The sequence below is a fragment of the Phodopus roborovskii genome, unplaced genomic scaffold (assembly GCF_943737965.1).
Source record: "Phodopus roborovskii unplaced genomic scaffold, PHOROB, whole genome shotgun sequence".
Lineage (NCBI taxonomy): Eukaryota > Metazoa > Chordata > Mammalia > Rodentia > Cricetidae > Phodopus > Phodopus roborovskii.
The window spans coordinates 26,078,290-26,366,647 of record NW_026126541.1 but is presented as its reverse complement, the minus strand read 5'-3'; the positions used below and the strand labels follow the sequence as shown (position 1 = coordinate 26,366,647).

The 288,358-nt window shown below is 41.5% G+C and overlaps 2 protein-coding genes across 4 annotated transcripts; both read right to left on the bottom strand.

Moving 5' to 3' along the window:
* Nucleotides 1–35,859: 35,859 nt before the first annotated feature.
* On the bottom strand, nucleotides 35,860–98,245 carry Asah2 (N-acylsphingosine amidohydrolase 2). Its single transcript, XM_051199821.1, has 21 exons — nucleotides 98,115–98,245; nucleotides 94,719–94,850; nucleotides 91,664–91,824; nucleotides 88,805–88,954; nucleotides 84,545–84,721; nucleotides 82,871–82,998; nucleotides 81,432–81,509; nucleotides 69,511–69,631; nucleotides 67,034–67,159; nucleotides 63,430–63,516; nucleotides 60,912–61,016; nucleotides 60,725–60,806; nucleotides 58,510–58,625; nucleotides 56,934–57,028; nucleotides 56,461–56,500; nucleotides 55,728–55,823; nucleotides 53,073–53,168; nucleotides 50,541–50,687; nucleotides 43,785–43,844; nucleotides 41,346–41,434; nucleotides 35,860–36,247 (listed from the first exon to the last, which is right to left on the bottom strand). Exons 2-21 carry the CDS (start codon nucleotides 94,843–94,845, stop codon nucleotides 36,058–36,060), a joined length of 2,271 nt encoding a protein of 756 aa, XP_051055778.1. The 5' UTR covers nucleotides 94,846–94,850; nucleotides 98,115–98,245; the 3' UTR covers nucleotides 35,860–36,057.
* Nucleotides 98,246–142,319: 44,074 nt separating this feature from the next.
* On the bottom strand, nucleotides 142,320–259,245 carry Sgms1 (sphingomyelin synthase 1). 3 transcript variants are annotated; one of them, XM_051199974.1, is made up of 8 exons: nucleotides 259,197–259,245; nucleotides 238,770–238,851; nucleotides 226,662–226,788; nucleotides 180,478–181,315; nucleotides 164,034–164,151; nucleotides 148,453–148,606; nucleotides 144,820–144,986; nucleotides 142,320–144,178 (listed from the first exon to the last, which is right to left on the bottom strand). In XM_051199974.1, exons 4-8 carry the CDS (start codon nucleotides 181,098–181,100, stop codon nucleotides 143,999–144,001), a joined length of 1,242 nt encoding a protein of 413 aa, XP_051055931.1. In that variant the 5' UTR covers nucleotides 181,101–181,315; nucleotides 226,662–226,788; nucleotides 238,770–238,851; nucleotides 259,197–259,245; the 3' UTR covers nucleotides 142,320–143,998. The 3 variants fall into 3 exon arrangements, with proteins under 3 accessions (XP_051055931.1, XP_051055930.1, XP_051055932.1); XM_051199973.1 differs by lacking the exon at nucleotides 226,662–226,788; XM_051199975.1 differs by lacking the exons at nucleotides 226,662–226,788; nucleotides 238,770–238,851 and having other exon boundaries at nucleotides 259,197–259,239.
* Nucleotides 259,246–288,358: the final 29,113 nt, after the last annotated feature.

The following is a 288,358-nucleotide window of genomic DNA, read 5'->3' as shown; positions in this document are numbered from 1 at the left end:
CATAGTCTTCACCTTTTGAAAATACACAATTTTAATTTTGTTGTTGCCTATTATAATTTCTAGGAGATATCTGAAAGCTCAAACTGCAAATATGTCTATTTAAGTCAATCACCATTATCTTGGTTTAAGTATTTAATCACTCTCAGGTAGAAACCTCTTTTTTTAATGAATTTTTGCCGCTGCAATTTGGTTAAATATTATTATCTCTTATCTTTTAATAAAAAGGAAGCTTTAAGCAAACTCTACTTCCATTTTCCATTTTCCAGGTGTTAACAATCTCTTGCTTCTTTTCATTTTATTATTATTTATATGGATTTATCTTGAGTACCAAAAGAAAGATAAATAAAAAACAGTATTAAAGAGTGTGCATAAAGCATTTATTTTTGTACTTTGAGTACAATGTTTTATAGAGCTAAAGAATCTAACTAATATACTAAAATTACGTCATTATCTTACTGGGAAAATGATCATTGCTTTGGAAAAATACAAATAAATATACCTTAGAATAATAAATGAAATTAGGTAATTTTATAGGATTTCAAGATGGTGATATGGTTTTAATTGAGTTTTTCAGTTCCATAATAAAGTTTTAAAAATTATCAACATGGTTGCTAATGTTTTTCTTTCCTAAAAACGAAAATTTTATGTTTTATGCTTCAGAAAGCATCTGAATACACATGGAATACAATCACAATGTACTCTTGGTTAGTTCTCAGCACTCCACAGTTATGTCATTTCCAGTCAACCAAGAAAGTGAGAGAAATACCCAGAAACTAAAAGCAGAGAGAAAGAGACCTCAGACAGGTTAGTGGGCACTGAAGTCTACTTTTGCCTGGGGCCATCTGCTAATCCTTAGTGAAAAGGGAAAACTTCATCAGTAAACTGTTCCCCTGGGAACAAATTCTGTCTGTTGATCTCTGAGCTAAAAATGGTTCCTGTTTGTATACAGCTTAGTGAAAAATGTTTTCTTTTCTTCTTTTTATTTTTTCAACAAATCAAAAAAAGGAAAAAAAAAGATAAAAAGCAAGAATCTGTGGCTGTGTGATCGTACATGAACACCAAAGCCTAAAATTTCGCCTGTTCTTACTGAGGAAATTGGGGCTTTGGGGGATTTCAGTCTCCTTAATAAAAGAGACTAGAAATGGGCCAGAAAAATGCTCAGTGGCAACTGTGTTAGAGTTTAGGAGAAAGCCGGGCAGGGAAGCTGCAAATCTTAGCAAATGCCAGGAAAAGGAAGATGGTGAGAAAGCTGTATCTTCTGAGTTGGTCCAAGAGAATGGGCAGGTCATCCGTGGAGGTCAGGATGCCACACAGGACTGTAGCAGGGATTGCAGTGAGCCCTGCCTATTGGCATTCACAACCGCACAAAATATCCTACGGAGTATAGCCTGGACCTGGCAGCTTACGTTTAACAGTAAAATGTGGCCAAAGTAACTATGTATCACTTCCAAGCTTGGGTTATAGAGACTCATAATTTCCATCTTGTTATCACTTCTTGCTTGCTGTCTGAGGAAGAAAGCTGCCATGTTATAACTGTACAGTGGCAAAGAACTAATGGCACTCCAAAGCCAAGAACCCGAAAAGCTGAGTCCCGCCAGCAACCATGTTAACAGAGCTTGGGCACAGCACCCTTGGCTGAGCCCTGAAAGGACTGACTTGCAGGCATGGCTAAAGCATTGAGGGCAGCTGGTGACAGCCTCTGAATCAGAGAACAGAGCAAGCCATACCTACCTCTTGCCTCATAGAAGACAAAATTACAAATGTCACTAAAAGTTGCATTTTTCTGAAAAATTTGTTATGAACCCATAAACTGGTACAACCAACACAAGCTGTAAAATGACGGTGAGTCCAGATGTATTTCTCTCCTGAGAATCACACCAACAGGTAAGTAATACAGCAGTGAAAGTGATAAAATTACAGTTGACACAAAGGTACCAATCATCTGAGTATCTTGGAGGCCATTTCAAAAAGTCACAGGAAACCAACTCAGTTTTCCAACACATAAAGCCCTGCTGCTGATGGATGCAGGAGGATACAGTCTGCCTCCAAGACGTTGAGAACCAAAGAAATAGCTACACTTGATGAGGTGGTGCTCAAGAACAGAAGGGATGATTGAAGAAAAAGGGTAAGGGGTGGGGAAGAAGGGAAAGAGAAGGGGGCATTGGGGAGAGAGAGACCAAGGTGGTTAAAAAAAAAAAGGCAAGAGTGTAGAAAGAGAAGGAAGAACAAAGGGAAACAGAGAAGTAAGCAATCAAGATTTCTGAGCACTTCATAGTAGGAACCATTCTAGATCCAGGAAAAATCCCAACAAAGACCAATCTCTCCCATAAGAGAATGCATGAGGATGTATAAGACTCTTCGAATAATGGGGATGCTGAGCCAAGAGTCCAGGAGTTCTTCCTCAGTTGTGCCATTGACTGACTGTTCTTAACTGACTGGGACTTTGAAAAACTATGACATAAAATAATTACCTAAACATGTGATAAGACTGGTGGCTTGGCCAATACTGTTTTAGCCTAAAGTCAACCTATTATCATCCCAATACCTACTCCCTTGATATGCTCAATTACCATCTCCTTTGTATTCCCTAACAAGGAAAGGATGGAATGCTTTAGACACAGCCATAGGGAGCACACTTGCATCCAGTGCTATGCACTAAAGCAGACCCTGAAACTGACTCGGTTGGTCCCTGCTGATGTTTGCAATAACCTCAAAATCCTTTATAGCTCACACCTTCACAGAGTCACTATGAACTGACGAGCATAGCACCTAACTGTGATACACACAGTAAATCGCTACTTTCTATGCTGTGGAGACAGCAGCGGGTAAAGTGTTTACTGTGTAAGCAGGGCCTGAGTTTGATGTCCTGAACCCACAAAATACAGCCAGATGTGATTCGCATGTGTAATCCTGACACTGAAGAGACAGACGCAGATGGATCCCTGGACCTAGCTGACTTAGCAAACTCTATGCCAGTGAGAGACCCTGTCTCTCAATAAACAAACAAACAAATAAAATACCATGGAATCAACTTTTTTTTTCTTTAATTTAAAAAGATGGATGATGCTTGAGGAATGATACCCAAGGCTTGTCCTCTGGGTATCACATTACTCTCCCTGCTTATCCATGATGCTTTGTCTTCACCATGAATCCTCTCTCTCTCTCTCTCTCTCTCTCTCTCTCTCTCTCTCTCTCTCTCTCTCTCTCTCTCCTGCATATCATTTCTGTCCAAGTTTGACACTGCAACAAGCCTTTGTCATTTACACAATTTCAGATGATACACAATTGAGTCTTACATACACACACATACACACCCTGCTTTTGTCTTTATTTTACTCCAAAAAAATTAAGTTATCATTAACAAAACTACTTACAGCTTATTTTACATAGTAAAACCTTTCTGCAGCCAATAATTAAAGCGTCAGTCACCTAAACTGAATGCAGATGTCTTTGCTTGTGTGACTGGCCAAAATACTTTAGGTAACAACTTGTTTTTGTTCTCACTGTATTTTCCCATTTTCTCAGCAAGTTCATCTGTCTGTCTTTGCCTCTGTATAAGTGTTTGCCAAACATGAAACTTTCTGGCTGTGTTTTATCCAAAGTTTTAGTGTTTAGTATAACTTACAGCATCCTGGCAGGGTGTTCTGTCTGAGGCCCACTGGATACAAGCAGAGTAGCTAGGAATGAAGACAAACTTACTTATACCATTATGGTTGGTCTTCCCCCCTCCCATATAGGTGTGTGTATGTGCGTGTGTGTGCGTGTGTGTGTGTGTATGTGCGCGTGTGTGTGTGCATACTTGTGTGTGACTCAATTGTGTGGTTCTCCAGCAGGAAGTTTGTAGATAACAATGGTGTGTCCACAATGTCAAAGTTTGGGCAGGGCTTATAGGAGGAGTAAAAGAAAAAGAGAAAGTAATTCCTAATGGAAACAAGTCATTGTAGAGAAGCAATGAGGGGCCTAGGTGGCCCCAGAGCCAAGGATGAAGGTAAGGAAAGAAAGAAAACTGAATATAAGGAACCAGGAGCATAGGGAATTGAAACCCTACTCCAAAGCAGAGCCAACCAGAGGGTGACCAGATCCAGCACAACTGCAAAGTGAGTTTGAACACTCTGAGCGTATGTGTGTGTCGCAGGCACTAGAGGGACTTTCATGGGGAATAAAACTGGAATTGACATGTAAAACAAGCTTGCTGCAAATTTAAATAAAAAACAGTAAAAAATTATTTAGTGTACTAAATCAAACAATTGTATTAACGTCTTTAAATTAAAAATAAGCATGTCAACTCTTAGTCCTTGAGGTATATAATAATAAAAAAAAAAAAAAGAGGTTATGAGAACAGATATTTTGGCACTCTCAGAAGTTACGACTGCTGACACTTTGACGCTTTTTGTTTCACCTTCTCTAGAATGACAGGGTTAACTCCTGGAGATTTTAATTTTCAACCATCCTCACAGATGTGAGGTCAGTCAAAAAAAAAAAAAAACTATAGAAAAATTATTTTTTTCCTTTGTGTTTGTGCACTAAACCCTGCTCATCCAGCACTCAAGGCTCACCTCAGCAGAGCTGGAGGTGACCTTTTGCTTCTCTCGCTGCCCCATTGAGTGGCCTGAGGCAGCTTTGGAACCAATCAGAAATGAGTTTGTCCTGCCAATCATCATTTTCTTAGGAAGAAATTAAAGTCTCTGCTTCTGTTTCCTTATCGGTCAGAGATAAATAGAAATTTCCCTCATAGAGCTACCATGGGTAGGCATCTTTTCTCTAAGAACATGTAAAACTCAGGCTCCTAGACTCCTGGTCTGAGTTAAGGGACCGCAGCTCATCTCCTCCTTTGACAAGGACAGAAAACTGCAACCAGAGATGTGGCTAGAATCCGTGTGAAGATTTCTACAAAGGCAGTGATTTCCAGGGAACGCTCTTCCTTTATCACAATTGTAATTTGACCTGTGAGTGACTTGAGTGGATGGAACAGGGGATCCTCCTGGAAAACACCCAAGGGACTCCTCAGAGCCAGATAGTGTGGAGAAGGGAGAGGCCAAACAAGACTTTTATGAAATCTTCAAAACGGAAACAACTTCCTCAAGAATAACAGGAAGCTGCCTGGGATGCAGAAACTCCTAAAAAGAACCAGAACAAACAGTTCTAAGTGATAGGTATGCCCGTTGTCTTTCTTGTTTAATTTTATTTATTTAACTTCTACATGTCTAAATGTTTTGCCTGCATGCATGTATGTGCCCTTGTGTGTGCATTAGGATGGTTACAAGCCACCATATGGGTGCTGAGAATCAAACCCAAATTGCTCTTAACCACTGAATCATCTCTCCAGCCCCATGCTCATTTCTTGATTGTGTGACATTTTCATAGATATTTACCTGTGTCAAACCCTATTAATTTATGTAACTTAAGTATGTAAAGTATATGCATATACCAATTACACCTCAGTAAAGCTACTCTTAAGCTAAACACATCGGTATCATGTGGTCTAACCATTCCATTCTTAGATACTGATTCAAGATAAAAGCACATATCCCTACAGAGATCCATGCACAAATGCTAACAGCAGCTATATTTTCAGTGGCCAATAACCAAAATAAGCTCAAGCATCCATCAACGGGTGTACAAACAGGCTGACCAACTGTGATAGGTTCAAACACTAGAGGGCTTCTCAGCAATGAACAGTGTGAATATCTGATGCATTCTACAGCCTGGACTCCTCTCAGATGTGTGCCTTTATGTGTATAACCTCTTAAAATGTGCAAACTTATGTAAGAGAAAACAAATAATGACTGCCTGGGGAGGAGAGACCTGGGGAAGGATTACAGATGCCAAGTTGAATCTTCCTTTCTTCTTTTCTCCATATCATCATTCTTCTCTGCTTCCTTTTCCCATCCTTTGCTGCTTCTTTCTTTTTTTCTTTTCTTTGTTTTTTTTTTTTTTGATACAAGATTTTATTATGTAACCCAAGTTGGCTTTGAACTCGGTGCATAAACCAAACAAAGCTGGAACTTGCAAAAACAACCCTGCTGCCTTAGCCTTCCAAGTATTGGGATTACAAGCATACACCTCCACACCCAGCTGCACTAAGAAACTTGGAAGTGTGGTGGTGAAATCAGTACATCATCTTACTGTGGTGATGATTTTGTGGCAATGAACATCTCTTAAAACTTATCAAGGTGTAGAACGTTATGTGCACCTTATTTTGTATCCATAATACCTCCATATAAAAACTACCAAAAACTAGGAATGAAATAGGAACAGTAACAGAGCAATCAGAAAAACTAGGGAAGGAAGTGTCCATCCAATGCTCTGGGTAAAAAAATGACCAGTCCGGCTAAATTGCTCTGTAGCTATCCACCAGGCCTCTCAATGCTTGGACCAATTTTCTGGTACTGTGGTGTGATGTGGTCATGAGTGACACCCTCTAATACTATATAGTTACAAATAAGTTACGCTACTTCTTTGAACATCAAGTTTTTTCAAAGCAGACATTAATGAGTGAACTCCTCAGGAAGTTTCAAAATTCCTATGGTTTAAATGGCCAGTACAACACACCTATCTCCAGGGAAGGTACTCCCTCCTGCACAAGTTGTGTGTCTCCGAGAACATGTGCCTCAGTTGGCAAAGTGTTTAAAAAACAAAACACCTGAGTCATTCTTGTCTTGGTAGCTACCTACTTTCTTCTTTTTTAATGACATCGTTACCAGAGGAAAACAAATTGGAGAGAGAATTATGGTCTCTGGTCCAGTCTTTCCAACATAACAATAGGGTATAGGCAATACATTACTAAGTCCCCCATTCAGCAGTTACAGTGATTTAAATTGTATGTGCAAGCATGCACACACATATATGTACTCATATTAGATCTCACTAGTTCTCAGAGGGAACTCTTGGCTTGCTTTTTCTGATAAGAGCTGGGATAAATCATGACCCTTGGCTTGTCTGGCTGATTTCCTGTTAGAGCTTGGAGACTTCCTCATTAGGCTAACGTGTCTCTGCTAAGTGCCTTGGGAATCATATTTCGATGGCCAGCCACAGCCTCATTCCCAACCAAGTTGATGCAACTAAATATTCATGAGATGAAACACCCAAGCTAGGGCTGGAGTGAAGAAGAAAAGCTGCTGTGGCTGTGATTAGATGGAGTTTAGACAAAGGCGGAGCAGGGTGATGATTCTCCTCATACGCTTCATTGTACCTAAGTGTGACATATATATGCATACACACACACACACACACACACACACACACATATATATATAGTTTCTATGTATTTCCCATAGTCTTCCCTTCTCCCCATTGCCATTGTTCTTCTTCCACACAAATACTCAGCTTTCATAATACATATATTCCATTACCCTCTCAATTTTATTCCAACTTTAGATGTCCTTCTCCCTCCTCAGAGTAGCCTTCCTATCTATATAACCTAAACACAGTGTACATACAAATGCATTCATGCACACACACAAGTATACATTTAAACCTAGATTCATCATATGAGAGAAAGCATGTAACATTTGTCATTCTCAGTCTGGCTTATTTTGCTTAGTATAATGATCTATGCTATGAAATAATAAAAGTATACAAAAAAAGCCAATAAAATAAAGTCAAAATATTACTTTTGGACGAGCCCCCGGCCCTCCCCACCATGGACTTCCATGGCTTGCACTGTGCTCGCCTTGCTTTCTCTCTGGACTGTTTGCCTGTCTGTTTATACATGTTTCACTGTCCCATCACTCTTGTGAGTTTCTGAAACTCCTCTTTCTTTGCAATAGCACCTGTGTTTCCTTGGCTAAATACTTTCTACTCACCGAAGTACACACACGCAGCTTTGCATTCTTCATCTTATTTCTAAGTCTCAGAATCTACTTTTAAAGATTTATTTAGTAGGGTTTTTTTTTTTAGTTATGTGAGAGATGCTATGTACATGTGATGGATAGGGGTCCACAGAGGCCAGAGGTGTTGGGTCCTCCTGTATCTGTAGTTCTAGGTGGTTGTGTGCTGCCTGGTGTGGGTACTGGAGACCAAACTCAGGTCCCTTTGGAAGAGGGGTATATGCTCTTAAGCACTGAGCCATTTCTCTAGCTCCTGCTAGAAAGTCTTAATAGTGCATAATCTCAGTGCGTCTGTAATGCTTTACTCCATGCCAAGGACTGACTGAAAAGTCAAGTAGCCCGAGCTCTAGTCCCAGCCTCATTTGTTTCCTGATCAAAGTGTGAAAAATACTGGGTCTTCAGGCCCTTTCTCTATAACATAAGATCAAGGGCTCCCAAACTCCAGCTTTAAGATGGGTCACACAAAGGAGTGGCATCCCAGCAGGAATCCAGAGTGTAGGGCCTAACAGGGTCAACTCTGATCAGAATGAAGAATACATCTTTAGTCTAAACACATTTAAGTTTAATTAAAACAAATGCAAATATAACCGGTGCAAAATAAAACCTTTCAACAACCTGGTACTTTTCAAACTTGGCCTCAAAGATGGATAATGGTTCCTGTCCTAAAGGCCTATAAATGTCAAAGCTGTGTGCACAGGGCAGTTAATCTATAATAACTTAGACCAAGTGTGACATCCAGTGGCCTATTTAGCTAATGACACTTGGATACCTTTAAATAACCTGGGGAATTCTGAGGTCTTTCATCATTTCATCTTTTTTATATACTGTATTTATTCTTTTAAATTTCATTTTACATTCCAATCACAGTTCTCCTTCCCACCCCTCCTCCTGCATTCCCTCGCCTGCCCCCCCAACCCACCCTCGCCTGCCCCCCCCAACCCACCCGCACTCCACTCCTCCTCACTGGTAAGGGCTCCCATGAGAAGTCAACACAGTCTGACACAATAGGTTGGGGCAGGGCCGGCCCCTCTCTCATGAATTAAGGCTGAGCATGGCATCCCACCACAGGGAATGGGCTCCAACAAGCTAGCTCATGTACAGGTTTGTACCATGGTTCTACTGCCAGAGGCCCCTCTGATAGTCCAAGCTTCACAACTCTCTCCCACGTATGGAGGGCTGAGTTCAGTCCCCTGGAGTCTCACAGCTGTTGGTCTAGAGTTCATGAGTTTCCACGAGCTTTAAATTTCTCCATCGTGATCTTGACCTCCCTTGCTCATATATTCCCTCCTCCCTCTCTCCAACTTTTAATCTTGCTATAGGATTTCAGTCAATTGAAGAAAACTAATGAACACTAGCAAGGATCTTTCCATTTGATAACAGGCACAGCAAGAGGAACTTTCCTTATGAATTTTAACCACATGTCACAGTGCTGCAAACCAATAGTATTACTCGCTATTACAGAGAAACAACACGTCAAGGCTAACTAGCTTGCTCATTTACTTTACTAACCTGCAATGTTTTTTTTTTTCAACAAAATCTGACTACTATACCATGTGATGTGCCCCACTCTGGGATTTCACTACCTGTGGTCCCAAGTTTCTGTTTTATCAATGTAGAAATGACTCTTAGGAAGATTAAATAATACCAAAGACTAAAGAATTACTTAAGGCTAGAACCCATGATCAGAAGTTCCCTCTAGAACAGTGGTTCTCAACCTTTCTAATGCTTTTAATACAGTTCCTCATGTTGTAGTGACGCCCAACCATAAAATTATTTGCATTGTTACTTCAAGACTGTAGTTTTGCTACTGTTATATAAATTATAAATATTTGATATATCTGGATATGGATATGTGACTCCTGTAAAAGCGTGGTTTGACCTCAAAGGGGGTGACAACCCACAGGTTGAGAACTGCTGCCTCAGAAATACTCAGTTCCAGGCAAGGTCTCTCAGACTTCAACTGTGGTCACAAATGCCCTTTGCCTTGCTTCACAGAAAGAGTACAATTACCATTAAGCCTCTATTCTTGGAACTGGGAGAGTAGAAAAGAGCACATTGCTTTAAAAACTGGCAACAGAAAGAAAAATGTAATATTTAATACATGTGTGTATATGTACAGAGAGAGAGAGAGAGAGAGAGTCTTGAATGAGTAGGTAGTACCAATTAACTAGGAGACAAAACATTTGAAAGCTTTTAAATTCCAAAGGTTTTACCCTATATATCCTGGAGCAATAATTAATGGCCACAGTGATAGCCATGTGGTCATTAAGGAAAATTACATTATTCTTAAAGTTCTATGTTTAATTAGATAAAGAAATACTTAATGTAATTTAGGATGGCTTAAAATGGAAGATAATGAGAGAGAATATCTCAATGTAATTAAATAGCTTGTCTTGAAGCCTGGCTTGGGTTTGCCACATCTAAATCTTTGAGTCTAATCAATAGACTTGTCAAAAAGCCATCTCCTGTCTGGCCAGCTCTAACATCATTCATGGTTTAGACACAATTCTGGACCCAGAAAACTGTCTTCAATGTACAATGCCTAATTTTCCCTGAGAAAACATGGAGTCCCTTTAAGTATTGTAGCAGAGCAAAGTCACATAAAGAATTCAGTTCTTTATTTATATTCCCTGAAACAAACAAGGAGCTTCACACACAAAAATATTCTCTCTCATCCACATGGTAGTAAGCATATGTAATCTAACCATAATATCCAGGAATATTCATAAGGCTAAGGCAGGAAGATAATTAGGTTAAGGCCAGCCTAAGCTACACAGTGAAGAATAAAAGGCCAACCTGAGCTACACAGCAGAAGCCTGGAAAGAAGAAAAGAAAGGGAAGGAGAAGAAAGAAGAGGGGCAGGGGAAAGACAAAGGGAAAATCGAAGGGAGGAAGGAAAGAAGAGGGAGGAGAGTGAGGAAAGAGAAAGGAGGAGAAATAACTACATCTTGGAACTACATCACATAAATGATAAGTGGCACAACCAAGCTTTGATCCCAGTAACAGAGACCCCCAGAGCTGAGAGCTGAGAGCCAAGAGCTGAGAGCTGAGGTCATTAACTACTTGAGTATCCACAGAGAGGAGCCTCCTCATACCTCCTTTAAAAGGAACTGCTACCAGGAACACCAGTTGCTCTAACCCATCCTTCAGGAGAGGTTCACATTTACCTATAGGATGCCCAGACAAGGAGTAAACACAGCAGAAACATCAGCACCAGCTCATTCTTGACCAAAACAGACTCCTTTACCAGGGTAGTTTGTTAAGGATCCCTCTGGATTTCATCAGACTGTCTTAAGATCGTGTGGTCTAGAAACATTTCTGTTCAATCGTACCTCCCTTGTCTCTGTTTTCACAACTGCCTTATTACAACTCTTAAAGTTTCCCAACCTTTTTCTTCACTATTTCAAGCAGTTTTCCACCAGCCTGGTCCCACAGTTGCATCATCCCCAAATAACACACATAGATGCTATATTAGATATAAAACGGTTGCCCTGTTAACTAGTGTTTCTTATCGGCTATCTCTGTCTTAAATATTAACCCATTTCTATTAATCTAAGTGTTTCCATGTGGTCTTATCTTACCAGAGAGAGGGTCTGGACCTTTTCTTTCAAGTCCCTACATCTTGACTCCTTTTCAATACATCTCCCAGAATCCTCCTTGTCTCCTAGTCCCGCCTATCTTGCCTTCCTATTTGCTAACAGTGCTTTATTCATTAACCAATAAGAGAAACATATTTACAGAATGACATCTCCCATCACTTCATCCCATGGGTTTTGTGCCAAGAGACTTTTCTCTTGGCAATTATTGAAAACTACAAGTGAATGCAGAACAATTGGAGAAAATGGGCAACACAGTAAGCCATGAATGGCTTCTACACCACCCAGTTGCAAGGAGGACCCCAACCCATACAAAAAGAGGAGCATAACTCATTCCTAGCACAGGTGGCAACCCAGCTACTGAAGAGTTCACTGCTAACCTGCAAAGATGCCCTAAAGGAGGGAATAGCCACAGTTTAATGATGTGAAGACTTTGGGGGGATGCTTCCTATAAAGATATCAGAGTTGGGCAGCAATTACTGAGTCATATTAATCTCCAAAGAGGATTATGTAAAATAAATATATGTAGTTGATAAAGAACTGCAGGATATGTGGGAAAAACCAGCCTCTGGAATAGATAGCTTATCTATGGCCATGGAGAAGCTGTATAGACATCACTGAAAACTATATAGTCTACATCACGGGTCAGGCTTTCAGGCATTCCTTCCAGGATTATCTGTTCTTATTGACAAAATACATAATCCATTGCCTCTTCAGGAGGATAAGCTTGAAAATGGAATCTCAGAGAACTAAAGTAAATTAAATTTCTCTTTCATGGATAAGAATCACAAAGCCTCCTGTAGAAGAAGGAGCATGTGTACAATGACTAACTACCCAGCATGCACAAGGCATTGGGAGTTACTGAATTTCTTTTAACAAACAAAATGGGGAAACAAAAAAAAATGAGAAAGAAAAAGGAGGGGGAGTGAGTTTTCAAGAGAATGATCTGGCTTTCAAAGTGGGCAGATGGACTGCTGAGGAGTGAGACACAAGCCACCTTAGGTCATCAGTCACAGGCAGGACACACAACTTCCAACATTCAGAATGAAGGTGCTTGCTTCTGCAACATGAACATTTGAGGTGTCCCTCCAGGAAACATGGGCAGAACACGGGTCTTATGCGACTCTCCTGGTCAGGCAGATCTTGTCCTCAGCTGTATCAAAACTGAAATGACCTGCTGAGCAGCTGTCCAGTATGATGGGAGCTGTGTGGTCTTGCAAATCACACATGCTTTGACTTTAATTCCAGCCTGCATTTTTAAACTGTACCTGTTGCACAGGGACCTCCTGTTCTCTCAAGTCCAGCTCCCTCTGCTGTGAAGTGGAGATAAAATCATGAGGCTGCCATGAGGTATAGACCAGGATACATATACAGAACATATAACCCCTGTTTGTCATGGGAGAAAGCAGGATAGGAAATGCTTTACTAAAAATTGCCCGAATCCTACTACATCTAAGAGATAGTGAGTTAGAAAAAGTCGCTGAAGTGTCTTGCCTCCCATAGATTGTAATGCCTAGAATGTTTTTATCACAGAGGGTTTTTTAATTTTTAGTTCATGTGTTCATGATATCAACATCAGTAATGCAAGCAATGCAAATTTGGAATAAAACTCCGCAAGTATTGCTTACCTCCCTTCTCCCACGCAGGCTCCATCATCTCCTAAATGGCATCCAAATGATGTGCTTTAGTTCTGTAGTTTGAAAGACATCAAAAGTGTGGTTTTGAGTTTTTTTAACGTTCATATCTTTTATTTAAAACACTAATTCTAAGAAAAGAAACAAAAGCTTTATTGTACATTGACAGCATATATAATTATACTTTATACTAAATTAAAAATAGCAGTGAGACCTTCTCAGATGGGTTCAATCAAAACATTGCCTTGCAAGTAAACTAAATTAAGGAATGGGAACATGTGCTTTTTCAATAAAAAGTAAAGACTTCCTAAAACGTCCCCATGCACATGTCAAAGCCTCTGTACACTTCCTTTCAGGCTCAGTAGATGGCGGTGCAGATCCAACAAAGAGAGTGACAGTAAGACAGGAACGGTAGGGTGACTGTTCGTCTTTTCTCTGCCCTTGTTCCAGAGCAGAGACTCTGTTTACTGTGAGGGAAGCTGTTCATTGTGGAGATGGACATTGGGTCAAGCAGAACAAGGTATGGTTCTCTGCTCCTTGTAGAAATCCCATTAGAAAACCAGAAAAATGGCTTTCATACTTATATGTCTTTGTTTCAGCTGTACAATGATAAAACCAACAAAAAAATTAACAAAAATTTATGTATAAAATGTTTCTAATATTAGAAAAGCAAATCTTATACATGTACACGATCCATTAAAATCACGCCTCACAAAGGAGGTTATTTACACAATGCCATGAACTGAGAAGGACAAGCATAATCCATGGTTTGGCTACTAACTCAGACCTTACCCATGTGAAACAGTGTTGTCCAATCACAGGCATTTTCCAATGGACCCAAACACCACCTCTCAAACCCTTTGATATACTTCTTCAAGCAGATACTATATGCCAGTCAACAAAACCCCATAGAGTTCACAGGCTTGCAAATTCTAGACAAGACTTGGAGTCGCTAAGAACCATCCAAAGCTCAGCAAGTGGTTTATGTCTTAGTTAGGGTTTCCGTTGCTGTGATAAAGACCACAACCACATGAAAGTTGGGGGAGGTAAGAGTTTATTTCATCTCATACTTCTGCATCACAGTAGATCATCAAAGGAAGCAAGAAGGGTTTTATGTAATTGATATTCTGTGCCAAGTAAAGAGCAATAGATGCCACCGTGTTTGCTCAATGTGAGTGTTGCAATAGTACAAATGGCAGAGTAATCATTTGGGAGTTATCACAACCCACTATAGCACAGAGAAGCAGACTGGAAATACGTAAGAGCAACCAGACAGTAATCAAATTAGGAATGGTAATTTAATTTTAGCAATATATACTCATGGACCCCTTTAAATAATTGTTATTATTTGATTCTTTCTGGCTTGAGGGGTCTTTTTTTTAAGTATATCAATAGTTTAAAATTTATTTATGCTTACAGAAAATTTTTAAATCAAACAACTTTTTACCTAATTTCTTTCCATATACTTAGCAACACTTAATGGGGAGACTGTATGAGGAAATATAATACTTATGAAAACTGTCTCTTCTCCATTTAATTTCCATCCCATTATCATTCAAGGTTAAGAAACATCAGGCTAACCTTTGGTCAGATGTAGTTGTTGGTTTCTTACTCTGACTCTTTGGTTCTTTACTCTTTTGGGGGACCCTCCACCCAGCTCCCAAATAAAACACACATGGAGGCTTACCACTACTTATAAATGCCCAGCCTTAGCTTGGCTTACCTCTAGCCAGCTTTTCTTAACTTATCCTGTCTACTTTGCCTCTGGGGTTTTATCTTTCTTTATTTCTATATACCTTACTTTCACTCTTACTGTGTGGCTGGCTGGGTGGCTAACCTCTAGCAGCCTCCCATCCTTGTTCTCCTGCTCCTTCTTCTTCCTAGATTTCTCCTCCTACATATACTCCCTGCCGGCCAGTCCCACCTATCTTTGCCCCCGCCTCTCTATAGGTTGTTCAACTCTTTATTAGACCATCAGGTGTTTTAGACAGGCAAAGAATCACAGCTTCACAGAGTTAAACAAATGCAAGGTAAACAAAATTAACACACCTTAAAATAATTTTCTGCAACAGTCAGAGCTACATTAGAGGCCCCGCAGGGGACTCAGAGCTAGCCATGGACTCTGGGGTTTAGGGCCCCAAAGACCTAGTCTTTGTGGAGCTGCCCTGAGCCCTCTGTCTAGATTTACTGCACATGGCAGACAGCTGGCTGAGCATCCATATTTTCTAGGATCCTGACTTATTTTTACATATTTTGTACCTCTAGAGATATGCTTCTCCTAGTCCACTAAGACAGGTGACAACACACTGAATGAACACCGTTGTGTTTAGAAAAGCAAATTTAACATCAAAGATAAATCAAGGCCTTAGGCACAAGATTTTCCTGCCTTTACTATGGCGAACTGTGAAGATGCCATATAACTCCTACAAAGGCTTCCTGCAGAAAAGTACCAAAGATACAACAGAAATTGCGGCAGGAAGCCCCTTTCCTGAAACATGCTACCTGATTCTCAGCACACAGAAAGACTGGTTTTTATCCATTTTAGCAGCTATTAGACAGAAATAGCTAGCCATAGGGTCATGTTTAGGCAATGGGGCTATAGGGGTTGACACAATAGAAGACCCCATAGGTTAAATCAGGAGGGAGGGAGCATTGCTAGGAATGAAATACAGACTATAGACAAAAGGGGAGGAAGTGGTAAAGCAGGGCGCACTCAGCTAAAAGTAAAGAAACAGCAGCATCAGGGTTGGAAAGAGCTGGCCACCTAGAGGAGACCGCAAATGTAAATCATTGACAAATTATGGAAAATACCCAAAATACACAGTATACAGCCTACCATTAAAAATGGCAATCTAAATAAAATGACCAAGAAAAATAATTTCTTCACAAATTAGTAAAGACAGCAAGGCTAAACAAACCAGTATCTGTAGGGGAATAGAGAAAAATCTCAAAAGTGCTTTCTCATTAATAAAATGATGAAATAAAATAAAACAAAACAAATGAAAGTCATCACACCCAGATGGTTTCAGAAAAGAACTTCATGAAGTAAGATCACCCAGTCCCGTTCACACCTGAGCTGCAAGACAGTATAGAACATGAAACAGAGCTTGAGATTTAATAAATACTTTCTATAAAGTGAATGTAATAGTGTGACCAATACCTAAAAAAAAATACTATAAACACACACACTCTCTACAAAACAGAACAATGCCATTGTTCTAGGTTCATGTCTGTTGCTGTGATGAAAAAGAAAAGAAAAAAAAAAGAGTTTATTTTAGCTAGCAATTCCAAGCTATCACCAGTGTATCTCTGAGAGCAAACAATGAAACCCTACAAGCACCAGATAGGAAAAGGTCAATTAAAAAAAAAAAAAAATCTTGTAGAACTTAAAAGCAGACAATTTTTTATTTGTTTATTGAAAACACAAGCACCATGAAATAAAAAGTCACTGTCCTAGTTAGCTTCTCTCTTGCAATAAAATAGCAACCAAAAGCAACTTGGGGAGGAAAGGGTTTCGCTGGCTTACACTTGAACAGGCCTCACTGGGAGGAAGACTGGGCAGGAACTGAAACAGAGACCATGGGGCTTTACTTCCTGACTTCCTTCCTCTGCCTGTTCAACCTTCTTTCTTATAGGACTACCTCCCCAGAGATGCACCACCAAGAGTAGGCTGGGCCCTCACATATCAATCACCAATCCAAAGAAATGTCCTGCAGACTTGTCCACAGGTCAGCCTGATGAAGGCAATTCCTTGACTAAAGCTCCCTCTCTCCAGGTGAATCTAGTTTGGGTCTAGCTGACGAAAACTAACCAACACCGCAACTCATGGTCAATAAAAACTGAAAATTTTCAAAACATACCAAGTGCAAAAAAAGTGTTAATGTTTTAAGAAACCAAGATTTCCAGTGTAAAACTAACACAAGTATAAAATTTGGAGACGTAAAAACCTGTCATTTTAGATGCATTTGAAGCATCGGGCTGTTCTTCCTACTTCTTTCTGTAATATGCAGGTGTGCAAGTTCTCTCCACTCAAAAGACCAGGAGGAAATACAGCCCAGGAGTATTAGGCATTTCCTGTCTCCAAACAGTGGTTTCCAAATTGCTTTTTCTGGGAGACAGGAAAAAAAAAAAAAAAAAAAAAAAAACTATTGTTGGAGAAAGTGCCTGACTCCACGGTACACGGTACACAGAGGTCTTTAAAAAGCATGGATCAGATTGACAGCTCCTGAATAATGTCAATCATAGCTGAAGTGAGAAAACAGACACTGTGTGTCTCTGGCTTTGTGAAGTAGAAAACAAACATTTACCAAAAAGCTTGTTGGCAAAAAATAAATGAAATCCAATCAAAATCTAAACCAGGGGTGCTGTCAACTGTAATCCCATGGGTTGTAGTCATAGGAGACTCATAGATTCAAGGTCATCCTTGGCTATATAAAAACGTCAATGCTAGACTGAGATCCTGTATGAAAAAAAAAAAAAAGACTAAATAAACGAACAGATAAGGGGCTGATATTGGCTCACATGATGAAGGGTTTGCCTGCTATGCCAGCATGAAGACCATAGTTCAGATCCCTGGAATCCATGTAAAAGTCAGGTGAGTATGGCAGCTTGCTTGTAATCCCAACACTAAAGAATTTCTCTGGGAATCTGGGAATCTAGACTAGCTGAATTAGCGTGTTCCCCATTCATTGAGAGACCATTCCTCAAGATCTAAAGTGAAGAGTAATACAGAATGACACCTGAGGTCAAACTCTGGCTACAAACTATGTGCACACACATGCACTCACACACATGAACACGCATACAAATCTACATACACACACACATACACAAAATACGGAAGGAAGAATATGTTTCCTACAATCAGAAAAGATAAGAAAAAATAAACCATGAAGAAGGAATTTGTCGTAACACGGGGAAAATCTAGTAGACAACACGGTTTCCTTGACAAATAAAGAAGTGAAAAAAGGTGTGAGAACTGTTTTATAGTAAGTTCAACATAAGCATAGCACTACAATGGACCGATTAAAGGGAGCCAGCACAAAAAGACATCCTTTCAACAATGGGAGCAATTTGGCCATCAACTATGCATTAGACAGAATCAAGGAGCATTAAATTTGTCAGACATGAAAGAAACCTTGCAGTCAAGTAAAGCAAATAAATAAATAATGTCTTTGTTAAAAAAAAAACATTAACTGTTTTCAAGAGAAACATCCAGATCAACCTCTCCCCCCCCCCCAAGAAAATGAGAAAGAAAAAAAAGGAACACAATCAGGAAAAAAATGCAAAATTTCTAAAGCTGCATGATGAGGCAGGAGGTTATGATCACATCAGTTTTACACAGTAGTGCATTTGTTTCAGATTCAGCTTCTCCATAAGAAGACATTCCTAAAAAGCCCTTGGTGTAGTCATCAAAAAGTGCATTCCTGGCAAGGCTCTCGTGCCGCTCTGCTGGTACAGTGGTGAAGTACAGGAAGAATGAAGGAGACCTTCAATTCCTCTGCTAAGTGTCATGTCTCCCAACCATGGAGAAATACATCATTTCTTACAGGACTCCCTTCCATGCACAAAGATGATTGCTGAGATGTTATTTACCTAATCCAAAAAAGTAAAAAGTAAAGTGCCCTTGAAGATTAGAATACCATCTTCTCAATGGGGTCCCAAAGCCTTCTCCATTCATAAAAGCATTCCTTGAAACTGAAAATACTCACCTTAAATGTGATCTGAGTTACTGAAGGAGGAAAGGTTGTTTATGGTCTTGGCTATTTGTAACATCTTCTAAATATGGGCACAACCGTCTTCTGCCTTCATTTCAAATTGGGCCATTCAAAACTCGTTAAGTTCATCATGATTTGTTTCTGGTTTGCTTCCAGGTAAATGGATGATAAACTGACATTTTCCTAATTGCTTTAGAGAGGATTGACTTACATAAGACAGAAGAAAAAGGCCAACTGGCTTCAATCCCAACTAAACATATTACCCTTGATTCTGCCATCATACATATATACATATACATATATGTATGTTAGGTATTCATAGTCTTATCCATTGTCATTAAAGATCAATTCTAAAAATTCCAAATTTTCTCTCTATAAAAGTTCAGTTTAGTGCTGTACTCCAACTGATTTGTCTGACTTTTCATGATATATAAATTAGCTTCAGATTTTACTATAGCTCTTGACAGTGATAGGTGACCCTCATAGCTAACCAATATTATATGGCATCAGTTGCTATAAAATGGCCATCTTGTGGGGGAAGAGTACAGAACAGAATAAATTACTAGACCATCTAAATAGGAAGACACCCAAGAATCTCTTTTGTCTGATTGCCAAAGAGGAGGAAATGAATCCGAAGACCCATGTTGTAGCCGGCTGGGGATGTGTCATAACAAAGCACTGTGGAGTGAGGAGCTTAGAGGATAGAAACACATTACCTCACAGCTCCAGTTGTTGTGGAATACTTTCTGTATACTATGAAAATGTGTTGTTGTCATTGTTAATAAAAAGTTGATTGACCAGCAGCCAACCAGGATTTTCAGGGCAGAGAGGATGCTGGGAAGGAGAAGGGAGGAGTCAGAGAAGTCATAAGCCAGATGCGGAAGAAGTAACCTGAAGTTCATAGATGAAGTAAACAAGTCTCAGGGCAGTACACACGTTAATACAAATGGGTTAATTTAAGTTGTAAGAACTAGCTAATAATAAGCCTGAGCTATCTGGCGAGCATTTATAATTAATACTGAGTCTCTGTGTTTGGTTATTTGAAAACTGGTGTGCAGGAAAGAAAAGTCCACCTACATCCAGTTTAATATTGGTGTCAGCAGGAAGGTTTCTCTTGAGAAATCTAGAGAGAGAGAGAGAGAGAGAGAGAGAGAGAGAGCCTGCTGCATGTCTCTGTCCTGGTCTATTCTGGCTTGCTGGCATCCTTTGCCTGTAAAGACATTCTTGTGATCGCTGCTTTCATACTTCCCTCTCCTCCCAAGCATTACTTTGAAAGGCATTATTTTATAAACATGGCAGGTTATTGGATTAGACACTTACCCTTCCCTAGTATAACATATTTCAAACAAATTACATCCAGAATGACTTTATTTCAGTATTAAACTACATTCAGGCAGGCAGGCAGGCAGGGGCAGGACTTCTTACCTCTTTGGGAGGAACACAATTTAGCTCATATAAGACAAAGCCAAAAGCAAATCATCATGTCTGGCCTAGATAGGGTTACTGGTGCTATGATAAAACACCTTGACCGAAAGCAAGTTGGGGAGGAAGGGGTTTATTTGGCTTACACTTCCATATTGTAGCCCGTCATTGAAGAAAGACAGGAAAGGAACTCAAACAGCGCAGGAATCTGAAGGCAAGAGCTGATATGGAGGCCATGAAGAGTAGAGGGGTACTGCTTAGTGACTTGTTCTTCATGGCTTGCTCAACCTGCTTTCTAATAGGACCCTCAGCCCAGGGACCCTCACCAACAATGGGCTAGGCCCTCACAGATCAATCTCTAAGAAAATGCCCTACAGGCTTTCCTACAGCCCAATTCAACAGAGGCATTGTCTCACTTGAGTCTCCCTCCTCCCTAATGACTCTGGTTTGTGTGAACTTGACATAAACTAGCCAGCACAACTAACCACTTGTCAAGGTGACAAACACAACCTTTCCTTTCTTGTTCATCCTCAAGATCTCACATTAATATCAACATCACAGTATAAAACATCTTGCAAACTTAGAAAGTTTCACAGTTTTGCAAATTCAAACACTTTAAAAGTTCAGTCTCCTTTTCTTAAGGAAAAAAAATCCAAAGTCTCTAAACTGTAGGCAATTACAAAATAAAAAAATGAATAAAATACTTTCTTATTTCAAGAAGGAAGAAGCAGGAAACAGTCACATTTGAATCAAAGCAAACAGAGATGCAACTGCAGAAGTACCTCAATGTCCAACATCTTGGATCCACTCATGATCTCCTGGGCTTCTCCTAAGGTCCTGGGTCCTTTTACCTTGTTCCACATGCTGTAGCACACACAGGTCACCTCCTAAGTTCAGGCTGGCTCCACTCCATGGCTGCTGCTCATCTTGGCAGCGATGCCATTGGCATCTCCAAAATCTCTTGCTGCAACTGAGCTGTACCAATAGCCTCTACTGGGCTCTCTTCATGGACTCTAGCCCTGTCTCACAGTACCAAGCCACATCTTCCCCATGACCTTTTAATGTCTTCAAAACTAGGAACACCTGGGTGACTTTTGCACTAACAAGTTGGGCTTCCAGCACCAGATACAACCATACCTACCTCTGGCACATATGTGCTATGTGCTAACTCAATATTTCCAGAAGATTTCATCTCAACAATGTTGGCCTCTTAATCACAGCTGGTTCTTCAGCCCCAGCTGACCAGCATCCATTGTCCCTGCAAAGCAAAGGTTTTACTCTAGTGGTTTTGATTTCTTCATAACCACAGCTGAGCAAACACCACAAATTCTACAGATAAAAGGCTTGGTAGAGTCTTTTCTTCCCACTGAAATTTCTCAAGCCAGGCCTCCATTATCAACACTATTCTCAATGTTCTTATCATTAAGGTTCCTAAAGAACAGCCCACTGAGCTCTCAACACTCAATGAACTAGCCCAAAGTTCCAAGGTCCTTCCACAATCTTTCCCAAAACAACATGGTAAGGTCTGTCACAGCGATACCCCCATGATCCTGGTACTAAGCTCTGCTCTAGTTAGGGTTATTATTGCTATGATGAAAAAAACAAACAAACCAAAAGCAACGTGGGGAGGGAAAGGTTTATTTGGATTATACTTCTATAATATACATCATTGAAGGCAATCAGGGAAAGAATAAACAGGGAAGGAACCTGGAGGCAGAGCTGATGCAGAAGCCATGGAGAGGTGATGCTTACTGGCTTGCCCCCCATAGATCAATCAACCTGCTTCCTTATAGAACTCAGGACCACCATCCTAGGGAGGGCTTCACTCATAATGGGCTGGGCCCTCCTCCATTAATAATTAATTAAGAAAACATCTTATAGGCTTGCCTACAACCTGATCCTATAGAGACATTTTCTCATTTGAGATAACATCCACTCTGATGACTCTAGCTTGGGTCATCTTGGCATAAAATTAGCCAGTATGGTATCATTTTCCTCAAATCAGCTAGTAAAAATCTTCCCCTCTAATTTATCAACCTATAAAAATAAGTTAATATTTTTCCTGGTCAGATAAGACAACTTTCCTGGGACTTTACTAAGCACATTAATTGAAGTTCAGGTTCCAGGTGTTATAATGGTGAAGTGTTATTATAGAAACTTATTTTCCCATCACTTTGAATTAAACAACCCAAACATTGTTTGACAATTCCTAACTATTAAGGTCCCAGGAATTTTCTGTATCATTGCTGTCTTTCATACAAAGCTCCTATATATTTGGACAGGATGGCTGCCCAAGTTCTTGCTATCATGTTATGTCTACATCTGTAAGGAAGGGAATCTGGTCAGTATATTATATGTCTATGTCTTCTGTGAGCAAATATGAAACAATTGCTTATCTCATCCCTTAAACAGAATTTAGCAGATAGCTATCTCAGCTTCCAGATGAATTTTTCTCTCTCCCAATAACCAAAAGTACCACAATGGGAGAATGTTATGGCCACCACAACATCTCTGCCATAGCCATTCACCCAGCATATTTACTCAATTACCTGAAAATTCCCACCATTCTTGGGAAACAGCTGGCCTCTAATTTCCAAGGCCTACTCTACTGCTATCTGTTGATGTTCTCTGCAATATCCGACGATTGAACTCTCTTGAAATTCTATCTTCCCATAACCATATATTTGCCATTTCTTCTTAGAATTGTCTGGACTATCCCACTCACATTTTTTTTTTTCTACATGCGATTTCAGTTCCCTGACACCTGCCATCCAAATCTTTTTGCTTCTGTCCTTTTATAGCCTTCTTTTAGCTAAGTCATCAGCTTCTTTTTCTCCAGCCATCAGCTTAAAGCTGATGCTTCTGTGACCTCCCAACCATTGTCCTCGTTTCCCTACTCCATATTCCCCAGTGTGTGCTAGATTTGCCACCTGGACATTATGTCAAAGGCTCATATGTCCTAAACCAGACTGCAGTCAGTGTCCTGGATCAGCTCTCTTTTGCCTTTCTCTAACTTGAACTGTTTCTATCTCCAAACACACATTTCAAGACTTTCATTGTTTCTGAACTGTCCTCCCTACCTCATTTCCAAGACAACCAATATATCATGTCTGTTTTAATTCTAGACATTTCTGTACCAATACCCTCCTGTGTCATTTCTAAACCAGTGTGCTGGTTCTTCCTCCGCATTCCATCACCTGGGGGTCTAGCCCACATCGACAGGCTCAACTCCCTTCTCATGACATTTCAGCCCTTCAGACTATGCTAACATTGGGCATCAAAACACAACTTTGAAAAAAGATTTGGGAAGGCATAGTAACATCTCAGTCAGTTATGATTTGGCTCTGAAAGGAAGAATTTTGATTCTTTCACTTTCTATTCTTTTCCAGACACATTATCATATCCACCCTCCAACAAAATGAACAGCACGGTCAACTGAGATACACCGAAATGGTGCCAACAGCTTATTCCTTTTTAATTTTATAATCAAAAAGACAAGTGTGATAAATTTTCTTCTTTTAGAGACTAAAGGGTTGAACTGGAGAGACAGGCTTTACAAAATTACTTTAGTCTGTGGTCTGAGTGATGGATGAGGAGCCAAGAAGAACCAAGTTCAGTTCCCAGCACCCATATCAAGTAGCTCACAACTGCCTATATCCAGAGGATACAGCTCCCTCTTAACTTTTTGGACATCTACACACACACACACACACACACACACACACACACACCAAAAAAAATTAAATAAATGAATAAGTCTTTAAAAAATAATGTATTCAGAAACTGACACTATGTGATGATAGAAGTAAGATTCAAGCCAGTTACTTCCCAGAAAAAATACCCCCTCATCATTGCTAACGTTAAAGAAACCAGAAGCTACTTCTACTATCACCATTTCACAAGCCAAGCAAAGAGGTAGCCTTATCATCAGCCACAATTCAATTTCAAGTCAGATAAAGGCCATGTTTTCTTCTACTTCATACAACCTCTATTTATATCCTATGCACATAAGCCACCCTCAGTCCTCTCAGTCCCCTTGAGATTCTGTTACACTTGTAAATCTTCAAGAGGAACTGATAAGAAGGAACTGGGCATCAAACAGGCAAGATACATTGACATTTATATGTATTACTCAGAATTTCAGTATTTGTAAGTATTTATGGAATGTTAGCTAAAGCTCCAGTCCTCCTCTAAAAAGACAGCCAGCGGTACTCACAGGCTATTCTTGATACTCTGGTGTTAGGCTTAAAGGAGGGAGAGAAGTTAAGGGGAGGAATGAATTTGTATCATCTTTTAGGTAAGAGGTTTATCAACAGCCCTAACACTACAGGGCAGAAACTCATGTAAAGCTTCAGCCCAGACAGAAAAACAAAGCCTGTTGTTTTTAAGGCAGTGGTCCTCAACCTTTGCAATGCTGTGACCTGCATGTTGTGGTGACTCCCAAGCATAAAATTATTTTGTTACTTTTTTATAACTGTAAATTTACTACTGTTATGGGTCATAACGTAAATATCTGATACGTGGGATATCTGTTATGCAACCCCAAGGGGATCGCAACTCACAGGTTGGGAACCACTGTATTAAGGCCCCTTGTAAGGAAGTAGGCAAGGGGAAGTGTTGTGCTATGAAGAATGAGTACCAGGACAACTGGCTTCATAAACCCAGGTTAACAAACACTATATATCTATAGTTTTATGCTGGAGCAGATGATTTGAGAAGTCTTAAGGTCATTTCAGGATAAGGAATACCTGAGAAAATTTGCAGAACCATGTGTCTATTTAATATGTGACCTCAACAGGCAGGGAAGCTCAGAGTCTTCTTGTTCTACCTTTAGTAAGGCCTAACTAACCTAGAAGGCATCTTTCCGGAGGTACAGGCTAAATGCCTAAGCTATGATACTGAGTAGGTGCAAAAATAAAAAAAAAATAGGTCTGGAAACATGAGATACATAGAAGGAAAAAGAGAAATAAATTCAGTTCAGACAGAGAGGCAGTTAAAACCCATAAAGACAGGAGGGTGAGGTGACGCCAATACCACAGGAAACTAAAGTCAGGGCTGTCGACTATAAAAAGATGTTTATTATTAGAGCATAGGGTAAACACATTCAAAACACTTCTATCATAAGAAAACAGTTTCAAGGAGAAAATGCAAATAGAAACCCATTTATTACTCACGAAGACAAACTCAGTGTTAGAGTTCTGACCAATGTCCTCTTACACTCTGATTATAGCCTTGATAAAATGCTCACTATTTCCTCTACCTGCAATAGTCCTCTTGTCCTCATATAATATCTATATGCCCAACACAGTGCACCAATTCTTAATCTACATTCCATCACCTCTTGGTGATCATGCCAATAGACTCTACTCTCTCCTCATTCTAATTCAGACTATACTAACATAGAGTATCAAAACACAACTTCAAGGAAAGATTTGGGAAAGCATAGAAACCTCTAGGCTATTATGATTCAGGCTATGATGAGAATCACCCTATACAATGCCAGGCCTGGGTACAGGCACAAACACAATGTTCCCTTTCTTCTAGCTAATTTCTTTGTATACTTTAGGTCTTGATTAAGAGATCTTTTTGCAGGAAACCTATTAGGATATAACCCTAAGCAATACTGAGTTGTCATCTCTAGTACTGTGAACTACTATAGCATTGGGGGGCTATAATGTATATTAAATGTCTATTGACCTGTCTGCTTTGCCTACTAGCTGTATGGCCTCAATGTGTTTTATCTTAAAGATTTAATGTCAGTCACAAAGTACACATGTGCTAAATACAAGCTTGCTAAAGAAATACACACATTTTTCCAGTGCAAATTTCAGTTCCTTTTGAGGATTGTTTTTCTGATGGCTTTTGTAAAATATATTTCCTACAGCAAAGTCATTGTCATTATTTAAAAGAGAAAATAGGCTGGGACTATAGGTATGACCATTTCTTATTGTAGTAAGCTACAGATATGGTCATAAATAAGATATGAAAGGTAATGTGGTAATGTCAAGAGATGATGCATGATTTCCCATGCCCACTTTCCCAAGTCATAGATTCCCCTCCCTCAATGATGAAGTGTCATTTTTTAAAAAAGAGCTATGTTCAGCTGAGTGCCATGCATATAACATGGATCAAGAAGTAAACCTCCAAAGTTACAAAATAATTTGTCTTTTTGATGTACTTTAAATAGTTGCCCTCTCCATGTTTTCATTCTTGCTATTAGGACTTTCCTTCATTTATCAAAGGAGAAAACATCAAATATTCTCCTTCCAAGCCTCCCTTGCAGCTCTGAATAATCAATCACATACTGCAGTTCTGTAGAAGGAAATATAATGGGGATTGTTTTTGAGTTCTTACCAATTCCCACCTTCCAAAGAAATATTCTAAATGGAATCTTCCTTTATCGTGGTTTAATAAGGATCAGGAAAAAAAATAGGTTGAATAGATATTTATTCAGGGAGAAACTTACAACAGAGACAGATGAACACCAGCAGGTTCCTGGTCCCAAGGATACCTCACGATGCTCCTCTGTCCCCACTCTGCAAGCAAGACAGCACTCCAGGGCCCTCTCCCCAGACCTAGTACCCCAGCCCCTGTCTCCACCTCCAATGGGTGTGATCAGCACTACAGGTGCAGACAAAGTGAATATCTCACTACAATTCCCCTTTTAGTCTAAAGAAAAGAATCAGGCTTAATGCAAAACTATATACAAAACAGTGAATAAGAAGTGTGCTCTAAGAAAAGGAAAATCGAGAGCATACAAACTTAAGACCTACATATCTAGTCCTAGGATGAAGGCATAAAGGAGTTTAAAATAGAGTTGTCCTAAGCTGGAAAGCTTAAATCTAGTACCTAATATATCTAAGTAGGAAGAGAGAAAAATAATTGTGATAGATTATTCTTCAACCTCATCAAAGACCTGAGAAGGATGATAACAATACTAAGGTAGGCAAGAAGTGTGGATGGGCAACTTCTAAATGGTGCAGTGAGGACAGAAACAGCAGACTGCCTGGACAGTCACCCAAATTCTCGCAGCAGTGTTGGTACAACCAGTTTTGGCTAAGGCCTAGAGTACCTAACAGACCACAACAAAAGCAGGGATGTAGAAAGGCCGTCTTACCCTGACTTGGCAAGGTTCAGCAGTCTTCTATGTTTGTCTCCTGCAAGCACATAGGACAGCACGTCCAAATCAGTGGTTGCGGTGGGGGCAGTTCTTTGCCCAAGAGGCCATTAGCCAAAATGAGGATGGACTCCAGAAGGAATGATAATAGTGTCCAAAATATTTTGGGGAAAATGCATGGTGTTGTCAGGAGCAATAGTGTCCCATGTCGATGGAGTACTAATATTAAAACATTTAAATGTCATGTTCTGCAGGTCTATGAAGTGTTTGAAGATTAAGCATCTATATCTGACTAATCTCATAGGTATAGGAAACATGGGTGGAGATCATCTGTAATACTCGGGAAGCTAGCTATAAAACTGATTGAAACTTCCCTGAGTAAAGCAGGGAAAAATACCTAAAAATTTAACTATGTATGTATATATACATGTAAATCTCTAAAACAGAGATAGAGTAGAAATGTCTTGACCAGAGGTAGAACTATAAAGTGCAGCATGATAAAAAATATCCTAAATTGTATCGATATACAAAATGTCTTGAACATAAGTATACATACATTGAATATGGTAAGGATAATGTGCATAAAACATCATAAATGGAAAGATTTTATGCAATATGACAAAACATAATATACAATTCTTCCAGGAAGGGAATATAAACTTAATTTTAAATAGGTTACCACATATAAGAATCTATAACAATGTAAGCTGTATATCTCACTATTACTAAAATAATTCACAAGAAGATAGGCTAATTTACCTATATCCCATCTAAACCATACCTTTCCCAACCATATCCTATACCTGTCTAAAAGAGATACCCAAGTCTAAGCATCACCTTCCATACCCAACCCTACGTAACTAAATCCAACCTTTTGAAGATGAATATTATCCCTAAAAGCCAAGAATAGGGAAAGGGGGCATCATTATCTTAAGATTACTTCCTGCTGAAATGGAACAATGATTGCTCCATGGGATCCTGTAGAAAGAAAAATTTAGCAACCAAATTTCTCAACAGGACTGGCTGTGGCATATGTAGTTAGTCCTTGTGTGGCAGGAAATGCTTGACTGTAATTCTATCTGAAACTTTGGCCAGGGTGTAATAAGAAGGTGCACCATTTCAGCTAGCTAGTCAGGAGTTGTCTCGAGCATAACAGTCCCAAACCAGTTTTAGGGTGATGTTTGTAGTTCAGATGCATCAGATTGAGTCAAGAGGAAATGACGAACTGGGGCACCATCTTCTTTCTGGAGAGTTCAACTATTAGGAATGGTTATTTCTTGTGGAAAACTTAAATATCAATAACAAAGCAAAATTTAAATTTTTTAAGGTATGCATATAGGGAAAGGCAACAATAAGCATGAAAATGTATATGAGGAAAATTAGGATTTCAGAGAGAAAACTGCATATAGGCAAATGAGTCCCCAGATATTTTTTTTTTTTTGATTCTGCTTTACAATTGGCTTCTTGATATAAGGCAGAAACTGTGAATGTAATCTAAACAACATGCTTGAATTTAGAGAAGGAAAGCCAAATCCAACGCCAAATCCACCATTGGTTTACATGAACTGGTACTGAAGGAATACTAGATAGTAAAGAGAAATAGATTTCTGTATAGAAATATTTTACCATAAATCAGATTCCTCTTCATAAAATGATTTTTTCTGGAGAGCTATCTTCTCTTTTGTAGGTACCTATATGTTCAGTGCTTTTGGCTGTTTGAAGGATGGGTGTTCTCTGTTTTCCTGTAAGGACAAGAATAGAACTCTTCCCCTACATTTCAGAGGTCTCTGCACATCTCGTGGGAACTAATTTGTTGGATGACTTGTCATTTTTCTTCATTAAGATGTTTCTCTTGTTCAACTTGGATCTTGATCAACTTAGATGGTTTCCACAGCTTATTTTCTACTGTAGTTACAAAGGCGAAACCCCTACCCCAACATAACACATATCCTGGTTTCCATACTGATGTCAATACATCTTTGAAGTACACAGGCTGATTTAGTTTAGAAGTTTTTTCCATTGTTCAGTGTCTTTCAGAAGCTGTTTTTCCTTTTTCATTAGCATTAAGAAAGTTTAATGTTAATAAAGCATTATGTAATCTGTGTTTGGGTGTCTTGGTTTTCCCTGCCTGTTTGTAGAGCATTTCCTTTAAAGTATGATTGGATCTCTCAACTACTGCTTGTCCTATACGATTGTGTAGTATACCAGTTTTGTGCTTTATGTTATAATACTCAAAAAACTGTTTCAATTTGCTGGAGACATATGCCAGAGCATTTTCAGTTTTTATTTGTGCAGGTAGGCCCATAATAAATGTTAAGGAACTAAATATTGTTAACAATAGTTCTTATTTGATAACTGTTTTGTTGTATATTTTACTATGTTAAAGTTAAAACCCTTATTTTTATTTTATACAGAAAAGAGGAGATGATGGGAGATGTCAATAAGAAATGCTAGTAACAGGCCAACAGCTTTATATCTAATACAGCGTTTCTGTGTGTTTATTTGGGGTTGGTGCAGCTGTGGAACCAGGCTAGCAGGAAAACTACTCATAACACTCCTTCCCCTTTTACTTGTGCATGAAACTGTACAGAGAAATCTTTTGACTGAGAGAATAAGCCAAAGAACTAATATCAATATGCCGCTACAAGTATTAGTGATGTCACTGAATAGCTAAAACATACCTACATTAGTCACCTGAAGAATTATCCCCATGTGAGATTGTTTACTGTCTGGACCACTCTTGATTGGAAATTTCTTGTAACTTAGATCTGGGTGCATCTTAACTCTTTGTGTGGGACAATATCTGTTTCCTTCTCTGCAATTTTATCAGTTAAAGACCCCAAAAACCAGTTTAAATCAGTAAGTAAGAGTGAATGCTCAGGAACCACGAATATCATTTTTAAACACTAAAGTTAGGAAGAAATCATCTAATGATGATATTTTTTGTTTAAGAATAAAGCCCACATTTTAATACCAGGGAAATGCAATGGGCTTGCTTATGCTAGATAAAAAAAAAAAAAAAAACATAACAGCAAGTTGGATAAAGATGTTCAGTAGTAAATTTATTCAGGGTCTTGCTATTCAAAATCAACTCATAACTTTATAACGACTACCTGCCAAGGAAACTTCTCAGTTGTCCAAGAAGCTCACAAAGAACCTGCTATACACACTTTACCAGCATCAGACCTCTAGAGGTTGAGAGGGAACTGGGAGTGAATGCATTTGGGTGGGTGTCAGGAGCAGTTGTGCCTCACTGTCAAGAAAGAGCCTAAACCATTTTAAATGCCATATCCTATAGGTCTTAGAAAGTTTTGAAAAATGTCTATCCATCTTAAATCCATATCAAATACATCTTGAAACCTAACTAATTTAATAAGTTTTTGAAAGTCCATTCTAAAACAAAGTAATCATTTCTATACTCTAAACTCCTTTTTAATTTTTAAAAAGAGATTGGTTGTGATCATTAATCCTTTATAACCCACCTCATTTAAATGAAAACAAACATTTATAGTCAATATTTGGGAATTTGGGCATTGTTCTTTACAAACTGCTTCCTGCCCTTCCCTGATAATGAGATCAACAACTAACTTATCCACCATCATGGAGCCCTCATCTAGTACCTGTTGGAAACAGAAGCAAACACCCACAACTAAACACTGAGTCGAACTAGAATCCAGATGCAGAGAGAGAGGACAAGACAAGGTTGCAGAAACACATTGAGACCTGAACAAGGGGGAGTTAACAGCCCCCCCAGACTGATATGTGGGAATCCAGCATGGGATTGACTAGACCCCCTGAATATGGGTCTCAGCTAGAAGAACTGGGCAGTCTAAGGGACCTCAGACAGTGGAACCAGGATGTATTACTGGTACACAAAAGGACCTTGCAGACACATCCCCCATGGAGGGATACTCCCTTAACCTAGAGACAGGAGAGAAGTCCTAGTCCCTACTTCAAATGACTAGACAGATTTACATGACCCCACCTGGATGGCATAGCCCTACATACATGTAGAATGGGGGTAGGGGGATAGGAGGGGAGGGTGGTCAGGGTGCATGATTGGGGGGGAGAGAAGGTAAGAGGAAGAGAGGGAAGGAAGGAGGGAGGGAGAGGGAACTGAGATCAACATGTATAATAAAAAAATAATAATAAAATAAATTTTTTAAAAAACTGCTTCCTGTTGGTAGGGGGCGCTGTTATGGGAATCCTAAGAAGATGCAGAAATCCTATCCTAGATGTAGTCTGCAAGGCTGCCTTGTCCCAGCTGTTCTGAATATTGGATCACCTGGGACATTGTTTCAGGGGTCTGCCTTGATCAAACCATGTTAGTCTGGAAAGAATCCACAGCTTTTTATTTTCTGTGGAAACAAAAATAGAAATCCCTTTCCCCAGTAACATGTCCTTAGAATTAAATTTTGGAGTCAAAGCATTTTTACAATATATAAATTGGAATAATCTAGCAGCATTTTTTTAACAATTGTTGCTATTTCCTTAACAGTCAAATAATACAAAAACAACATAATATCAATACAGTAACCAGACTCTTTTTGTGCTTTCCATCTTTACATGGCTTTTTTAATTTGTTGAAACATGGTTTTTCTGTGTAACTTTTGCCTGTCCTGGAATTAACTCCATATACCAGGTTCACTTTGAAATCACAGAGATCTGTTTTGCCTCTGTCTCCCGAGTGCTGGAATTAAAGGTGTGTGCCACCATATCCAGCTAGTCTCTCTAGCTGCTCATATACACCATTGAATTGTTAGCAGCTCTTCTTAAAAGCCTTTCAGTTTTGCCTCTATGCTGAGTCAGGAAACCTCCCTTAAAGGAGCCTCACAAATCTCTGATTGTCTCTAGCAAAACAAAGGAGAAATACTGCTACCAGGAAGCCTTGCTTGTCTCCGTTCTTTTGTTTCTAAAACCCCCTTTTTAAGCATTTTTTAAGTTTTAAGTGAAAGTTCTGGGGTCCACGTTGCAGCGCCATTTTGTTATGAGCATGTTTTCCCGCCAGCCTGATTCCACAGCCTCACCAGCCCCAAATAACACACAGAGATGCTATATTAGATACAAAGCTGTTGGCCTGTTACTAGTGTTTCTTATTGGCTAGCTCTGTCTTAAATATTAACCCATTTCTATCAATCTAAGTATTTTCACGTGGTCTCATCTTACCAGAGAGAGGGTCCAGAGTTCTTCTCTGTGGGTCCTACGTGTTGAATCTCCTCCCTACTACTTCCTGACTCCTCCTTGTCTCCTAGTCCAGCCTATCTTGCTTTCCTATTTGCCAACAGTGCTTTAATTCATTAACCAATATGAGAGAAGTATTTACAGAATGACATCTCCCATCATCCATCTTTCTTCAAAGTGTCCATATTACCTCTCATTACAAAATACTTTCTTCAAATCATCTAAGTGACGTAATCCAGACCAAGAAAGACAAACATGGTAAGTACTCATTCATCAGTGAATATTAGGAGCCAAGTATAAGGTAACCAACTTACAATCCACTGCCCATAGAGAGGCTAGATAACAAGGAGGGCCCAAACAGGGATGCATGGGTTTTTCTGGGAAGGGGAAACAGAAGAGATCTCCTTGGTAAACTGGGGTGGAAGTGGGAGATAGGGGGGATGGGAACTTGAGGGAGCAGGTTGGCCACTGGGTGCAGGAAGCTGGTTGGGGGTGGGATGTAGGAGAGGAGTAATGAAAGAAATGTCTTGATGGGGGCATTTTAGGGTTAGAGAGAAACCTGGTGCCAGGGAAACCCTAAGGAATCCACAATAATGACCCCAACTGAGACTCCCAGCAACAGTGGAAGGGTGCCTGAACTGGCTGTCTATTGTAATCAGACTGGTGACTACCCTAATTGTCATCAGAGAGCATTTATCCAGTAACTAATAGAAGCAGAAGTAGAGATCCAGAGCCAAGCACTGAGCTGAGGTCTTAGAGTCTGGCTGAAGAAATAGGGGAGGAATTGTACAAGCTGGGATGATCAGTGTCTTGACCAGGAAACCCACGGGGACAGCTGATCTGAGCTCCTGGGAGGTCATGGACTCTGGACTTACTGTTAGAGAGACTGCGTGGGACTGACCTAGGCCCTCTCCATGTGTGTGACAGTTGTATAGCTTGGTCTGTTTGTAAGGCTCTTAGCAGTGAGATCAGGACTTCTCCCTGGTGCTTAGTTGGCTTTTGGGAACATGTTCCCCATACTGGATTACCTCACCAAGCTCAGTCCTGCCTCAATGATATGCCATGCTTTCTTCAAACCCATGGGAAGCCTGCCCCTTTCTGAATAGAGACAGAGGAGTAGTATATGGGGAGGAGGTATATGGGAATCAGGGGAGGGAATGGGAAGGAGGAGGAAGAGGAAACTGTGGTCTGGTATATTAAATAAATGGAAAAAGGTGTTAATTAAACAATAAATATTTTCCCAAACATTTTTCCAAGTATAATTCTTAATTTATTATTAAATATTCTCTTGAATACTGACAATTTTTGCAGAATATGCATTAAAAATATAGACATGGAAAAGGAATTATTCTATGCAATCTGAAGGACTCACAGTATCCTTGAAATCAGAATAGGCAAGGCACAGGTAAAGCACAGAAGTTGGACAAACAGACTCTCCTCCAAAGCAATGCTCTCACCAACCCAACCACCACTCTCCACAGACTTTCTCCAGAGCTTTCTCCACACACTTTGGCTCAGTAAAGCTATTTCTAGATGGAGACACCAACAGGATCTGTGACTTTAGATGAACTGATCCGATCAGTTACCTGGTGGGGTTCCTTTATGCCCAGGTAACTATGATACAATGCCTGGACCTAGTTTTTTTGGGGGTTGGGGAGATTACACACTGCAAAACCTAGAAGCCTATGGTCTGGAAGAGATTATGTCTACTGAGGAACTATGTTTCTATGGTTTATTTCCATGCAGGGTTGGGAACATAGGTATGCGACACAATGGCCACTGTGACATAGTTACCAATGATAGAAACTCCTAGATGGGCTTTTTGAGTAAAGCTTCATTGGGTATAATGATGTTAGGAAATACATCCTTGTCTTGTTCTGAGCCATGGGAACTACATTTTAAAGCACACCATGGCTTCTAATATTAATTTCAGTTTGAGATAAATTATTTTCAAAATGTGTTAAGTCCTTGAACCTTTAATGGGGTGTTCTCATCAGGATAGATGTTCTTAGAACCCTTAGTTCATTGTTTAGCAGTTAACATCCATAGAAACACTGTCTGGAAAATGGAGTTACCAAGTCATGATTCAGCCATAGGGGGAAAGTTCAGGCTGGCCTTACCATTGTTATTTATAAAACAAGCTTAGTTTTGAAATGAAGATTGATATTTCTCCTAAAAATGCTTACTCTTTTACCTATCTACAATATAACTTGACTAATTAACTTAGGTAATTTTAAATGAAACTTGTACTTTCAGACATTTCATGTTAGATTGTCCTATCTCCTTTATTAGACTGTCAGCATCATAAGCGCTAAAACATTATGTTCATATTAATGTTTAAATATTGGGGCTTCTTTCCTCCCAAAACATAATACCCAGCACAGAAGACATATAATAGACAACTTGAAAATTTGTGATTTTTCAAATGTCTCTCCAGAATTTATATTTCTGGTTGACTATTTTATCCTTCAAAGGACTCATCTACACAATCATCTCAATGAACACAATACAGGGTATATATATTTAAATAACTCCTCAGTAATTAAAAGCAACCATGAGTGGCTGGGCATCTGATAAAAGAACAGATAAATGCATTAAAAACTTCCCCCTTGAAGACTGCATTTCCAGCCTCAATATTCAAGGCAACACTTTGGAGCTTGAGGTACGTTTATTGGTGAAAACCTTTGAAATCATTTAGAGTAAATCTTGGGAAGGATAGACATGATCTAACAGGATAAGGACACTTTGAGGAATACACGGAGTACTCAAACAATGTAAGTGGCATCCGCATAGTTGGACTCTGGAGGCAATTCCAGAAAAGATGTGAGCTTGAACAATAACCCTGAGCCGGGCAGACCCATCCCAAAGTGACTGATTGAAAGGACTAAGATCATTTGAATGCAGGAAAGACTGGCATGCTAATTTTCTGGGTTTATTTCAGCTGGGCTCATATATGCATAGGACGGATACATGATACTTTGTAACTGCAACTAGGCAAAAATATATAATAATCTTATTCTAACCTAAAGTAAATTAGACCTTTTTCTTCCTCTCTGGAAAATCCAGTTTCAATCTAGAGGATTTCTAGAAAGTTCCCTAGTGTTCTTATTCAGTAAGTCTATAAATAAATAGGTTAAACATTGTTCACATATCCTCAGATACTATCATGATATTTCTGAGATTTCATATTAAGGGGGATTTTCTCTTAAGCAACCACAAAGCCTCATGTAAAAGCATGCTTTAGGACAAAGACCACAAGGTGCATGGTTGCCAGAGGAGTTCTTTCATATATATTTTCTCATTCACTAGTAATCTCCTCTCTCTCTCTCCCTCCCTCCATTCCTCCCTCACTCTTTCTCCATCCATCCATCCTTACCTTCCTGTTGAGCATGCATGTGCATATTCATATAAACACACATATCTGTCCCACTAACAATAAACTATCTGTTCCCCAAGCAGGGACAGTCACAAAAATCAAGCTGGTAGTTCACATTTGTGTGAAATCACTCTATAATGTACACAAAGAAAAGTTTTTTTTTTTCAGTATCTGTCAATATTTCACTAAGTAGTTAAAACTTCAAAAGGAGAAGAAATGCCTTCAAATGCAAGTATGACAGCAGGCTTCAGAAGTTCTTGCTTCCGATTGTGTCCAAAATATCTTATTCTGTAGATTCCAGGCTGTGCAGTATCTGGGATATGCCACTCAATTGTTGCATTGCTCAGACCCAGTGTTCCCTTGTGCCAATAAAACCTGTTAGTAGAAAACAAACAAATAAGAAAATGCATTTCTCTTTAAAATGATGGATTTTCATCCTGCACAACAGCCCAGGTCCCCTTCCTACCACATAACTTCAATATGCCCAAACAACATTTAACCTGCAGGCCTAGCCTGCAGTGCACAACTTATGCCAGGCTCTTGCCTCTCCAGTCCCAAGATCTATGTTGAGTCCCACATCCAATGTCCCATCCCAGTCCAGTCAGCCACATCCCATCTGCCCCCAATCCACAGGCTTTGGCAAGTATGTTTAACAGTTTAAGTTGCCCTTCTACTACTTGATTTCACCACACCTGAAACATAGCCAACTTTCAGGTCCACCCAGCATGCACATTCTGTGCTCTGTCCCAGCCTACTGTGTCCACATCAAACATAAAACCAACTGAAGTCTCATGTTAAAAAAAATAAATACAAGAAATATGAAAGAAACAACGATTTGTCTTCCTCCAAAATCCAGCAGTCCTATAGAAATGTTATCCAGTGATAATTATCTGGATGAACCACAGGACATAACATTTTAAAAATAACCATATACTTCATTCAAGAACTCAAGAACTTTACAGAAGACACAAAGAAACAAACCAATGAATTTAAAGAAAACGAATATCTGAGTGACCCATACAAGCATAAGGCTGAATGAAGTGGTAATGACAATCCAGGATTTGAAAGCTGAATTCAATAAAGAGATAGATACACTGAAGAGTACTTAAGCTGAATTTGAGATGGGGTTTAAAGAAAAAAAAAAAAACAGACACAATAACCCAACTAGAAAACTTAAACCCATACTAGTAGAATGAATCAAGCAGGATATAGATCATTAGGACTTACATTACAGATAAAGAAATTAAACCACATGAGCAAAGAATATGAAAAAAAAAATAAAACAGGAAAGGGCATGAAGTCGCTGAGGAACACCAAGAAAAGAACACATTTTCAAAATATAGGCACAGATGAAAGCAATGAATCCAATATCAATGGATAGAACTGATCTTCAGATCATCAACAGGATGATAGAAGAAAACTTCCCGAAACTAAGGGCAGACACACTCATGTAGATATAATAGCACATAAAACAGCAATAGGCAAGAACAGAAAAGAAACTTGTGATATATCATAGCTAAAATACTAAATATAAAGAACAAAGGGTGACTATTAAAAGATACAAGAAAAAAAAAACCACACAAGTCACATATAAAGGAAAACTCAAACATATAATAACATGTTATTTCTCAGGGGAAACTGAAAAACAGAAGACCTTAGAGCAATGCATTCCAAGTTCCAAAAGACCATTGAAAGGTGTACTGTTTTTCCGCCTGCCGCCGCCCGGTCTTGTCCCGCCGCCACGCCAGCCCCAAATAATACACAGAGACTCTGTATTTGATACAATGCTATTGGCCCGGTTACTTGTTTCTTATCGGCTAGCTCTGCCTTTAATTATTAACCCATTTCTGCTGATCTATGTATTTCTCTTACCGGGGAGCCGGGGGCATACTGCTTTCTCCAGTCTCTCCATCTTGACTCCTCCTTACTACTTCCTATTTCCTCCTTGTCTCCTAGTCCCTCCTATCTTCCTTTCCTATTGGCCAACAGTGCTTTATTTATTAACCAGAATGAGAAACATATACAGAATGACATCTCCCATCAGACCATGACTATCAAGCTAGACTACTGTACCCAGCAAATCTAATTGCCATTGTTAAAAGTAAAAGAAAAAAATTTCCATGATACAAAATAGGCTAAAAGAACTTTTGTTCACTAAAGCAACCCTAAACAGAATACCAGAAGCAATACTTCAAATTTCAGAGAGGAATAACCGTAGCCAAGCAATTGTAGAAAAAAAAATGAAATTATAGTTACTGATACACAAAATACAACTAAAAGCAAACCAACAAAAAGCAAGAAATTACTATAATCAACACACCATTCAAAGGCCTTAACTCTCCAATCACATAACACAGGCTGAATAAACATATTAAGAAACAAATTTACCTGCTGTCTACAAGAAACTCAGCTTTAAAGATAAGCACCACCTTAAGGATGCAAAATAATATTTACAAACAAATTGGACATGGAAACAAGTAACCATTTCTATCCTAGTATCTGGCAAAATAGACTTTGAACTCAAACTAATCAGAAGAAATAAATAAGGATACTTAATTCTAATCTAGGGAATAATTAGACAAGAAGACATTACAATCCTAAATACATATGCACCAAATTCTAGTCCACCCATTTTTTTTAAAAATCATACAATTTGAATTAAAGACATAGATTAACACCAATCCAACAATAATCAATAATTTTAATATACCACTGTATATTAAAATATGAACAGGCCACCTGGACAAAAAAAAATAGCAGAAAATTATCAGAATTAAATGATGTCACACATCAAATAGACCTAATGAAATGTGTACAGAATATTTCACCCAAACACCAAAGAATAAACATTCTACTTAGCATCCCATGGAATTTTCTTCAAAACAGACCAAATGCTGAGACACAAAATAAGTCTTAACAAATTCATAAAAACTGAAATAACTCCATGAATTCTATCTAACCACAATGCAATAAAACTTAAAACAGATAGCCAACAAATCTCTAGCAAGTACACAAATTCATGAAGATTAAACAACTCATTACTTACTGATGAATGTATCAAAGAAGAAATGAAGAAAGAAAAATGTAAATACTTGGAACTAATGGAGAATGAAAACATAACACAATAAAAACTCTAAGATATATTTAAAGTATCTAAATTTAAAACATCAGAGTCAGGCATAGTAGGGTATACCTTCAATCCCACCACATGAATTAATGTGAGCTCGAGGCACATGGATCTATGTGAGTTTTAGGCTGGCCTGGTGTTTACAGTGAGTTCTTGGAACAGCTAGAACTACATAGAGTAACACTGTCTCATAGAAGCAAACCAGAAACAACACAAATGACTTAATGATGAAACTTAAACATTTGGAAAAAACAGGAACAAATTCAAACCCATTTAGATGGCAAGAAATAGTAAAAACCCAGAGCTAAAACTAATTTGAAACAAATTAAATAGAAATAACACCAAAAAGAATAAGAGAAAATCAACAAATCTAAAAGCTGATTCTTTAAGAAGAAACAAGATCAACAGACTCTTAGGCAAACTAACCAAAAAAGGAGAGGGAGGGAGGGAGGGAGCGAGGGAGGGAAGGAGGGAGGGAAGTGGCCCAAATTAGAAGAATTACAAATGAACAGGGAAATATTACAATAGACACCAAAGAAATTCTAAATATTCTAAGGGAATCCTTAAAAAACCTGTAATCCATTAAGTTAAAAAATATAAAAGAAATGTGAACAAGTTTATAGATTCAGTGACCCTAGCAAAATCAACTCAAGAGTTCAACAACTTAAACAAATGCAAAACAAATGAAGTTGGAAAGAAAAATAAAAAGCCTTCCAACTAAAGACAAACAAAAACAAGCAAACAAACAAAAAAAGCCCAAGGTCAGAATTCTCCAAGACTTTCAAAAGTCTACATACAGTTAATCCCTTTCAAACACTTCAGAGAATGAGTACTCCCAGACTTTTTCTAGGAAGTCAGTGTCACGATAATACCAAAATCAGGTAAAGTCACAACAAACAATGAAAACTATAGGCCAATATTCCTGGTAAAGATAGGCCTTAAAAATCCTCAATAAAACAATTACAAACCAAATATAGAACACATATGAAAAAGGTTATATACCACCATCAAGTTGGCTTTATCCCCCAAATGCAGGAATATTTAAGCATACATAGCATAAACCAATAAATGCAGTCAATTACATAAATTAACTTAAAAACAACAACAAAATTACATGATCATCTCAATAAACGCAGAAAACGCATTTGACAAAAGTCAGCATGCCTTCTATGATAAAAGTCCTAGAGAATGCAGTACTAGTGGGAACATATCTCAACATAATAAGGGCTATATATGACAAATCCACAGTCAACATCATTCTAAATGGACAAAAACTTGAAACAACCCATTGAAGTCAGGAACAAGACATGGCTGTTTGCTATTCCCACTCCTTTCCAAAATTGTGCTCTAACCACTCACTGGAGCAATAAGGCAAAAGAGGGAAATAAAAGAGATACAAATAGAAAAAGAAGATGTGACCAGGTTGGGAGAGGGCACACCTTTAATTCTAGCACTCAGAAGGCAATGATAGGCAGATCTCTGTGAGTTCAAGGCCAGCTTGCTCTATAGAACAAGTTCCAGGACAGTTTCCAAAGCTACAGAGAAACCATGATCAAAGAAGGAGTAGGAGGAGCAGAAGGAGGAGAAGAAGGAGGGGGAGGAGGAGAAGAAGGAGTAGAAGGAGGAGGAGAAGAAGAAGGAGGAGGAGAAGCAGATGATGTGATATTATATGTAAGAAATCTGAAAAATCAAAAACAGTCTTGAAACAATCAACAATTTCACCAAAGTAGCAGTATAAAAATCAGCTTACATAAATCAATAGCTTTTCTATGTACCAACAATAAACATTTTGAAAAAGAGATCACAGAATCACAAACACACTCCCAGGCACAATAGCCTCAGAGAAAATAAAATATCTAAGAATAAATCTGACCAAGCAGATGAAGGACCTCTACATTGAACTCTACCAAATCATTTCAACTCCTTCACCTAGTACATTTTTCAACCAATTTACAAGAAAGCTGTTTAGTTTTTCAAGGAATTCCTGTGACTATGGGAAAAACAAAGTTGATAGAAGCTGGAAGTGGCCATAGCTCAGAGATACAGTACTTTGCTAGTACGTACCAGATTCTAGGTTCTAGCCCCCAAAACTAAAATAAAAACCAAAGGATGTCAGCCAACATCTCACTGTACATAATCCTAGGAAAGTCGACACTACACTACTTTCAGTCAATAGAATCAAAATGGAGCCTAATAAATCAATTAAATGTGTCCAGAAGGAGCGTGGGAAATTTGGTGTCATTAATATCATGTCATGTATTAAGAAGTCTTTTAGTTTGTCCTTCCTACATTGTGAAGCAACTGTTTTCAAGCCTTCACAAACAAATAACCAATAGACATTTTTACCTTGTCTCCCAGGAAGCATCATTATACAATATCTGCCAGTCAGCAGTAGAGTCCTCATATTTCTCCACAGTGAGGAAGGTTTCATGGGTCTGAAATACAATTAACACTACTTATCAAGCACAACACGGTTACAGAGAGATCCGGTCTGCACAGACTCCCCTAGCTATACACCAACCCACCAATGCCTACTGAGCACATGGTTTGGGATTGTACTCAAATCCCTAGGCACACCCCTTTATGCAATATCTGCAGGATTTTTTTTTTTTAAAGCACAAAAGTTTAGGAATTTTTAAAAGGCATAATTATGGTATTCATAGCAAATTTGGAAATTAGGGCTGAGAAGAAATTTAAAATGAAATGAGATTTTAAAAAGACATAAATCAAGAGGGCAAGCCTCTTTAGTTACCACATGACTCAGGAGAGGAAATGAGGCCCTTTCTCTCTCTCTCTCTCTCTCTCTCTCTCTCTCTCTCTCTCTCTCTCTCTCTCTCTCTCTCTGCCTCCAGGTAACTGAATTATTAGTTACCATGTTTTCCTCAGTCAAAATATTGAAAAAATGCACAAATTGTCAGAACAAATTTTCAGAACAAAATGTATGACTTCCTTTTCCTTACTTCCCTATCATAATCTCTTGCAGGTGCATATTATTTAAAAAATTAATCTCTCTGCTACTCAGTTTACTTATATACAAAGTATGGACAATAAAACAAGCTACTGAATAGTAGAGGGGATTGAATTAAATGCATATAGAAGTATATATAAAGCTCAGCAATTAGAAATAAATATAATATGATGTTTGCAGGTAATAAAAAACACTAGAAATTGTTTTTGCACCATTTTATAGAATTCTGAGTGCTGTTAGCACTCTCTTCTCACAGCAATGGTGATCTGAGTCCTCTGAGGATGTCAGGAATAATACGGCATTTTGATATCTTCAGAACATAATGTTATGAGCATGCAACTGTTCGGGTGGAGCTTGACCACAGGTGCATACTGACTGTTCAAACATTAGAACATTTCTCCCAGAACTTACTGTAATAGTATCATATTGCCCCAATTCTGGCAGGGAATAATGGCATTTGAATAGACAGATATGACATAACTCCTTTGGGAGGAAGGTTGTTTTGGATTATGAGTGATTTTGGATGTTAGGAAGAATGACTCAATATAATGGCTATAGTCCCCGTAAGGATAGAAAAGTAAAAATGACTTTTATAGGCTAATTTTCCTCCAAAATTTTCTTCAAATTATGTTGAGAGTTTGTGGTTGTCGCCTTCTTTTATTTTGTTTAGTATTGTTCATTTGTGTTATTGGGCATGTGTTATGAGGGGAGTTATGTATGCTATAGCACACATGTTAAAGTCGGAAGATAGCTTGTGGGAGTCAATTCTCTCCTTCCTTGCTGTGGGTTCCTGGGACTGAACTCAGGTTCCTCGGGATTGGTAACAAGCCTCTTCACAAACTGAGTCACTTTACCAACCAATTTCCTTAGCTTTTGAGACAAAGCCTTGCTGTATAAGACAGACAGGCCTCCAACCCTTTGTTCTCTAGCCTCTACTTCCCACATTCTGGGGTTACAATTGTAAGCCACTGTATCTAGTTTGCTTAGATGTTTATAGTCAGCACCTGTACAGTTATTGTCTTGTGGATACAAGATTATTCTAAGGAAATGACAGAAGATTACAGCCATTTAATTTCTAAACATGTTATATGCATGTGTGGGGTTTATCATATATATATCATAAAAGCAAAGCATTGGAGATGTGCTGTGACAGATTATCAACAGTAGTTAACTCTAAGAAACAGATTTGTGGGAAGAAAGGTACTTCTGTGTTTTATTTTCTAGGCTGTTTATTTTTACACCAGGCATATATTTCTCATGCCATTTTTCCAAGTTAAACATTCTATTGTGTCAACAGAAAGCCAAGCTTTAATAAACCATTAATAAAATACAACCACATAAACTAACACAAAGCACATGGCACAGAACTGTTGGGGCATGTATCAGTATGTGATCACTCCAAAGCAAAAAAGATGGGTCCAGAGCAACAACGCTGGAGGGGTCAGAAAGGTCCCTGAAAGGAGAAGAAGTCACTCCATTTATTTATTTAATTTTTTCTTGGCCCATTCAATATGCTGACAAGCTTAGTAAGTTCTAAATTTGAATGTGTGAGAGTGCCTCTGAATCCGTATCTTCTGGAGAAATCGTGTGGCCCTGCAGGAGTTAGTTGCTCTACACATGACACTATGAAGGGTCCATTAGTCTTCCCATGTGCTGTGTTCCACATCCAATTCCACATTAACTGTACCCACTGAACATTTTTCCACCTCCCAAAATAAAGTTTGAAAGATGGATACATTTTTGGATATGTGAGATTCTCCTGTAAAGTGAAGGGAAACTTTAAAGTGGATTTAAATTTGAAAGGCAACAACACTCACCTGATTTTCTGCTGAATTCTTTGGGTTTGCACCTACAAATATAACTTCAACCACTTCTCCCTGCAAATACAAAAGGCACTTAATTAAATCTAATACAATCCTCATTGCTGTATTCAGATTTGAAATATTACTATATATTCTGGGATCCTATGTATATTCCACATACACTCCTATATACATTCTGCTCTATTTTAATTAAGTGATTCCCTTCTGTGTTTATTAGAAATTGGGGCCAAAGAATTTTATTTTGGCAGATTCAGATATGAATAAAGACACAGAGCTATAAAATATAACACATTAAGAAGGACTTCAAATTATATTACAGAGCCCTATCATGAGACTAACAGTCACATAGACCTCAGAGAAATCAGAAGTCACACAATTAGAGCCACTCAGTCATTGACAAAGGTGGTGGGAGATGCCATTATGTATATATGTTTCTCATACTGGTTAATGAATAAAGCACTGTTGGCCAATAGGAAAGGAAGATAGGAGGGACTAGGGGACAAGGAGGAAAGAGGAAGTAGTAAGGAGGAGAAGATGGAGAGTCTGGAGAGAGCAGTATGGCAGCCGGCTCCCAGTAAGAAGATCACATGAAAATACATAGATTAACACAAATGGGTTAATACTTAAGACAGAGCTAGATGATAAGAAACTAGTACCTGGCCAACAGCATTATATCAAATACAGAGTCTCGGTGTATTAATTGGGGCAGGCACGGCGGCGGGCCAAGACCAGCGGCGGGAGGAAAAACCTTATTCCTTACACAAAGGTGTCAAAACTTTGATTGGAGAAAAGACAGCTTCAACAATGATCTCCAATAGCACAGGAAATAATCCCAGAACCAACAAATGGCATCTCGTGAAATTTGTTTGCTTCTTCTATACAGCAAAGGAAACTATCAACAGAGTAAAGAAGCATCTCAAGGTTGCCTCAAGTTGTTGCTATCTATATTAGTTTCTTTTCCTGATCCTACAAAAAAATACTCTGACAGAAGCAACCTATGGGAGAAAGGGATTGTTCTGGCTCACAGTTCAAAGGTCAAAGCAGCACTGAGTTCACTTTCTACATTTTCTTAAAGATTTATTTTATTATTCACTCTGTGTGTGTGTGTCTCCCTCCCTCCTTCTCTCTCTCTCTCTCTCTCTCTCTCTCTCTCTCTCTCTCTCTCTCTCTCTCTCTCTCTCTCTCTCCCCGTGGGTGTGTGTGTGTGTGTGTATGCGGTGCTTGCTGAGGCCAGATGCCTCAGATCCCTCTAGAACTGAAGTTACAGGTAGTTATGAGCCACCCTACATGGATGCTAGGAACCAAAGACATGTCCCCTGGAAGAGAAACACACACTCCTAAGCCATTGCTTCAGCCTCTAGATTTCTCTATTTTGCACAGATGTGAATCTCTGTTCCAAAAAAAAAAATGGTCTTGCCTACACCTAAGATTGACAATGTATCAAACTGCTTTCTAAAGTATAAAAAAGTGGTTGAATTCTCAGCCACAAAGAGGACATTTATTTTATTTCATGTAAGGTTCTGGGAATACTTCAGAAGAAGGTATAGAAAGAATATAGTAGCCAGGAGGTAGGGAAGAGGACTGTGAAATGCTGTTTTCTGGACTCGACATAGCCATTGCAATCCTGAACTCACAGCAATTGCACTGGCCCCACACAAGACTAGACCTGTCAAAAGTCAGTCAAGAAATGGGAGGTTTCTCATATGACCCTAACCATCCCTTCTAAACCAGTGGCTATGAATTCTAGGTGATTTGGAGTCATTATCTTTAGATGTGTACCCATTAGTATACCCAACAAGTTCCATTGTCTAATTCCATACCCATGGTCATGCAGATGGTACAGATTAAACCCAGTGGGACATAAAACAAAACAAAAAGACAAGAACATTTGGAAAGGACCCATAGGGAAGAGGGAGTATCAAAATGAGTGGGAATGGACCAAGAGACAGTGGGGAGTGAGTAATCAGAATGTGTTCTATACAAGCATGAAATGGCCCAATAACAAATTATATTAATTAAACAAAACTTGCAGAACTGTAAACTTCAAAGGCAAATTTTACTTGGGATTATACTACAGTAGCTTCTCCTAACATAAATTTTTAAGTCCTAACAATAGATAAATAGATAGATGATAGATAAATATAGATAGATGATAGATAGATAGATAGATAGATAGATAGATAGATAGATAGATAGATAGATAGGTTAAAATCAGAGGAAGAGAAAGAATATCTGGATCTTCCAAGATAATTTTCTGCAGGCATATGCACAGGCCCATATCCCAGGTGACTGTAAATTCAAGTTTTATAATTAACTCTAGTTATCACAAGATCTAAATATGTATTCATACCTAGACTCTATAGAAGAATTTTATAAATTAAGTTCCCAAACAAATAATTTAATCAATAAATGAACTAATGAATGGAATAATTCTGTACTGAAAAGATGACAAATGTCCTAGTGTTATTTTCTTCAAGTATTCACCATCATCAGATATCAGGGGAATACAGTTTAAGACTACATTGAGAGTTTATCTTGTGCCTGTTAGACTGGCTACCACAAACTTTTGGGATATGTCATTCTGTAAATATGTTTCTCTTATTGGTTAATGAATAAAATACTGTTGGCAAATAGGAAGGCAAAATAGGCAGGACTAAGAGACAAAGAGGATCCGGGGAGATGTAGGAGAGGAGAGTCAAGATGTAAAAACTTGAGAGAAGAAGAGGTCCAGACCCTCTATCCAGTAAGATAAGCCCATGAGAAAATACTTAGATTGATAAAAATGGATTACTATTTAAGACAGAGCTAGTCAATAAGAAACACTAGTAACAGGCCAATAGCTTTATATCTAATACAGCATCTCTGTATGTTGTGTGAGGTTGATACAGCTGTGGGACCAGGCTGGTTGGGAAATTGTTCCTAAAAACCAATTAAACCAGCAGCATCCACTGTTGGTGAAGATGGGAGACAGGGAAACCCTTCTCACCTGGTGGTGGAAATGTACACTTAGCAGCACCCAGCCCATAAGTCAGTACTGAGCCCGCTCAGAAATTAAAGCTAGAACTATGAAGTGATCGTGACTTATTACCCCAGACATATACAAGAAGGAATCCGAGTCAGCATACATCCCTGTCTGCTTCTCTGTTGCTGAGATATAACACTGACCAAGAACCAGCTGGAGAAGAGAGAGTGGGTTGAACCTCTACTTCCACTTCCCAGCCCATCACTGAGGCAACTCAGAGCAGAAACCCAAAGCAGCAACCTGAAGTCAGGAACTGAAGCAGAGACCATGGGGGAGTCAGGCTTGCTCCCCATGGCTCGCTCAGCCTGTTTCCTTATACAATCCAGGACCGCTTGCCCAGGAGTGGCCCCACCCTCAGTGGGTTTCCTCCACATCAACCGTTAATCAAGGTAATGTCCCACAGATACAGCCACAGACCAATCTGAGGAGGGAAATGTCTCAGTTGAAGTTCCCTCTTCCTAGGTAGCTCCAGTTTGTGTCAGTGTGACAAAATCTAAACACCGAAGCACACTAGGAAAATATTTGCACATCTATGTTTATTACAGGATGATGGATACAAGTTAAGATAGGAAACCATCCAACATGTTCATTAATATACGAATAGGTAAAGAAAATGTAGGGTAATAGAACTTCATGTCATTATGAAGGATAATTAAATTAGCAGGGAATGTAATGGAACTGGTGATCACTGAGTTAAAAAAACAAACCAAAAAAAAAAAAAAAAAAAAAAAAACAAGAGGCAAGACTCAGAAAGACAAATACTGCATGAAATGCTTTGCCTCACATGTAAATACACATATGATATTGTGACATGACTGTAGCAAAAAAAAAAAAGAGTATGGGGTTTAAAATAATATGTCAGGTTTCTTTGTGACACTGTTATATTATCTCTGTTCACCGCCACAGTTCCCTGTGTCCCATCTCCTCCCATTGCTGACCACTTCCCCCCACAGAGTCCCCTTTGATGACCCTTATATTTTATTGTCCTCCCTTGTCCCTGCTTCCACCCTCCCTTCAGACATCTCTCTCTCTCTTTCTGTCTCTCTCTCAATTTCTTTGACTGCTAACGAAAAATTAAAAAAGCAAATTTGCACAGCACAGAAACAGACAAAAGTCTTCATCACCAGGCTCCATATCTGTCTAAACTCCATCTAATCACATCCACAGAAGCTTGTCTTCTTCACTCCAGCCCTAGCTTGGGTGTTTCATCTCATGAATATTTAGTTGCATCAACTTGGTTGGGACTGAGACTGTGGCTGGCCATCAGAATATGATTCCCAGCAGAGACACATTAGCCTAATGAGGAAGTCTCCAAGCTCTAACAGGAAATCAGCCAGACAAGCCAAGGGTCATGATTTATCCCAGCTCTTGTCAGAAAAAGCAAGATTGAGGCAACATAGGGGAAGGAAGTGGAAAAGAAAATAAGAGCAGAATATAAATATAAATATATATAAATATATATATATATATATATATATATATATATACACACACACACACACACACACACACACACAAAGAGACCTGTGTCTTTGTATGCTAACCAAAAACAACATAAAAATTCAAAGAAGATGAATATGCATAAAATATATAATGCATAATATGTATGACCCTCAAATATAAAGGGATTATGTTGGGGGGCAGAGGTGAAGAGAGGGTAATGGGGTTGCCTGTTTTCTCTAGATTTAAACATATATATATATATATATATATATATATATATATATATATGATGAAAATAGACAGGGACCTTTTGTGAGAATAGGAAAGCAGCAGGAGGAGGCACATGAGAAGTCAAGCAGAGGAGCAACTACAAGCCAAATACTGTGATATGCACTTGGGCTGGCTAGTTTTTCTCCACTTGATGCAAGCTAGGGCCATCTTGGGAAAATTAAACTTAACCCATGTCTTCTGGGCAAGTCTGTAGGGCATTTTCTTCATTAATGATCTATGGTAGGCCCTAGCCCACTGTCCATTGTGCTAGCCATGGCCAGGTGGTCCTGAGGTGTATAAGAAAAACTGAGCAAGTCTGGAGGAGCAAACAAGTAAGCAGCACTCCAGCTTGTCCTCTGCATCAATTCCTGCCTCACTCTCAGGCCCTACCTTTCATGCATGCTGGATGTCAAGCTGTAAGATGAAATAAACCCTTTGCTCTTGAAGGTGATTTTGGTTATGGCGTTTTATCACAGCAATAGAAACTCTAACAAAGACAACATGTATGAAAATGCTCTGATGAGACTCATTATTTCTTATGCAAACTAAAACCTTTAATTAAAAAAAATGACCAGGAAGAAAAGCCCAAGTCCACTTGCTTTTGCAGCTTGATCTGAGTAAATAATAGTCAAAGGATACTATATTAAAGGTTGGGGATTCCAGGGATTAGAACTGTTCAAGGATGATGGGAGTATGATGGTACTAATATTATCAATGGGTTTATCCACTTTTATCTACTATGAACTTATACCAAATGAATTGTTAAGGGGTGGGACCTGGTTGAGAAAATAGGTCACTTGGAGCACGTCTTTGAAAGACATTATCTTGTCTCTGGCTAATCCCTGTATTTCTGTATACTTCCCAGACATTGAGGTGGGAAGATTTTCCTTGTTACACCTTTCCTTCATGATGTTCTCCCTCACCATGCATTAGCCTAGGTCAGTGGAGCCAAGTGAAAACAATTTGAAACCTCTGAAACCTTGAACCAAATTAATCCTCTCCATAGCCATGATACTTGACTTTCATCATCAACTTTGTAAGATTAGAATCACCAAGGTAACATACATCTGGAATCTTTATGAAGACATTCCAGAGAGGGTTAACAATGGAAGGCTCACCCTAATATGAGTGGCACTATCCCATAGGCTGGAAGACTAAACTGAATAAAAAGGGAAAAAGCAAATAGAACACCAGCATTTGCCTCTCTGTTGTGACTATGGAGGCAGTAACGACCAGCTGCCTCACACATCTACTGCCATGGCTTCCCACCATGATGGATCGCATCCTTCATTTGTGAGCTAAAAACATACTCTTCCATCCTTAGGCTGTTCTTGTCAAATATCTTGTCACAGCAGTGAGAAAATTAACTGACACAAGTGCCTTCGGTTGCTTTCTCAGCTGTTTTATTACAGCAATGAGAAGCTAACATTACATTCTAGAACATTTGATAATTAATGAAGCATTACTATGAAACTTAGTCATGCTTCATTAGAAAAAAGAGAAATCTGGAAATGAATAAATAAAGTTATTTCATTTGCTGGCTATATAATAAGTGTAGAACTCCCTAAGGAATTCATAACAGAGTTAATACATTTTTCAGCAAGGATGCAGAACACAAAATCAGTATAAAATGTAGTGGTGTGGATCCTGGCCCAACTCCTATGCACAATTATGTGACCATCTATTTAATAAAAAGAATAATTTGCATTTTAGAAATTTAATTCTATGTAGTTAACTGCCAGGGGTTGGGGAGGGGGAACAGTGTTTCCCATTCCCCTCTCTTTTGCAGAACCTCTGCAGAGAAGGAAATAGATGTCAACATCATCATTGTCACCACAGTACTGGCATCATCATTATTGCTGAAGCTAGCCTGTAGTACTATCTCAACATCACAATTGATGAAGCTGAAGCAATAATAAGGTACCACTACAAGCAAGTTATGATGTCAAACATCTTTCCTCTTGACTCCCAAAACAAACTCCTAAAGCATTTGGAGACTTTCCTGTGAATCTTACCACTCTGTATTCAGGTTTGGCTGGCTGCAGAACATCCCCAAAATGTCTGCCTATTGGTGTTCTATCTGCAATATTAGGAATAAGTGTAGCTATCAGGTTTTTGAAGAATGGAGGCTCAGGACCACTGCTCATGTTGGCTACTGTGTCCTGAAATAGAGAGCATTTGTTAAAGAAACACACAATGCAGATTAAATTATATTACTCACCCCCATTCCTATCCCAAGAAATGCCCTCATTAAAGGAGGTTCACATAGATCTACACACAAGCACTCAAAAAAACTAACATTTAGCAAAATATGAGACACACTTGCTAAAATGGGAACCCAAATATTCACAATTTACATTTTTTGTTAGAAGAAAGTTTTTGTTGAAGGCAGTTGCTTTGTTTGCCTGGCTGGTATAATCCAGAAGTCAGAAAGAAAACACAGAAGCACACTATTATGGTTAGATTCTGGGCAATCATCTTATCACTGTGTAGCTTAGGGTAGGGACCTAACAGACACTATAATTTCTTGACATGATACTGCAGTTATGTTTAAAGTTTTCAGTATTGAGTTTCATGAATATGGTTTTCATGTATGTTCTGGTATGTATGTGCATGTATATCAGAGGTCAACACCAAATGCTATTCCTATTCAGGCACCACCTACCTTGGTTATTGTGTCTCATTGATTTAGCTAAATAGCTTGTAAGCAAGCCTGTGGAATCCTCCTATCTCTTTCTACCCAGCACTGAGATTATAAGCACAAAGTGCAGTGCCCAACTTTTCCATTCAGGTGCTGAAGATCAAACTTGGATCATCATGTTTGCAAGCATGAGCTATTTCTCTGTTTCTAAGATGTTACTTTGGTTGGTGGGTTGCTTGGTTGTTTGGTTGCTTGCTTGCTTGCTTGGGATTTTTTTTCAAGTGGGTCTTAACAATGGAACTTGGGCTTACCTAGAACTTACCATATAGCCCAGGTTGTCCTGAAGTCATGATTCTACTACCCTAGTAGCCCAAGTGCCAGGGTTTCAGGCAAATACTAACATGCTTGGTTCTAACTGTGGGTAATCTTTTACCCAAAGTCACCACCAAGGCTCTTTCATGGTCTCAAATCTGCACTAAATAATATAATACATATATCTTTATTTAAAATTCAAGATTAGTCTGTATTGTGACTTATACAATGTTTCCCACAAGATTCACCAACTTTAATGTAATAATGTAATGTAGTAAAACAATAATATCCTTTTGTCATTTTAATGTTCTTTAACCTTTACATTGGATTGTTAGGTTTTTATAGCAGCAAATGGTGTGGGGAGGGGGAAGTATTATCACTCTTACCCTGAAAGCAAGAAGATGGATTGAATATACTCACTTGGTTTTCAAGATCACATAGCCAGTCTTAAAATAAGTGACCATAATATAGACCAAGAAGCAAGTATCCACTAAATGAACTAAGGACAACATCTAAAACTCAGAGGGGAACTATGATTTTTTAAAAAGTTGAGTAAACAGGGAATGGTCAAGGCCCCCAATTATTAAAATTTAAAATACAATAGGCAGCTTAAGGCAGAGGTGTATGAAATTGCTGTAGCTGGTAACAGCATGCATGTCTCATTTGTTTCAATCCAGTACATCCACACTCTCTCTTTAAAGGGTTTATTGAACTTACTATGCCACAATTTCACAGCTTTTACTATTACAAGGCTATTATGAAGCAAATGGTATACTAACTGTCATAAAGCTTGTAAAGGCAGTGGGTTATTTTTGCTTATGCCATTTAGGCTGCTATTTCTTTTTCTCTGAAAGATGTTACATTATATACAGATCTGTCTATTATTATAAGCTCTTTGTTTCACTTGTCAAGTAATTGTCTGTACCATAACTGCAGCTACATAAAGTAGGGTACCCCAAAGGGGCTTTCCCATGCTAAGGAACGTTAAGTCAGTTGTATACATTTCAGAAACACACACGTGTGCATGCCAAGACAATACCAGAGATCAACAAACTTAAGCCTCCATGCAGCACAACAGTTTATACTATTTTAAACCATCAAGAAATTGTTACTACCATCAAGTGGAAATTCTACTAGTTATAAGGGTAATTCCTCTGATTGGAAGATGCATCTCAATTTAAGAGATGTTATAATGAAGAAAATACACATTTCAAATATTCTGTAACACAGCTCTGAATGGGAGAAGAGAATTTGAAAAGTGAATGTCAGCTACAGTTACAGTGCACATTGCCACTTACCACTTTCAAGAAATGCTAACCACGTAAATATGTGGAGAAAATAATATCTCCTTATTTCAAATAATAGTTTCGTGTGTGTGTGTGTGTGTGTGTGTGTGTGTATGAAAGACTGCCACCACTGAATGCTAATGATTGAACTTGAGTTTTGCTATCAGCAAACTTTGGATCATTTTCTTAGTGATATCAAGTGCTCTGATTTTCTTTCCTAAGGAAAACTGCATATAATATAAAATTAGTCAAATAGCATGCGCGCGCGCACACACACACACACACACACACACACACACATTGATTACCGTAGCAATTGCCTTAGCAAGGTCTCTGAAGAGCTGGATGTATGCAGACAGAGTGTGTGGTCCATAAATTGTAGATGCTGCCTCATACCGCTGAGCCTGCAGGAAAATCAAGATGAAATACAGTTTTATATGCATCAATCCATTTATAGAAATATAGCATTTTTGGCAAAGCGATGTCTGGACCACTCACATATTTCAACACCAGCAAGTACTCAGTGGTTCTTGTGAAAACAGAATGTGAACATTTTCCACTAACCAGCCAGAGTGCATGGCTGATTTTGATCTTGTAAAGGCAGTGGGTTATTTTTGCTTATGCCATTTAGGCTGCTATTTCTTTTTCTCTGAAAGATGTTACATGCTCCCTCATCTCTTGCTTGATTCTCTTGTGAGTTGTCAATGATGTTTCTAAAGATATCACAAGATGAATAAAAGAACTCTCTTCAAAACTTTCTTTACAAAGTCCACAATCCACTCTACTGTACAAAGAACTCTTCCCTCCACTAGTCTGCCTCCCACTCTAGCGCTCACCTAACCATCACCATCACCACAGACTCAGACCATTATAGTCAATGAATGTGCTATGTCTACTCTATGGATTTCTGTACACATGCCTGCTTTATATAGAAGACATCCCTAATTTTTTATTTGCTTTATTAACCCTAATATATTGTCTTCTGGTCTTGACCTTTTGTTTTAACTATTTAGTTAGTTAGTTCATTGGTTACTCTGTGTGTGTGTGTGTGTGTGTGTGTGTGTGTGTGTGTGTGTGTGTGCGCGCGCGCGCATACATGTAAGAGCCTGTAAGAGCCTGAGGAAGTCAGTGGAAGAGGGCATTAGATCCCCTAGAACTGGAGTTACAGAGACTTGTGGGCACCTGTGTTGATGCTAGGAATCAAACCTGGGTATTCCACTCCTAATTTATTCATCTCTTTAGCTCCCAGTCTTCATCTTCATCTGCTTTCTCCTCTATCTCTGATGGAGCAGCAAGGGAGAAGAAGAATCTTTTCATTATTGTGCCTCCAGAAAAATTACTATCAAAATGTCTATCATGCACAGCAATGAATGAGTCAAGAGTAAATTTTGCAGAAACATGGCCCTAGATAAGGAAACAGGCCAGCAGGGTTTCCCAACTTTGTTTGTGCCATGGACTTCTTTGGAAGTCTATTGAGACCTGTGGAACACCTGTTGGAATAATGGTTCTAAGTGTATAAAACAGAATAGTTGAGATTGATCAAAACAAATTACATAGGAATGGCTTTCTCAACTTACAGTAACAATAATATGTACTTCTTTTTTACATTATCAGATAAATATGATGTGGGTAGACTAGTAACTCCTGCAATTTTCACATAAGAAAAAGAAGAAAAGGTATTTATTTCCAGGTCTACAAGAACTGTGTGACAAAGTCGGAGGGATGCTGCATAGTTGTAGGGTTGGTCAGTCTACCAGCTCTCTCCCATACCAGCAGGGAGAGCTCTCAAATGTCTCAGCTAGTTCACCCTATGCAGAAAGAAGCAAGGGGCAGGTCTAGTTCTCCTGCTTTTATAACCTCAGAGCTGCCTCACCCACACCTACACCACCAAAGGCCAGATCTCCCAAGCTCACGGTCTCAGGACAAGCTCACTTGCACCCCAGTGAGCAGAATAAGCTCTACTGTGCTACCCAGGGGAGGTGCAGGGCCTGCTTTCCTGAATGCTGCAGTTGGTAAAGGGGGGGGGCTGTCAGCTCCCTTGTCTGCCATGTGGTGGTGAGGGTGATAAAAAGATGCCCTTCAGCTCAGCCCTGTTGCCTGTGGCAGTTAGAAGATTTGCCCCACCCCAGAGATCATAAGAGTGGGAGAGCTGTCCTTGCTCCTCACCAGCCGAAGCCCTCAGGAAAATGGCCTTGCCCCCTCAACTGGACAACACGGCCCTTTAGCTTTGTCTCAGGCAGCTAGGCTGATGGGAAGTTGACTAATACAAATAAGATTTCTAGAAGTTAGGATCCTCAGCAAAGCCAACAGAGGGCAGCAGGGCAGATTCCAATTCTTGTATCACTTAATATTTGCCTTGGGTTGCTCTCTGTTCCTGTATGAACTGCCATGACATGCCAGAAGATCTATTCATAATCATGAATTGTGGAACTCTTGGCTATTGTTATATTTAACTAATTACTGTGTTCTTTTAAGTATCTGGCCTGCTTTCAGAACTATATATAAAAAGGAAACAATTGTAGTCACCAGCTCCCTAACTCCAAGAGTTTGGGGTATTGTTTGTTTGCTTTGAGTCCTGTCATAGAGTAATATGCTACTTGAGGATGTACTGTGAAGATTATGTACAGCTACACTTGCATAAGACTTAGATGGTGCATTCATTAAATAGCAGATGCAAGTCCTACAGAAGCTAAAAGAATCAAATGCATTATGAGTAGTTATTTGCATGTCACAACCCAGGTTTATTACTATTGTCCCTGACAAAACAAGTTTCAGGAGAAGGTAGAAGTCAATGAGATTGTTATGCTAACATATACGTGGAAGTAATAAACACCAAACCAAATATAATTTTTGGCTTATTCTCTTTGAATTCTCAGCTAAAACCAAGCCATCTCTCAGAGACATGGCTGAAGAAGTCCAGAAAGAATGTGTAATAAAAAAGCCATGAGAACTTTTTACTTTACCTGATATTCTTCATATGTGGTGATGTAATGTGTATAAACATTGCATAGACCTGAGATAACAACAGTCATATCCTTCATCCCATAAGATTCAAATTCCTAGGAGGGAAAAGTGGAAGACTTATACCTCCGAAGGCTTCTGCTGTCTGAGCTCCATGTAAGGTACACACGTCTTAAGAAAAATCTTCCCAATGACCAAAACCACCAAAAAAGGCAGAGATGTCAAAGAGTACTTTGGAAATTAGACTTAATCCCCATTACAGTTGGGCAAATCAATGGCTCTATGAAAATCTTTATAATCATATCAGCAGGTATAGACTCTTATTACTAAAGAGTAATTACCTCAAAACTATATTAAATTTATATTATATAATTCCAACAGATGTTATTAGACCCAAATAACAAGACAGTTGTATCATTTTGCAGCTATTCTCAAAACATCCTGAATCTGAAGAAAATATAGAGGAAAAACAAAATTCCCCTAATGTGATGGTTTCATTTAGACCTTTCATGTGGTTCTAAGCAGCTTCTAGATAAAATTTACTATTTATGTTTTACAAGCATTCTCAATATTTTAATGTGGTTATAATTTCCTTACTGACATTTCATATTTATCTTTATCCACTGCTTTCAAGAAGTATAAACTTTAGTCATTTTAGAAAAGAATAATTCAATAGAGCATTTCTTCCTCTTCAAATACAAATGTCCAAGCATTGTATTTCATATCCAAACTTACTTTTTTAACTGCCTCTCGAAATCTTCGTCCCGACATGGTTCTGAGGCAAGAAAACAGAATTATATAAACATCCTCCCATTTGGAATGTGTGGAAACTATTCAGAAAGGCTTTTAGTAAATACCAAAAAAAAAAACTTAGCCTAGCTCACCCACAGCATTAACAAATGTAGGAAGGCTACCAAAAGATCCGTAGAGAACTATCTTCCCCTAAGAATTAGTACCAGGGCCAGAGAGATGCCTCAGTAGATAAAGGTGCTTGCCACCAAGTTTGATGACCCATGTTCTGTCTCCAGAACCCATATGGTGAAGGGAGAGAATTGACTTACGGAGCCTATCCTCTGACCTCCACAAGTATGTCATGGATACATCCCCTCCCACAAACACACAACAATAGATAAACAAATTATTTGTAAAAGAATTAATCCCAACAGGAACATTTTTTTTTACTATGAAACTTTTTATAAAGAACTTACGTAAATTCCCCAGGAATAGCAGCAATTGCCAGTGACCCAAGAGTAACAATCTGAACATCAACAATATCTGGGTGCCAAGGATGAGGTTTTGTCAGCTGAGACCCAAAGCAAGGAAATTATGTTAGGTATAAATTACCCTTTCTATCATCAACACATAAATTCCTTAATTAAACAATTACAAATGTTTGAAACATTATTCCTTCAGCACATCATAGCATTAATTTATAACTATGATGTAACATTATACACATCATATGCATGTTTATATCCTGGCTGTAGCATGAGAATCTCAAATGCAAGCTCCTTTGTTAAGTTCAAGGTGATACATCATTTGCAGGAGCTTTGGTGGACTCATCATTATCTCCTCAATGGATATAGAATACCATTTGTAATAATTTAATGCAATCATTTCTATTTTTGCCCTAGCAGGGCTTTAAGTTTAGCACTCCCAAGTATGGCATTATCTCCCAAGGTTCCTTCAAGAGAATCTGTGCTTTTCCACACCCTGATCAGTGGAAAGTACCTCTCCACCCCTTCCTTCCCTCTGCCTCCTACCCTAAGAATTTTAATAGGAAACTGGGAAAGTCTACTTTTTAAATACTTAAACTTCAGCAACCATGCTTCCATGAATAGTGGGATTACTTTTTAACGCTGAAAATGTAAAGAAAAATTATGTTCTAAAGTAGTGTTAAAAGAAAAGTTCTTTAGCTGGGTGGTGGTGGTGCATGCTTTTAATCGTAGCACTTGGGAGGCAGAGGTTAGGTGTATCTCGAGCTTGAGGCCAGCTTGGTCTACAAGGTAAATTCCAGGACATCCAGGGCTGCATAGAGAACCCTGTCTCCATTTTTTTTTTTTTACTTTAATTACAAATGTTACCAAATAAGCAGAAGGAATTGAGTTGGATGTGCAGCACTCAAATAAAAAGACAGGCATGGTGCTGTGACATGTGCTTATAATCTTACCACTGGGAGGCAGACACAGGAGGATCCATGGGGCATGCTGACCAAACCAACCTAGCCTAATTTGTGAGCCCCAGGTCCCAGTAAGACATATGTATCAAAATAAAAGGTGTGTAGTTCAGGTGAATAACATCTGAGGTTACTACCATCTACACAAACACACACACACATACACACACACACACACACACACACGTGCGTGCGTATGCACACACCATACATATACAAATAAAATTTTAATATTAAACATTTATGTGTGGTGTGACTGACTGAGAAGGCTGCAGGTAAAATGTTAGAAACACAAGTCTGGCTTTAATCCTCAGAACCCATGTAAATGTGCAAAAAGAAAACCAATTGCATAAAAATGTCCTCTGCCCTCTGCAAACATTCCCACACACAAATAGTACACACATGCAGTAATAATAAACATGTAATAATAATAAATAATAAAGTATATAAGAACATCTACACCAGAAAAAGAATATCTAAACAAGAGCTTACATGTCAGTAGACACTGACCATTTATTATCTGATGGTTATTATACCAACCATTTATTATAGCTCAGAAACTACAAAGTATAATATTCTGACTCCATTATGACAAGCAAATGCCTTACCTCTCCAGTGTGAAGTAGGATTGGCTTAGGCTTATGACATTCTATGATTTCTTCAGATGGTCTGCCCAAAAGCTGGTCCCGAATAGTGTCCCAAAATAGATCCCCTTCTGTTGTTCCTATTAGAATTGTTTTGATTAATAAGATCCTTAGTACTGGCCCTCTAAGGAGGTCCTGATTTAGATAGTATTGCACATAATCATTTTAGACATGTTAGATATTTTGTTAAGGTTCAAATGCTTCAACAATTTGGACAATAAAAGGGGAAGTATTTTCTGCATGTCACAAAATAATAGCCCTTAATTATACTGTCATTCTTATAAGAGAATAACAGAATACATTTTGTGTGATAGTCTCAATGTTTTGTTTACATCAACCTTACTCATTTATGTCATAAAGACAGTTTTATAAAACCCACAGATTTGTGAACTGCATCATCTTTTTCTCATTTTAAGAATTAACAATGATAACTTCAAGATGTAATACCAGCTGTATGGCAGGTGAGCTAAAATAGTAAAAGTTTTAGAATTACAGTGTAAGTCTTCAAGATGGTGAAAGTTTCGTAGATGTGATGGCAAGCTACTACTCACAAAAAGGAAACTGATCTGGACATTAGTGTCTCAAAGAATATGATCAAGAAATTGCAAAAACAACCAATCAAACGAGGAAAATTTCTTCAAATAATTTACCCAAGCGGATGCAAATCAAAACCCCAGGAGACAGCATTCCACATACACGCTGGCTAGAATCAGCATGCCAGATAACATGTATTGGCCATGATGTGGAGAATCTGAGCGGACGCATTGCTGACACAGGCATAAAACAATGCAGCCATTTTGGAACTTGTGTGATAGGGTTTCAGATGTTAAAACACAGGTAGCATCTGACAAAGCAAGCTCTCTTCTAGATATACACCCGAGAAGAAAGCTACAAACACAGACCCACGCAAATGCTAGTGCATATGTACTAAAGGCGTCATCATTCGTAATGCACAGAATAGTGGAACAACCTTAAGGTCCATCAACTAAGCAACTGGCAAATAACATCTGGTAGATTGGTGCCTTAATTAATTCAGCCATAAAAGGGATTGGACTGCTTCTACATCTATATCTCCGTGTACCTTAAAAGCACAATGCTACATAAAGGATGCAACAAAAGTCCAGATACTGTGTGTTCCCATTCATATGAAATAGCAAGGTAGCAAAATGTAGAGATGGGAAGCACATTGGTTGCTTACACGGTGGCAGGGGAGATGTGACAACTAGCATATTCAGATTTTCTGTTGGAGTGATGGAAATTCCGAAGTTGACTTTGGGAAAGTGGTATGTCTGCCAACATATTAAAAACCCATCAGCTAACTATATGGCTAACTTATATGGCTTGTCAATTATTTCTCAATAGATAATTGTTATTGCTGAGTTATTTTATATATAGAATTCCCTTATCAGATATACTATTTGAAAACATTTTCTCTCATTCTCAAGGTTGTTCTTTTTTTTTCTTTTTTTTACTTTCTTCATTATACTCTTTGCATACTTCCATCACAAAAAATAAACCGTGACTGCTTAAAGCAAAGGATAATCTGAGGTTAGGGAGACGATGGCTCAGTGAGTAAAAGCTTGCTCCCAAAGTATGACGATCTAAACGCAGATCCCAAGAACGCACATAAAAAGTCAGCTGCATTGGTCCACACCTGCAGTCTCAGCAATGATGAACTGGGAGGTAGACACATGTGTCTCTAGAAGCTGGAGAGCTAGCCAGCCTGGCCACATAGCAATTTCCAAGCCACGATAAACTCAGTCTCTAACAAGAAGTGAAAGGCATTGAGGTGCAGCACCTCTAATCTCTACACGGGCGCTGTGTAGGCACTCTGTGCAGACACGCACACTAATGTGGGCTCTCTCACACACACACACACACACACACACACACACTAATATGCAAGCACACACACACACAAAATACATTACCAAGGTTCATCAATATTCTGATATGCCAAGATAATTTGTTTCTGCCTATATTTGAATTAAAAAGCTAAGGGACAAAAGGCACCTATCCCTGGGGAATCTGAGATATCACATCCAAACTTAGCCAGCCTGAAGCCTCCTGAGTTAAAACGGGAATCATAAACACACTGACCACAGTTAAGCTTCATTAGGAAACAGAAGCCTGAAGCCTCCGAACCTGGAAGCACGCATTCCATCCTCCTCCATCTCACCCTGTGTAATATTGAGGCCCGAAACTCCATCAATTGTGCCTGCTGCAAAACTGTAGCCCAGGGCAGGTTTACATGTCTTCACCTGGAGAAAGGATCATAAAACAAAAACAAAGAAACAGAAGTTCAGCCGTGACAGTGAGCCATGCTCTGCCCATGCAGCAAGGTCAGTGCCCTCTGTCATACTCACTGCATATGTGTCATTGAGCAGGACGCTCACATCTGTCATGTTCACCCACTGGTGAGCTGCCAGCACTGGTCCAGTCACCTCCTGGGAGGCAGAGTCATGCAGCTCCTAGAAAGCACACATAGTCTCACTGTTCCGAGGAAAACAACCAGAGAGAAATGGACTGTAGCATAGGTACCTAGCATCTTCTGCACCAAGACACCTTTCTTTTACTCACTGCTTGAAAGCATCCTCACCCTTAGGCCCCACCCCACAGTTCTCTCATCAATCCCAGTACCCCCCAGAACCTGAAACCTCCAGGAATGTCAACCTGTGACTATTCATCCCAAATAAGAACTTAGTATGAAACAGACCATGACATAAAAGCTTTAACCTCGCACTTGCTGGGACATCAGGCTGTCAGCAGGCAGACTTGGCACAAAGTGCCCCTCTTAGGACCCCTGAGCTATCCATGGACAAGAGCCAAGTAGTGACTGAAAGATGCTGTGTCCCTCACACATCAGCTGCTCTTTGCCATTCTTGGTGGGGGGGTTGTTGTTTTTGTTTTATTTTTGCTATTTTTTTTATAAAATCAAGTGACTTTTTTCCAAGCATATAGGAAATGTTAGTTTAATACTTTTAGAGACATAGGTGTTTATTCATCTGTGTCATACAACACAGGAAATTCCTACTTCAGCACAAGTGCATTGTCCTGACACCTAGGCCACTTCCTAGGATCAGTCTTGTGTGATCTTTTAAGATAAGCAACTGGAGTCCTGGGGATAACCAGGGCAGTTGTGCCTTGCTGAGAAGAGAATCCAGAATCTCTCTGCTCTCAGGCCAAGGGCAGAAAGAAAATTTTTGACACCAAAGTATGTCATAGGCACACCCTAAAAAGAATGTGTTAATTTAGAATAATCCACTGATGACATCACAGTAAATAAGAAACTACAGCAATTAGTCTGCCTGTGGCTATAGATTTTATGTCTGATGGTTTTGACAGGCACTTCTGCTCCCCTTAATTGCTTTTGAAACATTTTGTAGCTCAGAAGGTATTATCTGTTTTAACACAAGTAGCCAGGTGTAGGTGTGTGTGTGTGTGTGTGTGTGTGTGTGTGTGTGTGTGTGCACCCACATGTGTGTACTCATACTTGTGCACGAACACACACATATACACAAGCATGAGTTAGCCATGAAAATAAAGGGACTTAACACTATCATGGACCTATCAGTTAAAAGCCATTTCTCTTTGTCATTTACCCTCAGAAATGACTCTGTAGAAGCAGATAAAAAAATGGGGTCAGCATAGAAGACAAAAATTAGCACATAACTGAAGAGAGGGCTTTGTCCACAATGTGTCTGCCACACAAACATAAGGATCTCATTTCTGTTCCCAGTACCTATGTAAAGCAGGGTGGGGAGGCACACTTCTAGAACCCCAGTAGAGTAGAGAGGCATGCTTCTAGAACACCAGTAGAGAGGCACACTTCTAGAATCCCAATAGAGAGACACACTTCTAGAACCCCAGTAGAGTAGAAAGGAATGCTTCTAGAACACCAGTAGGGAGGCACACTTCTAGAATCCCAATAGAGAAACACACTTCTAGAACCCCAGTAGGGTAAGGAGACATACTTCTAGAACCCCAGGATGGCAGAGAGGCACACTTCTAGAGCCCCAATAGAGTAGAGAGGCAAGCTTCTAGAACCCCAGTAGGCTAAAGAGGCATACTTCTAGATCCCCAGTACTGGAGAAATGGAAACAGGAGAGTTCCTGAGGCTGTTGAATAGTCAGTCTAGCCAATTAATAAGATTCAAGTCCAATGAGAGAGCCCCCTCTCAAATAAGACACCCAACCTCAACATTGTCCCCCACATGCATATGCACACATGCACATGTGTACATGCACCCTCACACCCAAAAGCACACACCTATGCATACATACATACATCACACACATGAAACAAATTTTTAGGACCGGGAGGAAGATGGAATCATTCATAGTAATCCCATTGCTAGCCAGATTCTCCCTTCAGCACAAAGGAGAAAAGGAATGTGACCTTTGCTCTTTCAAAGAAGCATACAAATAATTGGGAATTCATGGTGCCAGAGATGTTCACCTCAGCTGAGCATCATTGTCACTAAAGGCCAAGTTCAGAAGTGGTCAGGGTGCCTTTAGCCAGGCAATGACTGGAAAGATTTCTGAGAATCTTCATCAGGTTGGTCCTGCATGAGGCCACACTAACTGAACACTTTACAATCTATCTGTCTCCTCAGTTAGAGGTGTATACTCAGGCTTTCTAACATCCTAAAATAGAATGTTCTCCTGCTTGCTTGGTTTTAAATGCACTAGGAAGTCTGACAGGATCAGACAGAGTCCTGTGTGGCTCCCAAGGGCAACCTCACAAGCCCAAGTCTTTTAGACTTCCTGGCCAACCTAAGCTCTTGTGGCTTTCCTTGCTATTATGGACTTCCTACTAAATGATGTCTGTGGGTTTTAAAGAACAACATGAAACAAAGATGCAAATCACTCGTCTCTTGCCTACCTTGGCTCTCTGGTAGATGATCCGTCCTATAATTTGTGTGCTGTCAAAGATATCTTGTCCAGGTCCACTGGCCATGCACATGCTAGGCTGCAGCAAAATGAGACAATGTGATCCTTAGTGCAATAGGTGGCGGCTTTAAGAAATGGAAAATTGGAAAGGAATCCAACATTTGCTAAGCCCATTCTAGCTTTCCTCTTGAGACATTTTCTCAATTTATAGGCTAAAGCAAACATAATTACGCATGCATTTGGAGGAAAGAATTTTTCAGATTGCATCTATTCTGGTCACTTCCTTTTACTAATAGGAGGCAGATTTTCAGCTTCGTTGAAAGATTGGACATACATTACACAAGGAGCTAACTCTGAGCTGGAAGGCCTGGGCCTCTCTGTCTCACATAAAAACTCATTTAGATTACATTAGAACAATTAGCCATCCTCTTGGGAAGAAAATGCACAATTCCAGCTCTATATCCAGTTTCCTAGATCAGCAAAGCTCAAGATTGACCAAATACTGAAATATGATGAATTTCACAAAGAACAGAAGGAAGGAAAATACAGGTGAATAAACATCAATTTGAGAAATAAAAAAAAGACTTAAAATAATAAAAATGAAAAACAGGCTTAGTAAAATTAACACCTTAAACATTTTAAACAACTATATAGGAGAAAGAACATAAATTGGGCTGATAGAGAATTTATAGAGTAGGGAACTTTTGTACTATTTATGACAAATATTTTAAGAATTAATGTATTAGGAACTTTAAGATTTTTCCATAGGGAAGAATATACTGCATTTACTTATACAAAGGAGATGAACTCATTACACTCATTTTTTACACATCTTTGCTTGCTCTAATACTATCCATAACAGCTAACTTCAACCACAGTGCCCATTAACAGACAACTGGCATGCACACACACTTCTCAGCGATGAAAGGGGATGGAATCCCTTCATTTGCTGCAATGTGCATGGAACTGGAGGTGCTCTGTTCAGTGAAATAAGCCAGACACACAAAAACAAACACGACATTCTCTCACTCACTTGTAAAAGATAAAAAGTGGATCTCATGCAAGAATGGGGTGGAATAGTAGTCAACAGGGGCAGGGAAAAGTGGAGGGGAAGGGAGAATAGAGAAGTTAGGTAAAGGCATCAAAACAATGCCAGACAGAATTTGTTCTGGGTTTCTGTAGCACCATAGGGAAAAAACTGTAGACAACAATGTATGCTATATTTAAAATAACAAGAAAGATGCAAAATTTCCTTATTAATACCCCTCGATTTATCCATGCTGAGTTGGCATTTCTCTTTTTTATATTTTATTATAAATCATCTTATTTTCATATCAATCCCAGTTCCTTTTCCCTCTCATCCTTCCCTGCCCACCACTAAACCCCCCATCCCATCCTCCATCCACTCCCCAGGAAGGGTGAGGCCTTCCGTGAGGATCATCAAAATCTGTCAAGTTATCTTATGTGCAATAAAAAAGCATCATAATGCATGTACCATGGGTTACAAACCAAAGAGGTAATTAATATTTAATATTTTCTCCATTTCTCTCTTCTCTCTCTCTCTCTCTCTTTCTCTCTCTCTCTTTCTCTCTCTCGTGAATATGGCCATACAACATTAGAACATGTTCAACTTCATGAATAATGACATGGAAATTTAACCTAGAGCTAGCTCTTTGTATATTGTACCATCAAGAAACCCAAGAGTGATAAACTTTGGCTTAAATGAAGGTTGGGACGATCATTGCTTACACATGGGTGGGTGGAAAAGTCACTGACAAGCTAGACAGGTGATGTGTAGCATACATTAGGTGTGTTCTCTCTTTAACAGAAAACTTTAAAGTACGTCTTATGTTGGGACTCCTACACCTGTGCAGATACGTGTGAGGTCAGTGATCAAGCTTACAGGAAGGAAAAGAAGAGAGGGGGAAAGAAAAACAGAAAATGTAAAGAATGTGTTAACAAAATAATGGCACTTAAAAGTGAGCATAAGAAAGTTACTTTAGTTATGGCTTAGGACATGTTTGTCGGAAATAAACACATCATAGAAGAGTATGGGAATGCAATCCCACATATATGCTGTTGTGCCAGGGTGTGTCATGCAGAGAGCAAATGCTGTCTACGGGATTGTTTGGAACTAGGGAAGCCAAAATACATAATTGGAAAGTAACAGAATTAAGGAAGAAGGAGAGTCTTCTTGTGATTTTCTAATTATAAAAGTAAAGTATGCTCACTGTAGGAAAACATGAGAATACATCAGCAGGAAGATGAAAGCTAGCCATAAGAGCATCAAAAGATGCCTTTTCTTTTACAATAACATTCATTTTGAAAATTGCTATTATAGTGAATATGCAATATTAAATCCAAATTTATTTCTCCACATTGTATAAGCTTTTGCCACATTATCCAGTTTTTCAACATTTGATAAATTGATGCATAATATTCTATTGCATGTGAGCATAATTTGTCTAACAATTTCATCTATGAATTATGGAGTTTAATAAGTAATCTTAAAGTGTATGACAAATTAATTGTGTGGCAAATGTACAAATGAAGAAAAGGGGAAATGTGTAGCTAAAAATAATAACATACATACAGTGTAACGTTCACTGAGTAGGGCAGAGGGGTAGAAACACAGTGTAACAAAAATGGCAACATGAGGGAAGTGATTCACAAAGAATAAGAACCCAGAGGCCGGCATCTGCTACTCAGTGAAAGCTGCAACAGACTGAAATGAATGCTGGGAAAACAGTTGAATAAATAAATGATAGTATAATCTTAATGGCTAACCTTCACATTTGCTACTTAGATGTAAATACAGAACAATTTCTAAAGGAACTTATATTGGAAAACTCAAGCCCTAGGATCCATAAGTAACTCATAACACATATTGATGGATTCATGCACAAAGGAAGCAGAGGGTGAGTAACAATCACTGAGGGTGAGAGAAGCAAGGGGTACTTGGTGTCTTAGTCACTTTCGTGTTGCTGAGGTAAAACACCAAGACCAAGGCAAGTTAGAGAAGAGTCTGGCTGGGTGCACAGTTTATGCAAGAGTTATGATGGTGGAGTGAGCGAACAACAGCTGAGAGCTCACATCTTAATCCACAAGCAGCAGAGGGAGAATCAGGAACATCCTTCCCACACAGTTCTACCAATTGGGTACCAAACATTCAAACATATGAGCCTATGGGGACATTCACAGTAAACCACTACACTTAAGTATTCTCAATATTTACTATCTACACCCATGCTATTTCATTTAAAGGGAAAAAAAAGAAAATCTATTTTTAAAATAAAACTACAGGTTTACAATCTGTAACAAATATCATAGCAGGAAGTTTTGGATACAAAACTTGAGAACTCAAATATTACAAGGTAAAATACTTTAAGCTGCCCAGGATCAGGGAAGTACACATTACCCTCTGCATTTGACATCACCATGGAAAACTTAGACAATCCACTTAAAATTTAGAGACGTTGGGTAAATGCTTCAGAGTGGAGACTAGAGACCAAAAGCCAGGGTGTACTTGGAAGCACTGTATCGGTATGTCATTGATGAATATTCAAACATGAAGTGAACGTGACATTACTACCTACCCCGCCAACGGGACAGGTGCTTTTTTCGTTGTCACAAGACTCTCCTGTGTTGGTGCAATGCGGGCCAAGAATGTTGGGGGACACGTCTCCAAGATTTGATGAAGCGAAGCCTGCTACGAATGGTCCCTGCCAAAATAAATGCACCATTACCTTTTATTTTTTTTCTTTTATTATTTTTCTTCCATTAAAGACATAAACATTCAAACCACTCATAAAACTTGTATGTGGACACACATGTGTGGTTAAGAGCAGAGGTCCAACTCCAGCATCATTCCTCAGAAACTCCTCCTCCTTCAGTTGTTTGTTTTGGAGGCACAATCTTTCACAAAAATGGCCATCCACTCACTGATTAGGCAATGCTGGCTGGCCAGTGAGCTCCTGGGATCTACCAGTAATTGCTTCTCCAATGCTGAGATTACAAGCATGACCAAATTTTGGGTTGGATGCTGGGTATTCAATTCAGACACAGGAAGTATTTTACTAGCTGAACTCGCTCCCCAGCCCTCAAACAAAATCTTGTACAGGCAATAAAAAGATAAATAATATTCTGAGAGTGATTTTATTTTGTTTTCTGAACAAAATTTATTTTATTGCACTTATTTTTTCATTTTATTTTCTGAAAATTTTATTTTCTGAAAAGGCACATGTTTTGATCATATTACTGAAATTATTCCAATAATCAACAAAAGTCTTCAAATAGGTCCTTCAAAGGCATCGCTCCCTCTAATGCACACAATTTGATGAGAGATTCAGAGGACATTAAGTGACAGAATGTGGAGCCATCCATCTAATGTCTGGTGCTGTACTTGAAGCCCAGAAGTCTACTTGCCCTTGTCAGTCACCACCTAGGCTGGTCCCCTGTGACCTCCTTAACAGTCACCACCTAGACTGGTCCCCTGTGAACTTGTTGATGGCCACCACCTAGGCTGGCCCCTGTGGGCTCCTGAAGTCACCATCTAGGCTGGTCCCCTGTGGGCTCCTTGAAGTCACCACCTAGACTGGTCCCTGTGATCTTCTCATTTCTTCAACCAGACTAGAGACAGACCAGGCATCAGTCTGGATCCACCTCACCCACCATTTCCAATAAGCATCTAAGACAAAGACGTGGATCAATGATGAGAATCTCTTTCCCCACGTTGCATGGTAGTACACACTGGGAATCCTGAAAACTAGGAGGCTAAAGATGGACGATCACAAATTCAAGGCTATCCTAGAATTTAGCAAGACCTTCTCAGACAGAAAAAAAAAATGGGGGGCTGAATGGGAGGAAGAAAGAAAGGGAGGAAAGGGGTGGGAGCAAGGAGGATAGAAGGAAAAATAAGGCAGAAAAAAAATCAATGTAAGCTAAAAAAGAGAAAAATAGAGCTAAAAGATCAGGTTTTTGTTGTTGTTGTTTGTTTTTTTTTTTTAATGAGGTCACTATGTATATAATGGAACCTTCATTCTCCACTATGGTCTTTGACTCTTATCTTTATTCTTCTACATCTGGTGTTTGCATCCAGTGGCCAAGCAGAGTAGTGTCTCTCTTCCCTTGTCTCTCTGTAGTCACTAGTTACCTATAGTTTAAGAGGTTCCTGTAGTAAGTACAAAGTCCTGATTGCAGATCTCAGTACTAGAAGAGTTTCAGGGTCATGGGTGTCATGTATTAGGGTTTCTGCTGCCTTAGACTTTTTTTTAATGTGCATGAGTATTTTGCCTGTGGAGGCCAGAATATAATGTGGGAGTTAGAGACAACTGGAATGGAGGTAGAGACAGCTGTGAGCTAATATGTGGGTTCTAGAAATTGAACCTGCATCCTCTAGAATAGCATCCAATGCTCTTAAATATTGAGACATCTCCCCAGCTTAGGTGTTACTGGAAAAATGAGGTTCTTAAGAAATGTTTTCTTTAGGAAAACACAAATCAATAAAAAAAGGTCTAGTCATCTATAGCCATTGATGGTTTTACACCACTAAGAAGGTGCATAAAACTCTTATAGCACTAAAAACTAAAGTAAATATCAGTGGATAGAATCATTTACCAGTCTGATCAAAGACTATTACAGGCTACAAGAATATATAACTGACCTTTCTTATATAATTAGTTGTCAATTTACAGAACCATCAGTATAAGAACTATCTGCTACTAAGAACAAATGGTGCCTTTATTATTTGAAACATTTCTTTCCACACTGGGAGAAGATAAATAAAGAGGCCAGACAGATAGATAAAGATTTCTTGTGTGTATACATGTGGGCACATGAGCATTTCCCATAGAAGTTAGGAGGGGGGTCAGATCTCCTGAAACTGGAGTTGTAGATGGTTGTGAGGTTCCTGATATGGGTGCTGGGAACCAAGCCCTGTCCTCTAGAAGAGTAGCAAATAACCTTAACAACGGAGCCATTTCCAGACCAGAAAATTCTTTCTATCCAAGTATATTCTTGAGACCCACGAGAACACTTTACACCTGAAATGCAAATCAGTGACATTAATTCTCACCTGTCCAGGTAGATAGCCTCTGTTCTTCTCTTGCTCAAATAGGTAAGCTGCATAGCCCATATTGTCGCTATTTACCAGGTGGTTGCTATTGTTCATGCTGACAGGATGAATGGCAAACCAGCTGTAAAAGAGAAGAGAGCCCAAGTTCCTCAAGAGAGCTCAAGGAATGGGAGCAAGGGTGATATCTTCTCTCAAAGGCTCTGGTCTTTCCCAGCACATAGAAGTATTTTGTGAGGCTAACCTGTTACCTACTGTACCAGTGAAGCACATAAAAGTGTCTCAAATTCTAAACATCCTACTGATTCTTTCACTGCTGATCAGATAATATTGCAAATAATATACCCAAGGATTCTGATCATTTGCTGTGGAAAATCACAGAACTCCATTTCCATGAAATATTGCATCACCATTGTCTTCATTTAATGAGTTCTGAGGGTGATCAATTACCAGAGCATAGTCCAAATAATTGGGTAGACATAGACTTTGCCCTTCAAGACAGACACAAAGGTAACAATTATTCAGATCCACCCAGTTCAATTCAGTAAACACTTCTTAAGAGTAGGTTAAGACTGGAATAAAGAGAGGATTCTCTCAGAAACTCACAGAAGACAGAGATGTGAACAAATGGCCTTCATATGGTATGACAAATGGTATTTTTAAAAAAAAGGCACAGAGGCCTTTCAGACACAGATGACAAGCAATGAATTGGAAGGGAATTACAGAGCTGGGAATAACAGACTAAGTAAAGGAAGATATAAGAGAGTGTGTTATGTACAATTCAGTATGTCCTTAAGCATAGTAATGCCTTGTTAAAATATAGATCCATACAATTTACAAGCTAATTACATGTCTGTTACTTTATCTCACAATGCTGGTAGGCTGTTTGCCTCCTTCTGCACAGGGATGCAAAAGGACAGCCTATATGTCATAGAAGACTCTTGTCCCATGACAGTTTGCCTGGAAGCCCTTGAAAATCAAACCTTCACATGGGTGAAACAAGTTGTGGTTTGGACATTGTTATGTATTGAAAAACTTAGTCCATAACAGACAGTACTGTTCTGGGAGAGGGTGCAGAAAACATATTCAACAAAATCATTGAAGAAAACTTTCCCAATCTGAAGAAGGACATGCCTATGAAAGTATATGATGCATACCGAACACCAAATAGACTGAACCAAAAAAAAAGTCCTCTTGCCACATAATAATCAAAACACCTAACATACAGAATAAAGAAAGAATATTAAGAGCAGTGAAGGGAAAAGGTCAGGTAACATATAAAGGCAGACCTATCAAAATTACACCTGACTTCGCCATAGAAACCCTGAAAGCCAGAAGGTACTGGATAGATGTTCTACAAATACTAAGAGTTCACGGATGCAAGGCCAGACTACTATACCCAGAAAAATCTCAATCACTATAGATGGAGAAAACAAGATATTCAGTAACAAAGCCAGATTTTCACAAGACATATCCACAAATCCTGCCCTACAAAAAGATCTAGAAGGAAAACTCCAATCTAAGGAAGTTAACTACACTCACAAAGACATAGGCAATAGGTAATCCCACTTTACTAGAACCCAAAAGAAAAAGCAGGCCAAATATACTCACAATACCAACAACAACAACAAATCTAAAACAAACAAGAATTAACAACCAATGGTCCTTACTTTTCCTCAATATTTCCTCCACCTATAAAAAGACATAGGCTAGCAGAATGGATATGAAGACAGTATCCATCCTTCTGCTGCATACAAGAAACACATCTAAGCTTCAAAGACAAATATGACCCCAGGGTAAAGGGTTGGGAAAAGATCTTCCAATCAAATGGACCCACGAAGCAAGCAGGTGTAGCTATCCTAATAGCTAACAAGTTAGACTTCAAACCAAAATCAATCAAAATAGATGAAGAAGGTAATTTCATATTCTTCACAGGAGAAATCCATCAATACAAAGTCTCAATTCTGAACATCTATGCCCCAAATAAAAAGGCACCACCTTCTTAAAAGAAATGCTACTAAAACTCAAAGCTCACATAAAACCTCACACACTCATAGTGGGAGACCTCAAACCCCAACTTTCACCACTAGACAGGACCACCAGGCAGAAATTTAACAAGAAACAAAAGAACTAACAGAAGTTATGTCCCAATTGGGTTTAACAGGCATCTATAGAACATTTCATCCAAACACAAAAGAATATACCTTTTTCTCATCTCCACATGGAACCTTGTCTAAAATCAACCACATACTAGGCAACATAACAAACCTCAACAGATACAAAAAAAATTAGAATAGTCCCCTGTATCTTATCTGACCACCATGCTTTAAAGTTGGAATTCAACAAGAACACAAATTGCAGAAACCCTATAAACTCATGGAAACTGAACAATGCGCAATTGCACCATACCTGGGTCAAGGAAGAAATAAAGAAAGAAATTAAGGACTTCCTAAAATTCAATGAGAATGAGGACACAACATAACCGAACTTATGGGACACCTTGAAAGCAGTGCAACAAGGGAAGTTCATTGCACTAAGTGTCCATATGAAGAAAACGGAGGATAGTCACATTAGAGAATTAACAGCACAACTGAAAGCCCTAGAACAAAAAAGCAAATTCACCCCAGAGGAGTAGACACCATGAAATGATCAATTTGAGGGCTGAAATCAATAAAGTAGAAACTAAGAAAACAATACAAAGCATCAATGTAACAAAGAGTTGGTTCTTCCAGAAAATCAAGATAGAAAAACCTTTATCCAAACTAACCAAAAAACAGAGAGAGAACATGTAAATCAACAAAAGCAGAAATGAAAAGGGGGACATAACAACAGACACTGAGGAAATGCAGACAATCATGTACTCCATAAAATTTGAAAATTCAAAGGCAATGGACAAATTTCTAGATAGCTATCACTTACCAAAATTAAATCAAGAATAGATAAGCAATTTAAATAGACCTATGACCCCTAATGAACTAGAAGCAGTCATCAAAAACCTCAAAAAAAAAAAAAAAAAAAAAAAAAAAGCCCAGGGCCAGATGGCTTCAGTACAGAATTCTACCAGAAATTCAAAAAAGAGCTAATACCAATACTCCTCAAATTGTTCCACACAATAGAAGCAGAAGGTTCATTAACAAAGTCTTTTTATGAGGCTATAATTGCCTTGGTACCCAAGCCACACAAAGATACAAGTAAGAAAGAAAACTGCACACCAAAATCCCTCACAAACATTGACGCCAAAAATACTCAATACTGGCAAATTGAATCCAAGAAAAAAATCATAGAAATCATCCACCATGACCAAGTAGGCTTCATCCCAGGGTGCAGGGATGGTTCAACATATTAAAATTTATCAAGTGATCCATCATATAAACAAACTGAAAAAGAAAAATCATATGATCATCTCACTAGTTGCTGAAAAAGCCTTTGACAAAATTCAACACCCTTTCATGATAAAGGTCTTGGAGAGATCAAGGATAACAGGAACATACCTGAATATAATAAAAGCAATATACAGTAAACCAACAGCCCACATCAAACTGAATGGAGAGAAGCTTAAGGCAATTCCTCTAAAAGCAGGAACAAGACAAGGCTGCCTATTCTCTCCATATCTCTTCAATATTGTACTTGAAGTTCTAGCAGAGCAATAAGACAATGAAAGGAGATCAAGGGGAAACAAATTGGAAAGGAAGAAGTCAAACAGTCTCTATTTTCAGATGATATGATAGTTTACATAAGCAACCCAATAAACTCTACCAGGGAATTCCTACAGCTGATAAACACCTTCAGCAAATTAGCACGATACAAGATTAACTAAAAAAAAAAAAAAAATCAGTAGCCCTACTATATACAGATGATAAAGAGGCTGAGAAAGAAACCAGAGAAACATCACAAACAACATAAAATAATCTTGGGGTAACACTAACCAAACAAGTGAAAGACCTACATAGTGACAACTTTGTGTCTTTAAAGAGAGAAATTAAAGAAGATACCAGAAAATGGAAAGATCTCCTATACTCTTGGATAAGCAGAATAAACATAGTAAAAATGTCAATCTACAGATTTAATGCAATCCCCATCAAAATCCAAGCACAATTCATTACTGATCTTGTAAGGATAATACTCAACTTTATATGGAAAAATAAATAAATAAATCCAAATCAACCATTTCCCTATTAGATTTTGCTGCTGTTTTAACATTTCATTTATTGGATTTGGAAGAAAAAAAATGGTGATGGTCATAGCAGGCTCGTGACTTCTCATCCAAAATATTGACATTTGATCTGCTTACAGTGATGTGAGCCAAATTCAACCACTATACAATTCTCTCAGTGTTGACTGTTATCCCCCATATTCTAGGGGAAGGTCTTCAGATCCATATTTACTCAGAAACAACGATTATCCTCCTTTACAAATAGCCTCTGAGTGGCAAGGCAACCTGACCATGTTCCCAGTCGCACATCAAGAAGCAGGACTATGAATCCAGGTCCCCATCGTGGAGCACTGGTTCTTTCCTCTCTATTCATTCACTTACTAGTTCAATACAAATGGGGAATCATCTCAGAGATCTGCCTGCCTCTCCCTCCTGAGTGCTGGGATTAAAGGTGTGTGCCACCAATGCCCAGCTAGGAAGGTGTTAATACATTCAAAGATTGTATTCACAGAGTTTCATGGGGACACGGGAACTATGAATGCAAAAAGCTATCATGGGTTCATAATCGAAGTAAAGCTTGAATAAGATAATACCTGCTTAACATGTGCTCTAAATCTAATTGCTGACATTCAAGAGCAGAAAAAACAAAACAAACAAACGACAACAAAAATTGATGCCCAAAGCCCAAAGAGTAAGGTAATATGAGGATGGAGGCAGCCTGGAGTGGTGTGTCCACAAGGTGAAAAACCCAAGGATTGATGGCGATCACTGTGAGCTAAGAACGGCACTTCATGGGCTCTCCCTCGAAGGACGGCATTGACCCTGTCAGCGCCTTGATTTGGGACTTCTGGTGCATGAAATCACCATGAAAGGACAAGCTTCTGTTATTTGAAGTCCTTTTTAATCTGTGATTAGCATCCAAGGAAAAACTAATAAACTGTGTGTGTGTGTGTGTGTGTGTGTGTGTGTGTATGTGTGTGTGCATGTGTGGCTAAGAATACTAGAATACTAACTCCAGAGTGAGGCACTAGTGGCTTTCACCCATTTGAACCACAGTATTTAATATCTGTGACAAAATTCACAACAGTAATATCTACCTCAAGTGCTTTACAATACAGGAACAAATGTAAGTAGAGTACTTAGCGCCAAAACTAGCCTTTAGTAAGAATGGAATACGTATGTTCATCATCATGGCATTGGTGGTACTATTGAAATTCTGATAATGATGATCATGAAGGAAACAAAATTCTCTGAGCAAAAAGTATTTGTGGGACTAATAGTATTAATGCAATGTTGAAACAAACAGTGGATGAATCATGAAGCCCACATGTTGAGACAGTAGATGAGCATGAAATTATTAAATGAGGAAACTCTGCCCTCTAGTGGCAGAGATTGGATGTTCATTAAATACCCATATGCTCATCAATTTCCCAGGCTGACTTTGAAGGGTGGGGCATGTGAACAGTTCTGACTAATGGCTCGCTTGCAGAAGGACCAACCAATCCTCTATATTTCCATAAACCTTCACTATGTTAAGCTACTGGAGTTTCATGTTCTGCCTGTTGTGGTATTTGACATGAATCACTTTAATGAATACTCCTGAGTCACCTCCCTTACAATCCTTTCTTACCTCATCCCATTGGAAAATTTTGGGGAAACAGAAGAAAAGATGTCTCATTGAATTATACTGGAAGCATTATTCAGATCCTAATTTGACCCAAATGGAACCTGGATCTTTCCAAAATGATCAGATAGAGGAAAGATGGTGAGAGCTACAGCCAAAGGAGGCTTCCCGAGTTTATTGATGATCAGCATCCTTGGAGGAACTTCACCATCACTGCATCCAAGAAGAGACCAATGTTCTCAACTACCCCTTTCTCCATCCTCAAAAATCCTGCCCAAGAAAGGCCTTCGCTGTAATCCTTTTGGGGAGATACTTTCAGTGGATTCCATGAAGTAAGGACAAACAAAACTCTGTCTTTATAGTATGACTACGAAATCAACAAAAGAAAAACAGGAAATTGTCAACAGCAGTGTTTTTTGAAAATTTGGCCTAACTAGGAGTTGAAGAAATTCAAAGGAAAACAATAGCGCTTTGATTTTCTTGAGTCTATTTTAAAATGGCAATATAAAAAGCATTAGTACCGAAACATATGTATGTACATATATATATATATGTACCTACATAAACATATGTATGTACATATGTATATGTACATACATATGGTATTGCTAAATGAAAAACAAAATAAGCAATATTAAAATCCCACTTTATAAAGAAATTCTAGCATGTTCAGCAAAAGTTTAAATGACTATGCCAGGAAATGTTAATAAAAGTTAACTATGATCCTCAAGACCAACAGGTGATTTGTATTTAGAATATTTTCTTGGGGTTCCTAATTTGAAAACTGAATGGGAACGTCTTTTAAATAAAAAGAAACTGGAGGCAGCACTGGGACAATGCCACTGCCAATGTCACAGGACCAGGGCTAGAGAGGCTTATTAAAGGGGACCAGCAAGGTCTTGTGAAACAAAAGACACGGTCACCCTGTGCAACATCACTGAAAACTACAATCTGCCATGTAAAGGCAACTTTTAGTACTCATTCCATCCAAAAGAGAGATGGACAGAATCAAAGTATTGAAGACAAGGAGCCAATCACACACAGTGGGAAACACACGAAAGTCCAGATATAGAATGATCCATTTCTGAAAACAGACCGAACCCACTTGTGGGAAGATGGAGACTGTCAAGTGTAAAACAAAACTGGCCCTGCCAGAGGGGCGCACGCCTTTAATCCCAGCACTCAGGAGGCAGAAGCAGGCAGATGTCTGTGAGTCTGAGGCCAGCCTGGTCTATAGAACAAGTTCCAGGACAGTCAAGGCTCAAGGTTATGCAAAGAAACCATCTCAAAAAAAAAAGTATAGAGTTTCTAAACAGCCCCCTCAAGCAAAAGAACAAAGATTGGAAAATGATTTTTAAAAATACATTGAAATCTCTATCCTGCAAAGAGATGAATTAATTATATTTAATAAAACTGAACAGACTTTGAAGCAAAAATTATTTAAGATGTGAAGAGGGTTGCCGCAAAATCAAACAGGCAACCAAGAATCTGATTGATCTCAGGGCGGACCGCAGCATCTTGATATATTTCGTGGTGTTTTAAAGTTTTAGTGAAAGCACTAAGCACCACCCTACTGTATGTTCCTTCACTCACACTTATTTGTTGTCAATTGTTTTTGTTTGGGAAGATTAACTCTTAACCACAGTGAGCTTACAGCGGCATAGCTCTATGGTTGTTTTTGGTTTTCCTGTCTACATTCCTACATGGTTTTTTCTTATGGTGAACATGTTTTATTCCCATGATGAAAAACCAACTTTGGGTTGGAAAAAGAAATAACGCCACAGATTTCTAGTGGTTAAGAACTCTCCAGGTACACAATAATCAAACAAGTTCAAGGCCTTCTGCCAACCAGTTTTTATTGTTCTGTTTTCCAAAGCTGGGATGCGGGTGTGTTATCAGTCAAGGGTCATTACTCTGGCATCTAAAAGGGTTTATCAAGCACCATCCCTTTCCAAGATGATGCATCAGACCTAGCAGGAGGCACACAGTCATCTCAACTTTGCTGGAGAAGAACAAAGCCCACATGGAAGATCAGGGCAGAAAGCCAGCGGTGGCTTTCAGAATAACTCAGAAAGGGGCAGGACAGGAAAGACTCCTAGGGACAGGGATCAGAGTGTCCCAAAGCAGAGCAAATGCTGGTGGAGAAAACAGGGATGATGTGAAATGGACCAAAAAAAAAAAAAAAAACAAAAAAAAGACAAGATGGAGACTGGTTAGTAAACTAACCCATGGGGTACACAACTGTAAGCCTAGAACCAAGAACCTGAGCCAGCAACAGCATGTGTTTGAGGACAGCGCTATCCCTGTTTTAATATCTTAAAATTGGTTTCTTGAAAAGCTGCCACTGAAATTTTAGCATTTGCTATTCGAGTGATGCCAAGTGAACAGAGCAGGAAGTGGACAGGGTAGGAAAGAGGGGGCCGCCAAGAACAGACAACCAAACCAGGCACTGTGACTCAGAGTCACAGTCATACATGGTCATATATAACACACACAGTCAAGACACATGCTGTGTCTCTGAGTCCTATAAGGCCCCAACATTTGGGAATCTCCACACATTGGGCTTGCAAGGTTCCTACACAAGTTACCCCAAGGGTTTTCACATATCAGTACTCCTGTTGTTTCTACAGTGTTCCTTCCAAGGACATCCTTACATGGTCCCTTTCTGTAAGAATTAAAGGATCTGCAAAATACAAACTAGAAGGCAAGGGGGGCAAGCATTCACAGGGAGAGAAGGGAGAAAAGGAAAGAAAGGGCATAACGAAGGGGAGGTTAGGGAAGGATAGGGGCCTAGGGATGAGAAGGGAGGGAGGCAGGGAGAGAGGGAGAGGAGTATACTCAACTGCTGCAAAGGGAAGAAAGGCAAGCACAAGCCTGCCCCCTTGCATCATGCCTGTGGCAAGAAGTCCAAGTTTTCCCAGCTGCCACTCCCAGCCATGTTCAAAGTGGCCCCTGTGTGGCAGGAGGGGTTGGTCCTTTTACCCTCCAGAACTGTCACTCAGCTATCTGTTCTGCCCTTGTTTGAAAGAAAGAAAGAAAGAAAGAAAGAAAGAAAGAAAGGAAGGAAGGAAGGAAGGAAGGAAGGAAGGAAGGAAGGAAGAAAAGAAAGAAAGAAAGCAAACAAAAATAAACAAACAAAAAAAAGATGATTTTCCTTTCTTAGCTCTCATGCTCTGACATCAGGATTTCTCAACTCTCAGTCATATTTCCTGCACTGAATGACACACAGACAGACACGACTTCCAGAATCCATCAAGTAGACTTTACGTATGCTACAAAGCTTGTGTTTTAACCCATGGTTCAGAATACCCCAACATGCTCTCTCTATCTAGAGGGAAATCACTTAGTGCTTTTGCTTGGTGGTAGAGCGGGGAATAGAAATATCATTTACATGGAGCTACCAGAGCAGTGGAGACTGACAGGTTCAGAATCTTGTGTGGTTTGTGGACCAGTTTGACTCAGAACTGTTTCAGCACTCAAGTCCCCACTCTTCCCAACTCAACAGTCCCCCTCCTGACCTCAGATTAAGATGCTTGAATGAATTTCCATTCTCTTAGCTTAATTCTAAATTTTTCCTGGTTTTGTTGTTATTTTACTTTGGTTTTGGTTTTAGTTTGGCTTTTAGAGACAAGGTCTCAATATGTACGCCCGGCTGGACTGAAACTTTGGACTGCTTCCCGAGTGCTGGGCTGAGGTGCATGTATCACCACACTGGGCAAGATAAAAAAAAAAAAAAAAAAAAAAAAAAAAAACTTTATATCTAATCTGTGGGTCTGTCTCACACACCCTGTCCCTTTGTCCTCTGGTCTGTAGACATAAAGATATCCTATCAGTTGTTCAAATGAAACAGTACGTGCTTCTCCGTGCACACTGGATGTTCCTCTTATCTTCCATTTTGTTAGCTAATAGTCAGTTTTCAGTCCCATTGTTGGAAATATTCTCCAATCTGTCTGACAGAGTCAAATTCGCTTAAGAAAGCTCCAAACTCATTCCTTTCTAAACATGGAAGCCAATTATAATTTAATTATGTAATTCCTAGCATTTAGCCCAATCGTTTGATGTGTATTTTTTTTGCTACTTAGAAGGCTTTCTGCTCCCATCACTGGGCTGCAGGTCCTATGAGAAGAGTGGCTACGTCTATTTTGACTCATGTCTATTTTGGAACATTTTTAACGTATTCAAAGGACAGTGATCACTATGTGACAAGGGGAAAGTACAGTTAGGTCAAGAAGAGTGCATGGTAGCAGAAACAATGGCAAGTTACTGCAAGATGTCAAGCACAGTAGATGGGGAAGCTTTGCAATGATCTTGACAGTTGACCCTGGACCTTCCAGATCTGCAATGCAGTGACATATAAGGAAACACAGAACATCTTGGCCCCAAAGCCTAGCTGTTTCAATTGCCTGATGCCATTGCTAAATGATCCAAAACTAGTAAGAGGGAATTGTAAATGACTTTAATCATTCAACCAAAAGCTAAATAAAAAGAGTAAAGGCAAGGCCCCTTGCCCACCAATTGTGAGTTACTCTGTAAAGCTAATTCCAGGTGCATGTTCTTGTGCCAGCCCTGTCCTAAATAGTTTGTACTAATGTGCTCTACATCTAGAGCCTGAAGCTCAGTTCCCTTCCAAACCCTGTCCTGGACATGCACTCTAACCCAACTCACTGTTTTTCAAATCTCCCTGAGAAATCCGTGACGCCTTCCAAGTTCAGTTCAAGAAATGTTCTTAAGCTAGGTGGTGATGATGAATGACTTTAGTCCCAGCACGTGGGAGACAGAGGCAGGTGGATCTTTGTGGGTTAGAGACCAGCCTGGTCTACAGAGCCATGACAGACTCTAAAGCTACACAGAGAAAAACAAATAAATTTAAAAAAAACAACTGTCTCAGAAAAAGAAAAAAGAAAAGGAAAGAAAAGAAAGAAATGTTCTTGAGATAACTCAAGGTCATATTCCCCAATTCCTTGCAACATTAATGAACACGATTCATTAATTCTTTCATCATTCCTTAATTAACATAAGTTTTGATCATCTTCTTTACCTTGTGTCATTTGTTTATTTTATCTCCTATTGAGTCTATAGAAGGACTCAGTTTAGCCCACACTGTGCTTGGAATAAGACAGTTACATAATGGATCTCAGAAGTCACATAGCTGAGAACATGACAGTCCAGAGGTAACCCAAGACTTTTGACTGTAGCACCAAGCATTCCCAGAAACTTTCTAAGGCCTTTTCTAAGTCCAAAGGTCAAGCTGTTTAGACCAATGCTAGACAACCTACTCAGTTCCTAGATCAGTTCCATTGCAGTAAGCACATTGGCATATGAAGACAAATGCCTTCTCTTTGAAGAAAACGAGGTCTGTGCTTTCCTGCATGGTGTCACTACCACATAACTATGTCAAAACCTGGGCTAAGCTACAGTTTTGCCTCTTCTCCAGCCTTGGGTGATGTTAGCTTATCTTCTATACCTAGTGAGCATTGTCCTTCATTAAACTTTATCCTTTTAGGAAAATACATCACAGATGTTCACACATTAGATATTGATAAAGTGGTAAACAATAACATTTACTGTCTCACTAGCCATGATAGAACACACCAGCACTTAGTAGGCTGAGGTAAGAGGATGGCTAGTTCATGGTCAACTGGGGCTATACAGCAAGTTCAAGCCAGCCTGAGCTATATAATAAGGTCCTGTCTCACAACCTTAAAGGATAGGGGTTCAGCTTGGTGGTAGTATAAGCCTAACATGCATAATACTCTGAGCTCCATCTTTAGCACCCTGGAAATCAAAACATAACAACTTTACTGGGTCTTTATATCATGAGACAGGTACACATATGCTGGGATTACCAGTAAAATCCCTCACCTGAGTTATCCTTCTATTAATTAATTTACAAGTGATGCGCTCAGTCCTTTGAGGCGAAGAACCACATATTCAAGGTCTCATGGCTGAACCCCATTGTTCCTGATGCCAAGGCTGGACTTGTAACCACACAACTAATTCTCAGGACTTGATGACTCTCATCTAGTCTCATTTTATTCTCCAAGTAATTATAAAAAGACACTCATACGGGAGAAAAAAGAGAAGGAAGGAGAGGGAAGGAGAGAGGGAGGGAGGGAAGGAGGGAAGGAAAGAATGAGGGTGGGTTACCTGATAAGGCCCAAGTCTTTTCCATTCAAATCCACCATTTTCAAGAGTAACATTTCCTTGTCTGTGTTTGAAGAATACCTGTCAGGAAAATAAAGAAACTTGGTCAGTTTATGTCAGAGACTGACCCTAATCTGCTACCAACAATAGAAGCAGATAAAAACGCAATAGGGGTGGGTGAGATGGTTCAATGGATAAAGGTACTAGCCAAGCAAGCCTAAAGACCTAAATGTGATCTCCAGAACTCATAAAGAGAAAAGGAGAAACCCAGCTCCCAGAACTTGTCTTCTGGCTGCCATATACGTGCCGTAGCATTAGTGTTCTCAACATACATACGCACATGTGTGTGCACACATACACACACATGCATGCACATATACACTAATAATAATAAACAAATTTTAATGCCTCTTAGTGAACTCCACAGTAGAGAGCAACCCTACACCACAGGCAATACTTCATTCCTTAGCAGAGTAAGTAGTTTACAATTATGATTGGTGGTAGGTGTACTACATGAACTAAATATGTTTTTATACCATATGCATGATACTCTATAACATGGATGTGTCTGCTACAAACAGGATTCGTGTTTGAAATGTCCTCTAATATCATCAAGTTTCAATGGACTTTCTTCAGAAGAGCACAGAGATTGCAAGCCAAGGGCAGTCAAGACCAGAAACCAGAATTTTTCATCTTTTAAACAGAAACCAGATTATAACTTCTAAAAATAAATAGCTTTGGAAACTACGCAAATGTAAGCTGTCAAGCAATTGAGGTAGAACTGAGATGTCACTGTAGGCTGTCACAGTGCCCACGTATGTCTTCTCATCATTCACGAGGCTGGCTCATCACTCTAAAAGACACAGAGCCCTCGCTCGTGTCCACTGGCTGCTGCATTTAGTTATGATCTGTGTTATATCTAGCTCTCTCTCTCTCTCTCTCTCTCTCTCTCTCACACACACACACACACACACACACACACACACACAGATTCTCTCTCACCCTTCCTTGTTCAGCTCAGGTAGACTAAGATGGTGCTTCTGGAAACACACACAATAAAATAGCATAGACTAATAGGGAAAGCCCTGCTCTTTACACAATGTGCTTTGCACACTGAAATCTCCATTTTATAGACCAAGAAACTGAGACCCAACAAACTTAGGCAAGAAGTCTCAAAAGGCTACACAGCAGAAACCGATAGCTCTCTGCACAGCCCACTGTCGTTCAAGCCTCTGCAGGGTTTCCCACAGACAACAATGTGTGGAGATAGTGAAAAGAATTCATGTCTCTACATTCATTTGTTGTTCCTTCTTGCCTGAGGCAAGCATGTTAGAGCTCTTTTCTTTAATATTCTTCTTGGATCCCACTACACCCCACAACTTAGATTTGGTGCTGTCCAGTGAAGAAGATACAGTAACATTATCCTGATGGTTCCTGCTCACCTTGCTCTCTCTGATGGTGGGTTCTGAAGGTAAGAAGAGGGGCTTCGGTTGATCTGCACATTGGCAACATTTCCTTTGTTGATAAAGACTTTGCCTGGTTTAAGATTTGTGTGTGCTATCTCAATGCTCTGAAAGTTCGAAAATAAATAAATAAATAGTTGTAAGTTTATGCATCTTTGTGGAGATGATGAGCAGTACCAACAGAAGAGCTCGCTGATGACCTCCATTGTTTCTAATATGCCCGCCACTATAGGTAAAGGCCAAAGAATCACAGGGCCAGTATCATTCTGGAGGTAAACAAAAATGGCCTTTTGGGTTGAAATAAAGGAAGTGCTATGGGTAAAGATGTTTGGTGCTTATAAACCACACCCTGGGCTCTGTGCACTGCTGGGTCATGAAAAATTTTACATTGTAGGGCCAGAATGGGAGATTTGACCCCTACTACTCTGAAACAAAATGTATTATCATACAAGTATTCAACTTTCCCCTCAACCCCATCATCCTCTTTGTGTTCATTCATTTTTAACTGTGAGCCACAGTTAGTACAGATCACAACTCACTATAGATTAAATTACACATCCTAAAATAAAACCTCACAAAACAAACTATATAGGTTGTATTTCCCAATCTACTGAGTTATTTTATAATTAATATTCCTTATAAACTGTGGCATTTATTTCACAAACCCTTGACCCATTGCTAAACACAATATAGATATATTGTGTTTAGCAATATATATATATATATATATATATATATATATATATATATTAAAGGAAAGCCTGCTGAATCTCTGCATGTGGGCTTAATTTTGTGAAAAAAACAAAAATAGAGAACTAAACCTGACATGCAACAAAAAAGGGGGTGGAACAATAATAATTAAAGAAAAACACTGACAAGAATCTCACACAAGCAATGATGGAAAGCTAGAAAACAACTAGAGAGGAGTAGAGTGCCCAAGTTAGGAATGGGAGAGGAACTGGGTGGAGGGACTGATGAAGGACATGAGGAAGCAAAGAGAGGGAGAAAAAAAGAGAGAAAAGAATAGGGTCATGGAATGGTGAGTGTAAGATGCTGAAAAGCCATACCTAAAGGATTAAGAAATTAACTGCAAAAGGTTATTTCTTTGCATCAACAGGATGCCCAATGGCCTTCAGATAACCCTACCTTTTTGTTGTTGTTAATTCTGTGTACTAACACAAATCATAAAAAATTATTGTGCCAATTAACCTACAGAAAAGTAATATTTTTGCAACAAAACCTGGGAGGTGAAGCTCTACAGCAGGGTCTCTATCCTCCAGGAATTCCTGGATGACAAAGCCCCAACTTACTTAGCATGGTAGCCTCCCTGCATATTGGCCCCACCCCACAGTCCCTCCCTTTAGAAACCCTGGCACAGCTGAGCCCCTAAGTTGTTCTCTCGCCTTTTCCGGGAGGAGATTGTGGCATCCTTCTCTTCACTTTGCAGCCCACTATCATTCCTGAGTATTAGTTTCTGCGCTGTAAAGAGTCAGACTGGCCTCTGCTAACATCGGGAAACACGAAGAAAGGTAGGTACCAAAACTGGACACGGACCCCCAGTCCTCTAGGGAATTTCTCTGTGTTAACACTAAACCAGTTCTGAAATAGCCCTAACAATGGTAAACCGAAACTGGCTGGGAGCTCTTCACCTACCTTCACGATGCCAGACACAAAGTACTGAAAGGTTCGATTGCTGAACCCTTCGCTGGCTAGTATATAGAGTGTGTACTGGAAAAATCCTGCTGGACCGGAGTGTGTGTGAGTCCCACTCAGGATAACATTGTCTCTTCGATACAGGGAGCCATATTTACTCTGTAGTCTCTTCAGGACCTTGAAGGGAAGCAAAACACAGAACTAAGAAGAATCCTATGGCATCTCAGTAGGAAAGAGGGTTCTGAAGAGCTGGTCTGCCCCGCCCACTTCCCTTTCAGGTGGTCCTGCCCTCCATAGTAACAAGTACAATGATGCCAGCAGGTGCTAACATTTTGTAGGGCCTTGCTATGTGCTAGCATAGCAGTGGGTAGATATTTTATATACATTATGTTATTTAAAATATTCATACCATAACAACCCCCAAAGTAGCTATTATCAACTTAGTTTTTCAACTGAGAACACTCATGTACAAAAGTTAATTTTCCCAATGATCTAAGGAGTAGCGAGGACCAAACTCCAGGTCTAAGTCTCTCTAAAGAGAACTCTTTATCTATTCCTCTTTCAAAATCTAGTATTCTTCACAGTTAGAAACACAGTAAGTTTGAACCTCGAAGGTGTTTTATTACTAGGAAAGAGAAATTGAAAAATAATTATGTACTGTTATACCACACAGGTAGGAACCCAATGGAGGAAAACATTGTCTGATATGCTAGCCATGTCTACAAATAACTGCTATAGACAGCCATATTCCACTTTCAGGAAAGGAAGGCTGTGTTTGCCCAGAACAAGGCAGTTACAGTCCTGTCTATTTCTCACATCTTTGTCTTCTCTTTCTATTCCGTTCTGCAGCTAGCACTCTCGGGAACATGATCAAGAGCAGCGAGAAAGGTTTTCTGTTTTCCAGCCCCGCCTCACTGTTTACAGATTGTGACCATCTTCATCCCACAGTCTTAGAGCTGAGAAGACCTGACTAAAACCCCGTATCATAAATCTGCTCAATTTGTGTAGCTAGCTGTTTTCCTTTTTCTTCTCCCTTTCCTTTGACTGACTTGTGAAAACTAAGTGGGTTGGTATAAAGTCCTTCCCCCCAGAGCCTCAGATTGCAAGCGGAGTAAAACTAAAAAGAGGTGGTTAAACCAAGGCCACTATTGATCTAAGAGCACCTAGAATGCCACCCATCATCTCTCTGCACTCCTTCCTCCATGTCCAGTGTCTGCCTTTTGATCAGGACTCTGCCGTTGCCAACCGTAGGCATCTCTGACTCCTCAGACAAGCAGTGTGTTGCAGTGGTAATGAGCAGAGCCTGTGGCATGGGAATGCCTAAGTTTGGATCCTTGCTCTGACAAGTCCTCGCCACATAACCTTGGATAAGCTACTTTATCCTCTGCAACTTGGTTTCCCTGTCTTTCTAATCCCATAATAATAACACCTCCTTTAAAGAGTTGGAGAGTCGTTAATACCTATGGATTATTCTGAACAGTACTTGGTTCACCATGAGTGCTAGGTTAGGGTTTATTCCATTTAATCCCACATGCCATGGTATTTATCTCCACATCCTATGACCTTGTAGCCTCACTGTCATCCCATTGGATTAAGACCAGTCTCATGATAGACAGGAAATACTAACAACCCTTCCCAAAGCCCTAACTTTCCTTTTAGCCATCTAACACCTTCTAAAATGCCACACCTAGTTTTCCCACTTGGACTCTCATCAGTCGGGTCTCCATGCTAAAAGATCTAATCTGTGATTTTCCCACTTTATTCCAATCCAAAGGAAATATCACTGTCTAATTAAACATCCTATGGAAAAACAAAACAAAACAAAAAACCCTACTGACATTACTCCACCCAAATATTTCCTAAGATTCCACATTATTCACATAAATAAATCAATCTAACATCCCAGGCTTCCTATAGAGATGACCAAGGTACCATCTAGGTACATCTATACATACATGATTCCATATTTTCTATGGATTTCTTCTGTTCCCTCCAAAAGATGTCTATATCCCTCCTTTACAACTCTTCATTTATTCTGTCCTTTCCATTTGCTCTCTTTCTATTCTAGTTTATCTTCTGTTGCTATGATAAAACACGGTGACCAAAACAAAAACAACTTGTAGAGGATGAAATAGTTTCTTTTAGCTTGAAGTTGCATTCCATTATCAAGGAGAAGTGAGGAGAAAAACTCAAGGCAGGAACACAGTTTACTGGCTTGCTTCCCCATCCCCTTGGCCTGCTATTTTATACAGTCCAGGACCATCTGCCTAGGGATGGTGCGGTCCACAGTAGGCTGCCCCCATCTTCATCAATCATTAATCTAGAAAATGCTCCCACCACGCTGAGGACCAGTCAGATGGAGACAATTCCTCAACTCAGGTTCCCTCTTTCCAGATAACCCAAGCTAATGTCCAACTGACAAAAATCCAACCAACACACTCCCTCTGCAAGTTCGCCATTTGGAATTCTGCATGCTCAAGTATTACTTTCTACTATGAAAATCCTTTCCTGATTCTCATTTTCCATATCTCCTCGTGAGAGTCTTAAAAGACTGTACGTCCATAAATTCTTTCATGCTGCCTTCTTCAAAAAGTGAAGCCTTTCTGAGCATGGTGGCAGCATGGTCTGTAATCCCAGAACTTGGGGGTTTAGGGCAGAAGGCAACAAGTGGCGAGAGGTGGCAAATATAAGCTGAATAATTCTAAGCAATATAGTGAGACCCTTCCCTGAAACAAAAGAAAACATAAAGCTTATGTTCCTAACTTTAAGTATGGCTAGACTTGCTTAATGAACAAAACTGGGTGATTGTGTGTAACTGCTGAAAAAGGGTGAGAAAATCACTGTCTTCCACCCTTCAAGAACTCATGGGGATTGGAGTGGAAGCCTGAAGCTCCCTGCCAACAAGCACAGTAGTGAACCCCATCCTGCACATGGATCTTGCCACCCCAGTCAAGCCTTCATGTGTCTGCTCTTTGCCATCCTCATAATTGCAAGAGACCCCAAGCCAGAACTACGTAGCTAGGCTAGCCTTGAATTCCAGTTCCACGAGATGCTGCCTCAGAATAAGGGACTGGAGTTAATGTCTCCTTTTAAGAATGCAGTGTTTTCATAACCCAGCTCTGCCATTTGCTAACAACTACCTTAATTTCCTAAAAGTATTTAAAATTCTGAGGATAACAGCAGAGCCAACTCGTTATTGTTAGTGTAGGAGGGAGGAAAATACCTAACTCCCTCCTCCTGTCTGTACACTCCCAATAGTGACAATATCAGATGGTGCCTGTAGGCTGTGTCCTCACTGCCCACTCCACATGGCACAGCAGCAGAGCATTGAACAAGAGAGAGTGACAGGGTGCAAGCCTGCACGACTGACACCTAGTCACTGTCCTGGTAAGCATTACACCTCTCTCTCTTTCTCATTCTTGTAAATCTGTACACACACTCCCAGCTCACAGTCACTACCGGATCTGAGCCTACATAGAAAGTAGCTCTGGGCCAGGGCTTTGGAACTGGCTTAGGAGACTGGCAAGGGACCCATGACTGCTGTTGGGTTCTCCCTTCCTTCCTCCCCTGCCTGGTATCCCCTTTTCTTTCTTCTTCTTCTTCTTTCTCTGCTCCTTAAGGACCATTTATATACCTCTCTGCTAATCTCAACTGTCTACATAGGTAAGCAACAAGCTCTAAATCCAGGGGGGGGGGTGGAAATCAAACAAAATTCTGCCACATTCTACAGCAGTTTAAGGATTAAAAATCTTTAAACCACCAAAGCAATTTCCCAACTCATCCAACAATAACCAAACTGGCCTAACAACTCATCTATGTGACCATCACCCATTTTCTTCCATATCCAATTCATGGTCAACCTCATTGCAAAGCTGAATTTCAGTCCACAACTGATTCCTTATATGTATTCTCAGTTGTGTGAGAACTTGGGTAAGAGGTTAATGACCCATTGGTGCTCTGAGATACCCAACAAGGATGGCTAAGTGAGAATCCATGTGAATGTGAATGGTGCATAACAAGCTTTCAGAGAACATCTGCATTCATAACAATGATGAGCCACCAGCATAACTGAAAACAAGTTTTGAAAAGAAACACTTAGACCACAATAATGAAGGGCATCTGCCTAGATAATTGTTTGCAACACTGCTAAGGCCTTGCATTGAAGGTAGGAGATACTCTTTTGTTAAAAAGGCAAACATGGAGGAGTTCCCATTGTGGGTACCCGTAGGCTGCTTTCTAGTCCCCCATTTCATCACTCACCTCCAGCCTGAGTCGTTGGGAAATCATGCATAGTTCAACACTGACAAATGCCATGCGATTTGACCCATCTGGATCCATCAAGATGAAAGCTCGGCTGTACAGCCTGGTGAGGAGGCCCCTGGCATTCTGGCCACTTTTGCCATAGCCCATCTAAAAAGAGAGAAAAGTACTGAATTCCTCCAGGAGTCAAGCACCATAATACTAGAAGAGACTACTGCTCAGGCACACAAAGAGAAAATCACCATGACTCTGTTTCAGAGAGAGAGAGAGAGAGAGAGAGAGAGAGAGAGAGAGAGAGAGAGAGAGAGAGAGAATTTCCAAAAACGTAACGAAGACAAAATCATGACATAGTGCTGATCAGACTGGCAGGCCTTCTCTGTGAGGCCTGGGCAGCATCCTTGGTACTTTCCAAGCCTTTGGTGGGAAGATTTTCTTCCAAGGTTTTATAAGGAAGGCAGTGTTTCCCCGTCCTCCACCCTCACTCAGTTTTTTGACAGTTCATCATTCTCCAGACTAAGTCAAGTAAGATCATGTACTCTTCTTCTCTCACCATCTCATTAAAGCCACCCATTAAAACCACACTGGGTCTTCCAATGGCCACCTCAGTCTACTCTTTGCCTTCCCATTCATGAGAGAGTGTTCATTTAGGGTTCACAGTTCAGGGTTACTCTTCATAACAGACAGCTGGGTGTAACCCATAGAGTATAAAGAGTATTTGCTAGAAGGGAGCAAATTCCAGCAGACAACCTCTTGTTCTTGTTTCTGAATCAAGCAGTGTGGTAAGTGGATATTTCCATCATTGGTATACTGCAGGCAATAGGCTGCCTCTAACTCATGGAAATGATTGATGCTGGCCATTTACAATTTTAACTGTCTTTGTCCATGCTGGCATAGTGGCCCATGACTTCAACTCCAACACTTAGGTGGCAAAGGCAGGTGGATCTGTATGAGTTCAAGGTCAGTCTGGTCTACATAGTGAGTTCCAGGCCAGCCAAGGTTTACATGGCAAAACCTTTTATCAAAATAAAAATAATAAAGAAATAAGCATAAAAAACAAAATCTGTGTTTGTCTGCATTTTACAAGTAGGAGATTTCCAGCCTCAAATCTTCAGGGTTCTTCTGGATTCTTACCACAAAACTATTAAAGAGGGAAGTTCAGAATGTACAGCTCTACCCACAAAAAGTCATCAATTGACTTTAAAAAGGACTTGTAGAATGGACATAGATGCCACCTGCCCCAGAAATTTGAATCTGCAGGAGCCACAATTACGCAGGAACCACTGGCCCCACTTGAGCCAGAGAAGTTGCAGATGGTGCCTCCTCCCCAGACATTTGGGTCTGGGTGGGGGGACACAATCATCCAGGAACCTTCCCTGTACCCAGCGCCAGAGGTACCATTTTACCCAATGCTGCCAGAGATCTCTAGGCATGGGCATGGGAAAGAGGAAAGGCAACAATTCCATATCATCCCTTGTGGCTGGGACAGGCAGTATTCAACCAAGTGCCACCTGTGACCCAACCAAGAGGCCCCATGATTGGCTGTCGCTCACCATTTGTGGTGAGAACAAGATAGGGAGTGGAAGAGAGGGAAAGACAGAATGGTTTTTGGGCTGGGGAGAGAGGCAGATCTGGAGAGGTGATAGTGGTAAGGAACAGGCTGGTGTGAATGGCCAGCTGGCCACCTGAGTCCAAGGAGATGACAAGGCCTGGGCTATGATCAAGGGCCAGGTCTTGATCTGGGGCCCTGGTGGAGCCAAGAGGACATGATGTCTGTGGCTCCTGAGACCATCAGAGACTGTGCTGACGCCAGGGGTCTACACTGCTAGTGGGGCCATGTTGGTCTGGATGGCCTGCACTGCCACCTGGGACCATGGTGACATCCAGGCCCAGGCTGCTGCTAGGACCATGTCCTTCCACAGTCAGGGTCTGTATTGATGTCCTTGGCCCATGTTGCCACCGAAGGCCACATAGATGCCTGGGGTCTGAGCCACAACCTATAGCTATGAGAGCAACCTAGGGACATGCTGTCCCTAGGGACATTCTGATCTGAGTGGCCTGTGCTATCACCTGTGGTTGTGTTGTCATACCAGCCAGGGCTTCTTTGGATGGCCATGTCTGGGTCAGTGGCTCTATAGCAACCAGGGTCTGAGTTGATGTCTGAGACTTCTGTTGCCACCAAGGGTCATGTAGATGACCGAGGTCTGGTTGGCCACTGCGGACCATGTCGATGTCCAAGAACCATGCTATGCTCAGGGCCATGCTGATCTGTGTGGTAGATGCTGCCACCTGGAGCCATGGTGATGTCTGGGCACAGTCACTGACTCGGGCCATATCTGGGCCCTGCAGAATTTGGGGTCTGTGGCATTGTTTGTGGCTTTAGTTGCCACTAAGAACTTTGTGGATGCCCAGGGTCTGGCCAGTTATCTGGGACCGTGTTGATGCCCAAGGGCCATGCTGCTGCCAGGGCTGTGCTGATCTGAGGGGCCTGTGCTGCCACCAGGGCCATTGTGACATCTGGACCAAGAGCCATGTCTGGGTCCACGGCTGTGTTGCAGCTGGGTTTTGTTTGCAGGGGAGGTTGCAAAGGCAGAAGGAAGATGCCGGGGGACAGGGAGACAAGTGGGATGGGAATGCATGATATGAGATCCACAGAGAATCAAAAGGAAAACAAAAATAAAAAAAGAGAAGGACTTGTAACTGAACTTTCAAAATTGGTTTTCCTTACAGGATAATATTCTTAGTGCTGGATAGCAGCAATGTCAGCACAAAAGCTAGAAATGATTATGTAATACTCCAGAATACCAAATAATAAAATTACTTGTTTCATATCTTTCTTAGGGAGTCCAGACATTTACCTACCAAATTGATATCTGATACTTGTCCTGTGCAATCAGCTCTCCCAACACCGATGTAGTAGCCACTGAAGTTCTGAAATGGAGGCGGTTCTGGAGCTTGTGTACTTGAAGAAGTCTGGGTGGTCGTGGGGCCCTGGGTGGTTGAAGACCCATGATTTCCTGAATCTAGAAACAGAACATGATATTTGAGAAACAGCACTTTATTCCACATCCTCCCTGGCAGCAATCAGAAAACACAGTTTCAAGTTCCTAAGGAAAACTTTTAATAGTGTCTCTCATTTTGGCTTTGGATTGGTTCATTTATTTCTTAAGATGGCATCTCATTATGTAATTCAAGAAGACTTTGGACTCAAAGATCTTCCTGTCTGTGCCTTGTGTAGGCTGGCATTGTAGCTGTGTGCCACCACGCCCAGTGTTATGCATTTGCCTATATATAAAATAGAAAGTGAGACATGGGAGCCTGTGTGAAATCACAGATCGAAGCACCATCTTGCTCTTGGACTAGTGATGTTTCAGAACAAGCAAGGCCTTGGCAAACGCTTCTCGTCTTCAACCTCTCACCAGTATATCCTTCTCACCTCATCTGCCTCAATTCCCTGCTTTTCTACCCTAGTCAAGCCAACCATGGAGAAGCTACTGTTACTCAGCCTCCTAAGTCCAAGTCCTGGGTTGGACTTCTTTTTCCCTTCTCTCCAGACTTCCCACTGCCCTCCTCTCCACCAAACAATGTCCACCACCCCCTTAAGAGCTGATCCATCTCCCTCACTCCTACATCCAGCCTGGTTCCTCACCAAAGATGACATCCAACTGGCACTGCCCTGCTTTGGTTCTCAGTCTGCTAAGGCCTGTTACTAATGCAGCTAGCATCACTGTATACTTGGTGACGTAATTCCACCTCAATTTGATTATTCTAATGTGTGTGTGTGTGTGTGTGTGTGTGTGTGTGCATTAGCAAAGATATATTCCACACCAAATGTGTGTGTATAACATACATGCACATGTGAATATCAGGGAATGTAAAATGATACAGAGTTTAAAAGTCAAGCACCAGAGACAGATTTCTTGGTTTGAAATCTAATTCTGCCAGCTATTAGTCAAACAGATCGCCTCATCTAATTCTCTCTGAGTTTCTCATCCATAGTAAGAAAAGGTTAACGTACTTCCTGGTATAGTTTTGTGCAGTAACTTTGTGATGACACAGTAAAGAGTTAGACTGGTGGTGCTGTCTAGCTTTGATTTTCTCTCCAGCTGGACATGCTGTATATACGTTTGCTCAATTGTTTTTCTACCACCAGACAGTAGCCAGGAGTAGACACAGCATCAAACGTCATTATCACAGGCGCTGGTGGTAAGAACAAGTTAGAGAAGAGACTGATGTCTGGCTTTTTCTGAGATTCCAGAACTTTGAAACTAAAATTTTAGAGATCAACAGCTCGAACTGTAACCAACCTGGCCCAAGGAGGACATACCTAAAAGATGCCTGCATCTTTCCCAGTGGCTGTTAGCTACTGACACAATGGATCTCAAGACACTGGAATTTCCCCAGACATGTCATGATGTAAAGAAGAAAAAGGTGGGAATGTGGTGCCAGCCAGAGTTGGGACAGGAGCTTATCTGCTAGAATGAGATCTCACATTGCCTGCTTTCCTTCTATTTAAAACTAAACCTCATGTCAGGAGGACTTGGGATGGAGGGGTCACGGACCCTCTTTGCTCCTCTCCACTATGGCCATATTGAATAAATCTTTTTATGTTCTTTATTATGACTCTGTTTGTCTCTTTAATTGGTCCATTAAGGATGAATAGCCAACCATTGTTTGATGGTGTTTCCAGGGCCCAGGCTCAGGCCCTCACAACTCTGATAATATAATCTCCTCGAGTTTATAAACAAATCAGGTTCTGATATTCCTGCAACTGCATCTTGGGGTTACAAACACACATGTCTCCTGAACAACATCAAATATTACAGGGAGAAAAGCATTATTTTTGCTTTTGCTGCATTGCTACTATCATCAAAATATGATACAGACTAAGGCAAAATTAGATAAAAAAATATATATATAGAATTCTTGCTAAACTGTACCACCAAACCACCACACATGCACACACACACACATACACACACAATAAGTAAATAAAAAACCAGTATCCATTTTTGTGAAAATATACTGTAGCTTCTATAACTCCTTGAGTCTCCATCTTACTCTCTAATTCTAGGCGGTATATTGAATGAGCAATAGTTAAGTCCTAAAAACAATTTTACTTCTAGTAGTCCAAGAGTCTACTTTGCCCACCATTCCAACAGAGAACCCTTCCTCATTTGTGTTTCAGAGGATTCACAGCACCAAAACGTGGCAAGGAACACACTGGAAAAAAGAAGAGGCTACAAATGGGTATACTGAAGAAAAATGCCAGCTCCTTTGTCACTTAACCTGAGGCCAGTTCAGAGCCATGCATCTTTGCCCTGAAATAGAGGCTCTATCAATGACCTAATGATAACATTACCTGGAAATGCAGCCTACATCACGTTCAGAAACCAAACTTGCTTCTTCTATCTCTTCTCAAAACCTTACGTGAGTTAAGATGTTATGATGTCATGATAAGGTGTACCTTGTTTACAGGACGACTGGCCATGTAAGGACTGAGGCTGAAAACCTGCCTTTACCTTTTTAGGGGATTGGTTTGGCTGGTATGTGTTGTTTTCTACTTTTGCTCCCAGTAGAAGAGTATGCCAACCAACAGGCAGGTAAAGACTGAAGGCCTAGCAGCAAAAGGTGAACTTACTAGACTTAGAAGGACCTTGAACTCTGAGTGCATGAACAGAAAAGCTGAGAGGACATGTGTATCTCTTTGTTATCTGGCTATTTGTGGACAAAGGTAAATGTGATAAAAGCTGCTATCATTGCAGAAACCGCAAGTGGTACAGTGAACGACACCATTTCAGGCTGCTGGGAGACGGCGGAAGCAGAAAGACACTGTTTCTCATCTTAGTGCTGCCCATCAATTAACAAATACCCTACAGGCCCTGGAATGACATCCAGAAGAACCCCAGACGCTTGCCTTTGTTGTTTTCGATGGTCCCACTGGTGACGAACAAGAGGGTGAGAAGGGCCACTGTGATGGCTGTCATCATTACCAGAAGGAAAATGAGGAAAGCCTCCAATGAGGAGAAGGTACGCTTTGCCATTTCTCCTAAGACAAAACAGAGATTGAACAAGAAACACGGGAAGAAAAGAAATCACAGATTAATGGGCACATGCTTCAAGCTGCCCAAGACTACCTGATCGTAGCTCTCCTGTATCAGTAGCCCATGCCAAGATGGCAAGCACAGAACACACTTACCTCTGGCTCCATGTCCCAAGTCCTTAGAAACCAGATTATCAATACATAAAAGTACTCTTTTGAAAAGTCTGAATATAGTTTCCAAATCTTTCTCAGCACTATGATCCTCTTGGCAACCATTCCTAAGATTTGACACTGACATCTTAAGAAAAATCTGTTTGCATTCCTTGGCCATACCATACCTCTTTTGTTTGTGGCAACAGTACCATTTATGGGCTATGGTTCTATCCATAGTGTGCCTGATAAGCAATATCCTGCTGTACTTTTCAGAAGGCTAGCTGGCTTGGAGATGAGTTTATTTACCAAGGGAAAGCATCTTGTCCAGGGGCTAGAGAAGTGGCTCAGTGGTTGAGTATCGGTGGCTCTCCCTGAAGACCCAGGTTGATTATGGGCATCCCAAATGGAGGCTCACAAACATCTACAACTCCAGTCCTAGAGCACCTAAGACCCTCTTGTGGTTTCTCTGGGCACTGGGTAGGCAAGTAATGCAGACATGCATGTAAAACACTCAGACACATAAGACAATTTAAACTATTTGCTTATTTATGGAGTCAGGGTCTGTTTATATTGACCAGGCTGGCCTTGAACTCACAGAGATCGACTTGCCTCTGCCTCCCAAGTATTGAGATGAAAGGAATGTACCACCACTCCCAGCTAAATTTAAAAGTAACATTACCTTGTCTAGATGGAGATAAAACCTGCTGAATTACTGTTGAAACTCTGACGTCACCTTCACTTACTTCCTGGTACAGAAAAGGAATTGGTAACTGAAGCCAGGAATGAGTGAAAAATCTCTCCTCTAGTATTCAAACAAGTTGTCACATAGCTCGCAACTCCTATGTTCCAGAACCGTTTCCTTTGAAATAGTTTGGAAGACTTTATCATCACCCAAGGTAACTTCAGGAGTGATACAATGAGAAGAAATATAACCTGGTGTTTTAAAATGAATTTCTGAAGTCTAACTACAAAGTTGAGGCCTCTTACTTTCCCCTTACAAGGAAACCTTAGATATGAAACCACAGCTATAGTGTGATAATCTTACTACCCATGCTACAGAATTCCATAAAAATGAGATGCTATGCTGTCTGTATTACATCTTTTATCCCCTGAGATGGAATGACGTGCTCAAATGATAGTCTTTATCAATATGTTTCAAAACAGTAAAAACTGCACTATGCTTGGGGTTGAATGCTAGAGAGTTATTACAAACACAGGTGAGATTTTCCCCCCTTTGGAGCAATTTTTTCATTGAAAATTTTGAGGTTTGATTTATTTATTTTATATATGTGAGTATTTTGCCAGCATTGTATGTGTAACACTCATGTGCCTGGTTCCCAAGGAGGCCAGAAGTCAATTCCTCAGAAGGGAAGCTAAGGATGGCTGTGAGCCACCACGTAGGTGCTAGAAACCCAATCAAGGGCTTCTGCAAAAGCAACAAGCACTCACTGAGCCACCTCCAGCTGGAGCCTGCTCTCTTAACCTGTGCTTTAGGAAGCTCAAGAAGTCATATGGGATCAAACTACCAGGACTTGACTTCCAAATTAGTAGTTTCTAGCTAAGACACTTCTCACCTAAGAGTTTTCTCTTGTTATTTATAATTGACAAGAGATAGATGCATTCAGGGAAGCCCAGACAAGGCTTTGATTTGATTTGTTCTAGATGCTAAGCTAGATAATATCACTGTCAGATTCTGTTACGATCGAATTTACAACTATGAAGCCCAAAGTTGGCATTTTACCCAAATGTGGTTTCCAAAATATGGCAGCAACAGCTGCCTTAAGGTGTGCCAGGTACTCTCTCAGTGCTAATCCCTGCCTATGGGCCTAATCCATCTAAATTACTTCCTGGTTTCTTTAAGCATCAGATTTTGCAATCCTTAGACTTAGAGGTAAAAAAAAAAATCAACTTAAAAGCAGGAACTTCTGAGTTGGATAGACCTGGGAAAGGACAAAAAGAAAGGAACCCATCTTCTTATTATTGAGAAGCTGTTCTCTCCTTCTTTTACTGTAATTATGGTCACCCTCAACATCAGAGGCAGGACCACATTAGTTCTAGGACAAGACTAATTAGGTCTGTGCCTTGGTCCCAAGTCCCTTCATTAGTCTTGAGACTCACAAAACACATCTAAAACATACCTCTGGACCTCTGAACTTAAGATTTACCTGCTACTAGTTGCTATTTCAGTGGCAGACTTTAAGCCCATTATATTTTATATTTGCTTAAAGCTTTTTTTAAAAAAAAATAATTAAAATTTAATATATATAAATATATAATTGATAATATATTATCTATTATGTACCTAACATAACATAAATAGTATGTCTATGATATATAAATATATAGTATGAATAAAATACATATAAACATTCAAAAAAAAGCTATTTCTAGGCTCTTTCTGAGCCAGGATGAGGAACAACTGGGCATCTCAACCCTAAGGCATCAAAATGAAGATTATATATATAAATGTGGTCACAGTTTGTATATGAAACACAGATAACGTGTGTGTGTGTGTGTGTGTGTGTGTGTGTGTGTGTGTGTTGGTTAGTTTTACACTATTGGCTTTCTCTACAAAGCAAGAACTCACTTGATTTAAGCTCTTATTGGTCTAGAATGATCTACATCCTATGCTTCCCGATTCTATCTCTCTACCACGAATACAGCTAATTACCACTCTTTTAAACTACTTCAGCTGACTTCACCACCCTAATTTAGGAAATCAAAATTTGTATTAGCATTGTCTATTACCAGCACTGATTAATAATATCAAAAAACCAACATTAAGACAAGATGTCTTGTCTGTTTTCAGAATGCAAATATACCATAAGGCACTGCACCTCACACTGTCTTAAATGATTCTAAGTTTCATAATGGCTCTCTGGATCAGTTAGGATCCAGCAAGGCTAGCTAGTTATCTATCATATCTCTGCAACCCAAAAATCTGATTTTCAAGGAGGCAACTATGAAAAAAATTAACAATTAGACACAAATGGGCTTCCAAAACTATGAAAGTGAGGAGAAACTCCCAGACTTTACCCAGGCCTTAGATAATAAAATGAACTATGATTCCTTTCCCACCTCCATTAAAAAATAAGTAAATAAAAAAGTCATTCTTACCCAATTATGTGAATCAAAGCAGTGTTCACTTCCCAGGAGAGCAAATGTCCATTCAGAATCTTGTTCCTTGGCCCTGCAGGTTGTGAGGCTGATTTCTCTATGTGTTTCCAAACCTACTGAGGAGAGATTCCATAGTCAAGTCCAGGAGCCTTAAGGTTCTCATTAGCATACCTGTGGCCTCGGCAGAAGGATGTGACTAAAGTACATTGACTAAAGAAAGCTTACATGCACACTCTCCTGAACCTGCCTGCTGCTGGAGACAGACGCTGCAGCAAGCTGTTAGACTGAAGGTCATTTCAGACTTAATGCGACTCTTCCAGTATGACAAGTTCTCTGGCAGCCCTGCAACCCACAACGTTAAAAATATTTATCTGCCATATTTATTCAACTCGTGATCTGGAAGAAAATGAATGTTGTTGGGCATGGGTGTGGGCTATGAGAACCCTGAGGGATAGTTATACCCCTTTCAGAATAAAGCAGTGATTTTAATTTTTTAGGTCTCCGGCCCTTGTAGCAAAATGTAAAGTCCAAGTTAAATAAGATTCATAAACCATACAGACATTCAAAATTATATTGGAAGCAAGACACAGTATGGCACACCAAGCTTTAGAGACCGATCTGAGATACATTGCAAGAGCCTATCTTATATAGTGACCACGATGACAGTATTATGTAACAAGTGGACTTAGAGATTTCAATGACATGAAAAACATCACCAAATATTAAGTTGTTTCAAGTTTGCAATAGCACATGATAAAGATCAAACAGACATAAGAACACATAGCAAAACAGAAGTGATTATCAGGTGATTAAGAATAGCTTTTTTTTTTTCACCTCTTGGTGGTTTCTGTAGCAGCCCTGTACTGCTTTTGTGAAGAAAAAGAAAGGGGGGGGGGACGGTATTTCCTCTCCTTAGAGACTGTCTTCTACATAAGCTAAGCAATGGCCTGCAAAAGCCAAGTTAAGCAGAAATAGGCTCACCCTGCTGCTTTTCTCCTAGTAAATTCAGGTCTAGGAAGTAGCTTGTAGGCTGCCTAATCCTTTGCAGGGTTAGAAAAGACAGTGGTCTCTAGAATTACAAACAAATCCCTTTGACAGATATTAAGTGATGTGTCTTAATACTATTCTGGTACTGCAAAGGGGAACAGTTAAATCATGGCAGCAAATGGGTCTTCTCCTCCTCCCCCTCCTCCTCCCTCTCCTCCCCTCCTCTTCCTCCTCTTCTTGTCTTCTTCTTCTCCTCCTCCCCCTCCTCCCTCTCCTCCCCCTTCTCCTCCTCTTCTTTTCTTCTTCTCTTCCTCCCCCTTCTCCTCCCTCCCCCTCCTCCTCCCCCTCCTCCTCTTGTTCTCCTCCTCCCCCTCCTTCTCCCTTTCCTCCCCCTCCTCCTCTTCTTCTCCTCCTCCCCCTTCTCCTCCCTCCCCTCCCCCTCCTCCTCCCCCTCCTCCTCTTCTTCTCCTCCTCTTCTTCTCCTCCTCCCCCTCCTCCTCCCTCTCCTCCCCTCCTCTTCCTCCTCTTCTTGTCTTCTTCTTCTCCTCCTCCCTCTCCTCCCTCCCCCTCCCCCTCTTCCCCCTCCTTCTCCCTCTCCTCCCCCTCCTCCCCCTCTTCTTCTCCTCCCCCTCCTTCTCCCCCTCCCCCTCCTCCTCTTCTCCTCCTCCCCCTTCTTCTCCCTCCCCCTCCTCCTCCCCCCTCCTCCTCTTGTTCTCCTTCTCCCCCTCCTTCTCCCTTTCCTCCCCATCCTCCTCTCCCTTCTCCTCCCTCCCCTCCCCCTCCTCCTCCCCCTCCTTCTCCCTCTCCTCCCCCTCCTCCCCCTCTTCTTCTCCTCCCCCTCCTTCTCCCCCTCCCCCTCCTCCTCCTCTTCTTCTTCTCCTCCCCCTCCTCCTCTTCTTCTTTTTCTTCTTCTTCATTGGCACATTTAGCTTAAAATCCTTAAAGGTAATAGATGTCGCTAACCCAAGGCAGCAGGAAGAGAGGGAGGAGAGATATGATTTCTCAAGAGGTATGGTTCTGCACATATCACAGCAGGGGCTCCAGAACCATCTTAGCAAAGCATTGCCATTGAGATGTGTGCTTTCCAGTTACTTTAGGGCACTATGCTCTTTCCTTGGTCTTTGAGTCCTGAAAGATGGCATCTAACTGGTCCAACAAAGATCACACTCTTAGGAGTATTGCCCCACCCCCCAACATGGGGCTTCCTGACAGCCAGTAGGGCAGGTTCAAGCCTGGAGGGCAAAGGAGCCTCAGAATGCAGACTGCTTATTGTTCATACCTTATAACAGCAAGAGGAATGATCCAGTAAGAAGCAAACGGGAGGAGAATACATCCTCACTGGGAAAGTGTTTCTCCTAAAATCCTAACTCCTAAACCATAAGCATTAGCATCACAGAATTTTTTTTAAGATTTATTTTTATTGGTGTGTGTGTATATACCACATGTGCGCAGGTACCAGAGGTGCCAGAAGACTATCCCATGATCCATGGAACTGGAATTAGAGGTGAACAACCCAATGAGCATACTGGGAACTGAACTCCAGTCCTTTGGAAAAGCAGCAAGCGCTCTTCACAACTGAACCATTTCTCTAGGTCCCAATTTTTCTTAATATATTACTTAACATCTATCACTTCTGGGCCTCAGAAGGCATGGTACTGACTTACTACATGCTACATCAACAGCCATGGCCTTTTACTCTTTAACTCTTAGAATAACTAAAAACTGAATTACTTTGAGATGGCTTCCATATTATCTTATATCATTTCTTGCTGAAGAAACCAAATACCCTTGGAGAGACAGAAATGGGAATTATATAAACTAAATCTATAATATTACATCAGAATTCAAGATTATAAGAACTGTGTCAAAAGAACTAAAAAAGTTCCTAATCAAAATTCGATAATTAGTTGTAAAATAATTGCATAATGGCATGAATCTATGACTTGATATAAGTGGTTAGCATTTTCACTGCATATAATTTTTTAAAGTTTTTGTGATGAACACAATAACTGTCCTTATTTATGAAGGACAATGTGTCATTTCAGTTCATGTATACTAATCAAATCAGAACATTTCCACTCCTTTGTTATTACCCTGTTTGGGGCCCTCTGACCAGTCAGACATGACTAATTATTGTAATCCATAGTATTTCCTCACCACGCCATAGATACAGAAACTTAGCATTCCTACCAAACCATCATTCTTGAAAAGACCCTGAGGAACTTGAAAAGACCCTTTCTAATAACTGATGATGATGATGATGATGATGATGATGATGATGGTAATAGAATGTGGGGGTTCAGAAATTTAAAAGTCCATTGGTTTTCTTTTTGTTTGTTTGTTTGTTTTTGTTTTGTTTTTGTAGGAATCCACCCAGGAAGAGTGAAATAACTGTTGAAAGAGAGTTTCTCGCCATCTAAGGACATGAGAAAGACTTGATACACAAGCCTAAGCTGTCAACCAAGCATTTACAGCTGAGAGTAAGTCTCTCTGTTGCTATTTGGGAACAGGCTGGTGGGGCAGAAATTATACCTACAAGTGAACTTTGATTTGAATAAAAATTCTTAAACCATTAAAAAAGAAAAAGAGAAAGTCTCAGTGCAGAGATCTGTCAAGTCTCTAGGCGATGTTCAAATTTTACTCCCCAAGTTTCTACCATTTAAGTTAAACTTAAATCAGCTGAGCCTCTACTGAGTGCCTGTTTCGCAGAAAGCACGAAAAGACAAGTGAATACCGGATAGAACCGGTATGCTGAGTCAGCGAGAAAAACCCAGGCTGTAGGAACCTGAACAGTGAGCTGGTTTACATAAACGATGAAGAGGAGAACGAGGGAGAGCAAGAGTGGAAGGAGCCCAGTGGGGCTGAGGAAGAAAAGCAAGAACTCCCGGGAGACGGCAAGAGGGAAGGGAAAAGAAAGGGAGGGACAGCACAGTCAAAGAACCCCGAGAGTTGGAACAACCCCAAACCAGTGTCATTTGAAATCTGATTAAGAGAAAGTTCCGAGACAATGGAGAAACCTGAATACTGCCTAGACATTAGAGGCTAGTAAAGAATTCTTGTTAAAATGTTAGCATGGTAACGATGTTATGGGGTTTTTGTTGTTGTTTTGTTTTTGTTTTTGTTGTTGTTGTTTGTTTGTTTTTTAAGGAAATGTTATTGTAGTTGTTGTCCTAAAATACATTCTAAAACAGAATTCTTTTTTTAAAAATGAGAATAGAAGAAACCAAACAAAAAGAGCATAGTTTGGATGGGTGAGTGGGTAGATGGATGGGTGGGTAGATGGATGGGTGGGTAGACGAATGGGTGGGTAGATGGATGGGTGGGTGGACAGGACAGAGGCATGAGAAAGAAGCTTTGTTCTGTGACAAAGCTTCTTTGGCAGGGCGGGCAGGTCTCAGATAATGCCAGATGAAATGGAAGGTTTCACTCAATTCCCATTCCAGTCTCAGATGCTGGACGCCCACCTGCCTGTACTGCCAATGTGAGCTAGGATCTACCTGTCACATGTCAGGACTGAGCCACTTGGAGAGACACAGGGGTGGGGTGTGTGTCACACTGCTCTGTCTCGAGGCAACATGGATCTGCTGGCAACTTCTAGGCTGCTTCCTCATCCCACAACTCTGGCCCATGGTCTGCCTCTGAGCATCTAAACTCTAAAGGTTAAGCTGGATCCAAGAGCTCAGTCTCAACTCTTAGTCTTTAGCCTATGCAGTGATTCTAGAGTTTTCTCAGCCACATGAAAATTCTTTCCTTTCTAGGCTCCCTGGAGGTATCTCTGATATGCCTCCACTAAGAACCTGTCCAAGCTTGGCATCATAAGAGCAAGTGTTGGACCTCCCATACTTTGGAAAGGGCCTGCATTCTAAGTAGGAGATTCTGTGCATGTCAAACGGTTTCTGGGAATGTCTGGGAGAAATTGTATGATGTATGTTCAGTGTGTGTGTGTGTGTGTGTGTGTGTGTGTGTGTGTGTGTGTGTGTGTATTGGCAGGGGTTAATTTTGTATATCACTTCTCAGAAATCATCCACTTTGTTTTTTGAGACAGGGTCTCTTACTGGGACCCGAGTCTCACTGATTAGACAGGTTTAGCTGGTCAGCAAGCCCTGGGGATCTGCCTATCCCAGCAACCCTAACAGCAGGCATATGGGTACACAGCACCATGCCCAGCCTTTTAAGTGGGTGCTGGGGACTCCACTTGGAGCCTCATGCTTACACAGCATGCATTTTACCAACTGAGCCACATCCCCAGGTCCTCTGAGCTAATCTTTAAAGTGTAAAATGATGCCCAGTTTGACGCAGTAAATTTTCATAAGATAAATGAATTTTAAACACACAGCGTGGATGGGCTGACATGGTGGCACATTACCAACTCACAGATACTTCAGAGAAATGGGGGGATTGCTCTGAATCCCAAACCATTATAGGATAACTGTAGATTCACTTTTCACTTGTCTCGGTCTGGAATTTCGATGTCTCATTTAAGGCCACAAGCTACACTTGTCCTACAGTGAGTCTGAAATCACAGTTAGGGACATTCTACCTTGCAACAGGAAGCTCAAATCCCTGAGTAAAGACCTAAGGAAAACAACCGTGCCAAGGAACAGAGGGCATAGAACATGAAAGAACACACTAACTACCCTAGAAAACTCACCAAGCCAATGCACCCCTCCAGCTTTGCCAAAACAATGCGACAAATAAGCAGTGTAATTGGAGAGTCTCCCCACTGACTCCAGCCCTGCCTTGGATGCAAAGGAAAAAGTTAAGTTGGGACCATTTAGGGCATGGGAAGGGCTGGGACTTGAATCTGAAGGTTACTATCAGTTTCTTTAATCACTCTGAGATGTATTTTTTTCCTTTTTAGAAAACAACCCAACAAGAACATATCTTGTTAAAACATCATGGGATCATGCATTTTTAAAAGTACTTCGCTGATTTTATAACCAAATGTCAGTTGTTACATTATGTGAATGCCTAAGAGTGGTAGATTTTTGAGCATTTAAACCCCTACAGCACATCTTTTCTTAGCCCATATCTCTTATGCTAGATTCCAAAGATCTCCCTATTGAGCTTTGATAAGCTGCCCAGTGAGAGGAGATAAAATTGGAATTGCAAAGCCTCACCACTTCCACACTTGCGATCAGCACTGGAGATCTGTATAACCTTTTCCTGCATGTTTGGAAATTATTCTCTGGTGATTTATCCTTTTCCAGAACCACAGATAAGAATTTATTTCATTTTGTCAGTGACAAATGTGACATGTTTGCCATACAAGATTACAAAGGCAGATGGAGAAAAAACAGGCAACAGCTGCATTTATCATCATTTCAGAGACAGGGCAACAATATCTTTTCACATAACTCCTGCCCGCCACATAAATCTCGGCAGCTTGGCATCTCCTGCCTGGACTGTGGGCTTATGGGAAAAGCACCATAGTGTCTTTTGATACAACCTGAGAAAAGAAGGAGACTCAGAAGACAGCCTGACTATATCCAGAACTCAAATAACACTTTTTTCTAAGAGACATAAGAGATAGAGGCAAGACTGAATGGAGGGTGGTGGAAGGCATGCTGTTTTCTGTGTACCAAGCAGAAAGAGACCTGAGGATAAGATGCACCCAGTGAGAAACACCCACTTCCTTGCCTAGAGCACACCCATCTGCAGCCATGCATAGATTCACACCCCCCACACACACACACACTCATACACATACACATACACAAATTAGATTCATCAAGAAGCAAAAGGTATTGGGAGCCTGCCAACATCTGTATTTGTTACTTCATGGTATTGTGACCATCCAACGAAAAGCAACTTGAGGGATTTATTTTGGTTCCCGGGATAAGGGTACCCGTGTCTTAGCAAGGAAGCCATGGCCGGAGAGATAGCTGGAATGAGCAACAGAGAGTGAGTGAGAGGATTGGCAGCACTCACTTGGCCGGTTCCTGTTTTCTCCCTCGTTCAGTCTGGCCCCCAGTCCATGGCTTGATGCTGCCTACGCAGGGTGGGTCTCCCCTCCTGAATTAATCCTCTTTAGACAGTCCCTCACGGAGAGGCCCAAAGGTGTACCTCACTAATGCCCTAGGAATTTCTGGTTGAATCAAGCTGACAATCAAAGTTAGTCATCACAGCTCCTCTTCAGGAACCACACACCATTTCTTACATTCTCTCTTGCTGTGGCTGTTTCTCTACATTCCAAGGACAGCTCCTGTAAGATCCTTGGGCAAGGGAGGAAAACAGTCTTGCTCGTATGTGTCTCCCAGAGAGATCATGCTTGCAGAGGGACTTATCACTGCAGAGTTCTCATGGAATTCAGAGACTGGTAAGGGCAAGATGACATGTGAAACACCAAGGCTCAAGAGGTACAGCTAATGAAATCAGAAGGTCACCTATCTGATACTTGTCTACCAGTAAGCTTCTTTGTTATCCAGAAACTGACGTGGGCCTTGAATCTGGAGCAATTCAGACTGGAGTTGGAATTCCCTGCCTAAGTTGGATCCCTAAATGTTTAGCAGCCACATCAGTCTATGAGCAAAAGCCTGTGCAGGGGAACCAGACAGGAATCGGGAGCCTGAAGAGGACAAAAGCAGGATCCATCTCAGGTGTTGGAGCCAAGATGGGGTCAGGGAAGATCCAGGCTAAAACTTATGAAGCACAGTTCTAAGGTGCTGAGCTTCAGTCTCAAGTCTCCTACACACAATGTACATAACTCCATTTTATGGGTTGGTATATTAGAGATTTGCATGGGTTGGGCTGGCATACCTAACCAAAATGAGACAGACAACAATTAACAATAATTAAATCAGTAACAACCCATTGAGACCTTATATGTAGTACAGTACAAGGAGAGTCACCTTTTAAAATCACTGTAAAATAAACTTAGTGAACCCTTAGTACATGCTAGGCAGTGTTCCAAGATTATTATATAAATTACCCCTGTGAGGATAATATTATTCCTATACTCGGTTTATATTTAAATTAAAAAGCCAATAAACAGCAACAAAACTATCACAGGAAAAATAAACAACTGAGGTTCACACAGCCAAACTAGATTCTGAGGACAAGGTTATCTGTCTTTGGTCCTCTGGTGCGTGAGCTCTCAGTTTTACTTTGCAGCGCGAGCATGCGCCTTATGCTCCTAATACATATGAGACTCTCAAAGTCACAGCAAGCAAATACATACAGTGTAAGGCAAGCTCCAAAGCCACAGAAGAAGAAATCAAACATTGAGACTCTGGGGTTCTAAGAAGAGGGAGGGATTCTGGGTCATCTAAGCCACTCAGTCAACCAAGAGGCAACTGGAGTCACTTGCTTGTGGTCACTGTGGTAACTTGCCGAACGCATTCAAGTCTGGTTCTTCACCTGTTCATGGACACATGGCAAAATAATGCTTTCTCCTTGGCAGTTACAGGGCAACGGGTAGTGGGTTGTGGTTGTCAGTGGCATATGTCACTTCTAGACTAAAGGAAATGAGTGACACTGAGGCATTGAGAGGAAGTGTGAGTTCTGTTAGTTTCTCTTTCTACCCAACTGTAAACTTAATTGCCATGCATCCCAGGTACCAGGTCTTCTTACATGGGAAAAACAAACCTCAGAAACTCACCAGACCAGGTATTCATTTTTCATAATAAGAAATAAACATTTACATGTTAAGCAACTAAGGTTTGGAGGGACACACTTGCTACTGCAGCAAACCTCTTGTCTATCCTATTGCAATGATACCACCAATTGATGAAGATGACTCCCCATTTTAGCTCAATTGTACACCTTTGGAGATGTCACTCCATTCATCAAACACCTCCAATCAACTGGTTACTCCTTTAGTTCAAAAGGTATCAAGGCCTCTCTAATTCAATATCAAATTTTATGAAACCCCAACTTTAACACATAGTTAAGAATAGGAAGTAAATGTAAAAAGGTCTGTAGCTCACAGAAATTCATAGGAAAAACAAGTCATGATTCTATAGCCTAGGATAGTTTCTAGCGTTTATTCAGATCATGTGACTTTTGATTTGCTTAAGTGTAGCCCATCATTTTTATTCCAATGATAAGCAATTAGTACAACCAGCATTAGGGATGTAGATCTCAGTGGCAATAGAGAAAGCTGAAAGAGACTCAAAATGACTAAGAACTCACTCTGTAAGCCAGGCTGACCTCAAATTCAGAGATCCATCTGCCTCTGCCTCCCAAGTGCTGGGATTAAAGGTATGTGCTAATTCCTATCATTTTTTTTCAAGCTCTAAGATACCCTCCTTGTGGAACTCATTCCTCCAAGATACATGCCCCACTCCACCCATACTTTAGGCTTTAAAGGAAAGAAGTAGTCATTTTAACACTATTTAAAGTATAAAGGCGACAGAGGCAGAGACAGCTACAGTAATATGTCTCAAGCTAAAAGTATCAGGAAGAGATTTAGAGAACAACTTTTTTTTTTTTCCAATTCACCATGTTACATTTTTTTCCTGTAATAATCACATATTACTTTTGTGGTACAAAACTAAACTTTGCAGGGATGGATTCAGGTATTACTCAAGGAGACTAATGCAATCGACTCTACTTAGAACACCAACTAATGCATCATGGTTCAAACACAACCAGCTCAGTTCTGATAACAATCAGTTCCTGTTTGTTTCCTCAAATCCTTAAGACTGGGCTCATCTCACATTACATCATAGTTGAGTTCCTCATTTAGTGGGCTAAGTGCATGGGGCTTTGGGAAGTAAATTGAGCCAGAGCTCAATCAAAGTACCACACGTTTAATTCACCTGCCTGGGTGGGCTCACCCTTAGATGCGCCAAAGTGCCATAAATATTTCACTCTTTAGAATCGAATAATTATACTGGTATTTACATAAGGAATTTGATAAGTCTAGTTTGTAGTTTGTCAGTAGCTGTTACCAAGTTGCCAATCCTGTTGATTTTGCAAACAAGTGCACGGAAACTGAAGATATGATCTGAAATCAGGATATTTCCCATTCCTATGTGTCAGTTCAAGGGTTAATATATTCAAATTTCTAACTCAGAGCTGCCCAGTGTCATCTCTGCCCAGTCAGAGCAGAGAGATGTCAGAATAAACAATGGGAAGATTTGTGTTCCTGTTGAATGCCAACCAGCCTGGCTGAGTTTCTCTTTAGAGACATAGGATTTACAATGGTAGAAGTGAGGCTTCGTACAAAACTCAAGCATTGAGATATAAGCCTTATAAATAGAAGGAATAGTGAAAGCCCAAACATTTTCAAGCCATCCAATCTTATCTGATGTTGCTTTAAAAAAGGAAACTGGCATGCATGCTGTCCACCCTGTGAGCACTCATGGGTAAGGTCATCTTCAGCCAGCCTCAGTTTCTGCCATCATGCAAATCAATACTTGATTTTGAAAATCATGCTCCAATTTATTCAGATGAAGAAATGAATTGCCCTTGAATTGATTATTAATGAAACATAACAGAGAAGTCAATATCCAATTTCTTGACTTTTAAATGTAAGTAAAGAACTAAACAAAACAAAGGAAGTTCATCAGGCTTCAAGTGAATTCAATGGAAGAAAAAAAATGAACATATACAGTCTAGAAACTTCAACCTCTGCATTCCTTCCTTCAACAACATTTTCTGAGAATCTATGGAATATGTAATTAAACAAGGACCCTCATAGTCAGATGGTAGTGGGATACATCTTTAATTCCAGCACTCAGGAGTAAGATCGCTGAGTTTGAGGCCAGCCTGGTCTATAGAAGGAGTTTTAGGAAGCCAACACTACATGGAGAAACTCTATCTTGGGGGGGGGCATCTTGGGGAAGGGGAGGGACACAAAAAACAAGGGTCCTGCCTGCCCTCACACCTCTTATAAGCTGGACTAGAATGTGGCCAAGTCTATGTCTAGCATGTGTTAGCCTGGGTTTCATCCTCAATAATACTTAAAATACTGTGTTTTTTTTTAATAATAAAGTTTAATAATAAAGTTTAAAATTTTTAAAAAAAAATTAAATCTATTGTGAAACAGAGATGATGTTCAAGTAATTCTAATCCTGAACTATTCGTACCTCTGGGATCTATAAGAGGGAAGCCTACAAAAAAAGATTGCCAGAAAGGGCTTTGCCCATGATATGATATCTAAATAGAAATCAAAGAAGTGGCTAACCCAGTCTATCAATATTTGTGACTGCATAACAGGCCACCCCAACATTTACTAGGCAAAAGTAGTATTTCTATAGATCATAATTCTGAACCCCGCTGGGCAGCTATAATCTAGGACTTGCTCTCATATCTGCAGTAATGCTAAGTTAGATGGGCTTGGATGGGAATTACTCATCCAAGAAAGCTCCATCAGACAGATTGTCTCTGCTCCATGTGGGCTCTGTTTTGTCAGCAGCCTAGTAGTGGTTTGCACTTAGGACAGCTGGGCAAGCTTAAAAAAAAAAAAAAAAGAAAAGAAAAGAAAATTCATGGAAATAGGCAAGCCAGCCTTTTCAGTGTCTAGGCTCAAAATTGTCACAGAGTAACTTTCCCTGAAGCCTGTTGGCCAAATGCAATCTTAGGGCTAGTTCAGACTCAAGGGGAAGAGACATGATCTCCCCACCCCAGACAGCAGTCACACTGTAGAAGGTGTGGTTTCTGGGAGAGGCCAAGAATTATAGACATTTTGGTAATCCTCTTTAGCTAATAGAGTATGTGGCATGTGGAAATCCCTGAAGATAACTGAGAGAGAGAAAATTGAGTTACAGAGAATACAAGTTGTTTAGTGTAACAGCAACAGAGAAGTCAAGGGAGGGCACAAGTGTGAACAGAGGCCAGATCACAAGAGACCCAGCGTGTATACAGCCCAGTGAGATAGGAAGACTTTCCTAAAGGCCTTTCTCCCTGCACACAAAACAGCCACGCAGTAAATATCATACTTAGTTAAACATAATATTGGGCTGGAGAGATGGCTCAGCCGTTAAATCTAAGCTCACAACCAAAACATAATATTATCTAGGTTGTGTCTGGTTTGAAAAATATCCAGGGAAGATATCATGAAAGAGGTAGAAGTCACACTGTACTTTGAAAAACAAAACTGACTTTGCCAGGAAGAAACACAGAGGTAACCAAAGGGTAAGTGTTAGCCAATGTGCAAGAATCAAAACACAAAACCAGACCCCACAAACCATAGCGAAAGCATGGTCCTGATGTGATTTGTCTAAGCTGAAAACTGCAGCCCTCAATCTCTTTTGACCTGGACACTGTGAAAGACCACATTCTTTTATAATACTATCACTTTCACACTCTGGATGATCAACAGACTTAAGACAGGATGTGGAATCAGGTCTGGGTGTCAACTTTGTGATTATCATACCATCCGCTCTTACCCACTGATCCTTTGTGACACTGCCTCTAAAGACTCACTGATGTCACTCCTGCCAGGGAAGCAGGTAGGCTAACTGGAAATCTTTGCCTCTTCTTCCTCTTCTCCAATCCATTCCCCATTCCCATCCCCATCTTGTAGCAGACCACCTACTGAGGCCTATCCTCCTCTCTGCCCCCAGTTTCCAATGGATCATACAGATCTTCTCTGCCAATTTTCCACCCTACTCATCCTATTAACCCATAGCCCAACTCTAGCAGGTATTCCCTGAGAAACCACCAGCCAAGCCTGCCAGAGAAGCAAGTATGGCAACCTAGGTAAGCAAGCTTCAGATTTTTACTGTCCATTTTCTCCTGCATAGCCAATCCCCCAGTCTCATCTCCAACTCTGTAGCTGATTGCCTGTTGGGACTCTCCTCACTCTCTGACACCATTTCCAGAGGACTAAGTAGATACTCCTGTAACACTCTGCTTTCCTTCTTCCTGTGAAATCCTTCAGCCCACCCCCACCTCTGCCCCCAGCCCAACCCCATTCCTACACACCAGCTTCTAATACCTAGTAAAACATTTTACCTGGAATCCCTGGGAGCCACACCTAGCAGTATCCCAGAAGAATTTCATAAGAGGCAACACACAGTCACCAGACTCTGCAAAGAACCAGAGAGGGCAACAGAAAACAGGAGACCAAAGATGCACAAAGACAAGACCAGGTATTGATACATAGAGTAACAATCATCCCAAACGTGGATGCCTACATACCAACATAAAACACAGTAACAGCCAGGACAATATGTCTCCACTAGAGCCCAGCAAGCCTACCACAGTAGGCCCTGAGAACTACAACACAGCTGCAACATAAGACAAAGACCATAAACACAGCCTTTATGAAAAGGATAGAAATCCTTAAAGAGGAAATGAGTAAATCCCTTGAATAAATCGAAAACACAAACAATGGAAGGAAGTGAATAAAATAAACTAAGACCTGAAAGTAGAAATAGAATCAATAAAGAAAACCCAAACTGGGTTAAATGTGGGAACAAAACCTCAGTAGCAAGCCTCATCAACATCCTTGTCTTATATTCACAAGAGGTGGAAGAGAGAATCTCGGGCAATGAAGACACAATAGAAGAAATGGATACCCTGGTCAAAGAAAATTTTAGATCTAAAAACTCCTAGCGCAAAACAGCCAGGAACTCTGGGACACTATAAGAACATATATAAGAATAAAAGAATTGAGGGAGGGAGGAAAAGAAATCTAGGTCAGAGGCACAGAAAATATTTTCAACAAAATTGGGGATAAAATGTCCCTAACTTAAAGGAGATGCCTATCAAAGTACAAGAAGCATATAGAACATCAAACAGACTGGACTAGAAAAGAAATTCCCCTCAGCACATAGGAAACAAAACACTAAATACACTGAACAAAGAAAGAATATTTTAAAATGCCAGGGGAAAAGACCAAGTAACATGTAAAGGCAGACCTGTTAGAGTGACACACGACTTCTCAATGGAAACTCTAAAAGCCACAAATAGATGCTACACAGCCTCTAAGATACCACAGATGCCAGCCCATACTACTATTCTCAGAAAAACTTCCAATCACAATACAGAAAATAAGACATTGTTTATGAAACTAAATTTAAGCACTATCAACAAACTCTGCCCTACAGAAAGCACTAGAAAGAAAATTCCAACACAAAGAGGTTAACCACACCCAAGAAAACAAGGAATAAATAGTCCCAAACTAACAAGTCAAGAACACACACACACACACACACACACACACACACACACACGCACGCACGCACGCACGCACGCACGCACGCGCGGCACCTCCAACAACAACAACATCAAACAAACAAATAAATAGCAGGACTCAACAAACATTGCTTTTAGCTAGGCAGTGGTAGCGAATGCCTTTAATCCCAGCACTTGAGAGACAAAAGCAGGTGAATCTCTGAGTTCAAGGCCAGCAAGATCAACAGAGTGAATTTCAGGACAGCCATGGCTACACAGAGAAACCCTGTCTCATTGACCTCTCTCAACTCCAATGATCTCAATTCACCAATAAATGCCACAGACTAATACATGGATACAGAAACAGGAAGCCATCCTGCTACATCCAAAATACACAATTTAATATCAAGGATAGCCATCATCACCTCAGGGTAATAGGATGAAAAAACTATATCCTAAGCAAATAGACCTAAGAAGTAAGCTGGTGTAGCCATTTTAATATCTGAAAAAGTAGAACTCAACCCAAAACTTGTAACATGAATAATAAAAATCTAGAGACAGATATCAGGGTTCAAGTTGAAGATCAGAGAATCAAAATAGCCAGGCACTAGCTCTTCCCTCTACCTCAGCCTGGTGGGTGATCCTGGCTCCATGAATCCTCACTCAGCCTGGTGGGTGATCCTGGCTCCATGAATCCTCAGCATGACTGGAGACTGAATGCCAGAAGTCTGGATGCTGAATATCCTGCTCCTATCTTATATACCTCTCTAGTGCTAGGATTAGAGGTGTTTCTCTTTTAGACTGATTCACCATATAGCCCTTGGTGGCCTTGAATTCCCAGAGATTCATCTGCTTCTGTTCCCTGAGTCCTGGAACTAAAGGTGTGCACCACCACTTCACAACTTCCATGTCTGTGGCTAGCTTTGCGTTCTGATCTTCAGTAGCTTTATTAGATCATAAACAATATATCACCACAAAAACTAGTCAGAAGAGTAGGGAAGGATACTAAATCACCATCAAATGAAAAATCTATCGAGAGTACTTGCAATTCTTAACATGTATGCAGCAAACAAAAAGGCACCTGAGTTCATAAAGGAAGCACTACCACAGCTTAAATTACATATTGACCTTTACACACAAATAGAGACTTCAGTACCCCACTGTTGCCAATACAAGAGTCATCCAGACAAAAACTAATTGTAATAGGACATATATTTTGTGATATTTTAAAAAGCTATTTTCAAAAAAAAAGAGGATGGAAGAAACACACATGCATTAAAGACCCATTCATGCAGGCTTTTGTAGGAGGCCAATGAGAGATGAAATTGACAAGGTATGTTTACAGACAGAGCCTAATGATACTCAAATGCTAGACTAAAGAATTGGAACTTAGTGAAGTCTAAAGGAGAGAAATGGCAAAGTCTTCATTTCTCCCTTAGTCCTCACAGCGATCTTCTGCAGATACTGTTGCTCATCTTACAGATGAAGGAACAAGCACACAAAGAAATCATATGATTTCCCAAGTTAGGGCCCTGCTCCAATTCAAACACTTAGTAAAGAGTGTGGTTTGCAAGGGTTGATCCAGCATAAGCAGATGAAATAAAACAGGGAGAGGCCACCAGCAGATAGTTCTGCTCTATCCCATTGCCCTGTTAGACATTACTAATACATCCACTGTTGACAGAGAAGCCCAAATTAATCCTCCAAAGTCTTGCCAGTATATGCTGTACTGAAAATGAAAGTCAAGTTGAAGTCTAATATGTTATTAGACCTTTGAGGTGGAGACAGGCAGTTACTGACAAGAGGAGATACGATGTAAGAAAGCGTTAGAGTCAAACCTATATTACCCCACCCCACAAGACTCGGGAACCACCACTGGAGGGGGGCATGGGAAGGTTGGACGAGCCCAGGATTGGAGAGGACCCAAGTAAAATACTGTCTTATGGATGTAACAGTCCCATGGCACTCGTGAACCCGCAGCAGCTGTGATCATGGTCACCTGGACAAGATGACCATCTCTTCATGAAGAGGGCAGGAGAGCATGAGCCCCCACTCCTAACCGAGGTGCTATTGACATTACATTGCTTCCTGGGGATGGAGAGTCAGTTTTCTTTAAGGGGATGGCCCATGTAGTGTAGGTTCACCACACTACAATGGGTGACCCCCCACACCTGGGAGTGTATGGGCAGCACTTTGGACTCAATGGGTTGTTGAAAAGAAAGAAAAACGAAGTCGTAGAGTTGGAGGGAGACAGAAGGGTGGGAGTAGATCTAGGAGGGGATAAGGGAAGAAAGTCAAAGTATGAAAGTCAAAGGGAGTTAATAAAAAGTACTAAGTTCTTTAATAATTAGAATGGAAGTCGGACGTGCCACTGGCAGTACAAATGGAAAAGGTAAATACTTTGAGGAGTGGTGAAGTGTCAGCAGGACTTGGGGTTTGCTTGGTGTAGAAATAGGAGAAATGGAGTAACCAAACATCACTCCACAAAAAGAGGGGAAGGAGCAGGGGGAGGGAGGGGGCGGAGGAGGGACAGACCCTGGAAAACAAATTGATTGGAAAAGAAAAAGAAAATGGTTATTATTTAAGCATTTGGTATAAGCAAACACCAGGGCTCCAAACCTCAGGATGAGGGTTGAGACAATCACTACAAAACCCAGAATCCCATGAATATAAATACCTGATTCTGGGTACTACTGAAAGAATGCATATAGGAAAGAAGCCCATTGCTTAATAAAGGTATGTCTTGCAAGTGTCTTGGCAGAACTAAAGCTAAGAAAAGGTCAAGAGTGGATATAAACTAGATTCGCCTGTTTTGTTTCCTCCCTCCCTTTCCTCTTTCCCATTTTCCTTCCTTCCCTCTGTCCTACCTTCCTTTCTCCCTTCCCTTCTTCCTTCCCCTCTCTCTTCCCTTTTCCTTTCCCTTCTCTCTTCCCTTCTTCCTTCCCTTTTCCCCTTCCCTTCTCTATTTCCTTCTTCCTTCCCTTTCCCTTCCCTTCCCTTCTCTTCTTCTTTCCCTCCCCTTCCTTCCCCTTCATGTATATGACAAAATTGAAATGACTCCTGCATTTTCTGCTAGACCTTGGGGGCACTATGTAAAGCAGGGTGCCCTGCTTGATGAAATCCTGACATTTGTGTTCTCCACTTCTTGGTTGGTTGGTTGGTTGGTTGGTTGGTTGGTTGGTTGGTTTGGATTTTGGTTTGGTGTTTTGAGACAACAACAAGCTATGTTGCCCTAGCTGGCCTCAAACTTAAACTTCTTGAGTTTCTCATTCATGAGTCCTGGGATGTGATATTGTTTTCCATGCAAAAAATAAAAGAAGTGGTGTGCCCATGTTTGGAGGATTTTAATCCAGTCTCCTGCCAATGAGGAAATACAACATTTTGTTCTAAAATGTTCGCTTGGGGATTTAATTTCCTTCAGTTCAAATCTTCTTTGTGTTTGTTCCCTCATCTGTAAATGGGTAACAGTATCTGCTTAACATTGCTATGAGGGAACCCCACAGACAACCACACTTGGCTGGGACTCATAGTGGGCAACAGCAACCAAAATCAGAATACCCATCTAACATAGTCAAGACCAGATAGCCACACTTAGAAACACTCCGAACATTATGACTCAAGATACCTAAATATCATTGCAGAAACAAATCATGACCAACCAAGACAATATGCCTCTGCCAGAAGCCATATTGTAATAGGCTCTGAGAAAATCGATCCATCTGATGCACAAGGACTTCAGAATAACAAGGGAATATGAATAAATTCCCCAATCAAAACACAGGCAGTTGAATAAAATGATAAAAACATGCAAGATGTGAAAGTAGAACTTAACAAAGAAATAGAATCACTAAAGAAAATCCAAACTGAGATAAAAATGAAAATGAAAAACACAAGATGTTAAACCAAAAACTACACAGAGAAATACTGGAGTTAAAGAAAAATGTCATAAATTGCTGGGTATGGTGTTTCATGTCTTTAATGCCAGGACTTGGGAGGCAGAGTCAAGCAGATCCCTGTAAGTTCAAGGCCAGCCTAGTCTATTGAACAAGTTCCAGGACAGCCAGGTCTGTAGCAGGGGTAGAGGGATATAATAAATCAGATGGGCCTAATAGACACCAGACATCTATAGAACATTACATCCAAACGCTAAAGCATACACTTTCTTCTTGGCAACCAAAGGAACTTTCTCTGATTACTAGGATACAAAACAAGTCTCAATAGATATACAGATCCTATCTGACTGTTGTGTACTGAAGCTGGACATCAACAATAGAGAGAGCAGAAAGTATACAAATTAATAAAACCTGAACAATTCACTGCTGAATGAAAATTAGACCAAGACAGAAATCAAAAAAGAACTTAAAACTCTAGAGATGAATGAAAATGAATACACAATATGCCCAAACTTCTGGGACACAATGGAGACAGTCCTAAGAGGAAAGCTGATAGCACTAAGTGCCTACAATAAAACAACAACAACAACAAATCTGGAAAAGCTCATTAACTTAATGACACACTGAAAACTCTAGGATAGCAACAAGAAATAACACCCACGCCACTGCCCCATGCCCAGGAAGGAGTAATTAGCTAACACAAACAAACACAACTTTGTTTTTGTAGACTATTTGTCTCATTTTGCTTTGTGCATTTTTTATGTTATTGGTCTTTTGCTTATATATGACAAGTTAAAGTAAGGAATATGAAGAGGAGCAACTAACACATGAAAATTCATAAAGAAGTCTAATATGATAGACACTTTCTAAATACAAACATATATAAAAAGAATTTAAATGGGATTACCATATAATAATGAAGACAATGCTCCAACTAGTTACCTTATGCAAACAAATAAAACTGCCAGTGCTAGGAATGGGTTGCATTTTGTTGAGTCATTGGCCAATGGAGTCCCTAAACAACCCCAAATATCACATGCTATTGTCAAGGCTGTTGGTTAGTCTCCGTAACCTGATGATAAGACCCTATTGCTAAAGGTGTAACTTACTTATGTCATCGAACATGGAGTAGCAATTAGCATCCAACTAGAAACTTCACTTCTATTGATGACTAGTGTTCATGGTGCTGGAAAGAACTTTGCATGCTCCCGAAGGAGAAAAGTTATCAGCTACAAACCCTGAGATCTACCTGCAAGACACGCTGGTGATATAGTGGAAAAGATGTTATGGGATCAACCAAACACGTTTTTATTGGATTTAAATATTCCATGTCTGACACTGCTAAAGTCACAAAAACCTGAGACTAGATAGGTCATGGACCCTAGGGGAAAAGCTAATATCATTATTCTGCTAAAGGAACATAGAAACAAAATGTATCCTAATGGCATGTTACTATATTTATAGATTAGAGCATCATTTAACACTCATCAAAGAAGTTTCTTCTTGCAATGGATGGGAACTAACACAGACAATGTATGTAGAGTAATAGCCCTCAGTTTGAAGCACTGAGCTCTAAATGGGATGTCTTTATTAATCCCTTCCCCTCAAGGCTCAGGAGCCCATGCAGAATAGGATATAGAAATAGTTTCTGGATAACAAATGGTACTTTGTTTTGATATTTTTGTTTGATTTTTGTTTTGTGGTTGGGTTTTTTTTTTCGGTCTTATTGGGCTTTTTTATTGATTTTAGTTTGTTTTGATTTCATTTTTTCCCATTGGTTTTGGAGGTTTGGGGTTTTTGGGGGGGGAGAAAGAAAGAAGAAAAGTTGTGCAGACAGGGAGGTAGGGCAGATCTGGGAGGAGTTGCAGGAAGGGGAAGAATATGATCAAAATATAAAAAAATTGAAACAAAAACTAATAAAATGATTGCTGTGAGGGCTGGATGAGAAATACACGTCAAATGGACTCAATTCTTAAATACAATTGCTTCAGTCTTATTGACTGCCGAATCATTCTTTCTGGGCTTTAACACAGACAATAGCTGCTTCTCAGTCTTTCTGAGAGGAAAGTCCCCCTTGGTCTAGTATATCTGGACCATACAAGAAACATTAAAGAACCATGAACAAAACAAAAGCCATAAAGGAAATTCTTACTGGCATTGCTTATCTCTAATGGGATTCTAGTCACAGAGCAAATTACCAGTCACACCCAGTCTCCATGTACATGACATTGGGAAAATGGACTTTGACAAATGACCTTCACAATGGAGCTTAACAGGAAAGAAAAATAATGTATACATGCTAGAAGTGAGACCCAGGCCAGGCTTCGTGTGCGCAAAGCATGCTCTCTGCCTTGGAGCTACACTTCCACCCCAGCCTGACAAACTCCTTGTAGTTCTTTTATTTCCACAGACTGGAACAGGAGCCTGGGAAAGGACTAGGTACCAACTCCAAAGGCCACCCATCTCTTAAGCACACATGAGTGCTTCTTCGGTGCAAACTCAGATGGCAATGCTGCCCTTGGAGTTGGGGGTTACAAAATTTCTTCTAATGTAGAATTATAAACATGAAATTGTATGATTCAATTAATAGGTCCATAAGTGTGAACATCTAGAAAGTAGATGGAAAGATGGCCTGACCATAACTGTTTCTGTCTTCAAACCCTTAGAGCTATCTTGGGGGGGGGGGGGAGTAAATCTTTGTAACAGTTCAAAGTAATTTTGAATTAAGGCTATTTTTTTTCTCCTGATGTCTTAAAACAGCACATCATTTCCCCATCTGAAATGTTCTACAACAAGTACTGCCAGACAATTGATAAATGTTCAAACCAGCACTTAAGGGGGAAAAAAGCTTTGATGTACAACATTTGTCAAGTTCTGTGGTATAGACCTAAAGCACTGCTGGTTTCCAGTAACCAAAACATAGTTCTCAAAAGTCAGCTCTGAGCAGGTCTGTACAGTAACTGGCTCTAACAAGCCAGAATGAGCTGTCTCCATCACCCCACTGTCATTGTGCCAACTTACCTAGGAGCTATCTTTCAAGCGCAGTCCCAGGGAAGAGTATGCCCTGGTAGCCAGGCATACAGCATAGTCCAGGGTTCGAAACTCGATCCTTTCGTGTTTATAGAAGTTATCCAATGAATGTAGTTGACTCTGGTTTGTGTGAAAATTGTGATGCGAGCCTTTTTCTTTGTGGCTTCTGCTCTTCCCAGATCAGACCAGCCTGGCAAATCAATTAAGAAATGTTGGTAACAATGATAATATAGGTCAAAGATGGTTCCGGGAGATTGGCCTTCAGTGATGTCACTTCCTGGTTGAGTTCCAAGAGCACCTATCTGATTCTCTGTCAGCAATACATTATTGATGGTGCCCTCTGTGGCTGCACTGGCTACCATGTTATTGAAGCTATTCATAGGTGTGAGGAGCTACCACCTTGAAAAACAGGTATAGCTGTTATTAGAGCCAACTTCTGAGAGAAATCTGATACAAAGTCCTTCATAGGCAATGTTAAGACAGCGGAGTAGCACACATTAAGCATCACAGACTGAAGTGACCCTTGGTGCAGGCAGCTGGGATGCCAGAGCTCTCTTCTCTGTCTAGAATATTCACCCAGGATATGAGGAGATTCGAGTTGGGGGATGTTGAAATTGGAAACGAATAATTAGCCATATCTTACCCATTCTCCCCTGATTCTGTGAAACTCCTACTGCCTGTGGGCTGGTGCAGACCAGCTTACATCATTTCCTCCTTTCCACACAGAACTGACTCTGGAGACTTGCTATCTCTCCTATCTCTCACACCTCTTGTGGATAAACAGGTACTTCTTTCTCTGGCTAGCAATAAAGAGACTGGAAAAATGTCACTGCAGGAGACCTCAGATGACATTCCTGAGCCAGCTTCTGGAATCTGTTTAACCAGATGCAAAGTTTCCAGGCAGCGCCTCACAGGATAATGCTCCTGTGACAGCAGTGATGAGGATGGGCCATACCTCTCTGTATACTACAAACAAGAAACCACTTTACTGAGTCAGGGAAGGAACACAGGAAAAGTGTGAGGTGAACCACACAGATGCTGTCTCTTGTGTGCTGAGGCCCCCACAGTTCATTGCTTAACCCACATCATCTTCTTAAGCACTGTGTGCTCAGCCATGCTCTTGTGTCTGTATCCAAGAGACAATTTGGCATTGGAGCAGCATCCTATTCTCTATCCTCAGGACCTTCCTAGAGATTGCTATATAGGATCACATGCCCACAAATGAAGCAACTAAAACCTGAGGAGGTTCAAAAGCTAATAACCTGAAAACATCAGGTTCGGATTCTTGTCACTTGTATCTTTCCACTCCAACTGCTATGATACAAGCCTGTCACATGACAGAGACTCAAAATAAGGTCCAGGACAGTTTCTGGGTAAGATAGAGGCTGAGGTTGCCTCTTGGTGACCTGGGTAAGAAGAGTCCACTTAGAACTTAGTTTATTCCAAAGACAGAATAGGCTAGAGAGATGTCTCAGCTGTTAAAGGCTAGGCTCACAACCAAAAATATAAGAATAGGGGAGAGCTTTGAAAATTCTCAAAAGTAATGACAGAATCACTGGAAAGTGCCAGGAAAAAGACAGCATGGGAGGTAAACTCTCACAACAAAACTCAGCTTCAGCCTCAAAGCCCCCTGGTGAGGGAAGGAGAAGCAGGTGCCTCATCCAAGAGGTCAGCCAGACATCTTGCACCCTCTAGACAAGCCCGCCAGAGTCCTCACTGTGCACCCACCCTTGGTAAGACAGTGACTCCTCTGGCTACCGGAGAGCTGTGGAGAAGAATCCCATTTTGCCAATCTGTATAACTCAGCAGGCAGTGTTTAGTTGTTATCCTGGGAAACTACTGCTTAAACCTCATCTGCCATGGAACGTGGAAATGAGGAACAATTCCAGGCCAGGGAACGAGAATTCAACCTGCCACAGCTCCAGGGTGAGAGATGATGCTGGGAGACAGCTGTGGAAAGGAGGCTCCGTCCCCAACAAGCCAGAAAGTGCAAGTGCGGGGTGGTTCCACTCAGCCAGAGAGATGCACAGAAAAGACTGTCTATCTGCCATCAGTGCTTGGGAGCAGCTCTAGATTCCCTGCGCGAATCGGCCTCTTGAGAACCCATCTGTCTCCATCGCTGGAGAGCCCAAACACACACCCACAACTGCATCTCTGAAATCCCAACTCTTCCTTCCACTCCTCAGTATGTGGTTACTCCCTCCAGATCCAACAGCACTTGAGAGACACCTCAGCTAGAACTTCAGCCACTCCGGGGCATGCAATGGGTGACATAAACCTGCCTGGCCCATAAATTATGAGGATTTTAAAGTTTTTGTTCCTTTAAAAAAAGAAAAAAGAGTTTCAGTTCTTTTCCATTCCCCTGCCTCCTTCTCCTTCCTCTTCTATTCACTTCTATTTCCACATTTACTTAAAATAGTGTGTGATTTTGTAACACAATCTATACTAGCTTTTTTTTTTCAGTTTCTATTTTGTGAATATTGGTGTCATATTTGTGAGGATTAATTGATTTTCAGTGAATTTCTAGTACTGTAAGAGAGCAGGCCTCTAAGTAAAGATCCACAGATAGGGGCTGGAGACGTGACTCACTGGTTAAAAGCATTTGTTATTGCAGAGGATTTGTGCTTAGTGCCCAGTACTTACCTGGGGGTTTATAACCGTCCTTAACACCAATTGCAGAGAACTGATGCTCCCTTCTGACTTCCAGCAACACCAGACATATACATGGTGCACTTACATACATGTAGTCAAAACACTCATATACATGAAATAAAAAGAAATAAATCTTTAAAAAATTAAAACCCTGCAAAGTAAAGCCAGAAGTGACAGCTAAACCAACAAATGTACATATTGCATCATGAAAACATGAAGAACACTTAAGTAAGACATGAAAAATTCTCCAAATGCTAATACCTCCTCTGCTTCCAAATTCAAAGGTTCTGAAATGCAGGATGCCAGCTACAGCTCTCAGATCTTACTAGTAAAACTGATCAATGACCTCAAAGATACAATCAGGTGAATTAAATACAAGACCCAGAGAGAAAGCTCAGCAACAACGCAGAAAAAAAAAAAAAAAAAAAAAAAAAGCCCATTAAGTGGATTTTTAAAAAAGAAAGAAAATGGAAAAGAAAACAGAAGGGCTAACAGTATGGATGAAAATCAACAAGGGTATGGTAATACATTTTTCTGAAAATATCTCGACTCCTAAGAGGCTGACCTTTCGCTGGACCTTGCAGCCAAGTTAATGATATGCAAGGCATATAAAAAAAATGAGAGAGCAAGGCCTTTTGCTAAGTGTCAGGCAGAAGACACTGGGGTTTTAAGTGGAGAATTCAAACTTGTGCTTACTCTTAATCAAACTACTCCAAGACAAAGTTGTTTTATTTTCATTCCTTAATATAAAGGCATAGTGAAAATTTTGAAATTTTGAAATTTGAGATTTTTGAAAAAGAAATGTTAGAAAAGAAAGACTCAGTGGATCAAATAACACAGAGAAAAGCATCACTGAGACACTCAGCCAAGAAGAGTGTATCAAGGACAGAAGACAAAGGCAAAGGCCAAAGGTTTTCTACATTCAAATGCCAAACGTGAGCATGACCATGAAGTCCAAGGACTCTGGGATGTCATCAAGAGAACAAACCTCAGAATCTAGGGTACAAGGAGCTGAGGTTAAAAACTAAAGATTGTTCAACAAATTGCTTAACAAAATTGGGAAGAAGTTCTCAAACCTAGATAAAGAAATGGATGCTTAAACATAAAGAGGCATTTATAATCCCAAATAGACATGGCCAGAGAAGAACTCCCCCCACAACATAGTATAGTTAATTCATCAAAACTACAAAACAAAGAAACAATAGTAATATCGCTAAGGGGAAAACCCTAAGTTGCCCATGAAGGTTAACAGATTAACACCAGCTATCACACTAACAATCCCAAAAGGCAGGAACCAGTGGACTATTATATCCCTGAAAGCCAACCAAGTGTTACCTTCAGCAAAGCTGTTCCTTGAATTAATGGAGAAAAATGGCCATCAAGACAAGTACACACTACGGCAGTTCATAACAACCAATGCAGGGAATAGGAAGAAAGACTTAATGGTGAGAGCACATGGTGAGAGAATGAACCTTGTGGGAGGGATATGCAACAAAGGAAAGCTAGAAACTAATCACTCGTGTGTAACACAGTAAACTAGAGAACCCCCTAACCCTTACAGGGATAGAAGAAAAGCACAGGGCTAGAAAGTGGGCTCAGGATTAGGAACTCTTTCAGAGGACCCTGGTTTGATTCCAAGCACCCACACAGCAGCTTGCAACCACCTGTAACTCCAGTTTCAGCGGAACCAAAGTCTCCTGACCTTTGAGGGCTCCAAGCATACTTATGGTACACATACACACATGTAGACAAAACACTCGTATACATAAAATAAAATAAATAAACCTTTTAAAAATGAGAACAATCCAGCCAACCAGAAAACAACACATAAAACTACTGGAATTAGTAAACACAGCAGTTAATATAATTTCCTGTAATGCAATTGCCTCAAATCACCAGAAAAGAAATGCAAACCAGCTCACTTGAATAAAAATCTAGACCAACTGTGTATTGCCTACAAAAAAACCACACCCACAGACTGATAGCCAAAGTTCGAAAGCCAGTCTTTCAAGCTAGTGGAAACTGAAACAAGCTGGTGTGGTAATTCTGAGATTTAATAGTGAAGATATCAAATTGAAATTAGTTAGAAGAGATGACGAAAGCTAATACCTTTTAACAAAGAAAAAAACACCACCAAGAAGAAATAAGAACAGTGACTACATATACACTGAATGGTGGAGCTTCCAATTCAATTAATACGAATCAGCATAAAATGTTTAATTGATACAGTAACAGTGGGTGATGCCAATACCCTATCCTCATCTTTAAATAGGTCATCCAAACAACAATAGCAACAACAACAACAACAACAACAAAATCAGCAAAGGAAGCCTCTGAATTAAATCATAACAGAGATCAAATTGACTTGACAGTTAGGTACTGAGTATTCCATCCAGCAGATGTGAAATTACACATTTTCCCCAGTGGCCTGTAGAACATTCTCTAAAATAGAACACATTGGGCAATAAAATCATAACAATACAACAGAATCAAAATAATCTCTAGTAATTTATAGTGGCATAGAATTGGGAATAAATAGCAGGAGAAACCACAGAAAGTATACAAATACTTGGAGAATGAAAAATATACTACTGAATGGCCAGCAGATCATCAGCAAAATCAGAAGGGATTTTAAGTGTTTCTAGAAACAAATGTTGTGGAATATTATTTTAAGATATGTTACATTTGTTTATTCTGTGGAACATCTGTTTAATGATGCAAAGATGTGTTGCATTTTATGCTGCATTTGTTTAACTCTGTGTAGCTGTATGTATGTGTTGCTATGCCTGGGTAAAACACCTGACTGGTCTGATAAAGAGCTGAATGGCCAATAGCAAGGCAGGAGGAATGATGGGCAGGGCTGCCTGGCAGAGAGAATAAATGGAAGGGGAAAACAGAGCGGGGAAGGGAGCACGAGAACAGGGCAAGGAGGGCACCATGGACCAGCCACCCAGCTAAACAGCAAGCCAGCAAGCCACGGAGTACGAGGGAAAGTAAGCTATACAGACGTAAGAAAAGGAAACAGCCCAGAGGCAAAAGGTAGATGGGATAATTTAAGTGAAGAAAAGCTGGCTAGAAATAAGTCAAGCTGAGGCTGGGCATTCATAAGACAGAATAAGCCTCCATGTGTGATTTATTTGGGAGCTGAGTGGCAGCCCCCACAAAAGAGCAAACTATTAGAAACAACAACTACAATCAAATAAAGCACAATTTATCAGAACTTTTGAGACACAAATAAGGCGGTTCTAAGAGGTACATTTATAGCTTTAAGTGCTTAAATTAAAAAACAACCACAACAGAGATGTCTCAAATAAATAAGCAATGATGAACCTCATTGTTCATCAAGGATTTAGCAGACCAAAAGCCATTCAAAACCAAGAAGCAATAGGAGGCTGGAAATAAAAAAGATGAGGGCAGAACCAATGAAATAAAACCAACATGCTGAAACAATTAAATGCAAAAATCAGTCCTTTGAAAAGATAAATAAGATTGAGAAATTAACCAAAGAGGAAAGTTCCAGAATAGTAAAATTAGAGATGAAAGAGGGTGGTAGTACCACAAAGTCCAAAGAAATCCAGCAGCTCATCAAGGAATTCTTTGAAAATAACAGTCCTAAAAACTGGACAGTTTAGAAGAAATGGATAAATCCCTATATACATATAACCTGCTTAAATTAAGTCAAAAAGATATCAGCAACTTAAACAGTTCCATAATCAACAAGAGTCAAACAGTAGTAAAAACATCTCCCCACGAAGAAAAGTCTTGTACCAGAGGGACTCATTGCTGAAGTCTACCAACTCTTCAACAAAGACTTAGCACCATCACTCTTCAAACTGTTCCCAGGATAGAACAGATAAATGTATTCTGTGAAGGCAGCCTTGTCTTGACGCCCAAAGCAGATAGGGACACAGATACAAACAGAAGACTGTATGTCAGTTCTCCTCAAGAGCATCCATGAACAGAACACTTGCAGGCTTGAAGATACAGCTCAGTGATTAAGAGCATATACTGCTCTTCCAGAGGACCTAACTTTGGTTCCCAGCACCCTAGCCAGGTGACTCCAGCTCCAGAGGATCTGATGTTCTCTATAGGCCTCCAAGCACACCAGCACGCATGTGCACACACCTGCCCACAAAGACATACACATACACACAATAAAAATAAAATAAATCTTTTAAAAACTAAAATGTGTCAAATGTCTTCACAAACACATTAACATCATTTGCCATGATTAAAGTTGGTTCCATCACAGGGATTTATGTTGATTCAACATATGCAAGTCAGTAGACATATAACATACAGAACATACATAGGCTTAAGAATAGAAAGTACACAGTCAACTCTGAGATGCAGAAAAAGCTTTTGGTAAGCTCCAACATCTCTTCATGAAAACTGTCTCTGAATATATAGGGATATAAGGGACATATTTCCACATAAAGACTAAACATGATAAACCTGTAGCTAACATTATACTAAAAAGGGAAGAATCTCTCTCTCTCTCTATTTATCTCTCTCTCTCTCTCTCTCTCTCTGTGTGTGTGTGTGTGTGTGTGTGTGTGTGTGTGTATGTATGTGTGTGTTTTCTTATTCAATGTGGTGTCCAAGCTGGGGAAAATTTTTAGAAAAGATTAAATTGAAGTTGGAAATATGGACAATGATTTTCTTGGGTTCTAACTGCACTATGTATTCCTGGAAGTTTGCAAACACCCTCACCTTCATCACTGATCACTGTGTATAGTGCTTCTATATTGTATCTTCAGTGGTCCTCTTTCCCCCAGACTGCCTCTCACCCATGTTTCTTTTGCTCAGCAACCATGAGCCTTCAGAGTCCAGGATCCATATATCTTATTCTCAGTACCTGTCCTTCACTTTAGTAAATATCCATGGCTTCAGGAGAAGTGTTCTGATAGAGGCATGAAGTCTCTCAGAGGGACGGCTTGCTCAAGTTTTACAATAGCCTTTGGATTTTTCAGAGAAACCTTTGTTATCAAAGGAATTCTCAGGATGAAATACAGATGAATAGAAGCGACAAACACTTAATATTCTGGGTAATGCCAAAGCATTTCAATATTGGTTTGGATCACCAAGCTGGGTCAGGGGTTACTCCTTTTAATCTGAAGGTAGTGCTGGCTGGGAAAAAGTCAGTGTTCTTAGCTTGTGGCTGATACTGCAGTGTTGAAATGTAGAGAGAGTGAGAGCCTTAGCGACTGCCTGTATTCCTTGAATTTCATTCCACCGAATTCAAATCTTTGAAGGTATTTCTAGTCTATTTGGAGTTTTCAGATACGTTTTTCACTAACAAAATAGAACTATGTGAAGTTATGGTGATGCCTACATGAGCAGTCTAGGAGCCTGAGCAGACGACCAGGCTTTCTGAAGGTTGTTTCAGGTCATACTGATTACGCTGGGAACTAAAGTCAGGGGGAAAAGTCATATCTAAGATGATGCCTACCTTATTCGGGCTTATGATGAATTTGTAGAAGTTTTCTCCCTGAGTCTGAGGTTTTAAATCTTGCCTCCCAAAATGGGGCAGAGAAATGGATTTCTGCCGCCTGGCTCAACCAAATTCAACAAACAACTCCTCTATACCTCTGAGTATAGATTTACAGGCTATATAGAAAAAATATCTTTTGAATCCCACTGCAATCATGACATTCAAATGACCTGATCATGCAACACCAGAATTCAGACGAGTTTAAAGACAGCCCACAGATGCAAGGGGCAGTTTAAATAAGGATGGAGAATCTGCAGCCACTGACCCTGCACCCTGGACTCTCATTTTCATCATAGAAACCAGGCTAGTAGACAAGTGCACTTTCTCAAAGGGACCTTGTTTGCAAACATGAACAGCCATTGCTTTGTTCTCTTGAGAGGAAACAATACAGCATTAATCAAAGCAAAGCCACGTACCCCAACTCGCTGCTGCAGCTGCTCATTCAAAACGGCTTGTCATTCCCTGCAAGCCAGAGTGCCTGCCGGGACGCTTGTGTATCCTCTGCCTTGGCTCTTCGGAAACACCACCGCTGCAGGTTAACTCTTGAAGGCTGGATGCTCTAGTCCAGAAAGCCAAGGCTCTCTAACTTAACCACTTGCTTGCTGACTCACCCAGCAGGCACCAGGCACCCTGCTGAGCCGGCTCATAGCCAAAACCTTGCTTCTCAACTGGTGGGTAGTGACCCTTTGTGGGGGCGTTGAACGACCCTTTCACAGGAGTCACCTCTGACCATCAGAAATTAACTTTACGATTTATAAAAGTAGCAAAATTGGCGTTATGAAGTAGCAACAGAATAATTTTATGGCTGGGGGGGTGGTCACAAGGAGGAACTGTATTAAAGGGAAAGCTGAGAACCACTGAGCTATTCTGCCCTGCTTATCCTCTTTGATTTGGAAAGCTATCAATTCATTCCTCAAGTTTCACACCACAGAGACAAGATTGAACCCTCAGGGACTGAATCGAAGAACATTTTTGGATGAAGGAGTTAAGCTCCAGGAAAGAAGATGTCTTTCCTGGATAGAATACAATCTGATGGAGAAAAGTATTCGAATACAGTAAATGCACCAAACTACCTGGGTAATTTGGAGAAGCAAAGTCATATTTATTCTTCCCATTGTGTCCTTCCAGGGAACCCCCCCCCAAAAAAAAAAAACCAGCTTCCTCCAATACTGCCTGTGGAGTGTGTGTGTGTGTGTGTGTGTGTGTGTGTGTGTGTGTGTGTGTGTGTGTGTGATTCTTCTGTTTGGGAGTTGATTTACAAGTGTGAAAGCCAAGGAAAGAAAGTAAACCCTTCCAGTGTTGGAACAGCTTTTGATTTTGTTGTTTTGTTTTCAGCTTTTTTCTTTTTGAGACATGTTTATCATTGTGTCCTAGCTTCCATCACAGCCATCCCCCAGCCTCAGGCCTCTGGAGTGATGAGACCTCAGGCAGGTGTCCCATGCCTGCCACTGGCTCAACTCTTGGCAGTCTATCCCCCCCCAGGCTCCCCCTCCCCCATGTCTCCACACCGGATGCTAATGAACCCTGAATTCCCAGAGGAGACTGTGTTCCCTTTCTGCTTGGAAGCGAACTGCTGCTGAGCAATGCTGAGGCAAAAGCCAATCTACAGCAAGGCCCCGGCTCTCTTCAGGAAGAGTCAGCTGAGGCCATCGAAGGAAGGAAAATCAAAGCGGGGAGCTGACACATGTGTTTGCTAAAACGTGAAAACTCTCAAATGTAGTCATGAAGACTCGCAGGCCCAACAGGAACCTGGGCCAGGGTCTTCCTGTTCCTCCTCTCTGTAACTGTCTTCTGAGGTTTATTACCTGCTAATTGGGCCCCTAGGCCCCAGGGCCTCCTTTGCTTAAACTACGTCTGCCCTGGGAGTCAGGGCTGGTCTGTAGAGGAAATCTGAGCCTATGGGATGTCAGAAGTGATCGAGAAAACTGAGAGGAGACCCTTATCAATAAAGTGACAAGAGGAGGCTGGAGGAGCAGGATAAAAGAGAAGGAAAAGCTGAACAAACGTGATCGGGATGTCTTATTTCAGCCCAATACAGAATGGCCACAATTTCTTCCTTAAGTGTTTAGTAAAGTTGACCAGTGAACCATCTTGGACCTTTTAATCTCACGTTATCACTTGTAATTGTCTTGACATGTACGGCAGCCGCGTTTCCTGATTGTGCCTGAAAGCAACTGACAGAGCATGCATGCAGCTGGTGAAAGCAATGTATGCGCAATCCTTCAGGAATGGTGGCCTTTTTTCCCCTTTATTCTGTAAAAAAATAGAAAAAATAGAAAGTGTCTCTGACTGCAAGCTAGAGTAAACAACTACAATGGATGTTATTAACTCACCACACAGGTCCAAGAAGCCAACCCGATGGCTAGTTATTTTAGGACCGCAGGATTATTCTTAAAGAGGGATCTGGCACTGCTAGAGGAACAGGGCGCCTGCACCCACGAACATCTTTAAGAGGAAAACAATTCCAAGAAATTGCTCTAGGAATTTCCTGTGAAAGGACATATAAATCTATCCTAAAACCCGTCATGCTCACACCTACATATTTATACACAGGAAAACGTATCTCCATGTATCACAGCCTGGGTTGTCTGTGGAAAAGCTCTCATAGACACATCCACGGCTGGGTCTCATCAGTCTCCTAGACTCCCGAAGGATTCTAGAGTCAGTCAAGTTGTCAAATGATGGCACTTAGCAGAGATGAATGTAAAAATACAAAGCAAAGTAAAATAAAGAAGACAGGGAACACTTATTGAATACATGGTATTGTGGGGGAATAGTGAAGGGCTGGACTCATTTGTCAGCGGTGGAGCACTTGCCTATCACAGTTAAAAAAACAGAAAAAAGAAACATGTGGCTGTCTTAGGGTTATCGTTGCTGTGATAACATAGCATGATCAGAAGCAACTTGAGAAGTAAAGGGTTCATTTGGCTTACTTTCCTGACTCACAGTCCATTGATGATGTATAAAACAAGGACATCATTGCTCCAAAGTACAATTGAGGGGAAGGATTTTATTGTAGATATGAGGGAGAATACAGTCTGAGGAAGAGTCCAGAGAAGGATAGGAAATAGTAGATTAAACATGGCCAGAAGACTGAACTGGGCCATGAGAGGAGAGTAGGGAAAGGGGGGGGGGGGAGAGGGGGAGAGAAAGAGAGAGAGAAAGACAAAAAGAGAGAGCAAAGAGGACCAAGAGAACACATGGCCCGAATGGCATGACAGGGTTTTATAGAAGGAGAACCTGGCAGTGGGGAATCATATGAACTGGAGAAACTCAGGGTAGGGGTCAGGGTGAGAAGAGCCAGGATGCCAGGTTGGACTCTGTAACAGGTATTTGAGATGCTGAGAGAGCTGGAGGCTAGCATGGGCTTTGGGGTGCTAACAGGCACCACAGTTAACTATTTGTCCCAAGTTTCTTTTGGACCTACCTGAGCAAGTACTCATTCTGGGTAGAAACCTGGAGGCAGGAGCCAAAGCAGAGGCCATAGTGATGCTTACTAAGGCTTGCTTCTCATGTCTTGCTCGGCCTGCTTTCTTTTGTTTGTTTGGTTGGTTTTGGTTTTTTGAGACACAGTATCTCTGTATAACAGATCTAGCTGTCCTGAAACTCACTTTGTACACCAGGTTGGCCTCAAAGTCACAGAAATCTACCTGCTTCTGACTCCCGAGTGTTGGGATTTAAAGGTGTATACCACCATCAGGTATCAGCCTGCTTTCTTATAGAACCCAAGCCACCCCTAGGGTAGCCCCACCTGCAATGGGCTGGGCCTTCCCTCACCAACCACAATTAAGAAAATGTCCTACAGGATTGCATACAGCCTGATCTTAGGGGGGTATTTTCTCAATTAAAGATCCCTCCTCTCAGAGGGGTCTAGCTTGTAGGAAAGTGAATTAAGAACTAGCAGGCACAGTAGTAGAAACATAGAGTGGAAATTTACCTCAGCTTTGCAGGGCTAGTCAACGTTGATAGGGAAAGCTACAGGAAACTTCTCTTGAGATAACATCATTTGATATCTTGATAGATGTTTCAATTATATAAACACATACATTTGTCAAACCGCTAAAGTACACTAATTTGAATATTTTATCATTGATTTAGAATATGCAGCTTTCTGAAAACATTCTTAACTTCCATGAGAATGAACTTTTGCAGGACCTTGCAGCCAAGTTAATAATATGCCTCAAGGTTATGTAAGACCATGCACATTGACTGAGGTCCTGCTGTACACACCACTTGTTCAAATTTAACCTGCCTTTAATGTAAAATACAGTGTAAGATACTATGATTTAGACTTTCCAACCCTCACAATATAAGCCAAATATATAGCTTTAATTTTAAATTATGTATTCTTCCATGCCTCTAATATAGAATAATATATGTGTGCTTTACGGTAATCTTCCGCTAAAAGAAACCAACAGTTTGGAAGCGTCCATAAACTAATGCAGGAAGCAACATGTGGATGCAGGTGATAACATCTGTGTAGTTTTGAGTGCTCTGGGTGAATCGTAACAGCATAGTAGTGTCTGCCCATGCAAAACCGCTAACGAGTTCTGTAAGGAATCCCTTGCCCATTTCCCACACCTGTGCCATGCAAGACATACAAAGGAAAGTCGGTCATCAGGGACACACAGAGATGTAGGCCAGGCACAGTAGAAAGGCAACAAGAACCGATCAGGCACACACAACAGACAACATAGGTCAGAAGCCACAAACTACAGACAGACAGAAGACACAGGGACAGAAGTGGAGAAGTCAAATTGGAGCTGGCTCTTAGCCAAACTAATCCAAGAGGAAATTGCTGTCTTTGTTCCTTAATGTGATGCTGACACATGTTGGTGTCCCCTCTGAGGTTTCTTTACTACATTAACTAACACAATCAGTAAGTCTTAATTCAAAAGATAAACATCTGAACAAATTTTGAATTTGAGTTGAGGATATGCATACTGACCTCGAGGGAGAAGTGAACTGGCACTTGTCATCTACTTTGAACTCTATGTGACAATAAGATTAATTGATAAAGAGAAACGTAAATGATGATATGTGGACAGCAAGTAGGATAAAGTAATGGTGGAAACTATACACAGTACTCCAGGCTTTCATTATGAAATTCTCTCTCTTCTTCTTCTTTTTGAGGCAGGGTTTCTCTATGTAGCTTTGAAGGTTGTCCTGGAACTCGATCTGTAGACCAGGCTGCCCTTGAACTCACAGAGATCCACCTGCCTCTGCCTCCCGAGTTGCTGGGATCAAAGGCGTGTGCCACCACTGCCCTGCTCATTATGAAATCCTTAACTAAGACTGCTCATAACAAAATGGAAGGAGGAAAAAGAGTTTACAGAAAAAAGTTCCTCACTTTTGTTTAAGAAATGGGCTTTCTAAGGGCAGACATCATCTCTTCTGATTTTAATGAGTGACTTAGCATCAAGCAACTTACATCTGGTGCTATCCCAGACATATGGGAAGCTCAGTTTTCCACTTGTAAAAGTGACTTTTCAGAAACCTTGTTCTATTTTCACTTTTGTTTGAATTTGGCTCAGGTGAGTCTTCACAGCACCAACATTTTCTCTTCTAGAGAAAGAATGGTTTCTTCTCCTCCCCCATGTCCCAAGCACCTGTTCTTCCTCCTCCCACAGGTACCTCCCTCCGTGCTCAAGATCCCAGGAGCCCCAGAGGAAACTCACTAGACATCCACTGGCCTAGAAGATTCAGAGTTGCTGTAAGTGGCACCAGGAAGGAGACTTCCTTTCAAGCCATTAACTGTACTTGGTCATCATGGAACCTGTGGCTTGACAGGGTTAGCAAATGCCTTCAAACTCATTTGATGTGGAATTCAGGAGGCTCATGGAGCTGGGTACAGTGTTGTCTGCTAATACTTCCTGTTGTAGAAAGGAAGTGTGTATGTGACACACTTTATCTGTACTTACTTAGTCCCTTCCCGGTTCCCTCTTACAGCCAAGGACCATTCAGAAGTCAAAAGGCTTCCATGATAATAATCACACAATGAGCACACTTCCTATAAGCCTGCCAATGGGAGACTGTGGCCTCCTGAAACTCAAAGTCAATGTTAAACAAGCACCATAGTAGCTAGGTCATGTTTCATCCAAATGATCATTGCCTTGTATTATTATTATTATTTATTGTGACGCAGATATGTAATTTGGCCATGTGCAATGTAACTGAGGTAGGTTTAGTCATTCTAAGATGAGCAGACTTATGTTTGCAAATCTGGCAAATATGAGCCTCTTTCTATAGGAGGCTCCTTCAGAAGATCATGTCACATATGTTTGACATAGATCTAACATATTCATGACTCCATCATTGTGAAATAATTGGGGGTTTCATCTCTCTCTCTCTCTCTCTCTGTCTCTCTCTCTCTCTCTCAGTTTTTTGAGACAGGGTTTCTCTGTATTGCTTTGGAGCCTGTCCTGGAACTCACAACTCACTCTGTAGACCAGGCTGACCTCGAACTCAAAGAGATCCTCCTGCCCCTGCCTCCCGAGTGCTGGGATTAAAGGTGTGCACCACCCGTGCCAAGCTCAAGAGCTGCAACTTTCATTGGATCTCTTGAGATAGTTTCACCTTGACTATTTCAAGAACATATGTTTAAAAAAATGGATTTTTATTTTAAAAAGTAAATTATCTGTCTTAGTTAGGATTACTATTGTTGTGATTAAATACCGTTACCAAAAGCAACTAGGCAAGGGGAGGGTTTATTAGGCTTATACTGCCATATCACTGTTCATTATCATAGGCAGCCAGAACAGGAACTCAAGCTGGGCAGGAACCTGGAGGCAGGAGCAAATGCAGAGGCTTTGGAGGAACACTGATTACTGGCTTCCACCTTATGGCTTGCTCAGTCTATATTCTTATAGCATCCAGAACCACCAGCCCAGGGATGACACCACCCACTGCGGGCTAGTCCCTCCCACATCAACCACTAATAAGAAAATGCCTTACAAGCTTATGCCTTGCAATGCCTTATGATCTTATGGAAGTGTTTTCTCAATTAAGGTCTGTCCTTTCAGATGACTTTAGCTTGTGCCAAGCTGATGTAAAAACTACCAGCCTATCACCCCATTCCCTCCCCCTCTAATTCATCCTTGGTCTCCCCACATTGCTATTCCACCCCAACTTCAGCAGCCATCAATTGTCAATAGATTCTCAGGTAGGGACGGGACTTCACGATCCCTTCATGTGTTCTTGCTAGGACTTTGCCTGGCTTGATCTGGTGTAGGTCTTGGACATGCATCACAGCCGGGTGAGTTCACGTGTACAGAAAGCACCATTTTTGCTACTGTCATCCATTACCTCTGACTCTTACAGTATTTCCACCCTTTCTTCCACTGTGGTCCTGGAGCCTTGGGAGAAATGGGTGTCATGTCGACACTCTATTTGGAGCTGAGCACTCCTCACTCTCTTTCTGAATGTATGGGTTGTGGGTCACTGTACTAATAGCGATCTATTGGAAAACAAAACAAAACAAAAAGAAGCTTCTCTGATGATGGTTGAAACATGTGCTAATCTATGGATAATTATTTAGGGCCATTTTAATACTATTTTCATGTAGCAAGTAGTAGTAGGCTCTCCCTTAGGGTCTATGTTTTCTCTAGCCACAGGTTCTCAGCTTAGTTAGTGGTACCAGGCATGACTTTCATCTTGTGATATGGGCCTTAAAACCAATCAGAATGTGATCATTTCCTCCCAAAACATTCATGTCACTGTTGCCCTGGTGGGCATATTTTTCCAGACCAGTCATTACTATAGGTTGCAGGGTTCACAGCTGGATAAGCTTGTTGATTAATTTTCTCCTCTGATAGCATGCATAGCTGCTTCCAGCACAATGGAAGCTAGCCAGCAAGGATAAAATGTCCAGGTCAGTTCCAGTTTAATTAATTCGTTTTCTGTGTCATAAGTATGGGCTATCTTCAGAAATGTAGAGGAGACTCCTTTTCACTATCTAGCCTGGTCTCACTTGACCAATTTCTCTCTGCCCACTGGGTCCCCGAAGCCACTTATAAGATAACCACCCAGAGACTTAATATATATTTATAATTGTTTGGCCAGTGGCTTAGGTTTATTACTGGTTAGCTCACTCTTATAAAATTATCCCATTTCTAACAATCTGCTTATTACCACATGACTGTGGCTTACCGCTGATGCCCTGGCATCTTGCCTCCAAAGTGGCTACATGGCATCTCCTAAACACCACCTTCTCTCTATCTCTGTTTGGATTTCCCATCTGGCTTCATTCTGCTTAGCCATTGGCCAAAACAGCTTTAATCATCAACCAGTAAAGGCGACACATATTCGCAGCACACAGAAGGACATCCCACATCACAGGAACAAAGTCTGAATGGTACATCAAGTTCTGGAGGGTAACCAAGGACAATGTTAATAGCCTTTAGTGTTTATGTGTGTGTGGTGGGGGGTATAAAACCCCACTGACCAACAAAGTGAAAGAAGTGCCTACCCATACTTGACAATGGACTTCTTGATAGCCAATGGTGTCTAGTTGTAGGGGCACTGTTACTAGTTGTAGGGTAACTCCATTTAAGCTGTTTCTTAAAGGAATTTCTACAATTAGTTTTCCTATGGCTTTTTCATATGTCTTTAGCTTTATTTGTTCCTCTCCATGCTCCCTCCTCCAGCCTTCCCTCCCACTTCCCCATAACTTTTCCTCCTTTATTAGTCCCCTTACCCACTTCTAACCACCTGTGTTCAATTCCCCATCCATTGCCCCATCCATTACTATGACCCCCTATTACTCTCCTGACTTCTACTGGCACTTCAATTTAAACATACACTTTCAAAGGTAGGAGCCACATGTAAGAGAGAATATATAGTCTTCTGGGTATGGGTTTACCATACCCAGCTTCATGTTTTTGCCTGAAACTTTCAAAATTTCCTCCTTAACAGCTGAATAAAGTTCGATGGTATATCCCACATTATCTGTTGAGGGACATCTAGGCTGTTTCCATTTCCTGGCTACTGTGAACAGAGCAGCAATAAGGATGGATCAGGCACCTCTGCAGTATATGCCCAGGAGTGGTATAGCAGCAGCATACATCTATTTCTAGTTTTTGGAGGAACTTCCATACTGATTTCCACGGAGGCTACAGCCGACTGCACTCCCCCAACAGTGAATATGTGTGTTCCTTCCCCCTCATTCGTGACACCCTTTGTTGTCATTTGTTGCTACTGATTGACTTATTTTGATCTCAGACATTCTGACTGGGGTAAGATCAAATCTCAAACTCGTTTTAATTTGCTTTATCCCAAAGGCTAAGGATGTTGGGGAGGGGGAGGAACCAACTCAGTTATTTATATTTCTTTTGAGAATTCTGTTTAGTTATATGCCTCAATTTTTCATTGGATAGTTTTGTTTCTTGATGCTTAGTTTTCTTTACAAACTCTATTTTATTTAATGTGTATGGGTGTTTCGTCTGAATGTATGTCTGTGGACCACATGCATGCAGTAACTACACAAGCCAAACAGACTAGAGTTACAGACAGTTGGACACTTCCAAGCGGGTGCTAGGAATCGAATCTGTGTTCTCTGGGAGAACAATCAGTGCTCTTAACTGCGGAGCCATCTCTCCAACACTGATGTTTAGTTTTCCTAAGTTTTTTCTAGACATTTTCCCATTTGGTAGGCTGACTGATTCTTCACTCAGATGATGGTGTTCTTTACTTTATAGGTGCTTTTTAGTTTCATGAGGTCCCACTCAATGACTTTTTTTTTTTTTTTTTTTTTTGTAGAGCAAGCAAAGTGACTTCTGGACTTGTACATAGCATCACCAGGCACACTAGCACACCAAAGGTTCTGAAAAGTCTCACTGTGAAGAAGCCTAGGGAATGGACCCCAGCAACCTGAACGAATGCAAATTACAAGGTCCTAAACCAGCAGTTCTCAACTTGTGGGTTTTGAAACCTTCCGGGGAGTTGAATGACACTGTCACAAGGGTTGCCTAAGACCAGATATTTACATTAGGATTCAGAACAGTAGCAAAATTAGTTATGAAGTAACAACAAAAATAACTATGGTTGGGAGTCACCAAACACGAGGAACTGTATTAAGGGGTCACAGCATAAGGAAGGATGAGAACCACTGCCCTAGAATATAACCCCTCTATTTTTCACACCACTGCCATTTCCCACTTAAACAGTCAGAACACAACACAGACTCTGATAGCCAGGTTTAGTTCTTCAACTGTTAGGAGACAAGCTTATGGACTCAGCCGTTACCAATACCCTATAGATAAACACTTATTTATTGTCTATGAAAAATAGTACCAAAGTCTCTCATCTACAGTGTGGCAGTTTGGTAGTCCTCATATAGTAAGGAAAGGTTGGGGCAAATAGAAAACAACTTAGGTCGTAGGTCTGAACCACATCACAATATATGTAGATGCATCTAGAATAATGACCAAGTTTTGCCTCCATGCAGCACAAGCCAGTAGCCACAGCAGTTCTAAGATAGACCAACAACGCTAATGAACTGTGGGAAGTGTGACAGAAACCAGTGGTGCAATGAGAAATATTAGGGGCCCTTCATTTTATGCCAGTTATTTTTAGCTTTTCCATTTGACTTACGGGGACAAAATACTTAAGTGGTAGATTAGAGGGTTTAATATTTACTTGTGAAATCCAAGCCTAGAAATACAACCCATACCCATTATGAAACTATGAGGAAGCCCAGTCAAGAGGGATATCCAAAACAGTACATCAAAGAACTGTGGAGCCTCTGATGTCTACAGTTGCAAGCATTGAGTGCAACACTGATGAACAAAATAGATTAAAATCAAATTCCTATTTCCCAACCTAATATGTCTACCTCTCAACAAAAATATTTACAAAGTTTCCTAAAAGACATGAAGAAATACCTTGAAGACGGAGCACACAAAGCAAGAATGAGACTCAAGGGCTCTGTGGTTAAGGGTACTTATTATTCTTATAGAGGACCTGAGTTCTGCTCATGCACTCCCACGTGGCTATCATCTGTAACTCTAGTTTCGGGATCTGACACCCCTCTTCTGACCCCTGAGGGCACCAGGTGCTCATGTGGTAGACATAGAAACACTCAGGCATCCAGGTGAGACATTCATACACATAAAATTAAAGACTAAATCTAAGAAAGAAAAAAATGAGATCCAACACGTGTGTTTGTGCGCGCGCACACACACACACACAGAGGACTATCTAGAGAACTTGAAGTATGTGGAGGGCAGAGCTGGACAAAGTTGCATAAGGGAAAAGAGTCCTTTAAGTAGACATACGGGAAATTGAAGGGTCGAAGGAAATGCTAGAAATGACAAGTACTGAAACAGAAACAAAGAATGGCTATGATGTGCTCATCTGTGGGACAGCACTGTTGAAGAACAAGTAAGCTTGATGTTTACTTGAAATACAAAACGGGAAAAAAAATTAGGAAAAAAAATTCTAAAACCTCCAGAGGGTTCAACACATCACAAGAGAGTGGAAAATGGCTGGCAACTTTCAAAGTTAATGATGGACCTGACAGTAGACATGGGGGACGTTCATAGAATAGCAAAAAGTATGAAAACCTTGACACCCAGGCATGTCAAACTGTAGACTGCAAAGACAGGTTTTAAAGAAGGCACTGTAAGACTCAACTTCCACCAGAGAAACAAGGATGAGAGTAGGCCTCCTGTGAGAGGTTATGTAAACAAAATGTGGGCCATAAAGTCAACACCACGCAACCTAGAATTCCATACTGAGCAAGGTACCCTTTGAAAGTAAAGGGAAAATAAACACATTCCAAGACAAGGCTAAAGGAGTTCATCACCAGCCAACCTGTTCTGCAAGGAGTGAGAATTTCCTCAAGCTAAATGAAAATGGAGGTCAGAAATGTAAATCCAGACGCGCATGGTGGCACACACTTTAATTGCAGGCAGAGGGATCTTTGAGTTCCAGGCCAGCCAGGGCTACTCAAAAAACCAAAAGCCAACCAGACAAAACAAAACCCTTAAATCTACATAAAGCACACCAGTTCATGAAGATGAACACAATCTTTCTGAGTTTTAGTTTTCTAGTTCTTCATTAACCTAAAAGATAACTGCTTATTTAAGGGAATAATGGTAATGATGTATTGGGTGATTATGACAATTGAGTAAGTAACCAGCAGCAATGCTCCCAAGGGACAGGAAAGAGGAGCTGAGAATATACAGTGATGACACAAAGCCTGCCCTATACTCAAGACAGCCAAAGCTTAGGTAAAAACGCACACTTCAAACTCTAGAGCAATCTTTATGTTTTGCATCTTTTCTCTTGTGTGCAGAAATACAAATGGCCATGCCAGAGGACACTGGTGTTCTGTTCTCTCTCTCCACCTGATTGCATTGAGACAGGGCCTCTCACTGAACCTGGAGCTAGGCTGGGGACAGGGCAAATCCTCCTGTTTCAAAGCTCCTCCCCCAGCACTGAAGGCAAAGGTGCAAAACACCATGCCTGTAGTGCTGGGACTTGAACTCAGATCCTTAGGAAAATATAGCAACTCCCCTTAACCACAAAGTCATCTCCCCACACACTTGTTTATTCAAGGCTGGGTCTTGCTATGTTGCTCAGGGCTGGAATTTTGAGCTAGGAATAATCCCCCCCCCCCTGCCTCAATCTTAAGAGCAGCTCTCTTGGACTACAAGTACGCACTATCATGTACCCAACAAAAGGAGGAATAACTGGCTTACTGAGATCAGATTCCTTTGATGATAAGGATCACATATATTCCTTCCAACCTGTAATCTGAAACAGTTGCTAATAAGCAGAATACCAAGAGTTTTACTTTCTTTCAAGTAAGGTCGCTGACCACAGGGAAAGATAAAGGCTATTAAGCGACTATTAAGCTATTAAGCACACTATCCTGTAGTGAACTCAAAACCTAGTTGACTTTTTGTCTAACAAGGGTCAAATTACAGTGGCATAAATCCTCATCTTGTGTGGTTCCAAACAAGTTTATGAAACACCAAACAGATCAAACGTGGCACATGCTTTAGAAGTAAAACACTAGGACACTGGTAAAATTCCCTCACACCTCATGTGTACATTTCCTGTGACTCAGGCCATAATTAACAGCCATCCAACTAAATCTTACCCTCATAAGCAGAGGTTCCTATAACTGCTGATCCATTACGTTCAATAATAGCTCATAACACTGCCTAGAAGGGTGGAAACTGGGGACTCCCTTTACCGACTCTGTGCCTCTGGTCTGAGTCACTTCAACTGGTTTACACATAAAACGGGGACAGTGACTATACATTGTGGTTCTATGAGGGTTACCATAATATATGCAGCATGCTTAATTCATGAGAAGAGTGAGATGGAGTGTCCTGTAGGGTTTCATCTGAAATAATTGTAGGGGTCAGGTAGGGTTTCATCTGTTCAAACAGGGCAGAAACTACGGGTGCTTCTACAGTCTTCTGTACTGCAACCTCCAGGGTAAAAGGACATTTCTCTTTGCCCTTCGTGGGATCTGCAGAAGGTAGAATTAAGCCTGTCTGAGGTAGACAAATAGAATGTGTTCCTTCATCTATGTTCCTAGATTTTACAGTCATATAAAATCAAGTATGTTTATAAAAATGAATGTAGCCGGGCACTGGTGGTGCACGCCTTTAATCCCAACACTCGGGAGGCAGAGGCAGGCAGATCTCTGTGAGTTCGAAGCCAGCCTGGTCTACAGAGCGAGTTCCAAGACAGGCTCCACAGCAATACAGAGAAACTCTGTCTCAAAATACAAAAAAATAAAGTAGACCTGAAATTGCCTAGGGGAACAAAGGGGACAGATGGGGTATAAGGGTGCACTGCAGTATGTAAGGTAATTTTCTGGCACACACATGGCAAATAAACTCCTAAGTATACATTTTTTAGTATAATTGTTTCAAGTTTCAGCCAGGTGGCATGGCACACTCCTGTTATTAAGGAGGCTGGAACAGAAGGATATTATTACATGCTTGAAGCCTGTCTGAGATAGTGAGTACAAAGCCAGCCTAGGCCACTTCAGACCTTATAACAAAACAGAAGGAAGCTGGCTGCAGTGGTGTGTACCTGTAATCCCAGTACTTGGAAAGTAGGGCAAAGGCAGATCAGGAGTTCAAGACTAGCCAGGCTACATGAGACTATGGGATGGCGGGGCAGGGACACAGCTAATGGTAATCTATTTGCCCAGAATACTCAAGGCCCTGGGTTCAATCCTCTACCACAACAAAACACCACTTCAAGTTTACTAGGGGGAGAAAGAGCCCATTTCTAACATGTGTTCGTAATTCATTTGGCTACCATCAGGCTTCCTTTTTAGTACATAGCATTTGGTTAAGGCGCAGGGAAGCCAACCCCACCACTAGAATTGAAGATAGGCTAGGTGGGGCATTTTGCTTGTCTGCCTTATAGGCCTGGGACACACATGCTTAAAACTCCCAGCAGTCAATTTCTACTGACCTCACTCTGTCCTCCCTGGGCTTTCCTTTAAAAAAGACACGCCTCTTTTTTTAAGGCCTTCTGAGTCTTTAAATCAGGGATCAGTATCATCTTTCTGTGAAGAGTTGTCCTAAGTCACAGAATGTCCACATGCTGCCACTGAACCTCGCCTCAGACTGGAGGTTCTCAACCCACTTGGGGAAGCATATCGGACATCTGCATATCACATATTTACATTATGATTCATAACACTAGTAAAATTACAGGTATGAAGTAGCAATAAAATATCTTACGGTTGGGGGTCTCAGCATTAGCAAGGTTGTTAAGCACTGCCTCAAGACCCTATCTTCCCATCTACAGTGAAAAGGCTACACTGGTGAGTAATTTGGTTGAGAATTAGAGAATTCACAGGTATTGGTAAACAATGGTAACAGTTTGATTTTAACTTATCTGTGATTTCTTTAATATACTGAAAAAAAAAACCTGTAGGGTTTTTGACTATTGAAAATACATTTTAAAGTCCTACATGAAGAAATAGGTAAACAATAAAGATTTGGCTCAAATAAGCTTTGAAGAGATCTTGAGGCTTGGTTTCCTGCATTGATTTAACACCTTCTTGAGTTCTGTGAAGATGAACACAATATAATAGCCACATACTTTCGGTATCAGTTTTTATTAAAAAGTGCATTTTGATTAAGTTATGATTTAGGTAAGCTGTAAGATATCAGTATATGCTCTGCAATAATAACTTTACAAAGATTTAAAACAAACAAAAATTTAAAAGCCTTTTTATTTCCTTCACCATTATTGTTTTACAATACAAATATCACCTTATGACACACACACACACATACACACACACACGCTTGTGCACACCCACGCTTATGCACGCGCGTGCGCGCACACACACACACACACACACACACACACACACACACACACACACAAAACCTACAGAAGGTAATTCTGCTGCACATAAAATACAGAATGGATATTATATATATATGTATATATATATATATACTTCTTCGTTCTTAGAAAACTAGTTTGTTCTCCACGTTGGCAAGTATAGAGTAGAATACTTCCCCAAACATACGCATGTCAGGAATAAAACTCAGAGTTACATGCAGTTTCTGCACAAATATATTTAAAGAAATAGATCTCTTTTTGTTTTTATTGTTGTTCACCAACAAAATTGTCATGAGAGTATGGATAACTAATTTATAGCTTTCAAGTTTTAGGTTAAGTGATCATTTTCAAAACTCTCTTTTAAAAAAGATATTCATGGCTGTTTTTATTGAGTAGTTAAAACTGAAATACCAAGTAGATGAAATAATTTCAGTGGCATGTGCCATTGCTGCCTGCTCACAATATGTGATTGGGCACACATTCTTAATTCACACCCCTATTCTTTAATTCAAAACAACTTCAAGATCATTAGCAGTCTTTGATTTAATTTAGCTATAAATGCAAATTTTAGTAGTGTATACATACATACATACATTTATATTTTCATGGAATACTTTATTTTAAATAAAAACATTTAAGATTGCCTACCGACCATACAATCAAGACAAGAAAGGCACTAGAAACATAGACAAATTTCTCTCCCAAGAAGCATTTTTAAATTTTAACTCTCTTCTCTGTGACATGTAAAAATCTTTAAATTTGGTTTTCATAACATCATTTTGAAAAATAAAGTTAGGAAATACTTAGAAAAGTCACTTTATAACAGAATCTATTTTTTTTTTTTTTTTGCAGTTTTTGATATACCGTCTCTGCTGATTTTATAAAATCCCAAGTGAGCAGACCTCTTCACACCTACCATTTTCAGCGCAGCAGGCAGAGAGACTTCTGAATCAAACCCCACTCAGACACTTAGAACCAACCCTTCATAGAGACATTTGCTAGAAAATGGCTTTCAGCCCTGTCTTTGGGGCAAGAGATAAGAAAAGTATGTTTTCCCATGAAAATAACACACTTTACTCCCAGATGTGGCTGGAAAGGCCAGAACTTATGACACGGAAGCGCACGGTGGTGCTTTTGAATTACACAGAGGAGCACGGTGGCTGCCGGTCAGAGAAACCCCAGGTTTAACAACAGGAAATGTGTACAGTGCATGATAAGGTAAATTTTCTTTATTGGTGTCCAACGCAGGTCCTTTGGAGAGAGGAAAAAAAAAAAAAAATCACAGTGCTGACCAGGTAACTCAATAGGTTAAGTCAAGGTAACTGTTGAAAGATAATAGCAGTAGGGAGGTGTTTATTTATGGCATCTTCTCTCGTGGAGTTCTTAGCACTTCGGACAGTTCCTCATTCCCCTACTTTGTAGAGCTGTTATGTGTCATTTACCAACCGGCTATATTTAACTTGCCTACCAAGGTGGACTACTGGCCAGGGAAAAGGCCAATGGTAAGATCGAGGTACAATTCCTTGGACATTCTTTTCAAAGTACTGGAATGGCCTGTACCACCACACCCTGGCCAGGAGGTTCATCTGGGAAGCTTCCTTTAGCACCTAAGAAAGCAAAAAACATACACATTGTTTTATCTTACAATCTTTAATTTAAAAATATTTACAATGTCAAATTTGAAACAATCCCAGACTGGCCCCCAATCTTTCATTTAAAAACATTTCCTGTGTCCAACTTCAAAGGATCTCAGACTTTCCCCCTGCCACACCCCCATAGCCCAGCTTTGCTTAGTTCACCATACTATACCCTGAACACATAAGATTCCAGCAGAATAGGGGAAACTGAGACTCCCTCAACTCTTGCCTATTAAATATCTGTTAGCCTTTTCCATTCCCTACTAGGCTTATAATAAGAGAAAATTTTAATTAAATATAACTAGTGAGGGAGTTAGGAAGGCATATCTAGCAAAGTGCAGATACAGGCTTAGAGTTTTGTTTTGTTTTACAGACAATGAGAGTCTATATTTCAGAAGGAAGTAATATCTGTCATTACATTAACACATTACAAAATGGATTCTGCAGAGGATAGATGGTATAAAAGTCAGTACCATCTAAAAAGGAAAGAGAAACTGAAAAATATCCACAGATTCTTTTTCTTCCCACTGACTCTTACTGCAGCCTAAGCTGGTGGCACCAAGGCAGGGCATGAGAAGTTACAATCAAATGCAGGGGAGGGGGAGACTCACTTGCTGATTGGCCATCGTGTGATACCACCAGAAGAGTCTTGTGGTGATGTAGTAGGCCACCACCACGTCCACAGTGTAGTGGTCATGCGCTAAGAGAATACAGAAGATTCCAACAACGCTGAGGAGCCAGCAAATCCAGTGGTACCACCAGAGTCGCCTTGGGGAATCTAAAAAGAGGAAAAATTTACAATAGTCCCAGTCTCAAATACCATGAAGGGCATTTAGCCATTCCCAAGACCAACTGTCTTACATCTTTCTTCCTGAAAGCCTGGACCAGCAAACCAAAAGACTTCATTTCTCTATAACCAGGGCTAGACAGAAACAGCTTTTAACGGGTGATGTGACTGGCAGCAGTAATTCATATAGGACTATAACTTGCTTTATATAATCAGCTGGAGAGATGGCTCAGTGGTTAAGAGCGCTGACTGTTTTTCAAGAGGATCTGGGTTCAAATCCAGCAGTGCACATAAAAGTAAATAAATTTAAGAAAAAGGAAAGGTAACCATGACCAAATATGCAGTTACTGTCATCTCTTCTCACCCCACTCAAGACAGGATTTCTCTGTGTAGCTCTGGCTGTCTTAGAACTCACTCTGTAGAACTCACTCTGTAGATCAGGCTGTCCTAGAACTCAGAGATCTACCTGCCTCTGCCTCTTGAGTACTGGGATTAAAGAAAGGCATGTGCCACCACCACAGGCTACTTTTAAAGACCATCTACTGACCCTTTTATGCGTGTATGTGTGGTATGTGTATGCATGTTCGCATGAGGGTAGACACACATGTATGTGTTTGTGTGCTTCACATGTAGAAACCATCTTATGTACTGAGGGAGGGTCTGTCAATATGAAACCACATGTCACCGACCCAGCTAGTCTAGCTACTCAGCTTGCTCCCAGGACCCCGTCTTGTCCACACCAGCTCTGGGATTATGAGTATACTGCTATGCCTGCCTGGTATTCTCATGCTCATACCTCAAGCACTATACCCACTGAGCTGTCTCCCCAAGACCTGTCCAATGACCATTCATTAGATTTACCTGTGCATAAACTGAGGTAAAGGCTTAACAGAAACCCAAAACCTAATGTGTCACAGATCCATTCATTAAATTTATTTTTTGTGAGACTATAATTTAATTATAATATTTCTTTCCTCCTTCCAAACCCTCCCATATGCCCCTCCCCACTTTCGTTCAAGTTCACAGCCTTTTTTGTTCACTGACTGTGGACCAGGGCTGACTGTTGGACACTAGACAATCAATTGCTATACTCTTCCCTAGGGAGAACCACCTCTCATGTTCCCAGCTTTCCTCAGTTGCCTACACTTCATGTGGAGTTAAGGCCTCAGGTCTTTTCCCCATCCAGGCTGACATGTTCAGTGGTGTCATCCTTGTTCAGCTCACATTTATGACACAGAGGCTTAGACACAGATCAAGCAATTGTAATTGCTACGGCTGCCATCCTGCCTTCCAGGTTCTGTAACTACGCAATTATCTGAAAGACTATGAGGTTCCTATTTCTTAAATATAAATACAGGAACGAATGCGTGGAATTCGTAGTCCAAATATCTTCCTAAAGACAGGACCTTGCCATGCAAATACTTGTTTGTACCCTGATTTGGGTAGACAGTTTAGACAGCCCTCTATTAGTACAGGAATGCCTTACTATTTCATGTTCTCAATGGGTAGGGGGCTAGAGAGCCTGGGAGTCCAGAGAAAAGTTTGAAATGGATGGATTTACTGCCCCCTTTTCCGGGAAGAAGGTACTGCTTTCTTACTGGATTCTCAAGAGGTCCAACAGTCACCCACTCAGGCAGGGTGCAACTACCATGCCCAGAGACAGGCAGTGTTCCACACACCCGGACCAACATGCAGAGTAGGCAAAGGACTGCCTCTCTGCCAGAAGGGGAGAGTGGAAGAGGCTTATCACAGAGTTGTATATTATACTAAAGTTGAACAATAAATAATGAGGGGGATCAGAAGAAGGAGAGGGAGGAAAGGGTTTTTTAAATTTGATTTTGTGTGTTTTATTTTTTTGTTGTTGTTGAAATTTCAAATTGGGTGATGGGGACAGGAATAACTAATATTCATACTTGACACCTTAACGACACAGCGATAGCAGTTATTACATGTTTTCTGTGAAACTTGTTCAATATCCATCCACCATACCATCTGTTTTCAATTTTTATAACCTCTTCCCCACTCAGGAAATAAAGATTCATTTTAAAAATGAGGTGACAAAGTCACATGGAGATTAACGTTCTTTCCCGGGTCACAATGCTGGGGGCTGATAGTTCCAGGATCCCAAATTAGTGATTGTTTCAAGGGCAATATATGGTATGGTGCTCATGGTCCAGTACAAATTTTAACGTGAAAAACGATTTCAGGTGTCAACCATTAGGGGACAGGCACCCCTTTCCAAAAGGGCCAATGGCATCTGACCCCTAAGGTTCCCCGTGTCTATACTTGGTTATATTGTGGTATAAGGGCCAGATGCCCTTGTAGACATTTCTGTTCAGTTTATTTGATCACACAGTCAGGCCCTGCAGAGAACCTCACTCCTCAATGGCCCCTTCTGTTTCAAGGACAGGGTTGCCAGCCTGCTTCCTCCTCCTCCTTCCCAACTATCTGTCCAACATGTGCTCACCACCCTCTTCCACGTCTCCCCAGGACAGGCCATACCTGCTACGCATAACTCACAGCAGTCAATGACTTGACCTTGGTTTCTAGTCTGTTCTCATCAATGCCTCTGGCAAACTCCTGCAGGGTGCTTTCTCCCTCGAAGGAGACATCACATGACACTGGTCCCTTGTCTCCCACCCCTCTAAGTGCACCCCATTGACTCTGCTCTGAGGCTTAGGGCACCCACCCTGTGGTCATCGCTACTTATCCAATCATTCTCTTTCTCATTACTATTCTCAGTTCCTAGCACACACACTTTCAAGGGCTACAACAAGACATTTCTAGACTGTGGTGTGTGTCCCTCCTCTATGGGACCACAACAGCCTACTTCCTTTATCACTCTTCATGGCAACTGCCTAGAGAGTGCTCATGGAACGGCTTCTGAAGAAAACTGAATTTTCCAGAGAAATAAATCATCTGTTGTCCAATTATAGGGCTTAAACCTAACAGCAAAAGTAATGAACCGAGCCACATGTCCCCAAAACAATCTGAAAGTAAAAAATTGGAAGAACATATTTATATCTGTGTGTATACACATATACACACAGATATAAATATATATATACACATATACATATATATGTACACATACAAAATATACATTCACAACACACAAATACATATACATATGCAAACACATATAAATGCACACAAATACACATACATATATAAGCACTCAAATACATATATACATATACACATATGTAAATGATGACACATATTTAAAAAATTGCCCAAAGACTACAGCTGGCATCCAGGAACAAGGCACCCTTCACAAGAGTTACAGCTAATGGCTTTCCACACATTTGCCGGGTGCAAAGGGACAATAAGATAAGGTAACTGTCCTCAGGCCTTCAGTCTGGCTTCAGTCTGGATGTTCCCCACACTGACTTTCCAAAGGACCACGGGGAGTGGCAAGTAAGGACATTACAAAGCAAGGCTATTTTAGACTTACACTCTTTGATAAATAAGTAGGTGAGCGTTAGCATGACCGTGTGGCCACTGTACAGATAGTCCCCACACATGTTGTGAGAGCCCGTGATGGACAAGCCACCTCCAGCAATGAGCTTCATTATTCTCCGCACTTGTGCTTCCCAGTCTCCAAAGAGCTATTGGAAAGGAGAAAGTGAGATTCATCATTAGTTCATGCGAACCTTGGCTACCATCCTATTTGTTTTTATCATTTGTTTCATCAAAACACATACAATTCTCATCAAGTACACATGCACTGTTCATCATGTGGAAAGCGTATGGTACAGGTGATGACATGTCTGGCTCTAGAACCTCCCTCAGATCCTGGCATTTCCCGGCAGTACATTTCAGCGATGTTTGAGGTCTGGGATTTTAACCCAGGGCTTCAAGCATACTAGGCTGGTGCTCTACCACTAAGCCATGTGCCTCCATCCAACTTAACTTTAATACAATGAAACAGAAAGAATTAATGGTTGATTTACCATAATTTCTACTTTGGAAAAAGAAAGTATGAACCTTAAGTGAACATTTAGAGATGCATTTTTGTCCAAAGGATAACAGTTCTCACTTATTAGCCAAAGCAATTGGAGGTCAGACGGTCAAATGAATGAAACAAGGGACTGAAAATGATGTACCTTTAGCCTTCTAAAATGACACAGGCAACAGTGGCTACTTTTCCTTTTAGTAAGAATGAGAGAAAAGTTTATAAAGTAATCTAGCTGCCTAAGATGCAAGTTTAAGCTGGATACTCAAGTAATAAACGGTTTAAATAACTCACTTAATGCAACTTGTATTTGCTCCTCCAAAGATACACGAATGTTTCTGTCTGTATGATTGCAGCACCCTTTTTGTTTACTTTTTCCTTAGATTTTATATATATATATATTAATTATGTGCATGGATGTTTCACTTGCATGTATACATGTGTAATCAAGTGTGTGCCTGATGCAGAAGAGCGGCCTCTGGAGCAGCAGATATAGATGGTTGTGAGCCACCATGTGCTTGCTGGGAGGTCAAATGCTGGTCCTCTATAAGAGCCATAAATGCTCTTAACCACTGAGCCATCTCTTTATCGCCAGCAAAACCCTTTTAAATTCTAGTTGGCCAGTTTAATTACCATGATCCCCTTTCAACATTTAATTGCTAATGCCCTAGCTTTGGAAAAATGCACGTTTCCTTACCCTTTCCCTTTACAAAAAGCAATCAGGATTTCTGCTTCAGGAAAGCCGGCTGCCAGACCAGACAGAGGATCTTTGAATGCTCAGCACAAGAGTAGAAAGCAGACTGACATTGAAAGATTCCAGGTGGTGCCAAAGTCCCCAGAGATGAAAACCAAGCTTTAGATGAAGGATCCATATGAATATGACTTTGAGAGAACATTCCAGAAAAGGAGATTGCTTGGGGGAGGGCTTCAAACTAGTAAGCAATATAATTTCCAATTTAGATTTTGGACCTAGCCAAGCAACTAAACCTTTTTTATATACATAAGACTTTAGAGCATTTGCCATGTCTTTCTCCTCCAGGACCTGCACAACAATTGTGTAAACTCAGAGAAAGGAAGAACCAGGCCTTTCTAGGATGGCAATGAAGGGAGAGCCACAGCGCTGTGTGGCAGCTGTAACATTGACTCACAAAAGTCTAGATGCTTTAGAGGTCTTCTAGGGCATGACGTTGATGGGTTAGCCAACACTTTTAAATATAAGGCATAAGGCGAAGATAAATAAATATGTAGAAAACTACTAAAAACAAAACACAATGCAATTATCCACTCTATGGGAAACAAACTACTGTACAGAAAAGGAAAGGTAGTTACAGCAAATGATTCCCAACCTTCCTAATGTTACCCTTTAATACAGTTATAACTGTAATTTTGCTACTGTTATGAATCATAATGTAAATACCTGTGTTTCCTGATGGTCTTAGGTGACCCCTGTGAAAGAGTCACTCAACTCCCCTCCCCCGGCCAAAACAAGATCACAACCCACAGGCTATTATAGGAAAGTGACATGGCATGGTGTGAAGCATGCTTACAGAACTGGTACTGGGTAAGTGCTGACTGCTGAGTTACACAGAGGACAGACAACTATAGAAGGAAGGCAGCACAAGACATTCTATGTCCTGGGGATGGCAGGGTGAAGGGAGGAAAAAGGTACAGGGGATAGGAAGCCCTTTTTCTTTTTTTAAGACATTAGAGCTCAAGGGCATTCTTGGCTACTTTAGGGACAACATACCATGAGAAGACCCTGTCCCAAAAAACAAGTAAAAACTTACAGGCAGATGAGGTAATCACCTATAGCTGCCTGGAATCTGAACACTTGGGAAGCTGAGGTAAGATAAAAATGGAGAGAGAGAGAGACAGACAGACAGAGAGACAGACAGAGAGAGAGAGAAAGAGAGAGAGAGAACGAACAACAACAAAAACCAAGAATTACAAAAAGAGAAATGAATTCATTTAGAAATAATAATAAAAGTAAAAATATCAAAAAAGAGCCACAGATATGGTGATCCAGTTAAGAGTTAATTAAATGGAAATAGGAAAAAGGAGCCAGAATAGGGCTGGGGTCAGGAGATAATTATTTTTAATACCAAGTTTAGCAGATGAAAAGGTAAGTATAGGAGACACAGTTCAACCTGTAACAGGCTTCCCAGTAGAACAAGATGTGAACCTAAAGAACAATGCCAGTGATAAGGGGATCCCATGTACAGTGATGAGAGGGGATCCCGTGTACAGTGATGAGAGGGGATCCCATGTACAGTGATGAGGGAGGATCCCGTGCACAGTGATGAGAGGGGATCCCGTGTATAGTGATGAGGGAGGGGATCCCGTGTACAGTGATGAGAGGGGATCCCGTGTACAGTGATGAGGGAGGATCCCGTGTACAGTGATGAGGGAGGATCCCGTGTACAGTGATGAGAGGGGATCCCGTGTACAGAGTGATGAGAGGGGATCCCGTGTACAGTGATGAGAGGGGATCCCGTGTACAGTGATGAGGGAGGATCCTGTGTACAGAGTGATGAGAGGGGATCCCGTGTACAGTGATGAGGGAGGGGATCCCGTGTACAGTGATGAGGGAGGATCCCGTGTACAGTGATGAGAGGGGATCCCGTGTACAGTGATGAGAGGGGATCCCGTGTACAGTGATGAGAGGGGATCCCATGTACAGTGATGAGGGAGGATCCCGTGTACAGTGATGAGAGGGGATCCCGTGTACAGTGATGAGGGAGGGGATCCCGTGTACAGTGATGAGAGGGGATCCCGTGTACAGTGATGAGAGGGGATCCCGTGTACAGTGATGAGGGAGGGGATCCCATGTACAGCGATGAGAGGGGATCCCGTGTACAGCGATGAGGGAGGATCCCGTGTACAGTGATGAGGGAGGATCCTGTGTACAGAGTGATGAGAGGGGATCCCGTGTACAGAGTGATGAGAGGGGATCCCGTGTACAGAGTGATGAGAGGGGATCCCGTGTACAGTGATGAGGGAGGATCCCGTGTACAGTGATGAGGGAAGATCCCGTGTACAGTGATGAGAGGGGATCCCGTGTACAGAGTGATGAGAGGGGATCCCGTGTACAGAGTGATGAGAGGGGATCCCGTGTACAGTGATGAGGGAGGATCCCGTGTACAGTGATGAGGGAGGATCCCGTGTACAGTGATGAGAGGGGATCCCGTGTACAGTGATGAGGGAGGGGATCCCGTGTACAGTGATGAGGGAGGGGATCCCGTGTACAGTGATGAGGGAGGGGATCCCGTGTACAGTGATGAGGGAGGATCCCGTGTACAGTGATGAGAGGGGATCCCGTGTACAGTGATGAGGGAGGGGATCCCGTGTACAGTGATGAGAGGGGATCCCATGTACAGTGATGAGAGGGGATCCCGTGTACAGAGTGATGAGAGGGGATCCCGTGTACAGTGATGAGGGAGGATCCCGTGTACAGTGATGAGAGGGGATCCCGTGTACAGTGATGAGGGAGGGGATCCCGTGTACAGTGATGAGGGGGATCCCGTGTACAGTGATGAGAGGGGATCCCGTGTACAGTGATGAGGGGGGATCCCGTGTACAGTGATGAGAGGGGATCCCGTGTACAGTGATGAGGGAGGATCCCGTGTACAGTGATGAGGGAGGATCCCGTGTACAGTGATGAGGGAGGGGATCCCGTGTACAGTGATGAGAGGGGATCCCGTGTACAGCGATGAGAGGGGATCCCGTGTACAGTGATGAGGGAGGATCCCGTGTACAGTGATGAGGGAGGATCCTGTGTACAGTGATGAGAGGGGATCCCGTGTACAGAGTGATGAGAGGGGATCCCGTGTACAGCGATGAGAGGGGATCCCGTGTACAGTGATGAGAGGGGATCCCGTGTACAGAGTGATGAGAGGGGATCCCGTGTACAGTGATGAGGGAGGGGATCCTGTGTACAGTGATGAGGGAGGATCCCGTGTACAGTGATGAGGGGGGATCCCGTGTACAGTGATGAGAGGGGATCCCGTGTACATTGATGAGGGAGGGGATCCCGTGTACAGTGATGAGGGAGGATCCCATGTACAGTGATGAGGGAGGGGATCCCGTGTACAGTGATGAGAGGGGATCCCGTGTACATTGATGAGGGAGGATCCCGTGTACATTGATGAGGGAAGGGATCCCGTGTACAGTGATGAGGGAGGATCCCGTGTACAGTGATGAGGGAGGGGATCCCGTGTACAGTGATGAGGGAGGATCCTGTGTACAGTGATGAGAGGGGATCCCATGTACAGTGATGAGGGAGGGGATCCCGTGTACAGTGATGAGGGAGGATCCCATGTACATTGATGAAGGAGGATCCTGTGTACAGTGATGAGAGGGGATCCCATGTACAGTATGAGGGAGGGCATCCCGTGTATAAAGGATCTGCTGCAGACCCAGGCTAATGTGTGTATTAAGAAAATATTTTTGTTTTACATCCCTTTTTGTAATACATTTTTACAATGTATTTTAAGGTAAATATTATTACAAAAGAATACTAAAATAAAAAGTTTATAAAGAGTCACCGTATGTGTTAATTTATTACTTGAGGGATACAGTCTTAGTGAGTGTAGCACAACCTAAGTGTTCAGTGTCTATTAGGTCTACAGTAGCAAAGTCACGAAGGCTAGGACTTCATACCCAGTGATGGAGGATTTCCTTCTGTATATATGTTTGTCTTATTGGTTGATGAATAAAACACTAGTCGGCTGATTGCCCAGGCAGAAAGTATAGGCAGGACTAGGGATGAGGACAATTCTGGGAAACATAGGCAGACGAAGTCGCCATGTGAGCCACCAAGGGAGTTAGAGGTCTGGACCCTTTGGTAAGATAAGACCACATGGAAATACTTAGATTAATAGAAATGGGCTAATAATTAAAACAGAACTAGCCAATAAGAAGCCCAAGCCACTAGCCAACAGTTTTCTAATTAATATAAGTCTCTGTGTGTTCAATTTGGGCTAAGGAAGCAGTGGCAAGGCTTGGTGGAACAAAAAAACCTACAGCAACAACCCAGAGTAACTTACAGCCCTGCAAGCTCCATTCATGGTAAGGTGACTGCCCTGAGCTGAGCCTTAGTAAATCTTTCACTTTATATTAAAGTTTTTAATGACTAGATATATAAATACAGAAATCAGGTTATAACTGCCTATAATGTTCAACACAGTCACATGCTATAAGGCTAGTTTCGTGGCCTAGAAGGAACAGGCTAAATCTCAGGGACATGGAGTTTGCATGAGGATAAATCAGTTCAACGACATACACCTAAAAGTATCCTTGTCGTCAAACAATGCATGACCACATTGTTAGCAAAGTACCTTGCTGACTACCATGCTAGTCCATCAGAGTTTGATTAAACCAACCACTGAATCTATAGGGAGTAACAAGTATGAGCACACTATCAGAGTCACATTCTAACTACCCGGGTCTGCCAAGGACCCCTTGCAAAAATGCCATCCAATCATTCATTCATGGAATCTATCTACTTTGGCAAATTACAGTGCATTGATCCTAAATTTTCCTCCCTCCAAAATAGGAAATGCATTATTATTGATCATTTGTCCCCAAAAGCTGCTGCTTAAACACCCAGACCAATAGCAGGGCAGCCAAGGGATCACACAGCAGGGACAGAAACAGAACTGGCGGACTCCTGCCTTGAGCATCCCACCACCCAGAAAGCCAACTCTGAGAGCTCTCTCAGCCAACTCCACAAATGACTGTAAGCGTTGCCATTCCCCGAGTTTCAATGGCAGGCCGCCTTCTAAGAACAAGAATGAATAAATACAAACCAACTAAGGAAATTATGAAATGCTTCTTAGGCCCCGCTGGGAAAGTAAAGTAACAGGAACAGTAGATTTCTCAGCAGGAAGACGTTTCTGAAAGCTACCCTTTCTGCTTTCTCCTTGCTTTGCTTTACTGTCTCCTAGTCCTGTAGTAAAAAAGAGGTGGTGGGGTGTTTTTACTGAATAAAACACTACATTCTCTTTACATAGAGAGCCTAAACTTTTGACAGGATTTTCCCATCAACTGTCTCCCATACCATCCTAAGCTTGTCTGCAGGTTAACAGTGATGTCGTGATGTTCATCCTGCAGGACAGGAAGTGAACTAAGGGCCGCTGACTGGTTATGAGGAAAACACACTGACTCGGGATCAGAATCTGGGAGCCAAATACAAAGAATCCTACTCAGGCTCCTGGAGAGAGCATGCTATGGCTGTAACACCTCTTGAAACAGCAAGGGGGCAGCATTTCCAGGTTCATACTTTGTTGCTGTTCTAGTAAAATTTAACAGATATTAACTTTTTCCTTTGTCGTCTTAAATAAACCAGGTGCTCTTGACCTGATTCAAGCTCTCCTTGCCTTGTATCATGCTGCACTGATCTCCAAGAGATGAGTGTGTGTGCGTGTGAGAGAGAGACAGCGACAGAAAGACAGAGACAGAGAGACACAGAGAGAGAGGGATTCTCATCATGTAGTTCAGACTTGCCTCAAACTCATGACCTTCCCTAGGACTTCATGTCCCTAGGACATACACCTTCATGTCTCGCTTACAAATACACTTTATTATGATTGTGTATGGGGGGGGGGCTGTGCATGAGTCTGCCACAGTACACACTTAGAGGCCAGATGACAACTTTGTAGAGTTGATTCCTTCCTTCCACATTTACCCTGGTGTAAGGATTGAACTCAGGCAGATGCTAAACCATCTCACTGGCTCCCCAGATACAGTCTATAGTAAACACAAATTTAACTCAAACCCTATTTTAAATATTTTATTTAAGCTGGTTTGTGGCAGCACACATCTTTAGTTCCAGCACTTGGGAAGCAGAGGCAGGTGGATTCTCTGAGTTCAAGGCCAGCCTCGCCTACACAGGACAGCCAAGGGCTATACAGATAAACCCTGTCTTGTCTTGAAAGTGCGCCCCTCCCCCAAAAGTTTACTAACTATTCATACACATGCACAATGTGTTTGGATCCAATCAATACTCCATTCTCTTCCCTCTACCCATCCTCGCGTTTTCCTATCAAATTCATGTGTCCAACATCAGTTAACCAAGTAGGAAGCATTTCACCGGTTCTAGCATCAGATACTATTTGTTTTCAAAGTGACTGTTACTATTACAGAAATTGAAGACAGGGTTACTATTACCAAGTTGAGGCAAGTTTTGGAAGGAGGGGGGGGGGGAAACCTCAGGTTCAGTTCTTAAGAGTCAGCAGATAAAATGGAGATGGATCTCCATAAATCTGCAGCCCTGCTGGATGCTCATTTGTGATCATCTCCTGATCACTCAAGATGCTTTTGGACTCTTCCGGTCCTGGGGAGACATGCTTTCCTCCACAAACATGACTACACCCACCAGACTTATCAGCAGGAGATAGTTCTCTGTGTACTTCTCCTCCTACACAGCTTCTAACACTCTTTATTCCACTTGGCTATGGAGGGCTTGGCCCTTCTCCATCCTCAAATGAGTTTTGGCATCAATTCCTACATTAAGCAGGCTTCAGGGTGGGTGGAGGTCTCTAAGTCACTAAGCCGCCACCAGCCTCTTTTTACTCCAGCCAAAAATGTTCATTTTTTTCATAGCCTTTAATAAGGACACTATCTAAAGGCCTCACAAAAACCTGAACTTGGATTGGCTCTGGATTTGTTACTCACACTCCAGTATTTAAAGTGAAGTGCCCCTTTAATAAAATTACACTGCTATAAATCCGGGGTTAGGAGTGTTCAGGTTCCTCTCGTCAACCCAGTTAGGAAGTGTAGTTTATACAATATGCTTTTCCTTTGAAAACCTTTACATGGAGAGGATGCTGCAATGGATAACAAAGCCCGTCATTCTGGCTCATTAACCATCAGTATTTTCACCACATCTGCTTCTCTTTTCTCTCGTCTCCCCCGTGTCATGCAAGTTTTATGACACCTCACTCCAAAATCCAAAACAAATTCTCATGTATGACCCTGCCTATGAAATCTATAAAGATCCAACCACAAAGACACTTCACAGTCTCTTCAGACCACTCAACAGAGCCAACATCATCTCTGGATCCCTTCGCCACGGATGCAGGGTCAACTCGGGGACCAGCTCTGAGGTGCCCTGTCATGCTCAGGCTTTTCACATCCACTACAGTTCTTCTGTCTTGCTTTTCTCCACCGGAGATAGCCACACCTTTAAGTTCATCTCCTCCCTTGGATTTTCTCTGAGTGCTGCAGTCTGCTTACTTTCAAATTAAATGCTGCTGGCAGAATAAACTGCCGTGGTCTCCGCCCCCGTGTACCTGTGAGGAAGCCGTGGTCTGGCCACGGGTGTGGCCATCTGGCTATGTCAGAGCCTGCCAGACTTCTCCACCAAATATGCTACCTTTGTCTCTTTATAATTAATAAGAAATGTGATTTTGAAAAACTGTTTGAATACCACTGGCCTCAAACTTCACCCAATGGCTTCAGTACCACCCATCCATTATGAATTATAATTGAACTACGTCTGCAATGGCTATCACATAATCCTTTCCATTCCTTTTCCACTTATTAATTTTTTTTATAAAGTATCTCTCAAGTTGTAAAAACTTCCTTTTGATTTATTGCAATCTGACACTGTGATGTTCAAACTGTCTCAAGCATAACCCCGAGGGATGAGGCTACAGCTAAGTGAGAAAGGCAGGTGACAGGGCCTGGGCTCAAGTCCCAGCATTGCAAAACAAGAAACAAAGCTTGACAAAACAGAACAGGCTATATGGCAGTTCCTAAGCAGAACAGCCTGTTTTTTTTTTTTTTTTTTGTTTTGTTTTTTGAGTGATCACTGATGACCTCAAGACAACTCCCTCAGATCAAAGTGCCACTGCCTACCTTCCTGCTCACTGAGCCAGTGTGTAAGGTTTCCCTTGAGGCTCGCTCAGGCTAAGGCTCTCTGGAACTCCCCAGTTAATACCTTCACAGTTGATGGCTCCTAACGTAAGGCTTCCTTTGCCTCCCCAGTGTCTCCCTCAATGCTGCCATACCAGCCCGGTTTAGGTATCCCCCACCACGAAAAGGCATCATCGATAACCGATAAGTGGCCAGACGCCCTGCCTCTGCCCCAGAAGCAGCTCTGAAACATTCAGCAGAGCCATGTATGTCTGACTACCTGCAGCTTCCGCCACACCATGTTTTTAGCATTAAATGAAAATAAAGCATTTAGAACCATGGCTGGCATGAGGAACGGGTACATAATTTGGCACCAATCAAAGTTTATGCCCCTCTCTCTCAACCCTACTGTATGACTAAGGAGTTGTATTTCTAAAAGATAATTGTAGGTATATAATAAACCCCTACTAAAACCTTTCTAGGCTTCCTGTGGCCCTTGAAGTCATAATTCATTATAAGGGTGTAAGGCTCTTTAAAATTTGCCCACAGCCTACCTGTCTCGTTTCATCTCATGCCCCTGGGACGAGAGGACCTGATGTCTGTGCTCACTAAACCTCAAGTTATTCTAAATCCCTTTGCATGGTCCCTTTCTACCCTTCTTCTCTAGGTTTGCCCTTCGGCAGACACCAATTTTTCCTTCAGAACCTTGGCTCAGACACACCCCCAGTTGCTCAGCCTGCATGCCCAGCACAATGGCTGCTTTCCTGTGCAGGTGGGACCTCTGTATCCATACAGGGCAGAGTGAACAAGCCAGGAAGCAACCTGATGGGATCACACAAGGCTCCTAGCTCTGGAGGCTCTCAGCTCTGGAGGGAGGGTGGGGGTAGATGGGACACTTGCTATGTGCATTTGTGCCCTTAATATTCAGCATTATGCCCACCCATGACAAGTTCTCCAGAGATGTCTGCTCGTGGAAATAACCTGTACTAGTCAACTGTAATCACATCGGTAATCTGCATTTTCTTGCAGTTGAGTGAGTGATGTCCTCCCCTCAGTAAGGAAATGGTGGAGAAGCTGAGAATCTATAAAATATTGCAAAATGCACTTGTCAAATATAAGCTGCAACAAGAGCCAAGTGGACAGATAGCAGAGTTGCACTTGTAAGAAAAATAATCACAAAAGACTAATGCATTGAAATATGAAGTTTTTAAAAAAAATTCCCTTTGCCGCACACTTCTAGTGTGACTATAATAAAATTTATTTACAAGAGAAGTAATTTTAGCCAGGTGATGATGGCACACAAATTTAATCCCAGCACTCAGGAGGCAGAGACAGGTGGAGATCTGAGTTTGATACTAGCATGCTCCACAGAGCTAGTTCAAGGACAGCCAGGTTTACACAGAGAAACCTTATCTCAAAAAACAAAACAAAAAAAGGTAATTTTTAAACAAGAAATGATATAGTACATTATTGTGACAATTGTTATTCCTGAAAAGAAAAAATGAATAGCAACAGAGAAGAGAAAAAAATATTTGGGATGGGATATGTTAATGAAAATTACATGCAAGAAACAGAAAAAATTGGAAAAAAAAAAAGGGAAATTTTACTTACAATAAGAAACTGGGAAATGTATAGATTGGGCAAAATCAAGCCCTGATAATTTAAGCCCCACACTATGTATCACTATGATACCAAGTTACTTTGGTAATGGAACCAGCTCTTTCTGAAGTCCTCAGAATGCTGGCAAGGGCTAATCAGACTACCAAAGTGTGTCAGTGGGGAGGGCTTATGAAATACCCCAACTGCCACCTGAGAATGGGGCAAAACCGCCACAGAGCAGAGTCTGCAGCCTTGTAAGGTTGGACTTGTGCAAGGCAAGGGGCTCACGAGGCCAGTGAGTTCTGATTCTGAAATCTCCGAGGAAGACAAGTTGACAGCATCAGAGACAACTGTGTAGGGTTTCCCACAGCTGTCCCATAATCAGCCTCAGATGCTGCCCAAACATGAACATGGTTCTCGTCTGACAGTAAACTGCTTATTGGGGGCTTTAATAAAAAGTCAAATGAAACTCATCTGCCAAGTGCCCTGGCTGAGGTGTCATCTCCTTTCTGAAATCTAAGGTCACCACAGAAACCACAACAGAGACATTGTGTAGCTCAGGTTAATGCTTAGTCACCATCAGGTCAACTTTTCCAAAAGTTAGCATGGGACTGTATGTGCAAATCTGGGGATTGACTGATTGATTTCTTCCTTTTTTTCGAATTTAGAAAAGTATAAACTAGCTAAAAATCTAACGTAATCAACTGTTCTGTTTTTGTTCATTTTTTAATTCTAACGGTTTTGACAAGAGGAGAGAGGTTAGGGATCTCCATATGCTCTTGGGGAAAAGCTGTGGCAACATTGCCGTAGGCTAGTCAAGGTATCAAATACTTGGCAGCCTCCAGCATAAGCCTGGCACACATGCTCCCCACGGGTACAGCAAGGTGGTTTATTATTTGTAATCCAGGAAGTAAACACACCAACTTCCCTTTCCATGTTCCCAGTGACTTATTAGTGCTTGCAGCAACATCTGGTGGGAGACCTGTGCTGCCCGATGACCTGTCACCTCATGACTATTTCTAAAGTTCTTCCATTCTTATGAGACCAATTTCTAATCATTACTACTATAGATTTGTTGCAACAACTTTCTTACAAGCTGTCCACTTTGAGTTCTGATGCTGAGCAAAGTATTAGGTATACTAATATATAGTGATATACTAAAAGGGGGTAAATGTGTTTAAGTTCCTCATGCAGCAGAGCTCTGATGTAAACTAAGTTGTCTTCTGTTTAGTGATGAGTGAGAGCTCCAAGAGAATCTACCAATAAATAGGCTTGTGACTCCGATGCTGAACATCAAATTCTACATATGAGCATAGTATGACTTTTCATCTATAACCGTAGCTTTTTACCACCATTCAGAATATGATAAATCAGAAATAGTAATTTCCTAGCCCTGGTTTTTCACTTCAACTTGAGACTACAGACCTAAGCATCATAGAAGCCACATCATTTAGCTGTCACACAAGTACCTATGTTCTTCCCAAAGTCATTAACCCTTTCCTTTCTGCTTACAATTATCCCAGTGGTGAAACCCAGTCACTGAACTCTTTCCTTCTGTCCTCATTCCTTCTAATTATTGACATTTGACCCCTTAAACACTGCTCTAACCTGTGTGGTGCTTTCCATCTTTGGTGTTAGTGGCTTATTTTGACCCTTTTATGAAGCTATCTCAAAACTTCATTCCAAAAGGGACAATCCTGAACCAGGTAAATTTTAAGGTGTTTTCAACAAAGCATATCTCCCTGGCCTATCCCTTGTACCTGAGCTCATAATACACAGTGGGTACTTAATGCAAATTATCCAGTTCTCAGTGGATAAGCAGGGCAATATTGCCAAGTCTTTTTCTTCTTGCATAATCTTAGCGATAGAGCTCCTTATCCACTGCCTCCTCTTATACTCACAACTCAAAGATATTATAAGTTTGACTTGTTCATAAACTTTCATCTTTCACATGCCTAGCAGGCTGGTATGCAACCCAGTATTCTTTCTGCTTTCTGTAGAATTCTGTCTTAGAGGCTGATGGCAGTGTGGTGGTGAAGATATCTTGACAAGTGACATTTAAGAAAGTTCTTTTTTATTCCAACTCCCTTAGCCTGGTGTGACTCTAAAATGGGCAAGGCTGGTCTCTGAGACCTCTCAAGTCACCCTTCTCTCCCTTTTGACACTGGCCCAGACTGGGGAATTCTAACACGTAACAGAATTATGAGTCTCAAGCTCAGTTCACTCCTTGAGGGTTCTTTTTAGCTCTATAGTCTGGATGCAGAGAGCTTAATGTTCTCTTCATGAAGAATTCCTGCTAAGTGTGCTAAAAGTGAACCTAGACAAGTCTCCAAAGACAACTTCCTGCTGAGAGCAAGTATGGAAGAGAGTGGAATAAGGGAACTGACATCACAAAGAAACCAATGAGTCTATTTAGAATGTGAATGTGGGCGGAGTTCAGGACCTAAGATCTGAGCTCTACATTTCATGGGGAGGAGAGAATCTGATAGACCACCAAGACAAAAGTGTAGACTCTGGAGCCTAATGAATACAAACAAACCATCAAAAACGCCTTTAAGACATAAACAGAATAGTCCATGAACTGATAACTGTCAATACCAAAGAATTATTAATTTGATGACTACCAAGAATGCTTAGGTTATCAAATGGCCAGTTTCCTGGTACATGCCACATCTGTCGTAATACAGTGGCTGATACAGTTTGACTTTTGTTTTACAATACTCCCAAATAAAAAAGGCAGACGGATGAACCAAAAATAACAAGTGGACCTGCACGTTGGGTGTAACAGATTTCATTTCACTAGTCTTTCTACACTGAAATGCATTTGAAAATTCCAGAACAAAATAAAAAGTTGTATCCCCTGGGCTACATGAAATTCTGCATTAAAATAACTTTCTACAGAATTTTTTATTATTCTGCAAAATACATTGTTTTTACTACTGTGTGCTAAGATGTGCTAATATACCTTTAACTTCATTTTAAAAATTCTGAGCTGTAGAAGACTGCCATAGGATCATGGCACCATTAAATTTCTGGCCAACACATGGGGGGCACACCTAAGTTAGTCTCTGTGGTGTGCCTGCTATGTCTCTGCCTTACCAACAAATCCTGAGAGCATTCTGAACCATGGATTGTGGTTAGGTACACTGATGACTCTGGCTGAGCTAATTAACCACAGCTTGCCAACTCTGGTCTTAAAGAGCTGATTAGAAATGTAGACACACTCATAAAACCACAACACTAGAACCAGGAACAGGAACACCTACCTACTTCTTTGCAGTGACTTTACCAATATACAGACTCTTGGTTAAGAGCTGAACTGCATTTGGTGTGTGTCACAATTGTCAGTTTCCAGTACAGAACACTCTCTTTATCAACCACACTCTCAGCAAGAGTTGCTGGCCTCTCAATGACAAGGTATTTCCAAATACAAAATAAATACACGAATGAATGAATTCTGTAATCTGGGTACTGCAAGTGGGTTCAGGGAAGCGTTCACAAAACAAGGATGTGAGGCTGGCTTCCGGGAAGATCTGAGGACCAGCAAGAGAGGGTGTAGACAAGGAGTGCTGATAGAATGCATGCTTGGAATTCAGTTCCCAGAGCTCAGCCAGCTGTTCAGAGTCAGGGAGGTAACCAGTCACCTCTGTGGGGATGTCTGCTGAGTCTGGGAAGGGACAAAGTGCTCATGGGAACTAAAATTATCCAGAGCTCTCTATCATGAAGACGGCATTAAAAATAATCCAGAGTGAATGCTATAGGCCCCTTTCCAAAGCTTCTCTGAGAAGATGTCTCCTTTGGCAGAAGAGACTTAGAAAGGAAGGGATGGGACGAAAGGCAACTGGCTATTTCAGCACACAGCTCAATGCAGATAAATGATCTCAAAGTATAGCATTGTGTGTGTGTGTGTGTGTGTGTTAAAAAATTCAAGAAATTAAGGCAAGAACTTAGCCTCCATTTTCCTTACTACACTAAAGAACTTTAATGCGTTAAAAAATCAAGTCTTTTCCTATTTGATGACACTCCAAAGGATTTTCTAGCTAAAGTCTTTTCTAAAGTAATGGTTATTTGAATGTGGTGCAAGGGCAGAGGCAGGAAGGCAGGGACATAGGGCAGGTTCAAAATCTTCTGGGATACAAGAAAAGGTAGCAGATGCATGGCCCCACACTCTTCCCAAGAACTGTCTCATATGAATTAGCAGAGGACTGCCAGGGGACAGGAGTGTCCCTGCCTGGCTCTGCTAAGGGGACTGATGGGAAGACAGAGAAAGGGAAAAGTGCCACAAGAAACAGCTTTCTGTCACAGTGGAGGAGAACGCACGTGAAGGCTTCCAGATCGGCACCCAAGAACACATTTAATAGTCTGGCAGGAAGCGAAGAGCTCTACCCCCACAAAAAGCTTGCAGCTTACTCACTAGCCACATTTGTTCCTAACTGGGAGGGGCTGGCAAGGCTCAGGAACTCTGAGAAGAGTGTGGCTGTCTGGCCCTGTAGCTTAGGGACATTCCCAGACGAAAGTGATTCTGAATAAATCTTCATCTTGGCCTTAGTCTAAGGTTCCCCAGGGCAAGAGGAGAAACAAACAAACAAACAAACAAAGGGAAATGACAGGGAAGAACAATTTACCTTCGGAGAACAGTTGAAATGCATGCCAGGTACTGGGAGTGTAGTTACATACATTGTAATACACCGATACAGGTACAGCGTGCCAACTATGCAGAAAAATCTTCTGCTAATAATAGACCTAGAAAAAGGGAAAAACAGGGCAGATTCTCAGTCAAGAAATTCCGCAGCTTCGTTTACTTAAAGTTTTCAAAGACCCAACAAAACAAACCCAGAAATCTACTGAAGAGCTTAAAACAAGAGTGGTACAAGTATCAGTGGCAAAAGATCTAGATGGGGAGTTTTAGAATACTGTCGGTTGTGTTTTTCTTAAAAAAAAAAAAAGAAAGAAAGAAAGAAAGAAAAGAAAAGAAAAGAAAAAAGGCCATTAACTGTGCAAAAGGAATCACACTGATCTGCGCTGCTACAAACTAGGCTTTATGGTCCTTAAATCTGAGTTGACATTCAATTAATGGACAAGGAGATCTCACTCGGAGCAGTCTGAGCCATGCAGTACTTGTGGCATTTAAATGTTCAGTGTCTCTTTGTCCAAAAAGTCAAGGTGCTAAGAATGACACGAGCATGAGAGCTGTAAATGTTTCTGCTGTTTAAGGAGTCACACAGTAAAGAGCTAGAGTAGCTGGCATCAGGAACTGATTCCCTGAGGCATCGTGGGGTCAAGAAAAGAACTATGGGAAGCAGAGTCCAACCACACCACTGCTCCTCATTGCTTTGCTGCCTCAGCCACTACATCTTTCCTCCTTCTCCTAATAAGGAAAACAGGGGTAACAACTCTAAGAAATACTATCTGGAAACCCCCAACATAAAGCTACAAAATAGAAACAAGAACAAGAAAGAGCCATTAGTTTATAATGAGTTGGATGGATACACGTATATACCAAGACCTTTGAATTCTAGCATCAAATTTCATCTGGTTCTTGGACTTGAACTCATTAATGCGGACCTAAGTGTCTCCTTAAGTGACAACCTTCACTTTCTCTTAACTTTCTCCCATTCAGCCACAAACTACAATCCCATCTTGGGGTTCACATAGCATCTTCAGGCTTCAAGTTTTTCTTGGCCTGGGTAAATATGATTTCATAAGAAGGAAAATTTTTAGAACACTGGACACGTTTTCCCTCTAGAATAGAAAACATGTGGTTGCTATACCGTTGTGCACTGTATTTTTGATCGTGGCAGGTATGCCAATGGAGTGTAGAAACCAAATGAAATTCTGTCTCATTCTAATCATTGTTTTAATAAGAGGAATAAAGCGATCCATTGCCTGTGATCAAATATATCCATCCCCCCCCAAACAATTTTCTACTACTCTAACAGCATATCGCCAGCATAGTTCATACAATTAGTTCTGGATTTACTAAAGATGGGTGGGCATTTTGTCTTCTTATCTGTATTTCATGAGCTGGCTCAGATCTGTCATAAGAGAGCTGGCTCTAATTGTTTTCTCATAGTTACCTGTTCATACCCCTCCCCGTGGTTAAGAATTTACTCTACAGAAAGCTGTCTCAGAGAGGTGTGTGCTTCTGGTTCTAAGTCTAATGAAAACCACAATACAAGTGAAAACTATGGTCTACAGACATCAGTCAAGGATACCACAAAGGAAGTGCCAGTGTGAAAAGGACAACTTGAGATATGGTGGTCATACTGTAATGTTAAAAAAGCAAAGTATTTATGTTTCAAAAAATTGTATGTACTTCTAATGTACAAAGGCATTCCTTCCCCAAATTCAAGAATTCCACACACTTAGAATTCTTTGTCAAAGGTTTTAAAGAACACGATTTAAAAGAGTTTTGGAGCCCAGTCCCAACAGTTTTATCTACAAAACAATTCCTGGACGTAAGGCTCAGGGAACACTGCAGAAGATGGAGCAGAAAGATTGTAAGAGCAGAGAGGGTCAGGGAACTTGTTGTGAGACTGTGCCTCCTAGGAATGTCAGAAGGTACACTCATAGTCCCGTCTACATGACTGTCTAAACACAAGCTGGACATGACTGACACCAACAGACATGAAAAGTGGATGGGGGAAGACCCTGAAGTCTCAACCCTTCATGAACTACACATCTATAGGCAACAATGGAAGGCCAAGAGCAGGAGAAACAGTCGTTCTCAGGGGCAAACACCAATTGGTATCCAACACCAAATGGTCATCCCTGAAAAATATTCATACAAGTAACATTGTATAGACTGAGTAGGCTGTACTTATGAATTTTGGAATACATATGTGTGTGTAACAACAATTAATGACAAAAGAGGTCATGAGTTTGAAAGAAAACAAAGGGAGAGTATATGAAAGGGTCTAGAGGGAGGGAAGGGGAAACGATGCAATTATAATCTCAAAAAATAACTTTTTTAAAGAGAAAACGAATCACACAAGGAATATCCACGGGACTTTACTAGAGACAAAACAAGTGCCAAGAAGAAGTTAGATGTTGGATATAATTCCCCAAATCCCAGGGTATTCATCAAATGCCCAGAAATACACCTTTCATGTTTCAAAGTCTGTTCCCTCTGCTCACACTGCAGTGACTATCATTCTACACACTGTATCTGCTAACAGAAGTATTTTTCCACTCTTGTTTTACACACTAGGCTCATTACTACTCCCCCCGACCCCCTTGAATATTGTACCTGTCAAATTTGCTTATAAGAAAATATGAGAAAAATGTTAATATTCTAGAAACGGTTAAGACTTGCTGGAAAACATGTTGTTTCCAGTACAGGTGACATGTAAAGCATTGTTTGGGCAGGGATTGGGGTAGGTTGTTGAGATCAGGGCCTTGGAATATAAGCAAATACTGTAGCACTGGGCCATGGCCCAAGGCCCCTAATGAACTTTAGAACATACCTAATTTTAAAAGGAACTAGGACTTAGAATCGTGTGATTTAACAACCAAGAAGAAAACAGCAGTATTATAATGCTTCTGGCATTTGGTACAAAGGTTTAAAAGTCTAAAGGAAAAATGGCCAAAGAAATGAATAGACTATAAAGTTCAATTAAATACTGGAAAGTATTTAATTCTGCCTCCACAAATTGCCTCTTTCCACGAATTTGTAACAGTAGGACATGCACAACTCTTGGCTACAGAGTAGAATTTGGGCTGCCCAAAGAAATATACCAACAGAAAACCATTATTTGGTAGTATGCTGCTTGCCTCTTTTGTCACCCCCCCCCCAAAAAAAGGGTTTCATGTATCCCAGGTTGGTCTCAAACTCCCTGTGTAACTAAGAGTGGCTGTCAACTCCTAACCCTCTTTCCTCCATCACCGAAGTGCTGAGATTGAAGACAATGCCAGCACACCCACGGGAACCTGGCTCAAAATGAAATAAAACTATTTCTCAAGCTCTTAAAGACCAACACATTTAAAGAAATTATAAGATGGACAGTCGTGGCACACGTTTAATCCAAGAACTTGGGAGGCAGAGGCAGAGAGATCTCTGTGAGTCCGAGGCTAGCCTGGTCTACAGAATAATTTCTAGGACAGCCAAGGCTACACAGAGAAACCTTCTCTTGAAAACCAAAACCAAAATGAAACAAAACAAAAAAAGAAATTATAAAATTATAGATAATGACTATTCTGACACCCAGATTTAGTACTGTTTTGTAATCTTTCCATTTGTTTCTAACCCATAGACTTCATCACCTAAATCTTTCTGGAAGTTCTTGGCTTTAAAAAAAAAAAAAAAAAGATCCATATACAAAGCAGTGAACCAAGCAACAAACTCACAACTTAGACAGGGGAAAAGATGTACAAGATCATGGGCAGAGCTCAAGGTTCCTGTGCACCTCAGGTCTCTGCACAGTGATTTCAGTGTGCAATTCAAGGGAACATATCACCAGGCCACAGCAACACCACTCATGTGCTAGCTAGCTTTACCTTTAAAGAAGACTTTCCTGGTGACCTCAGTCATTTCCATAAATTTCCTGTGAAATTTGCTTCTTTGTCAGAAAAAAAGGAAGACAAGGATGCTGCCTTCTTTTTTAGTGCATCAGGGAAACGGGCTCATAATAAACAGGCTACAGGACAGAGCTAAGAATAGATATCACAATACTTATTATAACTTACCATTTTTTCTTTATTACAAGAGGTCAAAAGTTGCCTAAAAAAGGGAGGGATTTTGTCAAATTTCTCATTCATGACTTCAAGCTTTGTGCTGTTTACTTTGTTTTATTTTTATTTTATATGTATGTGTGAATACTTGCATATATGTATAAGCACTACATGTGTGCCTGCTGCCCAGGGAGGCCAGAAGGGCGTGTCAGATCCCCTGGAACCAGACATGGGTAGTTGTGAGCCACCTGCTGTGGGTGCTGAAACTCACACTCACATTCCCTGTATATGATCTGCACCGTGGAGCCATTTCTTCAGGCCCATCTATGCCTTAAAACAACCCAGCAATGCATGGGTATGATTCCCATTTCACAGAAGGCAAAACTGAGTCTCAGGGAGTCTAAACTGGAGCATAATTACCTAAGGCAAAAAAAGATACTTAGCCTTAAGTGAGAAATATCATTCTGAGTACTCACATGTAAGTTAAGATTCTATTACATTTTAGCCAGGTGGGTGGTGGTGCACACCTTTAATCCCAGCACTCGAGAGGTAGAGGCAGGTGGATCTTTGTGAGTTTGAGGTCAGCCTGGTCTACAAAGCAAGTTCCATGACAGCCATACCTGTTACACAGAGAAAAATCTGTCTCAAAAACAAAACAAAACAAAAAAACCCATAAGCTACTAAATTCAGATTTTTCATTTCATGTTTTATGTGGTATTTCCTAAGGACTAGAACTCTACAAGACATTTTGATAATTTCCTTGTAGCCACAATAATTATTAAACCACCGAAAAATCTAACAGTGACACCAGGCTTCAAATACCCAGTATGTTACTTCTCACTTATCTGATCACCCTTATGCCTTCTCTTTCTTAAACCTCCCCTTTACCCAAATTTCCAGGGACCTTCTTTGTATCAGTCTGTCCTCAAAGTAACTCTGGTCTCTCTCTAAGGTCTCAGTATCTGTGAGTCTCTCAAACACACGCGAAAATGTCATGTAGACATCCTAAGGTGCGAGCCCTCAGGAATGAGATAAGTGTTTATTTAAAAGATGAGAGCTAGCTTGCACTCTTCTACCATATGAGGAGGGCATGGCTTCAATGAGTAACTAGACCGCAGCCTCCAGAATGGAGAAATGAAGTGTTGCTGGTAAGAACCCAGAGTATGGCATTTACTTGCAACATCGTGAAGATTACCCCAGACCCTGACCGGAACGCCCTCCTTTGAAACCATCAAGTGGCTGGCACGTGTAATCTTATTATACATACACTTTCACATCTTCACCATAATCTCCAGGGTCCAAGTCTCCCTAGCCTCTGTCTACCCTTGTCTACCCCTGCACCCTGCGAAACATCTAGACCCAAAGCTCTTTGCCCACTACCTGAAAGATCGTCCCCCTGTAGGTAGGACCACTGTGCGAGTGACTCTCTGCCTGGACTGTTGGTCATTCTGCCTTCTAGAACATACCTGCCATTTAACCTGCTGTTCATATTCAATTCAGAGTTGACCACCTCGAAAGAAGCTCCTTTGTTTCTTTGGATCCTATCTTTTTTTTTTTTTTTTTTACTTTCTTCACAGAGTTCACAATCCTTCCACAACCCCAGCGACAGCAAAGCCATTTGTTTCTAAAACTGGCGACATCAACAGCGCCATGGGAGGAACTCAGCACTGGAGGGCCTCACCAGCCAGCTTTGGGCTTCGTCTCTGGCTCCCAACAGCCCATCCCCATTTCCGTCCACACACGCTCGCCCAGTAAGCCCTTTCGTTCATCTGCCAGAATTAATCTGTCCGGAATTAATCTGTCCAGATGATCATTGTCCCTCCACCCCACATTTGTCTTTTTTTGCATTCACATTTTAATTTAAAATATTTGCTGAGATGACTTCATCCATTCCATCAGGAGGTTAGAGACTGAGTTCTGCCACCTTCCTCCCTTCCCCTCCCCATCCCCCACATGGCACCTTCCACACCCATCATAGTCCTCAAATCTCTAGAGCACCAGAAGGCAAAGCTGGGACACTCAGGGCCTTGAACTCGGGACTACTGCAGGGAACACTCAAAAGAAAGATGAGTCAAACAGACAAAAGGGCAAGACTTGCAACAAATCAACATCAATGCTCTCTGAAGGACATTTACAACTCACTTAGCATTTGGGCATCTCCACAGGCAAGATGGCAGAATGAATCCAGACATTCAAGCTCCTGGCCCAGAAATGCATCTACAAATGTGCAATGCCATCTCAACTTTTTAAAATGCAACTAAAAGAAGTTCACACTTTTGTTACCTGCATTTCTGCTTAGCAATATTCCCCCTCACAGGGAGAGACTTTAAAGCACTGAGGGTTAAGCACCAGGTAAATGAAAGAATAAAATCTAGGGTCTAAGAGCCAGTCATGACAAACCTTGGAAGAGGATACTAGGGGCCAGTATGCTTAACTATCTGTTGACCTATTAGAAGGTGGGGGAACAAAATTCATGAGGCCACGTGGTCTAGGAAGGATCCACTGGTTTTGGCAGAACCTTTAGTTCATATAAAGACACTGGCTTTAATGATACATGAAGTAGAAAAGTGATGCATGCTGATAACAGTCTCAGAGCTGCAAGCATTGTTGATTGGCCCAAGGGAAATAGACCAGCAGAAGGCTCTATGACACCCATGTAAGAGGTACAGCAGTGACAGGGATGTAAGGAGTAGGGTTTTCCTCCAGCCGCTGGTCTTGTCCTGCCACCACACCAGCCCCAAATAACACACTGAGACTCTGTATTTGATATAATACTGTTGGCCAGGTACTAGTTTCTTATCGGCTAGCTCTGTCTTGATTATTAACCCATTTCTGTTAATCTAATATTTCCACGTGCTCTTACTGGAGAGCCAGCTACCTTCCTGCTTTCTCCAGACACTCCATCTTGACTCCTCCTTACTCCTTCCTCTTTCCTCCTTGTCTCCTAGTCCCTCCTATCTTCCTTTCCTATTGGCCAACAGTGCTTTATTCATTAACCAGTATGAGAAACATATATATATATATATATAGAATGACATCACAGGGGTGTCAGAAGGCTCCGATTGAACAGTCCAGGTATTTGTTTTAAGCATCATCAAGGAAAAAAAAAACTCAAGATGTTTGTGTTGAGAATAGGTTAGAATAGAGAAGCTCTTTGCTAAGAAGAACCTGTGAACAGCACCAGTCGGAGTACCAAATACTGTGTGGGATGCTGTAAATTTATTTCTACTCAGCATCATAACAATATTGGGATAGAAACTACTATCATTCTGGTCTTGTAGGTGAACAACAATTAGGTAAGTAGTTTGACCACAGCACTCAATAGGTGGATGTCAGACTCTAAACCAGAGAGGACCATCCCACATCCACTCTCATGGCACTAGCAGGCTGCTAGAAGAAAGAACATGAAGAGACACCTGTGGTGGACTGTTGTTGAGAAGGGATTAAAGGGACTCCTGGGCACGCTAGAACATAAAGGGCAAGATGAATCCACTTAAAAACCACAGATGCAGATAACAATGTGAACTCAAAGTTATCATTTTATCTCTAGTGAGATGAATAATTTGAATTTTTAAAAATGTATAAAAAACACAAATACACACTCAAACACATATACACCACCACCACCAAGATCAGATTATTTAGCTTATTTTCTCGTGGGTTTGTCTGGCAGGTGAGAAGTCCAAAATCTTGGTGCCAGTCAGCTCAGTGCTTGATAAGGGGCTCCTTGCAACATTACTACTGTCATATCATTAAGCAAAGTTAGGTAGGAGCCCACCCACCTAACTCATCCAGTCCTAATTATTTCCTAAAAGCCCCCACCTCCAAGGATTATTAACGTAAAACTTGAGGATTAATTTCCAATGTAAATTTAGGAGGGCATATTAAAACATCATTACTTATCATTATGAAGCTAATGACACACAAGATCATTCCTTACGCTGTCTTAGTCTTATAAATAAAATTGTAACTTGACTCTGGTAAAAGAGTAATATGGAATAACTTAGTCAAATTGATGGCATCAACGAATTTAGTAATTATCCAGGGAAATCTAGTTTCCCTATGGTTCCTATGATCTGGATTATTTATGTCATGGAATCTAAAATGGTGAAAGTCAGAAAAGGTGGGCCCAGATAAGACTCCTAGAAAAAGAGGCTAAGCAGAAGAGTACAGGAAGCTGGGGTGCAGAGGGCTGGGGAGACAAAGGATTCAGAGAAGGTCCCCAGGAAAACAGGAAAGCATCTCAGTCCTGAGCCCAGAGAGATAATGTGTCAGAATCAAAAGGCAAAAATAGAGGAACCCACAAACTTGGTCAAAAACCAAAAAGTGAGGCAATAAACTCGGACAAGCTTGGCCATTCGACTATGGTGGAGCTGAATTATTGCAGTTGCCAATAATGGGACATTTATTCCAAAATGGTGGTTCTGGCTTACCTAGGAGGTTACAAGACAGTATGCAGCTAAGACCGAACTATGTACATCTGCTACAATATACAGGAAGCAGACATGACATGGCAGCTATAAGAGTTGGTAAGAACATCCTGACATTACATTCAAATGTCTTCCAGATGAAAAGCAACACACAATGTTATTCTAGAAACACCAAACTCATCTGCTTTTATTCTACTTGTCCTTTGGGTGTAGAAGTAAAGCCACAGCATGTGTTAAGAAAAAAAATTCCAGAGGGAATATGTTATAGTGGGAAAGTTCCAGACTGGGCTTATACCAAAGAGCCTCCACTTCCCAACATATGTTCTTTTGAGATGTTATACAAGTCACCAGATTTTCCAAGACTCAGTCACTGAGAAAAAAGAGTAACACCATTTATTTTAAAAGGCTTATTGAATCAATGATCGTATAATTCACGTAAAAACTGTTACCCAAAGATTGGCTATTTTGGAATCTGCTTCTTGAATTGATGAAAAAATTCTTGACATGGAAGAAAATTTGCAGACTAAAAGAAACCCCGAGTAAATACTCAATGGATTCATCTACACACAGAGGGAAGAGAAAGGAGAAAAGAGACAACTCTGAGCTCTTCTTTCATTTACTGACGGAGAGAACTATGGATAGCTTACCAGTCAATCAAATAATGGGAGAGGTGTCAAAAACATTGCAGTAACACGAGGGAACTTTGTGTTCCTGGTTTGATCATTTGAGATATTGCTATGAGTGCTATGAAAATTTCTTCTAGCATTTACCTCTACAGAACTGCTTTGTTCTTTGCACAATACACCTGTAGGGGGCACTGAGGTCTCTGTGCTCACAGATAAGCACTACGGGACCCTGACCTTTAAACACACAGGGTTTTTCTTTAAGGGAAGTTATCTTCCCAAAAGGCTGATGGCCAAAGTGGTTAATAGCCTGGTGACCTTTGCACTATATGTGTGTCTGGTGACTGCACTGGATCCTCCCCTAGGCCATACTGCAAGTTTGTTTTTCTCATTCAGTATATAGAACCCATCTTTATGGGTCACACCCATCTGTATTTAGCTTACTTTGTTCCTTAAAGAGATTTATGTATGCTTTGTTGTGCAAGAGGGATAGAGTTAATTATCACCAGAATATATTTTCACCAAATTGTACTGCGCTTAAATATGCCTAAAGTAAACTACTAGGGATCAGACTCTAGAAGTTTGAACCAACACTGCAAAGTGAGCTGTGCTGAACTGAACGAGATTCTTGCCTCCTGCAGATTGTCACTCTGCTAGCCATGGAAGTTGCAGAAGCACTAGCATATACACTTTGCAATAATGCTTGGTAATATAATAACTAAACAGAGAAAGATGTTGGAAGGCCAATTAGAGAAGAGCCATCTGGTCTACCACAGTGTAAGGTGAAGTGCTGATCAATTGAACTGACCCTAGGAAATGGCTGTTCTGGAACTTGGAAAACATCTATTAAATAGGAACCTGGAAAGAATTGTTTCACATCAAATGTTCTCTACACCAAGTGCTTTAAGAACCTTACTTAATCTTCACCATCAAAGACAAGAAAAGAAGAGACAGTGCTCTATCAGTATCTGTGGTCATAAACTACCATGGAGACTAATGAGAGGGAGGACTACTTTGATAGACAGCTAATGTGAAAATAAGCACTGAGGGAACTGAACTAGGGCAAAATGAAAGACAAACATTAGTGGACAGTCCTGTTAATAACAAACAGACCTAAATTATTAAATTAGCATCTGACAGAAGCAGTTGCCAATCAGCCCCAAGATCCTGTCCTCAGAAATTTTTAATTCTAGTCTCAAAAGAAAGGGAATGCTATAGTCTTATGGTAGCAGAAATCTAGCTAATATACAAGACTCCCCAAACCACAACTTTGGTTGAAGCCTAAACTATGAAATAAGGTGGTAGTGTAGCACAGTGATAGAGGACATGATTTGGCATGGGCAAGGTGATTTAGCATGGGCAAGGTCCTGGGCTCAGTCACCAGCTCCACCTGCCTACTCCTCTGACCCCCTCCACATGCATAAAGCATACAAACTTTTAAAATTAAAACTGAAAGTAAAGAAAGGCTCAGCACACTTCTGTTCCTGCAAAGGACCTAGATTTTGGTTTCCAGTTTCCAAGTGGTAACACAGAGCCACCCACAAATCCAGTTCTAGGGATTCCAACACCGTCAGGCACCAGGTACACACATGGGACATAAACACAAATGCAGGCAAACACATATACATTAAACCACAAATCTTAGAAACAAAAACAAAACAAAAGAAAAAGCTAGTTTTTTTCTAAAGACATCTCTGACCAGAAAATAATATTGTTAGTAAACACTAAAAATCCATCCTCCTACTGTGATAATCATCCTAGAAGAGCAACACTGGAAAACTGAATATGTGGGGGCACTTTAAACACAGATGCCTGAAAGGCATAAGGAGGATCTGTCCAATCATTCCCTTATCTGCTTTCTTCTCTTTGGGATCGATTTTCAAAGAACCCATTCAATGATCATCTCCACACCCCTACTGTGACCTGCACTGTTCTCCTTCTCCCCAAACATCTTTACCAATAAGCTCTCGAGTCCACCCCCATAATCCAACTGTTTTTCACTTTTTTCTTCAAATATTTATACTATGAATGGGTCACTACTAGTATATTCAATTCACTCCTACATAATCTGTCACTCAACCAACTGACTTCTGCTCTTCTTAGGTGAATATCTAACACCCAAACCATGACACAAAACAGCACAGGATATAGACTATAGGGTGAAAAGGACCAAGGAAAAAACACCCTGCCCCTGGTTAGACCCTAGACCTGGGCCATGGGAAAAAAAAAAAAAACCAGACCTTGATCCCAATCTCTGAGCTTGCCCAAGAGTCAGCCTGCAGAATCCCAACCCCTGAGCACAGAGTCCCACCAATCACTGAGGTCCTGAGTATGAAATCCCACCAATCCCTGAGTTTGCCCCACCAATGCCAAGTCCCTCTGGAAAGCCTCCTCCTTCCCCTACCAAGAAACCCTAGGTAAGCTCTGTACCCGGTTCCCTTTGCTGCCGCCTCTCACCCCAAGGGCAGCCACCCTCCTGGAGTCTTCCTTGCCTGTAGTGAGATAGCACTGACCACGCCCATTGGGGGTGGAGCGATGGGCGGAGGTGACCTGGGGAAGGAGGTCGGAGGGGGCCAGGAAGGCGCTCTCTCTTTTCTGGCATGACTTGGACAGGAGAGGATCGGGTTGAATTTCCTGGTGTTCATCTGTCTAGGTTGTAAGTTATTTCTCCCTGAATAAACATCTATTCGGCCTATTTGTTTATCCTGATCCTTATTTACCGCAATACTTGCCAATCAATCTCTTGAGTGAGGTTTGTTGTGCAGTGTGACATTCTCACTCTGTGTGTGTGTGTGTGTGATAGGATAACTTGTGGGAGTTGGATCTCCCTCACTATAGGAATTCTGAGCTCCAAACTCCAGTTTTCAGGCTTGGTAGTAAGTGCCCTAACTGAGCATCTTGCTGACCCCCTACATAATTCTTCCATGACACAAGTATGGTTGTGTCATTACATGTCAGTGGTTTATCAAACTTGGCATTAAATACACACTCTACTGGTTCCATTTGAGACCCTGTCTGTACCTCACTGGATTCTTATATCACGGACATCTCCAGCTCACTGGGCCATTACAAACACTTTGGGGCCAACTAAGCCAGAGAAATAACCCAACTTCAAACACTTACTATGTCTGCTATCTGGAAAGTTCTCAGATAGTGTTTCATTTGTCTCAAGTGTCTGCTGAACTGCTACCTCATCCATGGCCTTTCATAATCACCCAATCTGAAAATGTCACCTCTGTCCTAGTTCCAACACTCGCAAGCCCTTCTGCTGACTCACTGTCTCTATGTCCCTCATACTAGCTGATGTCACATCCTCCTCTGTTTACTGACTGCCTCACTCTGCCCAGACTAATCACTCCATTCTCATCACTGCAACGTTCCCCAGGGTCTAGCACGGCCTGCCGACAGTAGGCTCCTCGGTGAACTCAAGTTGAACAAATGGATGGATTTTAAATGAACACACTGTATTTACATGTGCCAGGCTCTGGCACAGACATTAGGATACAAGTGGGAAGGAATGATGAACATGGCATAATTTTCTCCTGTAAGGAAAATTAAAACACAAAACAAAAATCTAGCACCAGGGGAGACAAATGTAGAACAGAGAATGGAAAGCGCGATGAGCTTAAGGTGTTTACACGGACACAGCTGCGGGTAAAATAGGGTGGAGTTAAACTCCATGTGAAGAGCCCCGAGCTTCAAAGCTAAGAAGTGTTTCTTCATCTGATTCCACAGTGTGGATTCCCCAATTAGAAATGAAAGGAGGAGCCCAGCAGTGGTGGCGCACGCCTTTGATCCCAGCACTCAGGAGGCTGAGGCAGGTGGATCTCTGTGAGTTCTAGGACACTCTGGTCTACAGAGTGAGTTCCAGGACAGAAACCCTGTCTCAAACAACAACAACAAAAGAAATGAAAGGAGGAGACAAGCCTAAATACAGAATTAGAACTGATATAACTCATTATTTATACAACATCAACTGAGTTGTTCCATGTTTCTAGAAAATGCCACTGGCCAGAGAAGTTAAGAAAACACAGCTCACAAATCTGGCTTTGGTCCAGGAGAGTCTGGGGCATCCTGATCACCACACTTGGTCTTACACTCGCCCTAATAAGGAAACCCAACTTGGAAACTTTGGTGCTGCCTTCTCTGTCAAGGGTCAATGTCCTGACAGGGTGGGGCCACAGGAGCCATGCAGGGATGCCACCGTGTTAGCTGAGAGCCACACGCCGGAGAACCCCAAGCCTTGGCTCTGTCAGTCTGCAAGCTCTGAATACACTTTATGGTGCTTTCTTAAAACAAGGGGTACCTGGTTTGCAGTGAAGTCTGACACAAAGGCAGAGATTTCCCGGGGCTTTTTCCTAGTCAGTGGCTTGAAAGTCCAATTCTAAATGAGGAGACAACATTATTTACAATTTTAAAAGCAAAAAAAGTTCAGAACCTACTCTCACAGTGAAGGGCAACTGTATGCAATGTAAGATAGAACTGAGTGCCACAAACCCAGAGCCTTCAAAGTCTGGCTAAAGGGCTGACTCGTTGGTGGTCTCACTTCTCAAGCAGGGCATCATCCTTGCCATCGTTACCTCTTCTCCCGTTAGAAAGTACAAAAGAAGAAGGGATAATGGGATGGATGCCAGGGTTCTTAAAGTCAGAATGATTGGGGGTGGGGTAGAGCTGGGGCTTTGATTCGAAGGAACAGAGTAAAATGGCTAACGGTAAACCATCTGGCTGGTGGATGCTGGAGAGAGAGGGGCCAAGCTCAAAAGACTGAAACAAAAAACAAGGAAAGTTAGGGAGGAAGGGTACCCCATAACAAGAAGGTTCCATGTTTTCAAGACTGTATACAAATAAAACTGTCCAACAGCAACAGCCAATCAGCTAGAAATGGAGGGTGTGGATGGGTGTTGGGGGTGGGTGTGTCTGCACAATAGTGCAAAAGGGTTAGTCTTCCTTCCTGATGAGAGCCAGGGATGGTATTCATCAGTGTACACTTCTTGCTGTATCACTTTGTACCCTCCCCCCTCTTCCAGGCCTGCAGTGTCACGTACACAGACACTGGGAGAGGTTACAGACAGGTGGGGTGCGTGTGTGCACGCGCACTCAAGAGCTTAGAACAACAGTCTACCTCCAAAGGTGGAAACTAGACTGAGGACCTTAAGGGATCCTTAGCTGGTTGCATTCAAGTCAAATTTACCTGACTAGTCCAATCCCATCACAGCGGCTTACCCAGCAATGCTACGGCCAATTTAAGTTTTCTAGGACAACAGAAACCTTGACTGAGACAGTATTGTATTATTTTTTTTGAGAAGAACAAGGCTCCTGAGTTGAAAAAGTTTGTTTAAGCCACCTAGCATGTAAAGCCACAGGTAGGTCTAGAACCCAGGTGGCCTCCCCCAGCAGTGAATTAGCTTTGCAGATGACATTCCAACTGTTTTATTGCTGTTGAACAATTTAAGTAAATAAAGTATTAAAGCAGTGGCAGTAAGTACCAGGAGAATACCAGCTTAAAAAATTTAAAGAGAAACAGATTTGAGGAAAAGTCCCTGGTAGAAAAAGCAAAGCAATTAGTTCTATGATTAGGAAACTTCCTCAGAACAAGGCTGAAATCATAAACCATCTCAATTCTGCAGTAAATCTAACTTACTGAGTTATAGTCCGAGGCAATAAATTTGCCTGTGTGTATGAATTTTGATGGAAAGCCAGAAAGTGAATTCACAAAAACAAATTTTAAGGGAAAACAAAATAAAACAAAAACTCTAGGAAGCTTAATTTGAGCTGCCCTTCCCTCGCTAATGGAAAAGTATGTGAAATACTTTCAGTGGGCTTTTAGGGAGGAAAGGTGAAAGGTCAAAATATTCCTAAATGACAAGCAGGACAACAGTCAAGGGAATGAATGCAAGGAATCCCAAACATCATTATTTCTGAAGACGATTCCTCTCAGAACCAAAGCAACAACATTGGTTTGTTTTTTTTTTTTTTTTGTTTTGTTTTGTTTATCCAACTAGATAGCAGGGCCCACCAGTTCCATTTCAAATTCTACTTCAATTATAAAACTGTCAACAAGCTCACTGTCAAATTACCCAAGTGAACTTTACCTAAGTGAACATGGTCTCCCTGGAGAGGCCAGCAGGTACCCCTCCCCTTTCTACTTGAGGATGTCTGACATCATGAACTGAGAGTTTATACAACTGAGGAAAACACAAGAGCAACAGGAACCAGGGACACTCCGCCTACATTTTGTTATCTTGAGGGAAGATGATTTAATACCCAGCCATTCTTAGGCTGAGGAAACTCACTCTACCAGAGAAAAACTCAAACAGTAGGTGGTTCCGTCATCAGAAGCTGCCCAGAGTGACAATTCTAGGTCTGTAGGGAAGCAGCCTCAGCTCTGGCCTTAGTCTCAGGCATGGCCCTGCTCACTGTGTAAATTTGGTTATGGCGCCCCAGGGGTGACTGCAGCAAGCTTGGGCTGTGGCCAGGGTAGCGGTACCTCCTACTGGTGCGCCCGAGCCCAGTGGGTAGGGAGAAATGGTCATTCACGACTGCACACAGGGAAGTCACAGAGATGTTCCATTCAGCAAAATGCCAGACACCAAGAACAAGTGAAATTAACTAAAACCAAGGGAAGAAGTTTATCCAAGTAAATAGCTCACTTTAGGAAATCCCTGCTGTGATTAGAGCTTGGGACATGGGACTCACTTTGAATCCAAATAAAACTCAATATAGAATTACTGAAAAACTCAAAAATAGCTGCCCATTATTTTAAGTGCTACACATTCCATAAGATGGAATCATATAGGTCCCACCACATTCTACCTCCTTAAATTAAATGAGGTATCACTTTCCCCCAACCAAAGTCATTATAGAATAGCTGTCTGAACTCTACATGTCAAAAACTGAATACACACTGATAAAGTTCCAGGTCTGGCTGGGATTTGGGGAGAACTATCCTACCACACACAGCACATAGGCCAACTGTCAACAATTCACCTGAACAAATACCAACGAAGACTAGGTAGCTTTATCATACACTCCCCCACCCCCTTATTCAATAGCCTTTTCTCTCTGAATATGTCTAAGTATCTGCTTTCTTATTACCTGAAAACAGACCACCATCACTCAGTCTTAATTCTGGAGGAATCTTGTATCAAACAAGCAACAAACACAATATTCTTTCAAATCTGTAGGAGCTTCAGTTAGTCCCATGGGGTGGGAGGCTTCACAATTAACTAATATGCTTTGATTTCAACACTTGGGTAAATTTTATTTCCAAACAACAACTAGATAAGACAGATAAATGATGCAAACCCATCATCGCTGGATCTTAAGACTATGAGTTCTCTACTTACTTGTATTTTAAGAGCAGCCACTGAATTAACCAGAGTCCTACAAGGATCATGCCGTTAATTTCGCAAATAGAAAAGGCCCACTGCACCCGGTTAAAATGGTCAAAAAACGTGTCCGGTAGTGGAGGCTGCACCTCCTTAGGAGGTACTCGTTCATGGACGACCGAGATCATCACTGTAGTGAGAACAAAACAGGAAAGTGCATAAAGAAAGGCCAGAAAAGTCTTGCCCCACTCCATGGGGTACTGGGAGCGCTCTGGTTCTGGCATGGGGATCTTTATCATCTCTTTCCTATACCCATTTGGCATTCCATTGGGCTTAATCTTGATGCTGAAGCTGCCATCAGGGTTGGGAATGTCGACGCCAACGCTGAGGTGCCCATTGGCGTGGCCATTCTTGTGAGCCTCCATATGGTGCTCCATCTTCAGGGTCTCGATCATGTCTAAGAGCCGCTGCCCGTTGTCAGACGAGACTCGGCACAGTGGGGGTTTTGTGAAATCCTCTTGGGTTAGACTGATTAAGTCCTGGCCTGTGAAATGTTCTAGAGGCTCACAGTATTCTGGCATAGCATTCTCCAGCAGCCAGTCTGCCACCTTCTTGGGTGACCAATAAACCACTTCCTTCATGGTACTGGCAGACAACACGCAGTACCCCCAACTTGCTCTCAGACGTCAGCAGTCACTGTTCGTACAGGGCAGGACACTATCCCTCCTTGGCTGGTTCATCTTGTTGGGTCTCTTGAGCAGAGACTCAGTTGCCAAGATGGTCAGGGCAGTTTAAAACGCTCCGTGTAGTGGTATCTGAATGTTAATTCGCCTCATTTCTGAACAGAATCTTCCTTCTGTGGGAGGAAAAGAGAGGGTCAGATTCATGGGACTTCCAGATCAGTTCCTTCAAAATGCAAAGAGGCTTGGGGTGTATAATGAACACAGCAAACTGTTTAAATGAGTTAGTTTCAAGCATTGCTGATTTCCTGGTTATAAGTCTTCTGTGACAGATCATTAAATTGGATCTGAGAATGTGTAAGGTCAGGGACAGCAGTAGATGGATCTCCTAGGGAGTACTTATTAAGTAGAACTCAACAGAGTCTGGGCCGTGCTCAGCGGGGACCACTGATTCTCTCTGTACCTAGCATACTTTCAGGACATAATATGACAAGAATCTGGCAAACTTGTTAATCCATTAATCTTTCTGGTGAGGGATGCTGCACAATGTGTGACATCTGAGGTATCACAGAAGACAATCAGAAATACTGATCTTAAGATCATCTGGTCCAGTAATTTTACAAGTTTTATTGTCTTCCCTCCCAACGAGTTCATTTTTTCTAAACGCATGTGAACCCTAATATAGAAGAGAGTACCACTGTGGCTGGCTGGGTTGACACACAGACAGAGCCCAGGATCCTCAGACACTCAATACTTCTGTAGATCCCTGATTTGAAAAAAAAAGAGGACATGATTCATCTCTCATCTATAAGAGAGTAATGAGTTGTATAAAAGTCAAAGGACTTGCCCATAGTTGAATGTATAGCGGGGATGTAAGTCCAGTGTGTGTGTATTAAAATACTTAGCCAGCAGTGTAACAAAGGCCTGTGCTCTAGAGAGGACCTAACAGAAGGATACATATACACATAATGCATGCAACCACATCCTTGACTGATGCACAGCACTGCAGAAAAAAAGTGGGAAGACACAGAGCAGCTAGATCATGGTTGATGATTCTGAGTGTATTCCCATTTTTCCGACACTGATTTCTTTAATTTACTTTTATAACAACCATTACAAAAATAAATGCTCAAAGCAGAAGACCCAACTTCATATGAAAGCAACATAGCTACGAAACTTGACTTTGGCCCCAGCATCTCTCCTACTTGCCCCACTGTCTGGGCTTCAACTTGTTCATCTTTAAAATGGGTGCAGTGACAATAAAATATTTCCTTCACAGGGCTGTTGTTGTCAATGACTGAGTCTGTTTATAAAAGTGGACGAAACAGTAATGATTTTCAGAGGAGTTTGGTGTTGTGCATGTCTTTTTTATCCTTTTTCAAATTATCAATCATATTAGACAGCCTCTGTCCACCTTATCCCCTACTACAACAAACTCTACCAGCTGGATATTTTTTTTTTTTTGATATGATTATTGTTGTGTTAACTACACAAGGCTTTCTTTCCACAGACCTAAAAGTTTAAAAGCTGGAAATTACGAGTGACGCTGCTTCCCTAAGAATGTGTGCACAGAACAGTATGTGGCAAAGTGTCTTCTGCTTTAAAAGGGTAGTTCTTCCAACAGGGACACTCAGTGCACTGTCATCTTCCCACTGGGCACACATTAGGATGTCAAACACTTGAAGCATTCCCAAATAGAGAAAACGCTTATGGGGACTCCTCAAATTTACTTCCTTAAGTTTACCCACTCTCCCCGCTCCATTTTCCCTTCAACTAGACACACCGAACCCTCAGTTTTACTCTAGATTGAGAATGGACAGCATGTATCTTCCCAATTTCTTACAGTGCCAACGGCAGAACCAACCCTAAGGACACAACCCAGTCCCTCCTAAAGATTACGGGTGCTGTATACCTTCCCTGCCACACTCTTTCCTACTTACGCACTTGCAGACTCCCAGAAGCAGCTGAGTGCCTTGGAAAGTCAGCTACTTCAAGCAGCCACAGACTTCATGTCCCCAGGGCTCAAAAGTCACTCAGTCAACCACTGGTCAATAGCTTCACAATATACCTAGTATTGTGCAGACTGTTTAATGGAAAATAAGTCCAATAATGTCACTAATATTGAAATGTCCTTTAAACTACATTGAACAGTCAAGGAAATTATGATCATTTTTCAGAGAGAAAGTCCATGTGACCCCTGCACACTCATAACCATTGCAGAGGAACCCCAACTGTAATGAACATGGCCTAGAATACCAAACTTGAGTCCTTACACAGGCTGTATAAGACAGGGGGTCTGTCTCTCAGGCATGAGTCCCAAGGCCCCTCCTCAAACACTCCCCAGCAGGTCTAGGGTAACAGTCTGTGAAACTCTCAACATCTGTAAGAGAATCTAAAGAAAAATCTTGACTTCATGTTCAGGCCCAAGGGGAAAGGACACTGGCTTTCCCCTAAGTTCCTCATCCTCCAATTATTGCCCATCACAGGAAGCATGTCAATGTCGGAAACCCCCAGAACCACAGACTACACCAAGGCCAAAATATCTAGCAATTCTCTCTGATAGAGAAATAGACAAACAGTTTCTTACTAAGAGATAACAAACTTCAACACAGAAACAAATCAAATTGTGGGAGACAATTTAATATAGACCCAAACATCCACCCATCTGGCATGGCAAGCTCTTCAAGCATCGATTAAATAGAGGAACAGGAATCTTGCAAAGCCAAGTCCATCAAATAGTTTTTGATAGCCAGAGGAACGCTCCAAAGTATGCTACAAGATAGGCTAGCATCTTCCATTCTGTAGCTAACGGGACTACAAAAGCATTCCCTCCTGAACATGAATCCTGTGCTTCCCCCAACCTGGAATCCCTTCCTCACTAATATCTGTGACACACAACAGAATCTAACCATCTGCTGTGTTTGTGTAGGAGACCACTCAAATGATGCTCGGTAGAAACATGTCAAGCCGCCAACGCTGGTGCCTTACTTAGTGAAGTCCTTTACCTGTTCCTAGGCTGTTTTGAAGAAAAAACAAACCTAATAACTACCTCACCCACCTTCACACAGGCTACAACCATTATGAGAACACAGTCACATTCGAGGAATAAAAGCCTCAGGCTTCTCCATTAAGTATCTTATTCTTTAAATAACGTCCTACCTTCTTTTCTAGTGGCCACCTGGGGCCACAGTGACACTTCATACATGTTTATGGGGGCTGTCACTTCTAGATAGCATTTCCAGTGTCCTATCACTTAACCCAGGCTAAAGATTTTTCCAACCTCATAAAGAAAGAAACCTTTATTTTTAAGCAAGCTTGGAAACAAATACACTTGTGGTGTTTTCCTGAAGTTGATGCTGAAGTTAGGCAACTGGGAAAAGTCATTTCTGTGGAAGTGACCTAGTAGACAGGGGTTTAGCTTTTCAGCGGCCACTGCTAACAACAGTGTTCAGAAAAAGCGGAGCCTGGCTGTAGATGCAGATGTGAGAGTCTCGTTGTTCCCCTGGTCTCACTCTCTCGGTGGAGACAGAGTGAAGCATTTCCACTTGGAGACAGGCAAAATGTCTTCACAGCTTGACCTAGAAGGCAGGTCAGCTCAGGTAACAACCATCATCCTCCACAAAAAGCTGGGTTGAACTCAGACATAGCCCAGCTTATCGGACTTATTGTACAAAACAGAGAAGAAATAACAGAAAAATGAAAATGATATAAACATTTCCTCCTGAAATATTCCAGAATTTGTGAGGCAGAGAAGGCATGGGAACTCCTAATCATCTCTTCTTTTTAGAGATAACATAGAGTCGGATTTTGATTTGTTTCAAATTTTATCCATAGGGAAGACTTGGCTCTATAGCCAAGGGGCTTTGAAGGGCACAGTTGCTGCAAAACTATCAATAGTCTTGTGTGGATTATGGGGTCTGAAATCACTTGGCACTGGGGGGGGTTGGGGGGACTCTATTAATTAAAGGCAGACCAGTAGTATGTGTTCACGACAGGATCGAAGTCCAGAAGGGCTTTCTATTTGGTTTTAACCAAGTGAAAAATAATTATACAAAATTCAACTGGGCTCAGATTCGTAAGATAGATTTTAGTCTTTAATATTATAAAAGCCTTTCAATGATACACCATACCATCATACAACGAATGTCTAGTTAATTATGAAAGCCAGATCTTCAAGGAAGAAGATATGAACTAACGCAATCATTCTGGAAATGTAAAAATGATTCAAGCAGGCAAAAACCACAAAATAAATCTTTTAGGATTATTTCTTACACTTCTTCAAAAGAAGCTATTATATGGCCTTGACCCCCAGAAAAGTCTAGAAATAAAACAGACTTGTGCTAATAAAATTAAGCGGGACACAAGAGTTTTAAAAACTAAAGCATTATGCCAGCAATCACAGTACTCAGGAGTCTAAGGCAGGAGGACGGTGAGCCTGGGACCAGCCTGGGCTACACTGCATGACCCTGTCTCACAAACCTGTAACAAAAATACAGCCCCCCCAAAAAAGGCTAGAATTAGGAATTGATTATAAAATCAAATCCAAATCAATAATTCATATCACTTTACTATGAAACAAATTGACATTTTCCAAAAGCTTCAAGTTTAGATAAAGGTTTCCAAATCTACTAAACTTTCCATAAATGTCAACAATAACCTAATTAACCTCTGCAGTCAGTGAAATGTTTAATTCTCCTGAAACTCAATTTGGACATTTGCTGAATGTTTTTCCAAAGCAACTCTAGTAGGTGGCTGCTTTTCATATTTAGCACTTGAAGCGCTAATTTAAGTAAGAGTGTATAAACTTATATACATGAAAGGTTGGTTAGAGTAACAACGGCAGCTGAAAGAGCTACTCATTTACTTCTATAGTTTGGGGAGTTTAGAGATTCCTTTTGCCACTATAACCTTCACACTGGCCTTTATTTTCAATTGCTAGTACATGCAGTGCCCACAATTCCACAAACCAGCTTTGGCTCACAAATCATTCCTTATGAGCAGCTCCTCCAGCTAAGTGTATGCTGACCTACTTTGGGGAGCTCTGAGGGCTTGCTTTATAGAACCCACACATCTGCCTTCTGGTCTACTCAACTGCTAAGACTCTGGCTCTGAGAAGTTCCGCCTTTGGTGACATCTTTCCATTCTCCACTCGATCTTGTTTATTTAATTGTGTTTAATACTTAGACTTCACACTATCTGTAGAGGATTCTTTCTCAATGGCTGCCCCAAAGTTGAGTTAACAGTCTCCCTTTTTAACTCTCCACTCCCGAAATGAGATGTAGCAACCTTCATGTACCAGTGGGGAGGTGACTTTTAGTGGGCAAAATTAATAGGATACAATGACAAGAAAGCAGTCGGGCCAATTATGTACTATGAACCATGGTTCAGAGGACCCCATCACCAGCAGAGTCCATCCCAACTCAGATATTTCATGATAGGGTGCTCCTATAAATATTCAGTCATCAGAGATTCCAAAGCATCATTTATTATAACAAAAATTAAAAAATTATTATACAACAGATGACTAAGTCCCCACTAAAGACTGTAGCATGTTTCTATATTTACAGTGACATTTAAATTTTATGAAAATACCAGCTATGAAATAGTGTCAATTTTGTTAATATGTATGTATGATAAATATCATGGGATAAAAGTCAAGGCATTATTTAGTCACTTCCTGTCGTCCTGGAATAAGAGAATTATAAAATAACACTTTGCCTTTTTCCCCTCCTAATTATTTTAAAATCTCTCTGATAAGCATATTTTACTCTTGTCTAGAAGAGGGAAAAAACTATTGTTGTTCTTCTAGGTTTTAAAATAGGAAAACTGCACTGCAAGGCTGAGAGCATGCTTCCTATACCAGCTTGCTTTAGAAATATGAAATGGGCTTGATGACATAACTAGGATCTATAAACAGAACCCCAAATCCTACTAGAAACAGCCCTTAGAAGTGAGCCAATCTACCAGCAAAAGAAAAACTAAAGCCCAACCCCACGGGCATGATAAAACTACAGGCTCAGATATCCCCCACTGTTCCATAGTGAAAACAAATCAGGATTATAACTGCCTACATCAAGTTCCCTCGGAATCTGCCCACTCAAGTGCAGCTACAAAATGGAAAGGACCACTCAAAAGTTCTTCCCTGGTTGTTAAAATAAGGTAAACCCTGCACAGCTCTCTGAAAATGCATCATTATAGTTTCCCTTGGAATTTGTGATTCTTGAAACTCACTTAAAACTAAAGACAATCTATTCCCACGCAACTGACCAGCTGGCCCTGCTCAGAGCCAGCAGGGCTCCTGTCCCATTTGCCTGTTAATCTGTCATTCTTATATTTGGACTCACTCTAGTGGCACTGGACAATGTCAGAGCATAACCAATGTTTCAAATTCCAGCAACTCTCATGTGAGTATAGTACTAAGGTTGTCCAGCCAGAAGAGCTTCTCCATTCCCAACACACCTCACTCTGTGCCTTTCCATTCTTTTTAAAAACCAAGAGCTCAGATCCCTATATACCATGCTTATTAACTGGACTATAAAGATCTGCATAGCTCTGAATCCATCAGAAAAGTAAACCAAGGCTGTGGAAAAAACCCAACTGGTTTAGCTGGGTTTTTTTTTTTTTTTTTTTTTAATCCCAGGGAGCTGAGAATATAAGAGTAGTGTATTCCCAGTAGTAGAGTGCTTGCCTGGTATGTGTGAGGCCCTAAGTTCAACTCCCAGCACTACAACAAGCAAAATCAAAAGGCTCCAGTATAGATTCTATGGCAGATATTGGTACATAGCTCATTTAAACAGCCTTCCAAATAGTATGCTGGAGGAAAGCAGTTATGAGAAGTAAACGTCGCAGGTCTGGGAAGGCTGGAACTTGGAAGAAACAGTAAACAGCTGTTTAGAGGAGAAAGCACTAACCAGCCACACATGTGTTGCCAAGGGCCCCTGATAGGCAGTTTTCTGAGGTCTAAGAGTCAGCTTTTCTCACAATGCAGCTACATCTGAGAATTCCTGCAAGTAATCTCTCACCCAGACTCTGGCTCTAACCTCAATAAAAACCCACTGGTTACTGTAGTCCGTCACTGGTTCCCTTTTTGGAGTGAGCATGCTCTGTGCTAGTGTGTGTGTGTGTGTGTGTGTGTGTGTGTGTGTGTGTGTGTATGCATGTGTGCTTTTATATCCTGCAGAAAAGGTTTCTCAAGTGGCATTGCTTGAGAAAATACAAAAAGAAAATAAGACCAAAAGTATCTTTTTAAAGTGTATAAATAATCATAGGAATCACTCAAAAACAAAAACAAAAACAAAAAAAAAACCCTGAAATCTCAGAACTCGGGAGGGAGACAGGCAGATCCCTGTAAGGTTCAGGCCAGCCTTATCTACAAGGTGAGTTCCCAGACAGCCAGGGCTACACAGTCAAACAAAACATCAACAAAGTGTAGTAGAAGGGATACAATTTTCTACATTGAAAGGGTTCACCAAGCATTCCAAAACAGTAGTTGAAAACATATTCTCCTATTATTATTTCTTATCAATTATCTCAAAGGAAAAGACAGCAAAGGAAAAACAGATGAGCATCCCATCCCATCCTGCATTTTCTCCCATGTCACTCCAGTCCTGGCATTCGGTGCCTGTCCTTGACCCTGCTGCTGGAACCAGAGCATTCATGCTCACTCTGTGTCACTGACATCTCAAAGAGGAACCAAGAGTGTACTTTACATCTTAAGGCGCAGTAAGTATTTTCTCTGGATTTTCTAAAGTGCTCTCCCTTCTCACATGTACCATCCTAAATATTGGTTTACAAATTACTTTTCTCCAAGACTGCTCCTTCCACCTACAAGTAGATAGACTCTTCTTTTGTGTGTGTCAAATATATGATTGTTTTGACTCTGAAGTACGGCTGTTAGTAATCTATGAACTTTGCCACAGATAGTAAAAGCAGCTGTCCTAAAGCATGCCTTCATTCTCTCAGTTGAGGACTAACCCATGTCAAACTGCTGCAGGCAGGTGAGACCAGTTTCCCAATTAATATTAAAAAGTCTTTTCTATCCTTTTTATACAAAGTAAGTTCCCCTAGTCTACTGAGGAACAGAAATAACCACTGGTTGTTAGCTCAAAGTCTCCCATGCCACACTTATAAGCCCCACCCACTGAAACAGAGAAAGAACCTTGTTTAAGGAACATGCCCCTGGGGACTGACACCAGGTGTAAAATTAGCAACAATGCACAGGCCCAGGTACGAGAAATCAAGTTCAAGCATCTCGCCCAAAATGCACTGCGAATGGCTTCTCTGATCAGTAGTCACGTTCTGAGCAGAGAACATTCAAAGGGGACTTCTGGATGGATGGCTTTCAGTGAGCGTGCTGTGGGCATCCGTGCCCACGGAACCACCATGCCCAGGTCGCCACTGCACTGGGCTCTGCCTCTTCTCTCTCCAGGGGTAAAACAGGAGTGAGGACATCAAGGAAAACAAGAGTAGACCTCTCCCTTTGCACACCCACACACACATCACATTTGTGTCTTTTCCAGGCAGCAAGTGTGTCAGCTCCTAAAAATAAGCAACCCTTCATCAACTTCTCTCCAATTACCTCTGACTCCTTGGTTCCAAGACCTCATCATCAAAACCATCTAGGCCTCCGAACCTCTTTTTTCAACTAACAGTTTAAAGAGAAAAAGAACTCAGTGGAAAGCCTTACCCACGATGCAACACCACAGCACAGACTCAGGATACTGACTGCCACTCTGGCTTTGCCTTTGAGCTAAGGTGTGACCACCAGGGGGCAGCATTCCAGTAATGACATGACAGACTGCCCCAGAAGCCACCTGGCTATAAAGGATACTGGAGCATCCTTCCAAGAGGAGGCCAAATAGGTAATGAAACACCAAGAACTACAACCTGTTTTCTGATTCATCAATTGACACTCTTCCCAGCACCCTTATGATTTTAATGCATAGACCTTTAGCAATATAGCTATTTTTTAAAAAGGTATCTGAGCTATCTTGCAATCTACAAAACCATGTCTAGGACCCCAATGAAATATAAAAGCCTAAATATCAGAGATCACCATTTATTAGAGAAATTAGCCTGAAGAGCATCACTGAAACACAGCCTTGTCTTATTGTAAAATTTTAATAAGCTTTATCTCAATACAATAAAATGAGAACTTTAATCAATGGTGATTACTGAATTACAATTACATTATAAACATATAAGGTGTAAAGCTCGTTAACAAAAAGTATGCTAGAATAATTTTTTTAAATGGCTAAGCTCTGAGGAAGCATGGTAGGCTGTTCAGCATTTGGATCTAACAAGCTCTCTTCTCTCAGGAAGACCTGTGTGTCCATCGCTACAGTGTGTCACATGGGTCATATGGAAAGAACACAAGTTCAAAGTATAAATGTTTTCTCAAGTCTACAAGTGTTAGTCACACTGGTAACATAGATGGTATAACTGTATAAATCATAGCTTCAAACCTACAGGCAAAATGCTCCAAAAGTAAAAAGATAAGCAACATCACAGGACAAAATGTTTTTTTAATGATATCGATCTCAAATATGAAATGCTCTTTAAAATCTGATAGAGTTTACAGAGACTGTAAATCTTCCAGCCATATACATATATAAAACACACATATATAAGCACACAGAAACGCATGTGTTAGCTTGTATGAGGCCAGGAGCTTGTTAGACCCAATGCTGAACAGCCTACCACGCTTCCTTAGAGCTTAGCCATAGGAACACACACATATACACACACACACACACACACACACACAGAGAGAGAGAGAGAGAGAGAGAGAGAGAGAGAGAGAGAGAGAGAAGAGAGAGAGAAGAGAGAGAAATTCAACCTCATTAGTTAGAAACAATTAGACATCAGAAGAGGCTATGCTTTGGTTATTGAGTTGGCAAAGATGAAGCATCTAAACAAGTGTTGGTGTTGTCAGAAGTTACCGTTTAGCTTGTCAGGAATCCATCCTCTTCACTTACAGTTCAATTCCCAAGGTTCTGGAGTTTCTGCCATAGCCTCCATCTTGCCCCTATACAAAGCCACCCCACCCCCAAGTCCGGGTTGTGCTTCCCATCTTTGAAATCTTGTTCTTTAAATAAATACATACTACACAGCTACACGTTGTATAAATCCCTTTCTGCCTTAGTGTGGCCAAGTCTACAACCACACTGTGCTACCCTGCTCGATTTCCAGTTATTGCTTCAGAGCTGTGTGCACAACATGATTTCTTGCTACTGTTTTAAGGCTGTGAGGAGACACCATGACAATGACAGCACTTATGAAAGAAAGCTTGGTGGCTTGCTTACAGCTTCAGAGGTTTGATCCATTATTATTGAACTCAAGTCCCTCAGGTTTGGTGAGCAAGCATCCTTACCCCCACTGGACTGGATTGTGGGCTCAAAACACTCCCTTTTCCCATCTCCTTTTTAAATGGGATGGGATCTCAAGTAGCACAGCCTGGAATGACTTTGAACTTCTTGTGTCCTCCGTGTCGTGTGTGCCCCCCAAGTTATTGGGTTTTTTGCTGTTGGTTTTTTAAGTACTGGACACTGACTTGTGGGCTTTGGGTATGCTGGGCAAACATTCTACCAACAGAGGTAAAGGCTCTTTCCCAGAAAAAACACCCCTTAATTTCTAAAATTTACAGAAGGGATTAACCAACCACCCTGTAGTGGCGCCTAAAGGAAAGGTCTACAGAGAGTCCCTAAGTTTACATCCTTTGTTATAAGGAAACATAAAAACTGAAATTACACAAAATTTATAGATTATCCGAACATCGATGAATTAAAAACAAAACATGTGCAGTCTGTCTCACTGAATACATACTCATCTTTTACAGGAAATAAAACCCCCGGTCTCTTCAATGCTGCATTAATCCTCTTTAGCAGTGTTACCTAATCAGATTTTACAGGCTGGGGATACAGGTCAGTTGTTGAGCAACTGTCTAGTGTTTGCTAGGCGCTCAGTTTAATCTTCAGTAATGGAAAAAAGAGAAAGAAAAGGAGGATGGGAGGAAGGAAGAAAGGAAGGGGGGGGGAGGGTATTAATTACAGCAGGAAATGAAGCCTAGTATGGGATCTTCAGAATGTTTCCCAACAGCTTATGTATGAACACTGCTATATCCTTTAGGGACATGCTTGCTGTTCTGGAGTAGGAATGAGATACTGGTAGGAACAGGGAGAATACAGGCAGACCTGTGCAGCACATTACCAAGATGACAGGTCTCTATTTCTTACCGAAGAGTTCAGGGAAGCTGCAGGTATCACTGTCCTACATAGTCTTTCTTGTGTCCACACACCACAAAGCTTGATTTTCTTGTCTGCTTACATTAGCACTTAAGCTATCAGATGAGTTATCTCACATAGCAAAGATAGCATTACGTTATCATAACCCCAGAAGGGCACCACTCATTAAAAGACACTTCAAAAACTTATCAAATGGTCTAAAGATATAACCAGGGAGATGAAGCAATTAGCTTCCAAATGCCACAGGTGATTTCAGTATAAATGAGAAATGATTAAGGGAAAACACTGATTTAATTAGTTAAAAAAAATTGTCACTCTTCAAGATCAAACCTAGGAAAATGACTAAGACCAGTAATTACAATGGCATTTGGAAAAAGGCAGAATTTAGGAGGTAAAGGTAAAACACAATGGCTCTTCAAACTCTGCTGGGAAACTATCTTACCATAAAATAAGAATGTCAGTCCTGTGGGCATCTATTACAAACCATGTTTCGCTTACATGGCAGAGCAATCACACCATATACCGAACACGAGAGTCCTCAGAGACCTCTGGGTTTAGAAAGCTCAGTACATACTATAGAGCTATCGTATTCATTAAAGGGACTTGATCGGCACTCAGGGACGAGATTACCAAAGCCTCTGGCAGGGCTAGTGCCACATCCATTACACTAAGGCACAGCTGGAATATTGTCTATTTATAAACTTAATGAGCTTTTGTCTTTTAGAGAGCCAGCACCAAGGGAAGATTACACCTCCCTGTAAAATCCAAATCACGAATCAGAGCCCAAGCAAACATTTACTGAGCACCTAGTGTGTATATAGGTCTGATGCTGGCAGTCTGTGAGCCCCAGGGGGTACATATACCATAGCTGTTGCTTAACTAGATGAAAATAGCCAAATCGAATTCCTACTCTTTTAAAAACTTAGCCCTCCTCCATGTCTCCTTCAGCTAAGAAGATGTGATCCCACTCACCTTCTGCTGTGGCAAAAACTCTCAGCTGTGTATACACCCAACATCTCCCAGACCCCTTTACCGACCTCCTCTCATCTATGAGAGCCCATCCATCGGCTTTATCTTCATGTATAATCACCCCCAAGGCTCCTTCTGTGTAGCCCTCCCATGCCCACCTTCACCCCTCAAGTTCACTTCTACGTTCAAACCCTGTGGGTTGTAGCCATTCAAGGAAAAGCCTAAGCTCTCTCTCAGTTGCACTCAGGGGCCTTGCTCTGGGCCCTGCTACCTACCTTCCCCACCTCTCCCCTCCTCTCATCCAGCCACGATGTGTGCTCATTTTCTGGATCCCACTGGCTGCTCTAGCCAGCTCAGCAGTTCTTAAAGGTACCAGGTGTGTCCTCATCGCAGGCTCCTATTTCAGGGTCTTTGCACCTGAGACTCCTTTGGAAAACCCCTCCCCAGATATCCTTTATAATTCAGGTCACTCCCTTGCCTCAACACTTTGGTTTAAATACCTTTTGCATCGACTGAACCTCCTTGACTATCATTTTTCTCACTATTTTACTGCTTCCTATTTTTATTACTTAATATCTTTGCAGCCTGAGGCTAAAGACGGGGATAACGAAATTTCAGGAACTCAGGACCAGAAAGAAGCAACTAGAAGTTCTTATCACTCATGACTAGCCAATACTAAAGTAGTAGCGTAGCAGTGCATACAAGTAATCTCCAGTACTGTGAAGGCTGAAGAGGGGAGTGTTCAGCTGCCAAGTCTGACATCATCCTGGGTTGCATGGAAAGACCATAACTCAGAGGGAACAGGAAAGAGTCAGCATAAAGCCAAGAAATCAGCTCGTGTAACACGTGCCATGTTTCCAGACAGAATGGAGATGGGAATCTAGAGGAGCAAGCAGTGCACCCCACAACGGCATGGTAGAGAGAGAAGCTCAGAGGGAAGACAGAAGGCAGGCACTAGCTTGTCCAGATTAAACTATCTGAGGCCACAAGAAAGCACACACCTCGAAGAGCAGAAAGCATGGTGTGTGGAGTCTCCATGGCATCAAGGTGGTACCAGAAAGTTCTGGACTTTGGTGTATTTGGGTCTCAGATCTCTAGGGACCAGAAGTTCACAATAAAGGTGTCTGTGGGGCTATCCTAATTCTCATCTCCCATACCACTGTGGAGAAAGATCTGCTCACTGCTCCCCAATCATCTGCTGCCTGCTGGCATCCCGTGATGCTACTCAGCTTGTGGCATCACCATTAACCATCTGCTTTGCCTTTACATTGCCTGTGTGCCAACTCTCTCCCTGTGCCTCATGAGGACACACCTGATTGTATTTCGGTTTACCTGGATGATCCAGGACAAGCTCCCCTTCTCAACCATTATCTTTTGCCTGAACATATGGACTCCTCTACCAAGACATCCAAATACCAGTTCTTGAAGCATTTTCAGGGATTCTCTTTCATTACAATTTTTTGCCATGGTTTCGAGAACAATGTAATACTTCATTAACCTAAAATCTGCACCCACACATTCTGTTGCAGCTTACACACCCACCTTTTCCCTAGAAGAGTCTCTCATGTGATTTGGGGGCCACTTCCCTGGTTTTACTGATCTCTTTCATCGCATTTCTTCTTCCATAAAGCCAGATAACCCCAACAAAGCAAGCTTTTCAAATTAATGGCATACCAAAGGGAGATGAGAAGGGGCAGGAAGAGGGGGCTTAGTTCATTCATAATCCATTTAAAATTCAAAACACACAACTAAGAATTTTAGGTCTACTCAGGTGCTTTAAACAATCTAGCCAGAAAACTACATGTTCTTCTATACAAACATGTCACTGGCAAGCAAGCAGGGTCTGGCACCAACATGTCCAAAAAGCTGATCCAGGCCAGTCTCTCTATTACAGCCAATCACAGCAGCAATGTCTGAGATGTTTCACAACCCCCAGGAAATGCACATCCATTTGCTAATCTGAGAGTTTTAATCAGAAGGCCACACTGACATGCAATTTGCAGCTGATGCAAACAACACTTTGCCCTGAAAAGGCTTTTAATATCTGATGAATGGAGGAGTCACACAGGGTTATTACGAGTGTCTAGCAAGCGAGCCCTTCTTCTCACCATCTTAGTTGCCACCTAAGAGCTACTATGTACTGGTAAATTCATGCCAGAATAGCACACTGCACACAGCGGCATTAGCAAAGCATCCCCAAGGTTTCCACAATCCACAGTGTAGTGAACAGCTACCACTAAATCACTGTGCGTCCCAGACCATGAGTAAAGTATATGGGAGCTAAGGAAGCAAGGATACACTTAGAACTAGGACATGTGGAACAAAGTGAGTCAATGTGTGAAAACGCAGGTGAGTCTGTGTTCATCTCCAGTGAAAGCAACAGCTGGTTCTAAACATCACACACACACATACATGCACAGGCGCACACAGAATGTTTGCGGCTGCCCCATTTTTAAGAGCGGTTCCTCAAGCACCACACCCTGTATGTGGTCCAGCGGCAGGTGTGGGGCCCTTCATCAAGGAGCACCAGACATTTTAACGAATGCAGTGTGTCCGCACACAGCAACATGTCACAGGGGTCATTTTAAGATGCATTTACTCATCTCAGATAAGTGGACACATGTACTTGCACTTAAACACAGGGTTTCTGTGTGGGAGGAGAAGTGGATAACGGGGAGAACACAGACTTCTACCTTTTTTACATATGGTTTTTACGTCCCGACTACAGACCATTCCATTCTTAAAAATAAGGAGGAAAGGGGAGGGGGAGGGATTTCAAGTCTCTTTGAATGAGAGTAGCCAGGCCACCTGCAACAATATCAAGGCTGCCAGAGACTTACCACAGCCTGCCTGCTTGGAACTTCTTCCTCTTTGGAAGCCTACATTGCTGGGGCCCTGCAGTAACCCTGCTGGGACCAGCAGCCTTGGCAAGGCATGAGAGAAGGAAAGAGAGAGCTGGTGACAGCTGCCTCTCCTAAGACCACAGCAGGCTCCCAGTCCAGGGGCCAGCTAGCTCCTCCACTGCTGACCCTCTCCCAGGCTTTCCTAAGTACCACAGTGCTCCTCAGAAAAGCTCAGCAACCAAGGCCTGCCACAGCCCATGAACAGAAGACCTTCCTGGTCCTGTACTAGATAGACTCAGGTTCCAGAATACAGATTTAGAAAAACAAAGAAAAAAAGAAAAAAGGAGGAGAGGAAAGAGATAAAAAGGGAGGTAGGGAGGGCGTGAGGGAGGGGGGAAGAGAGGGAGGGGGGAAGAGAGGGAGGGGGGAAGAGAGGGAGGGGGGGAGAAAAAAACCTCTCCTAATGTGGCAAACACAGAGACACCAGCCATAGGAAAGAATCTGACCTAGCCGGCCCAATCTGTAGCAGGTCCCTAAAAAGCCAGACTACAAAGAGGCCTGATCTCTTAATTTTCTGCATCCCAGAAATGACTCTAGGTCATAAGACTCAGGGTAGAAAACTTGATGTTGTCACCTCACCTACTTGCCCCCCCCCCCCAACACACACACATACCTGAACTCTATCAGAGGCTGCACTGGATTGAGGCATGAACTGCTCAGACGCCATCCGGAACCCAGGGCCACCTCCCTGTGCCATCAATACCAAGGCTTCCTTACTAATGTTCTCACTTACTATAAGCTTTGCTCAAGGTGTTGACTATACTGGCTCTTTTTATTGAAATGAATGAACACGAAGACAAAGATTTCACTGAGAATTTAAGAGCTAGACGTTGGGGGTGTGGCTCAGGCTGGAAGAGTGGTTCCCACACAAGCAGGGGACCTGAGTCTGAATCCTTAGCACTCAGAAAGAAGCCAGACAAATTGTGCTCACAATCCCAGCGCTGTGCGTGAGCTTCAAGTTCAGTCACAGGCCCTGTCTGACACACAGAGTGGAGAGCCACTACAGGAGACCCTCGACACTGACATCTGGTTTCCCATGCAGACACACGGCAGACACACACACAAATAGAGAAAAGAATAAGACCGAGTCCTGTGGTATAGGAGGGACAGACTAAGACCAGCGCTCACAAGACCACTGCAGGGAACACGTTCTGAATGCAAGAGAATGCTGCAGGTGATGCTGGAGGTCTCTGCTCCAGAGAAGAGCACCCAGCCTCTCCTGTGCCCTGAAACAGTGGGTGGAGAGCAGAAAGAAGGGGCAATGGAGGACAAGTCCGTGTGTTTCTTCTGTCACTGCTTCAGTTCACTTCACATCCAGTTGCTTTAGGCATTACAGACCCTTTCTCTTCATTATCTAAACAGCAGGCTTTTCAGTTTGCGATGATCAAAGTTCTACAAATGGGCAGCGTCCTTCGCTACTGTGAATTCCCACTACCACTGCCATGGTCTGCCTGTGTCACGCCCTCCTCAGGCTCCTGTGTCTACAGCTGGTCTCTGCTGTGCTGCCTTTAGGAAATAGGGCCTGTAAGGAGATAGATAGCTACTGCAGGGGGATGACCGTTATGTGTTTCGTCCTGGCCCTGGTTCCCACCTTCCTCTTTTAAGCTGTCCCTGTCAGGCACTCTGCTACAGAGGTAAGGAAGTAACTGCTGCTAAATTACACACTCAAAAAACTTCGTACTATGGGGTCGAGAGATTTAGCTCAGGGAGACACTTAAGGCCCTGGGTTTGGTCTGCAGCCAAGCTGGGGCTGGGTTGGAGGGATGAGGTAAAAAGTTTTATTTCACCACTTAAGAAAAGTGTTTTCTTTGTGAAATGTACTATGAGCAGCAAATAAGCCAAGCAGAAAGAAACAATCCCTCCATGCTAGGCCAGCGCAGGCTCTGTGGTGGCACAAGTATGTTATGGAGAGGAGCTTGCCCGCTTCCCCCTTGGCATACCCTACAATTCCCCTTTCTGGTGTCAGAAGGCAGTGGAGAAGTGACAGGTGGTTCAGGGGAAAAAACAATGAAATTCCCAGTTGGTGAGGTGGTTTAGCATGCCTCTGTTGTGTGATCAAGAACAAAGAAGTGCTCTGGGCACACTCCCAGCCCTCTAGCACCCCAGCCTCCCCATCCTTACACCACCCCAGCCTCCCCAGCCCTCCAGCCTCCCCAGCCCTCCAGCCTCCCCATCCTCCCCATCCCTTCCCCACCCCAGCCTCCCCCATCCCTCCAGCCTCCCCATCCCCACACCACCCCAGCCTCCCCACTCCAACCAGAACACTCAAGGAGAGGAAGCTAGTTGTTTTCTTTTCCTTTTCCAAAAACTTTCCTGACTCAACTGAAGTTGAAATTACAAGATAAAACTAGACGTTTGATCATGTATATACAGTCACATATATTTTATACCAGAAACTTTTATAAGGAAGAACGTTATGAATTAAGAACTAGGATTATATTTGACTTCTGACCTATGGGTTTCAGTTGGCACCAGCTGGTCTTGGGAAATAGTCTAGTTTTGGAATAAGATCAGAATTATGTACCAGTTGCATTCTTAGGAAATGATTACAACATGGAAAAGTACCTTGATACATATTGTGAATTTTAATCAAACATGTTCAGCAAGTATATGACATGATCATGCTTTGTTTGTTGTTGGCTTAGTTTTGAGCGACAGGGTCTAACCATGTAACACTGGCCTGGAACTTGCTATATAGAGCAGGCTGGCATGGAACACACAGAGATCCTCCTGCCTTTGACTCCAGAGTGCTAGGATTAAAGACGTGTACCATCACGTCTGATACGATCCTGCTTCTGTGGTAATATGTAATAGACACGAATGTACAGAAAGTAAGGATTTGAATCTCTGTTCCACACTGCTAGCATCCCAGCTGACTCTATTCTGTACATTTTCATAGTTCAAAATTTATTATAATCAACGCATTACTTTTATAACCAACAAAGACTATAAAAAAATCGAAGTCCCATAGGTGGGCGCCCTCCCCAGTACAGCTACACATATACATATCATCTCCCTTCTCCATTCCAAAAAAGCTCTGTACATGTGCACTCATCCTGCATGACAGGTGGAAAATGAGCGGAAAGACACAATGAGCTGACAAACTAAATTTAGGGGCCAGAGCTCAGGTACACAGCTCAAAAACAACCCCTGAAATAGTCTGGCCTTGTCACTCCGGGCTCCCCGAGGCATCTAGTTCTTCTATCACATGCCCCCAGGAATGACATGCTATTAAACAGAGTGCCACAGCAAGCTATTACACAATGTCCTGGCAAACAGCACTCCGTGTCTCTATGAAGCACAGAGTACCCACAAATCAGAGACAAAGGTCAATCTCCTTTCCTTTCGTTTTCTTTGTGTTCTCTTCAGTTGTTTTCTGTTTTGTTTTTCCCCAGGCAGGACTCATTTGAAGCCCAGGCTGGGTTTCAATGTGAGGCACTCTGTCCATCTCAGTCTCAGAGACTCCAGGGTTAGAGGGTTAGAAAGAAATTTCAGGTCAAAATCTGGAAATGTAATTATTAACCTCAGAAATCATCCATAAAGACACACAATAAAAAAAAAAAATACAATGATTCAGAACAAAAACATGTTCCCCGATAGACACTGACATTTTTTAATGCATTTTATAATACTGCTGAGCTATCTCAGCAGGGATTTTAGGTGATTGTACTGCATTGTGGAAGGCAAGAAGGCCCGGAAGAAGTGAATGACTGAAATTTTTTATTACAAGTCTAACCCGCAGAGTTGACAGAATTATCATTCATTTGCTTAGAGAGACAAAAGCTAAATACCTCTTTCTCCTTTCACAAAGTTTAAAAATATTTCCATTGCAATTCTGTGTGTCAGGATTTCACCATTTACATGGGATTTTCTTTTAAACTTCCATTCTTCCTTTTGGCCTAACCTCTTAAAACAAACAAACACACAACACCCATTCTTCAACCCACTCTGCTTTAAGAGAACAAAAAGATGGCTTCTTCCGGGTGCTTTGAATTAAACTGTGTAGCAGTGCCAACCAGAGGAGAAATCTTAGACTTTGTAAATAATATTTGAAGAAATAACAAGTTTCTAATGACAAGCTTTTATTTTCCTAGGTGAACGTGTACCTGTTTGAGCTCCAAAGAGCGGTGCAACATGGGACTGTCAGACTGCCTCAGCATAACCATTCTCTCAATATTGCTCTATTTATATACACAAGATAAGAGTGCATGCCCAAGCACATGCTATTATATTTTTCCAGTATAAAATAAAAACTATCTACTGGCCATGGGCCTGTAACATGTTTATACTTAGACATGTGATGGCCTTACAGAAAAGTGCTCAACATCCTTACATATGACTACTGAAATCTCCTTTCCATTTACATCCTGAGGTATGTAGACGGGGATTTTGGGAGCTGATATGTTATCATGATGGAGCCCTCACAGATGAGACTAGTATCCTCATAAAAACAAGACCCATGAGTTCCCCTGTTCCCTTCTACCATGAAAGGGTTTGATGCGAATAGCCCCAGAGGAAGACTAAGCTGTCCTTCAACTTCGTTCCTGCCCCAAGGATTGTCAGACATTTCTGTTGTTTGTAGCATTCTTACAGCAGCAGAGGTGGACTGGGATACAGCCTTTCTTACCAGTTTGGCTAAATATTCTTCCCTCCCTAGTGACTACCATTTGTAAAATCTCAGGTAAGCTGTCTCATAATTGAGAGAGACTTTAGTTACCTTATCCAAAAACAGTAAATAACATGATGTTCCCCCCACCCCCACAGCTTTCCATCACTTTTTCCTGTCATTGTGAAATAATATGAGGTTCTTAAAGTTGCAAGAATAGTATAGGAAACTGAGGTATATACTCTTTACCAGCTGTGTGTCAACTTAGGAGAATCATGACACAATGACTAAAGCCAGGAACTGAACATTATCGTCTCAGCCATACAACCCATGGTCTTCTCTTAATTTCACTAACTCCTCTAAGTCACCCCCCCCACACACTCCCCACCCTGAACAGTTAAGTTCGCATCTTACTTAAATTCTGCATTTCATTCTCCTCTTTCTTTCCTTGGCTCTGATGACCTGGACAAGTCTTAACAGTATTTTAGGCAGAGGCAGGCGGACGAGTTCAAGGTCAGCCTGGTCTACAGAGTGAGTGCCAGGATAGGCTCCAAAGCTACACAGGGAAACTGTCTCAAAAAACCAAAATGAAAACCAAACCAAACAAAACCCACAGTACTTTGTAGAATCTCAATTGGTTCCTCAGGCTTTCTCCCAATTCAACACAGGTCATGCACTTGGACTAGCATATCCAGAAGTGAAATGTGCCGGTCTCAGTTATCTTACCAAACAAAACAGAATGTTTTGTTTGGCTAATCTTGACCCCATGTTGAACTTCTTAACTGGAAGAGTTATTTCTGTACATTTGGTTACGGAAAATCAGAAATGAGATGAAAGTTTTGGAATTAGATAGTCTTGGGTCCAATGACCTTTCTACCACTCTCTGCTGCCAACCTTGGGAAAGCTGTTTTGTCTTCTCTTGTCCTCTTCCTGTGACTAATAAGAAGATTAAATGTAAATACATAAAGCTGCCAATGACTAGAATCTAATGCTGGTCTGTGACATCAAACATTACTATTACTTTTAAGTGACTTGTTATTATTTTTCCAAATGAGCCAACATGAAGGAAAATTGGAGTGGTCTGACTCTGGAACCTTCTGCATGGGCAAAAGGTTTGAATGTTTATTCTCTAATTTGTACAGCCATTGGGGTGTGTTGTGTGTGGGGGTGTCCAGAAAGTTCAAAACTGAAGGAAGTAGGTCTCTAGAGCGGGTCCTTGGGGAGATATTATCATGGTCTCCCCTCTTTCCCCCCCCCATCCCCCACATCCTAGCTACCATGACATTCTTGCTCAAGGGACTGACATCAGTAGGTAGGGTCCACATGAGTCGGATGGGGCTGTCAAGGACCAACATAACATCTCAGAGCTTATGCCAGATGTTTCTTTGGACAAACAACTGGATGATAAGAGCTTGCAAGTGTGAAGGCATTCCTGCTGGGTTTCTAGCATAAGGGGCAGAAGCTGAACCTCTGCTCTCTGTCACAGACAGCTTCCCTACCACTCTCTGCAACCACCCCAGAGGCAGACTATGACCACACTTAGAGCCTTTCACCTTGCTGTGACCATTACTGTTGCAGCCCTTAAAGTTCAGCACACAAGCATCTTCAGGTGTATTCTTCAGTGGTGCTTTTAATCTGCTTTAGAATTACTCACTTTGAAAGCAATCACAAAATTAGCAACAAGATACCCAAGGGTAAAGGGACTTCAAAACTACCCTTCTAAATAAAAGTTGTCTCCAGTTCTCAGGAAAAAATTTCAGAAATTTAGGCTCAAATCCAACTGTGTTACAACAATAATGAGCACACCAAGGCAAAGGGTGTGATCACAGTCGGCCTTTGGGGTAGCTGCAGAGACTGGTAGAGACCAGTGGCATGGGAAGGTCAGTGACGGCATCAAACTGTTCCATGATGATGGGGATGTACATGCTACCCATCATACACAGAATGGGCATCTTTAAGTGTGAGGTTCCCTTAGCATCTCCAGACCCTTGACAGTGGTGCTGCAAATTTCCCTAATATCAGACACAACAGGCATACAATACTGAGGAAAGAGCACATTCCAATTTCCAAATACTTCCCAAACAACACAAGGCACATTCCAGGTATCAATTTCTAGGCAGGGGACAGAGAACTAAAGCATAACAATGGACTTTTGTCCCTGCAGCTCTAAGTGTTCTCTAACTTATGTGGTGGCATTTTAACACTTTCCATTCTTGCACAGCTACTGGGACACCTGAATAAAAGTCTATACAGAAATCTTTTAAAACTGAAATATTGTATGGATCATCACTCTGACAGGGGACAGTAAATTGGTAAATGATAAACTTGTAAAACGAGCAAGTTTCTGGTGGAATGTGATGCTCTAGAATGAAACCGCAAGGCGTTGAGACTGAAGCAGGATTGTTGTGAGGTTGATGTAAGCCTGGGCTACATAGTGAGTTCAAGACTAGCCTGAGCTACAAAATGAGGTCCTGTCTCAAAAAAAAAAATAAAATGAAAGAGAGAAAAAGAAAGAAGGAAGGAAGGAAGGAAGGAAAAGAAAACCAGCCAACCAAACAACTGTAAAACACAGATTTTTATTTATGAAATCAGGAAACCAAAATGGTATTCATTTAGATAGAGCACTGGTTCTCAACCTGCAAGCTGGGACCCCTTTGGGCGTCAAATGACCCTTTCACAGAGATTGCCTAAAACCATCAGAAAACACAGATATTTACAATTAACAGTAGCAAAATCACAGTTATGAAGGAGCAAGGAAAATAATTTTATGATCGGGGGTCACCACAGCGTGAGGAACTGTATGAAAGGGCTGTAGCATTAGGAGGGTATGATGATCTCTTGTTTATAATACAACAAATAAAGCTGGCCTGAAGATCAGCGTGCAGACCTAGCCACGCTACTTAGCCATCGTGGCCAGGCAGTGGTGGTACACACCTTTAATCTAAATAAACGGGAGACGGAAGCACATGGATCTTTATGAGTTCAAGGCTACCCTGGGCTACACAAGATTGATCTGTCTAAAAGAGAAACAGAGCTCACACAAAGGTGATCCCAGCACTTGGGATCATGTGCCTTTAATCCCAACACTGGGGAGGTGGAGACAGGAATGAGATGGCTGGGTGGAGAGAGGAATATAAAGGCAGGAGCTCACAACAGGCAGCCTGAGGATTCAGTCTGAGGCTTTGTAGGGACAGGATCACCCCTTTGGTGTGAGTGCATTGGTAGAGTTAAGAGCCCTAGTGGCTGGTTGCTCTGCGTGTCTGATCCTTCAGCTTTTACCCTCCAATAGCTGACTCTGAGTTTCTATTATTAAGACCAATTAGAATTTGTGCTATGGGGTGGGGGGTGGGGTGAGACCCACTGGTTCAGAGGTTCATTATCTATTTCTTTGTGATACAAGTCGTCATGACATACAGCCGAGCCTATTTCTAAAACAGCACCATGTAACAGGCACCTGCTTTCCACCTAACTCCATAAGGAAGGCAGGCAACAGTCACTCCTCACGGTTCTCTCCAAGGAAGGAGGCGCGAGTGTGCCACCCTAGGAGTGAGGTGGTCTTCCTCAGGAGACCAGACCCTGAAGGGCTAGTCACAGGGTAAGAACGGCAGCGGGCACACTTCCATAATGTAATCAGGGCACAGTTCAGGTGTCATTTCAGAATCAAAGGAAAGGAAAGTCAACAGGAAAAAGTAAATAAGTGAACAGCAAACACAGGAGTAAAGTACGAGGGTGAATGGCATGTTATCTAAGATGATCTGCTTTGAAATACTGTCTCCTCCAGACTGAAGGGTGATGAACAGGAGAGAACGTTGTTAACAATACTAAATGATAGAGATATCAGATTTGTTTTACTTTTCTATATTTAAATTGTCACCATTTAAGTTATTTGCACCCTTTCCTAATCTACTGGACCCTTACTGCACCACAGGAGTGATAAGTGACTCCTTAAGAATGATTTTAAACTGGAATATTGGAATTTTACCTGTCATGTACTTACTTGGCTTAAAATAATATATACACACGAACATTATGTACTAAAAATTTGAAAGAGGAAAATGAGACACAAAAACTAGAGGTGACGAATGATAGGAATGCAGAGAATAAGTCAGTGACACTCCAGTGCCACGAAGCAAAAAGCCAAAGTCCTTCCACCAAACCTAGGGCATTTGACCCATGGGAGCTTGTCCATAACTCACCCAACTCACACAGCGGCTTTTGAGCAAAGCAAGTCCTGATTCTGGAAGTGCACCCACACATCACCCCAGTCAGTGTTGCCCAGACCAACTTTCACCTACATCCACTTCCTCAAACTAAAAAGAAAAAAAAAAAAAAAAAAAAAAGCCAGGTCAGGAAATAGTGAAAAGAGGAAAGAAAGGTAAAAAAGACCAAACTCAATGCGCTTGACGCCTGTGTTGCGCTAAAATATAAAGCCACGAGGCAAGTACGGCACACCAAATCTTTAATTCGTATTTTCTTACCCAATTACCATTTTCTCACTCCTCATTTCTTGTCTAGCCCCAGAGACAGCCAGGCCAGGCAGGAAACATCTGAGCAGCATCACCCTGACAGATAAGGAAGCTGGCCAGGAAGAAGGTAGTATTTTTAGAAATTCCATTTCATTAAGTCACTGACCTGTTACCTACTTGATCAACAGGCTCGATAAAGGCCCAGAATTCTGAGTCTAATCAGAAGGGCTATCAAGAGGCTGTGTGGGCCCTGTTCTGACACCAAATCCTCAAAACCTCACAAGATTATCTCTGTAAACTATATACCAGAGGACTGACAAAATGGCTCAGAGGATAAAGGCTCTTGCTACCAAGCTGGCAACTGGAGTTCGATTCCCATGAGCCACGTGAAAAAATGGCTGGGTGTTTGTGGTATGTGTCTTTAATATTAGCACCTGGGAGGCAGAGGCAGGCAACGCTTTGTCTCAAAAAACAAAAACAAACAAAAAAAGAAAAGAAAAAAGGAGAACTGTCCTTTCATTGCATGCAAATGTTTACACTCAGAAGCACTGTATATAAACACACATGGAGGGAGGAGGAGGGAGAGAGAGGGAGAGAGAGAGAGATTTAAAATAACTGTTTAAATAGTATATTTATGTTGACACAGGCAACAAATTCTGGAACCAGATATCATAAAATGAAAACCAAACTAAATAAATCTGAGGTTATGTTAAATAAATAAATGTGCATTAGGAAGTGTGCTTTTTCAGACAGTTACTTATTCCTTTTGTTTTTAACCCATCTTTCAAGATACACTCTATATAATTCTTTGCCTTGTCAGCCTCAAATTTTTAACAACCCAGTCTGCTAGGAATGCCTAATGAAAAATGTAAAATGTTGATGTTCAGTGACTGTGATCGTCCCGAAGTATGTCCGATATGACAAGCCAGTAAAGCATGAACTCTATCTTCTAATTAATCTGCACAGACTATTTGTAGCTTTCAACTACTAAGAAGAGTTACTGGAAGCTTTCTGGTGGCATGTGATTTAGCACACTCATAACACACTCAGCCCAGTGTCCAGAGGTCACAAGCACCGAGATGAGAAGAAAAATTTCCCACCTGTTCTCTCTGCTATAAACTCTATGACTGGAACCCTCACTCTCCCCCACAAATCTAAACACTTTCGTGGCACTATACTAATCTGCCGCATAAGGGTTTATGTGTTGGGAGCTTGGTCCCTAATGTGATGTGGGAGGGGACATGGACCTTTTTAAAGGGTATCACATACAGGGGGTCCTTGAGCCATTGAGAGGACTATGCTGGAAAAGGATTTGGGAGCTTCTAAAGTGAGTCTTCAACAGACTGAGTTTCCCTAAGGGAAACCCACACTAGTACCCTGCAGCTTCTTGTCAGGCCATGGGCCACGGGAATTCTTCAGTTTGTACGGGGTCCCCTTCCTGAAGGCACTCACCAGTAGGCCCCTCAGCAGGTACCAAACTGATAGGGTAGCCCCATCTTGGTTTCTAGCCTTCAAAACTGGGAGGTAAATACGCCCTTTGTTACAAAAGAGCTCGCCCTAGTTATTTCATTACAGTACCAGGAAACAGGCCAATCAATGGGTTACTGTAACCATTAGTGTCTTCCCTGGCAAAGCAAAGAATTCACTTTAGGTTAGGGTAACTCATTAGCACAGCTGATGCTTCAGCTCTAGCTGACCACACACCACAGTTTTCACACACAGTGCCCCAGAGGCTCTTCGTTCCCTCTAAAACTTCATGAGGCAGGCCTCCATCTTCTGTACTGCTCAGACTTTTCTTACAAGCTCCTACAGAATATCCCACTGAGCCCTCAACTCAAGGGCTTTTCTAGCCCAAAGTTTCAAAGTCCTCCCTCAATCCCCCCCAAAACATAGTCAGGTCTGTCACCGCAGTACTCCATTATGCTAGTATAAATTTCTATCTTAGGTTTATCTCTTGCAGCAATGAAAACAACATGACCAAAAGCAAGTTGGGGAGGAAAGGATTTACCAGGCTTACACTTCCTCACTGAAGGAAGCCAGGAGGAGAACTCAAACAAGGCAAGAGCCTGGAGCAGGAGCTAATGCAGAGGCCATGGAGGTTGTTGCTTACTGACTTGCTCCCCATGGCTGCTCACCCTGCTTTCTTATAGAACACAGGACCACCAGCCCAGAGATAGCACAATCCACATGGGATGGACCCTACCCCATCGATCACTAATTAAGAAAATGCCTTACAGCAAGATCTCATGGAGACATTTTTTCAATTGGGGTTCCTTCCTTTCAGATGACGCTAGCTTGCACCAAGTTGACATAAAACAAGCCAGGAAAGTCCCCTTCACATTCACAATCTAATACACAACTAGGGAATAACATCAAGATGAGTTGTTTGGAGTCTCTGAGATACTTTAGTAGCTCCTCTGAGCAGTTAAGGAGCAGGCATTATACCACCACAGCCCAAGCTCTTCTAAGTATTGGGCCTCTATTTAATCCTCAGCCTGAATGAAATCCTCCCTCGTAACATATGGGAATACACACAGATGACTAAACCACCACTTGATGTCATTGGTATTAGCTGATTTAAGCCTGCCATGCCCTTCCGACACAGTTGAGCAATGTTTACCAAGACAGTTGTATTTTGCTTCCAAACCTGTCCACACAGGTTGAACTTGTTTCTGCTACTACAGGATTTAATTAAGTTACTAACTAATGAAATGCAAGGATGAGGGGGAAAGTGTGCTGTTAATACTATAAAATTAACTGAATGTTTTAGTGGGACTTGATAAGGGTAATCGGGTGACGGAAGAATGCTACCAAACTTGTATTTGAGACAACTTCAATATTTGAAAAGGGAAAAATGCTTAAAAACCTCCAAGAACTTGGTAACAGGCTGCTTCTGAAGGCTTTGCTGTTCCAGCAACACTTTACAGAATTAAGGGCGGGGATGCTGTCGGTGAGACATTACAGGCATGGCTCTAGGACGATAGCAAACATTAGAAACCATAGACCAGTTCAGATAAAGTCCCACAATGCTACGTATGGGGTTTATTAAATTTTAAAAATTATTTACTTTTCTATCATTTGGCCAGTGATTGGCTCCCTGAGTAAAGGTACTTACTTTAAGGCCTGATGACCTGAGTTGAATCCCCAGGGCCCACATGATGAAAAAAGAGAACCAACTCCTATAAGTTGTTATACATGTATCCCCTCCTCCCAATTTAGTAAGTAAGTAAGTAAATAAATAAATAGTAATAGCAGACAGCGACTATTCTCCCCATTATTTCTAATGTTCGTGGTAGGTATAATGTTATTATTTTTCAGCCTTAACTGATAGATCATTCTATCAGTTGAACAAAGCCAATGTCTAGTTTCTTTCCCAGGGCATTTTCTGCCCATCTTATTAAAAAAAAGATAAGATTACCTTATATGTATATGTGGTGGGCTGGTTCTCAAGCGCATGTATGAGCACCATGTGTATGCAGGGGCCTGTGAAGACGACATGAGGTCAGATCCACTGAACTCGAGTTACAAGTGGCTGTGAGTTCCCCAATGTGCTGGGAACCTAACTGGGTCCTCTGCAAGGATCAAGTGTTCTTAAGTGCTGAGCCATCACGGTCCCCCATACCCCACCCCCCTTTTGTTCATCAAACAACATCAACAATAACAAACTCTGTCCCCAGGGCCATCTCCTTAGCAGTCTGCATGTCACAAAGTCCCTTTGGATAGGGGCCCAGGGGCCCACTCTTGGTGGCCCAAACTTAAACTCTACTCCTGTCACCCTCTCATCCTTACGAAAACCCCTTCCTTTTCAAGTCTGCGGCTGGTCAGCTACCAGGTGACCAGAGTATACTGACTGGCCACCACCACACAATTCCCTACTCAGGACGCTGGTCCTGCAGAAGCCCTGGGTTCAGCATCCCAAGTGGAAACAGGTCAAGAACATACAAAACAAAGGAAGAAACTTCAGGTCTGTGGAAACAGTGATATTGTGGGGCTAGGCAAAGTAATGAAAAAGGTAGTCTTAAGGAAAATGAATTATGAAGCAGAAAGAACTACACTCAAATCTCACCGTGACTTTGGTAAACTAATGTACTTTGCTGAGTAGTTTTCTTTGGCTCCAAAACTACAGGTACTGACTATACTTACCTTGAGGTTCTACGGGTGTAGTACTACAAGGCATGAGGTCTGACCCAGGCATGGCTGGTACTCAGAAAACAACTCCTATGTGTATTAGCCAACTGTCTTAGTCACTGTTCTACTGTTGAGAACAGACACCATGACCATGACGACTCTTATAAAAGAAAGCATTTAACTGAGGCTTGCTTACAGCATGGCAGGAAACAGGGTGGCATGCATGCAGGCAGACATATTGCTGGAGAAGGAGCTGAGAGTTCTACATCCAGAAATGCAGGCAACAGAAAGAGAGACACCAGGTCTGGCTTGAGCTTCTGAAACCTCAAAGATTACCTCCTCTGACACATTTCCTCCAAAACAGCCACACCTCCTAGTCCTATTTAACAGCGCCACTCCCTGGTGATCAAGCATTCAAGTCTGTGAGCCTATGGGTGTCATTCTCATTCAAACCACCACAGTGACTTTTGTCATGCAACAGAGCCTACTTTCCAAAAGTTTTCCTTTTTCATGTTTTCCTTCCTTTAGTTCCTTTTGTTTCTATATCCCAGGATTCTCTTTAAAAAGCAAATGAAATGACTTTAAAAGGTCTGGAGAGATGAAGAGCACTGTCTGCTTTGCTAGAGGACCTGGCTTCGATTCCCATCATCCACATAGATGCTCACAACCATCTGCAACCCTAGTTCTGGAGACCCAATGCCCTTTTCTGACCGCCATGGGCACTGTACGTGGGAAAGTAGCAACTATTCACTTAGAGTGGCAATTAAAAATAAACATATATGCACTGTAAAGAGAAATCTCAAAGCAGACCAAGGAAAATCAGAGCCCAAGCAGAGGTGCCTGTGCAGAGAGCACACATCCAAATTCTCGCAGGACTGCCAGATGACTGGGAAGCCAGGTGCCTCCAGACATGGAAACTAGACAATGAAGTGAGAGTAGCTTCAATTGCCTGTGTAAACACACATTTGTTAGTCTTTAATCTAAAATAGTTTATACTAGCAATAAAGTAATAATTAGAAAGTTTTAAGGGGCTAGAGAGATGGTCCAATGGCTAAGAGCACTTGCTGCTCTTACAGAGAATCCAGGTTTTATTTTCAGCACCCATATAATGGCCAACAACCACATGCATCTCCAGCTCCAAGAGATTTCACATCCTCTTCTGGACTCTGCGAGCATCAAACATACATGTGGTGCACAGACACACTCATATACATAAAGTAAGTCCTTCTTTAATGTGTTCATTTGCAATACAACGGACTTAAATATAAGACACACTCATATGCATAAAGTAAGTCCTTCTTTAATGTGTTCATTTGCAATACAACAGACTTAAATATAAATGGCTGTATATGTTTTCTAAGTAGTTTGAAATAAATACTTCACATCAAGAACAGGTTTGGGTTGTTATGACCAAGACAGTTTTAGCACTATTTCTCACAGGGCCACGTTCTAGTAGTGTATGTTCTAGTAGTGAACTATAGTTCAGGTTATATGTTGCTTATAAAGCCAGCCAGCACCTATTCAGAGCTCAATCACAAGATGGGGGGAGGGGGAAGAAAAAGGCAGGGACAAGGGAGAAGTAAATTCATTCATCTTTGTACTTTCTTTAAATCTGAATTTCAAGCAAGAGGATTAATTAGTACTTTCACAAAATAAATCAAGGTAAGTGCAATTATACAACTGCACATATATTTGGAAAGATAGGTATTAAATTATTCATTATGACTACCTCTCTGAAGCAGACACAGGTTGAGGTGAGGATTGTCTATCAAGGATCAAGGAAGGAATGTGAACATCAATCACACGGCTAAGAAGCTTCCATTGCTGGTTGGTACGTGCAGAGTTCCTTACATGGTTTTCATGTCTGTTTAATATAGTTACCCATATTCTCCTATGGGAGGTTAAATACAGAGGCCATGAAGTTCTGGAACTAGGTGGTCTAGACTTCAGTCCTGGCTCTTCTATTTACTTTCTTTAAGATCTGGAACAAATGGCTCAACCACTCTGAGCTCTAGTGGCCTTTACTAGTGGTGGCTAAGGGCACCTAGGCCACAAAGAGAAAGTATACTATAACAAAAGACACCTAGTACAGAACACAGCATGAACTCCAATGTCTTACCAGTAAAAATAAGACACAAAAAGGGCAAAATTAAATAGAAAACTACAGACACTGACTTAGTGTAACACAAGTTCATTCAGTATCAGCATGGAGTAGAATACACTGGGAAATAACAAATGTCCTCAGCTTCTAACTTACGGCCACCATTGATGTAATCAAACTCCCCATGGGTCACACCAAGGCCAGAGGGTGCCTGGGCAGGAAGCTCCCTAGAGGCACAGCTCAATGTGTTGGGACCAACTCCTAATGCTGCTGCTCCCCAGCAACTGCGCTGCCTCAGGATGACAATAATTAACATGTTTTACCTGACCAATGGTGTGTGAACTCCTGAAACACAAATGCCATGTTATAAACACTTACGCCCAATAATTGACCTCATTGGGACTTCTAGTCTCACCTAGAAACACACAACATAAGCCAGGGTCAATTATCAAGCATTTGGGACAGCAACTGGGGAAAACTGTCTTAATGGTCATGTTCTAGTAACAAAAAGCAAGTATCTACTTCACTGAATGACATCCCATTCAAAACTGTCCCCTTTCTCCTAGCTGGTATTGCAAGAGGCACTTCAATCTTTGACAAGCTAGAAAGTCTCCCCTCTTAATTTGCACAACATGAGAAACCATTTTATATTATTGGTGTGTGTGTGTGTGTGTGTGTAGCCTGAGGTCACTTCTTCCCCTTATTTTTCAGACAGTTACTGAACCTGCAGCTCACCATTTTGACTCGACTGGAAGGTCCCCAAGTCCCCAAGACCCTTCTGCCTCCACCACCAAATGCTAGGTGACAGTGGACCTGGCTGTTCTATGGTACTAGGGCTCCAAACTCAGGTCCTCATGATTGCTTACCAAGCACCTGACCCACCTTCCCACCCCAACAAATGTGTAAAGAAATGAATGATACCTTTGGGGTGTGATTATTCTGAGTGATAATCAGACATGCCTCATAAAAGCTCCTGTTAATTTACATATTTTACATTTGCCATGATTGATATCAGAATTGTTTTTATTAGCCCCATTTCTCCAGGGACAATTGGTTTACCACAAAGAAGGTTGTTCACTTACAGACCTGTCTTATTATAACAAATTACAGAAACTCTTATTTCCAGGAACTCATTTTTCTAAGTAGATTCCATTGCCGTATTCATTTATCCTTTTGTGCAAAATGTCAAAGACAAATACACAAGTCAATTTCTGTCAACCTTATTTAGTCAACTTGATTAATAAGTTAAAAGCTGAAGATACAACTCAGATCAAAGTGACACAAAACTGTTGGACATGAAAAGCCATTTGTGACCCTTCTTTTGCCAGACACACAATTGTACTGAGATATTCACTTTGTCCACACCTGTGACACTGACTATGCCAATTGGGGGTGGGGACGGGTGGGTGGACATTACTTGGGGGAACTAGGTCTGAGGAAGGGTCCCCGGGAGCTTTCTCTTGCTTACAGCACAGGGACAGAAGAGAATCCGTAGGCATCCTTGGGAACCTGCTGGTGTTCATCTGTCTCTGTTGTAAGTTATTTCTCCCTGAATAAACATCTTTTCGGCCTATTTGCTTCTCCTGAGCCTTATTAAACCACAATACACAGTCTCAATACCTCCATTTATTTTTCATATCAATATAGTGTTTAGAAAAAGAAAACTGCCATCACCAAAGCATAGCAAAATTGTCTAGTTAAAAGCCTAATTAATGACATCATTCACCCATGATCTCCTCAGCCTATTCTGAGACGTTTGCTTAACAAACACCATGATCATTTTGAGTTATCATGGCTGGTCTCTAATGTTCTGGTATCCAATTATTTTTTTCGGTGTGAATGTTACTGAACAGTAACAGAAGTCAAAGCCTAACAGCATTAACTTTCAGAAAATTCAATCTATTTTTCCGATTGAGAGCTTTTGTTTGGTAAATACAAATTAATTCAGTCAAATGTCATCTGAAAACTATGAAGATTAAACAAAGTTATTAGCTCATCACAGGTCAAACAGAAAGAAAGGAGGTCATAACTCTACTAGAATTAGCTTATTAACATTTAAGAAAATATCACATGCCAAACCAAGTAAGTACTGTATCACGATATGGCTATAAATAGAGATTGTGAACTGTCAAAAAAATATTTAAAAATCTGCTCAGGAGATGTGTGAGTAATAAGAAAACTAACCTACTACTTTCCTGGCATTGAGACTGAAGCTTGGTTCGAATAAATTGCAACAATACATTGTATTCAATTTTCATTAATTAGACTCCTTATAAATGCATTCATTGAAGAAATCTGGAGAGAAATCCACTAAAGTCAGATTTTTTTTTTTTTTTTTTTTTTTTTTTTTTGCTTACTTCAGGGTACCTTTCCTAACACTACTCACAAGAGAATAGACATGATTATCTCACTAGCAGTCTGGAGAGTAATTGTGTGAACAAGGAGAGAAGTGCCCAGTCAACACTGGATACAAGTGAACTTGAACTCAGTTTCTACATGTGTGAGATAAATGAGCTATCATTACCTGGGAGCCCACCCCAGATGTCTAGACGCTCACTGACTAGGAGTTAAGACAGCAGGAAAGGGAGCTGTTGCACATTCTAGGGCTGTATTTGTGAGATCCATCTATCAGCTCGCAATGTCCCCAAATGAATCTCCACTCAAGCTTTCTATTTTTGCTCACCTTTGTCCCCGCACCTCCTGAGTTTCTTAGTCCACTCAACATACCATGCTTCATGAACCAGGTACAAATCGACATGCTCAAGATATAGAAGTGAGGATTACCTACAATTTCTGATTGCACAAGATGATCTCACCAGATGATTACATTCTGAGGTTAATGACATTTGAAGCTCACCTGCCCAGAGTGCCAATACAACACAACAGAGGTCAACACAACAGAGCGGAAGGGCATCAATGATGAGTTGTCCTTATAAACAGTCTGGGTAAATGGGTCTTTGTGAATGTAGGATTGACTAGGATCAGTGTAGAGACTCTGTAGCCCTGAACTGTAACTATTCAGCCTCCCAAACAACACAAAGTACGGTCAAATTTTCTCAACCAGCAATATTCTTTTATTTTTTTAAATTAAAGTCTTAAAAGAATGTTTAACATTCCTTCCACTAAAGTAAAGGCAATGGTTTTAATGAAAAACAAAAAGCCCAAAGAAAGGCAAAATGCATGTAATGTATATTAAGTAAAACTAATTTTTCATGCTTAAAATGTGCTCATGTAAGTCAATGTAACAGAAATAAGAATGTTCAGGGAAAAGACAAAGAGAAATGAGGAGGAGGGAGAGGAAGAAGAGGGGAAGGAGAATAAAAGCACAAAGCAAAGCATACCAGACTCTAGAATTCAAATCAAAGGAACAAAGAAGAGTAGAAATATCCTATAGGCGGGTAGTAATGAATTAACCAGAAGATCCTATATCTTGACCCAAATTAAAGAGAAACAAAAGAAAACAGGATATACTGCTAACTGATCACACAACGCACAAATTTACAGAGCTGGGGGTGTGGAAAGATGCAACTTTGGATCACAATGCTGCACTGAATCTCAAAATAGGTATGGGAGGATTCCAAATGTTCTTACAGGAAAGGAATGATAAATATCTAAGGTGGTGAATGTGTTAAAGACTTCAACTTGATTACTGCAAACATAGCTTATGCATATCATCACTTCACTGTGGATGTCAGCAGGTGGGCAGATCGCTATGAGTTTGAGGCTAGCCTAGTCTATAAAGCAAGTTCCAGGCCAGCCAGGGTTATATACTGAGAACCTGTCTCAAACAAACATCTAACAACTTTACTGTGGCTCATAAATTTGTACAATTATTAGCAGTTTATCATAAACAAAGATTATGGATGCAAATTTGGTTTAAAATATAAATTGATGGCCTTTGTGGAATTCAGTTTGGCAATGTTTATCTACCAAGATTAATATGCATTTAACCTCTGATCCAGAAATCTCACTGACAGGAATTTAACCACAAAGTTTAGCAGTAAGACTGACACATAGGGTAGAATACAACCAATCTAATAGCTGAGCAAGCAAGCACACGGACACAATTTGGCAACTATTCAACTGTTTAGAAAGAAATAAAGTGAAATTAATTACTGTATATTATTTCATGAAATACCATACCATCACTACAACCAAAAGCCAAGATTTCTATGTGTGTTTAGTTAGGCAAGATCTCCAACATACTGTAAGTACAGAAAACTGAGCTTCAGAATTATAAAGTTTAACATTTTTATTAAGAGCAAATGGTGATATACTTTAAATACTTTGTTTCTGGGGGGGGGGGAATCACAAATATACCAACACATTTGACAGCAACCAACACATCTCATCTATAGCTTTTGATAAGTCTGAATACAAACCACAAGCATGTTTTGCTTTTATTTTTTATGATGTTATCATGGTTACCAGGGTGTAAGATTATGAGTAACTATCTACTCTGATGTTTTTATCCAACAAAATCTAGATTAAGGGAAAACCATAAATAATTTTTAATCAGCCTTAAAGTCTGAATCTCTCCCAAATCCATCCAGTGAGTATAACGTCCTTTAGGGGCGTTATGAGGTTAAGAAGACACAACAAGAGACGGGAACCAGACCACAGAGGAAAGCAATGCAGAAGACACACAAACTCAGAAGCAAAATTAGGCCTGAGTATGTCTACTGCTTCAAACAGAATGTTGGCTTACACACTGCACTGCTATGAAGCAAGAGACCACAAAGAAAGCTCGCAGATCAAAGCTGGGGTGGAAGAGGGGGTCTTCCCAAGCTCTCCTGGAAGCAGTACCATCTCAACTCATAAAGAAAAAGCACAGAACACCGACCTTGTATGAATACGGGAGTGTATTGTCAAACCCTTCTCAGAGTTAAGATCCCTGAATGGTTTCACAGACCACTCTAGCTTCAGTAATGCTCTGCACCTTCACAGGCATCAAGCAAGACCATCAGGCCAGGTCAACTTGATAAGAGCTGCTCCAAATGCCTCCCCTGACTTAGGTGGCAAACAAGAAAAAATAAACAAGCAAACAAACCAAATCTAATCTTAATCAGCCCTTAGTATTGAGTCACTACACAGACAAACCAGGAATAAACTAAGAGGAGGAAGAAAATGTGAAAACATGTGCCAGGAGGGACAAAGGAAAATCCTGAAATCTGAGGTGGGATTTTTTTTTTTTTCTCTCTGCCCATCAGAGATCTACTGCCTCTCATATACAAATCCACCCTTTAGTACTTGGCTGACATAAGTGGTAAACCTGGGACCTGCAGGTATCTTTTTCATTTGTAGGCTGGCTTGTCGGTTTGAGTTTTGTGGGTAGACAGCACTGTGGAAATTGTGGAGCTACCCTGCCTGGGGCTCTCACACAGCAGACTACCTCCAACAGTGATGGAGCAAGAGGCCCTCTGGGTGACATTTCCCTCCCAACGGCTATCCTTGGCCCTTTTAAAGAAAAATGTTCAGTAAGTGCTGGAAGGCAGCTTGGTAGCAAGTTCTACTAGCAAGGCAATGGATATTACTTTCTTGGCCATGCAGTGTGCTGGGGCCACATACTCTCCAATGAAGTGTGAATCAAGACCTAGAGCAGAGCTGTGGCGGGCTGGGGGGTGGGGGCAATCTCTTCCTTTGGGCTCTCCCTTAGAGTCCCTGGTGTGGTGGCTGCTTCGTATACTGGCTACATTTGGGTTCTGTTTACATAAGCCTACAAGGTCCATTTAATATTTAAACCATGGTAATATCTGTGTTCTTCAAACGCTGAATGATTGGTTGAATCTTCTTCTCCCAGTGGTTTAGCTATACAGAGAAAACTTCACTCTGAAAAGAGACTTCCTTATTTAGACAGGGGATGGAACAGTGCTAGCTAACAGCAGCATGTTCCTGCCTACATGCAACTTAGTCAGATGACCTTGTTAAGTTCTTATGAGGCTGAGTCTGGGCCCAGTGACAGTCTGGGAACGATGGAAATGGCAGGGAACTGTGAGAATCCAAAACCTAGTAAAGGTAGACACACACAGAAAAGAGGTGACAATTGAATGCTTGCTTTGTTTTTCTCAGTCTTCAATCCAGGTAGAATCACTCCCAGTCCACTGAGGCTCTTCCCTTGGAGCTTTACAGACCTACACGATTTTCACAAGGCAAGCCCTGTGAGCCCCAGCCCTGCTCAAGTTACAAATGACTCTCTTTGAGGGTTTTCCTTTAAGACACACTTAACTTCCTATCTCTGACTTTCACATAAATGCATCCGATTCCTGGTTCTGCAGAGAAGTCTGCTCCTCAGAGAAAACATTGTAAGGAAGTGCCTCTCTCAGGCCCCTGGACTGAAGATTATCCAGCTGATCAACAATCCGGGAAGTCATTCACAATGCCCTGGGCTCACATATGTTAATTCCAGCACTTGAGAGGCAGGAGGATTGCTATGAGTTCAAAGACACTCTGGACTACACTGAGCTTCCCAGGCCAGCCCAGTATCTATAGTAAGAAAGACCCTGTTTCAAAACACAGCAAAACAAAACAAAAACAATAAACAACACACAAAATCACAAGGAAGAGAAGTTAACTGGAGGAGACCATCTGAGTATAGCAGTGGGACTTAGGATTTTACAAGAACTTTAAAGGTGCCACAGCATTAAGAACCAAAACACTCAAGATACTGGATCCAAACAAAAGCATATTTCCTAAACTTCTAAGAACGTTTAGCAATACAAAACCACACTGAAATTTTTAGTCATGACTACTTTGATCAGGGATTTCTGTAGCTATTTGGTAGTTTGTACAAATGAAACGGAGAAGTGACAGGGCCTGCTCACCAACCTTGTAATTGCAACTACAGTAGTCAACTCATTTTCTTTACTCATGCATGAGTCACTCACAGAACGGAGCCCCTCGTTTCCTGTGTGAAAGAACAGGCATGCAATGCTACTCAGTTTTCTTCAATACTTGCAAGCTATAATAAAAGGCAACAGTATTAGGATGCCCATCACACTCCTGTGTGGAGAACTGGACAGGAGAGATACTCACGGGGTAGCCGTGTAACCCTGGTGAAGCCATCTGGTTTTGGAGGGAAGGATCTGCTTGGATTCACCACAGCTCATGGTGGGGCCTAAAACTTTTGTGCTAAACACATTCAAAGTAGCACTGAAGTAAAAATGCCAACTGAATATCCTACTGGGAGAAACCGAAACTACAATGTAGGTCTTGATGGTACCTGCTGATTGTGAGGACAACAAATTTCAGTCATTAGGATGCACGGTTGGTGTGGAACAGCAACTCAGCTTGAGTCTCCCTGCATGGCTAGACACGGTGCCCTGTGTGTTAAGACACACTCTATGGTGTTGAGGGATAGCAGCAAGCCCATGCTCCACATCAGGCTTTGTACTGAAGCAATCTGTACTCCAAAGCACACAGACAAGCCCACCATAGGTAGGATGGGCAGAGACTAGCTAGGGCCGCCCCAAGGCAGGGTCATTTCTCTATGTACTGGCCAGACTGACTTCTCAAAATTGTTTTCCTGGGGTTGGAGAAAGAGTTCGGCAGCTAACAACACTATGTGCACTTTCAGAGGACCAAGTTTTGATTGCCAGCACCCACAGAGCAGCTCACAACCACCCAGAGGATCCAACCCCTCTTCAAGTACCCGTGGCTACTGCACACATGTAGTAGACGACATACATACAGGCAAATATTCACGCACATAAAGATTAAAAAAAAAAAAATCTTAACTTGGTCTTCTGCCTCAGCCTCCATGTTCTCTCTCTCTCTCTCTCCTTCTCTCTCTCTCTCTCTGTCTGTCTGTTAAAAGGTCCCCTAAGAGCCACATGAGGCAGGGTTACCTGGCAGGCCACGGAACCTCTCCTTCCTCTCAACAGCTTCTCCATGATAGGCTTATTTCAGTTTCTTTCAGAGTAAGCCTTCCCCCCAAGGTCGGAAGCAGGCAAGTAATCTGCCTATTAGCCATAATATGGGACACATATCCCAATGTGTGGTAGGAACCAATCATGTTCCAGGAAAAGGAAGCTTCCCCAAAAGGGGGGAAGAACTGATTTATGGGAAACTAGGATGCAAGCTCACACCTGTATTTAAACAACACTAGCTTTCAAGATTAAGCTCTAAAATGCACCATGTCCTACAACATAAGCGATGAGGTGCATTATTCCATTTGTTTTAAATGGTCTTATCCCTTCCATGTCTAGAATATGCTTGGCCTCTGGGTGATGCCCTCCCTAAAAATGCAAAGAATCTATCTTTATACTTTGAAGCTAGACAAACTAGAACTTGGGAGTTTGACAGCAAATGCTGCAGGCATTGATGCCCAGGCCTTTGCACACATGTACACAGCTTGCAAACATTTGTAGCAGCATGTGGTAATTCCCAGTTCCAAACTCAAGAAAATAAAGCAAAGGAATGTGTCCAACATGAAGTAGTCACCCAATACCCATTAAGTCTCAAAAAGTACAATCATTGTTGCCATCAAAAATTATAATTTCCTCAGTCTTTTAGTTTAGGTTAGAGAGAATGGGGGGGGGGGGCAGATTTCACACTGATCAACCACAGACACTGGTGGTTATTCAGCAGAGAAATCTCCGAATTCAAAGTTACCTTCTTGCAAGATCCAGACTAGATTCACTACTCTTGGCTCATGGTCCTGCAAGAAGGCTTCTCTGAGAAAGGTTTTGTTGTTGTTTGTTTGGGTTTTTTTGTTGTTGGTTACCCAGCAATTTCCAGGCATCATGAGGCCATTGGAGGTGGAGCATCACCTATTTCTGTCCAATCAGGAGAATCAGGTGAGCCTGCAGGTTAACTTGGCCAAGGGTTCCAAGTCTTAGTCTATGCAGCCAGTGTCTCAGCTGTGTGCTCTCAAGCCCCTATGCATGCCACTCACTCCATTGCTGCTGGGATCCTACCTTGTCACCACTCATAGGGAGGATGAGCTGTGACTTCTGCCCCTGCTGCTGGGAGGAGAGGGGGCTCACACTGGACACCTTTACAGGTTCAAGCCTGTCCTTATGTAAAGGACACAATTTGCTTCAAAGGAAGAGACCTTTTGGGGAACAACTGTGTACTCTCGTATGGTACAGACCTCTTCAGTATTGGGAAAATTAACAAACTACAAAACATTCCTCCTCTACGTGTAGACAGCAAGTGGATTGGAATGCTGGAATCTCTTGTCTACCCTGTGTCACACAAAAATCGCACTCTTAAGTAAAAAAAAAAAAATACATGTGTTAAACGTTCTTATGGGTGAACAGCATGCTGCTACAGAGCAACTGTGGGGCTTGACACAAAGAAGGGGCCAAGAAAAGTTGTCACATGCTACCTCTAAATTAGGCTGACAAGGCGGATGCTTTTGCACCTACCCTGGCTGACTGTGCTGTTTACAGCTTAAGACACCAGGAAATACATTAAGAAACCATATTTAGAGTAGGAAAAACACAGAATTACACTCCTTACCTACAAACACTGGTAGCTTTTATAGCAGAGTACTTCTGAAACATACCTCACTTCTTGACAAGTTCAAGACTTAATAAAGTAGATGACTTTTGTTTTCCTAATAACCTAACACACACACCCATAAACAACCCCCCCTCCCCGCTATAACCACACCTTCCCTACCATGAGCACTTCTCCCTTTACCATTACTGGTCCTTTCCTGTCTGATCAAAACTACAGCTCACAAAACACCCACCTCTCTTAAAAATGATGTCTCCTTCTCTGACTGGAGAGATGGTTCAGTGGTTAAGAGCACCTGCTGCTTTGGAAAGGACCAGAGTCCTGTTCTCAGCACCCACATGGCAGCTAACAATCATCTATAAGTCTACTTCCAAGGGATCTGACACCCTCTTCTGACTTGGACAGGCACCATGTGCTCATTGCGCATAGACATAAACACAGGCAAAACACCCATATACATAAAATTTTTTAAAAGTTTATGCCCTTCTGTTGTAAAGACGAGAATTCCTTGTGAACTTTTTAAAGTCAAATTCCTTCTATACCTTCCAAATATCATGTTTTAGTAACTACCACCCAACTCCATTATGCTCTTCATGAAAACAAAAAATGTTATCATATAATCCTGTGTTGTAGTCTGAAAAGAATGCCTTCACAGGTTAATATTGAACGCTTGGTTTCTAAGAAGTCCTTCTCTTAAAAGATAGCCTAGTATGGACTGTGTCCTGTGGTTACTCAAATCACAAAGCAGGTACACAGGAGAGCAGAGATCCAAGTTTAGGTTTACCTTACATATACCTCTGGAGAGTGGTACAAATGCTACTGGACCATACCACCAACGATTAAAACAAAACAAAACAAAAAACTTGTAGACACCTGCAGATTTTACAACATATTAAGTCTCAAAGTCTCATAAACATATTCTTACAGCTAGCTGGTGATACTACCCAAGCAAAAACAGCTATTCCAATTTCACAAACATAGCAGCACTCAAATGTTAAGCCAAGATTTCTCAATCCTGCACTGCCGACAGTTTGGACAGGATATGTCCTTGTCATGGGACCATCCAGTGCCTGTAAGATGGATAGCAACAGCACGCCTGGCTTCACCCATACCCAGTCATGACAATAAAAATCTATGTCCAGACATTACCTTATGTCTTCTAGAGGGTAAAACTGGTTTCTGAGGAGAACCACAGTCAGTTGACACAATTTCACACAGAAAGATTGTAGTAAATTCTGGAACTAACAGGAACTAGCTCTCCTACAGCCTAGTTCAGTGCATATTTCTCTTCCATCAAAGCTATAGCTCCTTATGGGAAAGCTCATGTACACCAGAGGGCTGGTGTCAGTTAGCTACATCTTTCTATTAAACAAGTAACATCCCAGCATCTCTATAGTGAACATGCCCAGTGTCTTCCAACCACTGAACAAGTGATTACAGACCCTCTCCAAATTTCCCTGCACACTCAGGACACCTGCCTCAAGCAGTACCATGAAGCAGAAAAAATCCACAGCAACAACAACCACTATGGGTAAAGCATGACATTTACTATTACCCTGGAGCACTTCTTATGAATTAGCTACATTAATCCTTCAATGTCTTCAACCACCTATGAGTTAAGTATTGTCGTGAGATGTTTGTATACTGTGTGAAGACATACTGCTGTGACTGGTTTAATATAGAGTCAACTAGCCAATAGCTAGGCAGGAGGTATAGGAGGGACTTCTCGGTAGATAAAGTAGGGGGAGATAATCAAGGTACAGAGAACGAGACACAGAGGGAGTTGGACATACAAAATGAAAGAAAGGTACAAAGCCACATGATAAAACACAGATTAATAAAAGTTATAAGAGTTAGTGGGACAAGCCTAAGCTAAGGTCAAGCTTTCAAAATTAATAATAAGTTTTCATGTCATTACTTATGAGCTGGTAACCCAAAGAAAAATCCAGCTACAAATATTTATCCATTTCTGTTTCGTGATTAAGGAAACGGAGGCCCAACGAGTTCCAATAAATCATCCAAGACCCGACTTCAGAGTCCCAGTTCTTTGTTACTATCTGTAGTCAATCAAGGAAGTGTGGGAATTAACCCTTCTAGGGACCCCACCTGGTAATCCAAGATCTCCAGGTTTATCCAGGAGTGTTGCTCAAGATTGCGAAAGTCTGACATCACCGTTCTTCTGACCAGATTTCTTTTGAGTATAAGACAAGCTTGTGTATCCATAGTGCTGCCCAACCCATATCTTCCGTTTTGGATAGGAAATACACAGAACACTTCAAATATTGTATTGAAGCTGACATGACATACATAACATCTATGCCCTGAAATACCTGCCTGATGCCTCCATTAAAAAAGAAGTGAGGTTAATAAACACAAGTGATCTTTAGCAAGCATATGCCGGATACTAAGATATTGAGGGCTACACAATGTAGCCCAAGCTGGTCTTGAGCTCCAGATCTGCTTGCCTCTGTTTCCAATGGGGAGTAATATTACAGGTATGTAATACCACTCCCAGCCCTCATCACTTGCTTTTTATGTGATCCTCATCCATCTTTTCAAAAATATATTTTGCAATTCTGTTTAACAACAGAACACACTCTAAATCCAAAGCCTTTGTAACTGACCATCTACCTGCTCTTGAAAATCTAATTTCTGGCATACTTCTTTTCCATTAGGTTTTCCAAGAATACTCGGAGAGTAGGTTAGACCATCACACTGACATACCCTGTTTCATGTTCTTTTAATTCATTTTTTGCAGATCAGGAAGTGAACCCAGGACCTCCTGGGTACTCTGCAAATGTTCTGTCATTGAACTACACCCCTAAGCTCCCATTTGCTCTTTCAACATCCTCAAGCATGCATGCCACTTAGAACAGCTAGGATGTAGGGATCTGAGGAGATCCAAGCAAGGCATTCTTGGCTTGAAAGGTGGATGGAAGTTCCAAGTAAGACAGATGGAGGTGAAGAGATGGGTAAACTAGAGTAGGTGGCTCATGGTCTTCCAAGAAGGCAGCATTGTTTTCTTGCATCACTGTATGCTAGCAGATGGCCACCACTGCTGAGATACACTGCACCTTTCCCACCTTCTAGCTGCTCTCATGTCCTTTACCTCACTGTTCTTTTTTAAAGCTCACTGTTATTATTTTTAATTATATTAATAGGAGGCATGCATGCAGTTGTCCAAAGAGGTTAGGGTCACCAGACTCTCCTTGGAGCTAGGACTAGAGTTACAGGTGGTTGTAAGCTGCTGCGAGGTATGTGTGATGAAAACTGAACTGAGCTCTCAGTCACTGAGCCATCTCTCTGTAGAGCCCCTATCTCACCATTTTGAAAAGGCAAGTTTAACATTAATTGCCAACTTGAAAACTATTTCCACACAGCACATCAAACACAGCTCATATGTACAGTTGCCTGCTTAAGGCATAGGATCCTGTTCTCGGTGTCACGGAGAAAGCCAGTGTGCTCTTTCTAAGAAGGAAGGATGCATTCAGAACTAAAGAGTTTCAGGGGAAAAGTCAACAAAGATTGATTGCCCTGAGGCAGCCACGTGTTCTCAACCCACCAAACAAGAGTGTAGGGCTTGCTCGGTTAATATTTGAAAACCTCACGCTTCCTGAGTAAATATATTATGCTATGGACTTTGAGACTCAGGCACAGGGCACCGAGGACCTTTAAAATCACTTGGAAATCTGTTTCAAACCAAGACCCTCCTAAGCATCGTTTCACACCAGGAAAACTGGTGATAGTTGAGAGCTATTAGAGCCACAGGGGAAAATAACAAACATCTAATGCTAACTTCTAACAAAGAAAGCCACTGACTTCGAAATGCAAAACAAGCTATGCCAAGTCTTTAACTACAAGGCAGGGGTAATACACTCTCCTCTTAGCTACTATGAAAAACAGCAGGAGAAAGTGGATGCACAGAATCTCAATTGCAGATAGAAGGCCACCCTTAAGTGTTCAGCTTTGTAACAACTGCTAGGTGAACCATCCACATTTAGCTATGCCTTTAGGTTCTAGGTATTTAAGAGTAAACAGGCTGTAAGCCCATTCTCTCACCACCTCAGGGGGGTTTTCCAACTGCCCAGCAGTACCCTTATAGCTACTTTTCCTCTGGACAAGGTTGTTACCTTTCACCCAGGCACTGGATCAGTCTCAGGTACTGCAGCTGGCTTAACAATTAGCCGAGGAGCTTGCAAAGAGTGCTGGACGCTCAGAGGGGTAACTAGCCTCTCAGATTACCAACAAGTAATTTAATTACTCCATTTAGAAGTAACTTCTTTCTAGAGAAGTTTCCTTTTTAGATCTAAGAAAGGTCAGTTGCAAAGAATTTTACTCTGTCTCTCTCCATCTACTGAAAGTGTTAGTCTATAGCTTCATAAATGCAGAAGTGCGGGGATAATGTCCCTAACTTAGTTCACATTCGTAACCATAAATGAGTTTTGAAATGTCCCTATTATTATCTATGCCATCAGGACAACAAGTGCCCGCCTTTCTGGTACAAGCTGAGTCCACTGCCAATAGCATCTCTCTGTTGTACTGTGTATTCCCTTACAAATCAAAAGCTATTTCCCAGGTCTCTACCTTCCCAAGTGACTGCAAAAAAATAACCTGGGGGCTCGGAGGTTTAGCTCCATGAGAGGCCCTGAATTCAATGGCCACCACCAAGAAATAAAATAAAAACCGACTTGTACAATAAAAACAGGGCAAACAGATTTTTGTTTTTTTAAAGCTTACCGAGTTCATTATGCCTACATAAGTTTAAAAACCACAAGACAAAGAATTAGAGATGCAGCATGAGGGAGTCCTTGGGCTGTATCCCCAGAAACACACACACACACCACCACCACCACACCACACCACACCACAGCACACCACACACCACACCACACCACACCACACCACACCACACCACACCACACACACTGACTCAACCAGTTAAAAGTAGAAAGAAAATTTGCGCGCATAAAAACAGCTCAGATTCCTGTTGGGGACAATTCAAGTGAAAACATACAGCAAAAGAAAAGGGGGTGGGGGAGAACCCTCACGCATCCGTGGTTATTTCCACAAGAGCAATCACCTTGTAGCACTAAACAGAAGTAGAAGCCTGCAGAGTAAACACTCTCTCTGGAAAAAACAGGCAGCACGTGCTTCTTCCTGGCACCTGGTAGAGGGCTCGCTCCCCAGCTCCAACGTTGGCTGGAAGGATTTTTGTAGAGGTTGAGTCTAGAGCAAGCCCGTGCTCCTTAAAATACTGTAGCCAAGCGGAAAATACAACCTCACCTCTCAAAGACCTACCCTAGGAAACCCTGACAACTCCAAACTGAAACTGTATTGGTTGTATATTATATACTCCGGGACCCACATGGGCGCACTTGGCGCATTTGTTGATTCGCCCTACCTACCCAGAGCCACAGCCGCTGCACTGCCACTAGGTAGGACCTAGTTTAGGACTGAAGCCTAGTTAACCGATTCGCCCGACTCCTCTTAGTGAAGCAAGTCCCACTGGTGATCACAGAATATTTTGTGAAAGTCAAGCGCGGCTTGCTCCTTTCCGACTTTTCCTGGAGTCCCACCATCTGGCGCGGCTACAACCCTGGAGAATATTTTAATGAACTGCTTTCCCACAAAGAGCCAAACCTACCTCTCCTTCCAGAAACAGCCTCCTGGAAAGTTCCTGAAGGATCAAGTTTGAGCGGGGCTCTGCTTGCGTGCGTCCCTGGGGAGTGGCTGCTGTCCCCGCAAACCGCCGCTGGGAAGGTGAACGGCACCTAAAGCACAGAGGACACAGAACTCAAGGGGCTGCGGAGGAAAGGCCCGCGCGCCTCGGGCAGCACAGGGTTTTTGGAATGCAGGGCGTGGCTCTCTGCTCCAGCTAAAGAAGTGAGTCAGCCCCTGAGCAATCCTAACCAATAAGCGCGTTCACTGTTGGTGAAGGCGGAACTTACTTTCTTGATTTAGGTCCAGTATAGCAGCCTTCCACGCCCCCACCCCAGTTTAAGATTTCAAGAACGCTAGCACTTCTAAAGTTTGTGAAACTTTTCTGAAGTTATAATAACCAGTGGAAGTCCTTGGGTTTCTACTGGTACAAGTTGCTGAGCTGAGGCTGTAATGGGTGCAAAGCGCTCTGAGACCTCCATCAAAGCAGGCTGAAAGCTTAATGATCTGCAATTTAATGACCTGCAATGAGCCTGGAATGTGCCAGATTATATGTGACCCTACATGCAAGACACTTAGCACAACGTTCCACAGAGTAGGTACTCAGAAATGCCACGTCCTGAATCCAGAACGGCACTATTGTAGACAGTCACAGACTGAGCAGGGCCTGGTGACACAGACCTGTAATCCCAGTTAATCCAGAGCTGAAGCAGGGTACCTGCCTGGACAATTTAGGAAGACTCTGACTCAAAGTTTTAAAGAGCTGTTTTGTTTGTTTGTTTTTCAGGGGAGGCAGGGGCTGGAAGTAGCTGTGTGAGGAAGTTCTATCTTAACTTACACCAGGTGCTGGGTTCCATCCCCCAAACTGCAAGGGAAAGAAATTTAAATGATAAATTGGCCTTTACTTTTACGAATTCTTTTTTATGCTAAAAATACACAAAGAATTTTGGAGCTGAAATAGTTGTTTGGTGTTATATGGTCTGACTCTAAGTCATGAGAAATGTAGGCTTGTGATTTAAGTTTCTTGGATTTGATAGGATTGTATAAATGAAAGGAAAGGATTACTAGCAGAAAAGTTGTAAAGGAGTGATTTTATTTAGGACACAATTAAATACACGTAAAAAGGCAAGAATAAGCTAAAAAATCATTCTATTTAGACACTGTGGCTTAAACATCATAGTTTAAAAAAATTAAAAGAAACTTTATAAACAGTTGAAATTTGACAAATTAGAGGAGACAGCAAAACGACTAATTCCTGGGGTCCTGATCTACTTAAACCTGAATTCATCACTAGAACTGATGGGAGTTTCTGACAGGAAGAAAGATTATTTTTATTGTTTACTTGTGTGTGTGAGAGAGAGAGAGAGAAAGAGAGAGAGAGTGAGAAAGAGAGAGAGAATATGTATGTGTGGTTGCATGCTTGAGCACAAGTGTGGGGGTCAAAGGACAGCTTCAAGCAGACAGCTCTCTTCCCACCTTTATGTTGTAAGGATGGAAAAATACAGCCTAACTCTCCAATGACCCCAGGAAGCTGAAAGTTTAGAAATACTATCTAAAAACCTCAAATTCCAGACCCTGTCCTCTGCCATATAGGCAAGTTCACACTCCTTGCTGTTTAAGACAGACAGGCCCTTGATTACTAATCCTGGCCTAGTAAGATAACAGAAAATTAGCTGGCTAACCGCTTATCTGACTTTGTAAACTGCTTGTGAAACCCCCACCCCAGTGACCTATATGTGGGCTTTGTTGTAAACCCTATAAAAACTGTCTCAATTCTGCCCTCGAGGTCCTCAGTCCTATGACTGTGGACCCCGGTGCACTTGGAATAAAAATTCCTCATGCTATTTGCATCGAGACTGCTTCTCGTGAGTGATTTGGGGTGTCGCCTTTCCTGTGTGGGAGCGTGAATGTCCACGCTCTGCGGGTCTTTCAATGTGGGTTCCAAGGATTGGACTGGGGTAGTCAGGCTTGTACAGGAAGCACCTTTAACCACTGAACCATCCATCTCACCAGCTCACGAGATTTTGTTTATAAGTCGCAGATGAAAACGTCTTAGGTTTAGAAAAGATCTCCTGGATTTAACTTCTCTTCCACAGTGTGTGTGTGTGTGTGTGTGTGTGTGTGTGTGTGTGTGGTATGTGCATATACACAAGTACATGCATGTATGTTTATGCGTAGAGACCAGAGGAAAATGTTGGGTGACTTTCCTCAGGTACACTAGTTTCGGCTTGTTTTGTTTGAGACAAGGTTGGCCTGGAATTCCCCATTTAGGCTGAAGCCCCAGAGATCTGTCTTCAGTTCCCCAATGCTGTGACTCTGAGTATGCGCCACTATGTCTGTTATTTATTTAATTAATTAATTTATGAGGGTGTGCCACAGCACGAGTGTGGAGGTCAGAGAACAATTAATACTTGTCAGCTCCCTTTTTCCACCAAGTGGATTCCAGGGATCAAACTCAGGTTTATCAGGGTTAGCCTCCAAAAGCCCTTACCAGAGCCATCTTGACAGCCCAAGCCTGGTGTCTGGCTTTTTAAACATGAGTCCTAGTGGTAAAACAGCAAACACAGCAAAGTGCTTTATAGGCTGAGCTGATCCCCGCCCGCCAACCCCACTCTTCGACCCCTCCCCCAATCACCTTAGAGCACCCCCCAATCCTACTCTTTGCCCCTCCCCCAATCAACTTAGAACCAGTCATCCACCGGCCAGAGGTTTCTTCAAAATGTTCTCTAGCCACCAACAAGACCCAAGTGAGAGTGAGGCCTTCCTAAAAGATTGTTCGTCCCTATGAGCCAACAGGAGAAAGCAGAAAGAACGCTGTGCTGTGAACCTAGAGTGCCCTTCCTTCCTAGTCCGGGCTCTGCCAGTAACTGACCACAACAACAGCTTCATCTCTCTGAGACTCTGCCAGCTCTTCCACTAGGAAGTACGAACTGGAATGGGTAAACAAACGGTCACAGGGGGCAGAAGCAAGACAGGCCTCTGCTTACATCTAGCAGCCAATACCTAGCACATGCAGGGAGCCTGATCGTGAAGTTCTCCCATACTCCCCATAAAGGTAACACTATACTCACAAACCCCTGAAGCTAACTAACTTCTGGAAGCCTCTCTGCTCCACCTCCATCTCTTGGCAACTCACTATCAACGGGTGTGACAGGAAGGTGTCCCTTTATGCCTGTACCATTTCTGCTGTTCTTGGTTCAAACATTGGTCCCTTGTGCCAGAGTCACTGAGGCTGGATGCTGTCCAACTGCTATCTCAGCGGAAGGTCCCTCCCTCTGGGCCACCAGACACATCAGCACCATCACGTGATAAATGTCAAAGTTCAGCATGCCACCAAACCTCATACCTTTCCTCTCTCAGTCACTGAGAGGAGATCAAAAGGAAAACAGTCTCCTTAAAGGCAACTTCTCAAATGTTCAAGTTCATGTGGATCTTAAAAAGCAGTGGCTTTTTTATTTAGAAAACTACTGGTATTTATTATGCCTTGTGAAAGATATTGGTTGCATATTATATACTAGATAATATGTTGGTTGCTATATTGAACTTGAAACTCAGAGGAGATGCTCCACCCAGGAAGAAGGAAACCTTCCTAAATGCCATTAGCTGAAATCAGAAGTCAAAACACATAAAAGACACTTCCCAACGCCACCATTACTAATATAGTTACAGTATTTTTACAAAAAGAAGGGGTTAAATATTTCCAGACTTTTGTTACCTACAATGACAACACAAAGTACAAAGCTTCTCAATAACAGTTATGAAAACACAAAAACAAAAAGATTAACCCATAGGCCCAGAAGTACACCATGCAGGCCTTTGGAAACTGGCTTCTATGTCATGGAACCTGGTCTTGAAATGATACTGCCATAGAACCCATTGCCCTATTCGTGGCTTTCCCATGGGTGCTGGGCACATAGTCACCTCCCATGTCCCACACTGGGCTTGCTGTCTAATGACCTTCTCATGTCATTTTACTTTCCTATTCCAGACCCACACAAGCCTTCCTTCCCCTAGAACTGGCTCACTGGCCCAGGCCCTGAAGATCACTCCTGTCCTCTCTCCTTCCCCAATGGGTACAGACAATTCATAATTCATGCCTCCCTTCTCTATGAGCCCTCTACCATCTCTCCTGCCACATAAGCCTGCATCTGAGGCAGGCAGTGTACTTCAGAGTTCTTTATGTCCCTCAGGCCTTAGCAGATTCTCAATAGTCATTGTTGATCTAACACTGCCCAAGCCATATATCAGCCTTAACAGTGAAAAGAAAACCTGGCTGATGCATCCAGAATAAACAACTACTATAGTTTTTGAAACCAGTTGGCAAGCAGAAGCCAAACATCAGATGTGTTTCTCCACCTTTTACAACACATTCCAACTATACAGAAGTCTTCTCTGGAAGCAAATCCAGTACTTCCTGAAAGGAAGAGAAGTTTACACAACACCGTGTTGCATCAAATCTCAGTTCCCCAAACACTAGGTCACTGAAGAATGTTGTTAACTCAGTCTAACTTCCTTCTAGTAAGGAACATTTACACGTTTGATTATTTGCCAAAGAACTCATTTCTTCTTTCATATAAATCTCTCAGTTTATGTGTTTTAGCCACAAATACTTCTGTTTACCTACCTTTAATAATGACTTCAATAATAAAGTACAGTATCAAAGCACAGTTCCAGACAATTGTATTATCTCTTTTCTCTCTCTTACACACACACACACACACACACACACACACACACACATTGTGGATTAATCTTTGTGTACACGTGAAAATGTGTCTCTGTTATTGGTTTAATAAAAAGCTGAATGACCAATAGTGGAGCACGATTTCCAGGCACAGAGGACAGTATAAAGAAGAAGGGCAGAGACATGAGGAATCATCAATCACAAGCCAGATGGAGAGGGAGCAAGACATGCAGGAGAACAGGTAAATGCTACAAGTCACTTGGCAACATGTAGATGAATAGAATGGGTTCGATTAAGTTATAAGAGCTAGTTAGAAACAAACCTAACTTATGGGCCGAACTTTCTTAATGAGTAAGAAGTCTCCATGTCATGATTTGGGAGCTGACAGAAAGAACAGAAAAATCCTCCTACACACACACACATACACACACACACACACACACACACACACACACACACACACACACCAAGACAGGGATACATTTGTTTGAATGGTCTAATCAAAAGTCATGTTTCATTTGTATTAGAGTAGGCACCTAGAGGCATTGCCACACATACCCACACACCCACACTCACTAGTTTAATTAGTGTCAATACATGTCTGCTTTTTGACAGGTGGAAATAAACACTACCACTCTTCTCAAAAAGCTATGTCAGAAACCAGCTGCCCTATTATCCAATTAAGTGCTTCATGGCTGCTTGTTTGTGACAAAGGGCACTGAAAAACATTCCAAATATAAACAACCAAGAGAAGAAGTCAGGCATTCTTTAGCCTGTGTGTAACAGACATGGTACCTGAAGCATCATAGGCCAAGCAGCAGGATGGGGTGAACTGAATGAAGGCTACAAACAACAGGAACGCCTGACTCCGCTTCACTGGGCCTTAGGATCCACTCCCAGCGACAAGAAGTCCTCTGGGGTCTACCTAGTCCTCTGGGGTCTACCTTCTACTCTCTTCCCAGCACTGCCACTATGTGACTGTTCCATGTTTTAGAGTTGTAGTTTTTAAAATTCTCAGCAAAGACTTAACATCTTCTAGCCAGGGCCATGTAGCTGTGATGGCCACCTGGTCTACAAGCGAATCAGCCAGTTAGATTGGTGGGAGGAGTACATTCCATCAGAAGAAAATGGGTCTACTTCCTAGGGGTGGGACCCATGAATAAATATCAGCACCTCACATGAAATTCCACTCTGCCTAGTGTGGAGGCTGATCCAAGTATTTTTCCCACCTGGTTATAAACTGCATTCTAAACGTTTACCAAAGGCTAAAGACAGAGAACTTTTTTTTGCCTAGCTGTGGAGTTCCTGTCACTGGAGACATCATGTCTAGAGTATAAATGCTGGCATCTCTAGGACTTCCTAAATAGACCATTTCACTCAGGACTAATCTGTTATTTGACATCAATGATATTTCTAATACTGCACTCAGCCTTCATTCAAAACATGAAAAATGCACATGGAATCCTATCTACAGTTTAATTCATTTATGGTCTCTTTGGTCATGGCAGTGACTTCCATCTTGCACACATTATGTTAGATTTAGTTTATCTATAACACTGCAAGACAGTTTGTACCATCTGAAAAATTGAGGACTTACAAACAGTACCCACAAAGAGAAGAAAACACTACCTGTATTAAATCACCAGTCTAAAGTATTTTAAAAGAAAAATTTTAAGTTTTTAAATGGTGCTGGTTGGGGAATATTATCTGGTTGGCCATCATAAACACAATGGCTACTGTCAGTAGTATAAACTGTCTCACACTTAAAAATTTTTTTACTGGTCATCTAGTATTGAATGCATTCAAAAGAATGTGCTTTAGATACCTGTCATGGCACATACTAATAAATCTAACACCCACACAGCCACCACACCCAAGAAGCTGGCCATTGGAAGAGGAACCTGACAGCTCTCTGCGTGCTCCTCTTCCTGTCTGAGGTTGAAATGGTTTCTTTTCATAGTTGTATGTTAAAGATTTAGAAGACTTTGGTCTAAGAAGTGCCTTAAAAAATAAACCAGAGTAGGGTGGCTCAAGCCTGTATTCTCAGTACTGGGGAGGCAAACAAATGGAAAGCCAGCTAAAGCTACTTAGTAAAACATGGTCTCAAAAAACAAAAGAAGGAGGCTAGAGAGATGGCTTAGCTCTTACAAACACTGCTCTTGCAGAAGACCTAAGTTCAGTCCTCAGCATCTACATCAGGTGGTTCACAACTGCCTTGAACTCTGGCTCCTTTTCTGGCTTTTCTGGCTTTAACAAGTATGCACTCATATGCACAAGCCCATACACAGGCACGCACGTGCACATACACACTCACATATAATTAGGAACAAAAGTAAAATCTTCAAAATAGCCAAAATATGCACGGATAAGTAAGTACTCTTTACCTTCTGAAAATATAGTACAAAGGCAATCTGAAATAATAGACCATAAAATTTCTGTGCTGGCTACTTGTATGTCACCTTTATACATTAATGATTGATGGGGGAGGGCCAGCCTATTGTGAGTGGTGCCCTCTCTGGGCTGGTGGTCCTGGGTTCTACAAGAAAGCAGACTGAGCCAGCCATGGGGAACAAGCCAGTAAGCAGAGTTCCTCCATGGCCTCTGCATCCGCTCTTGCTTACAGGTTCCTGCCCTGCTTGATTTTTTTTTTTTTTTTTTTTTTTTTTTTGGTCCTGGCTTACTCGAATGATGGACTATGATCTGGAAATATAAGCCAAATAAACCCCTCTCTCCCTCCCTAATTTGCTTTTGGTCATGATGTTTCACTGCAGCAACAAACATCCTAATTAAGACAACTAACTGTTGGATTCAGTCCTGAAGAAACTGGAACCTAAATGGCACCCTGCTGAAGAGAGAGAGAGACTAGTAGGGAGACAGGCCATTGAAGCTCTTGGCTTTACTCCATGGACCCAGCCAGGACTGGTCACTGGGAATATTAGAGCACACCAATCTCCTTGACACAGCGTCAGGCCATGACATGCGCGCCTGGAGATGTCAACTCCAAATTACTGAAATTAAGGTATTATTAAGTCAAGACCAACCAGTTCTCTTACGACATAAAAAAGACAAAGGAAAGGGGCATCTCAAAGAAAAATAATGAACAGAAGAATGAGCCAAGAACCACAGGGAAAAACAGAAATCAAAGCAAACAATCCACTAATGAGGGCTTAATTTTGTTGCAACTATATGTTGATCCATTTATATGACAGGAGACATAAATTAACATGTCATCTGTGAAATTAAAGGACTTACTTATATGTTAAAGAAAGGGCATGTACACAAGTGAGTAAACAAATCAGTACAAATTGTTTCAGTGAAAAACTACACATTTGAGAATCTAGTGCACGTTGAATGAGATCATAACACATGCTGAGAAAGATGGCTCTTAATTAAGCTAACGGAAAGCCAAGGCACCTGAAATTGCGAGCCAGCACAGAGCAAAGTGCAGCCTTCTCAACACAGTTCACAAAGTATTGGGCTGTGACTGTCCTGGAGTGCAGGACCATCTTTATGGGTGATCACATATGCGTCATGGTCTGGAATCCCAGAGGCTGGTCCCATGGCTCGGAATACTGTATACCTTGACACTGATGATGTCAGACACATGCTTTACCCAAGGTTCCAGTGATGCCTGGTCTAGTATTTCAAAGCTGGTGAGTTTTTAATTTAGTAATTTTCACATTTTTGTAATTCTTTCCAATCAGTAATGCTAACTCTCATAGTTTAAACTGAGACACTAATTAGCAAATGCCCAATTCGAATGTTCTCTGCCTGTGAAACCCGCCCCGATCTAGTCCACTCCTCTTGCCACCTGGGTAATTAATCTCTCCCCTTTGTGCTTTGCACATTCTATACATCTTTTATAAACTCTACTACTTTCATCTGAAGTGTTCCTTTGATAAGGCTTCATCATTGCCCCTTGAAGTGGAATTAGTGTGTTTTATTTGGATTGGAATTTACCCCCAAAGCCCATGAGAGCAGGTACCTAGAAAACAGACGAGTGCCGATTTGAACATAACACAGACTCAGCTAGCAGATCTGACCAGAATTATGTCACAGAAGGTCCATCCTAAGAAGGTAGTGAAACAAATCAAGTATTTTAGCTGTGAAATACCCCATTAATTGTTACTCCCATGATTATTTTCTGTTACACAGACCCTCAATCCTGAGGAAGCCCCAGGGTGGTAATTAATTCATAATCTAAGGAAGTCTCAACTCTGGCTTTTAATCATAAGCTTCCACATGAAATAGACAAGAATGTATTTTGTAATAATTCAATAATCCTCAGATTTACTGTGAACTAGAAATACCTTTTAAGTGGAAATAAGAGAAACAAATGATTTAAGATTATATAAATCTGATTCAGGGAATGGACACAAATGAATGATTTGAAATTCCCCATGGTTTTGTTTGTTTTTTTTTTTTTTTTTTTTTTTTTTTTTTTTTTTTTATGGCTTAATGACAAGTGTTTTGAGAGCTCAGTGGTGAATTTAAAATAAAAACAGCTGGGCGGTGTTGGCGCACGCCTTTGATCCCAGCATTTGGGAGGCAGAGGCAGGCGATCTCTGTGAGTTCGAGGCCAGCCTGGTCTACAGAGTGAGCTCCAGGACAGCCTCCAAAACTACAGAGAAATCCTGTCCCGAAAAACCAAAAATAAGTAAGATTAAAAACAACTGCCATGATCTCTGCCATTATTTTGCAATTCCAGGCTTCAATTATTCCCTTCAAAAGGGCAAGAGAGAGAAACTGAAAAAGAAAGCACTTCAAACACTGAGCCACGTGATCCAGGTGATACAAACCTGCTCTTTTCCCTACTGTACTTCCTATGATTTCGTAATCAACCCAAGGTGAATGTTAAGCCATTCAGGTATTGTGTCTCTGGAAGCAATTTAATTTCTGAGTCAAAAGTAAAACCAAATGCAGTATACAGAGGTACTCCAACTGCCTGACCCCAAGTGTCACCAATGGGAGGGGTTCAGATGTAGAGATGAGGGGGAGAGGACAGAAGGGAGAAGAAAGGTAGGTGCGCAGCTGGGGTCTGTCTCCAAGCCTTGTCACCAAGCAGCCAGAAGACACCAGGGATGCCCCTGGTCAGCTGTGGTGAACTGTGAAGCTGAGTTCACAGTTCCATAATGCCAGTGGGACCCCAGAGAACAGAGACTTAAGTTCAAAATTAGTCTTGGTATTTACCTTCCATTCCAGAAGAAATATGGTCATGAGAATGTGGATTTTACCAAACCTTGCTGTCATGAGCCAAAGCAAAGTGTTCCTATCACAGCCAAGACGGGGAACAGAAGAAGTGGGCTCTGATGTCCTTCCACACCAGGGGCTACCGCACCGATGTGTTGGAGTCAACTTGATGACCACGCTTCTACAGCAGACTGCTAAATTCTCAGGGCCACTGGCAAGTTGGCCACGGTAATAATTAAACTGGAGGAACTTGGGCTAGACAGATGGCTCAGGTGATAGGAACACTTAGAGCTCTTGCAGAAAACCTGAGCTGTTCCCAGCACCCACATCAGACAGCTCACACCCTGCCTATAATTCCAGCTCCAGGGGATCCAATGCCCTCTCCATAGGCACGCACACAACACACACACACACACACACACACACACACATCCATACAGATAAGAAAAAATAAAATTTAAAAAATTATACAAATTTGAAACTTTTAAAATTAAACACTCAAAATTAATTACTCCTGTTTCTTTTGCCACTAGCTAGGCTCCTGGTGCCAGCTGCAACTACCACACATCTAAGTCACAGAAAAGCATTCGACAGAGTGCACATCACTTGCAGACCTGCCTTTGGTGACTTCTATGGGGAAAGCTGAAATCAAGCATAGCAGAAGTGTTTTACACCCCCAGAAACCTGCTAGCAGAGCCACAGTATTGACACTTACTGGACTTTGCCACCTCAAGTATTTACCAGCGTCCTTCCACAGAGCCGCCATGTTTGAGCTGCCCCATCTTTTGAGCCAGAACAAAGACTTATAAATTGTAAATCACAATACAAAGTATACGGACAGACAGCAACCACACTTATTATGACCCTGTAATGCCACAGAAAGCCCTATGCACAGTCTCTCATGTCATAGTAGGGATTATCAAATCCAATATGCAGATGAATCGGCTGGAGTGGGTACTAAATAGCACAAGAGCAAGTGAGGTCTAGAAATGCCTGACTACACTTATCCGAGTTTCCACTGCAATATGCAGTGATATCACTGCCGGTGCTATTATCACGGTGAACTGGACATGGGCCAGACCCCACTGTCAGACAACAATTGTTCGGAGATACAGTAGCATGTGGAAATCTCTTTCAAGGCTTATGGAGAGCCAGAAAGGCAGAAAGCAGGCTCTTTAAGACTCGGAGTTCTAGAGGGATGCTCATTAAGACTCAGGAAATAAACAACTCAGAAGTTCCCAGGAGTTCTGGAAACTGATCAGATGTACTTACTAGGTTATATAAGCAGCCAGGGCTGCTGAGGAGACCAGGGCTAATGGAGCTGGCCGGACAAGACACCAACCTGCCTACAAGTCATGCAGAGAGCTCCAGGGTTCCAGCTTTTGTGAATCATTGGCCATGCTGGGGTAGGATTTCTCTGATTCATCCCCATTCCCATAAGCCACTCAACCATACTCCTGCAATGAACCCCAATGCATTGGGTCTATAGGGTCTGTTGTTGGTTCCCTACCAAGGATGAGTAGAGGTTGTGTCACATCCTCTCCAGGGATAGTGTCACATGGACAGGGAAGAGTTGTGGGCAACTGATCAAATATTATTCATTCAGCAATTTTGTTCATAACTACTTCTAATACCCACAAGAGCTATCTAAAGAAGTGACTCTCAGGGCCCCTGAAAGCAGAGACATCTGTGTTTTTCAGGCGCCATTCCCAGTTTAACTGTTGAGCTAGAACAGGGAATCCTGTGATCTGCTACTTTTGCACTCAACTGAAAATGATTTGTCCTACAAAGAAAGGCTCATGCAATAACAATCTTCTCAGGTATCAGCATCATGTTCTGAGGTTTCTAGATTACTTATTTTTTTCTTAATCCTTATTTTAACTTTATGTGTGTGGGTGTTGTGTCTGCATGTATGGCTGTGCACTATGTGTGTCCCAGTGACTCAGAGGCCTGAAGAGAATGCTTAGATCTCCTGCAACTGGAATTACAGCCCGTGATGGGCTGCCGTGTGGGTGCTGGGAATTGAACCTGAAACCATTGGAAGAGCAGCCAGTGCTCTTAACCATTCAGCCACCTCTCCATCTGATATTTTAAAAACATTTTCAGTTTTTACACATTTATGCCACTTGAATGTACTGTCCTTTTGCCATGACTTCTTGGAAAAAAAAAATTCACCCAGTTATTAAAAGAATTCCAAAGAGCTAACAAAAATTTACTTACGGATTATTTTAAAAAGATTCTTGTCATCTTGGCTTCCTATAAGATACTAGCTTCTCCCAGTGTTCCAGGACATTTCTATCACCTGTTACCAAGAGAAGGAATCTCATTAATTGTATGGCCTTTACTAATATCTATCAAACATATCACAGAGGTAACAATAAAAACAGCAAAACCCCCAATGGTCCAAAATTCTACCATTTATAAGCCACAGGCCCTTGGGAAAATAACTCCTTTCCCCAAGTCTCTATTTCTTCATTTCTAAGTGAGCATCAAACTCCCCTACTGTCTGTGTGGGACATCCAACACTTAATGATTGCAATTTCTTTACTGCCTACATGTTGAGCTCATCAAATACTGGAGATCCAAGTACTTTTACCCCATAATGAAATACGCCCAGCAAAATGCTTGCTTTTTGTAAAGAGGAAGTCATTCAGAACAGAATTTCACCTCTGTTTTTTAATCTTGTAACAGGTAGGGTCCACAAACTAAGAACAGGACTTTTGTGTTCTTCTTTTCACATAGGGCCACGATAGAAACACACCACTTACTGTCGGTCACTTTGTGTGAAGAGCATGTGGCTCCAGATAGATGACCCTGAGAGAGAGGCAGGAGTCTTGGCTTTCCGAACTGAAGCCCTAACTCAGAGCAAAGAGAGTGCCAACAGTGCTGCCCACAGTCACCTGAAGAAAAGACAGAGGTTTCAAGTTACCCAAGCCAGAAGGAGATGCAGGGTGGGCCAACAAGGGCAAAGAAGGAAGAAATGCCACAGAAATCTGGGGCCAGAAAGACCTAGCCAACAACAATAAAACTGGGGAAGGACTTCCCTCTAGAGAAAGACTGAAGCCCCAACACAGAGACGGGCATGTTCATTGGCCAGCTACGGCTTTATATGGCTGGCCACATTGCAAGGAAGCTTTTAAAAGTATGATAAATGCTGTACAATTTGATACAGGTTTAAAATGAGTAGGTGTGAAGCACACCTAGTATTTAACAACAGTGTAATCTTTTCCAAATAGTTTACTCCATCAAAGGCTCAATTTCCAGGTCTGTAGAATGAGAATAATACCTACACTTCAGAGCAGTCACACAGAGATGAATGTGTAGACCCTGCATACAAGGTGTCCTCAAAAGAAAATCCCAACTAGCATGTTACTTGTAATGATTAAGGTAGAGACTATTAAAGTCCTCATTATAAAAGGCAATAGTATACAATCCAGTACATTCATAGATTCCTTATGTGGGCATTTTGGAAACAAGTTTAAAATCCTACTTCTGACAGCAAAGCAAACTTTCCTAACATTTATTTTTCAAATTGACCTTATGTTTGCAGTTTTTAAAAATCAGAGTATAATTACATCATTTCTCTCTTCCCTCTGCCCTTCCAGCTCCTCAACTACCCTCCACTTCCTCTCACATTCTCTTCTGTAATTATTAGTTATAAATACAACTTGCTGAATCTGTTTAGTGTAGCTTGCATGTATGTAATTTCGGGCTGAACACTGGGTGTTGGATAACTAACTGGGGAGCCCATTCCTGGGGAAGATGCATTCTTCCTCTCTATGCAGTCATTATTTTCTCCTAGGTTTCCCCTTTCACATTAGCATATCTGTTGCTATTATCCTTCTTCAGGTTTTGTTTAGGCAACCATACTGTTGAGGTATTGAAGCCTCCCTGTTGATACAAGGAGACACATTTTCATCACAATGGCGTGTTGAACCTAAACTGCCATCTTCTCTGGCAGCCCTTGCTGCCAACAGGCAAAAGAAAGCACTGTGTATCTGCTGGTAGTGTATCAGTACTGAGTTCTTTCCATGGTGATGGACTCTGAACTGTAGAAAACGACTCATTCTCATTGGAGTCACTGAACTGGTGTGCACTCAACTGGCATCTACAGAACACAAGGGCCATGCTCAAAATGGCAGGCAGCCCATCTCTCTCCACACCACATTACAGTTTCTCTGAGTACAGTGTGGATAAGACTATGCCAACTTTGAAGCAGGAGTATTAAAACTCTGTCTATAGAAGGTATCACTGAGGCTTGTAATTTCCCCCTTTGACATTCCTTCCAATAACGCAGACTGCTTTTACCTTCAGAACTGCTGTGGATAAAGTCCATAAGGGCATCTGTCTTCTTCGGACATAGTCACCACTGATGCATGGGGCAAAAACACCTTATTGCTACTAAGGGAAATGTTTTAAAGAATTAGTTAAAAGGATTAAAAGCATGAGCAAGGATGGTAATGGGCCACTGCTATGGTTAGTTGTTCCAAATGATTAAAAGTGACACCAACAACTAATGAACCACCCATTCATGCTGCCTGGACGCAGGGAAGGGTATTTAAGAGCCTTACGGATTGTGGTGGTTTAAATGAAATGGCCCTCATGGTCTCATGGCCTTGTTGGAATAAGTGTGTCACCGGGAATGGGCTTTGAGGCTTCAGATGCTTAAGCCAGGCCCATTGTCACTGTCTCTTCCTGCTGCCTTTAGATCTGGATGAAGAACTCTCAGCTACTTCTCCAGCACAATGTCTGTCTGCATGCCACCATGCTTCCCACCATGAAGACAATGGAATAAACCTCTAATGGTGAGCCAGCCCCCAATTAAATGTTTTCCTTTATAATAGTTGCCATGATTGTGGTGTCTCTTCAAAGCAATAGAAATCCTATCTAAGATAAGGATGAAGTTCATATAAGATTGCTACATAACAGGAGCACTAGCAGCACTAAGCAAATAAGTTAGGTGACCCACTTAACAAAGACTATCCAGATGTGTTAGTCCTGGTGAGAATATCGTAAGCCTAGTTAGTACTCACAAACCATGCTTCAAACACAATGTTAAAACTACACACACACTTGCAAAAGCCTGTCTAAAACCAATACATACCTTGTATATGTGTATATGGTGCTGAACATTAGAACTAGGCCATCAAATATGCTAGCCAAGCATCATATCACTGAGTTACAACACCAGCCTGATATATTCCAATTTGAATGTACACTCTATCTTCCAGAGAAGCTCCTTCAGATTATCAGGAAGGAAATTGGCCAGACTCAAAAGCAATGGGCACCCAGAGTCTGAATTGCAACTAAGCCTACACAGGTGGGGGAAACTCTTGCAGTAACAGGTTTAGATTGTTTCCGTTTCCTATTTTGTTCCTGCGAGGGAGCTGGCTCACTATAAAAAGCTGGGGGTTCTCTCAGGAAACAGTGTCCTGAGTCACCAAAAGCATGTGCTTTGTGGTCACAAGAATTGGATTTCCCAAATGAGTCCAGAAAGATCTTGAGGGCAACTGTACAAATTCCACACACCTTAATTTCTTTATCAACAGATACAAAGACATAATTAATGCCTTTAAGTAAAGCCCATGGAAAACACCAAATGTTCGCTACATGTTATATTATCTCCAGGGTTAGCAGAGAAAGCAAGTTGTTATGTCCTGATAACAACAAAAATTAGTATCTCCAAGAGCTCAGATATGATCCAGACCATTTCACCAGGTGACCTAAAAGTGGTGTGGGGTACACAGCTACTTTTAGCAGTAAAAGGCAAACTGTTTGCCTGATACCTGTATATATTCCTCAGGAGCAGCAGCAAGAGCAATTACAAAATGCTGGCCAGGGGAAGAGTTCAGAAATATTAACCTCATCCATTGAGAAGTAAAACTGAATGATTTGCTCAAGATGACTCAGCTCATGGTCAAACCTGCGACTCAAACCCAGGCAGCTTCAATCCTTGTTCTTACCCACAGTACCACACTTCAATGCTAAGCGAAGTAGCTCAAGACAGGACACAGACCAAAGGAAGGCCTTAGAAGAGCTAGAAGTAGCACCCTAAGCTTACTGAAGATAAGAGGATTGAAACATTGGGATCAGTAGAGTCAAAGAGTAAACAGACCAAACATGCTTATGCTACAAATTTGACAACTCTCTCTCTCTCTCTCTCTTTCTCTCTCTCTCTCTCTCTCTCTCTCTCTCTCTCTCTCTCTCACACACACACACACACACACACACAATCCCAGGTGATGGCACTGTAAATCTTGTTTTAGAACCTGATGCTGGCACGAAGATCACAGGGACCACTTGGGTCTTTTTAAATACAAAACATACTATGATTTAGAAAGAACTCCATAAAGATCATGCCACATACTCTAAACGCTACTCTCAGAGGGAGGACCGTATAGCATGCAGCTCCTTTCTGAGCTCTGGTTCCCTTTTTAAAGTCAGAAAGAAGAGGAAGAAAAAGCCACTAAGGACAGTTGGAGTCTCGGAGGGTGAGAAGAGGATAGGAGGGTAGGTAGGGAAAGGGGGGTGCAGCAGTAAGAAGCCCAGTTACACAAGAGAATGCACAGAGGAAGGAAAGAGAAATGATCGCCCTGGCCAAGCTCAGGCAGTGTGGACTCTAGAGTGTCCCATGGTCTCTGTCTCTTTGATTCAATCTGTAGGCAATCCCCTTCTCTTGAGTGTGAGTGAGTCCTATGGTTTTCTTATAACTGATAGGATATTGAAATGACAGGATGTGTCTGTTACACTACAGGAGACTGTAATATCCATTCTGCCACAGGATTCTTCTCTCCTGTCTGGTTATGAAAAGACAGGCTGTCATGATGTAAGGTACATTGACAACCAAAAGCCAAGATGCTTGATCCAAGAGCCCACAAAAAAAGAAAAGAAAAGAAAAGAAGGAAGGAAGGAAGGAAGGAAGGAAGGAAGGAAGAAAGGAAGGAAGGAAGGAACACAGTAGCCACACTAACACCCTGACTTCAGCAAGGTCAGCACTCAGCTAATTGAGGCCCAGATTCCTGCCCCACGACAGTCAAGAGATCACTTGATTCCTTGTGTTGATCTGCAAAGACTGTGCTGTGCTAAATGGCCACGTGGCTCTAGATAATCAGTGCAGGAGGGAAGAGAAATACAAATCCACAATGCTTTCTCATGGCCTTCTGGCAGAAGAGGAGGGAGGTAGAGGAAGGCCCAGTGAGCCTTGGGGCTCAGGAGAGGACTCCCATCATAGGCTGGCTACTTGGAGGATATAATTAGTCCCATTTACCACCAAAATAATCCTCTAAATGATGACCAGGCTCTTGGATGGCCTCCAAAGACTATTCAGCATACCAAAGCCTGGGCCACTGAGATCAGCAAGAGAAATTTTACCAATATACAAGCTCTCCTACAGACCTACCCATCACAGAATAACAAGAGCATGCTATATATAATACATTGCATTTAAACACTGGGGAGACAAGCAAGAAACTTTCTCTTAGTGGCTTTAAGAACTCAATTAAAATAAAGATACCAAGAGTTTCATGTCTATTTTTCTAATATGAATTCTCAAAACTGAACACGGAACACACACACACACACACACACACACACACACACACACACACACACACATCCACACTTCTGAACAAGTACCTACAACCTCTACAAATCAGTTCAGGAAACCTCAACTTATGGCCAGAGTGTACTCAGCTAAGAATAACCCTCTGAAAAACAAAACCCTCTCACCTCACAGCCCAGCTGGCTACAAACAGAAAGGTCATCCCATAGTCACATCCTCTGCAAGGTAGAAAACCTACATTGCTTATCCAGGCCCAGCCTTGCAGTTGATAGACAGAATGCACACATGCAAAGACCAAGTGATCTGTCTAAGGCTACTCCTGCAATACACTTCTGACCTCCTGTTTCCCAAGCCTCTTCATACTGAGTTCTACCAAAAGTTAGAAAATGTGACAGCAGTGATATTAAATATTCTGTGTGAGGAAAAAACAGGAATTAAGTTTTCAGGATACTAGAGAGCTCCTACTTCTAAAGAGCTAAGCTCTGTGACGGCGTAGGGGGTAGGAGGTACCATTGCATAAAACACTCATGTTAAATATTCAGTTCCTTCAAAAGCAATGCACAGTACTCTCTGAGTAAGGTGGAGTGTACCTAAAATAGGCTGCTTTTCTTATGAATGACCTGATTTTCTTTCTTTATCCTATGTTAAGTAAGGAAGAAAATGAAAATGTGCCAGCAAGACTGTTCAACTATTTCATGTGTGCAGATTCCTAAAGTTACTAATTCATTCAATAAACATCTGGCGGGTGTCTAGATCCAGAGCAAAATGGCAGGTGTGGAACCTGGCTAGCTATCAGCAAATAGTGCTTACTGACACTTTCAACAGAAGTAACCCCATTTCAACAGCCAACCAACACACAGAAGCATCTCCAGCATGTGCATCAGGAGGCTGATCAGAATGCAGCAGGATGGTCCTCACTCCTAGATACCTCTACATTTAAAAGGAAACAGCAGCTGGATCCTCCCTGAAATGATACTGCCAGTAAGGCAGTTGAGGAAGCAATCCAAACAAACGGGGTCACATCTGTCTACGGAACTTTCCCAGCAGGAAAGTCCATGTAGCCTTTCAACCTTCTCCTTCTCCGCTGACCATGAAGGAATAACCCAAAAATAAACAAGGGTTTCTCTTCTCCATGTAGCCAGCAGTTTCCACTCAGCAAGGACGTTAGCTTCTGCAGGCACTGTGTTACCATCGCTTGGCTATCACGCTTTAATTCCAAATGAAATGTGGGAATGCAGCCTGCAGCCAAGGTGCTTCCAACAGCACCTGCATGGGGAACTTTGTGGCAACCTGAGTTCTGAGCACACATCATGTGCACGTCACAGTGTACATGCAGCCACACCACACAATGCCAAAGAGAGCCAGCGGACATAGCTCAGCTCAGATGCGGAACTGTCGTCATGTTTCTGACTGCAGTACTTTTACTGCTGTGTTTTCAGATCTCATAGAAACATAATCATTTACTGATGGAAAACAAAAACTTCTAATGTTTTCCTACCATCATACCTCAGGATATAAATAAGAAAATGGGTGCATCTTTGGATTGGGTTGTTAGAGGGTTTGATTTTTAAAATTGCCACTGAAGCTGCTACCTCTAAACCAATTCTAAAACAAATCACTATTTTTGCCTTGTGACTAAGATGGAATTTCCAATTTCCGAAACGGCCCTAAACATACTTCTGCCATTTTGTTCCACATATTTATGCAAAGTGGTGTTCTTGGAACTGATGATTATAAAATCAAAATATCAATCAACTGTGGAAAACACTGAAGATGTTTTCATCTCGTAGCATCCAGTATTCAGCCAAGATTTAATTCCTTATGTGAAAATAAACAAGTACAGCACCTCAATTAGTATGCAAATGATGCTTTGGTCTTCAATAAAATGAAAACTCTATACACAGCAAAGAACTATTCTCATGATCTGTATTACTAGTAGATGTTTAAGTTTATATATGTCTGCGTTCACACATGCACACACGTGCACACATACCTCAAGAAAACTTGAAGTTTTTACTCTTACTCCCCTTCAGGTGGTAATACAAGATAAAATAACTCAGGCTTCCTTCACCTTGTATGAGTAGAACACACTGGCTCCATCTCAGGGAAGGAGATGCACTTGGGCAACTGTCCCTATTCTAGCATCTTCTGCAAACTCGTGGGAAGTTTCCTAGTTGTAGTTTCATGGTTTGTGTAAGGCAGGCAAGGACATGTTATCTCTAATCAGACAAAGCTTGTATTGTCATGTCCTGTGTGACACCTCTTCCATGGAAAGAATAGTAACAAAAACGTACCCCTAGCTCAGTCATCTGGGAATAAAAACACCTGTAATTTCTAAATTCATTATTGATCTCTACAACCTTCCTCAAACATTTAAAACATTCCTAGTTTTAAAAATACATTCTAAAAGGCTTTCATTCAATATTATTGATTTTTGTGGAGACATTTTAATTCACAAAATTTAAGCTTTATGATGCTTATTTACACCAAATTCAGCAAGAAGATTGTCTTTGTGTTATGGTGGCAGTATTTCAAAACAACAGAAACTCACAAAGCCCCACTTTCCCACAAAAAATTCAGAAGTGAAGTTTACTTTTTCACAGACACACATAAGAGACGAAAATCTGTCAGACAGCGCTCCTGACTACGCTGAAATCAACAAAGGATGCACATATCAGCACCAGTTGGAGGCTCTGGTTCTCCCACAGCTCAGGGGCAGATGAGGAGTGTTGTCAGGCACTGAGTTAGAACCCCTTCCTGAGCCATGAGGCTCAACTTTAGTTCTTTTACTGGAGGAAAAGTCTGTGCTTTTCGCCTCTCGGCCATTCTGAACCAAGAAATAAAAACCTTTCAAGTGTGAGCAGAGATCAAACTTTAAATGAAAAATGATAAAAAAAAAAAAAAAAAACAACAACAACAAAAACCAAAGACTGACAAAAATACACTATGACATGCCCTAAGTAGCCTCAAATATTGACTCCTGTCAGCTAGAGTAACTACCAGGAAAGAAAGAGAAGAAAAGGCTGGATGGCGGCGTGACAAATAGATGCCGACTATGGACAGGAGAAGGGAAAATCAATGACACAGAAAAGCACAACAAGATGAGAACAGAGGAATGATACAAGTTCGCAGTACAGAGGAATGGTACAAGTTCGCAGTATGGCCTCTGCTAAGATGGGAGGCAGAAGAGCATTAGCTATGAGGACCAGAGGCAAGCATTTTTAGAATTCTGGCATACAGCATCTTCTGCAAATACTTAATTTTCACACATTACAGTATGAGAATACCTAGAGAGAAAATTCTAAATCAACGGACATGCTTGTATTACACTAAAATGGTATTAGCAAGAACCCGTATTGGCCAGGCTCAGTCTGAGGTTTTGACAGGCTGACTCCCAGACTCTACAATGAAACCCGCGGGCTAACATCCCAAACATATGATGCTGCAGGCCCGACACACTGCAGCCGATCACCTGGTAACAAGTTCCTTAGGATTCATATACTCCACATCCCAGAAGTTAGTTCATCACTGCTGAAGACGGGTCAGGATGGAGGAGATAGTGTACTTGCATAGCATTAGTTGATGCAAAGACCCTATCTGTAAAACATGCTGTTTGTTGTCCATAACCCATAACAGTTACCCTGTCTTATCACATATTTTACATGATGGTTGTGAGACAAAAATCATTCCAATATTTCATAGTAACTAAGAAAAGACATTGTCATTAACAGAGACAAAGGAGTTCTAATTTGTCTCTGATAGGTGATCTGCCTTCAGTACTGTCCCTAGCTTCTTCTCTCTCCCATTTTCTCACCTAACTTTTTATTTAGATGCCAATCTCTTTCTCCAAGAAATGTCTCTCAAGCATCTCAGTAAGGTCATGGCACATACTATACATTTCTATCAGTATCCATGTCATTCTCTGGGCAATGTCTGCTTCCCAAGTACAAGCACAGACTTCTGGTCTAAGAGAGGCAAGCAGACATGGACTAAGTAGAAAGCTCTGCACCAGCTCCGCTTAGCAAGGATGTGGGTAGTGACCATCAGCAGTCAGATCTTGCACAGCATTTTGAGGCTTTGCTGCCTGTAGTGTGGGCAATGTGATATGGCCGGTTAAGAGGGAAACTGGCCCTAGATTTATACCCTAAGAGCAGGAAGGGCAGCCCACATGTTCTCCAGTTGAAACTGAATGGCTATTTCTCCCATTATACTATTACTTGAGAATAAAACAAAAAAACTATGATTTTAGTTGATAATAAAACATTTTTTTAAGGGATGATATAGACAATATGGGAAGAAAAAAAAAACTAGTAAAAAAAAAAAAAAAAAAAAAAAGGTGGCCAGCATTTTAAAAGTTCAGCCAAAACAGCAATACCCCACAGCAGGAAACTCAGTTAACCACAAGAAGACTTCACCAGAAAATGAAGCCCCAAAGTAGCAACAAAAATTTCAAAAAATAGTGTTAGAAAATGAAAGGTGTGTGTGTGGGTCAATCAGCTGTAATTGCATACAGAGCAAAAAGGTTCCTTTTAAAACTAAAGAGATGATGCGTTTAAACCAATGAAAATTGAGAATTTATGGTCAGTAGATAAATACTCCATGAAGTTCAGAGCAGATGACCTTTAGCCAACAAGGGGGGCTGGAGGTAAGAATTGTGCAGATGGAAAGTGAAGAGCGGTTTTCTCTGTTCTTGGAAAGGACATTCCTGACCATCTTACAGTATGGCAAAAGCATGTCACATTGCTGTTTGGTCTGTGATATATGAGCATGAGCATTCACGGGTAAATAAGAGCCAATGCATTTGAAGGAGAAAAAGAGATGCTACAAGTCTCTTAAGTTTCACACGGAACAATTCAACATCAGTTCAAGGTAGAAGTTTTACGAAGATAACTGTTTTAATCTACAAAAAACTACAAATATAATAACGCAAAGAAAATACCTAGAAACTTGAAGTAAAAATGTAATGTTAACACTTTTTTAATTAAATAAAAAAAGAGGAAGAAAGAGATAGAGAATTTTAAAAAAAGTCTTAAAAGATAGGATCAAACCCTTCGTACTTTGATCTTTAATCCCAGCACTCTGGTCTACATAGTGATTTCCAGGAAAGCCAAAGAAGGAGAGAGAGAGAGAGAGAGAGAGAGAGAGAGAGAGAGAGAGAGAGAGAGAGAGAGAGAGAGAGAACGAACTCTGGGCTGGAGAGAAAGCTCAGTGGTATGAGAGCACATGCTCTTCCGGAGGATCTGAATTTCAGGGTCTCACCACACAACCATCTGTAACTCCAGCTCCAGAGGATCTGATGCCTCTGGCCTCTGTGGGCACTGTACTCATGTGCATGCACACATGTGTGCAAGCACACACATACACACACTCACATACACTTAGAAAAAAAACAATTTTAAAAAGACTAGACAAATAAAAATAAATTTTAATGGGGGAGCTAAAACTAACCATGGCGATAACTGCAGTCCATGAGAAGAGATTAAGTATTAGAACAAAAAAGGCATAGATTACCAAAATATGCTTTAAAGGTAACACACCAAACCCCACCCGTATCTACAATGGATGCTCTTTAAATAGACATAGCCTAATAGCAGGTGGAAAGAATATGCCAGGCTGACCTTAATAAAAACCCAGACAATGACAAAAAAAAAAAAAAAAAAATTCTAAATTATGTCACTTATGAGAGAGGAAGAAAAAAGCTCCCAGAAAAACACAGGAGCAGAGGTCAGAAACACACACACACACACACACACACACACACACACACGCACGCACGCACGCACGCACGCGCGCACACACACACACACACACACACACACATTCTATGAACGTAAGGATAATTTGCAGCAAACTAACCAGGACTAGATAGAGGAATCCTAATCACCGCCTCATGACATAAACAGAAATTATAGGGGTAACACAACTAAGCCTAAATGTTAAAACTAAACCTTCTATAGGAAAGTAAGCCAAAGTGTAATTGTAAAGTATGGAGGCTGTTACCGATAAATGAGAAAAGTGATCATTTGGACTTCATCAAGGTGAAAGTGCCCACCTTTACTTATCAATAATTGTGAAACACACACCAGGCACACATTGAACGTGATTCCAGAATAAGCTACTAGGATTCAATGATAAAGAGTCACCCAGCCTAGTTTTTGAAGTAGCAAAAGATTTAACTAGATAGTTAATAAGGAGGACACATAAAGCAGTATTAGAAAACATTCTCAACATCATTAGCCATCAAGGGAATCACAACAAAGTACAAAGAAATAACACCGCATCCACAAACTGCTAGCATCAAAATCTAGCAGAAGCAAAGAGGATAAGGATGTGGATGCTAGAAAGAGGAGAGCATTCCTTATGATGAGAGAACTCCTTACCAAATGCTGTGTGACAACTTCCTACAAAGTCACGCATCTCCTCAAGAGGGTATTTTTAAGTATACATCCCAAAGAAAGAAAAATAAGTTTATAAAGAGATGTGTTCAGTCATGTTCATGATATTCATAATAGTCCCAAACTGGCGCCCACCCTAATGTACACCAATAGAAAACAGACAAAATTATTAAGCGCAATATTATTCAGCATCAAAATGGAGCACACTGACTTATGCAAGCAACAAAGAGGAATCTCAAAAAACTCACATGTACAGAAAAAAGGAGACAAACACTCAGAACAACTGTGAATCTAAGGTTTTAGAAGAGCCAGCACCTGTCAACACAATCAAATTTGTGCCCACTCCCATTAGAATGGACAACTGACGGGAACGGGCACACAATAAAAATGGGCTACTGATGGGAACAGACAGGTAGTAGAAACAGGCAAATAACGGGAATGGGCATAGGAAAACTTTTGCGAAGTGATAGGAATGCTCCTTTTTATTGGATTCAGCTTGTTTTATTTTGCTTTATTGAGACAGTATCCTGCTATGGAGCCCAGGCTGGGCTCAGACTTAAGTGTTCTCCTGCCTGAGCCTCCCCTGAGCTGGAATTTGAGGTGTGAGCCACCATGCCCAATAGAAACATCCTCTATCTCTAGAGAGATGACAATTCACTAGCTCACTTCAAAAAGGAAAAGGAACTGTGAGCTTCCTAACAAAATAGTCTGTGAACATTTGCATTAAAATGTTCATCAAATCTGAGATAAAAACAATTTGTCATCAGCTCTCATTTAATTTTATTTAACCTGTTAACAAGTATGTGTGTGTGTGTAGCTTGTTACTGACATGGTGATTCTTCCCTGAGCTTCCTTTGGGGACCCCAGCCTCCCAAGCACTAGAATCAGAGAGTCTATTACCCACACAGCCATCATCTCTACAGCTCCACCACTAACAATTTAAAGGTACACTTCTAACAATGAGAGGAATGAGAAAAATGAAATATAAGACAAACCCAAATGTTCTAGTACTTTCATTTATAAAATTCTACTTGTATACCAGGGAAAACAATAGTCACTACAGGAAAAAAAAAAAAAAAAAAAAAAGATTACACCCTGTGACTGAGAAATTCTCAGTCTGTTAAAGACAAGAAACTCATTAACTGGGGTATTAAAACGTCTGGGTATAATAGCCCAGTGACAACTCACCTAGACTGCCCCAGGCCCTGGGTTCAGTCCCCAACATGGGAACAAAAATTGCAAATAAATTTAGAGAAAATATATGATTTTTTTTATTTTTTATTTTGCCAAAATCACACACACTAGAAAAGTGTAAAATCAATTGAAACTTTTGAAGAACAAAATTAAGAAAAACTATCTCTACCCAGCCCTTCCTTCTTTGTTTATTAACTGCTATGTAGAAATTACATATAATTATCATGTGCAATATGATGCTTTGATAAAGCTGTACAACTGAGATGTAGCAATTGCATATAATTATCACGTGTAATATACTTTGATAAACCTGTATGTAATCTGTGAGGGACTGACAAGCTAATTAACATATGCATTAACTTTCTTTTTGTTGTTGTTGTGGTGGTGGTGAGCCTACTTCAAATCTACTCTCAGAAATTATCGGTAATATTATGTCAACAACAGTCTGCTGCATAATAGCTAACCCTCTTGCTCAATTCCCTTTTAGTGACTACCATGCCCACAGCACAGAGAGAGAATTAGGCAACTGTGCATCGCATACTTTCCCAGACCTGCCAGACTCAGACCCAGAACCAGCTCCAGTGTCACAGAAGCCTGTGCACAGTGGACCCGACTGCAGCACAAGCCTCAGAGGAAGAGAAGGCAGTCTGGGTCTCATTCTTAGGAATCTCCTCATTTTCTTCCAAGCTGCTTCTGTCCTCTACACTTTACTTCCAGCCATTATTTCGAAAACATACATGGCCAGCAGCATTACTAAAGGGAACGGCCAGTTCTCAGTTAAGTGTGACTGCCTTACTTCCTGCAGCTTCCTCAATCACTCTGATTGCTTGCCCTCCAGACCACAGATCACCCCTTCTTTCCAGGCCTTTCTTTTCATCTTCTCGAGGCTCTTCATTTTTTTCACCCAAATGGCCTTCAACCCATCCCTATGTGTCACGTGTATTCAGAGAACGTACAGCCTGAGTGCTTCTAAACAGCGATCACACTCTTGGGTGATGAAGATGTAGGCCTGTAGGCTTGTCAACTTGTAGCAATCCCACCAGCCCTTGCAGGAAATGATGCTGATGAGGAAGGTTATGAACGCCCAGGACAAAGGGGAATAAAACTCTAAGCATCAAGTCTATTCTGTTATGGATTGAGACGTTGCTAAGAATACAATCCACTAACAAATGAGAGACTACGAAAAGGAGACAAAAACTGCCATCAGGTGGAACCAGGAAACTAGTAAGAGGCACTCTGAGGCAAAGGCAAGAGAGTCAGAAGTGTAAATGAAACTCTTGTGGGGATGAGGACAAAGATACCAAAACTATTTGTTGTTTTATTTGGAATCCCAGCATTTGAAATGAGCTACTTCCCATGGATGCCAATCCAGCAGCATGGTAACCTCTCAAATGCCCTTCACCTGAACCCTTCTTAAACAGAATGGAGAGTCCACACAAACTGGCTCTGGAGTGAATGCCACTAAAACATTAGCACTTAAAGGAGATTTTTACAGCCACCAAATTCAGGAAATAAAATACAGCTGGGAGTCCCCAAACAGCAAAGCTATTTGGTCAAGAGTCTTAGGATGGGTATGAGGGCCACACTTAAAGGTAGTTATTAAAATCACAACACCATAAATAGCATGTCCATTGGCAACCAGTTTATCTAAAATCAGTTTTTAAGCATCTTTTCTTCATCCTGGCCAAGAAAGCAAAGCAGTACCTATGGATTGAAACCTCACCCCCCCCTAAACCCCCCTGCCCTAGGGGGGAGGGGCCCTCTCCCCCTGACAGTATCACCCACCCAGATCCCAGCCCCTCCCCAACATCAGGTGTAGGGGTGAAGCAGCCTCTAGTCCACTTCCTCCCCAGCCTGAGGAAATGGAGAGCAGCAGGCAATGGTAAGGGTACACTAACCTCACCAAAGCAGTCTGGGATCAGGAAGATCCTGTCAATTACCTTCTTTCAGGCTCTGATCATAAAACCCCTGAGGGAGGCCTCTGAGTCAATGGAGAAAAATGACCCACGTTTTTATCTGTTACACACTCCTCCTCCCAAGTCACACTCTTTGTCAACTTCCATAAAACTAAAATGTCAGGCTTTCAAATTTTCACATTTAAGACTAGAATAGTAAACCTTTTGAAAGAAAATGCATCTTATTTAAAAAGAAAAAGCAGAAATAGTTCCTGAGTTATCACTAACCGCTTGACCCTAGAGGCGGTAGTTGTAATTTTAAGGTCTGTTATCTGAATGCAACCTGTAATCTAACTACTTATCTGTTATCCATTATCTTGGTTTGAGAACCAGCCATCTAAGCTTTCATTGCTTATAATGTAAAAAACTCTTTCCAGGTACCGGACACCATTCTAAGATGAAGAACACGTTCCTTTTAGAGCAACCTGAAGAGCATGCGGATTCTGACACGTTTGGGCCAGCTTGGCTTGGGTGTACCTTTGGGAAGTGTCAGGAGCTCTGTACTTCCTACTCTTCTGCCCGGGATCCTCTGGCCCCAGATGTCAGCAGCCGGATGCCCCTGCCCCAGATGCAAGCAGGCTCACCCCTCGCTTATGCCTGTAGCTAGACAGTACCTTCACACTCAAGACTTCACAGCCTCCCTACTTCATATGAGAAAGGGCATGCTGACACACACATGCACACAGTACACACCCCTCCGTCCTCTCCTCTCTCCCTCACCCACCCCTATCAGGTGTAGCACAAAGGTATTTCACTTATTTATAGAGCTTACTATCTTTCTTCCACCAAACTGAGTCCCACAACACAGGTTTTGGCTGTTCCCTTTTCTGTCTCCCTGTCAACTGTGATGGCTGACCTCTGTGCCTAAGCCAAGGTCTACAACAGGGACTCTCACAAGGTCTGAGGCTTCCTTGGTCCAGTAGGGCCTACTGACCTAACCAGGGTTAGCTTGTGGGAAATATTTGAACAACAAGAGAGGATGTGAAGAGTTTTAATTAACTAGCACAGTGAATGAGAAGGCTAAACTTCTTGAAAATAAGATATGAGAGGTTTGGGTGCTTGTCACACACAGGCTGCCCACTGAAAGAAACAAGAGGTTCCACACTACCCTACTTTAACACCAATGCATATAAAATAAAGTTAAATAAATCACACACACACTAAATATTTATATATATATATTTACATATACATACACATATATACATATACATACATGTATATATGTTCATATATATATACACATGTATTGTTCTGAGCCAGGTGGTAGTGGTGGTGGTGGTGCCCGCCTTTAATCCCAGCATTGGGGAGGTAGAAGTGGATGGATCTCTGTGAGTTAGAGGCTAGCCTGTTCTACAGATCAAGTTCCAGGACAACTAAGGCTACACAAAGAAACCCTGTCTCTAAAACAAAACAAAATTCTGTTTTGTTCTACTGTTCTTTTCTTGCATGATGTTTATACAGGGGTTACCAGGGAGGCTACCATACTGTGAAACAGAGAATGAGACTGAAAATGGGTTTTCTTGACCATCATGAATAATCATTGCTAGCTTTGTTAAAGATACATGAAAATCAGTGGCAATTATGCAGCCCTCTCTCGATACTTCTCTTACCAGCGTGGCCTCAACTCAATGAGGAGTATATCTACCTAACATCAGGGAAGACTCATTCATGCTTTATCCACATGGAAGACATCATGCCATTCAGAGCACGTAAATATAAAGGATATTTAAGCATGTAGCAGAAATGCATGCATTGTACTGGGTAAAATACATATGAAAGACTTACGATTTTAATTTTCTATCTTATTTTTAAAAGCATACATATTCACGGGCATAAGGATGGAAGCCTTTACACCAAAATATTACCAGTGACAACTTCTAAGTGGTAGTTTTTAATTTTCTGTTATATTTTGTTCTGTTTGTTTGTTTGTTTGAATAACGGCCTCTTTATGTAGCCCTGGCTGTCCCAGAACTCTCATTATAGATGGTCTCAAAATCAGAGCTCCGCCTGCCTCTGCCTGCTGAGCACTGAGAATAAAGGCATGCACCATCCTGGGAAGCCTAAGCTAGGATGACACGCACCTCACAAGCAGACACACCTTCCAAACCTAAACTGGAAATGCCCCTGCTATAAGGAAGCACCAGCCAGGTGCAGAAAGAAGCCTCCACTTCTCAAGAATGCTGTCACCACAGCATCAGAATGCCTTTGTGTGGTTGTGACATGCAAGAACATCCTCAGATGTGGCTGCCTCCCAAAAGTCACCGCAGTGTGTGAGGCAGAGCCAACCCGTCTGGGAAATCAAATGGCTCTAGGATCAAGTTTGGGCTCCTTCATCTTCTAACCACATAATCTCAGGCAGGTTCACCGCTTCACAAGCCTCAGGCTGGTCTCTTTCAGTGAGCAGGCACACCTATTTCTGGGATTTTAGGGAAATATTAAAATATTCATCAGTGGTAGGGTACTTGCCTGGCATGAACAGAGCTGCCTGGGTTCAATTCCCAGTACCAGGATGGGAAGGAAAAGCAAGGATTAAAATATTTATCAGGATGGATAGCTACTGCTAACTCATTAACATTCCTAAACCCTAGGTACATAGGCATTTAAAAATCATGTACCCCCTAATTTTAAACCAAACACAACAAAGAATGGATGCATGTTCCTAAGTTCCAAGTCTGAGTCCTCCAGGACAACCTCTTGAGAACCAACAGTCACAGAGCAGACACATGGTAGCTGGGTGGATGTCTTGCTTTTCACTTGGTTATATCTACAGTGCTGGAGTTTGAGCCCCAGACCTTGATAAACCTCAGTTCCAGGAGCCCTGTGCTGAAAAGGATCGAATCACTGAAATAAGTTTGTGAACTCCGTAAGATTTCTACACAGTTCTCTCATCATTTCTTCTCCAGTGTCAGCCTCACTAGGCTCACACTGAAAGGAATAGGATGACGGTAAATATGACACCAGACATCACAGCGGAGCAGGCATGAAAAATAGATATATTTTTAATAAGGTCTCACAACAGCCATCTCAGCAAAGGATGAAAACAGCAAAAGGTGAAAATCCCTCAAGAATTAAACATATATTCTTAAATTCAGCTTTAAAAGGAGGCGGTAGCTCATGGTGCCACTTCCAGATGATGGAGTACAGTCCACATCACAGACCCCAAGCCCAGACAGCCTCAGTGACGACCGGAGTCAGTTCAAAAGCCAGTAAAAGATTGTTTGGAGGGCACAGGCTTGCTGATACACAAACTGCTCTGTTCCCAGAAAAGACACCAATGTGGGGTCCAGCCAGAAATTCCTCTGGGACACCTGGCCACAGTCAAGCTCACTGGTTCCTTGTCATCCCACAGGCTGGGAAGGCGACAAAGGAGCTGAGGCAGAGCTAACAGTGACATTCAGATCCAACACAGTGGCACACACCTTCAATCCCAGCACTTTGGAGGAATGCGCAAGCAGATTCCTCTAAGTTTGAGGCCAGCCTGGTCTACATAACAAGCTCCAGGGCAGCAAAGTCAGTCTCTCTCTCTCTCTCTCTCTCTCTCTCTCTCTCTCTCTCTCCCTCTCCCCCTCTCCCTCTCCCTCCCACGCAAACACACAAAGAACCTACAATAACCTACACACAACCTGCAATAACCAAACACAGACAAAAAGGCAGCTGTCTTAGCTAACAGCATGAGACAAAAATTTTAAAGCCTAGTCCCCTCTTACCACTGTAAAAAAGTATTCAGGTAAAGCTTCACGGTGATTATTTATTATGTAAAGAAACCACCTGCTAATAAAAGCAGCACATAACCCAGAAGCCCAAAGCCAAAGCCCCATGGGTTTACCTCAATAAAAAGGGAATAATAAATTCAAACTTCCACTGAATAAAAAGAAAATAATTCAAAAGGGAAATAATAAATTCATATTGTTTCATATGATAAAAGTCTCAGTTTACCTTGATATTGAAATAATACTGTGGAATATTCCTTTACACTATGTGAATATATTTCAGTATGATTAGTTTAATAAAAAAGCTAAGTGGCCAGTATCTAGAGGCATAAAACACCCCCATGAAGCCAACTAGGAAGCAGAATGGCTGCTACATGCCAACATACATCACAATGCTCCACCAGAACAAAGTAATTACCACAACATAGCAAATAATACTATTTAAATGCAGTCTACAACAGGGATGCACTGAGACAAACTGAGATGTGGACATGGTGGTACACATCTAATAGCCCAGAGGCTGAGATAGGAGGATTCTTGGGTTTGAGGCCAGTGTAAGCTCACACTCCTTCCCTAATTCTGAGAAAAGGAGAGAAGGAGAAGCTGGGGGAAGAGGTAAAAGAGAAATGGCAGGCAGGAAAGGTAAGTGGGTCCTAAGAGTGGTGGGTCATCTTTAAATCTCCAACAGGAGATAGGGCAGATATCTTAACATTTTTGAAAAAAACACTCTTCTATATTTTGAAACAGAGAGATACATGATTACCAGAAAATATAACCACATTAGCTGAAAGGCCTATTTTTAATCAAAGAGAAGATGGGAAACTATTAACCAGTTGTGCTGGATAGTTTTATATCAAGTTGGCATATGCTAAAGTCATCTGAGAGGAGGGAACCTCAGTAAAGAAAATGCCTTCATAAGATCAGGTTGTAGGCAAGTGTGTAAGGTGTTTTTTTAATTAGTGGTTGATGGGGGAGGGCCCCACCCATTGTGGGTGTTGCCATCCCTGGGCAGGTGGTCCTGGGTTCTTTAAGGGAGCAGGCTGAACAAGCTATGGAGAGCAAATCAGAAAGCAGCACCCCTCCATGGCTTCTGCATCAGATCCTGCCTGCAGGTCCCTGTCCTGCTTGAATTCCTATCCTGACTTCCCTCAATGACAAACAGTGACATAGAATATAAGCTGAAATAACTCCTTGACTCCCCAAGCTGCTCTGGTCATGGTGTTTCATCATAGCAATAGTAACCCTAACTAAGACACCAATGTATATTCAATCATTTCAAAAATAAATAAAATGAACAAGGAGAACAAGAAACAAAAAAAAAAAAAAAAAAAAAAAAAAAAAAAAAAAAAAACCCAAGGGAGAAAAAAATCTTAAGTTCATAAAAGCAGTTACATAATGGAGGTCCTGGATGTTTACCAATCTGAAGAATGAAGCCAGAAACTGTCCTACATTACACAAATGGATACTTGCCGTTTGGACTCAAGATTCAGGTGCCAGCATCATACAAAGGGTCCAAAAAGTCTGGGTGGCAAACAGTGAACATGCTATACCATGCTCTGGGAAGCACAGCCAACACTCTGAAACACGACTCTTGGGTGAAAATCCTGATGCAATGTATGTAATTACATACTTGGAAGAAAAGTATAAATGTGTGCTTGTTCAATATACATATATATATCTAAATTAATTAAGTGGAATGTGTCTTTGACTGCTTCATCTGTAGTCCCCACAATCTTCATATATTCAAGTTGGTCATAATCATTTCCTTAGATTGTCTCATGAGACACAGAACAGACACAAGAACATAAAAGAATTAAGCATCCATTTACCTCAGTCATGCTGCTACGTTTCTTCATCAGTCTTCCATCCAGTCTAGGAGAAAACAAGTAAATTAAAGTATGTTCTTCATACAATGAGCTGCGAGGAAGGGAAAATGCAAGGTCATTACTACCCCTCCTTATCTGTCCACTGAGAGATGCATGTCCTTCCCTCCTTGCCAACCTCACGGCAGCTATCCTGGTAGAGAGACCAAGTTGTGACTGGGCAAACGAGCAGAGCCAGCCTGTGTCTGGTGCCAGGAAAACACTACACATCAGACCTGTCTAAGGGCATATCATCATATTTCCAGTCATGTACCTTACGAACTATCCCCTTTCCATTCAGATTAACTGCTAGCTTACTACAGAAACTGATACAGTGGGCAAGCATAATTTTCAAACCATACAGATTAGAACTCTGGCACCATTCCACTTGGCCTTCCAATTCCCAGAGCAAATGCAGAAGTTGGTTCCCTCCGGTCCACAGGAACCAAGAGCCTCCAAACAGTGTGACATTGCAGGTGAGGCATGTCACACACAGAGCATTGGTGCTATAAACAAAGGACGGTGTCCACAGCAGTAAACTCGTGTGGTTGGATATAGGATTTGTTGTGTAGTCCCTGCCCAGAGTCACTTAAATTAGAAGACTCAAAAAGTGTCATCCAGAATCCAGTCTTACAAATTGTCAACAAATCCAATGGCTGTCTCGTGAAACGGGCACACTTATCACTCTGTACCCCTGAGAAGAGCTTTCAAAAGAAACCTTTCCACATCCCAACTGCTAGTTCTGAAACCTGCTAAGTGGCCGTGTTATTCTACATTTTGCTCTGTAACAAGAGACACCAGAAGAACACAGTGTTCTTCATGGGCAGCTGCTCATGAATGCAGGTACCACCAGTTACTGAGAAACCCCGAGAACACCATCTTCCAACAACATGCCAAGCCTCTGTGAATGTTTCATTTTTATAATAAGTAATTTCAAAAAGCAAGGTCAAAACAGGAACATAGTTCAAAAAGGGAAGTTTCTGTTATGCCACTTGGGAAAAAATAGTAAATATTTTTTAAACACTGTGTGTGGTAACCCAGATGTGTTTTAAAAGACCCTCCTGCATCCTTAATGATAAATATGAAATTATACCTCAACTACAATCACAGACTTTCATATACAACATGCCCTTACATTCATTCCCTGAGAGAATGGGGTGCGGTGCTGAAGGGAGCCTTGAAACCACCACCTAATCAGATGTAGACAACTCAGAGACTACATAACTTCTCTAACTTCTCGGGTGTTACACCAGGAAAGAGGGGAAAAGGTCCCAAATCAAGCTTGCAGAACTGCTTAGGCTACAGCATCGACCATGACAGCTCTAGCTTCATGATGAAAGTTCCCAAGTCTGTCTCAAACCAGTCAGTTAACACTTTCACCTTATAGTTTCAAGTTCTTTGGACTCTGACACGTCTCTCTGTGTAATGGAAAAAAGTGTTTTGTTAGCAAGGAGCTTGAGGACAGGAAGCAAAAGGAGGCCCAGACGTACTCATTATAAATGAGCTGACCCGTGAGGGCAGCAGGTGCACCCTGGGAAGCTCCACTGTGTGAGACTCAGCACAGGGCAAGCACAGTCAAGGGGGAGGCTTGCTTTTGCAATTGGAGGTATTTTTGTGAAGATGAAAATTCTTTCTGGGACCAAACAAGCAAGATAACAACATAGACACGAACCAATAAATGTCTCCACAGTGGAAGTCCCCAATTATCCTTGAAGCTATGACTTTAAACATTCATTTAGCATCTAGTTGAAAAGGGAAACTAAACAAGACCTGAACCAATGGACAAACTAGCATGGAAGGGAGAAAGCTCAAGAAAGTTCAACACTAGAAAAGAATTTCAGACAACTGGGGACTGCTGAGGAGAGTAGGAGAAATGGTCTTCCCAACAGCAAGTGCCCAACCCTGACAGCACATACATACACAAAATGAACAGGTGATGTGTGTGTGTGTGTGAGAGAGAGAGACAGAGAGAGAGAGACAGAGAGAGACACACCCACAGAGAGAGAATTAAAGCAAAAGAGACCATGAATTTGAGAGAGAGTATAGATGAAGAATGAATGGAAAGGGTTGGAAGGAAGAAAGGAAAGGGAAAAATGTAATCATAATTAAAAAAAATAATTTCTTAAGGTAAGGCAGAAATGAACCCAGTGACACGCAAAAGACTGCAGGTGGGGTTCTCCTACGCCTCAGAACCCCGGTATGGCAATACTTAAATGCCTCTGGGCTTACTGCTGGTGATTTGCTCCCAAGAAACACACACTGGGACAGGAAAAGGTCCCAGAGCAGAAAGGAGTGGACATAAGAGCCACAGTTGAGGACAGGACTTCATAAGACACCAGCAAGCTCCGGTTTTACATGCAGCCCTTGGGGCTCCTCTTTCATCAGGGAGTGCCAAGGTTTCCTTACAGGGTAGCAACCTGATTGGCTGGAGGGTTGGTCAGTTGGTTGGCTAACAGGCAGTGGCTGCTGGAAAGCACCACTGAAAGGCAGTGCCATTGTGTCACGATTATGTGCCGCACACAGACGCTGTGGACACTGCACCCAGCATGCTTCCTTTTTGAAGCCTGATGCAAGCCAAGTATAGTTCAGTTATTCGCTCTTGGAGGGAGACGATGTGTAATTAGACATGAATAATATAGAGGCCAGTAATAGCACAAGAGCAATTTAAATACCTTCCCACTAAGACTGCACTTTATTAGAACAATCTTTTAAAAGCTGAAAAAGCTTTCTTACAAGCAATACATTGTGCAAATTAAGAGTCTGACTTTAAAGAGCATAAAAGACAAAATAAGAAATTATTGTTTTCTTCCTTTAATGCGTAACACCCCAGGGAAGACAGCTGAACCCTGCCACTAGCACCACAGTGAAGACAGCTGAACCAGGCCATCCCTTCTCTCTCTCTCTCATAGGTGAAGAACAGCTTTTACAACCCCTGCCATCTCTCCTATGGTGTCCAAAGGCCCCAGGCACTCTCTGGCTCTCAGGGCTGAAAGGTCCTTCTCATCCTTCCTAAGGCTGTGACCCTTTAATGCAATGCCTCATGTTGTGGTGACCCCCAACCATAAAATTATTTTCATTGCTACTTCATAACTGTAATTTTGCTACTCTTGTGAATTGTAATGTAAACCTCTGATATGCAGAATATCTGACATGTGACCCCAAAGAGGTCACCACCCACAGGTTGGGAACTGCTACTCTAGAATCCCCCAAGGCTTCCTGCTGCCAGCTCCTGTACCTGGTGCGGGCCCCTTCACAGGGGTGCCTTCACCTCCCCTTCAGTGCATGGTCTTAGCTGTTGGAGATTAAACAAGAGAATGTGCAAGTGGTGAACTGGGTGTCTTCTCCCAAGCTTTCCTGAATTCCCAGAATGCCGGGCTTCTGCTGGGGAACAGAGCGAGCCAGTGCTCTCTTCTCTAAGGGGCTGGGCTGGGTTGTAAAAGAAAAACCAACTTTCTCAACTACCCATGGTTTAGCCCTTCTCAACTTGCTTCTGAAGCTGGCTTTCCTTCCCTCTTTCCTCAGGAAAGAACAGCTGACTAGAGGGGTTTCTGAGCAGAGGTGCCCCAAAAAAAGGAAGACAGCGCTATCAATTGTAGTCTGCTAAAAAGAGGGAGTTTAAGGAGAATATTTGGAGCAAGGGGATTCCAGAGAGATAGGATGCACACTTTAGGGAAGAGTAAAAACAACTCCGGGAAATGTTCCTGAATGACAGAAAACTGACAAAAGCCTGGAAACAATGCCATTTGGCTTGTGACCTTGGAGCACTCCTTCTCAAGAGTGATCAAGTTCCCAGGGAAGAAAAGGAACTCCATCATTGCTCTGGGCAAACAAACGGTAGTGTGACACAGAGATTTCAAACTGACAACATAAGTAAACAGCATCAGCAAACACAACTGCCTGTTAAGGGGCCTCATCCAGACCCTCGAGCCAAGCCTAATAAGCCAAGCAACACTCTTCAGTGGTTCACCGATGGGAACAGCGATATATGTGGCAGAGAACAGGGTCTTCTGGACCCAAGAAGACACAGTTCTCACGTTCTAGAGTGAATCAAGTATGTACAACCATGGCTCAGGAAGATGAAATCAGGCAGCCCTAAGTGCCATGTTCTAACGTAGTAACAGAAAGGAAGCTACTAATGAAGCTAGTGATCTGTTAGCATATTCCAAAGTTGATTTGCCTACTAGTCACAAGGATGTATGGTCAAACATGCAAGTGGGCAATGACGAGCTAGCTATGAAGGAGGCTACCAAGAGTGCAAGATAATTTGACTCCAGAACTACAAAATGTAATCAGCCAATTGGCCTCATAAGCTTTTTAACCTGTATTTATTTGGCTTTTTACTTGGAGCTTCTGTCCACAACCTCATAGGTGTTGTTGTTGTTGTTTTGTTTTATCAACACTGGCCTTTCCAGAAAGTAAAACCTCAATCCCTCCCTATGTTACCTTTTGAAGGCCCACATATGCCTTTGGTTCCTGAAGTTTTCACAGAGGAATTTACAAACCAAAATGATTTTCAGCCCATGCCTTGCTAGAGTGACCTCAGCAACATGCCAGGTCTGCAATTGGATGAGAACAGTTCGAGTTGTTTGAAATCCCTACCTATAAGACTACCAAATATAACCTTCCTGGTGTCACTGAAACCGAGTTGCTGGAGGACAAGAGTCACTGCCTTTGTATTTAAAATGCAACAGACTCTGGTCAGCACCTGAAATTAGTTATACTGCCTCCCTCACCAAAGAGTCCCCAGAACACAAGTTATATCATACCCTGCAGCCCATAACCCAGACACAGTCCAATGACTTAATAACTGTCTTAGAAACAAATCTGAGGGTCTTGCTTTTGAAGCCAAGTTCTTTTAGGACATGGAGAAGAATGGGTATTTACCAGAAATTAAAAGAACAATGAGAACCTGGTCATTTAAAGTACTTTTCAAATCCTTTGAAGTAATATCTTCAAAAGAAAATTCCACATGAATTAGCAAACCAAGCTACCATAACAAAGTGTGCAATGACACGCACAAAAAACGTTTGTATTCCTCAAAGAGGCAAAGATAGCAAACAAGTTAAGAACGTAAGATGAACTAACAATTCCTGTTTTCCCCAGACAAGATGAAAATGAAATGGCTGAGCAGATTATCTCACAGCCGGAACACATGTTCACAGGGTCAGTCCTGGGTACTGCCCTCTCCCCAAATTCCACACATAAAAGTGTGTGTGCACAAGTAAAATTCATTGCCAAGACACATTAAGGAGAATGCTTTAAACCAGAAATGGATGCATTTTCTCAAGTAGCATGCAGGGTATCGCTCACCTACTCTTCCTGGGGAATTCTACTATACCCTCAGATCCAGAAGTCTTGCAACTGCCATTTCTACACTGACTGATACAACACCATGCACAGACATAGCTGACTAAACCTGAAAAAACTGTTGACTCAAAAAAGAGTCATGTATGAAATGGCTAAGAGCCATAGTTTCTTGTTACTACCTAAAATGATGAGCTCCACCAATGAGGCTCTCTACTTCAAGAGCCAAATATAAGTAAGTCTACAATAGCCTACATGATGGTAGATGTTGGGACACAGAGAAAAATGACTAACAAACTGCCAATACAGGTGATCAGTTTAAAGTTTTCTGCTTTGCTGAGGAGTCTGCCAGACACACTACAGCCTATAGGCTGAAGATGGAACATTACAGAAGATTTTTGGGTGTCTGACCAGGCAAGCTGTCTCTGTCATTTCTAGAGTTTATATATTATCCTTCTATGGTTTTAATGAAGTTGAACACAGATACTTATGGTTATAGTTCTCCTTAGTTAGGATTATAGATAAGTTACATATAAGACTTTAGACTCACTAAGATAGGATAGATGATAAAACATTTTCTTTAAATCTTGCTAAATGTTAATGGACTAAATATTGTTAATAATAGTTCTTATTTGATAACTGTTTCGTTATATGTAATTTTACTATGTTAAAGTTAAAACTTTTTATTTAGACAGAAAAGAGGAGATGGTGGGAGATGTCATTCTGTAAATATGTTTCTCTTATTGGTTAGTGAATAAAGGCAAATAGGAAGGCAATATAGGCGGGACTAGGAGACAAGGAGGATTCTGGGAGATGTAGTAGAGGGTCAAGATGTAGGGGACTGGAGAGAAGTTTGGGACCATCTCTCCGGTAAGATAAGACCATGTGGAAACACTTAGATTAATAGAAATGGGTTAATATTTAAGACAGAACTAGCCAATAAGAATGCTAATAACAGGCCAACAGCTTTATATATAATACAGTGTCTCTGTGTGTTATTTATAGCTGACGAGGCTGTGGAACCAGGCTGGCAGGAAAAACTGCTTGTAACACCTAGATGCATGGTAAAAGCTCAAGAGGGACACTTAATGTCATAGGCTAAGTGTGCACAGAATTCAACTGGCCCCCAGTCTGTTCTTGGTCTTGGATCCTCAGATACACACCCTTATATCCTAATCTTTTCATGAGGTAAAATGCAGCATGGCTTTTGCAACCAAGAAAATATACCCAAAATAGACTGCTAATGATAAAAAAAAAACAAACAAACAAACAAAAAAAAACAAGTTAAATTTTTAAATTTTTTTTTTAATTTTTTTTTTTTTTTTTTGGAAAGACTTACTATTGTCACATTAGTTAAGCTATTGTCTTTTGACAAATTGGAAGAAACACCTTACATCATTAGGGCAATTTTTAAAGCAATGCAGCTTTATTATTTTTAATGTCTCTCCTTTGTGCTTCAGGGTATTACTCACCTATAAAATGAATCAATGTCTATGAAAGACTCAGAATTCTGCTGATGGCTCTGATACATGAATCCTCTTGCCAAACAAAGGGACACACACAGCTTTCGTACAACTGGAAAGCACTCTCCTTTGTGTGGCTGCCACACGGTAAGATTCTCATCCTACTGACTTCATAGTTACAACTAAAAGATTTGCCTATACAAATTCTTAAAACGACTCAGTTCAGACAGAGTGTCATTTTAGTTATTTCTAGATAAATTAGAGGTTTTCATAGTATATGATTTTTCTCACTAAAAATAGTTATACTCAGTGCCCTGCTTCTCTCTCTTAAAGAAACTAGTAAGTCCACAGAATCATATTTGATTATTAGCAGAAATACCTAAGTCAGAATGGTGTTATAGCTTTTGCTCTAGTAGCTTCAACAATGTTTTGTGGGGTGAATGGCGTGGTCACAATACAAGAAAACGGAATTCTACATATCTCTCCTGTGATGGGGGATGTCCTTCTGTGTGCTGTGAATATATGTTTCTCTTACTGGTTGATGAATAAATACTGATTGGCCAGTAGCCAGGCAGGAAATATAGGCAGGGCTACCAGAGAAGGAGAAGGGAAGGACATCCCCATTACTCCTGGACACTCTTCTTGTTCAGGCTTCAGTGCAAAAGAAAAGAGCAGTTAGCTAGCACAGACCCAACGTCTGTAATTATTCAATGAATGAAACTGCTCAAAGATATTTTTAAATTATGTCACAAAATAGAACTGTCTAAGACTTGAAAATGGATAAGAGAGACTTAAGCATCCTTTGATTGCTGTACTAGACACTAACTAGGAATCAGTAAGACCATGTACTAGTTCACTGACAGTAATTCTAAGAGATTCTTTCCCATACACTGTAAATAAATTGTGTCTGCTAGAGATGCCTCGAAGACAAATAACCCCAAACATTACAGGGTGTTTTGTTCTCTAGTTCCTCAAATTCTCCTGTAATTCCCACATTACCTAAACTGAATAGAACTGGAACACACTTTCTCCGAAGCAGCTTTTGTTGAAAGAAAGAAATGACTCCTCACTCGAGTCTACAAGTAACCAGACAGAGGATGGAAGCTTGACTTCTGACCTCTATTTTATATCTGCTGTTTCCTTTACTTTGGCTGGAAAACCAGAGACAGACCACTGTCTTTTACTTTCCTCTTGAGTCTTCTGTGAGGCAGAATGGCAGAACCTTGAATCACAGACACCTTCCTACCCCAGAGGAGAGCAATTATCCCTGCCTTAGGAGAGGCCTGCCCTGGAGCAGGACCCTGTAGGAAACAGACCAGTTCCTTCATACAAAGTCTGCAATAAGACCACCTTGCAGAAACAGAACTCAGACAATTACCACACCCTGACCAGAACTGTTTGTTTATGCATACCTCTTGGCCCTGGCTCAAATTCTTCTCCCAGTGAAACCTAAAGCTCATATCAGTACTCTTAAGATCAGACTCAGAGTTATGGGGCCCCTTTATTTGTTCCTGTTCCCAGTGTGGCCACACTGATGAATCCTCCTCTGCTTCTCACAATCACACATGTCTTTAACTGTCACACCGGGAAAGGTGTCCCAGGCCAGCTTGTTCAGGCTGCCATAGCCCCAACTTTCACCCTGACAGTCCCAGGTACAAAATCTTGGGCACACGTTTCATTCTATTGTGACATGCGGCATGCTTTTGAAAATGTTTCTTTAGCACTGATAGTCTGTCTCAGTCACTGTTCTATTGCTGTGAAGAGACACCACAAGGTAGTTCATAAAAAAGAAAAGAATTTAAGTGGAGGCGCAGTGCCAGAGGCTTCTTATTCTGATCATGGCAGAGAACAGCAGCAGGCAAGTGGTGCTCAAAAGGAGCTGAGAGCTTCATCCTGAGAGACAAACCCTGGGCCTGGTGTGGGCTTTTGACATCTCAAAGTCTACACCCAGTGACACACCCCCTCCAACAGGGCCACACCTTCTAATCTTTGTAATCCTTTCAAATAGTTTCCTCCCTGGTGAGCAAGCATTCAAATACATGAGCCTATGGGGATCATTTTTATAAAAATCACCTCATGGTCTGATTTAATATTTACTTCGTTGTAGTATCTAGAAAAGTATTTACTATAGTTCCCAGCAAGTGATCAACTACAACCCACCAGACTATGAATAATCGGCCTGTGCTATTTGGAAGCCAGATCCATTCAGAGAAAATGAGCTGGCAACCAGCAAATGGCATTGACATAAACAGCTAAGCCAGTTACATTTTTAGTCTCTTACATACACGCATGGACATCACTGAGGTCCAGCCTGGAGCGCCAACTGCTGAGGTATGTTTGAGTGCATGTACAGCTGATGTAGATTTGTTAAAAAAAAAAAAAAAAAAAAAAAAAAAAAGCAATAACAATCATTACATTAGTTTCTGGAGATACAGGTGTGTGTGTGTGTGTGTGTGTGTGTGTGTGTGTGTGTGTGTACATTCTCACATGCACATGTGAAAGGAAGCCAGAGGTTTATGTCTGGCTACTCTGCTACTCTCTACCCTCCTTTTGGAGATGAAACACTCACTAGATGCTCCAGGGATGCACCTGTCTTCCCAGCCCCCAGCACTAGGGTTCCTGATGTGGGTGCTGCGAATCCAAATTCAGGTCCTCATGCTTGAACAGCATAGCTACTTGGAAATGCCCTAGCAAAGTAGCAGAGCACCTGTGACCTTTGCAAAAAGAGTAAGTTCTACTGGCTGACAAATGGAGCTCAGGGCTAGGCCCTAGAGGAAGGATCTGTGATGAGCACTAGGATAAATTTTATTGGTGGATGATGTAAAGTGCATGAGGCCAGTTTCATAGGGATGAGTTCCATCCACTGAGAGACAAAGCCTGGCATTAGCTAAACAATTCTCAGGATACTGGGGGAATTCAGGTGGAGGCTGGCTCCTAAAGACCAGCTAAGGATCACAAGGTTGTGAGAAAACAGTCAGGCAAGCCTTCCAGGTAAAAAGGCTTCATTGATTTCCTTCCCTTGAAGAAGGCTCACATGACAATCCTGGTTTCTCCAATGCTTATTCTAATCTGTACTTCAACAAACACTTTCAAATCCCCAAAACGTTAAGCTTCTCAAAATATGGATTTGTGACTCCCTGTCTAGACCTTGGTAAATCTTGTAAAGGAACTATTACAGGCATGGAAAGAGAAATAGGGCTAAATAATTCTTTACACAAACTGGAGTAGGAGGTAGCAGTATTATTCATTTTCTAAGTCAGAAGGTGCATCAACTAAAATACCCAATCCAGGAATTTGATGTAAGTCAGTGTGATTCATAAAAATATATTTACGTACAGGACAGGATTTACATAGCAAGATCAAAGATTTCTGCAAGTAGCGAGTATCCTACTAAGATTTAAAAATAGGAATTGGTGTGATTTATAAAATAATTCAATTTAAATGTAGCTTTTCAAGGAACAACCTCTCTAATCAAACAATTTCAAGCTTTCATGCATAGGTAAACTGCCCCTGGTTACTCTTGGGTTTGGGGAACTAAGGGTTTCATGTTCCTCCTAAATATTTACAGGAACTACTTCATCACCGAGGTTCCCTCCTCTTCCGCATCTCTGGTCTCTAAATGTCAATCATACGCCACTGAAATCCATTTGTCGGCTGTAGTTACCCTTGTGTCTTTACTTCGAAGTGTCTAAGAGCCATGGCTAATGGACACTGAATTTCCATTGCTCAGAACTACCATGCAATTAATGTCCTAGAGAAAATGATGCACTTAGCCAGGCTCCTGGTTCCTTCCACTGAGCACTCTCTTCAGTCTGTAAGAGTCAGACCAGGAGGTCAGATGGTGAGCAGAGAGGCCCTCACTAACAAGCAGACCCTGAAGGCACCACCCCAGAGGGGCTAAGGATTGAGCCCAAAGCCTGGTGCAAGCCAGGGAAGTGTTCTGTGGCTCACTCACCACCTCAATACATTTGCATGACAAAAACAGTATTAACCTTGGTCCCTTGGGAGACTCAGGTTTAAGCAAAACTCCAAACAGGCTTGTTCCTATAAGAATACAAATTATCTGAGCTGGATTTCTCTTTCAATAAATGCAAGTTCTTCAGAAATGTATTATATTTGTGGACACTGTTAGGCAGGGAGAGGGCTGTTTATCAGAAGCAACTCCTAACCATGCTCCTGTAAAGTCTTCAGGACAGTTGTCCAGTATCGTAGCTAGGGCTTTATTGCTATGAAGAGACACCATGACCACACCAACCCTTTTAAGAGAAGCATTTCATTGATGCTGGCTTACAGGTTGAGGAAGCATGGTGGTACAAAGGCTGCCATGGTGCTAGAGAGGTGGCTGACAGTGGTACATCCCCATCCCAACTGTCAGGCAGCAGGAAGAGAGAGTCAAAGTCCACAACCAGGGACACCCTTCCTCCAACAAGGCCTCACCTCCTAATTGTACCACTCCCTAGGAAACTATGAGGGCCACTTTCTTTCAAACCACTAGATCCAGATACCCACGTGAATCTGACACAAGTAATCTTTTAAACTCACCCTCCCCTGGAGAAAGGGTACTAAGACTAAATAACAGGCAAAGCCTATACCAAGTCTTCTACCCAACCCATTACTGTGCCTGCACAGGAGGCATTTGACTAACTCTGCAGCTACTGGACATCAAAGGGATGTCCTGTTATGCACAAACAATTCTAGGAACTTTGGGATTAGTTACATAAGATAATTCAATTTGCCTTTTAATCCACCTAAATCCTGAGGAAGCCTAATTCTTAAACAACCATTTGGGGTGGGGGTGGGAGGGGGCAAAAACAAAATAAAACAAAAGACACAGTAGATAACCAGTTTGGACACTGATTAACATTTTCTAAATCAGCACAGACTTACTCTTCAGTTCAGGTAACTGTCCTGGCAGGAACAAGAGAGACCTGTGCCTGCCTTTAGCTATCCAACTACTGAACCAATGGACCCCCAAGAAACTGAAGTTCCTCCAGGAATCCTTCCTAAAGAGAAGGAGGAAATCTTATGCCCTGGTGTTAAGCAGGTCAGGGAGCTTATTCTCTGGAGAGACTTCCCACAGTCCTGACAACACAGCAGACCTCCTTTGTAGGGGGCACTGGTGTTCATACAAAGATGATGGGCCAAAGCACACCTTGACCAGGACTAGACCTGGACCTGGACTACTTAACTATGTATACCTCTTGTCCCTATTTAAACCTAAGCCTCGAGTTAGGACCCTAAAGATGGACTTGGGGATGGGGCAGGGAACCATTTTATTCCTCTTGCCAGTGTGGCCATTTTCGATCAATATCCTTTTCTGCTTCCCACTACTGTGTCTTTGGCTGGACTACTGAGGACTGGTGGCAAACGTGACTATCAAGGAGGCTGTCAGGGACTAGGCTCCCCTTAACCATCTTGGACGTTAAGTATGCGGTCTATGCATTAAGAACATCCACATTGTAGCTGAGCTTGATGGCTTTAATCCCAGCACTACAGAGGCAGAAGGCAGGTGGATCTCTGAGTTTAAGCTAGCCTAGTCTATATACAGTTCCAGGACAGCCAGGGCTATATAGAGAACAACCTGTCTTTTTCTTTTAAAGAAAGAAAAATTCACGTTGTGTACAACACTATTATCACATCACCAAAATCTCTGCATCGCCCCAATCAGAAATTCTATTGCACAATAGCTACCCACTCCCACTACCTCCAGTGCCAGGAAACCACCATTCTCCAGGCAGTTCCTAGGGGGCTTTACTAAATGGACAATGACTTTATTCGTTCCTGTGTGATGGGATGGGTAAATTTGTTTTACTTAGCAAAATGACTTCAAGGTCACATACATTATACCATGTGTTGAAATTTCTTTCCTCTTTATGTGCTTATGCATGTGTGTTACATATGTATACATACACTACACTTGACTGTGCATATATACATGTTTGGGGGGAGGAACTAGTGGTCAACACCACTGTCTTCCTCTATCATTTTCAACCAACTTATTCTTTGAGACAAGGTCTACCAATGAATCTAGAACTCACTGATTAGGCAAGTATACCTAGTCTGCAACCAGGGGTCCTCCAAACTCTGCCATCCCAGTGCTGAGTATAGGCAGACTTTTCTGTCCTGCCAGCCTGCTCCCAAATAACCACACAGAGACTTATTATTAATTATATATGTTTAGCTGATAGCTCAAGCTTGCTACTAACGAGTTCTTACAACTTAAATTAATCCCTGTTTCTTATCTACGCTCTACCACGTGGTGGTACTTTTTTTTTTTTTCAGCCTGGCATGTTCATCTGCTGCTTCATCTGAGTCTGGCTGGCAACTCTGCCCTCCTTCTTCCCAGCATTCTCTCAGTCTGGCTCTCCCGCCTAACCTCTCTCTGCCTAGCTATTGGTCAGATGGCTCTTTACTAAATCAATGAGAGCAAAACATCTTCACAGTGTACAAAAGGATTATTCCACAGCAGCTAAGACTACGGGTAGATACAACACCCAGCTTTTTTAATGTGGGTGCTGGGGATCTAAATTAAGTCAGGTCCCATGCATGCATGCATGAGAAGCACTTTACTGACTGGGGCAACTCGCCAACCCCAATTTCCTTCTTTTAAAAGCAAAATAACCTCATTCTACTTTGTATGTGGAGCATATTCTGTTTCTCCACTCATATCTCATGAATATTTAGGTTGTTTCCAACTTTTAGCTGCCATAAATAGTGTTGCTATGAACATGGGTGGGTCTTTAAAATTCCATGTGCCCTTATTCTGTATATCTAAGCAGAGATGGCATGGCTGGGTCACATAAAGTCCTACTTTTCATGTCTTGAGGAACTACCACACTGTTTTCCATGATAGTAGGGCCATTTTAAATCACCATCAAAAACACAGCAGGACTCCAATCTTCCAACATCCTCATCAACACACTTGTTATTTTCTGTTTTTTTTTTTTTTAAGCAGCATCTTTAAACCAATTAATTGAACTCATTTTTTTTTTTTTTTTATTTCATCTATGCAGTTGGTTAAGAATGTCAGAAAACCTGATTTACATCAACCCTCTAAATACTTACCTCTTGGGAGGCAATTTTAATAAAATAGCTGAAAAGAAAAAGAAGGAGAAAAGGACAGGAAGAGAAAGAAAGGAAAGAGAGTGAGCTGTAAAAACAAACAGCCACTTCTAAGGGTAAGCATTTCTGTAACCTTCAATCCCTTTCCCTGTGAAATGCCCCAAATACCTTGTCTTCAAAGCTCTTGGGAGAAGTTACAGAATTACCCACAACACTTCACATCGATGCCCAATGAGCTCTAAGATAAGGAGAGATGGAATGGTAAGGAAGACAACGTTTTGTTATTTCTGGAAAACCAGCACAACTTACAGAAAAGGTCTCCTATTAGCATTTCAATATAGATTTATCATCCATCCAGATGACATTGTCTTAGTATAACTGGACATATGCTTACTAGGCCCCAAGGATGTCACCGGGGTTAATATTAATAGCACTTTCTCATCTACACTTGTTAAAAGGTAAGAATGCAAACCTGTTCTTCCACAGAGTAGACAGCACATGAGAAAAGAAGCAGTGGCAACTGCACTAAATCCCACCTCCCTCCCCACGGTTTGAAAGAAGTAGCAAGGACCCACCAGGTACCCGAAATTGTAACTAACCTAGTTATGCAGCAAGAGGAGAGGCCATTGTGAGGCAGCTCTTCACCTTCTTTTGTCGGTTCGCCAATTAAAATGGCTCATTTTTAAACCTTTGCTTTAGGCTAAATTCATATGGTGCATTGAAAAATAAAGGCACCAGCAGTTGAAGACTGTAGGTATCTTTTTCTTGGAAACGTATCTGGCTTTTCAGTGATATTCACAGAATCGAGGCTATGTATTCAAAATCACACAACCCAAACTCCCATCAAATAGCTGCCATTAGCCTCTTCCTAAAAAATGTACTAATAAATCGTAGCAAAATACAGAATACTTTGGAAGGTTATAAATACTGGGTGAAGTGTTATAAAAGATGGACACATTTAAACAAGTCAATTACATGCATTTTCAAATAAAAGCTAAGAGCAAAGGATGCAAATCAAACTTCTTTCTGCAAGACCCTTGTCATAGTCTAAGTACTTAAGCTTCCAATCCGTATCAGCCTCGTCAGTTGAGACCCATCAATATTACAGTGTATTCTGAATGGCTCCTTATTATTTTGACACATTATTCACATAGTCTGCTGAGAAATATTCACATCAAATAATACTCTAAAAAAACTTAGTTACTCTACTGGCTCAGGTCTCTAATCTTTCACTCCAGTAACTTCAACCCTCTTTCTTCTATCCACCCAAAGAGATGGTTTACAACATCACCTTATCTTGATAATGGCATTAGTTTAGGTTTATTAGCTCTGGATTAAAAAGAAATCTATGCTTTAATAATTACTCTTTGAAATATTCTACTTTCTGTAATGTAGGTATATGGATATGTAATTTTAAATGTTTCTGCGGTACTTTCAGATTTTATAATGGATGCTGGCAGATATTTAAAGGGCTCCTTCAGAAAGCCTGGGGTCACACTGTAGAGACCTATTATTACTGGGTGTTGGTGAACTGGGCTGAAACACTACAGGCGACAAAGAATGCCCTGCAAGATAAATTCCCAAAGCAGAGTCATGACTCTAAACAGCAATAAGAGCACTTAGGCTTTGTACACCATATACCTGGGGTATCTGGCATTGCATCATTCCCTCCCTGCCCTCCGGCAGCATCCTTACGGACTAAGCACCCAGAGGAAGCCAATAAGAACTTGAGTGCCTGAGAGGAGCTGCAGGAGGATGGTGAATATGATCAAATGACATTGTATACAACATTCTCAAAGAATAAATAATTTCTTAAAGGGGTGAAGAAGTTGAGTGTTGACAAGCAGGGCTCCTCCCCTGTCACTGTTTTTACCCTCAACCCCACCCAGTAACTGCTCTTGTGAAAGCTGTTTCTCACCCCAGAGGCAAGCTGAGTGCTACTTTCTGCCTACTACTGACATCGTTGTCACTGGGACTGCTGTTAGTCGCTGTTACCCAAAAGAGAGCTTCCGAGTCTCCAAACTGCCACCTTCGACAAAGACCCTGGTCACAATGCTTGGACAGGAAACCACATCTCGGGAGTCTCACTGTGATGATTTCAACCCCAGATTTTTATGGCATTTCTCAGGACATTTAAATGACAGACCATTCATTCAGCATAGCTATGTCACACATAAAGAAAGATCCTGTGAGCCACACATTCCTCCAGAAACACTCTAATTTCAGCAATTATATGAATGTCCTTTCTAACAGTTCCCTCCTCCCAGCACTGGATGCAGCACGGATACAGCATGGACCACAAACTACACTAGGCTCTCATTCTTCCTCATCTCCTTTATACTGATGCTATTCTGCTTTTACGAGTTATGGGATGACATTTGTTGCTTTAGGGAATATCCTTCAAGGGTGATGTTACTTCTGTCTGCTTTGTTACCTGACAATTAAACTCAGACTCATTCTCTGCTGGGGCACGGTGCTGCTGCCAATATTACAAAGGTGAACTTTGACCCTTTTCCAAGGTGTTCCTAGTCTCCATTAAACTTTTACTTTCTTCTGTGATCAACCACACTATTTCACTTGTGCGAAGAGCAATTCTCTCTGATTACAGTATCTGACCCACTCATCTCTGGTTGAGATTTGCACCTGCTACTGGGGACTGGCAGCTCCGTAGTGGAGAAAGACAGACTCTCTGACCCACAGAGTTTACATTCTTCTTTGGTAAAGCAGACATACCCAAGCAAGTAAATAGTGCAGGAAAACAGAACACGGGGCGCTGAGAGGAAGGAGTACCTGGGGCAGCAACTGCTGGGGTGGCCTCCAGTCCACTAGTAAAACAGGGCAAAAGGGAGCCCCGTAAAGCGCCGATTACTTTGTGCCACTTCTGACATACAATTCAGAACCAATCTCAACCCTTCTATAGACAACCCAGGTCCACATGCAGCAGCCTGGCCCCCTCCAGACTAATCACCTACCGTCTTCTCTTGCTGTTTAAGCTCTGGCAATGACAGCCATCCTTCCTCCAATGTGCCCCGTAGTGTCCCCTTACTCACACTCCCCTTTCCCTTGCACAACTGCAGGAGCTTCCTTCTCTTGTCCACCCTCAGCAGGACCCCAAAGAAGTCCTTTGATGCTCCAAGGAAAAACAAGGATGGGAACGACCAGTTCACAGACTGTATCAATGTAACAACAAACAAAAGAGAGGCCCCGGGTACTGAAGACAGTATTTCATTATCAATCTTATGAACGTTAAAAATTTTTGCATTATATACAAAGATACTTTGTTATATTTTTAATTATGGAGGGTATCTGTTCAAATATTTTAACATTCCCCTCTCCTTCAAGTTCATTAAGGACATCAGTTTGCAGATGTAACACTAGACGACTCATACAGAAACTAAGAAAAATTAATAAACGACTCTTGAGCAAAAGCAGTTTGTAAATGATCATCATGAACACAGACAAAATGAGAACAGTCTGCCTAGGAAGATGGGTAAATATGAGCCTTAGAAATCATGAGAGAAGCTAACACGCATCTTCATGATAGAAGGTAGCACGCACCTATAATCCCTGCATTTCTATAGAGGGATGGGAGGCAGAGAAGGGAAGCAGGCTGGACAGTCACAGGCCAGCTAGCCTGGAGTCCTCAGTGCAGCTGCAGAAACAAGGGAGACCTTATTTCAAACAAGGTGGAAGGTGAAAACTGATTCCCAAAAGCTTTGACTTCCCCACACATGCTGCTCCGTGCATGCCTGCATTTACATGTGCACATACATACACACATGAAACATCTTTTAAATGTGAAAACCCGCAGTGCATCAGTACATACAGAATTTCACTTAGACCAAACTACTGAGTGACACTTTAAGTCCCTCAGTATACTGTTCCTTATAAAGCTCTGTCTTGTTAGGTGTCACAGACATTTCTAGAGTGTGTGAGATAGAGGCCCCACTTTCAAAGAGGTTAGAAAATGTGGTAGCAGTCTCCAAAAAGACTCAGGAGATAACAGACAAAGAAAAAGGCTTTGCGCTGAATCTGACAACAGAAGGAGAAAACTGACTGCCATGCCAGTCTCCGACCTCCACATGTATACATGCATATGTGCATACATGCACACGTGTACACAGACACACCTCATATATACACAAACAATAATGATGAATTAAAATGTGTATTTTTTTTAAAGGAAAAGAAAATTGTGGTGACAAGGTAAAACACATGATGGTATCATTAAAACCCTCTCGGGGTGGGGCTTAGAACTACTTTCCAGCTAATTAGATGCAATTACATACACAATTACAGTTTTGTGTATAGGTATTTTAACAGGATTGGCCATCTTGTTTCATAGTCTTTTGTGTGTGGTGTGTGTTTTGTCATGCATGTGTGCAGGATGGAGGAGAGAAAGGGTAGGGGTTTTTCCACCTGTCTGAGCAGATAGCTTGCTTTGTGGGTGGTACCTGTGCCTCCACTACACAAGATACTTGCAGTTTGGAAATGAATTAGATAGACATTGTCTCCTCATCAAGAAAACCCTGGCCAAGCCCTCATTTAGTCTTTGTGAACTCCCTCCTCCGCCAAGGCCTCTCAGTAGGCATAGCAGTCTGCAGCTACAGCTGATCAAAAACACTTACCCAAGTAACCCTCCAGTCAGCAAAATGATGACATGAATGGCTATCTCCAGCCTCTCCAGTAAAGACTGACAAATGAGGAAAGACAATCGCAAAACAGAACAGCAAGAGAAGTCAGTAAAGGAGACTACAGGCCTGGGCTCATTCCATTGCTAAGCTTTTAAAGGCTGGGGAGGGGGCAGGGGAACAGACCCAAGGAAAGCCTCAGGCTTTCCATCTGCCCCCAAGGCAAAATAAGCAAAGGGCAAGCTGATCCCATTCTATCGAAGCAAAGAATACCTGCCCATGTCCCCAATCAGGTGCTTATACCTGTAGTGACTGACATTTTAGAAATTCTCTGTGTACAACTGTGAAAGCCAACATTTTCATGGAAAATGCAATGGGGTTAGGACAGAAATACTTTCCCTTTCAGTGCCCTGTCCTCCTGTAAAGTGTGGCCTTTTTAGAAAGGGGGGAGGGAGTAACTGCATCACTGGAAACAAACTTCTCCCTTGTCAATCGCCCAAACCTGGACTGACTTGTTCTCAGGTCACAAAATGAACCTGACACTCAAGTAAGATCCTCAGCACGCATCCACTCATCTTATGACATAAAGATAATTTGAACAGAAAGGCAAAGTTAAGCCAATTCCAACGTGTAGTCAAGTTCTATTCATGTAAAACTGTGACCTAAGGGGGTGAGAGGGACAGAAGCATCAAGGTCAGACACTGTATTAAACCCTCATGGAATAAGGTAGAGGCAAAACTACTTCGTCTCTAGAAGCACACTGAAAATGAAAGCCCCAAAGAGGGAACCTCAGTCATGTGAGTAAAATTGACAAATCCATCTCTTTATCACTAACAAGGAAGTGACTTGGGCTAGAGAGCAAGAATGAATTTGCAGGCCTGTGTGAGAACAGCTGATTCAGACAGAACACATTATTAACTCGTGTGCCCTGGAGTAAGACCTGCTGTCTGGTTCCCAGGTCTCAGGTGAAGAGTAGAGCATGCAGCCTGCCCCACCAACACTAATGGGGAGAGGCATTCAATGCAAACATCATTTCCTGTTACCACCACTCACACATCTGGATGGTCTGAGGCCTTGGAGGACTCAGGGCTGTGAGCCAGTTGGTCATGTTGGTACGTATCTTATACTGAGCAGGTTACTGGGATCATATATCACCAAGAGAAAGAAAGGAAGCATGCCAGGCTAGCCAAGAGCCAAGTCTCTCTCTCTCTCCCCTGTCTCTCTCTCTCTCTCTCTCTCTCTCTCTCTCTCTCTCTCTCTCTCTCTCGCACTCGCGCGCGCGCGCACGCGCGCGCACACACACACACACACACACACACACACACACGCAGAGGACAACATGCTTCTTTGTGGCTAGAAGTCCTCTCATGTCCCTGGAGTGTAGAAATATGTTACACATGTTGAGAAGAGTGTGAACAAAGGCCTGCATGGGCAGAGACCATGTTTTCTCTGTCAGAACTGGAACACATGGTACCAAATACAGACACACACCTGAAATTCATGTAAAACATCTGAAAGCAGGGTGTGTCGTGGGGCCTCCACCAGGCCTCTCCCATGGGGATCTGATGAAGCAAGTCTGGGTATCTGGGTGGTGCCTGAGAATGTTTGCAATTAACAAGCACCCTAAGGAAGTACATAGCTCAGGCAAGTCTGGGAACACTGGAGTAGGCAACCATGCTATGGTCTACAGCACTTAGTAATAGCACCAATTACATTAGCTTATAAATGGGAACAACAGCAAACAATGGCCTTCTTGTACAATACTAGCATTTTGATAATATCCATTTTAAAGAAAGGTTGGTAGATTGTGCAATACTACACAGGTAATATGTGATAGAAACGAGACCATCATAGAGGCCTGACTCCAAAAACTGTACTGTGACCACTAGATACACTGGCAAGCACAGAACCTGCCCACCTTCTGCAAAGCAACAGCAGCTTTCCTCATTCCCAAAGGCTGAAAAACAGTAGAGAAATATTTCTGAGTTAGCTCTTTCAAATCACTGCCCGCATGCTGAGATGCATGCTGCTTCTCTGCATGCATGCTATCTTCATGGCTCTGGCCCAGTTTTGGTCTTAGATGCTAGACCTGTCCCAGGGAGTTAAAAAAAAAAAAAAAAAAAAAGAGCCAAGCAAAAAGGCCAGGGGCTTCTCCCATACAAACAATTTGTTTAGCACAATTATCGTGTTAAGTCGAAATTTAGGCCCCAAATCTGTGAGGTGGAAGGCTGGATTTCTGTTGTCTTTAAAAGCCGGGTTGAGTAGTTGAGAAGAGGAAGTGGGGCTAGGTATTTGTATCCGTTTATGAAGAACAACAAAAGGATGCAGGCGTTCCCTGACCTCAGATGTTCCACTTGGGTTCTTTGATTTGCAATGGGGCCAGGGCCGGAAGCGTCCAATGGGAACAGTGATTCCCACTTGGAACTTTCATCTCCCAGAGCTGCCTGGCTTTCTCGTGACCTCTCCCGTGGCTGATGAACTGCAAAGGCACCTGGAGATCAGGGTGGGAAGCAAGCCATGCTCTGCAGTGTACAGAACGGCTAAGCTGGGTGGAAGGTGGGCTGGTTAGGGGTGTTGAAAACCCAGCGCAATCTTCCATTCACAAGTGACGTATCAGGGCAGAAAGCCTCAATTGAAAGTAAGGCAAGGAGTATCTGTGTTCAAATGTTTTTCTCTCTGTTGTCTTTTTAATCACAGCTAGCATTAAGTTTTTTTTCTTTTTAAGCTACTCCTTTTATTTGTCTTTAGTTAAAAATGAAGGGCTTAATCTGTTGCAGAATAAGTAACCCCAGCTCTCTCAGGTTAACTGGAAACTCATTTGAGTTTCAAAAAAAAAAACCAAAAAACCAAATCATGACTCACCCAAGTACTTGCTGAGGCCCCTAAAGCATACAGAAGGATGGGGACAGATGACTCACCCAAGTACTTGCTGAGGCCACTATGCATATAGCAGGGGCCTGCAGAGACCCTTATGCCATTGACTCCTTTCTCCTAAGAGACCAGCATCAGGCTGTGATGAGCGCTTCAAAGTAAGAGAGATGGGACTAAGGAAGATGTCCCTACTGGAGTCACCTGAGCAGTGACATGAGGGGAATGCAGATCAGCACACCCATGGGGGAGACAGCCCCAGAGTGCACAGTTCCCTACACCTCACCCAAAGAACAGACCTCCAACTTTCCTATCTTCCGCAATAGCTCTGCCTCAGAGCTGGGGATCCTTCTCCTTCTCCTCCCCTTCCCCGGCCTGGAACACTCTCCCTCTCATCCCACAGACCTCTAGCAGAAGGCAGTGACCCAGGAGGACTTTCCTGACCTCCTGGTCATATGCTAACCCTCCAACTTACTTCTATTACACATGGTACTCTCCTAGCACTAATCACAACTATAATTAAATCATTTAATCATTTCTGTGGATGTCTGCGGGCAGAGTTCACACTGGTTGGACTCTTTTTTTTTTTTTTTTTTTTTTAATATCCCTAAGGCTTCAAAAGCAGGAAAGTCCAATAAACACCGGGAAAGAAGTGAACACTCTCAAGGACAGCGAGACGCTTCCCTCTTCACTGTTTTCCAAACAGATGTTAGGAACTATGAAAAAGCCATGCCGAAAAACAAAACAAAGGCACAAACTGAGCAGGGTAGAGTATGTCTATGTGGAGTATGAGTTCATCTTACCGAACTATAAGAGGAAGACATTGAAAACAAAGTGAATGCCACCTAAGATCACACAGGTCAACCACAGAACCAAGCCAGCTCACATGAGTAAGTGCTGTCACACAGAACAGGAAGCAATAGAAAACCCCAAACTCCTCGAGGCCTGTCCATTTGTGCCCTATGGTCTAGTGGCAAATGCAGTGGTCCCCAGAGTTCTAACCCCAAGTGTGAGTTACTCAGCTTCTCAGTCCATACTGCCCAGCTTACAGGTCCAGAGGATGGAACAACCTGCACAAGATGACAGGGCTTGTCAGTAGGGTAGTCTGGTCATCAAACGTCATCCACGTGAGCTCATTTGTCCCCTGTACGCACCGCCTGAGCTGATAAAAGCAATCAGAAGGACGGCGTCATTCTTTCCCTGTAGCTGCCCTGGATCCGAGTCCTACAACCAGCCTCTCATCTCTTTATTCCCATGCACATGTTCTACTGAGCAGCAGGGCCCAGGAATACTGAAGCTCCAGGCCCCAGCAAACAGGGAGTCGGCTAAGCAGGCTAGGAAGCAGGCAGCTGGGACCTCTTTATCAAACACTGTGGGTCACCAAAATCACGTTTTTTTAAAATGCATGATCACCCTTCTGTGCAAGAGCAGAGGGGAAGGAAGAGGCCTGAGCCATGAGATGCACCCTGCACACAAAACAGCACGCAGATTCTGAGATCTCGGCATTAAGCCTGATTTGTGTGGAAGTTCAATTTCTATGAGAACCAACACCTCATCCTTTCTTCAAACCAGTCAGTTAACAGCTAATATGCAGCTATCATAATATCACTTCTAGCCACCACAGGTCACATGAGACTCTTATAGGGACATCATCCTAACTAGCCTCATCATGCTCAGGAGTTTCACGCTAATGTAGCACACTGTCACTGTGGTGTGGCAATACGAGAAGAGAGAACCTCCCTTCTGACCTGGAGCTCCAAACCTGTGGCTCCTTCAGTTACTACAGGCCCCAGCTCAGCCTGCAGCAGCATGAAGCCTACTAACCACCCTTGACAAATCTACCCAGGGACACCTTACAGACTAATTGCTGAAGGTAGTGTCAGATTGACACATAAACAATTTCATCATTCTTGAATTTGACCAAATCAAGACAGAAAATACTTTAGGAAAAAAAAATGTATCTGTATTGAACATGCACAGGTTTTTCATTTAAATTATGCTAAATTAAGCATCCAGGCAATCCAGAGATGACTTGGGGTTTACAGGAGGGTATGTGTGGGTTATATACAAATATTGCCTAATTTTTCCCCCAAGGGGCTTGAGCAATCTCAGATCTTGGTACCTATGTGGGCTTCTGACCATTCTTCCCTGAGTACTTACTGGTCACTCCGGCACAGACTAATCTAACACTATCACAGCGCGTAAACAGTGAGGGTCTGGAGGCTGGATGTATACAGTTCAGTGATGCCTAGTTTGATACATGTGATACTCTGCATTTAAACCCCACCACTGCAAGAGGAAAATATAAGAAGTTTTAGAGTATACAAATTAGTGTAGCATCACTAGACGACAGCCAGATGCTAAAGAGATAGAGCAATATAGAAGGGTGGAGGATGGGAGGAGAAAGAAGTATACTAGGCTAGTTTGTACAGTTTGTCATTAAGAGAGAAAGAAGGAAGGATGCAAGAAAATTGTATGCAAGGTCATCAGAACCTGTGAATTCATTACTTTACAGGGAGGGGTTGTGCAGCTGTGACAGATGTTATGGATTGAAAAGGTCCTTGGATCCAGATATGTCACATCTAATTGCATGGGTCCTTAAGAATCACAAAGCAAGTGGGTAAAAGACACCCACCTATGTGACAGCCTGGGTCCTCATGACCCAGCCTGCCTGAAGCAGCCACATGCCCACCAGTGCCTTGGATGCCAATAAGATAAACAAGTACATGGTGATAAAGCTAGAGAAAAAGGGAGACGGAATGGTTCATATGCTGTGTTAAGAGGCAGTTCTGAAGAAGCAAGGGCTGTGAGGAATGGGAGGAGGTTTGCGGCCTGATTGTCAGCCAGGACCAGGGTAACATCCAGGCCTGGGCTGCTGCCTATGCCTTATCCGGATCTGTGATAGCTGGGGTCTATATTGACATCCATGACCCATATTGCCACTAAGACCATGGGGATGCCTGGGGTGCAGGCCACCACCTGTGGTCATTTTGGTGTCCAAGGGCCATGTCGCCACTGGGGTCATGCTGATCTGAGTGCCCTGTGCTGCCACCCAGGGAATGTGATAACATCCAGGCCGGGGCTGCTACAGGGGCCATGTCTGGGTCCATGGCCCTGCAGCAGCTAGGGTCTGTGTAGATGTACACGGCTTCAGTAACCACTGAAGGCCGTGTGGATGACAGAGGTCTGGTCAAACACTTGAGTCCGTGTTGGTGCTAATCTGGATGGTCTATGCTGCCACCCAGGGTCACAGTGACCTCCAAGCCCCAGCTGCAGCAAAGGGTCATGTCAGGTCCGTGGTCCGACCGCAGCCAGGGTCTAGGATGATATCCCTGACTCCTGATACCACTGAAGGCCATGTAGATAACCAGGGTCTCGGCCATCACTTGAGGCCAGGTGGGCATCTGAGGACCATGCTGCAGCTGGGCTATACAGATTTGCGTGGCCTGCACTGCCACAAGGTACAATGGTGACGTCTGGGCCTGGGCTACAGCTGAGGGCCATGTCTGTCCATGGCTTGGTCCATGACCCTACTGCAGCCAGGTTCTGTTTTGATGTCTGTGTCTTATGATGCCACTGAAGGCCAAGCTGATGCCAGGGGTCTGAGCCTTCCACCTGGGGCCACATTGGCATCCGAGGGCCACACTGCTGCAGGGGACATGCTGATTCTGAGTAGCCTGCATTGCCTCCTGGAACCATGGTGACATCCGAGCCTGGACTGCTGCTAGAGACCATGTCTGGATCTATTGTCCTATCATAGTCAGGGTTTGTGATGTTCATGGGCCGGAGGTACCACCAAAGGCCACATAGATGCTCAGGGTCCAGGCTGCCCCCTGTGGCCATGTTGGTGTCCAAGGCCATGCTGCTGAGGGCTATGATGTCATCTAGGGCAGAGATGCTGCCAAGGGCTATGCCTGGGTCTGTGGCCCAACAACAACCAATGTCTGTGTTGCTGTCCATGACTCCTCAAACTATCAAAGGCAATGCTGATGCCAGGGGGTCTGGGGTGCCATGTTGGTATCTGAGGCCTTGCTGCCATGGGGGTCATGCCAATCCAAGTGGCCTACATAGCCACATGGGACAGGGGCCTGGCTGCTGCCATGGACCATGCCAAGGTCTGGACTGATGTCCATGGCTCATGTTACCACAGGGGATCATAGAAAACATGCCTGCTGAAATCCAAGGGCTATGCTAAGCCAACCCTGTCTGTCACTGGCCCCAGGGTAGCTGGCCCGGACCCTAGCTGGACAATACAGCAAGAGAGCTGGCGCTGCATCCCCCACCATGGGAAAGCTCACTGCAGCACTTGGGAGAGATGGTCCCACTCATCACAGGCGTGGGAGGGCTGGCCCCTATGGCATGAGCTTCACCGGAGGGGGTGGTCCCAGTGGCCTAGACTGACCAGCTCAGCTACCACCCAGACCCACATCCCGGGCATTTAGCTGGCTCACCCTAACAGCCGCCCTGCTTATTGGTCCTACAAAATGATAATCACAGGACTGGGGCAACAACAGGACAGCAACAGGGGTTTTGATGAGAACCCAGTGATGATGATGATGGGCGTACCAGAAAGCAGAGGCCTTAAACCAGACCAGTGACTCACTGCAATGAACACTTTGTGGGTGGGGCTGATTGGACCAAAGGGTGGATTTTGTGACATACTTCAGCTTCAGATGCCACTAGGATGAATGAAGAGGTGTTGGAAAGATGAAGGAGTGAGTGGGCTTTTTGTTTGTTGCTTGTTTTGTTTTTAATTAAGTGGGGGGGGTACTGCAGGAGTGAGGGGTGGATATGGAGGGACAAGGAGGTACGTGGGGTTGGAGAACATGATGTAAAATTTCCAAAGAATCAATAAAGAATTATGAAAAAAAGAATAAAAACACCTTTTCCCATATTTTTGAAAGTTTGTTTTATTATTTTCGTGTGTGTGTGTGTGTGTGTGTGTGTGTGTGTGTGTATGTGGCGCACGCACGTGTTGAGTGGCAGTGCCACGGAGGTCAGAGTGTTAAGAGCAATCTGACATGACATGGGTGCTGGTATCCAGCTCAGATCCTATGGAAAAATCAGTAAATGTTCTTACTCACTACACCATCTTCTCCAGCCTGTCTTTCTCATAATTAACTACAAAAAAGGCAAAGACAGAACAAGAGGCAAGACAACAAAGAATAATGGCAGTCCCTAGAAGCTGGAAAAGGCATGAAATCAGACTATCTACCCCCTGGAGCCTGTGAGAAGCTGAGTCTTGCCCAATGTGACCTATGTTGGCTTTTTAGACCTATGGTAACTTGTGCTGCTCCATGATGCAAATGCTCAGCTAGCTATGCATAGCAGCAGCACCAATAGCAGCACCAGCAGCAGAAATGAGGCAGGAGAATAAAAGGGACGCATTACTTGTCATTTTTAATCTTTCACATCATCTGGAATCCTATTATACCTGTTTAGTTGAGAAACTTAAATTCTTTGCCATTCTTTCTGTGTCAAGACATTGCAAAGGCAGGAAATTAAACATAAGAGAGCTCTCTCTGAAGAAAGAGAAAAGATGGGAGGGGAGGAGGGAGGGAGGGAGGAAGGGATGGAGGGAGGGAGGGAGAGAGGAAGAAATAAAAGGAAGGAAGGACAAAAACAAATAAAAACCAGTTCATCTCATACTCATTCCCAGCCATACATCATCTACACATCAAGACCCAGCCTTGCACAATGATGTCTCCTTGGTGCTCTTCCTGTGGTGATTTCAAGCTGTGCTTGCATGGTCTGGCCCACCTTAGCAGGTGGTGACTGCTCTTTTTCCTGGGTAAACCCAACGACACCTCATGACAGGGACAGGCATACTCACTTGTCAATGATCAGCAATTGTTTACTCAACTGAGCTGACTATTGGGCAGAAATACACTCATCAATCTAGTAAATGCCACTTTTAATTAACAAGGAGCTTCCTATTAGAGAGAGACCACTGTAAATTTTATTTTATTTTATTGCATTTTAGAATCTATTATGGGGAAGGAGGTTGAAAATCTCAGCGCAGTTGTTATGGCCAAGGATTAAAACAATCTTAGATCTTGACTCCACTAATTATAACTCTATCAAAGGCAAAGCAGAAGATGATGAATGTTCACACATTAAAGCCTGAATCACTGAGACAAAAGACACTCTCCCAGGGGTATCAGGAATTATGTTAACAGGAATTATGATAGCACCCACCTCTACAGTAATAGTTATTGCTACGGCTTAGAGGCCAAAGTCCCAGTGAGGCTGAAACAGTACATCCTAACAAGGCAGCACACATACCGAAAGACGAAAGACGTTTTAACTCTTATCCAAGCACAGGCAAGAGGGGATACCCTGAATCTTCATAGATTTAAAGTCAAAGTAATTGTTATGTTTCTTGGTGGTAGACGTAGTATTTTGCAGTGTTTTCACTTTAAGTCCAGTTTAATGAGGTCTCATTTGCATACAGTAACCCATCTTTTTTCATGTTCAGCTCCATCAGTTTGACAAAAACACTGTCACTACCACGGGGGGGGGGGTATGGAGAGGGAACAGGGGAGAGAGGGAAGGAGGGAAGGAGAGAGAGAGAGAGAGAGAGAGAGAGAGAGAGAGAGAGAGAGAGAGAGAGAGTTCACTCATTGTAGATTTCTTCACCCCTTTGGCAATCCCATCTTCTCTCCTTGTCTGTCCCTGGTTAAAATGGTCCGTTGTCTAATTCTATGCTTCACCTTTTTCTGGAATGTTACTTAAATGACTTCCTCCTCGTCACACCCTTGTGAGTTTGGCTTCCGTGCACTGTGATAAATCCCACAGGGTTGTTTGTGTTGCTCTTTACTACCAGTGAGTATCAACCACTAGTGAGGAGCCTTTCGCTGAGGGACAGAGCAGCTCCTTTATCATCTACTATGTGCTTACAGTTGTAGAAAAAGCTGCTAGGAATATGAGACCAGAGGTTTTTGTGCAAACAGACTCTCATTTCTCTTAGATACAAACCCAGAAGCAGAAGTGCTGGCTCATACTTGAAGAAATTTTCTGACTCCTTTTTGGATGGGCTGCATCACTTAGCATCCCCACCAGCAACGTGTCCAAGATCTCTAGTTTCTCAGCATCTTTGCCCAGGACTTTATCTTAACAAGTTTTGTTCAGTTTTACTGACTTTCGGGCATTTTAATTGGTACACTGTGTTTCTTTAAGCTTTTTATTTTAAGAAAATTCTAGATTGATGTAGACGTTGCAAAAATTAGACTTGTAGTACATTCTCCACCCAGCTACCCCCATCTTACAAAACTTCAGCACAATGATTAAAAACAGGAATGTGACGTTATATAATACTAGTCACTAAACTGCAGGCCTCTTCAGATTTCACTGTTCACTAGTTTTTCCCTTTTCTGTACACAGGTCTATACTTGAATTTGGATTTACAGACTTACACAACCACATTCACATCAGAACACAAATCCAATGCATTGAAGCATATTCCATACAGAAAATGTCCTCCCGTCAGAGACACTTGGTCAGTCAGAATTATCTTTTGCTCTCAATTTTTACTCCAAGCAAATTTTAAAAGGCAATTATTGAGCTGGAGAGATGGTTTAGTAGTTAGGAGGAGTGAATGCTAAGGACTCAGGTTCAATTCCCAGCACCTACACAATGGCTTGCAATTGTACATAATTCCAGTCCCAGAGTATCTGGTACCCTCTTTTGACCTCTGCAGGCATTAGACACACATCTGGTGCACAGGCATATATGTAAGCAAAACATTCAAATGCATAAAGTAATAAATCTTTAAGGGGGGGAAGCAATTATCATGCAGGGC

Excerpts from the sequence above, each read along its gene's own strand:
- Asah2 (XM_051199821.1), bottom strand. The coding sequence starts at position 94,845 with ATGGCAAAGCGTACCTTCTCCTCATTGGAGGCTTTCCTCATTTTCCTT. Across the intron at positions 82,999-84,544 it reads TTGTGTCTGGCATCGTGAAG|AGCATTGAGATAGCACACAC; the intron begins GTAGGTGAAGAG and ends TCGAACTTTCAG. Across the intron at positions 60,807-60,911 it reads TGCTCAATGACACATATGCA|GTGAAGACATGTAAACCTGC; the intron begins GTGAGTATGACA and ends TCCTTTCTCCAG.
- Sgms1 (XM_051199974.1), bottom strand. The coding sequence starts at position 181,100 with ATGAAGGAAGTGGTTTATTGGTCACCCAAGAAGGTGGCAGACTGGCTG. Across the intron at positions 164,152-180,477 it reads TGGCTGCTCTTAAAATACAA|GTCTATTATTAGCAGAAGAT; the intron begins GTAAGTAGAGAA and ends CCCTTTTTCTAG. Across the intron at positions 148,607-164,033 it reads ATTTCAACTGTTCTCCGAAG|CTCTTTGGAGACTGGGAAGC; the intron begins GTAAATTGTTCT and ends CCTTTCCAATAG.